Below are 288,358 nucleotides of genomic sequence, written 5' to 3'. Positions count from 1 at the left end.
AAGATTCGGCCCGGCCGAACTTAGCACGCTTTTACTTGTTTTTTGCCTAAGAAGAGATGCCGGTAAAAGAACTCGACAAATGCGATCCATGGTGGAGGGCATATAATATTCGGCCCGGCCGAACTTATCACGCGTTTACTTGTTGTATTACTTTTAGTATTTATGGAGCACAAGAAAGCGATAACTGTCTTAGGTGCATGCCCATTCTGGCATGGCGCTGATTAATATTCACTCTCTCTTTCCAACCTAACCCTAACCTACTCAGAAAGCTCTACGTACTACTATGATATGTGGGGCCGAAAGTGCTCCATACATTTATGAGTTTAAGACAGATTTTGTGTCTTTTCAGAAAGAGAAACACGGTTTACAACGTAGAACAGAAAGACATGGTTTCCACCCTTAACTATGTCTCTTTGGAAAGGAGATAATTTCATTCGCTAAAAGCGTAAAACAGCTAGCTGTTTTGCTGAAAAGCAACTTGAACTTTATGCATCAAAATGAAAATCGAACCACTCATGCTTTCGTAAATCGCAAAAAATTAAGCCAATCTCGGCCAAATTTTCTAAAATAAAAATTAAAAGGAGAAGAGTTTCGAAACAAATGGAGATATTGTATACCTCAAGCAGATTTTTGTAAGGATTTTTAGCACTATCCAGCAAAGGTCTTTTGGGAAAAAATTTTGGAAATCGGACCACACATGAAGATTTGGGGCCTGTCAAGAGGCGCCCAGACTACCCAGGGGCATTGAAATTTTGCAATTAATCTCGGTAACACATCAGCCTTATGCACTTCAAATTGTAAAGTGTTATCTCTATCCATTTTCAAATGGCGTATTTTTTCTTAGTTTTTGTAGTTTCTATCCCACTGTGCAACGGTTGGCATATAAAGGGTGTTTTTTAGCTATTATTGAATTTTATTACCAAAATACGATCCACTTTTTTATCGTAAAATTGTGTTCAGCGACAAAGATCAATGGGTACGTAAATAAGCAGAATTGTCGATTATGGAGTGAAGATCAACCAGAAGAATTACAAGAGCTACCAATGCATCCAGAAAAGGTCATAGTTTGGTGTGGTTTATGGGCTGATGGCAACATTGGACCGTACTTCTTCAAAGATGATGCGAATCGTAACCTAACTGTGAATGGTGAGCGCTACCGTGAGATGATATCCAACTTTTTTTGCCCAAAATGCTAGCTCTTACCTTGCATGACATGTGCTTTCAACAAGACGGTGCCACATGACACTGAGCACGCGTAACAATGGACTTATTGAGAGGCGAGTTCAGTGACTAACGTTCGGGACCGGTCAATTGGCCGCCTAGATCGTGCGTTTTAAAGCCTTTAGACTATTTCTTGTAGAGCTATGTTAAAGCTCATGTCTATACAGACAAGTCCGCTTCAATTGACTCATTGGAAGACAACATTAAAGCATTTATTCGTGAGATACCGGCCAAATGTTGGAAAGAGTGTGCAAAATTTGGACTAAATGGATGGACCATTTGAGGCACAGTCAACATTTGCAATCTTCAAACATTAAATTATATGGACCGTACTGTCGATTCAAATATAGGTTTCATGCATTTTTCTGAATCTTATATGTTTCTTCCTTTTTATACCCACCACCGGAGGATAGGGGGTATATTCATTTAGTCTTTCCGTTTGCAACACATCGAAATATCAATTTCCGACCCTACAAAGTATATTATTTCGAACTGTTGTAAAATTCTAAGACGATTTAACGATGTCCGTGTGTCTGTTCGTCTGTCCGTCCGTCAAAAATTGAGATATTGAGCTGAAATTTGGCACAGATACGTCTTTTTTATGTACGCTGGTTACGTTCTTGAACGGGCTAAATTGGACCATATTTGGATATAGTTGCTAATATAGACCGATTTTCGAATAAAGGGTCTAATGCCCATAAAAACTTTATTTTTCATCCGATTTTGCTGAAATTTGAAACAGTGAGTAGTTTAAGACTTCCCGACATCTGCGCCAAATATGGTTCAGATCGGACTATATATAGATATAGCTACCATATAGACCATAAATCTTTATTTATTGCCCGATTTCGCTGAAATTTTAAACAGTGAGTTTTTCTGAGCCTCACTATATCCGACCTTAATATGGTTCAGATCGGTTTATAATTGGATATATCTGCCAAAAAGACCAATATTTTGTTCTACAAAATTGAAAAGTGACATATATATTAGACCACTCAATGTCCGTGCCGAATTTGGGTGCTTCAGTTATTCAATTTTCACCGGATTTTTACGAAATGGGGTTTACATATATATCCGTGGTGGTGGGTATCCAAAGTTCGCCCCGACCGAACGTAATGCCTTTTTAATTATTTTTTTTTTCTACGCTCGCGATGTAGTCTGCTCCACCCAACTTTTGCCTCTTCATACTCGTTATTGGTGGTGTTGCAAATTGGTCATATGGTTAAATATTAGAATATAGAAACCTACAGAGAGCGACCATTGAATTTATGGAACCATTCGAGACTTCAATTTTCATCCGATTCGGATGACATTTTGTTTTTGAAGTAGCTCAAGTTCTTTAACATCAGGTAATATTTATCAAGATAAAAAATTTATCGAATCCTTGATAGAATTATGCTAAAACTTTAGACCGTACCTGTTGAGAAAGATACAGAGATGCTGGATTTTTGTTCCAAAAGCTGTTTAAAGTTCTTAAACTACTCTCGCCAAATGTTTCAGCTAGTTATGAAAAGTATGATAGCTAATTTAGCTATTCAAAAATATAGAACAACTCAAGTTAAAATGATGTACAGATGTAAAGCCATTGCACATGGTATATTTTCAAGCATAAGAAAGAGAAATGTGGCAAATATTTTTTTGATTGTCCATATTAAACGACAATGGCTATTGTCCATATTAAACGACACGCCATTTGCGTGTTAAATACCAATGAAAAGACTTTTTCCTCATTCATATCGTTAATTCCGGTGAACTTCCGTAAATGCGTTAGACCATAAAATAAAATATAGAGCTTGGTTTTATGGCTCTATTGAAGACTTGAATATAATATAAAATATTTAAACACCGTTAATAATTCGATTATGACGGTTTAAAAGAGTTCATACAATGCAAACGGTAACTGTTTCCGGAAAACCTTAAATATATTGTAAATGGTTACACCAACCTACGAAAACTTTGGTTTTTTGTATATCGGTAAAAAAATATCAAATCAACTCAAAATATAATAATTAAACTTGATAGCCCCTGTGGTCCTCGATGTGTAACCACTCCAAAATCATTTAAGTAGCTTTAAGAAGGCAAAAAGTTAAAATCATGTTTACACTAGAGCCCAAATCCACTTGATTTGAGATAATCTCCAAAACCTATTTACACTACGATTCAAGAAATTTGCATTTGTCAACAGGGATGTTTTTGACAGCGTTTTTATTGTGATCTGCATATATATTGTGGTCAGCATTTAATTTGGTGAAAGGATTTTTTTTTAATTTGGCTACAAAATTTTGTAATTTCAATAAGAAATTGTCAAATGTTGAGAAATATTGCTGCCCAAAAGTACCGATAATAACCGGTATTCAATATAAAAGCAGTGTTGCATTTGAATTTCAAAGGAGGTTTGCTGCAAATCTCCTGAAATCAGTAGATTTGCTCACACTGAAAATGTATGGGAAACCTCGTTGCAAGACACGGCATTTCCGAAATCTCGTCGCAAATCTTGATTTGGCCCAAGTGTAAAAATGGTTTAAATTGTCGTATGGCAATGATGGCAAATCAGCATGCAGCGAATATAGCAACAAAATCACATACTCCAAAAGTGAGGAAGGAGCCAAGAGCAGTATTCATACAAGCCTCACATCCGGATACCAAACTAAATAATAGAATGCCATAAGACTTTTTCAACTACAGACAACAAGCTTATGTAAGGAATGTGCGTAATAACTTCAAAGATTTTGTCTACCTTAAAAGAGGTCACTCTCATTGATCGCACACATCCATTTAAGTTCCTATGTAGTTGAGAACCAATTAGTTCTCAAATATCTATTCAATGAACAAACCGCTCGATCGAATAATTCAAACAAAGATGTAAATTTTGAAAATATAGCATTGATGTGTAACAGCCAGGTCAATCCAATCCAACCACTAACTTCCCTCGAGTGCAATGTACGAAAATATACACCGGCCCAATTGTGTATGTCATAAGGTGATTCCCCCATTCCAGCTAGTCATCAAAAAAATATAATTCAAGAACTCAAACTTCTCATAAGTAGGTGTCTTAATGTCCAAAATCGTTCTCCACATCATTTGCGAAAAAATCGTTGTTCACCGCCTTCTCTTACAACTGGACATATTGCATTCAATCTACCATGCAAAGCAAATATGGGTTCAAAATTAAAGGCGTTACGAAAAGCTAGAACAATCCAAACTTCCCTTGTGTCCATCGCCGTGAAAGTAGCATTCAATTAATAAAAAATCTCTTAGTGTATATATATATATATATATATATATATATATATATATATATATATATATCTAGATATACATTCATACCTCGAAGAAAAATAATTGTGGGAACAGACCTATTGTGTTCACATCCAAATGTATGTTCATCGATTGTTATGGCATAAGGTATATAGTTGAAGATGACATAGAAAATTGCAAAAGAAACCTTCTCAGACTAAGCACTCGCCAAATCACAAATTTTGTTATTATTGTTGAAATAAATGTTCAATGATCACAAGCATTATAAGACCCGCAACCGTGAATAAAAAAAACAAAGGCTCACCCACCTTTATGGAGCGCTGTGATAATCGTGAAGCAGGTAGACGTTATTCTCTATATGTCGATGTTTGGCCACGTCCTAAGGCCCCCTCTTGTGTCAATTGTGAGTTCGAGTTATCTCTCCCGCGCTGTTCTAATGCTGTTTTGAAACCTTAAGATTATGGAGCCGTTCAAACTTAACTGAAAAAACAAGTTCTCTGACTACAAAATAATATAGAAATAATTATTTTTTGAAAAGATGTCAGTGATATCTTTATTATAATTTTTCGTGAAAAGAGCCAAAAATATTTTTTTCGGAAAAAATTCAAAAAGTTGCACTTCTATACAGCCTTTATATTTAGATAATATTAATAATATTAAATTAAAAAATATATATATTATTTTAATTTAATTTTTGATATTAAGTATAGTGTCTGTCCTATCTTTTTTTCAAATACCGATTTCTCGGAGAAATATTTCATCTGAGTTAAACTTGCCATTAATGTCACCAGTGCACAGTGGTCGCAACCATTGGCCAAGATTAAAAAAAGAAAAACAAGTAAAAAGGCGTTAAATTCGGCCGGGCCAAACTTTGGATACTCACCACCTCAGGTATTTTTGCAAACCACCTTTCGTCATCATCCGGTAAAAAATGCATAATTTATGCCTCCATAGCAGCTATATCGAAATATGGTCCGATCTGGACCAAATTCGGCACGGACATTGAGTGGTCTAATAAGTACAAGTCATTGTTCAATTTTGTTGAACAAAATATTTTTTTTTTGCTTGGTAGTCATATCCAAATATAGGCCGATCTGAACCATATACGACACGGATATCGAAAAGTCACTGTGTCAAATTTCAGCGAAATCAAATTATAAATGCCTCTTTAAGGACGCCAAGACTTTATATCGACAAATTGGTCTATATGGCAGCAATATCCAAATCTGGACCGATCTGGGCCAAATTGAAGAAGGATGTTGAAGGCCACTGTCCCAAATTCCGGCGACATCGGACAACAAATGCGCCTTTTATAGGCCTAAGACCTTAAATCGAAGGATCGGTCTATATGGCAGCTATATCCAAATCTGGAGCAATCTGGGCCAACTTGCAGAAAGATGTCGAGGGGCCTAACACAACTCACTGTGCCAAATTTAGTCAAAATCGGACAATAAATGCAAATTTTATGAGCCCAAGACCTTAACTCGAGAGATCAGTCTATATGGCAGTTATATCCAAATCTGAATCGATCTGGGCCAAAATGAAGAAGGATTTCGAGTGGCCTAATATAACTCAATGTTCCAAATTTCAGCAAAATCGGATAAAAAATGTGGCTTTTATGGGCCTAAGGCCTCAAATCGGCGAATTGGTCTATATGGCAGCTATATCCAAATCTGGACCGTCTGAGCCAAATAGAAGAAGCATGTCAAAGGGCAAGGATGATCTAGAAACCGGTTTATATGGGACATATATCAGGCTGTAGACCGATTAAGCCCGTATTTGGCACAGTTGTTGGAAATTATAACAGAACACCACATGCCAAATTTCAGTCAAATCCTATAAGGACTTAAGAAGTCAAATCGGGAGATCGATTTATATCGGGAGATCGATTTATATCGGGAGATCGATTTATATCGGGAGATCTTTTTGTATCGGGAGATCGATTTATATAGGGAGATCGATTTATATCGGGAGATCGATTTATATCGGGAGATCGATTTATATCGGGAGATCGATTTATAGAGACCGGTTTATATGGAACAGATATCAGGCTGTAGACCGATTAACCCCGTATTTGGCACAGTTGTTGGAAGTTATAACAGAACACCACATGCCAAATTTCAGTCAAATCTTATAAGGATTCAAGAAGTCAAATCGGGAGATCGATTTATAAAAGGTTATAGACCGATCTGGACCATCCAACCATAGTTGTTAGAAATCATAACAGAACACACATGCAAAATTTTAACCAAATCGGACAAAAATTGTGGCTTGTAAGTTTCAAGAAGACAAATCGGAAGATCGGTTTATATGGAAGCTATATCAGGTAATCAACCGATTTTAGCCGTACTTGCCCCAATTGTTGTTTCAGCCAAATCGGACAAAAACAATTCAAATCGGTTTATATAGAAGCTATATCTAAATCACCAATATGGCCAATTTGCAATCCCCAACGACCTATATGAATATTAGGTATCTGTGCAATATTTCAAGAGACTTTACGCGTTCGACCGCTATCGTTATTTCGACAGACGGACGGACGGACATGCCTAGATCGATTCAGAACTTCAAGACGATCAAGAATATATATACTTTATGGGGTCTTAGACGAATATTTCGAGATGTTTGAAACGAAATGACTAGATAAGTATACCCTCATCCTATGGTGGTGGGTATAAAAATAGTTTGTTGGTTTTAGAAGTGAATTCTGTTGAGAAGTTAAGTGAATATAGAATATTAATACCAAACAAAATAAATCAATGTTATATTGACAAATCTTATAACGAAAATTGAAAATAAAGGTATTAGCTGAAGTTTTAAGTAGTTTTGTGAATATTATTCAAAACTAATGTCTTTTGCAATGTTGTCCCTTCAGTATAATTGAACAACTAGTAAAGTTTTAGATATGTTCCCACCTGAATTCCCTATCGATACTTTTTATACCCTCCACCATAAGATGGGGGGTATACTAATTTCGTCATTCTGTTTGTAACTACTCGAAATATTCGTTTGAGACCCCATAAAGTATATATATTCTTGATCGTCGCGACATTTTATGTCGATCTAGCCATGTCCGTCCGTCTGTCCGTCCGTCCGTCCGTCCGTCCGTCTGTCTGTCGAAAGCACGCTAACTTCCGAAGGAGTAAAGCTAGCCGCTTGAAATTTTGCACAAATACTTCTTATTAGTGTAGGTCGGTTGGTATTGTAAATGGGCCATATCGGTTCATGTTTTGATATAGCTGCCATATAAACCGATCTAGGGTCTTGACTTCTTGAGCCTCTAGAGTGCGCAATTCTTATCCGATCAGAATGAAATTTTGCACGACGTGTTTTGTTATGATATCCAACAACTGTGCCAAGTATGGTTCACATCGGTCCATAACCTGATATAGCTGCCATATAAACCGATCTTGGGTCTTGACTTCTTGAGCCTCTAGAGTGCGCAATTCTTATCCGATTTGAATGAGTTTTTGCACGAAGTATTTCGTCATGATATCCAACAACTGTGCCAAGTATGGTTGAAATCGGTCCATAACCTGATATAGCTGTCATATAAACAGATCTGGGGATTTGACTTCTTGAGCTTTTAGAGGGCGCAATTCCTATCCGATTTGGCTGAAATTTTGCATGACGTATTTTATTGTTACTTTCAACAACTGTGTCAAATAAGGTTCAAATCGGTTTATATCCTGATATAGCTGCCATATAAACCAATCTGGGATCTTGACTTCTTGACCCCTAGAGGTCGCAATTATTATCCTATATGCCTGAAATTTTGAACGACGGATCCTCTCATGATCATCAACAAACGTGTTTATTATGTTCTGAATCGGTCTATAGCCCAATACAGATCCCATATAAATCGTTCTCTCTATTTTACTTCGTGAGCCCCAATGGGCACAATTCGCAGTGGTCGCAACCATTGGCCAAGATTAAAAAAAGAAAAACAAGTAAAAAGGCGTTAAATTCGGCCGGGCCAAACTTTGGATACCCACCACCTCAGGTATATTTGCAAACCACCTTTCGTCATCATCCGGTTAAAAATGCATAATTTATGCCTCCATAGCAGCTATATCGAAATATGATCCGATCTGGACCAAATTCGGCACGGACATTGAGTGGTCTAATAAGTACAAGTCATTGTTCAATTTTGTTGAACAAAATATTTTTTTTTTGCTTGGTAGTCATATCCAAATATAGGCCGATCTGAATCATATACGACACGGATATCGAAAAGTCACTGTGTCAAATTTCAGCGAAATCGAATTATAAATGCGCCTTTTAGGAGGCCAAGCCTTTATATGGAGAAATTGGTCTATATGGCAGCTATATCTAAATCAGGACCGATCTGGGCCAAATTGCAGAAAGATGTCGAGGGGCCTAACAAAACTCACAGTGCCAAATTTAGTCAAAATCGGACAATAAATGCAAATTTTATGGGCCCAAGACCTTAACTCGAGATATCAGTCTATATGGCAGCTATATCCAAATCTGAATCGATCTGGGCTAAAATGAAGAAGGATGTCGAGTGGCCTAATATAACTCAATGTTCCAAATTTCAGCAAAATCGGATAAAAAATGTGGCTTTTATGGGCCTAAGACTTAAAATCGGCGAATCGGTCTATATGGCAGCTATATCCAAATCTGGACCGTCTGAGCCAAATAGAAGAAGCATGTCAAAGGCCCTAACACAGCTCACTGTCCCAAATTTTGGCAAATCGGATAATAAATGTGGCTTTTATGGGCGTTAGTCCTTAAAATGGCGGATCGGTCTATATGGGGGCTATATCAAGATACAGTCCGATATAGCCCAACTTCGAACTTAGCCTTCTTATGGACAAGAAAAGAATGTAGCGTGATTTCAACAGACAGACGGACGGACATGGCTTGACCGTCTTAGATTTTTATGACGATCAAGAATATATATACTTTAGAGGGTCGAAAATGGATTTTTCTGCTGCGAACGGAATGACAAAATGAGTATACCCCCATCCTTCGATGGTGGGTAAAATAAAATCGAATGTTTGGTACAAAATGTGCTAAAACGATCTCCTAAGAGGTTACATTTCTCAAAAGTAGACTTGCCATTGATTTATTCTAACGGTACTATTAAAGAAAAGCACCAAACAAAAGAAAACAAGTAAAAGTTCGGCCGTACTTAACACAGTTGTCAGGCAAATCGGGTGAAAATTGAGGCTTCCAGGGGCTCAAGAAGTCAAATCGGGATATCGGTTTATATGGGATCTATATCAGGTTATAGACCAATTCGGACCGTACTTGGCTCAGTTGTTGAAAATCATAACAGAACATTATGTGCAAAATTTCAGCCAAATCGGATGAAAATTTAGGCTTCCAGAGGCTCAAGAATTAAAATCGGGACATCGGTTTATATGGGAGATATATTAGGTTCTTGACCAATTCAGACCGTACTTGGCACAGTTATTGGAAGTTATAACAAAACACTAGTGCAAAACTTCAGCCTAATCGGATGAAAATTGCAGCTTCCAGGAGCTCAAGAATTCATATCGGGAGATCGGTTTGTGTGGGAGCATTATCCAAAACTGAACCGATTTTGCCCATTTGCAATCCCCAACGATCTACAACAACATTAAGTATCTGTGTAAAATTTCAAGCAGCCGCTATAGTGATTTCGATAGACAGACGTACGTGGCTAGTTCGACTCAGAATGTCGAGACGATCAAGAATATAAATATTTTATGGGGTCCTAGATCAATATTTCGAGGTGTTATAAACGGAATGACTAGATAAGTATAGTATTGTATATAGGGTATAACAAGTAAAAGCGTGATAAGTTCGGCCAGCCGCATCTTGGGAACCCATCACCATGGATTCTGCCAAAAATTTTACAAAATAAATTTAGTTGAAGGGCATAATTTTATTCTACACACCAAACTTCTGTCAAACCAGCAAAAATTAAAGCTTCTAGGAACCGAGCAAAGATGATCTAGAAACCGGTTTATATGGGACATATATCAGGCTGTAGACCGATTAAGCCCGTATTTGGCACAGTTGTTGGAAGTTATAACAGAACACCACATGTCAAATTTCAGTCAAATCTTATAAGGACTTAAGAAGTCAAATCGGGAGATCGATTTATATCGGGAGATCTATTTATATCGGGAGATCGATTTATATCGGGAGATCGATTTATATCGGGAGATCGATTTATAGAGACCGGTTTATATGGAACAGATATCAGGCTGTAGACCGATTAACCCCGTATTTGGCACAGTTGTTGGAAGTTATAACAGAACAACACATGCCAAATTTCAGTCAAATCTTATAAGGATTCAAGAAGTCAAATCGGGAGATCGATTTATATAAGGTTATAGACCGATCTGGACCATCCAACCATAGTTGTTAGAAATCATAACAGAACACTACATTGTGGCTTGTTAGTTTCAAGAAGACAAATCGGAAGATCGGTTTATATGGAAGCTATATCAGGTAATCAACCGATTTTAGCCGTACTTGCCCCAATTGTTGTTTCAGCCAAATCGGAAAAAAACAATTCAAATCGGTTTATATAGAAGCTATATCTAAATCACCAATATGGCCAATTTGCAATCCCCAACGACCTATATGAATATTAGGTATCTGTGCAATATTTCAAGAGACTTTACGCGTTCGACCGCTATCGTTATTTCGACAGACGGACGGACGGACATGCCAAGATCGATTCAGAACTTCACGACGATCAAGAATATATGTACTTTCTGGGGTCTTAGACGAATATTTCTAGATGTTTGAAACGAAATGACTAGATAAGTATACCCTCATCCTATGGTGGTGGGTATAAAAATAGTTTGTTGGTTTCAGAAGTGAATTCTGTTGAGAAGTTAAGTGAATATAGAATACTAATACCAAAAAAAAAAATAAATCATTGTTATATTGACAAATCTTATAACGAAAATTGAAAATAAAGGTATTAGCTGAAGTTTTAAGTAGTTTTGTGAATATTATTCAAAACTAATGTCTTTTGCAATGTTGTCCCTTCAGTATAATTGAACAACTAGTAAAGTTTTAGATATGTTCCCACCTGAATTACCTATCGATACTTTTTTCCAATATCGATGGTGGTCTTAAGATTCCATGAAGTACGAAAACAGCTGCAACTTTTTCAACTTCAAGAAGTCAAAACGCGTAATCGGATATATGCAGATTTTGAATGTACTTTACATAGATGTTTCAAATCATAATAAAACTCTTTGTGCGAAATTTCAACAAAATCGAATAATTATTGCTCTTTCTAGGGGCTCGGTTCGGATATTGAGGAGCCTCCTCCAACTCACCGCTCCAAGTTTCTGTGAAATTGGCATAGTACAATTCACTTTTCAAAATGCCATCGAAATCGAGTAATAAATGCGACATTAAGTATTTTCGCCCGCTTTTTCCATACAAGTCCGATCAATGTGCAGTGGTTTGTATTTCCTTTCCTTTTCAAAAAATGTCTCTGAAAGGTTCGCCCACAACACTTTCGTCACTTTATGTACAATACTTTGTAAATATCTTCCGTCTTCTAATTGCTTGCATGTGGGAAGCCACTAATAGCATCTTATGCTTGTTCTTACTCCGTGACGTTCCTTTTTCCAATGGGTACCCATGGACTGAATATACCACCCGTACCAAGCGTATGTATCTTCCTACCTGTTTCGTATGTAACTTACTTCAATGTGACATCAAGTGTTCAGTGCCTGACCATTATACGAAGCTGGGTTAAAAGGGAATACAGCAAAAACAAACAAGTAAAAACGTGCTAAGTTCGGCCGGCCCGAATCTTGGGAACCCACCACCTTAGATTCTGCTAAAAATTAATACGAAATAGTTTTAGTTGAAGGGCAAAATTTTATTGTAGCGATTGACAAACGGTGTGGATCCAACGCGAACAAATTTTTTTAACGGTCAAATGTTCATGCAACATTTAATGTATCCTGGTCCCACTGATACCTAAGGTTGTCTCAATCTCACGATAGGTAACATGACGATCTTGCAACATCAGTTGGTGCACAGCATCAATGGTTTTTGGAACAACAACTGATTTTGGACGACCTTCGCGAAATTCGTCTTGGAGTGAACTACGACTTCGGTTGAATTCACCGTACCATTGATTAACACTGGTCCTTGATGGAGCTTCATCGCCAAAAATTGAATTAAGTCCATCGATGCACGGGTTTTGAGTTAATCCACGTCGAAAGTTGTAAAAAATAATCGCACGAAAATGTTCACGATTTAATTTCAGAAAGGACTACCAGAGCGAATGTTTCATTTTAAAGGATACGCTTCGCAGCAAAAACTTGGTAAATACATGCATATTTTTTGGCAAGTAAAATTATGGATTACTCATTATCCTTAGATTTACTAGCTGCTAAAATATAACAAGTTATCAACAGGAATACCGTTCGTGTTTCCTTTAGTACAAATGTCATTACATACAACATTCGAGGAAGCTCAAGAATGAGCACTTATTTGTAATAATAGGAAAGAATCATTACTATAACCTTGCTATTGATAAAAAGTAAAAAGACGTTAAGTTCGACCGGTCCGAACTTTGGATACCCACCACCTCTGGTATATATGCAAACCACCTTACGTCATAACCGGTGAAAAATGCATGATTTATGTCCCCATAGCAGCTATATCGAAATATGGTCCGATTTGGACCAAATTCGGCACGGACATTGACTTGTCTAATATGTACAAGTCATTGTTCAATTTTGTAGAACAAAACATTGGTTTTTTGGGTAGCTATATCCACTGTCCCAAATTTCGGCAAAATCGGACAATAAATGCGACTTTTATGGGCCGAAGACCTTAAGTCGGCGGATCGTTCTGTATGGCAGCTATATCCAAATCTAGACCGATATAGCCCATCTTCGAACTTATCCTGCTTATGGACAAAAAAAGGATCTGTGCAAAGTTTCAGCTCAATATATCTATTTTTAAAGACTGTAGCGTGATTTCAACGGACAGACGGTCGGACATGGCTAGATCATGTAAGATTACGACGATCAAGAATATATATACTTTATGGGGTTAGAAATGGATATTTCGATGTGTTGCAAACGGAATGACAAAATGAATATACCCCCGTCCTTCGGTGGTGGGTATAAAAATGCCATAAAGGAACTGCGGGCAAACTTATCTCAAACCCATGAGTTCTGTCAGTTACAAGGTTAAGCTCAATGATAAGGGAAATCCAATTTATTGGCTAGTCCGAATGGCTTGCCACAAAACCACTTAGTAGCACTAGGAGGGAAATACTGTGTCGTTTTTAATATAAAAAATATTTTTAATTTGTTCCAGCGCCCAACAAATCCGTTGATTATTCCGCATGCTGCACGGGCGTAATGTTAAAGAGTTATGCATGGGCGTAACATTAAAGAGATAAAATATTAAACAAATTATAGTCCGATTGGGACCATAAATGAATCGTGAACATTGTAGAAGTTATTGTGTCATATTTCAGTTCATTCGGATATGAATTGCGCCTTGTAGGGGCCCAAGGAGCAAAATCGGGTGATGAGAATTGCGCGCACTATTGGCTCAAAAAGTCAAGATCCAAGATCGGTTTATATGACAGCTATACCAGATTATGAACCCATACTTAACACAGTTATTGGAAGTGATACCAAAACACCACGTGCAAATCAGTCAAATCGGATGAGAATTGCGCCCTCTAGCGGCTCAAGAAGTCAAGACCCAAGATCGATTTATATGGCAGCTATATCAAAATATGGACCGATTTAAACCAAACTTAGTGCAGTTGTTGGAAGTGATACCAAAATACCACGCGCAAATTTCAGTCAAATCGGATAAGAATTGCGCCCTCTAGAGGCTCAAGAAGTCAAGAAGTCAAGACCCAAGATCGGTTTATATGGCAGCTTTATCAATACATGGACCTATTTGAACCATTTACAATCCCAGCCGACCTACACTAATAAAAAGTATTTGTGCGAATTTTCAAGCGGCTAGCTTTACTCCTTCGAAAGTTAGCGTGCTTTCGACAGACAAACGGACGGACGGACGGACAGACGGACATGGCTAGATCGACTTAAAATGGCATGCCGATGAAGAATATATATACTTTATGGGGTCTCAGACACATATTTCGTTGTGCTACAAACAGAATGACGAAATAAGTAGACCCCCATCTTATGGTGGAGGGTATAAAAATCATTTTGCTAGTCCGAGATTCGAACTAGGGACCTTTGTATTGTAAATCTTCTTATGTGCACTCTGTGCCCATGTGTTAGAATATTGTGTCTATAAAGCTTTTATTTCATTTATATTTTGAATTATTCATATAAAATTTGTTTTCTTCAATGAAACTGAGCATTGAGAATGTGGTGGTGGGGAAATGCGCGAACATGTTTGAGTCTAAGTAGTTATTTTTTAGCAACGTTCAACTAAGATATGACGTCATTATTTTTTGACTACTTGTATGCTTAGGCATAAGTACTTATTTTTGAACTATTGGTATGCGGAAGGACGATCCTCCTAGGACAAAGGTAATTAATAAAGGTAATTAGAAACGATGCCTAGAAATTAGAAGTTATTATTTTTTGAATGAGCTAACCTTTCTGGTTATTTGCTAATGAGAGTTTTTGCTGGGTTAGTATCGCCTGTTGATAGAATAATAATTTTTTAAAAAAATATTTCCCGAAAAAATTTCTATCAAATATTTGTTGGTAAGTGTTGCTCTATTTTTTAGGTTTTCCTTAATACATTTCACTAAGCCTATATTTTAAACTAAATGGACGAATGAAGTTCTCCACAGTGCTCTGATAAATGATTTCTTAAAAGCCGTAAATAATTGGACTAGCGGCAAAAAGCAGATTTGGAACATTCTAAACCACACCAAAAACAAGTCATTCTGACACAATAAACTATTAACGCTTCTATCTTTGGACCTCAAGCATTCTTTACACGTTTCTTGCAAAAATTTTTCATTCCTAAAGTAAACATTTCCGGCCTATAAAGATGAGTCTGTGTCTACCGGTTCCGGTGCTTCTGCGTTAACCGCTTAAGCATTGGAAAATAACCTAAACATCCATAAAGCATATTTAGCTTTGTGTTAAAACCTCTGTGAGAATATGATAATTCAATTTCTGGCGTTAAATATTCATAATTTTCTTTGTCGGACATATTGAATTTCTTTGTTTTTAGGCATTTTATGTTCAAACCTGACGTGCTTATTTCTTTTCCGTTCTTTCATATTTTAAATTAGAAATTCATATGGCTTATTTTATCAACCAGGCTACGTATATGGAAACAAAATTTTCGAGCACACTGATGTAGATGTCTATATGATGTTATGCTATGATCCCAGGTTAGTTTAGTCATGATGAAATATGCTAATCGATTGGAAAAATCCACCTTCGCTAAGTTTATTTCCTTCTTTTCTTTTGGATACCCCTTGACAACATTTTGGGTGTACGACTGACTGACTGAACTTACAGTTGAGGGCCAAGGCAAAACCGCTCATACTAGAACCACGAATTTGGCACATATATTGGCCATTCACCATAACATCGTGGGAAGTAGTGTCTATGTTAGTATCCATCAAATGTTGTACTTCCGTAAGCAAGTTTGTGTTTCAAGAAAAAGACACGAACAAAGTTAAGAATGGCTTAAGAATGAAACCAGTAACCAAATAACATATACTATAAACATCCACCCTCAAGTAGCATATGTTTTTCATAATGTTGACTAGGACTATGTCAAAACAAACTGAAGATAAATATTAAAAATTAACAATATCTTTACAGTTTAACAATTAAAACGAAGTGGCAAAAGAGTTTATACCCATGGATCTTCCCAGATCTTAAATCAGAGGGTGGGATTATACGAAACCTATGTTAATTTATTTGATTGATAAGTTCTGGTCCATATATTTTACGAAGAATCTTTCTCTCAAACACTCCAAGCACTGCCTCGTCTGCTTTCACAAGTACCCATGCCTCAGAACAATAAAACAACACGGGTAGTATCAATGTCTTGTATAGTGTAATCTTCGTCTGCCGAGAGGTGGCCTCATTTCTAAACTGCTTAGCAGCTGTTTGCCAGTATTTTCTTCGCTTATTTTCAAAACTGGTGTCATTCGTTTCGGTTACGGCGGTGACGATGTAGATAAAATTGCTGACTATCTCAAAATTGTGGTTTCCAACTTTCTACATTTTCTTTATCTGCTCGGTTGTACAGGGCGTATTGGGAGTTGATGCCATCCATTTTGTCGACTCCATCTATTACCAGACCAATTTTCACAGACTTTCTTTCGATTTTTTCAAAGGCTTCAGTTATTACCATCGGTGCGTGGGTCGTCAACGTTATGGGGGTCCATTTTTTCTAATCTTTTATTTCTCAGAGTAATTGTAATTTCACGAGGGCGGGTTACTGCCTCAGCGCCCCGCATGGGTTTTGTGTGATCGCACATGCATCCCTGGGTATCGGTCTGGGTTTGTGGCCAAATCTAGACATGAAGAGATCTACCGCTTTGCTGTGACTGGCTAGAATAGACGTTTCAGCCATTGTGTCCGTCATGACAGGTTACTATCTGATCAGAAAATATGCTGACAGACTGAAGGTTCCCAGCAACGACTTTTGCAGAAGCTGTGAGGACACCAAAAAAAAAAAGAAACAATATAACACCTTCTGTGTGTATGTCCCGCACTGACAGTCAGAAGGAATTCCACTTTAGGTTCTCATTGCTTTGAGAACCTGCCTCATTTAGCGGAGGTGAACTTTCGCAAGTTGTTGGGTTTCTTAAAACGATCTGGATGGATCAACTGTAGGAACTAGAAGGCATCATCCTTCTCCTGTTCCCTTGATACAACAATGGACGATAACGACTAAGTGAGTCTGATGGAAGACTGTCACTAAAACCTAACCTAACCAAAAGATTATTCTATTTTCGTTCTTGGCCAATTTTTTATGTTCGTGGCCTTTATGGTTATGTTTTTGTAATGAACTAATTTAATTCATTATTTTCTCTCAACGTTTCGTCAGTTCATTTTCGACTTCTTCAGTGGGTGTTTATTCAAGTAGGCTGGGAAAATTACAATTTCCTATTAGTTTATAATTAAACTTTTTTCTAACAATTAGTTCATTTTTCTTCCACTTATATTTATAAATAAGTAAAAAGGCGGCCGGGCCGAACTTTGGATACCCACCACCTCGGGTATATATGTAAACCACCTGTCATCAAAATCCGGTGAAAATTGCATACCTTATGTCCCATAACAGATATATCGAAATATGTTCCGATTTGGACCAAATAGTAATAAGTATTAGTCCTTGTTCAATTGTGTATAACAAAATATTTTAGTAGCTATAAAACCGATCTGAACCATATACAACATGGATGACGAAAAGGCTAACATTAGTAACTGCGCCTTTTTTGGGGTCAAGACTTTAAATCGAGATATCGGTCTATATGGCAGCTATATGCAAATCTTGATCGATCTAGAATAAATTGCAGAAATATGTGGAGGGACTTAACTTAACTCTCTGTCCGGCAGCTATATCTAAATCTGAACCGATCTGTGCCATATTGCAGAAGTATGTCAAGGTGCTTAAAAAAACTCAATGTCCCAAATTTCGGCGACATCGGAAAATATTTAAATGCGCCTTTTATGGGCCCAAAACCTTAAGTCGAGGGATCGGTCTATATGGCAGCTATATCCAAATCCGATCCGATCAGAGTCAAATTGAAGAAGGATGACGAAGGCCCTAACACAACTCAATGTCCCAATTTTCAGCAAAATCGAATAATAAATGTGGCTTTTATGGGCCTGAGACCCTAAATCGGAGGATCGGTCTATGAACCGATCTGAACCAAATTGAGGGAGGATGTCGGAGGGCCCAACACAACTCACTGTCCCAAATTTTTGCAAAATCGGACAATAAATGCACCTTTTATCGGCCTAAGACCCTAAATCAGCGGATCGGTCTATATGGCAGCTATATCCAAATCTGAACCGAACTGGGCCAAATTAACGAAGGAAGTCGAAGGGCCTAACACAACTCACTGTCCCAAATTTCAGCAAAATCGGATAATAAATGTGGCTTTTATGGGGCTGAGACTCTAAATCAGAGGATCGGTCTATATATTATGAACAAAAAAAGAATCTGTGCAAAGTTTCAGCTCAATATCTCTATTTTTAAAGACTGTAGCGTGATTTCAACAGACAGACGGACGGATATGTCTAGATCATCTTAGATTTTTACGCTGATCAAGAATATATATACTCTATAGGGTCGGAAATGGATATTTCGATGTGTTGCAAACGGAATGGCAAAATGAATATACCCCCATCCTTGGGTGGTGGGTATAAAAACGGGACTGCACAAACAAAAGATTATTCAATTAGCTTACGCATGCACTGGTAAAGTTTTATGCGTACATTTGCTTGTCATCTGTATGCTCGCTCTGCTGAGTTACAGTTTTTTAACGAACGAAGACTACGCTACATGGAGGATACATCCGAGTCCTCTACGCTACGGAAGGGTACATTCAGAAGTCAGGGAATGTATGCACATGTCAATTGAGGAAATAGAAACACTAGAACCACTCCCGGATACACATTTCCCGGGAAACTCGTGACGCCAGAAGAGGTCGTCACTTAGGTTTCAACTCCTTTTAATTGCCAGTCAGTGCTATTTTGCAAATTTGCGCAAACTTCTCACATATCAATAAGTGCTGTCAGATTCAGGTTTAAGCTCAATGATAGGAGATCTACTTTTTATAGCCGAGTCCGATCGGCTATAAAAGTGTGAGTACTCCAAAATTATTTGGCCCGATCTTGCCTTGAGAGATCTACCGCTTTGCTGTTGCTGGGTAGAACAGACATCTTAGTCGATGTGTTCGTTGTGACAGGTCACTGTCTGATCTGTAAACATGCTGATAGACTTAGGGTTGGAAGTAATGACTTCTGCAGAGGCCATGGCGACGTAGGCGAAGAGGAGTGTATAGAACATCTGCATACTGCCACTTAAAACAAGCTTAACCTCAACCAAACGCTTAAATATCGTTTGATTGAATTTTTATACCCTGCACCATACGATGGGAGTATACCAATTTTGTCATTCCGTTCGTAACATCTAGAAACATTCGTCTAAGACCCCATAAAGTAAGTATATTCTTCATCCTCATGAGATTTAAGTCGATTTGGCCATTTACGTCTGTCTGTCGAAAGCACGCTAACTTTCGAAGGAGTAAAGCTAGGCACTTGAAATTTTGGACAAATACTTCTTATTAGAGGAAGCCACCGTAGCGCAGAGGTAAGCATGTCCGCCTATGACTCTGAACGCCTGGGTTCGAATCCTGGCGAGACCATCAGAAAAAATTTTAAGCGGTGGTTTTTCCCTAATGCTGGCAACATTTGTGAGGTACAATGCCAAGTAAAACTTCTCTCCAAAGAAGTGTCGCACTGCGGCCCGTCGTTCGGACTCGGCTATAAAAAGGAGGCCCTTTATCATTGAGCTTAAACTTGAATCGGACTGCACTCATTGATATGTGAGAAGTTTGCCCTTATTCCTTAGTTCATGCAGAGAAGTAATTCTTATTAGTGTAGGTCGGGCTAGGATTGTGAATGGGCCATAGCTGCCATATAAACCGATCTTGACTTCTTGAGCCACTAGAGGACGCAATATTGATCCGATTTGACTGAAATTTTGCATGAGGTGTTTTGTTATGACGATTTTACTTCCTCTTAAGGGCGCAATTCTCATCCGATTTGGCTGAAATTTTGATGCTATGCTAAGTATATTTCAAATCGGTCTATAATATAAACCGATCTTGGATCTTGACTTCTTGAGCCCCTGGAAGGCGCAATTATTATCCGATTTGGCTGAAATTGTGAGTAAAGTATTTTGTTTTTATTCCAACAACTTGCCAAGCATGGTCTAAATCGGTTCATAACCTGATATAGCTTCCTCCTCTGGAGGCCGCAATTATTATATCCAACATTCAATCAACTCAATTATGGTCCGAATCGGATCATAACTTGGTATAGCTCCAATAGCATAGCAGTTCTTATCCATTATCATTTGTTTGCCTACAAAGAGATACCGCGCAAATAACTCGACAAATCCGATCCATGGTGGAGGATAAATAAGATTCGGCCCAGCCAAACTTAGCACGCTTTTACTTGTTAACCATAAATGAAAATACCACAGTTTGGTTTAATTAAGTATCCACCATAATTGCTAATAAAAGATAGGGTTTCATGTGGATAAATAAATTGTGCCAACAACATCGTATAAATATACATTTTATAATTGCTTTGACATCAATTGATTTAAAAATAAAACAAGTATGCGAATTCATAGTTTCGGAACTACTAATTTAAATGAGGTGTGTCCTCAAACTACATTTCTACGAAATAAAAAGTATATTTTATTTTTTTGTTTTTTTTTAATTGCTTATTTTCATCTTTTGCTTTAAGTATATAACTCAACTCCATTCAAGCACTACAATCTAGAGATACGGATGACTCGCGAGTACATCAAGACTTTTGTTTATAAAGTCCCTTCTATATATTGTTGCATAAATAAGAATGAACAAATTAAAAGACGATAAGTTCGAACGGGCCGAACTTTGGATACCCACCATACGTGAAAAATGCGTAGCAGCTATATCGAAATATGGTTCGATTTGGACCAAATTCGCCGTGGATATTGAGCACAAGTCAATGTTCAATTTTGTAGAACAAAATACTGGTCTTTTTCGTAGGCACATCAAAATATAGACCGATCTGAACTATATATGACACGGATGTCGAAAAGCCTAACATTAGTCACTGTGTCAAATTCCAGCGAAATCGGCTTATAAATGTGGCCAAGAGTTTAAATCGAGAGATCGGTCTATATGGAAGTTTTATCGAAATCTGAATCCGATCTGGGCCAAATTGAAGAGGGATATCGAAAGGCCTAACACAACTCACTGTCCCATATGTTGGCATTAAATCGAGAGATCGATTGCAATTGAAGAAGAATGTTTCAAAGAATTCGGACAATAAATGCGCCTTTTATGGCCCTAAGACCTTAAAACGAGATATCGGTCTATTTGACAGCTATATCCAAATCTGGGCCATATTGCAGAAGGACTTCGAGGAGTCCAACCTAACTCAAAATTGCAAATTCGAAAATTTTGCCCATGAACATTCCACTAAGGAACAGGGGCAAACTTCTCACATATCAATGAGTGCAGTCCGATTCAAGTTTAAGCTCAATGATAAAGGACCTCCTTTTTATAGCCGAGTCCGAACGGCGAGCCGCAGTACGACACCTCTTTGGAGAGAAGTTTTGCATGGCATTGTACCTCACAAATGTTGCCAGCATTAGGAGGGAAAAACCACCGCTGAAATTTTTTTCTGATGGTCTCGCCAGGATTCGAACCCAGGGGTTCAGAGTCTGCGCTACTTCTAACTTAACTCACTGTCCCAAATTTCAGCGACATCGGACAATAAATGCGCATTTTACCGGTTCAAAACTTTAAATCGTGAGATCGGTTTATGTGGCAGCTATATCCAAATCTGGACCTATCTACGCCTAAAAGAAAAAGGATGTGCCTTTTATATGACCAAAAACTTAAATCGAAAGATCGGCCTATATGACAGCTATATCCAAATTTAGAACGATCTGGACCAAATTGAAGAAGGATGTCGACTGGCCTTACACAACTCACTGTCCCAAATTTACGCAAAATCGGATAATAAATGTGGCTTTTATGGGCCTACGACCCTAACTCGGCGGATCGGTCTATAAGGGGGTTATATCAAGATATAGTCCGATATAGCCCATCGCATAACTTAACCTGCTTATGGACAAAAAAAAGAATCTGTGTCAACGTTCACCTCAATATCTCTATTTTTATACCCACCACCTAAGGATGTGGTAATATTAATTTTGTCATTCCGTTTGCAACACATCGAAATATCCATTTCCAGCCCTATAAAGTATATATATTCTTGATCGTCGTACAAATCTAAGACGACCTAGCCATTTCCGTCCGTCTGACCGTCTGCCTGTTGAAATCACGCTACAGTCTTTAAAAATAAAGATATTTAGAAACTTAGCACAGATTCTTTTTTTCAGATTCTGAAATTTGGGACAGGGAGTTGTGTTAGGCCCATCGACATCCTTCGTCAATTTGGCCCAGATCGGTCCAGATTTGGATATTGCTGCCATATAGACCGATCTCCGATTTAGGGTCTTAAGCCCATAAAAGCCACATTTATTATCCGATTTTGTTTGGGACAGTGAGTTGTCTTAGGCCCTTCGAAATCTGTCTTCCATTTGGCCCAGATAGGTTCAGATTTGGATATAGCTGCCATATAGACCGATTTCCTGATTTAAAATTTTGGGCCCATAAAATGCTCATTTATTGTCGGATGTCGCCGAAATTCGGGACAGTGAGTTAAATTAAGCCCCTAGACATACTTTTACAATATCGCACAGATCGGTCCAGATTTGGATATAGCTGCCATATAGACCGATATCTAGGTTTTAGGTTTTGGGGCCATAAAAGACGCATATATTGTCTGATGTCGCTGAAATTTGAGACAGTGCTTTAAGTTAGGCTCTTCGACATTTTTATGCAACTTGGCCCAAATCGGTCCAGATTTGGATATAGCTGCCATGTAGACCGATATGTCGATTTAAAGTCTTGGCCCCATAAAATTCGCATTTATAATCCGATATCACTGAAATTTGACAAAGTCTTATGTTAGGCTTTTTTGACATCCGTGTCGTATATGGTTCAGATCGGTTTATTTTTAGATATATTTACTGTACTTATTAGTATTTGGTCCAAATCGGAACATATTTTAATATAACTGATATGTGACAAAAGTTATGAAGGCGGTTTACATATATACCCGAGGTGGTGGGTATCCAAAGTTCGGCCCGGCCGAACTTAACGCCTTTTTACTTGTTTTAATTGCAAAAAGTTTTCATCAGTTATGGGAATCCAATCTTTGTTTTATCCATCTCATGGTTGTGTGTTTACAAACAATCGTCTAACCAAATTGCATCACAGCCGCCAATAAACAATGTTTTAAGAGTCATTTGAACTTAAGGTTGGTATACACCCACATTTTGTAGGGATGATGTTCACAACGCACAGTGGGATGGTGAAAAAAATAAGTGGCAATAAGTCTGCCATTTTTGAAGGGATAAAGATATCATCACGAAATTGTATAAGGTTAAAGTCAATTGATGTGCAAAATTTCAGGGTCCTAGAAAGTCCGAAGGCCCACTAGTGCGCTTTTAAAGTTGGTCACTTCGCCTTTACAAAAATTTCTTCGGGCTGCCGGTGGCATAACTTTTGACTGAAGAGACGGATACAGCACAATAATTAAACAAAATTATTGTAACTATTTGTAAGCTATCTAAATCAGTACTTAGATTAAAAATCGGTTCACAAATGTCTTGGCAAATTATAAAATACCAGGTCAGCCTCGGTAAAAAATTAAAAAATAAGATTGTGAGTCTAATATCTCCACAACATTTAGAGATATTTGAGCTTAAATGTGTGTTTTATAGGGCTTTAGAAGCACTTTCCAACAAGTTAAGAAATTTTGGAAATTGGACCACAAATAAACATTTCGCAGCGCAAACAAAAATTGGTAGGGGATGACTTAATCAGAGGACCCACGAATAGGGCCCAGGCTTTTCGGGGCCCTACCAAACACCTCCACTCTATATATGTCAAATTTCATAAAGATATGTCAATGCATTCAAAAGAGACACAGAATTTCACATCTTTTAAGTCTTCCGAATGCGTGATTTGGCGAGAATGTATAGGAAAATAGATGTCGGAAATATCCTCATCGGGTCGACATTTTGGCCCATATTTTAAAATATTTCAGATAAAATATTTTTGGAAAGGCCAGGACTTGCTTTGTAACACAATATCCAAGCTGAAGTCAGAATATTAAATATTGGTCAGACTATTTAAGTAAAACACAAAATGAGCCCAAAATGTACAAATTTTTCGAAAACCAAAATTCAAATCGAGATTATCATAAACTGAAACCAATGAAGATACCGTTCTAGTTTTTTATGTATTTTCTAGACGAATATCCCCTCAAAGAAATAAGTATACCGTTTGCCCAAATTTCTTGATGAAAATACCAAAAAATCCCCATACTGGTTAAAGACCACTGGACTACTTGGAGTAACAAAAATATATTATCAAAAAGAGAGCTTTTTATTTTGAGAACTCGAATTTCCCTTAAAAGAGTTTGGATTGAAAAATCCTTGGCTTTACTCAACTATTACTCTCACCTTAATTTTGCCACTGCTCAGATTGGAAGTTGTGTTGTGTAATCTGTAAGGCAAAAATTTTCTGAACACAAATAATTTTGAAATCTTTCTGCAAATCAAAAAATACTCTTTCGGTCCAAAAAGAACCTTTTCAGTATCATTTCAAAATTAGTATTTTCCATCCCTGATGGAGATTCACCATAGCTTAGTGCAAACAGCAGAAGCGACAAAAAAATTTAAACTAGTAGAAAGGCATTAAGTTCGTCCGTCAAATTTCAGCGGAATCGGGTAAAAAATGCGGCTTCTATGGGCCATAGACCTTACTTAAAAGATCGGTCCATATTGGGGCTCTATCAAGATATTGAACAAATTGAACTATATTCCATACGGATATCGAGAGTCCTAAGACAACTCACTGTGACAACTGTCAGCGAAATCTGGCTTCTACGGATCTTAGACTATAAATCGGAAGATCGGTTAATAAGATCGGGCTATATCAAGATATTGTCCGGTGTGGACCATATTCGGTACGGATGTCGAGTATTCTAAAACAACTATCAATTGGGTGTTAAATGCGCCTTTTATGGTCCCAAGACCTTAAATCACGTGATCGGAATACATCACAACTATACCCAAGGAGGCCACCGTAGCACAGAGGTAAGTATGTCCGCCTATGACGCCGAACGCTTGAGTTCAAATCCCGTGGTGAATATCGTGGTGAATTTTTGCTCGGTGGTATTTCCATTACTAATGCTGGCTACCAAGTGGTGTCGCTATGCGGTACGCCGTTCGGACTCGGCAATAAAAAGGAGGCCCCTTATCATTGAACTTAAACATTAATCGGACTGCACTCATTGACATAATACTCCTCTTATCCCCCGATCCTTAAATGGAATGTTCATGGAAAATTTAGTAGTATACCCAAATTGTGACCGATATGAACCATTCGTTGCGAAGGTCGAGGGACCTTACAAAACTGATTGCACTAAATTTCAACAAAATCGGGCAAAAACGGCGGGACTGGTTTTCATGAAATTTTCAAAGATGGTAGAAGATGGCCTCTCGATGGATAAAGGGTACCGTATTTTATGAAATTCGCGAAGGGTGCGAACCCTCCCCTTAACCACAGTTTTTTAAACGCCAGATTTCTGAGATGAGTACATCGATTTAAGCGAAATTTTGTATGCCCAATCCAAATCCAAAAACATAAAAGGTAAAGCTTTTGGGCCAAATAACCGTGGGGCAAGCCCAACCAAACAGACATGTTTACCGATTGATCAAATGCAAGGTAAATGGAAGTAGAATGCGAAACTTATACAAAAATTTGCGGTCCAGTCCCAGGGGGGCCGCCCACCTAAAAGCAACCCCAAATGGACATGAGAGCCAATCGGGACAGTATGGGATTTAAACGAAAGATACTTGAGAGTAGAATACGAAACATATATAAAATTTTATCCATTCTCAGGGGGATGCCCACTTCCAAATTATGCCTCAAATGGACATGTTCAGCGGAACAATATGGGACTCAAATGAAATGTATTTGAGAGTAAAATACTAGGTTTATATAAAAATTTGGGTCAATTCCCGGGGGTTCGCTCCACCTGAGCGGGATGAAATGGGATTCTAGTGAAAGGTATTTGAGAGTTAAATACGAATACAAATTCTTTTCAAATATGGACCATGTTAGAAAGGGGCCGCAAGCACTTAAGGGTGTAGCAAAGCACACCGGGCCAGATAATGGCCTATATGATTCCCTGCTTCCAATAGCCTATATGGATCCCATTCTAAGGAATTCAATTAAAACTCCTGCCCCGGGGACCCTTCAATTAAGGCCTAAATGTATATATATAAGATCCAGAGAAGGTCGTTGTACCACCAGCCCATATATTCGTTTTCAGGAAATCGAAGTGCAACCCGTCAACAAGAAACTACTGCCGAAGTATACAATCATTCGCGCCACTTATGGTATACCGTCACGCCAACAGAAAAGCCCAATTTTTGAAGAGCGCAAAATCCCGGATTACCTTAGGGTTAACTTTATTGCCACACAGCCATCATACAGGTCCAAAGGCCTAATATCGACAATGGTATTCAGTGCCATCCTCCGTGCACTCCTCTTTGCTCCAGATGTCTGCACCGCCGAGGCCCCCTGTACATTTCGATCTACTTCGGAGACCATAGTTATGCAGGGCCCGATTCCATACCGCGGTAAATCCACCAGAGGGGATAAAATCCCACCATACAGCGTTCGTCTGATCACAATATTCCTAATCAAGCGCTTCGTTGCCTTTTAACATCATATCAACCAAATTCATCAAAGGAGGAGGAGAAACTTCTTTCGGTCTATGCACATGCTGCAGCTTCAATTGGTTTGATCAAGCTTTGGCTTGGTAAGTCATAATCCGTAGAAGCGTTATAGTCGGTACGATATGGTTTTGTATTTGTGGTGTGAAAAAAATGTTGAAAACACAATCTTTAATAATCTACAATTGATATCTAGATGCCGAACACAGCCACTAGCCTATGCTTAAAATTTTAACTTTAAACTATAAGAAATCCCTATGCCAATAAATTGTTCTTCCAAAATTAGTGAGCATGACTTAATGATGTCATGCATTTTAAAATTAAATCCCACATACACTTCAATATCGACGTATTATGTAATAGGCGTGCTTTGAGCTGAGCCGTTTTGCTAAGAAGCCCTATCAACTAACAAAAAAGGTGAATGAACTTATCACTCTGTTCGTTTTATGTTTTAGTTATTTATGAATGGAATTTGTCGTGTTTTTGCGGTGTACAGTCGAGTTAATTCTGTTATCTGGTCTGATTAATTAGATCACGGCCATTGGTAGTAGGAGTTGACAAATGCAGATCGAACAATTATGGCTAACAAGCCAAACATTTTTCGATGAACCACCTAAACCTTGATAACATTTGGCTAACACCCATATTGAAGTTAGGGATGGGATTTGAATCGTGTTTAAATAAGATGTAAGAGGTTGTTTGTACAAGTAATTTATCTATTTTCAGATGACAACGACTCCATTGGTATAAAACAGTTATTTCCAGAATTTGACGACTCTTAAATAAGACTGGTCTCTTGCATATTAACGGCGTTATTTTTAGCACATCTATTCTCTTATTTATTTCTTGAGATTCAAGGTTAAATGATTATAACGTTCAACCCAAACCAAACCAACCCAACCCATGAAGTTATAAATATAAATTATAAACTAGATTTGTTTTGTATATAAAAGCAAAACAAAATAAAATGGATTATTAATTTAAATTAAATGAGCGCAAGATGAATGGAAATGGTTTCACTTTTGAGTTCTGTTTCATCGATAACATATCCAGCATACGCACAGAAGTAACTGGTAAAGATACACTGAAAAAATATAAATTAGTTCAGATTTAGATATAGCTCCCATATAATGTATCACCCGATTAGCACTTTAATGGCCATAGTAACTAGAATTTTCTACCGATCTGCGTAAAATTTGACACGGATAGTTCATTACTGAGCTTAATCTATCTGTAAGATTTCATCAAAATCGGTTCGGATTTAGATATAGCTCCCATATATATGTATCGCCTGATCTGCACTTTAATGGCCGTAGTAACTACAATTTTCAACCGATCTGCACAATTTTCAACCGATGTGAATTATATAGTCGGCTCCGACTTTTGCCTTTCCTTACTGGTTTTTATTTTAAATGGTAGGTTAATAAATCCTTAACTTTACGTCTTGTTATTAAAGACGAAAATCTATCTATCTTTATATATAACAAGTAAAAGCGTGCTAAGTTCGGCCGGGCCGAATCTTATATACCCTCCACCATGGATCGCATTTGTCGAGTTCTTTTCCCGGCATCTCTTCTTAGGCAAAAAAGGATATAAGAAAAGAGTTGCTCTGCTATTAAAACGATATCAAGATATGGTCCGGTTCGGACCACAATTAAATTATATGTTGGAGACCTGTGTAAAATTTCAGCCAATTCGTATAAGAATTGCGCCCATTGGGGCTCACGAAGTAAAATAGAGAGAACGATTTATATGGAATCTGTATCGGGCCATAGACCGATTCAGACCATAATAAACACGTTTGTTGATGGTCATGAGAGGATCCATCGTACAAAATTTCAGGCATATCGGATAATAATTGCGACCTCTAGGGGTCAAGAAGTCAAGATCCCAGATCGGTTTATATGGCAGCTATATCAGGTTATGAACCGATTTGAACCTTATTTGACACAGTTGTTGAAAGTAAAAATAAAATACGTCATGCAAAATTTCAGCCAAATCGGATAGGAATTGCGTCCTCTAAAAGCTCAAGAAGTCAAATCCCCAGATCTGTTTATATGACAGCTATATCAGGTTATGGACCGATTTCAACCATACTTGGCACAGTTGTTGGATATAATTATAAAATAAAATACTTCGTGCAAAAACTCATTCAAATCGGATAAGAATTGTGCCCTCTAGAGGCTCAAGAAGTCAAGACCCAAGATCGGTTTATATGGCAGCTATATCAGGTTATGGATCGATTTAAACCATACTTGACATAGTTGTTGGGTATCATAACAAAACACGTCGTGCGAAATTCCATTCCATTCGGATAAGAATTGCGCCCTCTAGAGGCTCAAGAAGTCAAGACCCAAGATCGGTTTATATGGCAGCTATATCAGGTTATTGGCCAATTTGAACCATACTTGGCACAGTTGTTGGATATAATAACAAAACACGTCGTGCAAAATTTCATTTCAATCGGATAAGAATTGCGCACTCTAGAGGCTCAAGAAGTCAAGACCCAAGATCGGTTTATATGGCAGCTATATCAGGTAATGGACCGATTTGAACCATACTTGGCACAGTTGTTGGATATAATAACAAAACACGTAGTGCAAAATTTCATTCTGATCGGATAAGAATTGCGCACGCTAGAGGCTCAAGAAGTCAAGACCCAAGATCAGTTTATATGGCAGCTATATCAGGTTATGGACCGATTTGAACCATACTTGGCACAGTTGTTGGATACCATAACAAAACACGTCGTGCAAAATTTCATTCCAATCGAATAAGAATTGCGCACTCTAGAGGCTCAAGAAGTCAAGACCCAAGATCGGTTTATATGGCAGCTATATCAGGTTATTTGATATATACATATATCAGGTTATTCGATTTGAACCATACTTGGCGCAGTTGTTGGATATCATAAGGAAACACGTCGTGCAAAATTTCATTCCAATCGGATAAGAATTGCGCACTCTAGAGGCTCAAGAAGTCAAGACCCTCTAGAGGCCGCAATTCTTATCCGAATGGGATGAAATTTCGCACGATGTGTTTTATTATGATACCCAACAACTATGTCAAGTATGGTTTAAATCGATCCATAACCTGATATATGTAGCTGCCATATAAACCGATCTTGGGTCTTGACTTCTTGAGCCTCTAGAGGGCACAATTCTTATCCGATTTGAATGAATTTTTGCACGAAGTATTTCGTTATGATATCCAACAACTGTGCCAAGTATGGTTGAAATCAGTCCATAACCTGATATAGCTGTCATATAAAAAGATCTGGGGATTTGACTTCTTGAGCTTTTAGAGGGCGCAATTCCTATCCGATTTGGCTGAAATTTTGCATGACGTATTTTATTTTTACTTTCAACAACTGTGTCAAATAAGGTTCAAATCGGTTCATAACCTGATATAGCTGCCATATAAACCGATCGGGGATCTTGAGTTCTTGACCCCTAGAGGTCGCAATTATTATCCGATATGCCTGAAATTTTGTACGACGGATCCTCTCATGACCATCAACAAACGTGTTTATTATGGTCTGAATCGGTCTATAGCCCGATACAGATTCCATATAAATCGTTTTCTCTATTTTAGTTCGTGAGCCCCAATGGGCGCAATTCTTATACGAATTGGCTGATATTTTACACAGGTCTCCAACATATAATTTAATTGTGGTCCGAACCGGACCATATCTTGATATCGTTTTAATAGCAGAGCAACTCTTTTCTCATATCCTTTTTTGCCTAAGAAGAGATGCCGGGAAAAGAACCCGACAAATGCGATCCATGGTGGAGGGTATATAAGATTCGGCCCGGCCGAACTTAGCACGCTTTTACTTGTTATATTAAAAATTGAGTCCAAGTAATTGGGGGGCCGCCCCGACCCCAAAACCCCCCAAATTGGTTTATTGGACGATAATGACAATATGGGGCTCGCATAAAAGGTATTCGCGAGTAGATTACGAATATGGTCAGGAAGGGGGTATAGGCTATGTAATTTGTTGACGTTCGAAGGGCGCGAATCCTCCCCCGTTACTACAAAAACGCCACCCAAAATTAAAAGTTGACCGATCGGGACAATATGGGTATCAAATGAAAGATATTGGAGAGTAGAAAGCGAATGTGGTATAAAAATTTTGGTTCAAGTATCCAAGGTGTAGCCCAAGCCCGAAAACTGCTCCAAATAGACATATTGGACGTATTGTATATATTGGTTGCCCAAAAATTAATTGCGGATTTTTCATATAGTCGGCGTTGACAAATTTTTTCAACGGCTTGTGACTCTGTAATTGCATTCTTTCTTCTGTCAGTTATCAGCTGTTACTTTTAGCTTGCTTTAAAAAAAAAGTGCGCGAAATTTTGTTTACATTTGTTTGTTTGGCGTCAATTTATATATGGAGTCCACAAAGGAGCATTTTCATCACATTTTACTTTATTATTTCCGTAAAGGAAAAAACGCGGAGCAGGTTGCTAAAAAGTTACGAGATGTGTATGGTGACAAAGCTTTAAAAGGAAGACAGTGTCAAAATTGGTTTCGCAAATTCCGTTCTGGAGATTTTTCACTTAAAGATGAGCCACGTTCAGGTCGGCCAAATGAAGTTGATGATGACCAAATCAAAGCATTAATCGAATTGGATCGTCATGTAACTGAGCGTGAGATAGGAGAGAAGTTAAATATACCAAAATCAACCGTTCATTATTACATAAAAAGTCTTGGACTGGTGAAAAAGCTTGATATTTGGGTACCACATGTATTGAAAGAAATCTATTTAACAAACCGAATCAACGCTTATAATATGCACCTTAAACGCAATGAAATTGATCCGTTTTTAAAACGAATCATAACTGGAGATGACAAATGGATTCTTTACAACAACGTTAGTCGAAAACGATCATGGTCGAAGCATGGTGAACCAGCTCAAACCACTTCAAAGGCTGATATCCACCAAAAGAAGGTTATGCTGTCTGTTTGGTGGGATTGGAAGGGTGTGGTATATTTTGAGCTGCTTCCAAGGAACCAAACGATTAATTCGGATGTTTACTGTCAACAATTGGACAAATTGAATACAGCCATCAAGGAGAAGCGACCAGAATTGGTCAATCGTAAATGTGTCATATTCCACCAGGACAACGCTAGACCGCACACATCTTTGGTCACTCGCCAAAAACTGAGTGAGCTTGGCTGAGAACTTTTGATGCATCCACCATATAACCCTGACCTTGCACCATCAGACTACCATTTATTTAGATCTTTGCAGAACTTCTTAAATGGTAAAACTTTCGGCAATGAAATCGCACTTGGTTCAGTTTTTTGCAGATAAAGGCCAGAAGTTCTATGAGCGTGGAATACTTAATTTGCCAGGAAGATGGCAAAAGGTTATCGAACAAAATGGCAATTATATATTTGATTAAAGTTCATTCTAAGTTTTATTAAAAATGCATTTACTTTCTTTTAAAAAATCCGCAATTCCTTTTTGGGCAACCAATATCAATATAGGACTCAAATGAAAGGTATTCGGGAGTAGACTACGAATATGACATAAAAAACGAGGTCCAAGTAATTGACAGTCGCCCTATCCCCGATAAGATCCCCGAATGGGAATACTTCTCAATCATAGCTTGATGAAACTCAAATAATAGGCATTTGAGAGCAGATTACGAATATGACATTAAGTCCAAGAACCTAGGAGGCTGTATACACCAATCATGGCAATATGAGGTTAAATTGAAGGTATAAGATTGTGTACTGCGAATCTGATCTGCTCATATATCTAGCGGACCACCTCACCCCAAAGCAGTCGATCAATTATAATGACCTAACGGGACATTGTGTGATCTGTGAGCAGGAGTTGCAAACCTTAACGATAAGGTTGCAACCATTTTTAGCTCACCGATAGACGAGACCAAACGACGTGTTGCCGGGCAACACTTTTTCGGCGAAATCGAACAATAAATACGCCGTTTATGGGCCCAAAACCATAAATTCAGAGATCAATCTATATGACACCTATATTCAAATCTGGTCCGATCTGGGCCAAATTGAAGAAGGACGTCGAAGAGCCTAACTAAACTCACTGTCTCAAATTTCAGCGACATCGGACAATAAATGTGCCTTTTATGAACACAAAACCTAAAACTGAGATACAGGTCTATATGGCAGATTCCAAATCTGAACCGATCTGTGCGATATTTCAGAAGTATGTCAAGGGGCTTAACTTAACTCACTGTCCCAAATTTCGGCGACATCGGACAATAAATGCGCTTTTTATGGGCCCAAAACCTTAAATCGAAAAATTGGTCTATATGGCAGCTATATCCAAATCTGAACCGATCAGGGCTAAATTGAAGAAAGATGTCGAAGGGCCTAACACAACTCACTGTCCCAAATTTCATCAAAATCAGATCATAAATGTGGCTTTTATGGGCCTAACACCCTAAATCGAAGGATCGGTCTATATGGCAGCTATAACCAAATCTGAACCGATCTAGGCCAAATTAACGAAAGAAGTCGAAGGGCCTTACATAACTCACTGTCCCAAATTTCAGCTATATCGGATAATAAATATGGCTTTATGGGCCTAATACCCTAAATCGGCGGATCGGTCAATATGGGGGCTATATCAATATATAGTCCGATATTGCCCATCTTCGAACTTAACCTGCTTATGAACAAAAAAAGAATCTGTGCAAAATTTCAGCTCAATATCTCTATTTTTAAAGACTGTAGCGTGATTTCAACAGACAGACGGACGGACATGGCTAGATCGTCTTAGATTTTTACGCTGATCAAGAATATATATACCTTATAGGGTCGGCTGAACCGATTTCTTTCAAATTTTGACAGATTGTGGGGAGTGGTCCGGAAGGAGCAATAGGCTATATAATTTATTGATATTGGTAGGGGGCGGACCCTCCCCCTTACCCTAAAAGTACGACACCAAAATAAAAGTGAACCGATCGGAACAATATGGGATTCAAGTGAAAGGTATTCAAGAGTAGACTATGAATTTCATATCAAAAATTGGATCCAAGTAACAGGGGGCCGCCCCGACCCCAAAACCCCCTGAAATAGGTGTAATGGACGATAATGACAATATGGGACTCAAATGAAAGGTATTTGGGAGTAGATTACGAAAATGATCAGGAAGGAGGAAAGGGCTTTTTAGTTTTTTTGATATTAAAAGGGGGCGGACCCTCCCCCGTTACCCCAAAAACACCACCTAAAACAAAAGTGGACCAATAGGAACAATATGGGTATCAAATGAAAGGTATTGGGGAGTAGAATACGAATATGGTACTAATTGGGATGAAGTAAGCGAGGGATCGTCCAACCCAAAAAACTCCCCCAAACAAACATATTGGATGTAAATATCAATATGGGACTCAAATGAAAGGTATTCGGGACTAGACTACGAATCTGACATAATAAATTAGGTCCAAGTAATTGGGGGTCTCCCCACCTTCAACTGGGAATATAATTCGATCCTTGCTAGATGAGCCTCAAATTAAAAGCATTTGGTAGCAGTTAACGAATATGACATTAAACTTTGTGTCCAAGAATCTAGGTGGTGCTTTACTTCCCCATTAAAACAATGGGAGATCAAGTGATAGTTATTTTTAAGTGCGTCATTCAAATTTATGCTGAAGTGGCAGATGGAGTGAGGCGTCCCCCACGAAACGGCTGTGTGCACCAATTATGACAATATGGGGTTAAATTCAAAGTATAAGTTTGTGGACTGCGAATATGATATCTTTATTCTGCACATATATCTAGCGGACCACCTCACCTCGAAACAGTTGATCAATTATAATGACCTAACAGGACACTGCTGCCGTAACCCCAAATTTATGACGTTCAGTGTGACAGGAGCAGTTGCAAACCTTTACGTCATGGTGGCCGCCATTTTTAACTCATCGACAAGCAGCCTTCTTTCCCCAGACAAATCCAAAGAACGTGCTGCTGAGCAACACTTTCATGTTCAAAAATTTTACATGGCTTAATTGGTAAGAACTATCGCCACCGCACCTAATATAAAAACCTGCAAATTAGTTCTCTACCACTGTTATAGATAACTAACATATGATGATCAATGTTATAGGCGCTAAGATGCTCCAAGCGAGTAGCAGCATAGACAAAGGACATTTATAGATTTATAACATATGTTCAAGAAAGCTCTAACAGATGGGAGAATTGTAAAATTCTCAGTCGTTTATATGTGATTGGGCAAGCATCCAGTGCGACATGGAACGGATAACTTTTAAGTTATTTTGTTAACATTTTGGGTATTAAAGTCTATACCTTCCCTTATCGATGGCAGCATAAACATTTAAATAAGCGCCATCTATTCTGTTTGCAAATGGTTCAACTGACTGGAGACGCCACCACGAACAGAGAGAGGGCAGAGTGGTAAAAATTGATTATGCTACATTTATCTTTGTTATGACAACCTATCGGTCCGTAAAATAAAGTCTAGGAATTTCGTTGCGGTTGTTTGCTGTACTATTTTTTTGCAAATTTCCCATCCTATGATAGATAATTCAGGTAGTTTATGTGGCTATCTTTGCCATTGATAAAAATTTATTTAGTAGAGTGCGAATATCCAAGTTTGTGTTAAACTGTTAGTGGGGAAGTCTCAACGAACGTACACAGAATCAGAGCTGTTGGAGAGTAGGTTACATTATGGAGGTGACATTTTTCTACATCTTGAAAGCGAAAGCTCAGTGAAGCGGGTTTGATTGGAAATTTAGCTGAAATATAAGAAGCCTCCTTTTTATAGTCGAGCCCAAGTTGCATGCCGATGAGCTGACATCTTTTTTGTTTTGTCACTCGATTCGTTCGCCAAATCATTGAAAACAGCAGATTTTATAAAGGGAAAAAGCTGTTTGCAATGACTTAGCGAACGAATCGAGTGACAACAAGTAAAAGCGGGAAAAATTCGGCCGGGCCAAATCTTATATACCCTCTATAATGGATCTTATTTGTCATTTTTTTGTCCGATATCTCTTTATGGGCAAACAAAGGATAATGGATATAAATTGCAAAGCTATTGGGAACTATTTCATGTTATCAACCAATTCGGAACATGCTTGGTTTGGCTGTTGGAGACCATAGTAGATGTCATTGCGCAAAATGTCAGCAAAAATTGGATTAGTATTAAGCCCTATAGTTGCTTAAGGTTTAAAATCGGGAGATCGGTTCATATGGGAGCTATATCAGGTTATGGACCCATTCAGACCATATTTGGCAATTATGTAAAAGGTCATAGGTTAGCCAAATCGCATAAGAATTGCGCCCTCTAGAGGCTCAGAGAGTCAAATTAGGATATCGGTTTATATGGAAGCTATATCAAGTTTTAAACCGGTTTGAACCATACTTAGCACAAATGTTTTAAGTCGTAACGAAATGTCTTATACAAAATTAGAGACAAATCGGATAAGAATTGCGGCGTTTAGGGAATCAAGAGGTCAAGATCAAAAATCGTTTTAAATGGCAGCTCCCTCTTACCCTAATTTTCAGAAACGCCAGATCTCGGAGATGGGTGGTGCTATTTAAGCGAAATTTTTGTGCTTTCATATAGAAAGAGAATGGAACTAAATATTTATAGTTTTTAGGGCCAATACCCCAAACCGGACATATTTGCTGACTTTTGCAATAAGGAGTTTTAATGAGATTTGAAAACTAATTTGATATCCAATTTTGAGGCCAATGGCAATATGGGGTTCAAATAATGGATATATAGATATATGAGAATAGAGCACGTTGCTGATATATTTTCCGGGATTACTGTTTGGGGGACCACTCCAATCCCCAAAACACCCCTAAATCAGACATCATGAGAATATCGGATTGAAATAAAGTATTTTAAGAATGGAGTAAACTTTACATCCAAACTTAAATTCGTAGGCTAATAAACATCATATGGGATTCAGATAACGGCACTTGTATTGCTAAACTCTTAGTCAAGCGATATACTATTTTCGTAGCATGGTATTTCACTCAAAACTCTTTAATTGTCGAAAATAAATATTCAAAGGAAAATTTTGCTCCATATAATGTAAAGGAAGGCGCAGCGGAGCGGGCCCGGTTCAGCTAGCCTATAATGTAGTTCAAAATATCGTTGAAAGTTAGAAAATTTACCTTGGGCCAAGATAGCGAGGAGGAAATATATTTTTAATCCCTAATGGAAAAAAATAGAAGAAATGGAGTCAATCCTTTGATATAGTTGCCATATAAACCGATTCCCGGATATGATTTCTGAGAAACACACCATTTTTAATTGATTTGGCAGAAATTTTGCACGTGGTATTCTGCTATGACTTCCAACATAGGTGCGAAGTTTAGTCTAAATCAGTCCACGACCTGAATCAGCCCTTGATCGAGGGAATGGTAGCCCAGTGTTCCTGAATCTATAGGAAAAAGTCTACAACTTCGATTCTAGTAAGGATTTTTGCAAATTTGCCCATCGACATTCAATTAAGGAACGGCAGCAAACTAGCGTAAGAATTTTTAGTTCTGCTAAAAGTCCATAGTAGACAACTGAAAGAACTAGGAGACATATATTCTATTTACTTTATCCTGTATTTGAATCATATCAATACAAAGATTAACAGATGAAAACCTTTTTTCTTTTATTTCTTCTACTTCTTACGCCTCAGAAGTTTGAAATACTCCCATGAAGAAAAAGACCAGAGTAAGAATAATACAACAAGTTCAGAGAATATGTTGTATTGGCGTAGGCGGAGTAATGAGGACCACGCCCACTAAGGCACTGGAGACTATTCTAGATATCCAACCCATTGCCATACAGATTAGGTGTGAGGCATTCACTGCTGCTATGAGACTTAATGAAATGTAATCTCAATCTTTCAACCACTGACTGGAATATTGGTAGATTGGATGAGGCTCATGGTGACCGGAGACATGCTGTATTCGTACTAAACTCCGGCTCCGAAGACCTCAATAAGTCTGAAGGAGTTGTATCCTACGGATGCAACAAGTTGAGACTGAAGGTTTGAAGAGGCGGTGGATTTGGGGAATCAGAAGACGACTCAGCAGTGTTTCAATCCGATGGCAGCCGATTGTAGTCACCGGATTGACCCGTTGGAATCCTTATCGGCAAGGGCTGCCGCCTCATCGTACGTGTTCGACCTTTTTTCGTCATTGGAGAAGCGCATTCCAGAGTGCATCTACTCACGGTTCTCGTCCGTGCCGGGATTGAAAAGAGCTCCGGACCCTGGTTCTGTTCCGTTTGCCAGAACCGCCTCCGTCGGCGATAATAGATGATCACGAAAGGGAGGTTGTGCGCATTCCAAAATTATGTGACTTGGTCTAGACTTCAAGCAGTCTACCATTCGCTGCATTCGCTGGCTAGAACGGACGCCTCAGTCATTGTGTCTGTCAGGACAGGTCACTGTCTAATCGGAAAACATGCTGACAGACTGAAGGTTGCAAGTAACGACTTTTGCAGAAGCTGTGGGGACGTCGAAGAAACGAAACTATACAACATCTGCTGTGTGTGTGCCTCGCATTAGCGAGGTTCTCATTTCATTGAGAACTTTTTTGATTTGGAGGATTTGAACATTCGCAAGTTGTTAACTTTCTAAAGCTACCTGGATGGTTCAATGGTAGGAACTAGAAAGCATATTCCTTCTTATGTTCCTTTGGTACCACAATGGACGAAATCGTCTAAGTGAGACTGCCACTTAAACCTAACCCAACCTATGGGAGCAGGTCACAACATAGCGGTAAAGTTGAGGCGATGATGGGAAACCTGGAAGGAATGGAAGAGGATTCCGATCGGATATCTGAGGCCAGCGGTGCAGTCTTGGATTGACGGGACTCTGATATTGCCAATTGGAAGTTCATGGATCAAAGCTAAAGGACAGATTGAGCATATGGGTCTACAATAAGTACCCAGAGCCTGAGATCTGTTTCCGACTACCTGACTTTAATACGTCCTGCAAGCGTAGAACACGTGAAATGATGTCGTCGAGTGTGAACATATTTACGCATAGTAAACTGGCTATCAGGGCAATAACAACTAGGACGGTAAGTCACGAACAGTCTTGGAGTGTAAATAGAATATTATTGCCTTCTCTGAGGATGACACTATCCCCATTGTTTGGTTGCCTGGCCATAGCGGAGTATGAGGGAAGAGCACACGATTTGGCAGCGAAGGCAAAAGGACTGCTGTCAATAAACTTGCCCATCCCGAAGCGTTTCGGATCGACGCGGTCAAAGTTAATTGCGTGGGCGACGAACTGTGTTACACGAAACGGACTGCGAAAATCCTATGGGGAGATTCAAATCGTACAAGGACGAGGATAATACTGAAAGGAAGTAACCAGGAGGTCTGTATAGCTTTCGAAATCATAACGGGACACCTTGGATTATAAGCTCATTTATGGGAGATAGATGCGGTAAGTGATAGCAAGTGTAAGGCATTTGGGGAATAAGATGAGACGTTACACAGTGGGGTAAAATCGAAAAACTAGTAAAACTAAAATAACAAGTAAACGAGTGCTAAGTTCGGCTGGGCCGAATGTTATATACCCTCCACCATAGATCGCATTTGTCAAATTCTTTGAATGACTTTTTCAAATATATACGTGTATGACCGATATGGATTATACTTGTTATGGCTGTCAGAAGTTATTGAAAAATACCACCTTCAAGATAATTGCGCTCTCCAGAAGGTCAGAAAGTCAAATTGGTAGATCGTTTTATACGGCAGGCATATCAGGTTATCAACTTATTTAAACCATACAGTCGTTGGAAGTCATACCAAAACGACATGTGCAAAATTTCCGGATAAGAATTGCGCCCTCTAGAAGCTCAAAAAGTCAAGATCCAAGATCTGCTTATATCACAGCTATATCAAAACATGGACCATCTAGTTTTACTCCTTCGAAATTTAGCGTGCTTTCGATAGAAAGACGGACGGACGGATCGAAAATAGGTTTAATGTTTTTCAAAGTATATCCAAATAAAATCTATATACTTTTGAATGCATTTAAACCAATTGTCGAAGCACTTTTGCCACTCTGATTGATGTATCTCCAAAACATGCATTCTGAACGCATCAACCGCTTCTTCAGGTGTTGAAAAACGTTGACCTCTCATTTTATTTTTAACGTACGGGAATAACAAGACGTCATTTGGTGCCAAATCAGAACTATGTGGCGGATGACTCATTAAATTCATGTTTTGAGTGCTCAAAAATGCAGTTTCGTATTTTTGGTGCATTTCTATTTATCTTTAAAGTTAATGTAAACAACACAATAGCGCTCCTATGTCAAAACGTTCTGAGTCCGTATAACCTCAAAAATGCCAAGCTTTACGATAGATCTGTCAGTTGGTAGATTCCAACACAAGGGTTATCCAATCCCGAAATTTAAAAGGCAACTCTCGTAAAATGTCATGACGATCAAAAATTGATATATATTCTTTAAGGGGTCTTAGACGCAAATTTTGGGGTATTGCAAACAGAATGACGAAATAAGTATAAAAGTGTCCTTAAAAAAACCAAAAATAAATATTACCCGAAATTTTTCACAAAAAATACACAAAATCAGCCATTTCGGGCAAAGATAGTTTCGGTAATTTAGAGTAAATTTGTTGTGAAGGCTACAAATAATGTTTGGCGTTAAAAATGGCTTGCATGAATTTAGTGGACAAATTAAGTAAAAAGGCATTAAGTTCGGCCGGGCCGAACTTCGGATACCCACCACTTCGGGTATATATGTAAACCCCCTTTCGTCACAATCCGATGAAAATTGGACAACTTATGCACCCAAATTCGGCACGGACATTGAGTGGTCTTATAAATATAAGCCACTGTTGGAATTTGTTTTTAAAATTTCAACAAAATCGGGGAATAAATAAAGCTGTTATGAACTTCAGACCCTTAACCGGCATATCTTTCTATATGACAGCTATTTTTACTTTATTTCGGTCGAATGACGGGTGGCCTAAAACTACTCACTGTTTCAAATTTTAGTGAAATTGTATAAAAAATATTCCCTTATGGGCCTCAGACCCTTTATCGGGAGATCGGTCTATATGGCAGCTATATCTAAATATGGTCCGATCCAAACCATATTAGGGGCGGATGTCGGGAGACCTAAGACCCGCTGTTTCACATTTCAGCGAAATCGGGTAATAAATAGGGCTTTTATGGGCTTCAGACCCTTTATCGGGAGATCGGTCTATATGGCAGCTGTATCTAAATATAGTCCGATCTGAACCATAATTGGGTCAGATGTTGGTAGGCCTAAAACTATTCTCTGTTTCAAATTTCAGCGAAATCAGTTAAAAATAAAGCTTTAATGGGCTTCAGACACATTATCGGCAGATCGATCTATATGGCAGCTATATCTAAATATAGTCCGATCTGAACCATATTTTGGTCAGATAGTGGGAGGCCTAAAACTACTCACTGTTTAAAATTTCAGCAAAATCGGATGAAAAATGAAGTTTTTATGGGCATTAGACCTGTTTTCGGAAAATCGGTCAATAAAGCAGCTATATCCAAATATGGTCCGATTTGGCCCGTTCAAGAACTTATCCAGCGTGCATCAAAAAGACGTATCTGTGCCAAATGTCAGCTCAATATCTCAATTTTGTAGCACTCATAAACTTGTAGCAGTCATAAACGTTTAAGGTTTCTAAGAGCATTTTTTATTGGGTTTCTAACATGGATCTATTATCCTATACAAAGTGAAGTCACAAACGTGCTTGCATTGTGGTATGTTAAGTTTTTAACCGAGTGACGATTGCTTGACTGACAAACAATTTGTTTAAAACGCACCTTTATAATTGCATTAACGCTAGGCTTGTATTACTGGCAAGTTAATGGATTTCATGATTTCTATTAAAAAATCTGTCAACCTATGTTTAAAACTTGTGTTAGAATTAAATTTATACAATACTACTCAAATTTGGGAAAATCATAAACTATTTTGAACGAATATTTATTCAATTTTAAGAATATAGATTTGTAGTATATGTTGAACTCAAAATAACAACATGTTTATATTGCGTAAATAAAATCGTTGTTTGCTGTAGGAATATTTAACTTGTTGAAAACAAACTTGGTTAAGTAAAATGACTTCCCTAACCCAAATTTATGTGCTATTTTCCACTTATTTCAGATGAGTAAAACTTACTAAAATCGTGCAATTTTTCCTTGTTTTAATCAAAATTTACCCAAATAAGATTAAAATTAGCAAACTTATTTAAACTATTTTTATACCCACCACCGTAGGGTAGGGGGTATATTCATTTAGTCATTCCATTTGCAACACATCAAAATATCAATTTCCGACCTTACAAAGTATATATATTTCGGATCGTTGTAAAATTCTAAGACGATTTAATAATGTCCGTGTGTCTGTCCGTCCGTCTGTTGTAATTACTGTACAGGCTTCACAAATTGAGATATTGAGCTGAGATTTGGCACAGATACGTCTGTTTGATGCAAGTTCGCTAAGTTTTGGAACGGGCCAAATCGGACCATATTTGGATATAGCTGCTATATAGACCGATTTTCCGATAACGGATCTGAAGCCCATAAAAGCTTTATTTACTGCCCAATTTCGCTGAAATTTTAAACAGTGGGTTATTTTAAACCTCCCGACATCTGACCTAAGTATGGTTCAGATCGGTCTATATTTAGATATAGCTGCCATATAGACCGATCTGCTGATAAAAGGTCTGAAGCCCATAAAAGCTTTATTTTTTATCCGATTTCGATGAAATTTAAAACATTAAGTAGTTTTAGGCCTACCAACATCTGACCCAATCATGGTTAAGATCGGACTATATTTAGATATAGCTGCCATATAGATCCATCTCCCGATAAATGGTCTGAAGCCCATAAAGCCCTGATTAATACCCGATTTCGTTGAAATTTGAAACATCCGCCCCAAAAATGGTTTGGATCGGACCATATTTAGATATAGCTGCCATATAGACCGATCTCCCGATAAAGGGTCTGATGCCCATAAAAGCATAATTTTTTATACAATTTCATTTAAATTTGAAACAGTGAGTGGTTTTATGCCACCCGCCATTCGACCAAAATGTGGTAAAAATAGGACTGTATGGCTGTCATATAGATCAATATGCCGGTTAAGGATCTGAAGCTTATAAAAGCTTTATTTATTCCTCGATTTTGTTGCAATTTGAAAAACAAAATTCAAGAGTGACTTATATTTATAAGACCACTCATTTTCCGTGCCGAATTTGAGTGAATAAGTTATGCAATTTCCCGAAGCGGTGGGTATCCAAAGTTCGGCCCGATCGAACTTAATGCCTTTTTACTTGTTTTACCTTATTTTAGGCGCGCTATTTTTCTGCGTGTATATTTTTTACTAGCTGACCCGGGCCCGCTCCGCTGCGCCTTCTTTTACTTTATATGGAACAAAATTTTCGTTGGAATATTTATTTTCGACAATTAAAGAGCTTTTAGTGAAATACCATCCTACGAAAATAGTATATCACTTGACTAACAGTTTAACAATATAAGTGCCTTTATCTGAATCCCATATGATCTTTATTGGTCTACGAATTTAAATTTGAATGTAAGGTGTACTTCATTCTTAAAATACTTCATTTCAGCCCGACATTCTCATGATGTCTGATTTAGGGGTGTTTTCAGGGGAGAGGTGGTCCCCCAGATACTTGGACCTGAAGAAATATCAGCGTCGTGATCTTCTCTTAAATACCATTTATTAAAACCTCATATTGCCATTGGTTTAAGAGGAGTTTACTGGATGAGGCATCCCCCAAACTCGTGACCCCAAAATAGGTTATCAAATTAGTTTTCTAATCTCAAATACCATTCATTTGAGACAAATATTGGCATGGTCGAAAAATTTGTACCCTTTGCCCTTAATACATGGTCCTACATTTGGATATCAAATTCGCATTCTACTCGCAAATATCTTTATTTGAGCCCCATATTGCGATGGTCATCAAAAAATTGCTGTTTGTAGCGTATTTTGGGAAAGGGGTAGACCCCCAGAAAATTGGTCCCGAAAGTGGGTATCAATTCTTGCTCTACAACCCATTACCTTTTATTCAAGCTCCACATTGACATGGGCGGTAAATATGCCCGAATTAGGGGTGTTTTGGGGATTAAGGTGGTCCCCCAAAAACTCAGCCCGGAAAATATATGAACAACGTGCTCTATTCTCATATATCTATTTATTATTTATTTAAACCCCATAACGCCCTTGGCCTCAAAATTGCGACAGTCAGCAAATATGTCCGGTTTGGGGTATTGGCCCTAAAAACTATAAATATTTAGTTTCGCTCGATTTAAGACCCAAATTGTCTTGGTGAGCAAATACGTCCTATTTGGGGGTTGTTATGGCGGTGGGACGTCCCCTAGACAGTGGGTCCCGAATGTTGATATCAGATACGTGGTCTACTCCCAACCACCTTTAATTTGAGCCCCATATTTCCATAGTCGGCAAACATGATCGGCTTGGGTGGTGTTTTGGGGGATGGGCGGCTACTCAGTGAGTTGGCCTTGAAAATAAAATAAAAACCCTCTTATTTGAGCCTCATATTGCAATAGTCAGCAAATACTTCCTATTTGGGTGGTGTTGTGGGGGTGGGGTGGCCCCATAGACACTTTTCCCGAATATTGATACCAATTCGTGCTTTTCTCCCAAAGACCTGTCATTTGATCCCCATATTGCTATTGCTATAAATTTGTCCCCTTTGGGGGATGTTTTTGGTGAGAGGTGGCTCCCCAAATACTTGGTCCCATATTTGGATATCAGATTCGTATTCTACATTCAAATACCTTTTATTTAAGCCCCATATTCCCTTGGTCAGTAAATAAGTCCTGTTTGGGGGGTGTTTTGGGAAAGGGGTGGACCCCCAGAAACGTGGTCCCACATGGATATAAGATTCGTATTCTACTCGCAAATACCTTTCATTTGAGTCCCCTATTGCCATGGTCGGTAAATATGTCCGATTTATGGGTGTTTTGGGGCTTGGGGTGGTCCCCCTAGCACTTGATCCGGCAGTTGGATATCAGATACGTTTTTTTATACTAAATACCTTTCATTTGAGTCCATATTGTCGTTATTGGTTTAAATATATGTTTATTAGGTTTTAGGGTGGGGCAGCCCCCCTAGGTACCCCATCCGAAATTTGGATACAAAATTTTTATTTTTAGGGTACTATAAGAATGCACTAAATTTCGCCTAAATCGCACCACCCGTTTCTGAAAATTAGGGTAAGGGGGATATCACCTTCCTTCAGATATCAAAAAATGTAGTACCCTATTTTCACCACGGGATCATTATGCACCATCTGTGGAAATTTCAAGAAAATCGGTTTAGCCATTTCTGGGTCTATAAGGAACACACAACCATACAAACAAACAAACCTACAAACAACCACAAATTGATTTTTATACCCTCCACCATAGGATGGGGAGCATACTAATTTCGTCATTCTGTTTGTAACTACTCGAAATCTTCGTCTGAGACCCCATAAAGTATATATATTATTGATCGTCGTGACATTTTATGTCGATCTAGCCATGTCCGTCCGTCCGTCCGTCTGTCTGTAGAAAGCACGCTAACTTCCGAAGGAGTAAAGCTAGCCGCTTGAAATTTTGCACAAATACTTCTTATTAGTGTAGGTCGGTTGGTATTGTAAATGGGCCATATCGGTCCATGTTTTGATATAGGTGCCATGTAAACCGATCTTGGGTCTTGATTTCTTGAGACTCTAGAGGTCGCAATTCTTATCCGATCGGCATGAAATTTTGCACAACGTGTTTTGTTATTATATCCAACAACTGTGCCAAGTATAGTTGAAATCGGTCCATAATCTGATATAGCTGCCATATAAACCGATCTTGGGTCTTGACTTCTTGAGCCTCTAGAGGTCGCAATTCTTATCCGATTGGCATGAAATTTTGCACAACGTGTTTTGTTATTATATCCAACAACTGTGCCAAGTATAGTTGAAATCGGTCCATAATCTGATATAGCTGCCATATAAACCGATCTTGGGTCTTGACTTCTTGAGCCTCTAGAGTGCGCAATTCTTATCCGATTGGAATGAAATTTTGCATGACGTGTTTTGTTATGATATCCAACAACTGTGCCAAGTATGGTTCAAGTCGGTTTATAATCTGATATAGTTGCCATATAAACCGATCTTGGGTCTTGACTTCTTGAGCCTCTAGAGGTCGCAATTCTTATCCGATTGGCATGAAATTTTGCATGACGTGTTTTGTTATGATATCCAACAACTGTGCCAAGTATGGTTCAAGTCGGTTCATAATCTGATATAGCTGCCATATAAACCGATCTTGGGTCTTGACTTCTTGAGCCTCTAGAGTGCGCAATTCTTATCCGATTTAAATGAAATTTCGCACGACGTGTTTTGTTATGATATCCAACAACTGTGCCAAGTATGGTTCAAATCGGTTCATAATCTGATATAGCTGCCATATAAACCGATCTTGGGTCTTGACTTCTTGAGCCTCTAGAGGGCGCAATTCTTATCCGATTTGACTGAAATTTTGCACAACGTGTTTTGTTATGATATCCAACAACTGTGCCAAGTATGGTTTAAATCGGTTCATAATCTGATATAGCTGCCATATAAACCGATCTTGGATCTTTTGCTTCTTGAGCCTCTAGAGGTCGCAATTCTTATCCGATTGGCATGAAATTTTGCACAACGTGTTTTGTTATGATATCCAACAACTGTGCCAAGTATGGTTCAAGTCGGTTCATAATCTGACATAGCTGTTATATAAACCGATCTTGGGTCTTGACTTCTTGAGCCTCTAGAGTGCGCAATTCTTATCCGATTGGAATGAAATTTTGCACGACGTGTTTTGTTATGATATCCAACAACTGTGCCAAGTATGGTTCAAATCGGCCCATAACCTGATATAGCTGCCATATAAACCGATCTTGGGTCTTGACTTCTTGAGCCTCTAGAGTGCGCAATTCTCATCCGATTGGAATGAAATTTTGCACGACGTGTTTTGTTATGATATCCAACAACTGTGCCAAGTATGGTTCAAATCGGTCCATAATCTGTTATAGCTGCCATATAAACCGATCTTGGGTCTTGACTTCTTGAGCCTCTAGAGTGCGCAATTCTTATCCGATTGGAATGAAATTTTGCATGACGTTTTTATACCCTCCACCATAAGATGGGGGGTATACTAATTTCGTCATTCTGATTGTAACTACTCGAAATATTCGTCTGATACCCCATAAAGTATATATATTCTTGATCGTCGTGAAATTTTATGTCGATCTAGCCATGTCCGTCCGTCTGTCCGTCCGTCCGTCCGTCTGTCTGTCGAAAGCACGCTAACTTCCGAAGGAGTAAAGCTAGCCGCTTGAAATTTTGCATAAATACTTCTTATTAGTGTACGTCGGTTGGTATTTTAAATGGGCCATATCGGTCCATGTTTTGATATAGCTGCCATATAAACCGATCTTGGGTCTTGACTTCTTGAGCCTCTAGAGTACGCAATTCTTATCCGATTGGAATGAAATTTTGCACGACGTGCTTTGTTATGATATCCAACAACTGTGACAAGTATGGTGTGAATCGTTCCATAACCTGATATACCTGCCATATAAACCGATCTTGGGTCTTGACTTCTTGAGCCTCTAGAGTGCGCAATTCTTATCCTATTGGGAGGAAATTTTGCACGACGTGTTTCGTTATTATATCCAACAACTGTGCCAAGTATGGTTCAAATCGGTCCATAACCTGATATAGCTACCACATAAACCGATCTTATTCTTATCCGATTAGAATGAAATTGTGCACGACGTGTTTTGTTACGATATCCAACAACTGTGCCAAGTGTGTTTCAAATAGGTCCATAACCTTATATAGCTGTCATATAAACAGATCTGGGGACTTGACTTCTTGAGCCTCTAGAGGGCGCAATTCTTATCCGATTTGAATGAATTTTTGCACGACGTTTTTTATTGTTACTTTCAACAACTATGTCAAATATAGTACAAGTCGGTTCATAACCTGATATAGCTGCCATATAAACCGATCTGGGATCTTGACTTCTTGAGCCTCTCGAGGTCGCAATTATTATCCGATTTGCTGAAATTTTGTACGACGGATTCTCTCATGACCATTAACATACGTGTTTATTATGGTCTTAATCGGTCTATAGCCCGAGACAGCTCCCATATAAATCGATATCTCTATTTAATTCTTGAGCCCCCAAAGGCCGCAATTCTTACTCGAATTGGCTGACATTGTACACAGGTCTCCAACATATAGTTTAATTGTGGTCTAAACCGGATCATATCTTTATATCGCTCTAATAGCAAAGCAAATCTCTTCTTATATCTTTTTTTGCCTAAGAAGAGATGTCGGGAAAATAAATCGACAAATGCGTTCCATGGTGGAGGGTATATAAGGTTCGGCCCGGCCGAACTTAGCACGCTTTTACTTGTTATATATAAGATTAGCCGTTTTCGATTCTATCCCAATGTGCGTTGGAGCATTTGCTATGTCATTCGGCTTTTTGAGGCAAGCATGTAGATGTCTTATAACATGTAACTTTTTGTATTCACATGCAATTGAAAATGTTTGTCAAAATTGTCAATTTACATGCAATTCATCATTTTTGCTACCACACCTGTATGTTATTTTCGTATGACATAATCTAAAAATTTGAGCAAAAGCTGATCTTTTATGAGTAATAATATTAAAGTTGTAAGAAAGCTGGCTAAATCATAAATTTGTTAAACAGTTTAATTTGGGATTGCTTTCATTCGACTGACAACAAAACCAGCTGATTTCATTATGTTTTTGTCAGAAGGAATAGAGGACGCTCTACTTGAACAAGTAAAAGCGTGTTAAGGTCGGCCGGGCCGAATCTTATATACCCTCCACCATGGATCGCATTTGTCGAGTTCTTTCCCGGCATCTCTTCTTAGGCAAAAAAGGATGTAAGAAAATATTTTCTCTGCTATTAGAGCGATATCAAGATCCGGTTTGGACCACAATTAAATTATATGTTGGAGACCTGTGTAAAATGTCAGCCAATTCGAATAGGAATTGCGCCCTCAAGGGGGCTCAAGAAGTTAAATAGAGAGAACGATTTATATGGGAGCTGTATCAGGCTATAGACCGATTAAGACCATAATAAACACGTATGTTGATGGTCAAGAGAGGATCCGTCGTACAAAATTTCAGGCATATCGGATAATAAGTGCGACCTCTAGGGGTCAAGATCCCAGATCGGTTTATATGGCAGCTATATCAGGTTATGAACCTTATTTGACACAGTTGTTGAAAGTAAAAATAAAATACGTCATGCAAAATTTCAGCCAAATCGGATAAGAATTGTGCCCTCTAGAGGCTCAAGAAGTCAAGACCCAAGATCGGTTTATATGGCAGCTATATCAGGTTATGGACCAATTTAAACCATACTTGGCACAGTTGTTGGGTATCATAACAAAACACGTCGTGCGAAATTCCATTCCAATCGGATAAGAATTGCGCCCTCTAGAGGCTCAAGAAGTCAAGACCCATGATCGGTTTATATGGCAGCTATATCAGGTTATAAACCGATTTGAACCATACTTGGCACAGTTGTTGCATATCGTAACAAAACACGACGTGCAAAATTTCATTCTGATCGAATAAGAATTGCGCACGCTAGAGGCTCAAGAAGTCAAGACTCAAGATCGGTTTATATGGCAGCTACATCAGGTTATGAACCGATTTGAACTATACTTGGCACAGTTGTTGGATATCATACCAAAACACGTCGTGCAAAATTTCATTCTGATCGGATAAGAATTGCGCACTCTAGAGGCTCAAGAAGTCAATACCCAAGATCGGTTTATATGGCAGCTATATCAAAGCATGGACCGATATGGCCCATTTACAATACCAACCGACCTACACTAATAAGAAGTATTTGTGCAAAATTTCAAGCGGCTAACTTTACTCCTTCGGAAGTTAGCGTGCTTTCGACAGACGGACGGACGGACAGACGGACGGACATGGCTAGATCGACATAAAATGTCACGACGATCAAGAATATATATACTTTATGGGGTCTCAGACGAATATTTCGAGTAGTTACAAACAGAATGACAAAATTAGTATACCCCTCATCTTATGGTGGAGGGTATAAAAATTACATGTGCTATTCTGAAAAGTGATTTTCATATGTTAGTTTCGACGACATGTACAACTCAACATGTGCTAAATTTGACATGTCACAAGACAACTACGCGCCGTGTAATAGAGCCTTTAGGTGGAGACATAATTTTAGACATGACCCGACTTAGGGGCACAGAATTCCTGACTAAGATTTTCCTTTTCGATATTACTTTTGAGTATTCAAAGCGCACAACAAGCCGCACCCTCCTTTCAACCTAACTAGCCTTCTACTTTAGGTCACATTGAATTGGCCCTGTGCAATAGCTAAACTAATTTCCCCCTCAAAAAAAAAAAAAACAAACTCGAACGAAAAGTTCATTTTTGGAATTAAATCATTATTATTTGGGATTACATTTTTAAGCAGTGTTCAAAAGCCTGTACGAAGATTCAATGCTGCTCTGTGTAGTCTATTGTTTTGGGACTGGTATAAAGGCCAAAACATTTATAAAACCCAAACTAATCTACGAACCCAACCAAAACCAACTACGACAATATTTATTAGTTTTAATTAAAACTTTATGAAAATTATGCTTAGAAACGAGTTTTTTTTTGGGGGATTTTGGCAATTTCTAGATACAAGATAAAATTTTAAGATTTTTGATTTTTTTTTTATTTGAAACAAGAATTAAAACACAAAACATGGCGTTTATTAGCCATTAATCTCAATGATCCAAGTACCAGACGTAGACTGAATAGAACTAAACCCTATGATCTCTTAATATCATTATTTATTTATTTTCTTTTTGTTTCCAATGTAAAATAAATTTTCAGATAGATTATATAAAATTTACATATTTTCAATGATAATTATGTTAAATTTGAAAAAAATTGCTTGTTAGCTTCTTATTGAAAGCTAGTTGCAATTAAAATAAAAAAAAAAAAAAAAAAAAAAAAAAAAAAAAAAAAAAAAAAAAAAAAAAAAAAAAAAAATTTGAAACAAGAATTAAAACACAAAACATGGCGTTTACCTCAAAAGCAACAAATTTCAGATATGTTCACTAAGCCATCAAAGTGGAGAGGCATACATGTTTTGGCAGCATCGCTCACAAACAATGAAACGATGAGCTGGAAAATTGTCAAGAATAGATCGCTCGTTTATTCGTTCTTCCTCGTGATCTATTTTCGTTTGCCTTTATGTCGATTTTTTGTTGTCGATTTAAATTTAAATGATATTGTTAAACACAGATTGATTTGGCCCAAACGTGTTTCATTGATTTATTCAAATTAATTGTTTTTTTAAGCCCTAACCAAGCATCAGGCAAACAATAGACACTCGGAGTAAAATAACAACCTGTAAATAGCCGCAATTTTAATCAACCGGGTAATACCGTATAGAGCAGACAGTCTGGCCCTCTACATGTGTTGACAATAGTCGACTCGCGACTCATTTGGGGTAACCTGCCAGTGAACGTTGATCTGCTCTGTGATAAATAAACCAAAACCTACCTAGTCATGCATTTTGCAACTACTGACCTAGCAGGGCTCTACTACAAGCTACCGCACAACCTGCAGCTCTTCGCCACAGTTCATTCATTCATTGATTTCGTGTTGGGATGCTCGTTGAAATATTTTGATTTTGGAAATTCATCGGATTTGCAGTAGATTAATGACTTTTGTTGGAAAAATGTAAATCAAATTAAATACAACAATCAAAGAGTCACGCATTGACAGAGGTGCTCATTATACCTACATAATTTGAGGGTTTCAGAGTAGCTTAATGGAATCCTACGGGCTGAAGCTCAGCCAAGCACACACAAAAGGAAATATACCTATATATTTACAGTTCGAATATCAACATATACACCTACATATGTTAGGTTAGGTTGAAAAGAGGTTGCGGATATTGATCCGTCCCATGCCACTAAGGACATACACCTAAGCCAGTAATAATACACATACATACTTCAAACATAGACACAACTCAAACGCACTCGGAGAAAAGTGGTTCTGAGAATTAATTTAAAAACTTATTCCAATTAAGTAAGACAATTTTAATATAACTTGGTTAAAGTTTGCAAAAAACAAAAAATTGGCTATGACAGAACATTTGTTCAACTAGCCGAATGTAGAATAGCGTTCCAAGCGCCTCGAACTTCTGCGCTCATCAATCTCTGACACCACTTGATCTTTCCATTGGGCTTTTGGTCTTCCCGGTTTGCGTATACCACCGTGTTTGCCTTCAAAAGACTTCTTTGCTGGAGCTTCTTCATTGATTCTGACAACATGACCTAGCCAACGCATAAGTCGCCTATATTCTCCATTAACGCAAACTGGCCCTTATATTTAACGAAGAATCATTCTCTAAAATACTCCAAGCAGTGCCTCATCCGCTTTCACAAGTACGCATACCTGAGCACCATATAACAACGCGGGTAGTATCAAACCTCGAGATTATTTTTTAAAGCCAAAATTTCAAAATTTTTGGATTTTGCGAAACTACGTTTTGCATAAACATTTTTAAAGTCATTTTATTATGCTTATCTGTCCCAAACAACATTTTCCTAAAATTGTTCCTATAGACAAATTTCAATAAATATTTTTATGGTTAGGTTAGGTTGAAAAGAGGGTCCAGATATTAATCCGCCCATGCCACTACGGACATACACCTATGACAGTAATCGGCTTGTTGTGCGCTTAAAAACTATAAAGTAACCTCTAACAAGTAAAAGAGTGCTAAGTTCGGCCGGGGGGTATACTAATTTCGTCATTCTGTTTGTAACTACTCGAAATATTCGTCTGAGACCCCATAAAGTATATATATTCTTGATCGTCGTGACATTTTATGCCCTCCCCATCTTATGGTGGAGGGTATAAAAAGAAAATTTTAAGTTAGGAATTCCATGCTACTTACAAAATCCTTAATTGTTATTCCCCCCACCATAAGATGGGGGGTATACTAATTTCGTCATTCTGTTTGTAACTACTCGAAATATTCGTCTGAGACCCCATAAAGTATATATATTCTTGATCGTCGTGACATTTTATGTCGATCTAGCCATGTCCGTCCGTCTGTCCGTCCGTCTGTCCGTCCGTCTGTCCGTCCGTCCGTCCGTCTGTCCGACCGTCCGTCCGTCTGTCTGTCGAAAGCATGCTAACTTCCGAAGGAGTAAAGCTAGCCGCTTGAAATTTTGCACAAATACTTCTTATTAGTGTAGGTCGGTTGGTATTGTAAATGGGCCATATCGGTCCATGTTTTGATATAGCTGCCATATAAACCGATCTTGGGTCTTGACTTCTTGAGCCTCTAGAGTGCGCAATTCTTATTCGATTGGAATGAAATTTTGCACGACGTGTTTTGTTATGATATCCAACAACTGTGCCAAGTATGGTTCAAAACGGTCCATAACCCGATATAGCTGCCATATAAACCGATCTTGGGTCTTGACTTCTTGAGCCTCTAGCGTGCGCAATTCTTATCCGATCAGAATGAAATTTTGCACGACGTATTTTGTTATGATATCCAACAACTGTGCCAAGTATGGTTCAAATCGGTCCACAACCTGATATAGCTGCCATATAAACCGATCTTGGGTCTTGACTTCTTGAGCCTCTAGAGGGCGCAATTCTTATCCGAATGGAATGGAATTTCGCACGACGTGTTTTGTTATGATATCCAACAACTGCGCCAAGTATGGTTGAAATCGGTCCATAACCTGATATAGCTGCCATATAAACCGATCTTGGGTCTTGACTTCTTGAGCCTCTAGAGGGCGCAATTCTTATCCGAATGGAATGGAATTTCGCACGACGTGTTTTGTTATGATATCCAACAACTGCGCCAAGTATGGTTGAAATCGGTCCATAACCTGATATAGCTGTCATATAAACAGATCTGGGGATTTGACTTCTTGAGCTTTTAGAATGCGCAATTCCTATCCGATTTGGCTGAAATTTTGCATGACGTATTTTATTTTTACTTTCAACAACTGTGTCAAATAAGGTTCAAATCGGTTCATAACCTGATATAGCTGCTATATAAACCGATCTGGGATCTTGACTTCTTGAGCCTCTCGAGGTCGCAATTCTTACCCGATTAGAATGAAATTGTGCACGACGTGTTTTGTTACGATATCCAACAACTGTGCCAAGTATGTTTCAAATAGGTCCATAACCTTATATAGCTGCCATATAAACCGATCTTGGGTCTTGACTTCTTGAGCCTCTAGAGGTCGCAATTATTATCCGATATGCCTGAAATTTTGTACGACGGATCCTCTCATGACCATCAACAAACGTGTTTATTATGGTCTGAATCGGTCTATAGCCCGATACTGATTCCATATAAATCGTTCTCTCTATTTTACTTCGTGAGCCCCAATGGGCGCAATTCTTATACGAATTGGCTGAAATTTTACACAGGTCTCCAACATATAATTTAATTGTGGAACCGGACCATATCTTGATATCGTTTTAATAGCAGAGCAACTCTTTTCTTATATCCTTTTTTGCCAAAGAAGAGATGCCGGGAAAAGAACTCGACAAATGCGATCCATGATGGAGGGTATATAAGATTCGGCCCGGCCGAACTTAGTACGCTTTTACTTGTTTTCACTGCCTTATGGCCATAAGGGCAATAACAACCAGGACGACAAGGTCACGAGCGACCGGCTTTCGCGTCCAACAGATACCGGAACTTAGGTGGAGACACAATATCAGACATGAACCAATTTAGAGGAGTGGCATAGAAAACAATTAAGGATTTTGTAAGTAGCATGGAATTCCTAACTTAAAATTTTCTTGTTAGAGGTTACTTTATAGTTTTTAAAGCGCACAATAAGCCGATTACACTACTGTGGTACAGGGTATTATAACATAGTGAATCTGCTTGTAACATCCAGAAGGAATAGAGATAAACCCATTGATAAGTATACCGATAAACTCAGAATCACTTTCTGATTCCATTTAGCTATGTCTGTTGCAGTTTTTATTCGACCATCTTCAAATTTGGTATAGACATTTTTTCGGCCTAGAGACAAAGCCTATTGAAATTGGAAAAAATCGGTTCAGATTTAGATATAGCTCCCGTCAGGGACGTAGCCGGAATTTTATTTTGGGGAGAGGGCCACCCCACTTATTTTTCAAAATCGAAAATGGCCAAAATTTTTCTGTTACTGTGAAATTACTATAAATACCTCAATTTTTTTTTTTAAATTGTGGTCGTTATTGTGTGCCGGAACTGACCCATCGGCGGTGACATTTGGTCATAAAGTCAGAGCTGAATTTTGTACTGATTGCCAACACACTATATATAGGCCAATCCTAATCTTTCAAAGTGCGGTTGTCTTTGGGAATATCTTAGTTCTGTAGTGAAAGTTTCATCGAATCAGCTTCAGTATTTTAATAAAATTTGTTCATTTTCCCTAATTTTTGCTCTCAAACTAGTTTTATGATTTCACCAGGTTATTGTTTATGTCGGTATATTGTTTTTATATGTTTTTTTTTTTTTTTCATAAAATTTTATGCAAACAAACTGAAAACATTAAGCAACAATCATTAATATTTCAAAAAATTAATTTTGAGAAATTTTTAAGACGAACCATCTACATTCTGCTTAAATAATGTCGCTAATTTCTTCTTCGAACTCAATTAAAATCGATCGAAAATCCGTTTTCGATGGAAAAGATGTCCGATAAAAACTACGTCCAACTATTGTCGTATATACTTATAATTTCCATCATGTCTTTATAAGTCCTAAAGTGTTCCTAATTTATAGGAGTTAAAATAAGAAAAGGTGATATAACTTAAAATCAGAAACACAAAGAGATTTCTACGTTATTGCAGTTGTAAACATTTTTCTTTCTTTGCCAACTAATTGATGTCGAATGACTTGCTCTCATAAATAAAAGTCTGCTGTATAATATTACTTTAACACTTTTCCCCACTTGAGGTGAGTATTATGTGCGTGATTCACAGTAAAAATTAATACTTTTTACGATTACTTCAATACATGATTTTCATCCAATTTCATTCATTATTATTATTTAATCCTATTTATTATTTATGATAAAATTTGAATAAAAGTTATGTTGTCAGTGATATTTTTGTAGTTTTTGAAAAAAGTAATGGTCAAAAACATGGGTATTTCACTGTGAAACACCTACTTAATACCCACTTTTTAGTAAACACATTGACTCGCCGAATTTCATTAAAGATTTTCATACATAACACATAAAGAAATCATTATTCGAAAAATCTTTTCAAAAAATTTTTTTCTTGGAAGAAAATCAAAATTTCGAAAAGGAAATCTTAAAATGTTTCAAATAATATTTCACTTTGCTCAAATCTAGGGTCAATGTCAACAAAACTAACAAATTTCTACTAGAATTTTCGTCTCTTAATCACTATGGATTCCGTATGAATTGGCTTAACTTCTGTATTGTGAATTATGGAATTCCAAGAAAAAAAAATTAAATGGTTTTATTTGAAATAATTATTTTAAAATATAAATAATTATGGGAGATCATTTTGGGATTTTAAAATTGTGTTTTCGAGTCCTTAAACTTTTCATTTCATTGTTGATGTAATTCAAATAATTTTTAATTAAATATTACTAATTATTCTTTAGACAAGAAGTTTAAAAAAAAATTTTAATTTAAATACATTTTTTAAATAATATTTTTTCTACAGATAAAATATCAATTGAAATAATAAAACGAGAATTAGAAGAAAATTTATGTAGAATTACATATTAGTAAGATTTTTATTAAATGTATGTCTTTCGAAACAATTTTTATAAAAACTAGTAAAGCGTGTTAAGTTCGGCCGGGCCGAATCTTATATACCCTCCACCATGGATCGTATTTGTCGAGTTCTTTTCCCGGCATCTCTTCTTAGGCAAAAAAGGATGTAAGAAAATATTTTCTCTGCTATTAGAGCGATATCAAGATATGGTCCGGTTTGGACCACAATTAAATTATATGTTGGAGACCTGTGTAAAATGTCAGCCAATTCGAATAAGAATTGCGCCCTTTGGGGGCTCAAGAAGTAAAATAAAGAGATCGAATTATATGGGAGCTGTATCGGGCTATAGACCGATTCAGACAATAATAAACACGTATGTTGATGGTAATGAGAAAATCCGTCGTACAAAATTTCAGGCAAATCGGATAATAATTGCGAACGGTTTATATGCGACCGGTTTATATGGCAGCTATATCAGGTTATGAACCGATTTGAATCATACTTGGCGCAATTGTTGGATATCATAACGAAACACGTCGTGCAAAATTTCATTCCAATCGGATAAGAATTGCGCACTCTAGAGGCCCAAGAAGTGAAGACCCAAGATCGGTTTATATGGCAGCTATATCAGGTTATGGACCGATGTGAACCATACTTTGCACATTTGTTGGATATCATAACAATACACATGGTGCAAAATTTCATTCCAATCGGATAAGAATTGCGCACTCTAGAGGCTCAAGAAGTCAAGACCCAAGATCGGTTTATATGACAGCTATACCAGGTTATGGACCGATTAGAACCATACTTAGCACAGTTATTAGAAGTGATACTAAAACACTATGTGCAAAATTTCAGTCAAATCGGATGAGAATTGCGCCCTCTAGAGGCTCAAGAGGTCAAGACCCGAGATCGGTTTATATGGCAGCTATAACAAAACATGGACCGATATGGCCCATTTACAATACCAACCGACCTACGACCAACCGACCTATAAAAAGTATTTGTGCAAAATTTCAAGCAGCTAGCTTTACTCCTTTAGAAGTTAGCGTGCTTTCTACAGACAGACGGACATGGCTAGGTCGACATAATATGTCGCGACGATCAAGAATATATATGCTTTACGGGGTCTCAGACGAATATTTCGAGTAGTTACAAACAGAATGACGAAATTAGTATACCCCCCATCCTATGGTGGAGGGTATAAAAAACTAATTTATGACAATAATCCAACCTCTTTTGACAGTAGGTGCGATTTTATGCCAAAATCATTAAATCCACCTTTATTCGCTAAATGATCACAAAATATAAAATGATTTTTTTAGGAGATAACATTTTTCTTTTCAATTTTGTTACGTCAATAAAAATTCTATAAAATATGAATATATAAAATTTCGTCAAAATCGGACAACGGAATCGAGGGTCAGCGTTATGGGTTAAAATGTAGTTTTTAAAAGTATTTATTGAAATTTGTCTATAGAAAATTTTTAGGAAAATGTTGTTTGAGACAAAATGCAACATTTCATTGAAATTTGACATATAAAAAACAATCTTGATGTTAGGTTGTCTTTAGAGAGTTTTTCGCTCAAAATTTGTTCTTAAAAAAATTCACTTAAATTTAGTCTTTGGAAAAAAGTTTAAATAAATTTTTATTTGAAAAAATTTTGTCTTGGGAAAAAATTTAAATATAGGGTTGCCCAAAAAGTAATTGCGGATTTTTCACATAGTCGGCGTCGACAAATTTTTTCACAGCTTGTGGCTCTGTAATTGCATTCTTTCTTCTGTCATATATCAGCTGTTACTTTTAGCTTGCTTTAGAAAAAAAGTGTAAAAAAAGTATATTTGATTAAAGTTCATTCTAAGTTTTATTAAAAATGCATTTATTTTCTTTTAAAAAATCCGCAATTACTTTTTGGGCAACCATAATATGTTATCTTTAGAAAAAATTTAAATACAATGTTGTCTTTAAAAATGATTTCGAGGGGCTCCGGCCCGTGCTGATGTTTTGTCATTAGAAAATATTACGCTGAAATTTTGTCTTTATAAAAATTTGATTAAAATTTGACAAGAAAAAATTTTATTCAAATTTTGTTTTTGCAAAGAATTTCATTACAATTTTGTCCTTAAGAAAAATAATTTTTAGGCGGGCCAGGCCTCAGCAAAATGTTGTCTGAATATGATAAATACGAAATGATCTTCGCCCTAATAGGCAAAAACCTTGAAAATAAAATTTTATCATTTTAAAAAATGTTACTGCAATTTTTGTTAGAATACAATTAGTTAAAATTTTTTCTTTAGACGAAATCATCAGACCCGAGCCCGAATTTTAACAAAAATTGTTAATTTGATTTTGCACCCATTTCAATTGAAGTTTTGCGTTCAGTTTAAATAACATTTAAACACGTTTATATTTATCATAACACGTTTAAATAACTATTCAATTTAAACAAGTAAAACCGTGCTAAGTTCGGTCGGGCCGAATCTTGGGAACCCACCACCATGGATTCTGCTCAAAATTTATAAAAAATAAATTTTGTTGACGGGCATTATTTTATTCTACATACTAAACCTCTGTCAAGTCAGCAAAAATTTAAGCTTTTTAGAACCAAACAACGATGATCGAGAGACCGGTTATACGGTCCAAATAAATCTAACAGGTTATAGACTAATTTGGACCGCATGTGGCACAGTTATTGAAAGTCGTAACAGAACACCGCATGCAAAATTTCACCCAAATCGGACAAAAATTGCGGCTTGTAAGGAGTCAATATATCAGGTTATAGACCGATGTGGACCTTAATTGGCGTAGTTGTTGGAAGCCGTAATTGAACACTAGATGCAAAATTTCAGCCAAATCGGATAAAAATTGCGGCCTCCTGGGGCTCATAAAGTCAAATCGGGAGATTGGTTTATAAAGGAGCTATATCTAAATCTGAACCGATATGGTCCATTTGCAATCCCCAATGACCTACATCGATATTAAGTATCTGTGGAAAATTTCAAGCGGATAGATTTACGCTTTCGACCGCTATCGTGATTTCGACAGACGGATGGACGAACATGGCTAGATCGAGGTGTTACAAACGGAATGACTAGATTAGTATACTTCCATCCTATGGCAGTGGGTATAAATAACGGAATAACAATTGGAACCAATTCTTACCTAGGAAATCTGCTCAGCTTTCTTTCCGACTTTCGACTATTTGACTTTAAAGTCGAGTATTTGACTTTTTATTCATTGAAAATCGACTTCGACTTTTTTACCCCAAAAGTCGACTAATCGATTAGTTGCAAGACGACTTTGGGATCCCTACTTCAACTGCAACAAAATTTTTTTCAGTTTTGATCGATCCGATAAGTGGTCGAAAAATTTTTAATCACTTTCATAAAGTTTTAATTAGAGTGAATTCCGAGAGTAATGACTTTCTTCCTATTCGAATATTTTTACACTCACCACCGAAGGATGGGGGCATATATATTAATTTTGTCATTCCGTTTGCAACACATCGAAATATCAATTTCCGACCCTATAAAATATATATATTCTGATCGTCGTAAAAGTCTAAGACGATCTAGTCATGTCCGACCGTCCGTCTGTCTGTCTGTCTGTTTAAATCACGCTTCAGCCTTTAAAAATTGATATATTGAGCTGAAACTTTGCACAATTTTTTTTGTATATAAGCAGGTTAAGTTCGAAGATGGGCTATATCGGACTATATCTTGATATAGACCGATCCGCCGATTTAAGGTCTTCGGCCAATAAACGCCACATTTATTATGCGATTTTGCTGAAATTTGGAACAGTGAGTTGTGTTATTCCTCTCGATATCCTTCTTCAACTTGGGCTGCCATATAGACCGATCTCTTGATTCAGGGTCTTTGGCATATTTATTATCCGATTTCGCCAAAAATTGGGACAGTGAATTGTGTTAGGCCTTTCGACAACAATCTTCAATTTTGCCCAGATTGGTCCAGATTTTAATATAGCTGCCATATAGACCAATCTCTCGATTTAAGGTTTTGGGTCCATTAAAGGCGCATTTATTGTCCAATGCCTCTGAAATTTGGGACGGTAAGTTGTGTTAGGCCCTTCGATATATTTCTTCAATTTGGCCCAGATCGGTCCAAATTTGGATATAGCTGCCATATTGACCGATCTCTCGATTTAAGGTTTTGGGACCATAAAAGGCGCATTTACTTTCCGATGTCGCCGAAAATCCTTCTTCAATTTGCGCCAGATCGGTCCAGATTTGGATATAGCTGTCATATAGATCGATTTTTCGATAACAGGTTTTGGACCCATAAAAGGCCCATTTAATGTCCGATTTCGCCCAAATTTGGGACAGTGAGTTGTGTTAGGCTCTTCGACATCGCTCTTCAATTTGACCCAGATCGGTCCAGATTTGGATATAGCTGTCATAAAGACCGATCTCTCGATGTTAGGTCTTTTCCCCATAAAAGGCGCATTTATAATCTAATTTCGATGAAATTTGACACAGTTACTTATGTTAGGCTTTTCGACATCCATGTCGTATATGGTTAAGATCGATCTATATTTGGATATAGCTTCCAAAAAGACCAATATTTTCTTCTACAAAATTGAACATTGACCACTCAATGTCCGTGCCGAATTTGGTCCAAATCGGACCATATTTCGATGCAGCTGCTATGGCTGCATAAATTATACATTTTTTATCGGATTATGACGGAAGGTGCCTTACATATATACCCAAGATGGTGGGTAATCAAAGTTCAAGCCGGCCGAACTTAAGGCCATGTTACTTGTTTTGATTGTAATACCATTTAGCTGATTTCCTAGATCGTGATTTCGTTTGGTAGCACCCAAACTCATCAAACTATGTTCTTAAGTGTATTTTTATTTGTAGCGCAGCAAGAAAGAAAAGTACTCCACTTCATATATATCTACCAAATGAAAACATCCAAATATTACAACAAAACACACTTGAACAATTGTAAACCATTAATTTTAATTTAAGTAAACCATTTATTTTAATTTAAGTAAACCATTAATTTTAATTTAAGTAAACCATTAATTTTAATTTTAAGTAAGTTTTCCTTGCTTTCATTTTAATTTTTTCCATTTTTGTTAGTAAACAAGATCTTTGAATTGAAACTTGATTATTTTCTATATGGTTTTTCAAAACATTCATATAAATGAACACGTAGAGTAAGAAATAAAAACGTCCAATAAAACGGGCACTATGCAGTAATGGTCTACCATTGTTTATTTAAATGCCAATATACAAATAAAGTGATAGCCAAAACTAATTTTATTTTTTTTCCAATAAATTTGTAAAGATTTCTTTACAGAAACAATTTTCAATAACAAGTAAAAAGGCATTAATTTCGGCCGGGCCGAACTTTGGATACCCACCACCTCGGGTATATATGTAAACCACCTTTCATGAAAATCCAACCATCGAAATATTTTCTGATTTGGACCAAATACTCATAAATACAAGTCATTGTTCAATTGTGTATAACAAGATATTGGTCTTTTATCTAAAAATAAACCGATCTAAACCATATACGACACGGATGTCGAAAAGCTTAACATAAGTCACTGTGTCAAATTTCAGCAAAATCGGATAATAATATAGACAATAATTATAAATGCACCTTTTATGGGGCCAAGACTTTAAATATGTAGATATCGGTCAACACGGCAGCTATATACAAATCTAGACCGATTTGAACCAAGTTGCAGAAAAATGTCGAAGAGCCTAACACAACTCACTGTCCCAAATTTGGGCGAAATCGGACAATAAATGCGCCGTTTATGGCCCTAAAACCTAGAACCGAGAGATCGGTCTATATTGCAGCTATATCCAAATCTTTACCGATCTGTGCCGTATTGCAGAAGTATGTCAAGGGGCTTAACATAACTCACTGTCCCAAATTTTGGCGACGTCAGACAATAAATGCGCCTTTTATGGGCCCAAAACCTCAAATCAAGAGATCGGTCTATATGGCAGCTATATCTAAATCTGAACCGATCTGAATCCAAATTAAAGAAAGATGTGAAAGGGCCTAAGACTACTCAGTGTCCCAAATTTAAGTAAAATCGGATAATAAATGTGGCTTTTATGGGCCTAAGGCCCTAAATCGGGGGATCGGTCTATGAGGCAGCTATATTCAAATCTAGACCGATCTGGACCAAATTGACGAAGGATGTCGAAGAGCCTAAAACAACTCAATGTACCAAATTCAAGCAAAATCGGATAATAAATGCGCCTTTTATGGGCCTAAGACGCCAAATCGGAGGATCGGTCTATATGGCAGCTATATCCAAATCGGGACCGATCTAGACAAAATTAACGAACGATGTCGAAGGGCCTAACACAACTCACTGTCCCAAATTTCAGCAAAATCGGACAATAATGGGCCTAAGACCCTAAATCGGTGGATCGGTCTATATGGGGGCTATATCAAGATATAGTCCGATATAGCCCATCTTCGAACTACACCTGCTTATGGATAAAAAAGAATCTGTGCAAAGTTTCAGCTCAATATCTCTATTCTTAAAGACTGTAGCGTGATTTCAACAGACAGACTGATAGACGGACGGACATTTCCTTCGGTGGTGGGTATAAAAATTACATTCCAACAATTTGATTTAAGTGAGTTTAAATTTTCTTACGCCATTGTGTTCAATGCTAGAAATTACAAAATATTTCATATGATATAGTTAAAATTGTCCCAAATAGAAAACCAGATTTTGGAAAATATTTAAACATTTTAATTTTCTCATAGCTTTAGCTTTGAGTGAAAATTGTCATACACAATTGTTTATCATATAACATAATGATGAAAACATAATTTAGTCAAGTTATCGTTAAACTAACCAGAAGTTCATTTGATTTCTCTATAGCGCTATATGAAGTTCAATTTTATTTAAAATAAGTTCATTTTAACTGAGCCATGGGGCCACTTTTATTTGGTGTGGTTTCTGCTTTTACAGCACACCAACCATGAAATGATCTATGGTCAAGATGGCGTATGTAACGCTTTCCGCACCCCCAATTTGATAAGTGGCAAAAAAAACACGCAAAAACATGTTAAGTTCGGCCATGCCGAACTTTGGATACCCACCACCATGGATAAATTAACCATCTTCTTTTATAACAATTCCACTACCATATCCATAGTAATATGCAAAAGGAGGCTGGTCTGGATCATATTTGATTCAGGTCACAAGAACTTTAATACAAATCACAGTCTCAGCGAAGTCGGGCAACAAATCCGCTTTTTAAGGGATTGAAACCCTAAATTGGAAGATCGGTATAAATGGCAGCTATATCTGAATATAGTCTGATCTGGTCGGATGACGGGAGGCTTAACACAAGTCACTGTGTCAAAATCCAGCTAAATTGGGTAAAAAATGCTACTTTTATGGGCTGGAGGCCACCGTGGCATAGAGGATAGCATGTCCGCCTATGACGCCGAATGCCTTTGTTAAAATCCCGGCGTGAACATCAACAAAATTGTCAACCCTTACTAATGCTGGCTACCTTTGTAAGGTAGTAAAACTTCTCTACTAAGTGGTGTCGCTATGGGGCACGCCGTTCGGACTCGGCATAAAAAAGGACGCCCTTATCGTTGAGCTTAAACTTTAATCGCACTGCACTCATTTATATGAGAGAAGTATTCCCTGTTCCTTATTGCAATGTTCATGGAAATTAAGTAGTTTATGGGCTTAAGACCTTTAATCGGTAGTGCGGTTTATATGACAGCTATATCTGAACAAAGACCGATCTGAACCATATTTTAGTTGGATGTCGAGAGGCTTAAAACAACCCACTATTTAACATTTTAGTGGAATCGGATAATAATTGTGGCTTTCATGGGCTTAAGACCTTCAATCGGCAGATCGGTCTATATGTCAGCTATATCTAAATATTGTCCGATCTGGACCATATTTTGGTGTGATGATGAAAGGCTTAAAACACCTCTCTATTTCAAGTTTGAACAAAATCGGGTTATAAAACCATGACAGCTATATTTGAATATAGACCGACGACGGCTCTATTAGACCATATTTAAGTTGTTGGGAGGCTTAATAATTGTAAATTAATCGGATAATAATTGTGGCTTTTATGGGCTTAAGATCCTAAACCAGCAGATCGGTCTCTATGACAGCTATATCTAAGTATGGTCCGATTTGAACCATATTTGAGTCGGGTGTCGGGAGGCTTTAACCAACTCACTATTTCTAATTTCATCTAAATCGGAAAATAAATGCACCAGTTAAGGGCTTAAGACCCTAAACCGGCATATCGGTCTATATGGCAGCTCTACGTGAATATGGTACGTTATGGGCCACATGTGTGTGGGGGCCCCTAGTAGAACTTCCTGTTTCTAGTTTCACGAATTAAACATGCGTGTAGAAGAAATACGAGTCTGTGCAAAATTTCAGCTCAATATCTCAATTTTTAAAGACTGTAGCGTGATTACAACTGACGGACAGATACACGGACATCTTTAAATCGTCAGAGAATTTTACGACGACCAGAAATGTATACACTTTGTAAGGTCGGAAATTTCGGATATTTCCATGTGTTGCAAACGGAATGACTAAACTAATGACTGAACTCAATGGAGTGACCCCCTATCCTATGGTGGTGGGTATCAAAATAGCAAATTTATATGAGAGGTATTCTATTTAAAGTTTTTCACCTCACATATCCTATGGTGGTGGGTATCAAAATAGCAAATTTGTATGAGAGGTATTCTATTTAAAGTTTTTCACCTCACAAGGCAGGTGATGATCATTCGATGACGGCTCTATTAGAAATTCATAATCACTTTTTTAATGTTGCCTTTTATAGATTGAAGATTAACTAAATCTTTTAACAAAGGAAGCATCACTTCAGCCTAACTTTTGCGTATCAATATGTTAAACCAAGCGGATTGTGAATGCAGTCTAAAACAGTAAAAAAGCCAACCCAACCTACAACTGCTGATATTCGTGTTTAATACGACCAACTAATTTGCAAAATCATAGAATTTGTTCAAACGACAAAGACAGATTAATCTATACATAATTATGATTTCTATCATGTAGAGGGTATTAATTAAAATAAAACCATTAGACGAATTAACGGAAATTTGCGTGAATTTCTTACAGTTATTATTGACTAAAAAAAAAACATAATTGCAAACTAATTACTTTCAAATTAGCTAAAAATATTGTTTTTGATCTAATGCAATATTATGCAAAACAACTTTCAAGAAAAAAGCTAGCTTAGAAGGGAAACAAGTAAAACGGCATTAAGTTCGGCCGGGCCGATGTTTGGATGGAAGGCTATGAAAGGGTCTTACAAAACTCATTGTACCAAATGTATCGTTTTATGGGCCTAAGATCTTAAATCGGTATATGTATATGACAGCTATATGCATATAGACCAATCTGAACCATATTGAACACGAATATCGGAAAGCCTTACGCAGCCCATTGTGTCAAATTTCAGTGAAATCGAGTAATGAATATGATTTTATTGTCCCAAGATGTTAAAATGGAGATGGATATATATGGCAGTTATATTCAAATATAGCCCAATCTTAACCTGTGCCAAATTAAAGAAAGATTTTGAAGGACCTAACACAACGCACTGTACCAAATTTCAGCAAAATTGGATAATAAATGTGGCTTTTATGGGCCTAAGACCCTAAATCGTCGGATCGGTCTGTGTGGGGCCTATATCAAGATATAGTTCGATAAAGCCCATCTTCGAACTACACCTGCTTATGGACAAAAGAAGATTCTGTGCGAGTTTCAGCTTATTATCTCTATTTTTAAAGACTGTAGCGTGATTTCAACAGACGGACGGACATGACTAGATCGTCTTAGATTTTTTCGCTGATCAAAAATATATATACTTTATAGGGTTGGAAATGGATATTTCGATGTGTTGCAAACGAAATGACAAAATGAATATGACCCCATCCCTCGGTGGTGGGTATAAAAACAAATGATAACTGTCAAATTTCGTTCGCGCAGCAATTAAACATTTCAGAGACTATTCCGAAAGCAGAATAGAATACCAAACCTTGAGGCCAAGACAGAATGAGCGTTGAGCTTTGTTTTTGAGAGCTGCGTTGAAAAATGCAACTCTGGAAACGAATCCCACAAAATCAACACGCAAAAATTAAACATTGTTTAACTTTGACGCCTAAAAACACGCAACGTGCTGAAACAAAGCACCAAGCGGTCGTTTTGTTTTGGCCCTAAGGCAGCCGGAACGCTACATGTGTGCATTAAGCCATAGCTTCATTCATGGAAAAGTCATAATGGATATTTAGAAAATGCAGACCGCATGATATTGAGGGCAAAATTCTGCTTGCGGCATGCTCTTAGATAACTCTCATTCATCTCAAGCGCCACCAATTAGTCTATGTGCAAACTTCATATTAATTTGGTAGAAAATCAGCACTTTGGAACAAAAAAATCTGCATTTTCGGCAGTCCAATTTGAAAAAAAATGTAAAAACGTCTTCAGTTTGGCAGAATTTTTCATACATACCATTATAGATATATTTTAATACGGGTAAAAAGTACGCCTTATGTGATTTTCATATATGACCATATTAAGCACGGGTGTAGAGGTGCCCAATAGAGCCAAATCTTCCAAATATCGGTTGCCCAAAAAGTAATTGCGGATTTTTTAAAAGAAAGTAAATGCATTTTTAATAAAACTTAGAATGAACTTTAATCAAATATACTTTTTTTACACTTTTTTTCTAAAGCAAGCTAAAAGTAACAGCTGATAACTGACAGAAGAAAGAATGCAATTACAGAGTCACAAGCTGTGAAAAAATTTGTCAACGCCTACTATATGAAAAATCCGCAATTACTTTTTGGGCAACCCAATATTATTTTTTGGTGAAATTAGATTGAAATGCGTCGTTTATGAGATCAAGCTAAAGATGGGACCATATCGAGATATGGTCCGATTTAGACTGGATTTGGCCTGGGTGTCGGGGCAGTGTTCCTGCCAAATTTTAACTAAAAATCCCACAAAACCTACCAAATGTTCTACAAGCCAAAATTGTCATATATGTTTTTACACCCATCACCGAAGATTTGCCCATTTTGCCATTCCATTTGCAACACATCAAATTATACATTTTCAACCCAACAAATTATGCATATTAGATCGTCGTTATATTCATAGACAATCGGAACATGTCCGTCCGTCTGTTTGTTGAAATCACTCTACAACCTAAAGTTCAAAGATGACATATATCTTTATATACCACTATTTATACCGACCGCCCGATAAGAAATTTTGAGTTCATAATATTCGTATTTTTACCCTGATTTCACAGTGCCGATTTAAGGGTTTAAGCCCAGAAATGAGCTCCTTCTACCCATTTTAGCGGTGCTAGTGAGTTGCATTGACCAGATCTGACCATATTTGTGCGCAGCTGCCACATAGGCGTTGAACGCACAAAAGCCGCATTTGTTTCCTAGAATTAACTTAATTTGGAAGAGATTCCTTAACACTCGTACCAGTTACAGCCTATATAATATCCTAAAGTTTGAAGCAGTGAGACCTCTTGTAGCAGTATTTAGCTCCTCGACAGCCATGGTTTTGTTCTGCACTCTTAAGGCTGGCACTACGTTTTTTTTTGGGCAAAATTTCCCGAAAATCAACACTTTCTTTCATAATCGTTATTACTTCGTACAAATTTATTACACTAGTTCTTTATGAAAGAAACATTTATTATACCCTACACCACTACTGTGGAGCAAGGTATTATATCTTAGTCAATTTGTTTGTAACACTTAAAAGGAAGAAAGATAGACCCATTGATAAGTATACCGATCGACTCAGAATCACTTTCTGATTCGATTTAGCTATGTCCTTCTGTCTGTCCATGATAATTTGTGTACAAAGTACTGGTCGCAGTTTTCATCCAATCACCTTCAAATTTGGTACAGGCATGTTTTTCGGCCTAGAGACGAAGCCTATTGAAATTGGAAAAATCGGTTCAGATCTGGATATAGCTCCCATATATATGTTCGTCCGATTTTCAATAAATTTTTACGACTCTCGACATTACTGGTGAATTTCATTGAAATCGGTTCAGATCTAGATATACCTCTCATATATATATAGCCCGATTTTCACTCCTAGAGTCACTGCAAGCACATTTATTGACCAATCTTGCCAACGCTTTTCTCGACGACTACCACAATATACATAGAGTTTGGTAAAAATCGGTTCAGATTTAGATATAGCTCCCATATATATGTTCGTCCGATTTGCAGTAATATTGCAATAGAATGGTCTTTTGTTAACCGATTTTCTCGAAATTTGGCAGGAGCGATTTTCTCTTGACTCTCAATATTACTGGTGAATTTCCAGGAAATCGGTTCAGATTTAGATAAAGCTCTCATATAAATATCGCCCGATTTAAACTTCTAGAGTCACTGCAAGCGCATTTGTTGACCCATCTTGCCAAAATTTTGCAAAACGCTTTCCTCGACGACTGCCACAGTATCTGAGGAGTTTGCTCTAAACCGGTTCAGATTTAGGTATAGCTCTCATATATATGGTCGTCCGATTTTGAGAAATATTGCAAATAGTGCTCATTTGTTAACCGATTCTGCCGAAATTTCGCAGGAAAGATTTTCTTATGACTCTCAATATTAATGGTGAATTTCATAGAAATCGGTCCAGATTTAGATATAGCTGTCATATATGTATATTGCCAGATTTTCACCCCAAGAGCCACTGCAAGCGCGTTGTTCGACCAATCTTGCCGAAATCTTGCAAAACGCTTTCCTCGACGACTACCACATTATCTAAGAAATTTGCTCGAAATCGGTTCAAAATTAGATATAGGTCCCATATATATGTTCGTCAGATTTTGAGTAATTTGCCATAATGTTGTCATTTGTCAACCGTAGTTTTTACAGTTTGAACATATTTGCTCGCCGAGGTCCATCGAAATTGGTTCAGAATTGGATATAGGTCGCACATTGTACTTATAGGATAGGTGTAGGGTATTATACCGTCGGCACCTCCCGACTTTTGCCCTTCCTTGCTGGTTTTTTTATTTATTTAGGAGTGTATTATTTATTAATATTTTTATACAAATAGTTTCTCATTTATGCATCCACAAATAATATTTTTTTTCCATGCCGAGTAAATACATGTGAGCAAGATCACTACCACTAACAAATACTTAGTTACAATTAGAAGTTTGGCGATCGCGTTTATTTTACGCTAGAAAACGACTTGTTGTGCAGCGACAGTGGTTGTGCTCTTTTTGGGCGTCGTGAAATGTAAATTTCCCCTAGATGAAAAAACAAGTTATAGCGAAATGACCACTTTTCATCAATATTTTCCGTTCATTTTTATACTCATCACCGTAGGATAGGGGTTATATTCATTTAGTCATTCCGTTTGCAACACATCGAAATATCAATTTCCGACCCTACAAACTATATATATATATACAATATTTCGGATCGTCCGTTCGTCTGTTGTAATCACTCTACAGCCTTCAAAAATTGAGATATTGAGTTGAAATTTGGCACAAATACGTATTTTTGATGCACGCTGGTTAAGTTCTTGAACGGGCCAAATCGGGCCAAATTTGGATATAGCTGATATATAGACCGATTTTCCTATAAAGGGTATAATGAAATAGTGATTATTGGTGCATAACGGACTATACATATAGCTGCCATATATACCGATCTGCCGATAAAGGTCTGAAGCCCCTAAAAGCTTTATTTATTACCCAATTTCGCTGAAATTTAAAACAGAGGGTTATCTTAAGCCTCCTGATATCTGATGTAAATATGGATGAAATTGGACTATATTTGGATATAGCTGCAATATAGACCGATCTGCCGATAAAGGGTCTGAAGTCCATAAAAGCTCTATTTATTACCCGATTTCGCTGAAATTTGAAACAGTGGGTAGTTTTAGTTCTTCCGACATCCGTCCCAAAAGTGGTTCGGATCGGATTATGGTTCAGATCGGACTATATTTAGATATAGCTGCAATATAGACCGATCTGCCGATAAAGGGTCTGAAGCGAATAAAAGCTTATTTTTTATCCGATTTCGCTGAAATTTGAAACAGTGAGTACTTTTAGGCCACCCGCTATCCGACCTAAATATGGTTCAGATCGGACTATATTTAGATATAGCTGCAATATAGACCGATCTGCCGATAAAGGGTCTGAAGCTCATAAAAGCTTTATTTATTACCCTATTTTGTTGAAATTTGAAACACAAAATTCAACAGTGACTTATATTTATTAGCCCACTCAATATCCGTGTCGAATTTGGGTGCATAAGTTATCCAATTTTCACCGGATTGTACCGAAAGGGGGTTTTCATATATACCCGAGGTGGTGGGTATCCAAAGTTCGGCTCGGCCGAACTTAATGCCTTTTTACTTGTTTTTATATGGAGTTTCGCCACGAAAACCGAATATAGTACCAACCTTTACACAGAATACACAGGAACGACAAAAAGTGAAATAATTTTGATATTTCAAAGTCTGTGACCAACTCAAAAATCTGTTCCAGTTTCCCATAACAGATAACCATTTCAATACCCAAAAGAAAGGAGGGAATAAACTCGATGCGTATTTTCTTGTAAATTAATTTATTGTTTTTTGACTTTTTGTTTTACTTGTGGTGAATATATTTTGAGAGCTACAAAAGATCACTTCTATTGTGTATGTATTGAATAATCACTAAAAATTGGTTTGTATTGTATATGGATACATTTGTATGTGAATTCTAAAATAAAAACGCATTTTGGTTTCGAACATAATATCATTCAATTATGTACATTACAATAATCATTAATATGAGAGATACAAAAAGTAAACTGTGATAGTTTTGTTTATAACACATACAAAATTGTTTCAATTTGGTTTCATTAAATATTTAAGAAAATAATGGACTAATTAAAATCATAGTAAATGCTTAATAACGAATTTTCGGTTTTTCTGTTTTGAGAGAAAAAAGTGATAATAATAATAATAAATAATAATAAAATGTTTTCTCATCCCCTTGTGGAGCTAAAGCATTCATTCGGAGGACAATGCAATTCATTGGATTAGCATACATACATACATACATATTATCTAGGACTATCTATATACAACAACACACGCACTTACATAGACTATAATTAAACCGAACACTAGAATTTATATTGACGACTTAAAAACGACTCGTTGCGATTTATGCATTAATTGCCTTAGAGCTAAAATGATATTCGGATATCTTTGTGGGACTGTTAGAGGGAAGGAGAAAGTCTTTATCATCTTTGATTTTGATATACAAGGCACTGTTGTCGTACAGTTCACATACGGTATGGAAAATTGCCTTCTTCCATCCTCATCCTCTGGTTGATGGATCTCTGCTCGTACTCGATTCCGATGAAAGAGATTTCATACTCAGATACCCCATTCAAGATTCGATGGAATTGTAAGATTTTCTTATCGAATCACATAGACTATTTGGTGGAAGAGTGAGAGGAAGCGCGAGAGAGAGGGAGCGTGAGCGTGAGAAAATCACAATTCTGTTGAATATTCTTGAGGATTCATGGAGAATTTGCGCCAACATATGTGATCACCATTGTCATCGTTGATTGAAGGCGGTAGCTTTGATGTGGGGCCTGCATTGCGACTGTTCTCCATTTTGCTGGAGTTCGAATTGCGTCTGGCATGATTTACTGCTCCATTATCGTGGGAGCTGCTCGATCGGGCAGCAGGGTTGCGCGCAGTTGCATATGATATTGACTCATTGGAGGGGGTAATTTCAATGCGTGTGGCATGGGTTCCCTCTTCGGAGGACATTCGTCTAATATAGACAATTTCTCGGTGCTTGGGTGTATCTGGATTTGAGCTACGCAATTCCACCTGATTGCCCAGGTGACTCAGCTGCTGTCGCTGGTTGTGATTCATGTGCTGGCCATTTATGTTAATTCGCTGTTGTTGTTGCTGCTGCTGCGAGGGGGGCGGCGGTGCTTGCGACTGACTGCGGGCTTTGTGTGAATACTTTATGGGTTTGTTGGGTTCGCTGTTATGAAATGGCACAAATTGTTGCGTGATTCCCGGAAACTTATCCACACTGATGTCCTCCTCTATGGCAGAGTCCCCGAAAACCGAACCACTGTAGTTCGGCGAGCTATTGCCCGGCGTTGAAGATTTCCAATGCTGTTGTTGATTGCTGCCCACCTGGCCATTGGCATATTTGGCTGATGTGGAATATTGGCCCTTTTTAATGGAATGTGTGTAGTCCCGAGTGCCCCGCCTTCTCAAGGTGAAGTCTCGTTGACCGGTATCCTGACACACAGAACGCCATTGTTTCCATGCATGGCGAGCCAGAGGATCTGCTGGGCCCCATTCCTTAGCCGACTTGGATGCCTCACAAATCATGCCAAAGAAGTTGTATTCCACCTGGCGGAATATTTGCACACAAGCTATGATCATAATAATAAAGATCACAAAAATAATGGGCGCCCAGCGTGGCATCACATGGGGCAACAGATCATTCTGATCATCGTCGGAACACCACCAAACCAGCAAACCCGTCAGTATGGCCGGGCATACACACCAAAGTCCCAGCCAGAGCTTCAATATGGGACGGCCAATGGAGAACTCCAAATCGGTGTAGATATTTTTCACTCCATATATCCATGTTAAAGCTATCAGTTCAAATACCAAAGCAGTGATTATCATGGTACCCACCACCCTTGCGTCCAGTAAACGGGCCACATAGAAATTCGGCGAAGACAGGGATATTATGGAGCCAACCAACCCCACCAGACTAATGACATAATTGGGATGTCTCGGCACCAGTCTCGTGCAGGTGTAAACTCCCACAACAATCGAAACGGCACAGGCTATAACCACCAAAGCATTGATCAGAGATGGCAGCAGTTTGATCCACAATGTATGTGGCGGCGTGTCATACAATATGCGATCGTATATCGCAGTCAATGGCTTCAATTCCTCTATCAAATAGCCTCCATTGGCAGAATGATGAAATTGTATCATGAAGAGAGTAACGGAAATGGCATTGATCAGCAAATTGAAGCAAAGATAGACGGCCGACGTGCGAACAGCATCTCCTTTGTATAGAAATTTCCCGGTGATCATTGGCAATACCCCAAATCCACAATTCAAAGAGAAGATCACTTGCATTAAGGCATTGAACCAAAGATGGCTTTCGAATAAATACTCCTTGGCGAAATCCCACAACTCAGGAAAATAGGGAACGGGCCGATCCAATGTATTATGCACTTCCCAGGCGGTTAGGCAACACAGTAATGCAAATCCGGTAAGGCCAAATATGAAAAGCACTCGTCGCAAAACACGGCCATTGTGAGTGCTGTAACGAAAAAAAAGTTCTTAGTAAATAAGTTTTACATTGGGCAAAAGTCAAGGAAATTGATAAAGAAAAATGTCCAGCAAATTTTCTAGCAAGCAAACACTTGTGTATCCCCAACATGGATCTGGAAACCTAATATTTATGCCGAAGGATCTAGCATTGCTTTAGCTTCAACTTTTAAATTGAACAATTATTTTATACTTGTATACCCACCACCAAGGATACCCCCATTCTGGATGGGGGTATCGTCTGGATCGTCTCGACATTCTAAGTCGAATTAGCCATGTCCGTCCGTCTGTAGAAATCACAAAAGTGGTCGAAAGCGTAAAGCTAGCCGCTTGAAATTTAGCACAGATACTTCTCATTAATGTAGGTCCCTGGGAATTGCAAGTGGGTCATATCGATTCAGATTGGCATATAGCCCCCGTATAAACCGATCCACCGATTTGATTTCTTGAGCCCCTAGAAGCCTCAATTCCCATCCGATTTGTCTGAAATTTGGAACAAAGACTTGCGTTATAACTTCCAACATCCATGCCAAATAAGATTCTAGTCAGTATATAAACTGACATAGCCCCCATATATCCCATGATGTGATTTCTTGAGCCCTTAAAAGCCTCAATTTTCATCCGATAGTGCTAAAATTTTGAACAAAGACTTTTGTTATGACTTTTAACATTCATGCCAAGTATGATCCGAATCGGTCTACGTATAATCTGATCCCCGGTTTTGACTTCTTGGCTCCCTAGAAACCCAAATTTTCCCCTATTTTGGTTCAAATTTGACCCAAAAACCTATCTTATGACTTACAACATCAGTGCCAAGTTTTATCCGAATCGGTCAATATGGTGATGTAGTCCCCCTAAGTACCGATATCCTGTTATGACTTCTTGAAACCATTGAAGCCTCAATCAATTCCCGATTTGATTGCTACAAAATAAATCGACTCAGTTGATAAGGGTAAATTTTCCATGATAGTGGGTACTCAAGATTCGGCCCGGCCGAACTTGGCACGCTTTTACTTGTTTAAAATTAGTTGTTTTTTTTTTAAATATGTTGAACATGCTATAGATTCTTCTCAAACCAGTGTGTTTGTTATCTAGTGTATAGCACACAGCATTTTTTAAAGATCCACAGGATTTTTTCGTGCCAGCTTTACCTCAAATTGAGTACAAAAATTTTACTCTACTCTTTATTTGAAGTCGGTAGTGGACATCTCATTTTAGTATCATAATCCCGGTAGGCATACATGTCTCCTTTAGAGCATTTTTTGGCGGGATGATTTTGGTACACCAGATATTTATGCCTGATTCAGATATTTTTGCCTACACCAAATATTTATGCCTGATTCGCTGTCTACACTCAAAAATCTTGTATTTAAGACCCACTTCGTATCGCTGGACAAACATGTCCATTTTGGGGTTTTTGTGAGAGTGGAACCGTGACAGACAGACACCTTGGGCCAAATATTGATATCAGATTTGTACATGTCCTGTTGAATGATTTCCGAATACTCAACTCTTGAATACCATTCATTTAGCACCCCTATTGTCCTGATCAACTTGCCATTGTCATGTCAATTGTGGGATTACCATATTTAAGACCTGATGAAAACTTTCTGGAAATTGAAAGGATCCCCTAATCAGTCAGTTCGCTAATTGTGTTGTTGTTGTTGTAGCGACATTTTATTGTGGAGTTGGCGATCCTCGTCAAGCTCCTGTATGTGCGCAAGCTCGGTACCAAGGGCCGATAGCGGCGGGAACAAGTTGGCCATTGGTAATTTAAAGGCGCCAATATCTCGCCTTGTCATTTCGAGCATCATAGGCACCCAGTATTTGTGGAAGAGCCGGTGCCGCCCAAACTCTCACTAAGACTCTCCGCTCGATACCGCTGATTGTCCGTGACTGCCGTTGCAGCTACTCCGTATGGAGCGTTCCACTATCTACAACCTGTGGACGCGCTCGGTAACTCGCAGCTAAGCTTCTCGTGACAGCAATGAATACCACACAGATCGGACCTCAATGTTGCGGCCTGCGTGGTGCTCACAACTACCCCGTGCCGGGCTAATAACAATTGTATCTTACTTTTAAAGAACATTGTTTTTTTTATCTCAGGTTATTTTACTCGTAATTAGTACGCTGAAGTGAAAATTCGTCTTTACTTATCCATTATCGCTTAATTGAAAATGAGTTCACTTATCTCGGTTGCAGCGTAGTTGCAGTCCCAGGGCAGCCGGTTGTACGCACCGAATTGACCCGATGGAATCCTCATCGGCAAGGGCTGCCGCCTCAGTGTACGTGTTCGTCTTTTTTCGTCATGGGAGAGGCACATCCCGGAGTGCCTTCTCCGCACGCTTCTGGCCCGTGCCGGGACTGAAAAGAACCCCGGACCCTGGTTCTGTTCGGTTTGCCAGAACCGTCTTCATCATCGGTCGGTGTCGGTGAGGTGTAACCGGTGCATGGAGTGAGTACATTTCCGATCTTGCTCTGGCCTCACATCACTACGGGAGTATAGTCATACTGGCTATGTCGCAAGGTGCTGTGCGAACATAACCAGCAGTGGATCACATGCGTCGTCGTCGTCGCCTTCGGCGTCCTCGTCGTCGGACTATGTGACCCGGCCTCTCCCGTACGGCAATTTACGCAACGGCAGCATCCTAGCCCTAATATTGCCAGGCCAGTGCCGGGAAGTCTTCGTTGCAAGATCGATGAGATCGTGGACTTTATTAGTCGGAAAAGCATATTGGTCGCAGCGATCCAGGAGACAAAGCTGACCAACACCTGCAGATTGCACAGTTGTCACGGTTACAATGTGCTACGTAAGGATCGCTCAAGGAATGGAGGTGGGGGATTGGCCTTCGTAATACAACATTCCGTGCAGTATAGACCTATGTCGCCTGCGCTTGACGCTAGTGACCCCAACATGGAATGCATGGGGATAGCAGTCAGGTCTGTTACAGCCGAGATAGAGCTATACAACGTGTATATACCGCCGGTTGGTAGCTGTGTCCCGATTAATGGCCAGGCTTACAACCCCGACATAAGTGGGTTGCTATCTGGCCATAATCGTCTGGTTCTAGGGGACTTCAATGCGCATCACACGTCATGGCATTCTCCCCTAGGTAACGACCAGCGTGGCATAGCAGATTGATAGCTCCACGTTTTGCACGGTGAATGAGGATGCCCAGCAGGAGGTGCAGCAGTTCGAGGAGGTGCAGCAGTTCGCCAGACATCTCCATTGCATCCCCTGATCTCCTGAGTGACGTATCCTGGCAAGCCGTCATCTCTTTGGGTTCAGACCACCTCCCCAGAATTCTTACCATCGACCGACCACCCGTCTTCATAACCTCTGAGCGCCGGACGTTTATCAATCATAAGAAGGCCGATTAGACTGGCTTCAGAGAGTATACCAATCGCCGCTTCAGTGAACTACCACCCCCCTCTGATGTGCTTGTGGCCGAGAGGAAATTCCGAGACATCATTCATCATCAGCCGCTCGCTTTATACCAGCCGGTCGAATACCCCAAGTGCGGCCCAATTTCCCGGCGCAAGCAGTGGTACTCGCAGACTGGCGTGATGGGATTCGTGCTATGGACCCCGCTAACCCCAGAATCAGCGAGCTGAATCTGGAAATAAACAGGGTAGTCAACGAACATAAGCGGAACTTGTGGCTGGAACACTTGGAGCAATGTAACTTAAGCACCGGTATAGGCAAACTGTGGGCCACTGTTAAGTCACTCTCGAACCCCGGAAGACGGGATGACAGGACCTCAGGCACTTTTGGCGAGATAACCGTGATGAACAGCCATCACAATTTATCGTGGGCGAAGTTATGAATGTCATCCGTGACGCCAAATCTTCTAAGGCGTTGGGCCCCAACGGAATCTCTACATTGATGTTGAAGAATCTGGATTCACCTGGAGTTGAGTACCTTACCACAGTCCTCAACGTGTCATCCCGCTACTGAAGCCTGGAAAAGACCCGAGTTTGGGGGAGTCGTACAGACCGATCTCCCTTCTCCCACCAGTGGCAAAGACGCTTGAGGCATTACTCCTCCCGAGCCTCGTGGGAGGATTTCCATTCGCCGAGCATCAACATGGATTTCGGAGACTGCACAGCACAACAACAGCTTTGCATGCCATCACCGCACACGGTCAGCCAAGCCAAATTATTTGAGGACATCGCCAACACGTCCCTCCAGCCAGGCCTGAAACGATGGGTCGCAAATTATCTGTGTGGTCGACAGTCATTTGTGGAATTTAGGGATAAGAAGTCGAAACACCGTAGAGTGAAACAGGAAGTTCCCCAAGCACTGTTTAACCTCTACCTATCCTCCATTCCACCCCCTCCAGACAGCATAGAGATCGTATCATATGCCGATTGTACGATCATGGCATCAGGCCCCCCACCCATTGATGACATCTGCGATAGGTTGAACGTCTACCTCAACGAGCTTGCCTAATATTTCGCTGCAAAAAATCTGAAGATATCCGCCACCAAATCTTCAGCCACACTGTTCACTACAAATACGCATGAGGTGAATACTGAGCTGACTGTGATGGTCGATGGAGAAATGATTCCGACCATCAAGTGTCCCAAAATACTTGGCGCCACATTCGACAGCTCATACACATTCTCCTCACATGCCACAGCAATCTGCGATAAAGTCAAAAGTAGAAACAAAGTCCTCAAGTCACTTGCTGGCAGCACTTGGGGTGCAGACAAAGAAACCTTGTTGACCACGTACAAAGCAATTGGCCGGTCTGTGGTAAGTTATGCAGCGCCAGTGTGGTCGCGTCAACTTTGTGGCACGCAGTGGAATAATATTCAGATCTCTCAGAATGCCGCCGTCCGAACTGCGACGGGCTGTCTCCTCATTTCTCATGTGGACCACCTCCATCAGGAGACAAAGATCCTACCAGTGCGAAGACATAACTACATGCTGTCCAAGCAATACCTTTTGGGGTGTTATCTCAGAAACCATCCAAACCATCATCTTGTGGATAGATATCCACCGCCCAGAAGCCTTATATGATCTAGACGATCTAGATCGTGAGGTTCAGCGCTACAAGAGAGAACCTCTAGATCAAGCGGCATATCAAGCGGGTCTGAACAACATTCACGCAGACACGGTAGCAGATGCGGTAATTGGCTACCGGGTGAATGTAGTCCTTGGAGAACGACCGCCACCCATTGCACCCGAAGAAATCGACCTCCCCCGGCAAACCAGAGTGGTTCTGGCTCAATTACGGCAGATGCAGCTGCCTCAATTCCCACAGAGCTAGGATTGATGCCGACGTGCAAGATGTATGTCCCGATTGTAACCAGGGACCGCACGATACACGTCACCTGTTTAACTGCCCGGCCAGACCCACTCGACTCAGACCCAGATCCCTGTGGACGCACCCCATCTTAGTCGCAGGGTTCCTGGGTCTCGACACTCAACAGAATCAAGCAGACGAAAGATAGAACACAATAAACTGCTACAACAAAAACAACAACGCTTAACTGAAATTTACGGATAAGCGAAATGAAATAGATGCCTTTTAAGCGTTTTACTTATCCGGTGTCGACTTTACTTACCATAACATCACCATCAGCCATATAGCAATCAAACCAATAGAGAGTAGGCCAAAGAAGAATGGATTTTCCCAAAATGGTGTTAAAAATGTTTTCTGCATACATTCTTGGGCACTGTTATTGGTTAGCCGATAACCATCCTGAAAAATACATCATTGAAGAGTTTTTAAAAATCTTATAGAAGCGCTGTAGCTATGTCATACCGATTGACGAATTATATTGCCCACACATTCTCGAAAGGGCACTGTGTTGAAGGAGAACATTCCAATATATCCCAAGGCCATTACTGCTTGCAGCGATATCCATATCGTCGAAATCCATGATGAAAAACGGCTAATTATGCAGGCGCCTTAAAAAAATGTAAATTTGGTGTTAGTTAATAAGCAATACGAGTTTCCAAAAAAATTAAACTTTAAAGATCTAAATGTTTACAAAAAATTGCTACCCGTTATTTCCACAATTATGAGAAAAAAAAATCCCATGGCAGTTGGTTGTACGCATTGGATTGAACCGATGGAATCCTCATCGGCAAGGGCTGCCGCCTCAGTGTACCTGTTCGTCCTTTTCAATCACGTGCCGGGATTGAAAAGAACCCCGGACCCTGGTTCTGTTCGCCAAATAGATCTATCTCGCCTGCGATTGACGCTAGTGACCCCTACATGGAATGCATGGGGATAGCAGTCAGGTCTGGTACTGCCGAGATAGAGCTATACAACGTGTACATACCGCCGGTTGGTAGCTGTGTCCCGATTAATGGCCAGGCTTAAAACCCCGACATAGGTAGGTTGCTATCTAGCAATAATCGCTTGGTTCTAGGGGACTTCAATGCGCATCACACTTCATGGCATTCTCCCCTAGGTAACGACCTGCGTGGCATAGCTTTGGCAAAGCAGATTAAAAGCTCCACGTTTTGCACGGTGAATGAGGATGCCCCCACTAGGATTACGAGGAGGTGCAGCAGCTCGCCAGACATCTCCATTGCATCCCCTGATCTCCTGAGTGACGTATCCTGGCAAGCCGTCATATCTTTGGGGCCAGACCACCTCCCCATAATTCTCACCATCGACCAACCACCTGACTTCATAACCTCTGAGCGCCGGACGTTTATCAATCATAAGAAGGCCGATTGGGCTAGCTTCAGAGAGTATACCAATCGCCGCTTCAGTGAACTGCCACCTCCCTCTGATGTGCTAGTGGCTCAGAGGAAATTCCGAGAATTTCCCGGCGCAAGCAGTGGTACTCGGAGACGAGCGTGATGGGATTCGTGGTATGGACCCCGCTAACCCCAGACTCAGAGAGCTGAATCTGGAAATAAACAGTGTAGTCAACGAACATAAGCGGAATTTGTGGCTGGAACACTTGGAGCAATGTCACTTAGGCACCGGTGTAGGCAAACTGTTGTCTACTGTTAAGCCACTCTTGAATCCCGGAAGACGGGACAACAGGACATCAGTCAATTTTGGCGAAATAACCGTGACTGATCCGAAGAGATGCGCCAGGTTGTTCAACCGTCAATTTATTGTGTATTTCGAGAGAGACAGGGCAAGAATGAGAGCTATTCGCCGTATTTGTGGTCTGAACGGCCATCACAATTTACCGTGGGCGAAGTTACGAATGTCATCTGTGGCGCTAAATCATCTAAGGCGTTAGACCCCGACCGAATTTCTACATTGATGTTGAAGAATCTGGATTCACTTGGAGTTGAGTACCTTACAACTGTCCTCAACCTGTCTTCGAACACTCTTATTGTTCCCGATGTCTGGAAAATGGGCAGAGTGATCCCCCTACTGAAGCCTGGAAAAGACCCGAGTTTGGGGGAGTCGTACAGACCGATCTCCCTTCTCTCACCAGTGGCAAAGACGCTTGAGGCATTACTCCTCCCGAGCCTCGTAGGAGAATTTCCATTCGCCGAGCACCAACATGGATTTCGAAGACTGCACAGCACCACAACTGAATGCCATCACCGCACACATTTGCCGTGGCTTCAATCAGCCCAGGCTATGTGATAGCACGGTCCTCGTGGAACTGGACCAATCGAAGGCATGCGACACGGTCAACTATGCCAAATTATTTGAGAACATCGCCAACACGTCCCTCCAGCCAGGCCTGAAACGCTGTGTCGCAAATTATCTGTATGGTCGACAGTCATTTGTGGAATTTAGTGATAAGAAGTCGAAGCTCCGTAGAGTGAAACAGGGAGTTCCTCATGGTGGGGTGATATCTCCGGCACTGTTTAACCTCTACCTATCCTCCATTCAACCCCCTCCAGACGGCATAGAGATCGTATCATATGCGGACTATTGTACGATCATGGCATCAGGCCCCCCACCCATTGATGACATCTGCGATAGGTTGAACGTCTATCTCAACGAACTTGCCTCATATTTCGCTGCAAGAAATCTGAAGATATCCGCCACCAAATCTTCAGCCACACTGTTCACTACAAATACGCGTGAGGTGAATACTGGGCTGACTGTGATGGTCGATGGAGAAATAATTCCGACCATCAAGTGTCCCAAAATACTTGGCATTGCATTTGACAGCTCTTACACATTCTCCCCACATGCCACAGCAATCTGCGATAAAGTCAAAAGTAGAAACAAGGTCCTTAAGTCACTTGCTGGCAGCACTTGGGGTGCAGACGAAGAAACCTTGTTGACCACGTACAAAGCAATTGGCAAGATGTATATCCCGATTGCAACCAGGGACCGCACGATACTCGTCACCTGTTTAACTGCCCAGCCAGACCCACTCGACTCAAACCCTGAACCCTGGGGACCCAAACCATCTTAGTCGCAGAGTTCCTGGGTCTTGACACTCAACAGAATCAAGCAGACGAAAGATAGAACACAATAAACTGCTACAACAACAACAACCTGTGACCCTATAAAGTAAACATGTTCTTGACGTTCTAAATTGCCAAATGTCAACCTGATAGGTCCATATATGGAAATAGCCCCTTGTAGACCGAACTCCCGCCTAGAAGGCTCAATTTTCATTAGATTCGGTGGAAATGTGTGCTCTTCAACAACCACGAAAACTACCAACCATATAGGCTCTTCAATATCGGGTTTTTCAATAAGAGCGCTACAAAGTTTAAGTTTCAAATAAAACAAAAACGTTTGTGGATATAAATGAAATTCTTTATTTCTGTGAAAGTACGTTCTACAGCATTATGTGTGGAACTCGATTTCGTTTGCGTGACCACCACGGGTACGCTTTCAGAAGTCCAGATACTGAACCCAATTATCGACAGTGTACAAGCATAAATCGGTCGATACCGCAGCAATTTTGCGTTCGATATTCACACCAAGTTCATCAATCGTCGCTGGATTGTTGGCATAGACCATAGACTTGACGTAGCCCCACAGGAAATAGACAAACGGCGTACAATCGCATGACCAAGACACCCAATCGACTGGATCATTTCGTGAGATAACACGTTTTCCAAACTTGGTTTGCAATAAATTTATTGTGAGATTTGCTGTGTGGCTTGTGGCACCGTCCTGTTGGAACCACATGTCCTTCAAGTCCATATCATCATTGAACGGTAGCGTTTAACATTCATAGAAACGTCACGAAAGAAGTACGACCCAATGACTCCGTCTGCCCATAAACCACACCAAACCGTAATTTTTTCGGAATGCAATGATGACTCATGGAGTACATGTGCAATGTTGTCTGACCAATTACGCATATTTAGCTTACTGACAAAACCATTCAGAAATGAGTCTCATCGCTGAACCTTTTAATGTTGAGGCCACAGACTCCGAATTTAGGTAGTAAATTTTAATAATTTCGAATCGTTGTTGACTCATATATCTCTCCATCATGAAATGCCAAACCTTACTGAAGAGAAAGAGCGGCAAAAAAATGGCGTCGTTTGCGTCCCTATCGGTTTTCTTGTGTAGAGTCCCTGAAAAAAAAAACCCTGTAGATACAGCTCTCGTTTATAAAGATCCTCACATTTTGCTTCTTAAAAAACTTGAATTTTAACCCAATTTAGCAGAAGATTCGAAAACAAAGTAAACTAAACTTTCCAACAGTCATACCAAAAATCACCTAGATCGGTATGCAAATGGTAATATAGCCCTGGTATATACCAATCCCACGAAGCTTCAATCAATACACTATTTTATTTCTTCAAAATAGGTTCGGTTGAAAAGTGAGTGCGGATATTAGTCAACCCCATGCCACTATAGGCATACATCTAAGCCTGTAATCGGTTCGTTGTGAGCTCTAAATACCAAAAGGTAAGCTCGAAAAAGAAAATCTAAGTTATACCACGCCCCTAAGTTGGTTCATGTCTGGTTAGTGTCCCCACCTAAGTACCGGTGTCTGTTGGCCGCGAAAGCCCGAAAATGACATAGGAAATACTCCAACGTCTCATCATTTTCCCCACATGCTATCAGCTGCCGCACCAATTTTGCATAAGTGAGCTCGTAGTCTTATGTGTCCTGTTATGATACCGAAAGCTATACTGACCTACTTCTTACTTCCTTTCAGTAATAACCTCGCCTTCTCAAGATCCGGATCTCCCTATGGTATTTTCGCCGTCCTAGCGACCGTTTCGCAGTTTCACAGTGTTAAATGCGCGTTCGTCGGCCACACCCTTAATCGGACTGCGGCTGCGTGTTAACCAAGTTTGTTGATGGCAGCAGTTGATGCAACCGCGGCCAGTCAGCGATTTTCAAGAAGAGATTCTCAGTGAGGAGTCGGTTGGCACTGGCTCTTAATTAAATACTGAGTGCCAATGATACTCGAGATGACAAGGCAAGATATTGGCGCCTTCAAATAACCAATGGCCAACATCAGCGTCTGTTCCCAGGTTAGGGGCGGCTGGAGGCGAGCGTCGGATCTGGAAGCAAGCGGCTCGCCACAACTAGGGATACATGTTCAATCCTACAAAAACCATGAGGTTGGGGCGCTGGGCCAGTAACCCGCCCCCAGAAAACTATGAGAAACAAAGGAATAGCAAAAATGGACCCCCCAGCATTGACAACCAACGCAAACGAAAAAAGGACCATGATTTGCGGATCTGCACCTGGAATGTCCGCACTCTACATAGAGAAGGTGCAATATACGCGCTGGCGGATGTATTAGAGAAGTACAAGGCAGATATTACCGCCTTACAGGAAGTGCGATGGACTGGGAGTGGCGTCACTACAACACCAAACGGTGACGAACTATACTATAGCTGCCATAACACAAGGCATGAATTTGGCTGTGGATTTGTGGTTAGTCGGAGACTGAAATACCTTGTCTCCAGCTTTATGATGAGCGAGGTGGATGAGAGACTAGCCACAATCGGCATAAAAGCCAAATTTTTCAACATCAGCCTTATTTGTGCCCATGCCCCGACGGAAGACAAAGACGTGCAGACCAAGGATATTTTCTACTAGCGCCTATTAAAATTTTTCTGGGAGATTTTAATGCGAAGATAGGGAAGGAAGACATTTTTGGTCCAACAGTCGGAAAATTTAGCCTCCACGAGATAGCAACCAGCAATGGGTTGAGGCTGATAGATTTCCCCACGGCAAAAAACATGGTAGTTAGTAGCACCAGTTTTTAATACAAAAATATTCCAGAGCCACATGGCTGTCATCCGATCAACACACGAGGATCCAAATTGATCACGTTGTGATAGATGGAAGGCATTCATCCAGCGTATTTGATGTACGATTGATCCGTGGAGCGAATTTAGATTCGGATCATTACCGTGTTGCAGCAAATGCGAGGAAAGTACGATCTGACACTGCACGGAAGTTGGACATTGAAGAGCTGCAAACACAACAGATTGCAGTAGCATACTCCACTCGACTGACCCAACTACTTGATGAAAGCATTCCTTGTTCCGATGATATAATGGCGCAGTGGCAAACTAATGCCCACTCCATGGAGAATGCCGCGTATTCCGTACTTGGGTACCGGAAGCCTCCTCCAAGAGACCCATGGTACGACCAAGAGTGTCGAGATGCTAATGAAGCCAAGAATGCGGCATATAGAGCAACCCTGCAATCAGTAGCAACACGCCAGATGAAGGAGAAATATCGGGAGAAAAGGACAGAGGAGAAACGTCTATTCCGCAGAAAGAAAAAGGAAATGGAAAGACGTGAGTGTGAGCAAATTAAGATCTACAGGAGTCAGAATGAAGTCCGGAAATTCTACCAAAGAATCAAACATCAACCCGATGGCTTTGGTGCAGGCACATCCTTCTGCAGAGAATCTAGTAACTGACACAGATAACATGCTGAGGATATGGAAAGAACATTTTACCCAAATGCTAGTATCCGACGTTGGCGGCTAAGAGGATACCGCAGAACCAATCAATGATGATGGTATAGAATGTTTACCTCCTAGTCAGAAAGAGGTCCAAGTAGCAGTGACCCGACTAAAGAAGAACAAGGCAGCAGGAGCCGACGGGTTACCCGCTGAACTATTTAAGACCGAAGGCGACACGATGATAAGACATATGCATCAGCTTATCTGCGCAGTCTGGCTAGAAGAACGCATACCCGATGATTGGAACCTCAGCATACTATGTGCCGTACACAATAAAGAAGATAAGACGGAATGTGCCAAACACAGAGGAATAAGTCTTCTCCCCATCGCATACAAGATACTTTCGAGCGTACTGTGTGAAAGATTAAAACCAAACGTCAATGAGACAATTGGGCCCTATCAATCGACTTTAGATCTGGTAAATCTACCCTAGACCAGATATTCCCACTGCGCCATATCCTGGAAAAGACCCGAAAAGGACAGGAAGGAGAAGGAAAGCCGCTTTCGATACGCCTTTACGTTCAAAAGTATTTCAAGCCATGTCTGAGTTTTGTATCCCTGCAAAATTAATAAGACTCTGCAGGATGACACTTGCTGATACGCGTTCCTCAGTACGAATAGGAAATAATCTCCCGAACCATTTAATACCAACCAAACAAGGTTTCAGACAAGGAGACAGCCTATCGTGTGATCTCTTTAATATTCTGCTGGGGAAGATTATTCGAGATGCAGATGTGAATTCGCCTATGCCGACGACATCGACATCATAGGTCGGTCACCGGAAGTAGTAACTGCAGCCTTTGAAAGAATCAAAAGAGAGTCCGTGAAAATGGGTCTGGCAGTAAATGGAGATAAGACAAAAGGGATGGTTTCAACAAAAAAGGAGAAAGTTAGGAACTACAACCGAATCACTTTTGAAATAAAGCGAAAAATAATACTGGCAAACAGATGCTACTTTGGATTAAGTAAGCAGTTTAGATACAAGGCCACCTCTCGACAGACAAAGATTGCACTATACAAGACACTGATACTATCCATGTTGTTAGATGTTTCTGAGGCATGGGTACTTGTGAAAGCAGATGAGGCAGTGCTTGGAGTATTTGAGAGAAAGATTCTTCGTAAAATATATGGACCAGTTTGCGTTAATGGAGAATATAGGCTGTATGATGACGATAGCATAGTTACACGCATCAAAATACAACGGCTGCGTTGGCTAGGTCATGTTGTCAGAATGGATGAAGAAGCTCCAGTAAAGAAGTCTTTTGAAGGCAAACACGGTGGTACACTCAAACCGGGAAGACCAAAAGCCCGATGGAAAGATCAAGTGGTGGGAGACACCTCGAAACTTGGTGTCAGAGAGTTTAGAATGAGCGCAGAAGATCGAGGCGCTTGAAACGCTATTCAACGTTTGGCTAGGAGCACAAATATTCTGTCATAGCCAATTAAAGTAAAGTAATGTAAATATGTTTACACTCAACGTCCTCACCACCTCACTCTCATTATGATCAGGCAGTCGAAAACAGATCTAAGTTCTTGGGTTCACAATGTAGACTCCCACTAGCTTTCATCCATCTGTATAGCATGTCTCCTAGATGGTATATAAACTGATTTAAAGACATAAAATTTTTAGCAAAAACCAATTACTTACTCCGTTTATTATTTCTTAAATTATAAATACTACACTTTTTTCAAAATTAACATCGTTTAAATACAATAAGTGGGCCACTTTATTGCAGGTAATGGGACCATCAAATCATTTCTCTGGACGACCATACATTATTGAACAAATTCGCTAATAGTTTAAAAATTGTCCTATTTGTTTGTTTATTCCTTGTTGCGGATTAGAAATGAGCAGATTTAAAAAATTTATATCGACAATAAAAATTCGGAAATAAACGATTCGCTCCATCGTCGTTGATAACGATTGTCTTGAGTTGCCAATCTCTTCACAGATTAAAGATAAAACAAGTAAAAGCGTGCTAAGTTCGGCCGGGCCGAATCTTATATACCCTCCACCATGGATCGCATTTGTCGAGTTGTTTTCCCGGCATCTCTTCTTAGGCTAAAAAGGATATAAGAAAAGAGTTGCTCTGCTATTAAAACGATATCAAGATATGGTCCGGTTCGGACCACAATTAAATTATATGTTGGAGACCTGTGTAAAATTTCAGCCAATTCGAATAAGAATTGCGCCCATTGGTGCTCACGAATTAAAATAGAGAGAACGATTTATATGGGATCTGTATCGGGCTATAGACCGATTCATACCATAATAAACACGTTTGTTGATGGTCATGAGAGGATCCGTCGTACAAAATTTCAGGCATATCGGATAATAATTGCGACCTCTAGGGGTCAAGAAGTCAAGATCCCAGATCGGTTTATATGGCAGCTATATCAGGTTATGAACCGATGTGAACCTTATTTGACACAGTTGTTGAAAGTGAAAATAAAATACGCCATGCAAAATTTCAGCCAAATCGGATAGGAATTGCGCCCTCTAGAAGCTCAAGAAGTCAAATCCCCAGATCTGTTTATAAGACAGCTATATCAGGTTATGGACTGATTTCAACCATATTTGGCACAGTTGTTGGATATCATAACAAAATACATCGTGCAAAAATTCATTCAAATCGGATAAGAATTGTGCCCTCTAGAGGCTCAAGAAGTCAAGACCCAAGATCGGTTTATATGGCAGCTATATCAGGTTATGGACCGAATTCAAACATACTTGGCGCAGTTGTTGGGTATCATAACAAAACACGTCGTGCGAAATTTCATTCCAATCGGATAAGAATTGCGCCCTCTAGAGGCTCAAGAAGTCAAGACCCAAGATCGGTTTATATTGCAGCTATATCAGGTTATTTACCGATTTGAACCATACTTGGCACAGTTATTGGATATAATAACAAAACACGTTGTGCAAAATTTCATTCCAATCGAATAAGAATTGCGCACTCTAGAGACTCAAGAAGTCAAGACCCAAGATCGGTTTATATGGCAGCTATATCAGGTTATCAACCGATTTAAACCATACTTGGCACAGTTAGTGGATATCATAACGAAACACGTCGTGCAAAATTTCATTGTGATCGGATAAGAATTGCGCACGCTAGAGGCTCAAGAAGTCAAGACCCAAGATCGGTTTATATGGCAGCTATATCAGGTTATGGACCGTTTTGAACTATACTTAGCACAATTGTTGGATATCATAGTAAAACACGTCGTGCAAAATTTCATTCCAATCGGATAAGAATTGCTCACTCTAGAGGCTCAAGAAGTCAAGACCCAAGATCGGTTTATATGGCAGCTATATCAAAACATGGACCGATATGGCCCATTTACAATACCAACCGACCTACACTAATAAGAAGTATTTGTGCAAAATTTCAAGCGGCTAGCTTTACTCCTTCGGAAGTTAGCGTGCTTTCGACAGACAGACGGACGGACGGACGGACGGACAGACGGACGGACATGGCTAGATCGACATAAAATGTCACGACGATCAAGAATATATATACTTTATGGGGTCTCAGACGGATATTTCGAGTAGTTACAAACAGAATGACGAAATTAGTATACCCCCCATCTTATGGTGGAGGGTATAAAAAAACTAAATTCATTCCAGCAGTATTAAAAAAAAACTTAAAAGTATAGCATACTTTTAGACACATGGTTAATAATGAACCTCAAACAACTTTGTTGTCCATCTGCGATAAACAGGGTTGCCGTTTTTACCATTTCTATACCCCCACCATAGCGTAGTAGGTATACTAATTTCGCCATTCCGTTTGCAACGCATCGAAATATTTATCTGAGACCAAACAAAGTAAATATATTCATGATCGTCTTGACATTCTAAGTAGTTTTAGCCATGTCCGTCCGTATGTCGAAACCACGCTAACTTTCAATATAATAACGCTACCCGCTTGAAATTTTGCACGAATACTTCCTTTTAGTAGTAGTATGTCGGTTGGGAATGTAACTGGGCTACATCGGTCCATGTTTTGATATAGCTGCCATATAAACCGATCCTGGATATTGATTTCTTGAGCTTCTAGAGGGCGCAATTCTTGCATGAAGTGTTTTGTTTTAATTTCCAACAACTGTGGGAAGTATGGTCCAATTGGGATTTAAACCTGATATAGCTCCCATATAAATCGATCTCGGGTCTTGACTTCTTGAGCCGCTATAAAGCTGAAATTTTACATGAAGTGTTTTATTATGACTTACATCAACTGCGTAAAGTATGGTCCGAATGGGTTCAAAACCTGATATAGCTCCCATATAAACCGATCTCCCGATAATAATACTTGAGCCTCTAGATGACATAATTCTTATGCGATTTGTCTGAAATTTTGCACAGTGACTGTTTCTATGACCTCTATACATGTCAAATATGGTCTGAATCGGTCCATAATCTGATATCGCTCCCATATAAACCGATCTCACAATTTTACCTCTCTGAGTCGAGATGTTTGTCCAATTTGGTTGAAATGTTGTACATGGCATCTACTAAGGTATCCAGCATCAAAGCCAAGTTTTTCCCGAATCGGTTCGGTTGTTTAAAGGTAAATTGTTTACTACAATAAATACCCAAACTTATGACTAAAACCCTGGTGTTTTATTTGCACTTCTCTTTTCCACGCAACATACGCAATCTTACAGCCTAAAAAGTTTCGGGAGTGAGATTTCTGGAAACCGGAAAGTTACAATATTAACAAGTAAAAGCGTGCTAAGTTCGGCCGGACCGAATCTTTTATACCCTCGACCATGGATTTCTTTATAGGCAAACAAAGGATAATATTGTAGATAAGCATTGCCATGCTATTTGAGTTATACCAAGTTATGAACCGATTAGGCCCATACTTGATTTCGCTTTTGGATACCAAAGTGGAATTCAAACCAACACACAGGGATTTTCCCCTATATATGCAGTGCATTGCGTTGGCAATTAGGAAAGTTAAGGGTTGGAGGGGGGTAGTGTTTATTAATATTCGTCTTACATTTCTGAATGTCAATATCAATGGGAAAGACATTAGCCGGAAGTCGATTCCACATACGAATGGTCCGGGCGAAAAATTTATTTTCTCGGTAATGGATGGTTCGGTCGACTGGCCAATCAGTTACAAACGGGTGTGAGTTCCTGGCAAATCTTGCATTCCTAGTGAACTTCCTAACGTCAGGGATAAGAAGACGAATATCCCTGGAAAAATAGCTATAAAAATAAGGATAGAGCAATGCAACGCTACCCAAATTCCGACGATGTTCAAGTGAAGCAATAGAGTTGGATACTCTACTATCCCCAATCAACACCATCGCTTTCCGTTGAACCCGGTCAAGTAGCTCCAAGGATGATTTTGGTGCTCCTGCCCGTATATGAGAGTTATATTCCATCCTCGGCCTGATGTAGGTAGTATAGTTATTGAGAAGATCAAAAGGGGTGAAATATTTCTTGCACCGCTTAAGTAAGCCCAAACATTCGAATGCTTCTTTCGACACTTCGAATACGTGTTTTGACTAACGGAGATCACATTGTATCTTCATGCCCAGAACATCAAGAGAACGCTTGTGAGACAAGAAACAGCACTGCGTCTTCTGTGCGTTAAAGTGTTAAAGTCTACTCTGTTCATTCTACCCCACTCGGAAATAGCCAACAAATCCTAGGAGAGCGTCTCATCCATAATGCGCCTCCTATCCACAATCTCTTGACGACTGGGCCTATAGTCGAATGAATATGAATGACACAGACTACTGTCATCGGCAAATGGGTAGACTGGGTTCGAAGTCTGACCCAAAAGATCGGCAATGAAAATAAGAAAAAGGGAAGGGGAAAGGACAGAGCCTTATGGCACACCTGCGGTCAATGTATACTCATTGGATGAGAACCCATCTACAGCAACTCGTATAGTGCGATCTCTGAGAAAGCTCGATATAAATCGAACGAAGTTATTACCGACCCCAAAAGCGACAAGCTTTGATAAAAGAGCACCGTGCCAGACCCTATCAAATGCCTTATAGATATTCAGAGCCACGACCTTACTCTCACCAAACTGGTGGATAGAGCGACTCCATCGTTCCAACAAAAATGCCATTAGGTCTGCCGTAGAGCGATTTCTGCGGAACCCATACTGTCTATTTGGAACCTATACTGGCTATCTGGTTAAACATACTCTTCATAACCTTGAAGAGCGCGGAGCATATCGCAATTGGCCGGTAATTCGCAGGTTTGTTCGCCCCACCTTTTTTGGGGATGGCCTGAACGTTTGCAACCTTCCAACGCGCCGGGAAAACTCCCGCACGGAAAGCAAGGTTGAAAAGGTTGCGTGGTGGACGAGCAAGCGTCCAAGAATACTTACAAAGGACAAGCGTTGATATACCGTCCGGGCCCGGAGATTTATTAACGTCGTCCGTAGCCAAGTCCGATAAGAATTGCGCCCTATAGTGGTTCAAAAAATAAAATCGGAAGATCTGTTTATATGGGAGCTATATCAGGTTATGGTCCGATTAAGACCATACTTGGCACAGTCGTTGGAAGTCAACACAAACCACTTCATTCAAAATTTCAGCCAAATCGGTTATTACTTGCGGCATCTAGCAGCTCAAGAAGTGAAGAATGGAGATCGGTTTATATGGGAGCTATATCAGGTTGTGAACCGATTTGAGCTATACTTGGCACAGTTGTTGATGGTCAAACCAAAACACTTTATGCAAAATTCCAGACAAGTCGGATAATAATTTCGCTTTCTAGAGGGTCACGAATTCAAGACCCGAAATCGGTTTATATGGGACCTATATCAGGTTGTGAACCGATTTGGGCCATACTTGGCACAGTTGTTGAGGGTAAAAAAAACAAATCGGTTAATAATTGCGCCCTCTAGAGGGTCACGAATTCAAGACACAAGATCGGTTTATATGGGAGCTATATCAGGTTGTGAACCGATTTGGGCCATACTTGGCACAGTTGTTGATGGTAAAAAAAAAACAAATCGGGTAATAATTGCGCCCCCTAGAGGTTAACGAATTAGAGACACGAGATCATATATCAGGTAATAAACCGATTTGGATCACACTGGCACACTTCATGCAAAATTTCAGACTACTAGAGCATACAAATATCATATCTGATGAAAGATATATTGGAGCTATATCTAAAGTGAACCGATTTTGATAAAACAATTTTGATGGACCTCGGCGCGCAAATATGTTCAAACTATAAGAACTACTGTTGACAAATGACAACAACATGGCAAACAATGCGCTTGCAGTGGCTCTTGGGATGAAAATCTGGCGATATACATATATGACAGCTATATCTAAATCGAATATGTATGAGAGCTATACCTAAATCTGAACCGATTACGAGCAAACTCCTCAGATACCGTGGCAGTCGTCGAGGAAAGTGTTCTGCAAAATTTTGGCAAGATGAGCCAATAAATGCCAAATTTCGAGAGAATCGGTCTACAAATGACTATTTTATTGAATTATTACTGAAAATCGGACGATTTTCAGTAATCTGAACGGATTTTTTTCAATTTCAATAGGCTTCGTCTCTAGACCAAAACACATGCCTGTACCAAATCGAATCAGAAAGTGATTCTGAGTCGATCGGTATACTTATCAATGGGTCAATCTTTCTTCCTTTTGGGTGTTACAAACTAATTCACAAAGTTATAATACCCTGTACCACAGTAATGGTGTAGGGTATAATTATTCACACATGTTGGAACGTTTTGTGCAAAATTGTGTAAAGATCGGACTAAAATTATGGCTACTAGAGCCTTAAAATCCCATGCCGAATGATATATATGTATATATATATATATATATATATATATATATATATATATATATATATATATATATATATATATATATATATATATATATATATATATATGGGATCTTTATCTAAATCTGAACCTATTTTGGTCAAAATCAATAGTGTTCGTCCTTGGACGAAAATTTTATGATAATCGAACTACATCGAAAGAACAGGAAACATTTTGAAGTCGAGAGGCGCGGATTAGGATTTTGTTTTGGATACATGGTTTCTTCGGAGAAACTTCTAGAGTTGTTTGTAGTTTACGTTTTCGCTATACGCTTAAAAAAAATCGACCCGGGCTAATATATATACTATATTGGGCCTCAGATCAATATATCGATGACTAAATTAGTACACCCCCCCATCCTATGGTGGAGGGTGTAAAAATAAATACATTTATGGCCATAGACTTACTACTTTTGTCAAATACTAATTGTGGATTTGGTTAATATGACAGCTATATCAAAGGTGACCTTTATGAACCATATTTGGCATGTATATGTTATTGTAGAAAATAATATAATAACTGCGGATTTTACTGAGATCGGTTAAAAAACAAAACTTTAGTGAACTATAGGTAGGAAGGCCCATATGTGTTTAAACTTTAACATATGTAGGTAATTTTCTGATGAGCTGGTACACGGTGCTATATGGTTTAATTGAAATCCATGATTGAAATGGCAACTACAAATACTAAGTAAATTTCGTATAAAAATTCTGCTCTGTTATATTCAAAAGGATTTCCAAATCGAGGATTTAATAATTTGACTATGTAAGTAACAGTTTTTTGGTTTAGAAAATAAATGTTGACTTACCTTTGAATATTGGGGATGCCCGCCATGTGTGTGCTGCTCCTTGTCCTAAAAACTGACCCACTGATATTTCCAGCAATACAATAGGCAGTCCGACTAGAAATAGTAGCAAAACATATGGAATCATATATGCCAATCCATATTTATCCAATTCCCTTGGAAAACGCACAACATTGGCGTAGGTGATGTTTAAACAAAGGCACAGTACCAATCCACGAAATACTGAACATTTGGTCTGAAATGAAGAAAGACAAATCGCGAGTGCGGTTAGTTAAAGCAAAACGGTGACCAAATTTAAATTAGATTCATTTAAGCTAAAATATTCACATCGAAATCCACACGATTCATTGATGATGCTTTAAGGCCTGCTGGCTGTGAGCACTCCCAATTTAAATCCAAATGCAAATGCTACCCCATTAAAGTCTTAAAAAGAGTTAACAAAAATTTCTTCATTAAAAATTTTCAAATGCTGATAGCTGATTTTAATAAATTTCAGACCAATGGATGTCTAATGAAAGTATTTTCCGAAATAGTCAACCGTACATATCAATGAATGAAATATTACCGAACGTTTAAAGCATTTTTATGTACCTAAGCATTTCGCGTTGAATTCAGCCCTCCTTGGTCTTATTGTTGAAATATTCTTGAATGGAGCAAACCAGCTTTACGATGCAACCAAATGAAATTAATTTTCAAATTCGTCTTCCCACACACTCATCAAATGTTGTCGAAATGGACAACATTGTCATTCACTCCAATGTTATCACACCATTTGACACCCAAGCATTATAACCTTATCTTCGTTGCTGGAACATTGAACTTTTCAATATAAAAGTTGAATGAATTCCGAATATGCAAACAAACATTAGGGTACAAAGGAAATTGAAAAATGTTTTTATTAGTGATTAAAAAAAAAAAGAATAGTAAAACAATAACAACAAACCATATACAGAGCTTGGCGGTTATCCATTTTACTAAAAATAATCGTAAAACATGCACAGATCTCATTATGGCTATGATGGCACCCAAGCTGAACAAGTTTACAAGCAAAGTTTCTTCATACTTAACCCAGTTATAAACACAAAGGAAAACAAGAAAGTGTTAAGAATTGACAAACTTTTACCCAAGCAAGTCATTAAAATTTTTTTTACCAAAATATTTAGAAGAAGTACTCTCGACACAAGTAATCCATTTACCCATTTTAACAACAAATTTACACAAATCTGTGCCAGACATTGCGACATTCACGAGGCCAATAATTCTGTCAACAAAAAAAATGCAATTAATTAAAAACCAGTATAATGCACTGTTTTCAAATTTTTCGGTTTAAAATGCTTCTGTCAACTGGAAACAATAGTATTTTTAAATACACCACCATAGGATAGGGAATGTACTATTCTAGTCATTCCGTTTGTAACACCTCGAAATAATGATCTGCGACCCCGTAAGGTCTCGACTTTCTGCGGCGATCTAGCCATGTCCGTCCGTCTGTCGAAATCGCTATAGCTATTGACGTAGGTTATTGGGGATTGCAAATGGGCCATATCAGATTAGTATATAGCTCCATGTGAGATTCGTATATAGCTCCATATTAGATTCGTATATAGTTTCAGATTTGTATATAGCTCCCACATAAAATGGTCCTACCGACTTGACTTCCTCAATCTCTACAAGCCATAATTGTTAACCGAGTGTTCCGTTAGGAATTCCAACACTTGTGCAAAGTATGGTTTAAATCAAGCTATAGATCGATAACCTGATATAGCTCCCATATAAAACGATCTTCCGATTTCACGTCTGGAGTCCCTGGAAGCCGCAATTTTTGTCCGATTTGACTGAACGTAATATTCTGTTACGACTTCCAACACTTGTGCAAATCAACTGGTTCAAATCGATGTATAACTTGATATAGCTCCCATATAAGCCGAACTCTTGATTATCCTTGTTTGGCCTCTAGAATCCTTATTTATTACCTGGTTTGGCAGAAACTTGATACGTAGAATAAAATTATACCCTTCGACTTAATATACCTTGTGTAAATTTTTTGCAGATTATCCATGGTGGTAGGCTCCCAAGATTAGAACTTTGCCCGCTTTTACTTGTTTGTACTTAATGTAGGAAATATGGAAATTTCGAACACTTATTTTGATAGAGATATAGAAATTTTTTTCGTGCTATTCTTGTGGTTTTTATATATTTTTTTTTTTTTTTGGTCTAATTTTTTTCAAACAAAGCTTTTTCTGCGAACTTCGCCTGGGTTTGGTTCGATTTAAAAGGCAGCCAAGAAGACATGTTTCTATAGCTCTTAAACTGTACAACATGTTTGAGGCGCTATGCCTGTAGTTTGCTCTGTAGAAAATATCAAATATTCTGTAAGACCAGAAAAACAAATTCAGGACAATGATTTGCGAAGCTGGAACCTTCGACAAGGCCGACATTATCGCTTTATAGGAAGTGAGATGGATTGAGAGAGGCGTCACAATAACACCGAAATGTGACGCGCTTTAATGTGTGGTATTTGAAAGACTAAAACTTCTTGTCTCCACAATTCGCATAAAAGCCAATTTATTTTGCCTCAGTCTTATCTGTGCCCATACCCCGACAGAAGGACAAGGCCAATGATATGCACATTTTAGAGCGCCCATGGAGAACATATGACGGTGATAGCAAAATATAAAACAAAAGAAACTAGATAATAGATGGAATGGCATTCATCCAGCACAATAGACGTGCGATCGGGTAACATAAACCTCCTCCAAGTAACCCATGACTCGACCAGGAGTATCGAAATACTACTGAAGCCAAGAATGCGGCACACAACCCGACCATGCAATCAGTAGAAAAGTATCAGGTGAAAGAGAGGTATCGGGAGAAAAGGAAAGAGGAAAAACGTATATTCCGCAGAAAGAAGAGGGACATGGCAGGAAGTGAGTGCGAGGAGTCAGAATAAACGAAAGGATTAAACATCAAACTGAGGGCTACAACCATAAAATTAAGTTAGTTGATATTAGCAAACTATGGCTGCGGAGTTGAGTAAAAACCGCTTGACTGTTGTTTGTTAAGCGGCTCCAAAGGCGATATTTTTCTTAACTCCGACTCCCACTCCAGGGTCGACTCCGGGAAATATGTTTATTGAATTAATAAACCATTAAGATATGAATCTCGGAACAGTGATTTGTACTTAGTCCCTCGACATCCTTCACAGATTTTCCTCTATAGGGTCTTAAGCCCATAGAAGGCGCAAATATTATCCGATTTCACTGCAATTTGAAAACGTGACTTGTACTTAGTCCTCGATGTGCTTGATCGGACTATATTAAGATATAGCCGATCTGCCGATTTAGGGTCTAAGGCCCATACAATTTTCACTCAAATTGAAAACAGTGAGTTGTATTTATCCTTCGAGATTCGCATTTTGTATGATTTCGATCGGACAAGATTTGGATGTAGCTGCCATATCGACCGATCTCCCGTGATAGGGTGTTAAACCCATAACAGGCTCATTTATTTTCCGATATCACCGAAATTTGGAACAGTGATCCTCGATAACCAAAACGAATATAAGCCATATCAAACCCCATTAATCGATATAGACCTATCTTCGCGAATATCTAAAATCAAACATCAATTTTGATTGTACGGAGTACGCACTAGGCTAGCGCAACATTGGTAGAAACTCTGAAACTTGACTATGATCCGTTTTCCTGCAGATATATCTCCACCATTGTAAGGCCGTTTCGGAGGCACTCAACGTCCTTCTAATGGCAGTAGGATTTGACATTGCTCTTGTCAAGGGACCATGAGATGTGAAGGAAAGGTTCGTGGACTAAGAATTCCTGGATTTAAACAACTCAAGGGCACGGGAATGGGAGATACAAAGCCTGTATTTTTGCAAAGAGTAGTTTCGTTGTCCCGGTGTGCTTCGCTACACCCATAAGTGTTTACGGCTTAATTTTCACATGGTCCAAATTTGAAAATTACTAAACCCACCACCATAGGATAGCGGTGATGAGTATTGTAACACATAGAAATACCCATTTTTGACCTTACAACTAAAGGATAATTTTTTAAGAGCTATAGGAAATTAAAAAAACACACGGCGGCCAATTGACCCGTCCCGAACGTGAAATAAAATGTTCACCAAACACGCCTCTCAATAAGTCCATTACTGTGTGGGATGTGGCACCGTCTTGTTGAATCCACACGTCATGCAAGTCAAGCTCTAGCATTTTGGGCAAACAAAAGTTCGATATCATCTCACGGTAGCACTCACCATTCGCAGTTAGGTTACGATTCGCATCATCTTTGAAAAAGTACGGTCCAATGATGCCACCAGCCCATAAACCGCACCAAACTGTGGCTTTTTTGAATGCATTGATAGCTCTTGCAATGCTTCTGGCTGATCTTCACTCCAAAATCGACAATTCTGCTTATTTGCTTACCCAATGAGCCAAAAGCTTCGTTGCTGAACGCAATGAAGCGCGCGACGAACTTTCTCAACAGAGCACGCATTTTGATAATAATGCGATGGTTGGGAAGGGAGGGGCTTAACTCTTCCATCTGTGCAAAATTTCATGGAAATCGGTTCAGCCGGTTTTGAGTCTATTAGGAACAAACAAACAAAACAGAAGCGCTATCTTATATATCTTATATAATCTTATATATAAAAATCAATTGTTTGTTTGTTTGTATGTTTGTGTGTTCCTTATAGACTCAGAAACGGCTGAACCGATTTTCTTGAAATTTTCACAGATGGTGCATAATGATCCCGTGGTGAAAATAGGGTACTAAATTTTTTGATATCTGAAGGGGGCGGGTTGGGGGGCGGACCCTCCCCCTAACCCTAATTTTCAGAAATGCCAGATCTGGGATATGGGTGGTGCGATTTAAGCGAAATTTTGTGTGCCTTCATATAGTACCCTAGAAATAAAAATTTGGTATCCAAATTTCTGATGGGGTACCTAGGGGGGCCGCCCCACCCTAAAACCTACCAAACATATATTTAGACCAATCACGACAATATGGGACTCAAATAAAAGGTATTTAGGATAAGAAAACGTATATGATATCCATTTGTCAAACCAAGTGCTAGGGGGACCACCCCAACCCCCAAAACACCCCTAGATCGGACATATTTACCGACCATGGCAATATGGGACTCAAATGAAAGGTATTGGTTGCCAAAAAAGTAATTGCGGATTTTTTAAAAGAAAGTAAATGAATTTTTAATAAAACTTAGAATGAACTTTAATCAAATATCCTTTTTTTACACTTTTTTTCTAAAGCAAGCTGAAAGTAACAGCTGATAACTGACAAAAGAAAGAATGCAATTACAGAGTCACAAGCTGTGAAAAAATTTGTTAACGCCGACTATATGAAAAATCCGCAATTACTTTTTGGGCAACCCAATATTTGCGAGTAGAATACGAATCTGATATCCAAATGTGGGACCACTTTTCTGGGGGTCCACCCCTTCCCCAAAACACCGCCCAAACAGGACTTATTTACTGACCATGGAAATATGGGGCTTAAATTAAAGGTATTTGAATGTAGAATACGAATCTGATATCCAAATATGGGACCAAGTGTTTGGGGGCCGCCTCTCCCCAAAAACATCCCCCCAAGGGGACAAATTTACGACCATAGGAATATGGGGCTCAAATGAAATGTCTTTGGGAGTAAAGCACGAATCTGGTATCAATATTTGGGAAAAGTGTCTATGGGGCCAGCCCACCCCCACAACACCACCCAAATAGTAAGTATTTTCTGACTATTGCAATATGAGGCTCAAATAAGAGGGTTTTAAAGTGGAACAAATCCGATGCATATTTTCAAGGCCAACTCACTGAGTGGCCACCCATCCCCCAAAACACCCCCAGCCGGTCATGTTTGCCGACTACGGAAATATGGGGCTCAAATTAATGGTATGTGGGAGTAGACCACGTATCTGATATCAACATTAGGGGCCAACTGTCTAGCGGCCCAAGACAATTTGGGTTTTAAAGAGAGCGGAACTAAATATTCATAGTTTTTAGGGCCAATACCCCAAACCGGACATATTTGCTGACTTTTGCAATAAGGAGTTTAAATGAGATTTGAAAACTAATTTGATATCCAATTTTTACGCCAATGGCAATATGAGGTTCAAATAAATGATATATAGATATATGAGAATAGAGAAATTTGCTGATATATTTTCCGGGCTTAGTGTTTGGCCGACCACCCCAATCCCCAAAACACCCCTAAATCGGGCATATTTACCGACCATGACAATGTGGACCTAAATGAAAAGTATTGAGGGGTAGAGTAAGAATTGATACCCATTTTCGGAACCAATTTTCTGGGGGTCTACCCCTTTCCCAAAATACCCCACAAACTGCAATTTTTGAGTGACCATCGCAATATGGGGCTCAAATAAAGATATTTGGAAATAGAATACGAATGAATTTTATATTCAAATGTAGGCACATTTATTAAGAGCATCACCCCTTTCCCAAAACACGCCCAAAGGGAACAAAGTTTTCGCCCATGCCAATATGTGGCTTAAATGAAAGGTATTTGAGATTAGAAAACGAATTTGATAACCTATTTTGGGGCCATGTGTTTGGGGGACGCCTCATCCTGTAAACTCCTCTTAAGCCAATGGCAATATGGGGTTTAAATAAATGGTATTTGAGAGAAGAGCACGATGCTGATAATTTTTCAGGGCCATGTATCTGGGAGTACACCTTACATCCAAACTTAAATTCGTAGACCAATAAAGATCATGTGGGATTCAGATAAAGGCACTTATATTGTTAAACTGTTAGCCAAGCGATATACTATTTTCGTAGCATTGTATTTCACCAAAAAATCTTTAATAGTCAAAAAAATAAATATTCCATGGAAACTTTTGTTCCATATAAAGTAAAAGAAGGCGTAGCGGAGCGGGCCCGGGTCAACTCGTTTTTATATAAAAAATGCTTAAAATAATGAATTTTGTTAACTAAACGGGGGAAAAATCATTGGAGCTAATTCATGGCTTGAAGGTTAATTTTTTTTTGTGATGACCCTCAACATTGAAATCGGTTCAGATTTAGATTTAGTTTCCATATATTGGGTTGCCCAAAAAGTAATTGCGGATTTTTTAAAAGAAAGTAAATGCATTTTCAATAAAACTTAGAATGAACTTTAATCAAATATACTTTATTTACACCTTTTTTCTAAAGCAAACTAAAAGTAACAGCTGATAACTGACAGAAGAAAGAATGCAATTACAGAGTCACAAGCTGTGAAAAAATTTGTCAACGCCGACTATATGAAAAATCCGCAATTACTTTTTGGGCAACCCAATATATATGTGTCACCCGTTTTCACTTTTAGAGCCTTTGTCAGCGTATTAACCGATAATTATCCGATATTTTCAAAATTTTGCACAGCGATTTCCTCTATGACCCCCACAAGACGTACATATGTTTGTCGTAATTCTAGATTTAAAATTTAAGCAAATTTTAATTTTGGCGAATTACCATACTTTCCCAATGCGGTGTAGGGCAACAAAATGTCGGCTACGCCCGACTTTAAGATACTGTTAAAACTCGGAACAATGAAATTGATGGTGGTGGATATACAAAGATCAAATTGGGCGATACTTATTTTCTATTCAAATCGATTCTATAAGATGAGATTGATATGAATATTTTGAGGAAATTAATGATAATTCCAAATAAAATATGAAAATTAAAAAAAAAAAAATGTTTTATTTTCATTTTAGACATACACATCATAATTAAACAAATAATGAAACATATCGTCTTTACCAAAGGAAATTGGCCCAATATCTTAAGTTTAACTTTTTAATAACTGTACACTAGGATACACATATGTTATTTTCCTATAGACAAATTTTGCACACAACAAAGTTGTATGATCCGATAAATGAAAGACTGACGCAAATGTAATAGTCGTAGCATAAGCAACCATAAAGCAATGCCACCAAAAGAAAAAGAAACCGCAAGAAAAGCTTGAACTACTTAACATAAAACACCATAAATAACCTTGAAAATAAGCAAAGGCGAATCATTAGTCCCCCTCCACGACATATGAATGAAGCTTTTGCCCATTTATTTAGTTAAAGTCCCGGATAAATCTATGATTATTGTACAATTCCTGAAGCCTGCACAAGGCTTAATTCCAATTTTTAGTTTCTGATTTGGTTTCTTGAGCTCACGGAAGGCTATTTCTGGCACCATCTTTCGATATCTGCTATATAAACAAATAAGGTTCGGTTTGGACCAGTCTACATAAATGGCGTTTCACAATGACAGATTTTTAACGATTGGCAATTATGATAACTGAAAACCGTCGGTCCTCTTAATGTCGTTATGATTTATTCGTGCAAGGTTGCCTAATGTAGCGTACTAAACTTAAAGAATGGAAAAACTAAAGATAACCATAATAAAGCAATAGTTCGATAAACCTGAAAAATATCAAAACAATCCACAACACTCGCTAACAGCTCACAGCCTTTAAATTAACATACAATGGCCCAAAGCAACATTCTTCTAAATTTTATGGCTTGCATCTCTTTCTTTAAAAACAGCAAGACAAATATAACTTATTGGGGTGTAGATATTGCTATTTATTGGGTTGCCCAAAAAGTAATTGCGGATTTTTTAAAAGAAAGTAAATGCATTTTTAATAAAACTTAGAATGAACTTTAATCAAACATACTTTTTTTACACTTTTTTTCTAAAGCAAGCTAAAAGTAACAGCTGATAACTGACAGAAGAAAGAATGCAATTACAGAGTCACAAGCTGTGAAACAATTTGTCAACGCCGACTATATGAAAAATCCGCAATTACTTTTTGGGCAACCCAATAAATATCTCTTTAACTTAACGTCTTAATTTTTTTAGGTTTATGTGGCACTCTGCCATCAAACTCACGTAGATGTTATATTGCACTGTCCAGCTGACAGTGAAGAAAGAGTAAGGTCCTTCAGGTCGCTTAAATAAGCCCAGCAACTTGGGAATGTCCACATCCGTTAAATCGGACAGGTTATCAAAGAAATGAAAACCTAAAATGGAACTCATTTTGATTGCTAGTGCAGGACACACACACACAGCAGATGGTCTTAAAGAGCGATGCCCAAAATGAACATGTGACTGTATGCGTGAAATACTCTCTTTAAGTATATTTAATTCTCTCAATATGTAAAATATCATTTTTTGCACTGAATGATGAGTGTTTTGCTAAAGTACACATAAGATATGAAAACTTTAATACTTGTTTATACCTTCCAAGCGTTTAATCAATAAACATTATTATTTTTCAAATAAAAACAGAAAAACGATGTGTATACACCTGCGCATGCTCACTCGTTGCTGTCTCAACAACGACTGAAACAAAGAGCATAAGAATACGTTTGACTTGCCATCAACGCTACCGTAAAGGGCTGGTCATCGCTGGTCTATAGGTTATTCTTCCTTGACGTTCTCACTTCCTGGTTATCTTCGGACTTGATTCCAGTACCCCTGGAATGTGTAAGGTAGTTTCGAGACTGGCAATCCCGTCTTTTTTACAATTCACTGGAAAATCTCTGTGGCCCGGAATCCAGAACAAGTACATTTTGAACTGCTCAGCCATCCCGTTGAGAGATCAGCGACAGTAAAGGGTGGGTTTTGAATTGAGAAATATGTTCCCCAGAGATTTAATGGCTGTCTGGTTGTCTAAGAAGATATTTTTGCCAATCGTCGTTAGAACATTATAACCTAACCATTCCACCACCTCTTTAATTGCAAGGATCTACACTTGATACACACTACAGTGGTCGGGTAACCCTCTCGATATGACCAGTCCTAGTTCCTCAGGGTTTGGGACATACTCAAAGCCCATCTTGTCGTCTAGTTTTTTTTTTACCAAAAAAAACGTAGTTCCAATCGGTTCTATCAGGATACATCGGAGGACTCAAGTGGTACGATTCTTTTTATCAAAAAGCGGCAGCCTGAAATACCGGGCCGTGTATCAAGCAATACACCGCGTCCGTCGCCATAAAAACAAAGAAAAAGATCCTTTAACCTCGCAGCAGTGATCGTAGCAATATGTCTGGCCCAATGTTCAGAGACATTAGGTGCAACATTAAATTCAGTGCATCAGATGGCGTAGTCCTCAGTGCGGCTATAATGCACAAACAAGCCATCCTTTGAATACGGTTGAGTATTGAACAGTAGGTGGATTTTTAAAGCGCCGTCCACCAGACCACAACACCGTATAACACTTTAGCTCTGACAATTGCAGTATGTATACAGTGCATGACACACGGTTTAAACCCCCCAACTTTTGCCAATGCCTTTCTTGCTGTGTGTTGGATTGGAAGTTAAATTTTCTGTCCTGAAAAACATCCAGGTATTTTGCGCTTTCAATAAATGGCACATTCATTCCTCCCAAGGAGACATATTCCACTGTAGGTAACTTGTATCTCATGCTGAAAAGAACTACTTCTGTCTTGCACAGATTTACGTCTCGAGCAATGTGGATAGCTGTCGTACTTCCTGAAGTCTATCTGCCTATCTGCAATAGCCACGTTATCAGCACTTGCAGCAACTTTTAAATCTTTTTTCTTCACAGACAGTAATATATTGTTAATGGCTATATTCCAAAGGAAGGGAGACAGTACACCACCTCCTTGATGTGCTGAGCCATCTTTATAGATCTACAGATCCCAATACTGTCGTAATGCATCTTTTAGTAAGCAAGTTATAAATAAACTTTCAAACGGAGTGTTGATGCCAAGAAACTCCAGTTCCTTAATGATTGACGTCGGATTGAAAGCACCTTCAATATCGAGAAATGCTACCATTGTATATTCCTTGACAGCAAGAGTACCCTCTATGTAACCGACTAGGTCGTGAAGGGCTGTTTCAGTGGACTTATCCTTACTATATGCATGCTGCTGCCAAGATATGTGATCTCTAGGATCTTTGTCCAAAGATATGTTTCTATCAACCTCTTTAGAGCCTTCAGCATACAGGATGACAGCCTAATAGGTGGGAATACTTTCGCCTATATGCAGTACGGTTTCCCTGCTTTCGGAATGAAAATGACTTTTGTATCTCTCCATCCCACATTTGTATACGAAATGCAGATACAAGCAGAGTATATCTCCCCAAGTCACGAAGTCGGTCAATCGGACACAGCTTGTAATTCAACCGGTGATACATCATTAGGGCTTGGCGATTTGAAGGAGTCAAAACTTTTTTCACTCAAAGGATCTTCGACTAAGACACAATTTCCCCATCAACATCCGTCGAATGCTTATCAGTAACAACCTTCTCTGGCGCACGTTGTCCGCTGGAGAGTTTCCCGGGAATGTTTAACAACGAGTAGTTCTAGTGTTTTCTCACTAGACATTATCCGTCCGTCTATCTATTGAAATCACGCTACAGTCTTTAAAAATAGAGATATTGGGCTGAAACTTCGCACTAATTCTTTTTTTGTCCATAAGCACATTAAGTTCGAAGATGGGCTATACCGGCTTTTATCTTGATATAGCCCCTGTATAGACCGGTACGCCGATTTAGGGTCTTAGGCCCATAAATGCCACATTTATTATCCAATTTTGTTGAAATTTGGGACAGTGAGTTGTGTTAGATCCTTCGACATTCTTCTTCAATTTGGCCTAGATTGGTTCAGATTTGAAGATAGCTGTCATAAAGACCGATCCGCAGATTTAGGGTCTTAGGCCCATAAAAGCCACATTTATTATCCGATTTTGCTGAAATTTGAGACAGTGAGTTGCGTTAGGTCACTCGACATCACTATTCAATTTGGCGCAGAGCGGTCCAGAGTTGGATATAGCTACCACGTAGACCGATATCTAGATTTTTAAGATCTTGTGCCAATAAAAAGCATATTTATTGTCGGATCTTGCCAAAATTTGGGAAAATGAGTTGTGTTAGGCCCTTCGACATCCTTCTTTAAATTGGCCCAGATCGGTGCAGATTTGGATATAGCTGCCATATAGACCGATCCCTCGATTTAAGGCTATGGGCCCATAAAAGGCGCATTTATTGTCGGATGTCGCCGAAATTTGGGACAGTTAAGCCCTCGAGATACTTCTGCAATATGGCACAGATCGGTCCAGATTTCGATAAAGCTGTCATATAGACCGATCTCTCGATTTAAGGTTTTGAGCCTATAAAAAGCACATATATTGTCCGATGTCGTCGAAATTTAGGACAGTGAGTTGTGTTAGGCTCTTCGACATCCTTCTTCAATTTGACTCTGATCGGTTCAGATTTGAATATAGCTACCATATGGACCGATCTCTTGATTTAAGGTTTTGGGCCTATAAAAGGCGCATTTATTGTCCGATTTCGCCGAAATTTGGGACAGTGAGTTGTGTAAGGTTCTTCGGCATTTTTCTGCAACTTGTCTCAAATCGGTTCAGATTTGGATATAGCTGCCATATAGACCGATATCTCAATTTAAAGTTTTGGCTCCATAGAAGGCGCATTTATAATCCGATTTCACTGAAATCTAACGCAGTGACAGATCGGTTTATTTTTAGATATAGCTACTATAAAGGTCAATATTTTGTTATACACAATTGCACAATGACTTATACTTATAAATATTTGGTCCAAATCGGAACATATTTCGATAAAGCTGATAAGGGGCATAAGGTATGCATTTTTCACCGGATTTTGACGAAAGGTGGTTTACATATATACCCGAGGTGGTGGGTATCCAAAGTTAACGCCTTTTTACTTGTTATTTAGTCCATGGTGGTGGGTTTCAAAGATTCGGAAGGTCCGAACTTAGCACTGTTTTACTTGTACCATTATTTAGAGCGAGTCGTACGTATCTTACCCAACCTCTATAATCTAGTACAGTTCTAGTGATGGTTGTTTTGATAGGCCCCACAGTTTGGCTTTGAAAATCTAGATTTAAATCCTGGTGTTAACAAAATCCTAATTTAGCGATTGTTATTCCACCCCCACTAATGCTGTTGGGTAAAATTTAGTTTATCATTGACACAAGTATTTTAGAATAGACACTTTTGGCTAACATTTTAGTTTGGCTTTCTTATGTTTTAAATAGTTTTTTTTTTTTTTTAAATTTTTAGAGAAAGTTTTAACAATGTTCACAAAATTAGCTGTGAGCCACTGTATATATAAATGAGAATATACAAAATAGCGGCTATGCGCACACAGAGCTATAGCTAAGCACAGTATTATACATATGAGTAGTATAATAGACGTAAAAGCTCTAAAACGTGTGGATTAAAGAATAGACAAAGTGTTAATTGATTACTAGCCCCTGCACTAATTAACGCAGGTAGAGTCAGCGCAAGTCTAACACCGGCACCGACAAAGACTATTACGCCACATCACTAGCAAGTGCCACAGTGAAATATGAGTGGCGTGGCGTGGCGTTATGCTAAACATTTGTGTTCCTAAAATAAAAATTTAAACTTACTTTGCGATAATAACGAAATGGCACATCCTCATGCACGACATACAGATAGTCCGCTAAATACTTTGTGGTGGGAACTTCCATTTTAGGACAGATCTTGTAACGTTTACTGCTCGTACATAGGAAATTGTCATTTTCATGCATTTGGGGGGGGGGTCACAAAAAGGAAAGGACACAAAACACTTTTCACACTACGATCTGAAACTCCTTTTGTGTTTCCATCCGCAGGATGGTTAGAACAGCTTCCTCTGTGACACTTCGTTGTAAGGTTTTTTCTGCGGCCTCATTGAAGATTTCACATATTATTGGCGAATTTTGCAAAAATTTTTCTTTATTTTTATGCTTTGTACTTGTCTGGTATCTCAGTTATAAAAACCTGTGTTGATAAAAATAACTTTTTGATTTTATTTCATTTCTAGTGGTTAGTGGTTATTGGTTATTTATTTCTAGTGGTTAGCAATAACCCTTTTACGATCGCCTTCGTGAAAATATTTTTGCGGAACTAAGAGACACCTTCATATGGAATTATTTCAAACCGGATATTAACTTTGAATTTGCGTGTGTGTTGTGGTGGGTTGTAGTGGTTTTGGGTTTTAAGTTTTTATTTATCTTATTGTTTTTTACTTTTTGGGTTTCGTTTTCGTTCATTTATTTTTTTCTATTTCCTTCACTTCACTTTTTGATATGCAAACCGGATATATATTATCGTACAACAAGCATTTTGTGGCTTATATTTCTCCGCATTAGGTAAAAGTTAGAAAAATTAGCATTCACTTTTTTTTATAATTATATTTTTTTATTTGTTTCTGTTAATTAAAAAAAAATATTTGTTTATTTATGATAAAGACAAAATTTCAAAAGTTTCCCATATGTCATGCACATTGGCATAAAACAGGGGTATACAAAAATTTAAAGTCGATAGCGGCCAAGTTACATAATTCCATCGTTTTCCCCAAGGCATTTTTTAAAAACTTATAAAACATACCTACAGGTTATTTATATGCTACGCTAAGAAATAGCAGATATTATCCCACATTCAAGTATCAGAATAACATCCTGATTCTTTTTTTTTATATTCTTCTGTCGGTCCATCTCCTGCCTGGAATCAAGATACAGGTTGCAGTTGTTGTTCAATTTTCTGGCTGTAGGACGAGCGCTATTGATTTTCGTGAAAACCGATTCAGATTTACACTGCACTAAATATGGCATGAATTTTTCTGTATCTATCTGAAAACCTGCGCAAAATTTCACAAAAATTTAGTTCCATTGCTAGATTTGCGCACATGATTGGACTTAGGTTTATATTTGATCCGATCTGGATTATAACCGATTTGAATCACTTTTAGTTGGATGCTGGTGACTAACTGCCGTAACTAACCGTAACTAAATATTAGCCGTAATCTCAAACAGTTCAAGCCGTGCCATTGAAAGGTCATTGTTGCTCTGGACATATCGAGCACCATAATCAGCCATGTCATGTTTTTGAGGACATCGCCAACTCATCCCTCCAGCCAGGCCTGAAACGTTTATTCACCAATTACACCATGGAACAGTTTCAGCGTCATGTTTGGGCAAATTCCAATTCCAATCTGAGTTAGGGTATTTAGGCCATATACACCCTATACCGGGAGATCGGCTTATGAGGCAGCTATATCTACATACATTGCTACCGGGAACATATTTGGCAAGAATACCAAGGGAATCCATACTACTCACTGCTCCAAATCTCAGTGAATTCGGGTAATAAATGCGCCACTTATGAGCCCACTTGTGGTAGAAATTCGACATTTATAATGTTCAGTTGTTGGAAGTCATCACAGAACACTATAAGCAAAATTTCAGCCGAATCAGATAAAAATCGCGGCTTGTAAGGGCTCAAGAAGTCAAATATTGGACTGATTTGGACCGTACCTGGCACAGTTGGTGGAAGTCATAACACAAATCAGCATGCAAAACTTCAGCAAAATCGGATGAAAATTGAGGCTCCCAGGGGCTGAAGAAGTCAACTCGGGAGATTGGTTTATATGGGAGCTTATCAGGTTATAGACCGATTTGGACCGCACTTGGCACAGCTGTTGGAAGTCATAACAGAAAACCGCATGGTTATATAGGAGCGGTTTATATGGGAGCTATATTCAAATCTGAACCAATATGGTCCATTTGCAATCCCCAACGACCTAAATCAATATTAAGAATCTGTGAAAAATTTCAAGCGGCTAGCTTTATGTGATTTCGACAGACGGACAGACATGGCTAGATCGAATCAGAACGTCGAGAGGATCAAGAATATATACACTTTATGGGGTCTTAGATGAATATTTCGAGGTGTTACGAACGGAGTGACTAGATTAGTATACTCCCATCCTATGGTGGTGGGTATAAAAATTACTAAAATTAAAAGATGAGATGAACCATAAAAATTGTTGTTAGGCTGTATTCCAATTTTAACCATCTAAGAACAGCAGAAAATGTTTGCTGTTTTATCAAAAAATAACTGTTGTCCCATTATCAGCAGACTTTCTGTTGTTACAGCAAAAATTTTTGCTGATTTTACTATAAAATTTCTCTGAGTGTATACTGGCAGATCGATCTATATGGCAGCTATATCTATATACACATATTCCAAGAATGTCCAGGGGATTAATGCAGCTCACTGTTCTAAATTTCAGCAAAATCGGGCAAAAACTGCAACCATTATGGCCTAAAGGACCTAATTTCGCAGATTGGTCTAGGTGACGGGTATATCTAAGTATAGTCCGATTTTGCCATTAATTTGCGTATGGAAGAAACATCCATTTGCGTTTCAGCTCAATATCTGATATTTTTAAAGGTTGTAGCGTGATTACATCTGAAGGGCACACAGTGTACACGAGATCAACACTAAAAGAGCCCTAAAAAAAGTTTGATCTGAGAACTCCAAATCCTTTTAGAAATTTGCTCTACTTACATAGTAATTTCATTCCCTAAAAGGTCAAACTTTTTTTAAGGCTCTTTTAGTATTGACCTCGACTAATTGCCCCCCACAACATCTGAAAAAAGTTAAAATCCCTCGGCAAACCCCGGAGTAGTTACAGCTCTGTAGTAAGTTCAGGCAGATGTAGCCGCCCAGATTACAACTGGGTTTGTAATTTGGGCAGCTCACATGTCACACTGTGAGGACATTTGACTTTTAGTTTTTATTTTTTGAAATTTTGGCCGAGATTGACTTTGTATTTTGTGATAATTAAATTAAGAGTTATACAGTTTGGAAGTCAAAAAATATAAAAAAAGTGTATTTTTGCATTTTTTGGTCAATAAAAGTCTCTTCATTGATTAGTGTTTATTAAAAAAACTTGCTTAAATATCATAATTATTTCTTTCTCTTTTGTAAAGAGGACATGATGCAGATGCCTTTAAGTGAAGTTTGGGAAAGATATGTCATGCAATATGTACTTCACAATATGCCACAGTGCGACACCTCTTTAAGGAGAAGTACCTCGAAAATGTCGCCAGCATTAGGAGGGGATAACCACCGCTGAAAACTTTCTGATATTCTCGCCAGAATTTGAACCCAGGCGTTCAGCTTCATAGGCGGACATGCTAGTCTGTGCGTCACGATGACCTAAAGTAGACTTTTACTTAGACTTGTTACACTCTGAAACCATCCGTGACCACACCGTCTTGGTTTTATAGCCCTGGTGGTGAAGTATGCCTTACAATTGAGGAAAACAGTTCAGGCTTTAATAGGAAAACAAATACCGGCTGGTAGAATATGCTGGAATGCTCAGGTTAAAACTTGTGAATAAGTTAACCTTATTACACCGTTATAGGGTATGTTAAATACTGATCCACTTATCCATGTAACCCCATCCTCCGACCATATCATCCGACAGCAGGAAGATATGTTATAAGATTAGAGCAGTTTAGACCACTGTGTAAAAATCCTTTCCTTTAAATCCCATTATGCATGCTTTACACCAAACAATATTACAAAATAGCAATTATTGTCTTTCCCAGCTGGACAATATATGAATATTTTTAAAGTTGGTTTTGCTGTAGTTTGGAATGCAATCATCGCAGATTAGGTTTTAGTATAATTTTCCCAAAGGTATCACCTTAACCTAATTAAATATACGCCTGGATTGGATGTTCATTGTATGCAAATTGCAAATTTTGCCCATGAACATTTCATTAAGGAACAGGGGCAAACTTCTCACATATCAATTAGTGCAGTCCGATTCAAGCTTAAGCTCAATGATAAGGGGCCTCCTTTTTATAGCCGAGTTTGAACGGCGTGCCACAGTGCGACACATCTTTGGAGAGAAGTTTTACATGGCATAGTACCTCACAAATGTTGCCAGCATTAGGAGGGAAGAACCACCGCTGAAATTTGTTTCTGGTGTTCTCGCCTGGATTCGAATCCAGGCGTTCAGCGTCATAGGCGGACATGCTAACCTCTTCGCTACGGTGGCCTCCAATGTTCCATGTTGAATGTATAGATATTCACTTAAACTGCAATAGAGCCCTAATTCGTTTTTATACACTCCACCATTGGATGGGGGTATACTTATTTCGTCATTCCATTCGTAACACATCTGTGACCCAATGATATGTCTGCTATATAACCCGATCCCATATCTTGACTTCTTGAGACTCTAGTATGCGCAATTATAATCCGATTGGGCTGTAATTTGGCATGAAGTGTGTCAACTGTGCCAAGAATGGTCTAAATCAGTTCACAACCTGATATAGCTCTCCCGATTATACTTCTTGAGCCTCTAGAGGGCGCAATTCGTTTCCAATTTGTACAACCACTTCTACTATGGCCTTAAACATACATGTCAAATATGGTATGAATCGTTGCATAACCTGATATAGCCTCCATATAAATTGATTTGGCAGAAATTTTGCACAATGACTTTTACTATGGTTTTTAGGATCCGAAGTAAGTATGGCCCGAATCGGTCCACAACCTGATATAACTCCAATAGCATGACAATGTTTATCCAGTATCCTCTGTTTGCCTATTAAGAGATACCGGGCAAAGAACTTGACACCTCCTCCATGGTGGAGGGTATACAATGCCGAAGTTAGCACACTTTTAGTTTTTGCTCATTATACTTAATTTTTTTACTATCCAAATGTATCGTATCAAATAATACAAATTCGAAGGTATAAAACTTCTAATCAACCAAAAGTTAACAAACTAATTTTGCAATCATACAAAAACCTAACATTTCTCCACATGTTGTCTGTGATCAGCTTTGGCGTCAACGATGAGTCAAATGAACCTCGAGATTTCAGCATAATTATCTAACCTGTTTTCAGATTCAAACGTTCTATCATGTCTGCGAATGAATGGTTAACACTCCCATCTACGATATCTAAACAAGAATGAAGTTCATGGTCATTTCATTATTATGGATTTAAACCCATTCTAGATATAGAAATAAAAGTTTTAGTATTTAGGCATTTTTTTTGTATTCAAAGCATTCAGGTAATGGGAGTGTGGTTACTGTTCTTTCTTTTTTCTCTCGAAACGAACGAGTTACTTTGTGGTGTTCCATACCCCAAATGACATCATTGATTTAATTTTTCCAAAATCGAAGCTAGAGCTTTGATTACTACATCTTCAAAATGATGTCTAATCAAGCGAATTTTTGATTTTTAACTGTTTACGCACTTTATTAGATGTATGTACATACATGTGCATATGAATTAAATCAACTATGATCTCCTACACATCGTAATTTATTTATTTATTTAAATTATACTGAACCTATGGTAAAATAAAAGATTAGTAGGAATAAAAACTAGCATCGGCTACTCAGGCCATCAGCTAAAATGGAGATGTAATATAAACACCGGTATTCACAAAACTTAATGTAGATTTGAAATAGGTTTATTTGACAGAGTTCCTTTATAGAACTGTCAAATAAACCTATATTAAGTCTTCATTACTATTAATACATAATCTGAAATATAACAAAGCTGTGTAAAGCCTTTGGAACTGGAAAAAAAAGTCGTATAGTTCAAGAAGAGGGTTATGGCACTTTATCTAAGAATGATAAACTGATTAATCCTTAATACAACATATTAAGGACTTCGTGGACATTCACTTAAGCCAGTGACAGCACAATAGTACGGTTAGTGACCCCGAAAAATCTATGTCAAGAAATCCTTAATGCTTACCCTTTTCCCTATTCTATGCCCCTAAGTTGGTTAAAGTCTGGTATCGTATCCTCGTCTAAGTGCCGGAGTCGGTTAGCCATTGAAATAGTTACAGGCCATTGAAATAGTAAGTGTTCCAAAGCCTTATCATCTTCCCCATATGATCCATAGTCCTAGTTATCCCCTAATGATATCGAAAGCCATACTGACCTCTATCCTTCCCATAGGACTTTCGTCGTCCTTCTGACTATTTCACTTCTCCATATAGCACAACAAATATGACACCACTTATTATAAAAGACCATGTCATAAAAGACGTTGACAACATTTCTTATTTTGACAATAAAATTCCGAAGGACGAAAGAATACAACATGCGAGAATGTATTGACAAGGCTAGAAGTGCCTTAGTGCCTTTCCTAAACTCAACAAAGTTTGGAGATGCAGTGACATCTCAGAGTCAGAGTTTTCAACAAAAGTCAAAGTTTTCAACTGTATTGTGAAATTTTTCTTATTATATGGCTTGGAGTCTCACATGTGGCTGTCCGAAAAATCCAAATTTTAGTAAAACGCCAAGCCGAGTTTCAAATGAAGAATTGCAACTAAGAACGAACTCTTCCCCTGTCGAAGTAGAAATCGGAAAGAGAAAATAAACTTAGGACACGCTGTAAGTTGTCTCTATTTGTACACATCAATCTTACAAACCAAGTACTTGAAGAGCGTGGTGGGTACGACATTAGCCGAAAGACGTTCCCATATACAAACTGTTCGTGCCAAAACGAACCTTTAAAAAGTCTCATATATCTTAATGCCTAAGGAACACGGTGTGAATGAAAAACAAGTAAAAGCGTGCTAATTTCGTCCAGGCCGAATCCTATATACCCTGCACCATGGATCGCATTTGTCGAATTCTTTGCCTGGTATCTCTTCTTAGACCAACAAAGGATAATGGATAAGACTTACTAAGCGATTGGGGCTATATCAAGTTATTGTCCGATTCGGAAAATATATGAATTGAATGTTGAAGGCCATAGTAGAAGTCATTGTGTAAAATTGCAGCCAAATCAGATAAGAATTGCACCCTCTACAGGTTTAAGAAGTATAATCGGGAGATCGGTTTATTTGGAAGCTATATCAGGTAAGAGACCAATTTGAACCATTCTTAGCACAATTATCGGAAGTCATAAGAATTGCGCCCTCTAGAAGCTCAAGAAGTCAAGATCCAAGATTGGTTTTTGTAGCAGCTATATCAGGTAATAAACCTATTCGAACCATATTATCATACACAGTTATTGGAAGTCATAAAAAAAAACACGTCATGCAAATGTTCAGCCAAATCGGATAAGAATTGCGCCCTCTAGTGGTTCAAGAAGTCAAGATTCAAGATCGATTTATATGGCAGCTATATCTGGTTATGGACCGATCTGAGCCATACTTAGCACAGTTAGTCAGTTAAGAGTCGTAACGAAACTCGTCATGTAAAATTTCAGCCAAATCGGATAATAATTGCGACCTCGAGAGGCCCAAGGAGTCTAGATCCAAGATCGGTTTATATGACAGCTATATCAGGTTATGAACCGATTTCAACTATACTTAGGGCAGTTGCTGGAAGCCATTACAAAACAACTCATGCAAAATTGCAGCAACATCGGATAAAAATTGCGTCATCTTGTGTCACAAGAAGTCAAGATCCGAAATCGGTTTATATGGCAGTTATATGAAAACATGGACCGATATGACGCACTTACTTCTTCAAAAGTTAGCGTGCTTTCGACAGGCAGATGGACATGGCTAAATCGACTTCAAATGTCATGACGATCAAGAATTTATATACTTTATGGGGTCTTAAACGAATATTTCGAAGAGTTACAAACAGAATTACGAAATTAGTATACCCCTATCCTATGGTGGAACCATGCCGAACTTTGGATACCCACCATCATGGATATATTAATAATCGTAGTTTATTATAACTCCTCTTCCATATCCTTAGTCACATTCAAATAAGGGCTGGTCTCGATTATATTTGTTTTTTTTTATGGGATTAAAACCCAAAATTTGTTTACATGGCAGTAAGTCCGATCTAGACCATATTTGGGCGGGAGTCGGGAGATCTTAAACACCTCGCTGTTTCACATTTCCACGAAATTAGGTAACAAATACGGCTTTTATGGGCTTAAGGCCCCTTAATCGGCAGATCGAATTCTATGACAGATATATCTATATATGTTTCGATCTGATCCACATTCGGGTCAGATGACGGGAGGCGTAAAACAACTGATTTGGCCCGTTCAAGAACTAAACCTGCGTGTATAAAAAATACGGATCTTAGAATTACACGACGATCAAGAATATATATAATTTATGGGGTGCAAAATGGCAAATGGCGGCAGTAGTAGGAAATGGTTGTAGGTATACAAATTTATCAAAACCGGAGATCGCTTTATATCGGGACTATGTCTTTTTATAAGAAGGAGGTAGGCAGGCAACCGTTGGGCAAAATTAATCATGTCCGCTTGTCCCATGACGCTTGAATGCGTTGGTTCGAATTCTGGCGAGAACATTACAAAAAATTTTCAGCTGTAGTTATCCCCTCCTAATGCTGGCAACATTTGTTAGGAACTATGTCATTTGAAAACCAGCAAGAAAGACAAAAGTCGGACGGTGCGGACTGCATAACATCCTACACTTATCCTATAAGTAAAAAGTGGGTGCTATATCCAATTCTGAACCAATTTTCATGGAACTCGCTGGATGTTTTCAGATCGGTTATTAAACAAGCCGTATAAAATTTCGAGCAAATATGTTCATACTGTAATAACTACGGTTGACAAATGACAACTTTATTGCTAATTACCAAAAATATGACGCACAAATATATATGGGAGTTGCATTCATCAGTAATACTAAGAGTCATAAGAAAATCCTTCCTGCCAAATTTCGAATCTGTATCCAAATCTAGACCGATTTTTTTCAATTTCAGTTCAGTCTTTAAAAAAAAAATTGGGATACTGAGTTGAATTTTGCACAGACTCGTATTTCTTCCCTACGCAGCTTAAGTTCTTGAATGGTCCAAATCCGATTTTATATAGATATAGCTGCGATATAGAACGATATGCCTGTTTAGGGTCTTAACCCCGTAATAGGCACATTTATTATACAATTTCGATGAAATGGAATATAGTGAACTTTTCTAAGCCTCCCGATATCCGACTCAAATATGGATCAGATTGGTCTATATTCAGATATAGCTGTCATATAGAGCAATCTGCCGATTGAAGCCTTGAGATCTTGAGCCCTTAAAAGATGCATTTATAACACTATTTCGCTGAAACTTGAAATAATGAGACTTCCGTCAACGCACCTTAATATGGTCCAGATCGGACACTATTTATATATAGATGCCATATAGAGGGATCTGCCGATTGAGGGCCGTAAGCCCATAAAAGCCGCAATTATTAACCGATTTTGGTGAAATTTGAAAAAGTGAGTTGATGAAAGCCTATCGATATTCGACTTAAATGTGGTCGGTCTATATTGAGATATAGCTGTCATATAGACCGATCTGCCGATTAAGGGTTTTAAGCCCATAAAAGCTGCATTTATTACCCGATTTCGCTGGTTCGCCACTGCCGAACTTAACACGTTTTTACTTCTTTAATTTAATATTATTAATTTTCACCATTTAATTTTTGACATTTTCATTTAAAAAATTAATTGATTCATTTAATTTTTTATAGAATCTGAAACAATTTTCAATCACAATAATGATAGACTTTTTAAATTTTGAATTAAAAAATTATTGAATCAACATTTTTTTAATTTAATCTGAAATCACAATCGTGATTGAAAATTTTGTAATTTTTAATTAAAGAATTAATTGATTCAATAATTTTTTCATCGAATCAATAGGTTAGGTTAGGTTTAAGTGGCAGTCTGCCATCAGACTCACTCAGACGTTTTCGTTCATTGTGATACCACAGGAAAAGAAGAAGGAAGATACATTCTAGTTCCCACCGTTGAACCATTCAGATCGCCCAACAACTTGCGAATGTTCACATCCGCAAAATAAGACAGGTTCACACACACAGAAGGTGTTCTATAGTTTCTTCTTTTTCGATGTCCTCACAGCTTATGCAAAAGTCGTTGCTGGCAACATTCAGTCTGTCAGCATGTTTCCCGATTAGACAGTGACCTGTCAATACGGACACAATGACTGAGACGTCTGTTCTAGCCAATGACAGAGAAGCGGTAGACCTCTTCAAGTCTTGATTAGGCCACATAGTTTTGCAATGCTCACAGCCCCCTCTTTGTAACCATCTATCATTCGTTGTCCTTCGGGCCTGGTCCAAAAAAGCTTACATGTAGCTAGAGGCATACTCACAGATTCCAGTATCCCTGGAATGTGTAGGGTAATTTCGCAAGCTCGTCCGCTTTACAATTTCCTGGGATATCTCTGTGGTCCGGCACCCAGAACAGGTGAATTTTGAACTGTTCAGCCATCTCGTTGAGAGATCTGCGACAGTCGAGGGCGGTTTTTGTGTTCAGGATTTAATGGCTGCCTTGCTGTCTGAGAAGATATTTATGCCAGTCGTCGTAAAAACATTGTATCTTAGCCATTCCACCACTTCCTTAATTGCAAGGATCTCCGCTTGATACTTACTGCAGTGGTCGGGTAACCTACCATGACCATGACCAGTTCTAGATCTTTAGAGTACACCCCAAAGCCCACCTGGTCGTTCAGATTGGCAACATCCGTATAGAAGTCTATGTAACTTCTGTTACCAGGGATATCGTAGTTCCAATGGGTACTATCAGGAATAGTGGTACAGTACTTTTTGTCAAAAAAAAAACCGGCTCAGATAGGGTGTAATCTACACTGTCTGGCACATCGGATATTGTATCAAGGATAACACAGTGTCCAGCCACTGTCAATCAATAGAAGATATGAATGAAAATTGTATATTCTTCATTTAAAAAATTAATTGTTTCAATCATTATTTTAATTGAATTGAAAAATGTTTAAGTTGCGAATTGTTTTTATACCAAATTGTTTTAACGCAAATCACGATTAATCGGTTCTTATTAGCTGCATGTCATCGATAACTTTATGGCAAGACAACTTTACACTAAAATTCTATCCAGAACATCTGACTGGCACTGGATAGGAATAAACAAAAACTCAGCAAATATCTGCAATATAGCCTTTAATTGATTTTACTTAAGCACCTGAAATATCGTGCTTAAGAAAAATCAATTAAAAGCTACATTGTCTCCTACGATGTAAATGGGAGGGCATTTCAAAGACCCAGGCATCCCACATTTCGACAAATCTATGACAGCCGGTTCCTCGTACCGCATCTCAAGGTCATTTTACAGGAGGTATACATCTGTGTACTACATACTAAAGAAATTATTTGAAATCTTCAGGAAATGCCAATCCTTTTTTGTTTTAAATTGGATCAATTAAAAAATTTATTGAAATTTTCAAAATTTTTAAAAATTTTTTTGTTTTTTTTTTGTTGAAAATGTTTTCAATTTCTTTTTTGAAAAACGGCAATTGATATCATAATTTCCGTAATTGAAACAGGTTCAATTAAAAAATTAATTTATTGAAACTGATTTTTCTTTTTTTTTTTCTTTGTACAATTAAGCAATGTGAGTTTACTTTTCATTAAATATCGCTAGCGCATTGATACCACCGCAACTCTGATAAAAATTAAACAACGATAACAACAACACAAATTAAACCGCAAAATGTACCATGCGCCCTTAAACGAGGCTTAGACGGAAGCATAAATGACGCACAGTTTCCGATTTCTGTTTAATTTCATAACCGTCACTGCGGAGATTTGTTTACAATTGATTTGAGGTTTTTTCCACTAATATTTCTCGAAATTGAAATAAGGCAATTCCGCAACATTTTGAACTTGAGTTCACAACAAATGTAGGCATCACGTTTTCGCGTAACTCATTAAAGATTTCTTTCTTATATGTGTTATTGTTTTATTTTTTTTTTAACATTTTCCTTTAATTTGTTTTTTTTTACTATTCGCAAGAAACACACTCAGCACCTCGCTAGAGACTTGCTTGCTGAGCAAGCGGTTGCACTGAGTGTGCAATAGACGACCGACTAACTGCTCGTCTCGATCACTTGGTTTATTGAACCGACCGTATTCTGGGTTAAAAATTGTATTTGGCCAAAAAAGAGAAACACCAGCAACTTCAGCACAATGAATATTAAAGTCCGTCTGGCTTTAAGCAACTTCACTCAGTGTTAGGGCCAAAGCGACAAAAACTTTTTCTTTTGAAGTTTTCTTTATTTTCTTCGTTTAATTGAGATTGGGATGAATAGGCGACACCACCCAACAACGCCACTTAAAACAACACAGCACAACACTGAAAGTTTGGGGGCTCATTTCTTTTTTGCTCGCTACAAAAAAAAAAAAAACATTTGGGGAACCCATCGACCAACTTATGAACCATCGAAGCGACCGACCCTCCAAGCGACTCTTAAGACTTGACGTTTAGATCTTTTTTTGATTTGTGATGCCTGTCTGTCTTGATTTTGATTTGTTGGAAAAATAAACCGCAGCAGTGACTAAGTTTCTACGACCGACACAAGCTCTTATTAATGCAAAACTAAATGTGCGTTTTCGAATAAGGTTGCTCAAAGCCCGCGATTTCGAAGTCAGTGGTATGAAGCCAACTGAAACAGCGACGACAGCGGCCGCAGCCTGGATATGGCCAGGCTTTATGACTTGGCTTCGCTTCGCACTGTTGGCTCAACAAAGCGGCAGCGTCAATGAGGTGATGTGCGCTTGCGTTCAGTCAGATTTTAACACATTCATGGTGGTGTTGGCGTTTCGGAGCAAAACAAAAGACAAACGAATAACAAACATCTCGTCACACTCACAATCAGTGCGCTTTAATGTCAGTGGGGAGGTTTTTATTCTGATTCCAAAACAAATAAACATACAAGTGTATGTATTTAGAGTGCCCCAGTTAAGAGGGACATGATGCGGGGCCTTTTCCGAGGGTTGAGGTTGAATTCTCTTGCGAATTAAATCGAGTCAAAAATTATCATAATCGATTTTTATAAGGGGGAGAGAATCAGAGAACCAAGTTTGGGATTTCTTTTGCAATTTGAAATCCTTTATATGGGCGATTCCAGATTTAATATGCAGATAAACCAGTCAACTTGCCAACAGCTTTTATTAATCTTGAAAAAATGTTACCCCTGCCCTATGATTGAGGCTATAAAAATCATAGAGATAGATAAAAGCTGATATCGGTTAGAAATATAAATGGACAAAATCGGCCCGTAACCTAATATAGATCTCACACAAATCGATCTCCAGATTATAGTTCCTGTCACATCTAGCTGAGATTTTGTTACAAACGGAATGACGAACTATACCCTATGCTATGTAGTGTAGGGTATAAAACCGATAGGGAACGACAGAAGTCGGGCGCTGCCGACTGTATAATACCCTACACCTACCCTATAAGTACAAAGTGGGAGCTATATCAAATTCTGAACCAATTTGACAGACCTTGGCGGATGTTTTCAGGTGGTTTATTAAACAATCCATATCAAATTTCGAGCAAATATGTTCAAACTGTAATAACTACGGTAGACAAACGACAACATTGTTTCAAATTACCCAAAATCTGACGAACATATATATGGGAGCTATACCTAAATCGGAAACGATCGACCAAATTCCATAGGAATTGTGGTAGTCGTCGAGGAAAGCATTGTACAAAATGTTTGCAGGATTGGTTAACAAATACGCTTGCAGTGGCTCTAGAAGTGAAAATCGGGCGATATACATATATGACAGCTATATCTAATTCTGAACCGATTTCTATGAAATTCACCAGTAATGTCGAGAGTGAAAACTTTCTCCTGCCAAATTTCAAGAGAATCGGTTAACAAATGGCCACATTATTGCATCGGAAGAAGATATATATGAGAGCTATATCCAAATCTGAACCGACTTTTTCGAATAGGCTTCGTCTCTTGCCAAAAAAGATCCCAGGACCAAATTTGAAGACGATCGGATGAAAATTGCGACCTGTAGTTTGTACCCAAATAAACATGAACAGACAGACGGACATAGCTAAAACGAATCAGAAAGTGATTCTGAGTCGATCGGTATGCTTATCATACCTTCTGTCATACCTTCTGTCAGCATGTTTCCCGATTAGACAGTGACCTGTCAATACGGACACAATAACTGAGACGTCTGTTCTGACCAGTGACAGCAAATCGGTAGACCTCTTCAAATCTAGATTAGGCCACATAGTTTTGAATGCTCACAGCCCCCCTCTTTGTGACCATCTATCATTCGTTGTCCTTCGGGGCTGGTCCTCAAAACTTAGCTTACATGTCGCTAGGTGCATAACCATAGAATCCAGTATCCCTGGAATGTGTAGGGTAGTTCCTAGTCTCGCAAGCTCGTCTGCTTTAGAATTTTCTGGGATATCTCTGTGGCTCAGCACCCAGAACAGGTGAATTTTGAACTGTTCAGCTATCTCGTTGAGAGATCTGCGACAGTCGAGGGCGGTTTTTGTGTTCAGAAATACGTTCTCCAGGGATTTAATGGCTGTCTGAGAAGATATTTATGCCAACCGTTGTAATGACATTATATCTTACCCATTCCACACTTACTTAATTGCAAGGATCTCCGCTTGATACACACTGCAGTGGTCGAGTAACCTTTTCGATATGACCAGTTCTAGATCTTTAGAGTACACCCAAAGCCCACCTGGTCGTATAGTTTGGAACCATCCGTATAGAAGTCTATGTAACTTCTGTTACCAGGAATATCGTAGTTCCAATGGGTTCTATCAGGAAAAGTGGTACAGTACTTTTTATCAAAAAGCGGCACAGGTAGGTGTAATCCACACTGCCTGGAACATCGCATATTGTAACAACTATAACACAGTGTCCGTGGCTGCCACATGACCAATCGCTGCAATTTGGGTAGCCACAATGTCCAGAGGCATTAAATTCAGTGCATCAGATGGTGTCGTCCTCAGTGTGGCTGTGATGCACAAATAAGCCATCCTTTGCATCCGGTTAAGTATTGAGCTGTAGGTGGACTTTTGAAGCGCCGTCCACCAGACCACAACACCATATAGCATTATAGGTCTGACAACTGCAGTATATACCCAATGCATGACAAGCGGTCTAAACCCCCAACTTTTGCCAATGCCTCTCTTGCAGGTGTATAGGACAAGAGTTGCCTTTATTTCCCTTTCCAAAATGTTGGATTTGAAGTTAAATTTTCTGTTCAGCAAAACACCCACGTATTTTGCGCTTTCTTTAAATGGAAAATTCTCTCCACCCTAGGAGACAGGTTCCACAGCAGGCAACTTGTATCTCCTGCTGAAAAGAACTACTTTTGTCTTGCACGGATTTATACCTAGACTACTTTCGGTAGCCCACTTCGCTATTGCACGTACAGCTTCCTGAAGTATATATCTTAGAGTGATGGGAAACTTCCCCCTAACCGCAATTGCCACGTCATCACCACTTTTACATCATTTTCTTCCAGAGACAAAAATATATTGTTATGGCTATATTCCAAAGTAGAGAAGACAGTCCACCTCCTTGAGATGTTCCTCTGCTGACCCATCTTTTTAGATCCACAGATCCCAAGCCTCCCGTAATGCATCTTTTAGTAAGTAAGTTATTAATAAACTTTCTTACTGCAGACTTGATGCCTGCAAACTCTAACTTCTTCATGATTGATGTCGGTTTTACATTATTGAAAGCACCTACTTTGGCAAGAAATGCTACCATTGTATATTCCTTGACAGCGAGAGAACCCTCTATGTTGCCGGTAAGGGATCGTCAGGGATCTTTGCCCTAAGATATGTTTCTATCAACCTCTCAAGAGTCTTCAAGGGTTTTCCTGCTTTTGGAATGAAAATGACCTTCGTGTCCCTCCGTGTTTCCTCACTAGACATTGTCCATACATTCTCTGACTTCTGAATATATTCCACCGTAATAGGTCTCGAGGACAGAATTTTCCTTAGTCTAGACGCTTCAGATGTATCCTCCATGGAGTTGCAGAATTGGCCGGGATTTTTTCTGAGCCTTTCTGAGCTTAACCTTATAGATGTCGTAATCGTATGACGCTCTTGTGGCTTGTTTGCCCCTGGCTTGACACTAGGACATACTGACACAAGCGAGTCATTCAGGGCCTTGATCCGCTTGACCACTATGCCTATATCCTCCATAGGCTGAAACTAATATAACGATGATCAGAGAAGCTGTGGTCATCCAACACATCCCAGTTACATATTCTTCCATTTACATCTTCCGGTACAAAGGTAATATCAAGTACCGCCTGCCTGCTCCTGGTTATAAAGTTCGGTTTATCTCCTTTATTACAAATCGCCAGATTGCAACATATAATACAATATATTCAATTGGCAGCTCATCCATATATAGGAAATCTTCAGTGCTTAGTGACGGAAGAAGAAAAACATTTAGACTACAAGAATACAGGCTATGTGTCTCCCATTCCCCGTGCCCTTAGGTAGTTTAAATCCCGGAATTCTTAGTCCACGAAACATTGCTCCATACACCCATGGTTCCTGGATAAGAACCACGTCAAATACCTCTGCCATCACGAGGAATTTTAGTGCCGCCGAAGCGACTTTACAATGGTGAAGATTTATCTGTAGAACTTCCACCAATGTTGTATTAGCCTCATCATCTGATTCCACCAGGGGTTCATCCTTACTAGATTCGTTAGATCTTATCATGATGAGCTTCCGTACGCATCCAGGCGCAGGTGAGAAAGCTGTGGAACCACTCTTCCTCTGGACACTGGACACTTGCGGAGTGGACAATTCCTCCTTAGATGCTTCACTAACTGCTGCTGTCGAAGAACTTCTGAGTTCCGTACTTCCCCGCTGGAGCGCACTTTGATCCCAGTCCAACTTTGTAACCCAGACACACCGGGTTTATCGGGTCCCGATTCGATGGCATTACCTCCTATCTCGATTGCGGCAGGGGGATTTTCAGTCTCCTGCATTCCGCCAGACTTTAGAGATGGGGTCGATAGTTCCTAGGCAATTGTTCAGCAAAAACTGGTGAGTCATTTCATGATTCCCAAACGCCACCACTTCTATAGAATATCTTCCTTCTTGACTAAATCTAGTGCTGCACCTGGGCAGATCTCACCAATCTTTTTAGCGCACAACGATACATTTTTACTAAGAAGGCAGCCTGTATCGTCACAAATTGGAAATTCTGCTAGGACATCGGAGTATACTGATGACAGTCCATTGACCCATTATCTGCAATTATTATTTTCTTTACTTAATTTATTTTATCGCAAATAAATAAAGAAACACGAACCATTGAAACCAATAAAACATACAAAAATGATACCGGCAATGGTTTCAAGCGTAGCCACTTTAATTTTTTTGTTTTTAAATTTCCCTCACTATAAACAGAGTACTACTTTTACATTTTTTGCCAAACTTTTACATGCCAACTTGGGTGGCAAGTGGTCTCAACCACTTGTTAATTGTTTGAATGTTACTCAACTCCTGAAACCCATTTTTTTTTAATCAGCAACATGTCCTTTCGAGCAGGTTTGGGGAGGTCATTGAGATTGTTGGCTCAAAATTTCGATGTCAAATTCGCACTATATTCTCAAATACCTTGAATTTTAGCCCCATAATGTCATAGTAAGGCTACATGTCCGTTGGTGCTTATGGGGTAAAACTCTCTGAAAGTTGAATCCATATTTCAAAGTAAAATTCGTAATTATTTTCAAAACCCTCATTTCCGTAATAGGTGGTTAAATGAAAAAGGATAACCCCCAAACACTTGATGTCATATTTGTATGCCAAACTAGAATGTCAATTTGATAGTGAACAGACGTTTGACAAATAGTGGAAATTTCTACCCCCATCCCCAAAGGGTTGTATTATTGTTGTTGGACAAGTGACGTTACCTTCTATAATTGTAGAATGTCTTTTATCACACTCTTTCTCTCGCACACCTCTCGCACTCTCACCACTAATACTCCCATCTATACTAAAGCATCCGTTATTTGTGTGAATGAAAAGCCATTCACACAAATAACGGATGCTTAAGTAAGAAGCAAAAACAATTTCCTGCGTTTCTGCTTTTTCTTCTTTTCTGGAAAATAATTCCTCTTTTCATAGATTTTCTTTTCGCAAAATTAATTTTCATATATATTTTGCAAATCTCTTGTAAAATATCTTCCGGTTGACGGCAATTTCTTAAAAATCCATTCAGGAGTTTGGCCACAAACTCGCCTTTATAAAACCCTTGACCGTTTAATAAAATATATGTATATATTTTTCTTTGGAAAAAAATCTTTCGATTGATGCCAATTTCATTCAAATTCATTCGGCGGTTTGGGCGTAAAATGTACCACAAAACCGCTTCTGTGAAATCCACCACCACCACCGCATATGATCTGTAATTATAAAATTGTTTGTATTCTTGTGCGGCCTCACAATATACCAACAACAACAAGTAAGAGCGTGCTAAGTTCGGCTGGGCCAAATCTTATATACCCTCCACCATGGATCGTATTTGTCAAGTTCTATGCGCAGTATCTCCTTTTAGGCAAACAAAGAATACTGAATAGGAACTGTTGTGCTATTAGAGCTATATCGAAAATAGTCCAATTCGGACCATAAATGAATGCGTAACATTGTAGAAGTCATAGTGTAATTTTTCAGTTCATTCGGATAAGAATTGCGCCTTGTAGGGACTCAAGAAGCAAAATCGGGAGATCGGTTTATATGAGAGCTGTATCAAGCTATTGATGGATTCAGACCATATTAGACACGTATGTTGAAGATTATGAGAAAAGCCGTTGTACAAAATTTCTGCCAAATCGGATGACAATTGCGCCCTCTAGAGGCTCAAGATGTCAAGATCCCAGATTGGTTTATATGACAGCTATACCAGATTATGAACCGATTTGTATCATATTTAACACAGTTATTGGAAGTGACACCAAAACACTACGAGGAAAAAGGTCAAATAAAACGATAATTGCGCCCTCTAGAGGCTCCAGAATTCAAGACCCAAGATCGGTTTATATGGCAGCTATATCAAAATATAGACAGATTTGAATCATACATAGCGCAGTTGTTGGAAGTGAAACCAAAACACCACGTGCAAAATTTCAGTCAAATCGGATGAGAATTGCGCCCTCTAGAGCCTCAAAAATTCAAGACCCAAGATCGGTTTATATGGCAGATATATCAGGCTATGAACCCATTTGAACCATACTTGGCACACTTGTTGGATATCATAACAAATACTTCGTGCAAAAATTCATTCAAATCGGATAAGAATTGCGCCCTCTAGAGACTCAAGAAGTCAAGACCCAAGATCGGTTTATAAGGCAGCTATATCAGGTTATGGACCGATTTGATTCATACTTGGCACAGTTGTTGGATATCATAACAAAACACGTCGTGCAAAATTTCATTCCAATCGGATAAGAATTGCGCACTCTAGAGGCTCAAGAAGTCAAGACCCAAGATCGGTTTATATGGCAGCTATATCAGGTTATGAACCGATTTGAACCATACTTGACACAGTTGTTGGATATCATAACAAAACACGTCGTGCAAAATTTAATCCCAATCGGATAAAAAGTGCGAACTCTAGAGGCTCAAGAAGTCAAGACCCAAGATCGGTTTATATGGCAGCTATATCAAAACATAGACAGATTTGAACCATACATAGCGCAGTTGTTGGAAGTGATACCAAAACACCACGTGCAAAATTTCATCCCAATCGGATAAGAAGTGCGCACTCTAGAGGCTCAAGAAGTCAAGCCCCAAGATCGGTTTATATGGCAGCTATATCAGAACATGGACCGATATGGCCCATTTACAATACCAACCGACCTACTCTAATAAGAAGTATTTGTGCAAAATTTCAAGCGGCTAGCTTTTACTTCTTCGGAAGTTAGCGTGCTTTCAGCAGACAGACGGACGGACGGACATGGCTAGATCGACATAAAATTTCGCGACGATCAAGTATATATGCATTATGGGGTCTCACACGAATATTTCGAGTAGTTACAAACAGAATGGCGAAATTAGTATACCCCCCATCCAATGGTGGAGGGTACAAAAATGCAAATGCCTCGCACGCCAAAGCCGAGCCTTAAGGAATTAGCTGACCTACATGCCAAGTAGGGCCACACACATCATACCACCACATACCACAACACCCTAACCTAAATAGTGATACTCTTTCTCTCGAAATGATGCTTCTTTTGGTGTGGTTGTCTCTTGTGTCTCTTGGCTGGATTTATTCGCAATGTTTTACGCCATTAAGAAATATCCATACTTTGTTTTCGTAGCACACTCTTGTAATTTTATTGTAAACAAAGTCCAAACGTTTTTGTAAAATAATTTTATTTGTAGAAAACTTCATTTATGGCTAATGAATTATTTTTTGCTACCATGCTATGGTGGAGGGTATAAAAGTAGGCTATTAGCAACTATACAGAAATGGGCCAGAATATCGGCAGATTACATTCTTGCAGATTTCAACTCGTTTTTTGACCGACTAAGAACAATATTCGCAATAGAGCAACGCAAAAGGTTATTCATATGAAGAAAAAGTGAAGAGATTCTGATTCGTTTGAATCAATAAAAAATATTTTCACACAAAAAATGGCGTCGTTTGAATTGGCTACGCTTTGTTTCAGCTACCCTATGTTGTACAAAGTTTTGAATTGATCTTGTTATGATATTTTATATCTAATACTAACTGGCACTGAGACCACCGAGGCGCAGAGTTTAGGATGTCCTCCTTTTACACTAAACGCTTGGGTTCTTATCCCGACGAGAACATTTTGGCAACATTTGTGAGGTAATCAGTCATGTAAAACTCTTCACAAATTCGAACTCGACCATAAAAAATGTGCCTTATTATTAAGCTGAAAGCCTGACTGGGACATAACTCTCTGGAGAAGTATCCCTACTGTAAAGGCCTCGCAGTGTCAAACACATCAGCATAAATTGTTATGTGGTCCTTTATTGATCGGCCCCCCGAATACCAATGCTATTCAGGTAACATGGTCCAGATAGTGTGATTAATTGATGCACCCTTACATACTTTCATAGCTCAAATTGTTTACATTTTTATACCCACCACCATGGGATGGGTGTATACTAATCTAGGCATTCCGTTTATGGGACCCCATAAAGTATATATATTCTTGATCTTCTCGAAATTCTGATTCGAACTAGCCATGTCCGTCCGTCTTATTCATTTTCAGTATTCTTGATGGAGAGTATCTAAGATTTAGTCCGATATATTCCATGATGTGCCATTTATGTATTAGAAACTACGCAATTTTATATTTTTAATTTAGTTTTTATGAGGCCCCTTTTTGTGGTGACTTTTCAAAACGCCTTTATGTTTCCGGCCATAAAAACAACAACCATAGACATGTTCACACATACGCTTGTAGAAACAGAAACGTCAAGAAAACTAAATTGGCTCTGTCATAACATTTCTTTTTTGACAATGTTTGCTAGCATTGTTGACATTAATGTCTTTTATATTTGCAATGCTACTTGGCCATATTTCAAATCCAATTATCTTTTCATATTGCAATTTTTATTCTAATATTTGGTTTTTTATAGTCTAGACAATAAAAACTTTAAAGTTTACTTGCTGGATATTTTTGTCTATCAGCTCATAGAGTTCGTATTGAACATAAAATCTTAGAACATGTCGTTAAGTGTTTGCAAATGGATTCACCACTTCTTACATTTTAATATTCCCTTATTGTTATTGAAATCTTTAGTATTTATAAATCGAAAAACTAAGTAGGATATGGATAGCAAGACCACCTGAAACACAGATGACCCGGGATCAAATCCCGGATAATAAATGCGCCGTTTATGGCCCTAAAACTTTATCGGATCGGTCTATATGACAGCTATATCCAAATCTGAGCCGATCAGGGCAAAATTCAAGAGAGATGTCGAAGGGCCTTACACAACCCTCTGTCCCAAATTTCAGCAAAATCGGATAATAAATGTGGCTTTTATGGGCCTAAGACCCTAAATCGGTGAAGCGGTTTATACGGGGGTTATATCAAGATATAGTCCGATGTAGCCCATCTTGGAACTTCGAACTGCTTATGGACAAAAAAAGAATCTGTGTAAAGTTTCAGCTCAATATCTCTATTTTTAAAGACTGTAGCATGGTTTCAATAGACAGACGGACAGACGGACGGACATGGCTAGATCGTCTTAGATTTTTGCGCTGATCAAGAATATATATACTTTATAGGGTCGGAAATGGATACTTCGATGTGTTGCAAACGGAATGACAAACATCCCTCGGTGGTAGGTATAAAGAGCATAAAGGGCTTTGTTCCAAAATCGAAATGCCCTTAACTTTGACGCTGGTGGGACTATTTTTTTGATTGTTTGTTTTTTTTTCGTCCATGCCAATATTTGAGTCTTCTTTTATATATCCTATGAGTCTTCTTTTATAATATTTGGAAAAAGAATTTTCTTCACATATTTATTTGCATTGAGTTCTAAAGCATCAAAGCGGAATTTTCAATATCTCATTTGTCACTATTTACGGGTGTAATCCACATCTGTAATCTATTATTCAGTAAAATTTGCTTTAGCATCATCAACATCGCATTTTATATTTGGCTCATCAAATTAGTAAAATTTAATTCAGCCTTTATATGAGATACAAAACCATTTCCAAAATTAAAAGCAAATTTACCCTGCTTAAAGCCATGCGTTACGTTTGTCAAACATACACACACACACACACACATATATACAGCCATCTAGAGATACAGACAGCTTCACTCAAAATGCAACCATTTTACCCTTATTTCGAGAAAAGCTTGTGCAGTCTTTAAAGCTTGCACTCTAAAGGAATTTGCTTGCAGCATCCCCCATAAACTTTAGACCAAAAGCTTTGTCATTCAAAGCTTGCAATGTCATCCCCACCATTGGCATCCAAAATGCATTTCCTTGTTCTAACTACAACGATGGCCAATGGGCCACCCACCAGGATAGACATTTGTGGTGCACACATTTTCAAGTTTTCCAGTGTGAAATGCGCGCAGTTCTATGCACTGCAGATGAAGGAAATAATTCACAGAACCATTTTCCATAATTTTCGCGATATAAATACAACTTCCAAATGTTATGCATATGGGGCGGTCTGTTGTTCCACTTTGGCATTGGGTTGCTACACATCCCCATTAGAATTGTGTTGTTATACAAATGAACTTAAAACTTTCGTCAAAAACATGATAACATTACAAACTAACAAACAACAACAACAAACTACTTGAAGATGGAAAATACCAATGGAAAAATCTCAATTTAAATGTCCCGGCTTTGTATATGGAAAACAACCAAAAAATTGTTAAAATCTCATCTCTCAGGATGTTGTAGTATAGACCAGAAGTGTTGTCCCAAAGCAGTTCTGGAATACATAACGTTGGGGAGAAGAGTTGGAAACTACTCAAACAGAATAATAATGGTCAAATCAAAAACCTATAAAACTATAAAAACAAACCATAGACATTTGTGGCAAAATATAAAAAATAGCAATAAAAATGGCGGGTCAAAAATATCAAATTCAAACTGCTGGAACATGGTGTGATCGCCTTTTTTTTGCGCACACTACAAATTAAATGATTTTGAATTTTATTCATAAAAGAAGCAAATTTTTTAAAAATTGAAGCGAAGAATATGTAGGGTTTTGCAGCAAGACATGGGACAATAAGCGGAGACAACGAAGTGGGGACATGTTGAGGCTTTTGATGAAAACGCATTTTTCATAGGATGCGATAAGACAACCCGGAATCCAGAACAATGAGGTTGAACAAAGGCCCGTCATTATGAACTTGAACATTATGTCCGTGCCGGACAGTGATGCCCCTTTGTACATACGTTGGACAAAAATAGAGTTAGAGTTAACATAAAGCTTTAAAATTTTGCACAGATGTATATTTGAGTATGATACAAAAACAAGTAAAAAGGCATTAAGTTCGGCCGGGCCGAACTTTGGATACCCACCACCTCGGGTATATATATAAACCACCTTTCGTCAAATCCGGGGAAAAATGCATACCTTATGACCCCTAGCAGCTATGTAGAAATATGTTCCGATTTGGACCAAATACTAATAAGTACAAGTCATTGTTCATCTGCCTAAAACAAAATTTTGCTCTTTTTAGTAGCTATATCTAAAAATAAACCGCTCTGAACCATAAACGACACGGACGTCGAAAAGCCTAGCATACGTGACAGTGTCAAATTTCAGTGAAATCGGATTATAAAAGCGCCTTTTATTGGGCTAAGGCTTTTCATCGAGATATCGGTCTGGACCGATTTCGACCAAGTTGCAGATACATGTCGAAGAGCCTAACACAACTCACTGTGCCAAATTTCGGCGAAATCGGACAATAAATGCGCCTTTTATGACTACAAAACCTTAAATCAAGAGATCGGTCTATATTGCAGCTATATCCAAATCTGGACCGATCTGAGCCAAATTGAAAAATAATATCGAAAGTTTTATCACAACTCACTGTCCCAAAATTCGGCGACATCGGACAATAAATGTGCCTTTTATTGGCTCAAACCTTAAATCGAGAGATCGGTCTATATGACAGCTATATCCAAATCTGAACCGATCTAAGCCAAATTGACAAAGGATGTCGAAGGGCCTAAGACATTTCACTGTCCCAAATTTCAGCAAAATCGGATAATAAATGTGGCTTTTATGGGTCTAAGACCCTAAATCGGTGGATCGGTCTATATGGCAGTTATATCCAAAACTGGACCGATCTGGGCCAAATAGGCAAAGGATGTCGAAGGGCCTAAGACAACTCACTGTCCCAAATTTCAGCAAAATTGGATAATAAATCTGGCTTTTATGGGTCTAAGACACTAAATCGGAGGATCGGTCTATATGGCAGCTATATCCAAAACTGGACCGATCTGGGCCAAATTGGCGAAGGATGTCGAAGGGCCTAAGACAACTCACTGTCCAAAATTTCAGCAAAATCGGATAAATGTGGCTTTTATGGGTCCAAGACCCTAAATCGGAGGATCGGTCTATATGGCAACTATATCCAAAACTGGACCGATCTGGGCCAAATTGGCGAAGGATGTCGAAGGGCTTAAGACAACGCACTGTCCGAAATTTCAGCAAAATCGGAAAATAAATGTGGCTTTTATGGGCCTAAGACCCTAAATCGGCGGATCGGTCTATATGGGGGCTATATCTAGATATAGTCCGATTTGACCCATCTTCGAAGTTAACCTGCTTATGGACAAAAAAAGAATATGTGCAAAGTTTCAGCTCAAAATCTCAATTTTTGAAGACTGTAGCGTGAATTCAACAGACAGACGGACGGACATGTCTAGATCGTCTTAGATTTTTACACTGATCAAGAATATATATACTTTATAGGATCGGAAATGGATATTTCGATGTGTTGCAAACGGAATGACAAAATGAATATACCCCCATCCTTCGGTGGTGGGTATAAAAAAGTGAAGTATAGATCAAATCGGTCAAAAACTTGATAAACCTCCCATATGAACCGATCTCCCGATTTGACTTCATGAGCTCCGGGAGGTCGCAATGATTATCCGATTTCGCATGGTATGACCCAAATTGGTTTATAACCTGATATAACTCCGATATAAATTGATCTCCCGATTAAATACCTTGAGCCTCCAAAGGGTGCAATTTTGCTATGACTCTCACGAACTCAGCCAAGTATGGTCTAGATTTAACTTAAATGTATGACTATATCCCTGAATTGTGTTTTCCGTTTGACTGATTTCAGCCCTTTAAAGTACGTTTACATTGGCCATTAAATCTGGTTTTATGGCCTTTTCGAAATTTAAGTGCTAAGTCCTGTGTTTTTTTGCAGGTTAAACCATACAAAAATAAATCCTATTTTTGAAGGATTTATTTTTAAATCCCAAATAAACCCGATTTTTTGGCTGTATAATCGATAAAAGTACCACCCAGACCTGGTGGAATATATCCGGCATTACTATAGAAGGAGTAATGCCGAACTACCTATAGCCCCATCTGGCCACTATATTCACAGCGTGCCTAGGAATTGCATATAGGCAGGTGGCAAGGGCGGTGCTTATACCGAAGCCCGCCAATCCAAGCTATGGGACACCAAAGACCTATAAGCCGTACTTCCTTTCTAATCAAAACCATGGAGCGTATAGTGGATACCATGATAAAGAGTAGGATTTCCAGAGGATAACTCATGCAGCATATCTATGTCAGGGGTACACCTTGGCGGTATGCATTGGTTATCGAGGGGCCATTTTTTCGCCTCCCCAACAACCATTCCATAAATACCCAATACAAATTACCATAAATAACCAATTGCGTATCCAGCTTGAGAAGGAATTGCATGTTGCAATACTTCTAAGTGTTAGGAGTCCGAACCAGTTATGCTGAAAGTCCGAAAAGCGTCTTGGAGATGGCAAGGTATATCTTGATAGAGGAGCATTTTGAAACCGTCTGTTACACAAACGATGTTACAATACTTCCAAGGCTAGGAGTCCGTACTAGCTATGCAGAAAGCCTGAAAAGCGTCTTGGAGATGGCATACGACTTGGCTAGACTGAATGTTAATCCAGAGAAGACTGAAATCAACCTGTTTATGAGCAAGACAAAGATGAGCCAATTTGACGCACCATGTTAACTCAGCAGGATGATTTCGATATCCGTTGAGGTCAAATATTAAGAAGTGACCTTGGGCAGGAAACTGAACTGGAATTTTTACACTCGGAGGCGTACATAGAAGGCTCATAGATGTTGGCAACTATATAGACGGACCGTAGGCTCGAAATGGTGCCTCAATCCGTGGATTGTCCATTGGCCCTACAGGAACGTGACTGCACTAATTCAAATTTTGTACTAACCCTTCAGTAGTTTGGTGGACGGCGGTGGAGAAAAAGTGGAACATAAGGATAATACAACATTTTGTGTTCTACAAATTCGACCCATAGATTTAAAGATTAAGTACAAGGCAGCCACTGCGGCTATGAAATTTAAGGCTATTGGAGAAAGGATAGAGGAGAAGGTCACACAATTGCGGTAAAATAAAAGAGACGATAGGAAACCTGAAGAGCTTTCGGGTCGAATACCTAAGACGACACTTGAGGTCGAGTGCGCGTCCAACAGATACCGGTACTGAGGTAGAGACACAATATCAGACATGAACAAACTTAGGGGAGTAGTATTGAAAACAATGTAGGATTTTGTAAGTAGCACGGAATTCCTAACTTAAATTTTTCTTTTTAGAAGTTACTTTATAGTTTTTAGAGCGCACAACAAGCCGATTACTGGCTTAGGTGTATGTCCATAGTGGCATGGGGCGGATTAATGTCTGCAGCATCTTTTCAACCTAACCTACGTATGTGGGTGGGTCCAAAACCAGATATGGTTCCCATATAAACTGATCGCCCGATTATAATTCTTGAGCCTCTTGAGAGCGCAATTTTTTTCCGATGTGACTGAAATTTTACACAATGACTTTGCTTATGACCTTCAACATACGTGCGAAGTAAGGTCTGAATGGATCTTAAACCTGATATAGCTCCATATAAACCGATTATTCGATTGCATTTCTTAAGCCCCTAGGGGTTGCAGTTCTTGTCGAATTGGGCAATAATTTTGCTCAATGACTTCCACTATGGTCTCCAATATCCAAACCATTTTTGGTCCGAATCGGTCCATAACCTGACCCTATCTCTTGTTTGCCTATAAAGTGATACCGGGCATAGCACTCTACAAATGCGATCCATGGTGGAGGGTATATAAAATACGGCCCGGCCGAACTTAACACCAAAGATGGTCTGTATATCGGTTTTTTAGGTTTTCGACTGACCAAAAGTTGTAAACGTCAAAAACGTCATATACTTGTATAAAACGTGTAAAAAGTAGTAAACGTCATAAACCTCGAAAATGCTTCGCTTCTTCTTTAGTTTCAACATCATATCATTGTTTTAGATTTTTCGTTGCTGCTATAGCGCCTTAAATTTTCAACATTTTAAATATGATTAAAAATTGTCTGCCTTCCGGAGTGGTTGAGATATTCACAAATGCCGCCAGTATGTATATGTGAAGAAGAATAACAGTTAAAAAATGTTGTTGATGTTCTCGCCAGGATTGGAACTCTGACATTTTCTATTGTAGGAGCAGTGTTGCCATCTCACAAAAGTTGTACGATTTTCTAATTATTTTTCAGTTCAGTCTAAAACTTTTTTTTTGGTTAGGGTTATGACATTTTTGACGTATGTATTATGCATCGAAAATGTATGTCATATACATCGGAGATTCAGACAGACCATCTCTGCTTAGCACGCTTTTACTTCTTTTTTTAGGTTAAGATGCCAAGTTATAAAAAAAGAATTTTTCAAAAAATAATAATTGCACAGTCATCTGTGAAGTAAAAAAAGAATCAATCGGCGATCGAAATTTAAAACGTTTTTATTGCAAAAATATTACAAATGAAGACTAATTTGAAATGTTCAGCCAACTTTTTCTCTATGTGTGTATAGAGCAGAATATGCTGGACGTTTGATAATTTTCTATGTCATTGGCCGCCTATCGCGGCTAACAGACTACGGCACTTACGGGGCACAAAACCAAACTTGAACCAACTTACGGGCGTGGAATTGAGAACAATTAGGAATTTTGTAACTTTTTTGCAGAATTCCTGACTTTTCGAGTTTTCTTGTTTTTAGTATTTTAAGCTCACAGCAAACCGATCACTGGCTTAGGTATGTTCATAGTGGCATAAGGCGGACTAATATGCGCACCCTTTTTTAACCCAATCCAAAGTTCTTTACATTTCGATTAAATCTTAAAATTCAATATAAAAAAAAACAATTTTTTATATGCATGTAAGAGCATCTTATGTACTACATTTGAGCCGAATTAAATAAAAATTGTATGTTTGTAGTTTTTCTCTTTTCTCCTTGTTCATGCCTAATTCCATTCATTAGATCACGCTTGCAGATACCTACCATGATAATTTCTAACTGTTCCTTGTAATATTATACTACGTTCTTGTTCCATAATTAGCAGTGGGTAGTTACCCACATTATATAACATGAACCAGCACTAAAAGACTTGACGAAGAGCCCGACATTTCAGTTTGCATGTCAGCAGATTATTTTCTTTCAGTTTGTTTTTTAGTTTCCCCATTCGTTTATAATTTAAGAATTTTAAAGGCACCTACCATCCAACAAACAACCACGTTGATAGATTCATGTTGTAGTTAGTTCAAACCAAAGGCAGTCCAACTCCATCAATGCAAGTTGCACTCGAAAACTTAAAACGGAAGAAACGTTAATAGAGAATCTATCGCCAACGAGTACTGCAAACTTTCTGCAGCGTTTACTCCAAGGCAAAGTAACGATGACTACAGCAGCATAGCACATACTCTTAAAGAAGCTGTATTTGTTTTTAAATACCAAGTCAATGTCCTCAGTTTTATGCAAGATATGTGTGCTTGGTACAATGAACTTGACTTTGAATTTACGAGAGTACTTCGAACGCCCACTATAATCGAAATAATTATTGCACGTTTTTGGCGTTTGTTCGTATTTGGTTAGACATGGATTTGGTTACCATTGACGAATTTTGAAACTATGTTCCCTAAATGGAGCATGTAAATATTATCTTCGTATGTACAATGTGCTATAAATGAATTTGAATTTTGTTTTGGTGAATAAACTAATCAACTACAAATTAAATATTTTGCATGCAATTTGAATTAATTTAACTGATTGTAATTAAGGAAAAATTCGAATTGCTTCGGAGCTATATTAAATATCAAGTTGCTGGCTATCGCTACGTTTTAGGTGAACTGAAAATTTTACTAGAAAAATCCAGTGGATAGGGCAAATAAACCATACGAGGCATGATCAAAAAATAACCGTTATTTTAAATTTTTTCAAAAAGTATTTATTTATTCATCAATAGCTATCCTGTCCCCTTCAAAGTAATATTACCATTGTCCTTCCGTTTGTAACTTATCGAAGTAATGATCTGACAAACAACCAAGCATTCGAGGTCTGATCAAAAAAAAAATGTTATTTTAAATTTCTCATCCGAAGGTTATAGGAGAAGTCGTTGTACAAAATTTCAGACAAATCAGATCTGAGTTGCGCCCTTTTGAGGCTCAAAAAGTATAATCAGGAGATCGGTTTATATGGGAGCTATATTAAGTTATAACCCGATTCAAACTTGGAAGTCCAAACAAAATGCATTTTGCACAATTTCAGCTAAATAGGATAATACTTACGTCCTCTATCGGCTCAAGAAGCCAAGATCCGGGATCGGTTTATATGGGAGCTATATCAGGTTATGAACCGATATGGGCCATACTTTGCACAGTTGTCAAAACATCTCATGCAAAATTTCAGACAAATCAGATGAGAATTGCACCGTCTAGAGGCTTAAGAAGTCAAACTCTATGATCGGTTTATATGGCAGCTATATCAAAGCATAGACCGATATGGCCCATTTACAATCTCAACCGATCTACACTAATAGGAGGTATTCGTGCAAAATTTCAACAGCCTAGCATTATTCCTTCGAAGGTTAGCGTGCTTTCGCCAGACGGACGGACGGACGGACAGGGCTAAATCGACTAAGAATGTGAAAAAGATCAAAAACATATATACCTTATTGGATCTCAGATGAATACTTCTATGTGTTACAAATGCAATGGCAAAACAAGTATAACCCCATTCTATGGTAGAGAGTATACAAAATGCGAAAATCGAACACGTTTTCACGAAATTCGATAATAACAATTAATTTTAGATCCGACCTCGTACACAAGTTGTAAACATTATATGATTAGGGTATTAAATATATGTTAAGCTACTATCACACTATATGTGCGTACATATGCGCTGTCACTTTCTATATTCATAAGATCGGTATGTCAAATACGAATAGAGTGCACTCTAATCGCCTTTTTTCTCGTAGGCATTGTACTTTTTATACCCTCCACCATAATGTGGGGGAATACTAATTTCGTCATTCTGTTTGTAACTCGTGAAAAATTCATCTAAGACCCCATTAAGTATATATATTCTTGATCGTCATGACATTTTAGGTTAATGAAGCCATATCCCTCCGTCCGTCTGCCTGTCGAAAGTACGCTTACTCTCAAAGGAGTAAAGCTAGCCGCTTGAAATTTTGCACAAGTACTTCTTATTAGTGTAGGTCGGTTGGGATTGTAAATGGACCATATCGGTTTTTTTGATATAGCTGCCATATAAACCGATCTGGGATCTTGACTTTTTCAGACCCTCGAGTGCGCAATTCTTATCCGATTTGGCCGAAATATTGCATTAAGTGTTTTGTTATGATATCCAATAACTGTGCTATGTATGGTTCAAATCGGTCCATAACCTGATATAGCTGTCATATAAACCTACCTGGGGTCTTGAATTCTTGAACCTTTAGAGAGCGCAATTCTTATCCGATTTGGCTGAAATTTTGCATGACATGTATCATTATGACTTTCAACAACTGTGCCAAATATAGTTTAAATCAGTCCATGACCTGATATAGCAGCCACATAAACCGATCTGGGATCTTGACTTCTTTAGCCTCTAGAGGGCGCAATTATCATCCGTTTTGACTGAAATTTTGCGGGTCAAATACGGTCTGAATCGGTTTATAGCCAGATACAGCTCCCCTATAAACCGATCTCCCTATTTTGCTTCTTGAGACCCTAAAGGGCACAACTCTTATTTGATTTGACTGACATTTTACACAATGACTTCTACTATGGTCTCCAACATTCAAATCAATTATGGCCCAAATCGGACCGTAACTTGATATAGCTCCAATAGCATAGCAATTCTTTTCTTTTATCCTTTATTGGTCTAAAAAGAGATACCGGGCAAAAAATTTGACAAATGCGATCCATGGTGGTTCGGCCCGGCCGAACTTAGCACGCTTTTACTTGTTGATGTTAAATTGTTCGTAGGTAGCTGACGATGTGTACCTGTTTCAGTGTTGCTACCTTTGAAAATACATACAATACATATCGTGTGATAGCAGCTATAGCTATGTAAAGAAAGGATAAACATGTACATTGATGTAAGGCCCGCTTGTCGAAATCAAGTTAGCATCCGAATGAATATATGTACGTATGCAAATATTCACTTGCAATCTTGCACAGACACTTCTTGTTATGCAAGTAGAAAAAACAGTCTAAAAATGGGAGATCACCGCCACTGTTGTTTGTCCCAAAATTTGCCCAAATATTTCATTAGCAGAAAAAATCATATTGTTATCATATCTCGTGATAGACTGGCATTAAAAAGGTGTAATAACGGAAGTATCAAATAGGCGTTACTGAATTTTAATTATACCGATTAGTATTTTGGCTCGCGGTCTTTTTGAATGCAATCAACGAATTCCTTTACTACTTTGCCTAAAAACAACGAATGCGAGGGGAAATCGAACAAGACACGACTATACGTTGACTTCCGTTGGGGATTTAAAAAGCATTTCGCTTCAGTACACCTTTCACCACACTTACCTAACTTTTATACAATATTTATGATGATTTTTTAATAAAGGGTATGAATTTGATTTCATGTGACCACTTCGATTCGATTACCACTTCGACTAAAATTACCTGTAAATAAAAGAAAGAAAACAAAGCATTAGAAAATTTTCTAAATAATATTATGTAAAATATATGTGGAGAAAAAACAACAAACAAGCATTAGCAGAATATAAACCTAGGGCATCAATTTTAATCTAAAAACGTTATGCTCGCAATAAAGCTTCTCCAACAACACATCCCTTCGCATGTTACATACATTTTTAATATAATAATCATAACAAGCTCAAATATCAAATATCAAGTTTCTTTACTTCTTGAGCCGCTAGAGGGCCCAATTATTATCCGATTTGGCTGAAACTTTTTTTTTTTTTTGCATGAAGTGGTTTGTTTTGATTTCCAACAACTCTGCAAAGTATGGTCTAAATCGATTTCCAAACCTGATACAGCTATCATATAAACCAATCTCCCGATTTTACTTCTTGAGCCTCTAGAGGGCGCAATTTCTATCCATTTTGTCTGAAATTTTGCACAACGACTTCTTTATAACTTTAAATATAGGTATTAAATATGGCCCAAATCGGGCCATAAACTAATATACAATTTGCCGTGAACATTCCATTAAGGAACGGGGGATACTTCTCACATATCAGGCCCTTAATCACCAATTCGGTCTATTTGGCAGCTATATCTACATGTGGGCCGATGAATAAATAAATACTCGACTAATAAGACTTCGTACACATAAGCCAGTAATCGGTTTGTTAGGCGCTTTAAATACTAAAAAGTCAGCAGTTCCGTCCTATTTACAAGATCTCTAATTGTTTTTCATACCACGCCCCTAAGTTGGTTCATGTCTGGTTTATTGTCCCCACCTAAGTGCGGGTGCCTCTTAGCAGCAAAAGCCGGACATAGGAAATTCTCCAAAAACTCATCATCTTCCCCACATGCTATCAATTGCCGCACCTATTCGGCACAGTTAAGCTCGTGCCCCGTTAGGATAACAAAAGCTATACTGAGCTCTTTCTTACTTTCTTTTAGTAATAGCCTCGTCTTCTTACGATCCGACTCTCCCCATAGGATTTTCGTCAACCTACCGACCGTTTCGCTGTGTTCCACAGTGTTATATGCGAGTTCGTCGCCCACGTCCTTAACTCAGGTTACATCGACTCGAAATTTTTCGGATTAACAGAGTTTATTGACGGCAGTCCTTTGAACTTCACTACCAAATGGTCTGCTCTTTCATTCCCCCTTACTCTACTATGACACCCAAACGATGCGGATCGTGCCATCCTCAGAGAGGGCGCTAATTTCCTTTTTAGAGGCCATGATTGTTCGTGACCTTACCGTCCTGGTTGTTATTGCACTGATGGCCAGTTTACTATCCATACCACACTACATCGCACATTCTGTGATCGACCGGATCTCCGCCATATTATGGCCAGGCAGTCGAAAACTGATCTCAGTCCCTGGGTTCCCAATGTCGATCCCAGGCCCACTCTGTCCTCTAGCTTTGATCCATCTTGTAACATAGATTTCTAGATATCGACACCAGAATTCCGTCAATTCAAGACTGTGCCGCTGGCAGCAGTGTCTCGCACTCGACCTCATTTGTTGTCTTAGGTATCCGATCGGAAACCTCTTCCATTATTTCTAGGTTTCCAATCTTTGCCTCGATAATGCCGCGATGGTATGACATGCTCCTTCCCTCTACCAATTTTCCCATCGCCTTAAGTCTTATAGCCGCAGTCGCTGCCTTAATCTGTATGTCTAGTGGTCGGATATCTAGAATAGCCGCAATGCCCTAGTTAGCGTGGTCCTCATCGCTCCGCCTATGCCAAGGCAACGCGTTCTCTGAACTTGTTGTATGATCCTAACGTTGCACTTTTTCTCCATAGCAGTCAACCAAACCACTGAGGCTTAAGAAAGTATTGGTCTAATCACGCTTCTGTAGAGCCAGTGGACTATCCTCGGATTCAGGCCCCATTTCGAGCCTACGGCCCGTCTACATAGTGCCCAACATCTGTGAGCCTTCTCTGTATGCTCCACAATGTGACACTTCCAATTAAGTTTCCTATCCAAGATCACACCTAAGTATTTGACCTTGTCAAATATCGAAATCTTTTTATTGAGGAAACGTTGCGCGTCAAATTGGCCCACCTTCGTCTTCCTCGTGGCATATTTCTGTCTTCTCTGGGTTAACATTGAGACTTCTGGATCTAGCCCAGTCATATGCCATATGTAAGACCCTTTAGGTACTTCTGCATAGCTGGTTCAGATCCTTACACCTAAGAATTATTATAACATCGTCTGCATAGCAGATGGGTTCAAATCGCTCCTCAGTCAGCATCCGTAATAGGTCATTTATGGTGGTCAGCCAAAGGAGTGGCGATAAAATGCCCCCCTGTTGCCTGCCCTATGCCACATTCTCCCTTATATTTATGTCATGGGAAACCGCAATTTATCCACCTGTTCCTTAGTATATGGTTTATCCAATCTCTAAGGACCCGGTACTGGTCTAAGGATTGGACCAATGTGTCGGTCCGCACATTATTACACACCCCATCGATGTCAATGCAAACCGCCAATTCCGCCAATGTGTTCGTCTTGGCATCGAAGGATTCTTCTATTTTATGCAGAACCTCGTGCAGGGCATGATCATAAATTCCGTTATGATAAACCTTCGATCAACATCATTATTCCGGTATCTCTGTGAGTCCCGTCGTATCCTGTGGAAAAAGCGTTTCCATCAAAAGCCTCAACATGTCCTCCTAAAGTTTCAGTTTGGACATGGGTTTTTAGGAAAAGCTTTTTTATCTTGACGGCATAATTAACGCTATCGACCTGTTCGCAGAAAATCTTCCAGGAGGTATGTTTTTCCGCTCTGGTAATCTTATTGTATTCCTTGAGCCCTGTCTAATACACATCCCAATATACTTCCGATTTTTTACGACTTTCTCTGTTAAAAAGTCAGCGGACCTCTTTCCCAATATTGCGAATCTCCCAGATCATCCAAGGCTTTTCTTGGGCTGATTTCCTTTCTCGGAAATGGTCTTCGAAAGACTCCACAAGTGAAGTAGTAATCGTGTTGACATTGTCGTCAATCTCTTCTATGCTTGGACAATCTAAATTTTGTCCAGTTAATTTTCAATTTATTCCGGAAGCTTATCGGATTTGGCGCTGGCGGTGCTATTTTAACCTAATGTAGCGATGGTCAGAGAAAGAGTGTTCCATGGAGACCCTCCAATTCTGACCCTCGTCGATTTGGTTTTCCAAACATATCGTCACATCTAATGCCTCATACCTAATCCTATTAACAATGGTAGCGGTGTTACCAATATTAAGTGTTCTTAGGTCGTTAGTATTTAAGAACTCTGCCAGGGCTTGGCCCCGCTTATTAGTGTTGGTACCACCCCACGAAATGTGGTGAGAGTTCGCATCGCACCCTATTAGTACCTCGTTTCCTGTCTGTCTTGCTTTCCTCACCAGCCGTTGCAGCTCCAACGTAGTTGGCGGTGTCGGAGAGTCGAAAGGCAGATAAAGTGATGCCAGAAATGCTCCACCGTCTCCCTGTCTCACCACTGTTGCATCCGACGTTGACAACTCTGGGGAAAATATATAATTCAAATTTTTATGACAATTAACGCAAGTGCTCGGCCGAGTACCAGTGTTAGCATAAAATAATTGGTATAGTTGATGTGGTTAATTCCAGAAACTTTGTTCCGGGTCGTCCATGGCTGCTGAAGACTGTATATATTAAAATATGAACCGATCTGAATCACATACATTAAAAAGGTCGAGAACAACTCACTGTTCAAAATTTCAGCGAAATCGGGTATTAAATGTGCATTTTATGGGCCCAAGGCCTTAAATCACAAGGTGGACCTATAAGCAGCTATATCTTAATATGGATATGGATATCGAGGGACCTAATGCAAATCTCTGCATCAAATATGAGAAAAATCAGGACTTCTAATAGATTAAAACCTCTTAATCAGGAAATCGGCCTAAGTGGTTGCCATATCCAAGTATGGTCCAATTTGTACTTAACTGGCAAAGTGAAAAACACAAAACTGTGGCACATTTCAGCTCAACAACTTAACCTTTAAGGCATGAGTACAGCAGCCGTACGGCCTGCAAAAGGACAGACACGGACTTCGTTAAGTCGTTTTAGATTTTTACGACGATCAAGAATATATATATTGGGTTGCCCCAAAAAGTAATTGCGGATTTTTTAAAAGAAAGTAAATGCATTTTTAATAAAACTTAGAATGAACTTTAATCAAATATAATTTTTTTACACTTTTTTTCTAAAGCAAGCTAAAAGTAACAGCTGATAACTGACAGAAGAAAGAATGCAATTACAGAGTCACAAGCTGTGAAAAAATTTGTCAACGCCGACTATATGAAAAATCCACAATTACTTTTTGGGCAACCCAATATATATACATTGTCATGTCGGAAACGTATATCGATCTGTTGGAAATGACAACATGAATAAACAGTGGTGGGTATAAAAATCATAAAATGTTGCCTTCATATGCTTATGAAAAATATCAAACAAGCCCTCTGCAAACCCAAATTTCAAATGGTTTTAGTTTATTTCAAAGAATTACATTTGCAAAAACTGCTCTACTTCCTCATAACCCATTAAAAAAGGTGAATTGTTCTCTTATAGCAAAACGGAAATTGATATGTTTTGTAATAGTTTTGTGGTGTCATTTTGTCATATGGTGGAAGAAAATAACCAGTGCCATTCACTTTGTGGAGCGCATGCAAAACTACAAATCAAAACGCAAACTCAAAACGGTTTCAATCTAAAATTACATGATGTAATGTCCATTCAGTGATTTTCCTTTTGTCTTAGTCAACCATTTCAAAGACATTTTCAATTCCACAAAACCCAAGAAACCGACACATATCTCATAACGTTTCCATTGACCATAAATGTATCGGACAAGTTCTGGTTATAGTATTGTATTAAAGTGAAGAACAGTGGTAAAAAACAAAAAGTCAACTTTAATGAATACATTTAGACATGTAAGGTCATGCTTAGGCATTGAGGAAAGCCAATTAGAGATGATCCAGACTATAGTCCCTCTGGCCTATTGTGATGTAGTTCAACTCCAGTACGTGTTACCAGTAGAAGGGAAGGCCCGACTATTGGACAATAGTAGAGATAACTACTCCTTATCAGTTTGATATAAAAAAAATTATTTGAAATCTGTATGCCCGTCAGTACGAGGTTCATTTATAATGATATGTTTATTTCTCTTTCAAGAGGAGCTTTGAGCAATTGAAAATGAAAGCCAGCGGATGACACACACCAACCACGGTATGACGCATCTCGACCTCTTGGTAAGGGAGTCCATTCATCAGAACCCTTTAGGTGTGAAGGCTTCCAGGGACGTACATTGGTATAGTGCCTATACGAAATGAATTCAAGTCTAATCAAGCCCAACTCTTTGTAACACTAGCTGTCTCTCTAGAGGCCCAAGAAGTCAAAATGCAGGATGGGTTTCTATGGCAACTATTGTATATCGAAACATGGACCGATAAAGCCCATTTACCATCCCAACCGACCCACACTAATAGGAAGTAATTGTGTAAAATTTCAAGCGCCTTATTTTATTCATTCGAAAGTTAACGTGCTTTCGACAGACGAACGGACGGACACGGCCAAATTGACTTTGAATGTGAATACGATCAAAAATGTTTATACTTTGTGGAATCTCAGATCAATATTTCGATGTATTACACGCGAAATGACGAAGTTAGAATACCCCCATCTGATGGTGGAGAGTTTAAAAGCGTATAATCTTGCTAAACGTCTCATTTACTTTCTGATTCACTGTACACTGGATGTTATTATTGGTCCAACTATTACCCTTAGAGTTGTCAGCGTTGTGAGTGCTTTAATGTTTGATTTGTTTGCCAGGGCAAAGTGTCGCCTAATTGTATTTACTTTGGCGGCCATTATTTATTTAAGTCTGCAATGGTCAATTATTCAGTCATAGTTTAAGTCTTTCTGAGAAGTTTTCGCCTTTTTACGCATTGCTGTCGTTGATTATTAATTTTAAAATTTCAGCCAAATATGGAAGGTTGGCGCTGAAATTGTTTATCAAATCAAATGTCTATTATGCATTATGAATTACTAATAGGAAACGGGAAAGAACTTTTATAGAAGGCACCTAAAACCAACTGTCTTTTCTTTGCGACATATTTGTGAGTGTAAACAGAATGATTGTGATACGAGTATCATACATAAAAAAATTTAAAAATACTTATGATGTGTTTAAATTTCAAAATGGGTTTATCTGCGATAAAACTCATATATCCGACGCCACTGTTACATGGTATTATAGCTGAGAGTATTAGTTTGTAACACCCTGCGTCAATTCTGATTAATGATTTGGAACACTCCCGGCCGACACGGGATAACTATGAGCAGCACACAGGCTGGAATTTTGAGCTCCGACTTGTGTTATGTCCATCGTTATCACGGAAAGCATCCACAGGTTGTGGATAGTGGAAAGCTTCGTTTTTATGTGAAGTAGCTGCAAATGCGGCAGCCGTTAGTCGGCGATTTCGAGAGGAGAGTCTCAGTGAGGGGTGCCAATGATACTCGAGATGACAAGGCGAGTTATTGGCGCCTTCAAATGAACGTTGTGATAGATTGAAGGCATTCATCCAGATGTACCATCGATCCGTGGAGCGAATATAGATTCGGATCATTACCTTGTTGCAGCAAAGGTTCGCACTCATTTGAACATGGCGAGGAAAGTACGATCTGACACTGCACGGAATCTCGACATTGAAAAGCTGCAAAAACACAACAGATGGCAACGGCTTACTCCACTCGACTGACCCAACTGCTTGATGATGGCACTCCTTGTTCCGATGATATAACGTCGCAGTGGCAATCCATTGCCCAAGTAATGGAAAATGCCGCGAAATCGGTACTTGGAACAGGAAGCCTCCCCCAATAAACCCATTGTACGACGAAGAGTGTCGAGATGCTACCGTAGCCCTGAATACGGCTTACAGTAGCAACGATGCCAGATGAAGGAGGAATATCGGGATAAAAGGAGAGAGAACATGACACCAGTATTAAAAACGTCTATTCCGCATTGCAATTCCGAGCGAATTGAGGTATACAGAAGTCAGAATAAAGTTCGTGCAGGCACTTCCTCCTGCAGAGACAAAGAAAGAAATCTGGTAACTGATACATATAGTGTGCTGAATATATGGAAAGAACATTTTATCCAGCTGCTAGTGTCCGACGACGGCGACGAAGAGGATACCGCGGAACCAATCCCTGATGATGGTATAGAATGTTAACCTCCTAGTCAGAATGAGGTCCAAGTAGCAGTGACCCGACTAAAGAACAATAAGGCAGCAGGAGCCGACGGGTTACCCGCTGAACTATTTAAGACCGGAGGCGACACGCTGATAAGGCGTATGCATCAGCTTATCTGCGCAATCTGGCTAGAAGAACGCATACCCGATGATTGGAACCTCAGCATACTATGTCCCGTACACAAGAAAGGAGACAAGACGGAATGTGCCAACTACAGAGGAATAGGTCTCCTCTCCATCGCATACAAGATACTCTCGAGCGTACTCTGTGAACGATTAAAACCTATCAATTCGGCTTTAGATCTGGTAAATCCACCATAGACCAGATATTCGACAGCCCTATATAATCAAAGGTATTTCAAGCCATGTCCGAGTTTGGTATCTCTTCAAAATTAAAAAACTGCAGTATGACACTTGCTAATACATATTCCTTAGTAAGAATAGGAAATAATCTCTCCGAACCATTCAATACCAATGGATGTCTCAGACAAGGAGACAGCTTATCATGTGATCTCTTTAATTAGCTGCTAGAGAAGATTATAGGAGATACAAATGTGAATAGATACGACACACTACTCACAAGACAACATATGCTACTGGCCTATGCCGACGACATCGATATCATGGGTCGGTCCCTGGAAGTAGTAACTGTAGCATTTGAAAGAATCGAAAGAGAGCCAGTGAAAATGGGTCTGGCAGTAAATGGTGATAAAACAAAACGGATGGTTTCAACTCCCAAAACGTCTTGTACAACCGACCAGATCAAGAAAATGGAGAAAGTTGAGATAGTCAGCAACTTTATCTACCTAGGCACTAAAACGAATGACACCAGTTTTGGAATAAAGCGAGGAATAATACTGGCAAAGAGATGCTATATAAAGATAGATAAGTAAACAGTAGAGAAACAAGACCACCTCTCGATATACGAAGACAAGTCAATGATACTACCCATGTTTTTATATGGTTCCGAGACATGGGTACTTGTGAAGGCAGACGAGGCAGTGCTTGAAGTGTTTGACAGAAAGATTGATTGATGGAGAGTATGACGACGTTAGCATAGTTAAACTTATCAAAATACAACGGTTGCGTTGACTAGGTCATGTTGTCAGAATGAATGAAGAAGCTGCAGCGAAGAAATCTTTTGCAGGCGATCACAGTGGTACACGCAAACCGGGACTGCCAAAAGCCCGATGGAAAGATCAAGAGGTGAAAAACACCTCTAGACTTGATGTCAGAGATTATAGAAGAAGCATAGAAGATCGAGGCGTTTGGAACGCTACGCTACGATTCGCTAATGGGACAAATGTTCTGTCACAGCCAATTAAAGTAAAGTAAAAATAAGATTTGGAAAACATTCTGCAAGTGCGTGCTTTTCTGATAGGATTGAATAAGTCCAGGTAAATTTTTTTCTTTTTGCGCTAAGAGGACTACTATGGAGTGCGGCTGAAGTTTTTCCTCCTTACGAGAGCCGCTTGAAACTTTTTTAATACACAACGCTCAAAAGAAGACACTTGATGCTTAGAACCTTACATATTGTGACACTGCTGCGAAGTAAGAAGAATGAATCTCAATTCTTAACGGGCCACTTAGACTTTCTTAAGTGAGATCTGCTTACGAGGTAAACAATCCGTTTTGCTTTTTTTGTAATGGCTATAACAGACTGTATAATAGTACATCCTGTAACAATAATTCTATACATTGTCTGCAGCTTGTTATAGACGCCGCCAGAGACAACTAGATTCCTTCCATTGTAACAGGGAGACGGTGGAACATAGCAGACATCACTTTATCTGCCTTCCGCCACTTATGTCGGAGCTACAAAGACTGGTGCGGAAGACAAAATAAAAAGATAAGGTAGTATAGTGCGATGCTAACTCTTACCACATTTTGTGGGGTTATACCTACATTTAAAAACAGAATTCTTAATATTGGTAAAATAGCTATCTTTGTTAACGGGATTAGAAAGAAGGGTTTAGATATGACAACCACAACATACTCATCCAATCCTAAAACCAGTGACGAATGGACCGGGCCTGTATGCTAAGGAATAGGTGGATAAATTGTGGATATCATGACATAAGTATAAGGCACAAGACGGTACAGGGTATATAATACCTCTAAGGGGTAGGAGTCTGGATAGGCTATCCAGAAAAGCCGATAGGGTCTTGCAGATGGCATACATAAAACCAGATAAGACTATGCTCTGCCTGTTTACGAAGAATACGAGGGTGGGCCAATTTGAGACGTCACTCTTAATGTTCTGGTCATGAAGATACAGTGTGATGTTCGTTTGGCATATTCGAATTGTCGAAAGAAGCGTTCAAGTATTTAGGTTTCCTTAAGAGCAACAAGAACTACTTCACTTTTTCTGGTCTTCTCAACATCTATACCCCTTTTCACATGGCCAAAAATAGGATACAACTCACATATATGGGCTGGGGCTTCAAAATCATCCTTGGAGTTACTGGCCCGTGCCCAGAAGAGAGCGATGGCGTTGATTGAAGATAGTAGAATACCCAACTCTACTGCCTCCCTCGAACATCGTCATAATGTGGATCGCCTGGCGTAATTCAATCTGTACTTTCATAGTGTGTGTTCATCTGATATTCCTGATGTAAGGATGTTTTTTCAGAAATACTAGACTTTCCAGAAACTCGCACCGGTTTGTAGTTAAATTCTTTTTTCGCCCGAACTGTTCGTATATGGAATCGACTTTGGACTAATGCTAAAGGATATATGCAGGACATACCATCGCGGTATATTTAAAGCGACGATAAAAAAAATGGATGGAGTGAAAGAGATTTCGAATCGGTTACTGTGCCAAGACGATACTTGGGTTCGAGGTTTTGGATTGCCGGAACATAGCCTGTCTGCTTTCGACTGGATGATCAAAATACTGTCATGCAAGTGGAGATCGGGGCGACAACGGAATGCGTGAGGTGGTATGGTGTTAACATCTTTATGTATAGAAAATTGGCCATCGGCACCACAACAACCAGGACCATAGGGTCACGAACAAGTAAAAAGGCATTAAGTTCGGCTGGACCGAACTTTGGATACCCAGCACCACGGGTATATATGTTAATCACCTTTCGTGGTGTTATTGAACGCGGATGTCATAGTGCCTATTACAGCTCACTGTACAAAATTTCAGCGAAATCGTGTAATAAACGCTGTTTTTATGGCCCAAGGACTCAAATCGGCAGATCGGTATGTATGGCAGCTATGTCCAAATATAAACCGATTGAAACCATATAGTGCACGGATGTCGGAAAGCCTTACATAACTCACTGCGTCAACTTGCAGTGAAATCGGATAATAAATGCGCCTTTAATGGGCAAAAAGTTATAAATCGGGAGATCGGTTTATATGGCAGCTATATCCAAAATAGTGAAATTTCTGGGCCTTACTAAACATGTATATCGAATAACCTAACACAACTCACTATGCCAAAATCGGGTAATAAATGCGCCTTTTATGGGCCCAAGACCTTAAATCGGGATATGGGTCTATATGACAGCTATATATACACGATTGTGACAATATTCCGTACAAATGTCAACGAGCCTAACGCTAAATTTCCGCGAAATTGGATTATAAATGCGCCCTTTATGGGCAAAAGACCATAAATCGGGAGATCGGTCTATATAGCAGCTATATATAAATATGGAGCGACCTGAACCATACATGGCCCGGATGTCAAAATCCTAACATGTGCCAAATTTCAGCGAAATCGGGTATTCCATGCGCCTTTTATGGGCCCAAGACTTTAAACCGGGAGATGGGCCTATGTGGTAGCTATATCCAAATAGAGCCATATTTTGACCATACTTGGTACGAATGTCAAGGCTTACGCAACATGTAGTCCCAAATTTCAGCAAAATCGGATAATAAATACGACTTTTATGGGCAAAAGACAATAAATCGGGAGATCGTTCTATATGGCAGCTATATTTATATGCAGACCGATCTGAACCATATAGATCACTAAGCCAAATTTCAGCAAAATCGGACAACTAATGCTTCTTTTATGGGCCCAAGACCATATATCGGGAGATCGGTCTTTATGGCAGCTGAATGTTACGACTTCCAATAACTGTGCCAAGTACGGTCCAAATCGGTCTTTAACCTGATGTTGCTCCCATATAACCCGATCTCTCGAATATCCTTGGTCGGTTCCTAGAAGCTTTCATTTTTGCCTGGTTCGGAAAAATTTGGAACGTCAATTTTAAACAGTTGAAACAGTTAAATAGAATCCATGGCGGTGGGTTTCAAAGATTCGGCCCGGCCGAACTTAGTATGTTTTTACTTGTTTCATCTAGCTGTACTTTTTCGAAAGTTAGTGTGCTTTTAACAGAAGTACGGAATGACGAAATGTGCTTTTGACGGAGGGACGTAATGACGACGCACAGTGGGATGGTTTCCCACTGGATTAATACACCTAATAGATCTGGATTCCAGCACAGACGATTACTTTATTGAAATCAAATAATTTAGAGATACATATTTTACAAATAATAAAAAATATAACCAGGGGTAAAAACACTTTATGTTTTTGATTAAGATCAAACAGGTCATATTTATATTGCAAACATATAAGTAATGAACAAACTGCATCCCTTGGTACACAGTTATAATTTCGAGACAACTTTTCTGCCATGAATGAATGCCAAAATGACCGAGGTGTGCACATTGTGCATCGATTTTGGCCCATATAATAACATATTTATGTGTACAAATTATACGTTTCTGAAAAGGTCCAGATTTGTGCCACAATAAAATGCAAACTAAAACTTAAACAAAGGGTTAAATTTTTGTGCTATTATTTTGGTAAAACCGAATCCGAATCTTATATACCCTCCACCATGAATCGCATTTGTCGAGTTCTTTGCGCGGTATCTCTTTTAAGGCGAATAATGAATAAGAACTGTTATGCTATTGAAGCTATATCAAGTTATAATCCGATTCGGGCCATAGATATATATGCAATATTTCAGTCCATTCGGATAAGAATTGCAGCTTGTAGGGGCTCAAGAAGCAAAATCGGGAGATCGGTTTATATGGGAGCTGTATCAAGCTATGGATCGATTCAGACTATATTGAACACGTATGATGGACACGTATGTTAAAGGTCATGGGAGAAGCCGTTCTACAAAATTTCTGCCGAAACGGATGAGAATTGAAGAATCTAGAGGCACAAGAAGTCAAGATCCCACATCGGTTTATATGGCAGCTATATCGGGTTATGTACCGATTTTCGCCGTACACAGTTATTGGAAGTCATAATAAAACACCTCATGCAAAATTTCAGCCATTTCGAGTGAGAATAGCGCCCTCCAGCGGCTCAAGAAGTCAAGATTCAAGATCGGCTTATATGGCAGCTATACCAGGTTATGAACCGATTTGAATCATACTTAGCACAGTTGTTGGAAGTGAAACCAAAACAACACGTTCAAAATTATAGCCAAATCGGATACGAATTGCGCCCTCTAAAAGCTAAAGAAGTCATGACCCCAAATCGGTTTATATGACAGCTATATCCGGTTATTAACCGACTTCAGTCATACTTGCACAGCTGTTGGAAGTGATACCAAAACACCACGTGCAAAATTTCAATCAAATCGGACGAGAATTGCGCCCCCTTGTGGCTTAAGAAGTCAAGACCCAAGATCGGTTTATATGGCAACTATATCAAAACATGGACCGATATAGCCTAGTGCCTAGCTTTACTCCTTCGAAAGTTAGCGTGCTTTCGACAGACAGACGGACGGACGGAAAGAAGGACTGACATGGCTATATTGACTTAAAGTGACATAATGATCAAGAATATATATACTTTATGGGGTCTTATACGCTTATTTCAAGGTGTTACAAACAGAATAACGAAATTAATATACACCCATTCAATGGTGGAGTGTATAAAAATACACAAATATCATAAATCCAAAACTACTAAAGATATCGTTCTAATTTTTCACAAATTTGTAGATGAATATCTTTTTGAAAAAATTAGTACAAATTTTGGCCACATTTCATGATGAAAACATCCAAACTCCCCACACTGGGAAAAGATGTTTGCAAAATTGGAATTTTTTTAGTTAAATGTCCGTAGAGATCTCAATCCCTGGATGGCGCAAAAATTTTTTGGCATGCAATTTGTTATTACTTGGACAATAAAAATATGTTATAAACTTGGGGGTCTCAGCTTAGCGTTTTGAGAATGCCAATATTGTACTTCACAGATCTCCTATTAGAGTTAACATAATTTATAAAAATTATACTTAAAACGCATCTACAGTACAGTAAACAAAATTTATAGTACTGGGCCAAGTTTTCTGTATAGAGACGAAACAATGAAATTAACCTTTTTTATGAAAAAATGCCAAAAATTTACTTTTTCACATTTTTTGATTTGTAACTCGCATAATTTTTGACTGAAGAATCGGACCTTTGCATATATCGCGATAAAAAAATAGAATTTTTATTAGCTTTGAAATCGGTTAAAAAATGTAATATCAGTTTAGAAATGCTTTCAAAGCAACAATTTAAGAGATAAGCCTCCGCGAAAATTAAAAAAAAAATTTTAGTCAAAGTTCTTGGACACTATAAAAGATATCCCGCACATTTAGGCCTGTTTTTTGTAGGGCTTTGAAAATCGGACCATGCGTTTTTGACAGCCCGAACAAAATTTTGTAGGGCCGAGGTGACCAAGGCCCACCAATGGGTCCCTAGGACTTCTAGGGCCCTGCATATAAACTGGATAACACCTCAGCTTTAACCATGTAAAATTTCATGAAGATATCTCTATCCGTTTCAAAATGGCGGACTTATTTCGACATATTTTTTTCATCCCACTGTGCGACGTTCGATTTTTTTTATAATTTATTTAGTGAAAAACATTTTTTATACCACTAACGAGAGCATTCCACTCAAAAACAAAGGTTGGTATGGATCGTTAGTTGAAGGGAGTAGTTAAATTGGAGATCAACCTATGATTAAATCACCCGAATAAACATATAATACCTTTGATGGCTCAATCGAAACGGAAAGTTATTTTGTTTATTAAAGCTACTTATCCACACAAAAGAAATAAAAATAGAAAGTGATGTGCTAATCCAGTTGTCTGCATAGCGCTAAGTTATTTTCATAAATTGTAATAAACCTCATTATTATTATTATTATTAAAAGTATTGGTATTGGCTCTACTTACGATTATTAACCACTACCAAGTGGCCTAAACCAAACCCATAAAGACAGGTGCCGTAACAGTCATGACTGCCACAAGTACCATGAGTACCCCACTTCTCGGCCAACTGTAATTGAAGGTACTGCAGCGTGCAAAGAATGTTGATTCAAAACAGAGAAATGCATTCACATACAAGAAATCGAACAAAACCCAGCGACTGATGTTTCCAATTACATTGGTACATAGGCTGGCCCATTGAATGAGCAGAAAGGTTGCATCAATTTGGTGTGGTTTTCGGTAAGTTTTGTAACTCTTTATTTAAAAATACTGGGAGGAGTAACTCTCCTACTCCTCATTACAGGCAAAGAAATAACCAAAGAAGCCAATTAAAGTAGCCAAGCGTACATGCCGTCCACATGGTGGCACAAACCTGAGTCGTAAGTAAATAAGTTCAACTACCGCCTAAACATAATATAAAGTATGATGGATATGTAAAGTTTACGTTGTGCGTCAAATATTGTAAAAAGGTTATACAATTGGATGTTTATACTGACGGATATCACAGTTAAAGAAGATCAGCACAAACTATTGGGTTGTAAAATGTAAAAGTAAATGCATTTTTAATAAAACTTAGAATGAACTTTAATCAAATATAATTTTTTTACACTTTTTTTCTAAAGCAAGCTAAAAGTAACAGCTGATAACTGACAGAAGAAAAAATGCAATTACAGAGTCACAAGCTGTGAAAAAATTTGTCAACGCCGACTATATGACAAATCCGCAATTACTTTTTGGGCAACCCAATAGTTCCAACAAGTAAAATCGCGCCAAGTTCGGTCAATCTTGGAACCCACCACCATAGATTCTGCTAAAAATTTATACAAAATAAATTTAGTTGAAGGGCATAATTTTTTTTTCTACATACCAAATTTCTGTCAAGCCAGCAAACATTACAGCTTCTAGGAACCGAACAAGGACGATCGAGGGACCGGTTTACATGGGAGCTATATCAGGTTATAGACCGATTTGAGCCATATTTGGCACAATTGTTGGAAGTCGTAACAGAACAACACATGTAAAATTTCAACCAAATCGGACACAAATTGAGGCTTGGTTTATATGGGAGCTCTATCAGGTTAAAAAACGATTTGGACCGTGCTTGGCACAGTTTTTGAAAGTCATAACAGAACACGATGTGCAAAATTTCAGCCGAATCGGACACAAATTGAGGCTTGAAGGGGTTTAGAACTGAATTCAAGAGATCGGTTTATGTCAGGTTATAAAACGATTTGGACCTTACTTGGCATAGTTATTGGAAGCCATAAAAGAAAACTACATGCAAAATTTCAGCCACATCGGATGAAAATTGCGGCATCTACGGGCTCAAAAAGTCAAATCGGGAGATCAGTTTATATGGGAGCTACATCTAAACCTGAACCGATATGGCCCATTCGAAATCCCCAACGACCTTTAAAAATAGCAAGTATCTGTGCAAAATTTCAAGCGGCTAGCTTTACATTTTCAAGCGGCTAGCTTTCGACCGCTATAGTAATTTCGACAGACGGAAGGACGGACATGGCTAGATCGACTCGGAACGTCGAGACGATCTAGAATATATATATTGGGTTGCCCAAAAAGTAATTGCGGATTTTTTAAAAGAAAGTAAATGCATTTTTAATAAAACTTAGAATGAACTTTAATCAAATATAATTTTTTTACACTTTTTTTCTAAAGCAAGCTAAAAGTAACAGCTGATAACTGACAGAAGAAAGAATGCAATTACAGAGTCACAAGCTGTGAAAAAGTTTGTCAACACCGACTATATGAAAAATCCGCAATTACTTTTTGGGCAACCCAATACTTTATGGGGTCTTAGACGAATATTTCGAGGTGTTACAAACGGAATGACTAGATTAGTATACCCCCGTCCTATGGTGGTGGGTATAAAAAGGTTACTTTTTATACATTGAGATTAAAAAGTTTAAATGGCTTAAATGTACGGAATGAAGTACAGAATGACGAAATGTGCTTTTAACGGAGGGACGTAATGACGTCCCATTTAACACATTTTAACATTTTTTTTAACATTTTATTTATATCGCTATAGAAGTTTTTCATGTGGTGTTTGCCCAGAATACCAACTATTATTTTATATTTTATCTTTACGTTATTTATGCGCACAACTCTAACACCGGTATTCAGAAAGTAAATTTGATGGGAGATTTTTTAGCTATTATCTTTTTGGCAACACTGATTTAAGCGGCTTACGCACGTTTCGTGCTTTGCTTCACTGTCAAACATCTTCAGCTTGGTCCATAATTCAACCATAAATCGTCTTACAAACGAACAACACTTGTAAATTATTGAATTTTATTATCAAAATGCGTGATCTGTTAAGAAAGTTCATCGCGCGCTTCTTTCATTTTACGACGAAGCTCCATTTTGGCTCAATGGATACTTGCATTGCAAGAGCTACAAATCGTCCAGAAAAAGTCACAGATTGGTGCGTTTTAGGGCATCATTCGACCGTACTTCTTTAATGATGATGCGAATCGTAACGTAACTGTAAATGGTGAGCGCTACCATGAGATGATATCCAACGTTTTTTTTTTACGAAAATGCATGAGCTTACATGTTGTTTCAACAAGACGGTGCCACATGCCACACAGCGCCCCTAACAATGGATTTATTGAGAGGCGAGTTCGGTGGACATTTTTTTTTCTAGTTCGGGACCGGTCAATTGGCCGTCTTGATTGTGCGATTTAACACCTTTAGACAATTTTTTGTGAGGCTATGTTGAAGCTCATGTCTATACAGACAAGCCCGCTTCAATGACGCCTTGGAAGACAACATTGAAGCATTTATTCGTGAGATACCGGCCGGAATGTTGGAAAGAGTATGCCAAAATTGGACTAAGCGGATGGACCATTTGAGGCACAGTCACGGTCAACATTTGCATGAAATAATCTTCAAACTTTAATTTATATGGACCATACTTTCGATTTCGATTAAGATTTCATGCATTTTTTTTTAAAAACTTTCCCATATCTCTTAACAGATCGCCCTTATTTGACAGTTCTATAACGGAAATCAGTCAAATAAACCTACTTTAAAGCCGCATTAAGTTTTGTGAATACCAATGTAAGTCCGTATGATTATTTTATAACCCAGTAAATGTTTTATATCAAACTTAAAATAAGCGTATTGTTGATTTTGTTTTGTTAGCAGATTAACACGGGCGTGAAGGCAAGCACAACTAACCCAAGTTTACCCAACAAGCATGCAACAACAACAACATTCAATTTCATTAAAGATGAGATGTGAGATTTCAACACCACAGCCGTACAAAACAAAATTTACCTCGTTATCCGACACTTGGAGTATGATGACCAGTGGTGGCTAGCCTATGGTGAAAATAGCCGCAACACACTCAGAAGAAATGGTTTTTAAGATAAACTTCAATGGGAAAGTTACTATACCCTCCATTACAGGAGCAGGGTGTACTTATTTGATCGTTCCGTTTGTAACTCATTAAAAAATATTGGTCTGAGAACCCTAGACTTCTTATAAGTGTAGGTCCTTTCCAAATTGCAAATTTTGCCCATGAACATTCCACTAAGGAACAGCGGCAAACTTCTCAGTGCAGTACGATTCAAGTTTAAGCTCAATGATAGGGGGCCTCCTTTTTATAGCCGAGTTTGAACGGCATGCCGCAGTGCGACAACTCTTTGCAGAGAAATTTTTCCATAGCATAGTAGCTCACAAATGTTGCCACCATTAGGAGGGGAAAGCCACCGCTGAAAATTTTTATCTGATGGTCTTGCCAGGATTCGAACCCAGACATTCAGGGTCATAGGCGGACATGCTACCATCTGTGCTACGGTGGCTTCCATGTAGATCGGTTACGATTGGAAATAGCCCAAAACATTCCATGAATTGATATAACTTAGCCAGCATATACATACACCGATATTCCGATATGACTTTTGAGACTCTGATGATCCGAATTTTTAACTGTTTTGGCTTATGACTTCTTCTATAACCTCCAACTTCTTTAACTTCTAAGAGGCGCAAATTTTTGCCATTTTCATGAAAGTTGGGCATTTCTGTTATGAGTTCCAATAAAAATGCAATGAATGATCCGAATGGGTTCATAACATATATGGCTCCAACACTAGCCGATCTCTCCATTTTCCTTTTTGTGCCTTTAGTGGCCGCTATTATTATCGGATGTGCCAGAACTGCTTATTCTATTAGACTCCACTACATTGGTGCCAAGCGGTTTTGCCGATTTTATACCCACAAACATAGGATGGGGGGTATATTCATTAAGTCATTCCCTTTGCAACTCATCCAAATATTCATTTCTGTCCCTACACAATATGTGTATGCTAAATCATCTTAAAATTCTAAGACGATTTAACGATGTCGGTGTATCTGTCCGTCCATCTGTTGTAGTCACATCAATTTGGCACAGGGTGTTTTAATACCCTCCACCGTCGAATGGGGGTATACCAACTTCGTGATTTAATTTATTTATCGAATTACAATTTAAATTGTAGTTTAATTATTGGAGTTATGGCCATTCCGTTTGTAGCTTTTCGAAATGTAGGTCTAGGCCCCAAAAAGTATACAAATTCTTAGTCTAGCCATGTTCGTCCGTCTGTCTGTCGTAAGCACGCTAGCTTTCGAAGGAATCAAAGTAGGCCCTTGAAATTTTACACAAATAAATCCTATTCGTGTAGGTCGGTTGGAATTGTAAATGGATCATAGCGGTCGATATTCACCCCATTCGATGGTTTCTATATTCTTGTAACTAACTATCAATAGTATCGACAAATTTGTTAAATATGCTATTCGGTACATATGTGAAAGATTGGTTGACCCATCTTCGACCATGAACCTTGGACCAAGAATCAAAACATTGAAATTAAGATGCTATCTTTAAATCTCCAATTTACTAACGGACAAGACCATCCGTTTCAAATTTTGATCGCTGACAGATTCTTATTTTATTTCATAAATCATTTTTTGCAAAATTCTTTTTTATATCCTCCACCAAAGGATGGGAGTAAACCAATTTCGTCATTCCGTTTGTAACACCTCAAAATATTCATCTTGGACTAAATAAAGTATATATATTCTTGATCCTCATGACATTTGAAGTCGATCTATCCATGTCCGTCCGTCTGTGTGTCGAAAGCACGCCGGGATATTCGTTCGGCTATTCACGAGAGGAATATGTTACATCGCAGGTGGAGACGTTTCAGGACGCCTGAGTTACATGATGCCTTTCGCTCAGCAAGAGACCACGTCAATAAGTTGATTAAGATAGCGAAGAAAGACTACTATTACCAGACTACCAAGAGAACGTGGAAGGTTATTCGAGACATAGGTATTGGGAAAGATACTAATAGATGTTCAACAATGGGCTTAATGATGCCTTTGTTAATATCCCACAGATCCCAGTTGATCCCAATTTCTATGGCTTCAATATCTCCCCCTCTCTCGATGACGACTCTGGTTTTGGCTTCAGCTGTTCTGGTCCCGCCGATGTCCTTGAGTGTCTCGCGACTGTAAAGTCTAACGCTGTCGGATCTGATGGCATTGATCCTAGATTTGTAAGACTCTTGCTGCCCCTTATTATTCCTCATCTAACCTATGTTTTCAATAGGATTTTGACCACGAGTTACTTTCCATTAGCGTGGAAAGATGCCAAGGTCATCCCACTGACTAAGAATTCCAAGGAATATAGACCAATTACGATTCTGTGTTACTTGTCAAAGGTCTTTGAGAAATTGTTGTATTTGCAAATGTCGTCGTTTGTTATTTGTGAGACAGTCCGGGTTTCGACCTAACCACAGCTGCGTAACTGCCTTGGCAGAGGTCACTGAGAGGATCAGGGTCAATTTAGAGAATGATAAGATAAACTTCCTTGTTCTTCTTGACCATTCTAAGGCATTTGACACTGTGGATCAGTCCTTGTTATGTGATAAGATGAGACATCTTTACGATTTTTCTTCTACGTCCGTTCGTCTTATTTTGTCGTACCTGTTACACCGCACTCTGTCCGTCAGTTATAAGTCTTCTGTATCGTCACCTCTGCTTGTTTTAAAGATGTTCTTCAGGGATCAATTCTGGGTTCTCTTCTCTTTTCATTGTACAGAAACTACTTGGCGAGTCAATTGTCTTATTGTGAGGTTCATATGTACGCTGACGATGTACAAATATATATCGGCAGTCCGAGGGATGAGATTGCTGAAAACATACGTCTGCTTAATCATGATCTGAAAAGAGTCAGCACGTGGGCAAAAGCCAATGGCCTATATCTCAACCCTGTAAAGTCCAAGTGTGTTGTTATCAGAAACAGGCTGTCTCGTTTTCATGTGATGTTGATATATTCATTAACGATTCTAGATTGGAAATCGTTCCTCATGCAAAGAACTTGGGCGTGGTTAATAACAGCACTCTGACTTGGTTAATAACAGCACCCTGACGTTGGTCAGGGATATTCAAAATTGCGTGCTCTCTGGGCCACTCAGTCGGTTACTCCGCTGCGGGTTAGGTCTCTCTTGGCAAAGACTTATCTTGTTCATTGTGGCATTCTCTACGGCTGTGAGTTGTTTGCTAATTGCGACTCGATAAGTAGACGCAAGCTAAACACCTTTTTTAATAGCGTTACTCGTTATGTATTTGGCTTGAGACGGCGCGATTCCATCTCTGAATACTCTTTATCCCTGTATGGCGTCTTGTTGTACCTGAAATCGCTTTCTTTCATGCATAAACTGATCTACACGCAGGCACCACAATATCTGTATGGATTTATTGAGTTCGCCAGATCTATTAGAGGTAAAAAAAAATCATTCCCAAAATGTATCGGAGGCTTGTTTCTGAATGGCATATGTTTATATTCGCTGTACGTCTCTGGAACTCACTTCCTAACGATCTGCAATTACTCCGTAACAGGGCAACATTTAAAACCAGACTTTGGAAACATTTTACGGCATTAAGTTGATGAATGTTAAGACTCATTTATTTATTTATTTTTATTCTTATATACTTACCTTAATTTCTTTTTTTCGGATCAACTAAGTCTATTAATTCCTTTTTAATTGATATTTTTTTTTTTGTTTTTTTCTTTTAAATTCAAATCCACAAAGCCACAAATGCCAATTTTTTTCGTTAGTAAGTTATTCATTCAAAATCTGTGATGTATTGTATAGCTATAGATTCTTAGTTTTAAGTGTTTACTATGTACAATTGTTGGAGATATTACCCGCACTTTAATTATAAGAATTTTATATTGTTCTTGTGCGGGTGTAAATAAATAAATTACAAATTACAAAGCACGCTAACTCTGAAGGAGTAAAGTTATATATAACAATTGCTGGTTTGGGTGTATGTCTATGATGGCATGGGGCAGATTAATATCTGCACCCTCTTTTCAACCTTACTTAACCTAACTTCATATGGAGTAGGTCGGTTGGGATTGTAATTGAGCCAAATCGGTCGGTTTTGATATAGCTGCCATATAAACCATATAAAACTAGACGGCGCAATTCTAATCCAATGTGGTTGTAATTTCGCACGTGGGGGTTTGGTGTCACTTTCAACAACTGTGCTAAGTATGGTTCAAATCGGTTCATGACCTGATATAGCTGCCATATAAACCGATCTTCCCCTTAGACTTCTTGAGCTTCTACAGGGCGCAATTCTTATCCAATTTGGTTGAAATTTTGCATATGTCGTTTTGGTATGACTTCCAATTACTGTGACAAGTATGGTCTAAATCGGTTGATAACATGATATAGCTGCTATATAAACCGATCTCCCAATTTAACACTCTAATTCACTGGAGGGCGCAATTTTTGCTCGATTGGCCTGAAATTTTAGAGGTAGTATTTTTCTATGACTTCTAACAGCCACGACAAGTACGGTCCAAATCGGTCAATAACTTGATGATGAGCTCATATATATTTTGAATAAGTCATTCACGGAACTTGACAATTTCGATCCACGGTGGAGGGTATATAAGATTCGGCACGGCCGAACTTAGCACGCTTTTAATTGTTTAAACTAAGCATCTTAACCTAAAAAACTAAACATTTAATGACGCTCCTATTTGTAAGGCTATTTTGCGCCTTTAACTATGGTACACTGTTGTCTAGTTCCAGAACCAATTTCCTAACTTTCAATGATATGTTGACCTTCATTTAAGATTTTTGTCTTTAATAACAAGATTCAAAGTTAAGGATTTATAAACCTACAATTTAAAATAAAAAATCCTTAATATGAAGGAAAATATTTTTCAACAAAGAGAATGTTTCCTTTAAAAGATGAAAAAAAATTGATCATCTTTAAAATTAGGACAAACATTTTTTCAGTGTACCATGATAAATATATCCATGGTGGTGGGTACCCAAAGTTCGGCACAGCCGAACTTAAACCGCTTTTACTTGTTTTTTTTTTTTGTTGTTGTCCAAAACCATTAGTACAGATTTTGCATATTCCACTGCTCTTTTGACTACATACGGCCCTTTCTCATCCACTGGTGCTTGCGAAGAACCAGCAGCAAATCATCAGTGTGGTGTTATCACCGAAACAGATATAAGATACTCATACCCCTCAGATTAGGTGGAAAATCACATACCTAGATCTGCCTTTCACTAAAAATGTCACACAGAAGCTAACATTTTTGTTCCATGTTGCTCAAGGAAAATTTATGTTGACCACATAATGGTCTTGGTGTGAAATATGAAACTGTTGTGTCTTACCCAATGAAAATGTGCGGTACTTTGTTTCTATGACACATGGACGAAATGCTATGAATGCATGAATGGATGCAGAGTCCATACTAAACAGACTGATTAACTAGCTGGCTGACCCACTGGTTGAGCACCAACCCCAAGCATAACAAAAAGAAGAAAACATGTATTCAACTACATGGGAAGGTGTGTAAGAGAATTCAATCGTTCATTGGCTTACAATCCCTTTGAATGAGTTGCCCAAAGCCCAGCAGCGGAATGTGGCACCGCAGCGTAAACAGCAAAGCCTAGCGGAAGTAAATACAACACAAAAGAAAATATGCACAATTCATTCTTCATTTAAAACCACAAATTTATTTTATAACAGGACATTCTCCATATGTTAAGCAGTACACTGAAAAAATGTTTGTGCTAACTTTTAAGATTAGAGGCAAAGCTTAGCAAAGTTAATTTAAAAATGATCAGTTTTCCAACTTTTTGCGGAAACATTCCTTTGGTGAAAAATATTTTCCTTAATATTAAGGATTTTTTTATTTTACATTGTAGGTTAATAAAACCCTAACATTACGTCTTGTTATCAAAGACAAAAATCTTAAATGAAGGTCAAAATATGGTTGAAAATTAGGAAATTGACCTTGGGACCAAACAACAGTGGACCGTAGTTAAAGAGGCAAAATAGCCTTACAACAAGGAGCGTCTTTTAATGTTTATTTTTTTAGGTTAAGATGCTAAAGTAAAAACAAATTAAAAAAATAATAATTTGACAGTCATCTATGGAGTCAAATAAAAATCAAAAAGCGACCAAAATCTGTAATGGATGGCCATGTCCATTAGTAAGGATGGCATCTTTATTGTAAAGTTTTGGTTCGTTCGCTAATTTTCATTGCTAAAACCCTAGGAATAAAGAAAAATCTTAAATTTTAGGCCAACTTTTCTTTCAGTGTACAATAGATATTTTGGTGGTTATGGGGTCTTCTAGAAAGCATTATATTGCAAATAAGGAAAAAGTTGCGAGAGCTGAAGGTATCAATGACAAATTCCATGCTAGTGGAAGCTGACAACTTCAAGTCTTAGAGAGTGTGGGTTGAAAAACAGAACTGGGTATGTTACGAGCATATCAAAAAAGGCCTTACCGCAGAGCTAACGACACATTGTTTCCGTCTCTGGTTAGATTAAGAGAAAAGAGCTAAAAATGGCCATTATTAAGTAGCGAAACGCAAATATCAGGTATCTGCGACTAACACCGTTAGCCCATGGCCTATGTTTAGTTCGACGATAGCATTGTTGCTCCATATCTCAGAAATAAACCAACCGTGCACAAAACCTGAGAAAACTAACCACTCTCAACTTACAATTGTTCGCAATGCTGCACTCAAAACCGTTCAGTGCAGCTACAAGAAATTGTTGGTTCTTGAAAAAATAATTTTAACATATTTAGATCAAAGTAAATGAAATAAGAATCATATACAGTCTTAAGACGAGCGTTAAATTCGGCTGCGCCGAATCTTATATACCCTCCAGCATGGATCGCATTTGACACGTTCTTTGAATGATTTTTTTTTTAAATATATATAGGAGATACATCTACAGATATAGATAGACCGTACTTGTCAGGATTATTAGAAGCCATAAAAAATACCACATTTAAATTTCTAGCCAAGTAATTGTGCCCCCTGGAGGCTCAAGAAGACAAATCGGTCGATCGGTCTATATGGGAGTTATATCAGGTTATAAACCTATTTGGACCATACTTGGGAGGCGTTTTAAAGACATAGCAAAACTTCACGCTCAAAGTTTCATCCATATCGGGTGGTAATTGCCCCTTATAGAGGCTCAAGGAGTCAAATCTGAATATCCGTTATATGGCAGCTATATCAAGTTATGAACCGATTTGGACCCGGTATGACTGTTGTTGGAAGTCAAAACAAAACACCTTGTGCAAAATTTGACCCAAATCGGATAAGAGCGCCCTCTAGAGGCTCAAGAAGTCAAGATCCGAAATTCGGGGCCAAGTGTCTGTGGGCCCCCCCAACCCCATAGCACCCTTAATCAGAACATCTTTACCAACCATGGCATTAACATGCTCAATTAAAGGTATTTGGAAGTAAAACGCGAATCTGGTATTCACTTAAGTGGAAAAGTGTCTGAAGGGCGCCCTATCCGCACAGTACCAACCTTAGAAATAGGGGGCTCAAATGAAAAATATTTGAGAGTAGAATTCAAGTCTGGCTACCAATTTTGTGGCCAAGTGTCTGGGCCGCCCCATTCTCAAAACGGGCATGAACACCAAACATGATAAAAAGGCGCTCAAATGAAAGGAATTTGGGAAAAGTGTACTGATATTGCTTTCAAATTTGAGAGCCAGTGTCTTCATTGTCCTACCTAGGTGACAGTTCAGCCAAAACGGATAGGAATTGCAGCATTTATGGGTTCAAGAAGTAAAAAGGGCAAAAATTGAGGCTCCTAAAAGCTGAAGAAGTGAAATCGGGGGATCAGTTTATTTGGGAGCTATATCTATTTATGCACCTATCTGGGTGGCATTTAGTATGAGCGTTGAATGACAAACCTGTTATTCACATACCAAACGGATCTTTAAGCATCTCTGAACTCAAGAAGTCAAATCGGTTTTTATGGGGCATATATCTGTTTATGTACATTAATGAGCCAAGTGAAATTTCAAGCGTAATCGCTATTTTGACAGACACACGGATACGGCTAGATCCACTTTATAGGATCACATATCGATAATTCGAGGTGTTACAAAAAAAATAACGAGATCAATACAGCCCACCTTACAATGGTGGCTGCATTGAGCCTACTGTGGTCAACAGGAAAAGTGTGTTGACAACAGCTTTTAGAGATATAATGTGGAGAAATAAAAGCGGCTTGGTTTAGCTCAGCATCGTGGTGATGTTCCAAAAAGGAACCGCAACAACACCTGAAATTATTAGAGCGCACAACAAGCTGGTAACTGGCTTAGGTGAATGTCCAAATGTCTTGTCAACCTTACCTAAACAAACACCTGATATGGTTTGGCGAGTGAAGGCTTTAAGAGGGCGAGTGTGGATTCTGAAAATATCCCCTAAAAGGATATATGAGGTTATATTAGATTTAAGTGGCCATCAGACTCACGTTAGACGTTATCATACATTGCGATACTACAGAAACAGGAGAAGAAAGATGCCTTCCAGTTCATACCGGAACCACCCATATCGCATTAAAAAGCTCAACAACTTGCGAATGTTCACATCCGCTTAATCAGACAAATTCTCGAAAAAATGAAAACCTGAAGTGGAACTCCTTCTGACTGCTTGTGCGGGTCACACACACACACACAGCAGATGTTCTATAGTCTATGCTTCCTCCACGTCCTCACAGCTTCTGCAAAAGCCGTTACTTGCAACCTTCAGTCTGTGAACATGTTTTCCGATCAGACAGTGACCTGTCTTGACGGACATAATAACTGAGACGTCTGTTGTAGCCAGTGGTAGCAAAGCGGTAGTTCTCTTCAAGTTACCATCGATCATTTCCCCTAAAATGTGTCGGGTAACCTTCTCGATATGACCAGTTCTAGTTCTTCAGAGTACACCCTAACGCCCATCTGGTCGCATAGTTTGAAACTATCCGTATAGAAGCACATGTTGCTTCTATTGCCAGGAAAATCGTAGTTCCAATCAGTCCTATCAGGAATTGTGGTATGTGTAATCCACAATGCCTGGAACATTGGACATTGTATTAAGGATAACACAGTGTCCGTAGCCGCCACATGACCAAAGACAATGTTCCATTAGCCTCACAGCAATGTTCGAAGCTATTTGTCTAGCCACAATGTCCAGAGACAATGGGTGTAGCATTAAATTCAATGCATCAGGCGGCGTAGTCCACAGTGCGGCTGTGATACACAAACAAGCTTTGGATCCGGCTGAATATTGAACAGTAGGTGGTCATCTGGGAGGTCATGATATACAGATGGATCAAAGCAAGAGGACAGATTGGGCCTGGGGGTCTACATTGAGAACCCAGAGACTGAGAACTGTTTTCGACTGTTTGACCATAATGCGGTCCTTTAGGGGAATATCTGGATGATCTTGGAATGCGTGAGGTGGTGTAGAGGCAACGCGAGAACGTCGAGTGTGAAAATCTTTACGGACAGTAAGCTGGCCATCAGGGCCATAACAATGGGGACGGTAAGGTCACGAACACTCTTTGTATGTAAGACGGGAATTTAAGCCTTCTCTGAGGATAGCACGATCTGCATTGTTTGGATGCCAGGCCATAGCGGAATAAGGGGTAATGAAAGACCAGACTATTTGGTTGTGGAGGCCAGGGGACTGCCATCAATAAAATAGATGAGACGTTGGAGCATTTCCGATGTAATTGCCCGGCTAACAGACATTGGCAGGTAGGCGGGCGTGGTATGGAAAACAATTGAGGGATTTTGAAGGTAGTACGGAATTCCTGTTCTTTTTTTACCCACCACCATAGGATGGGGATTAACTTAGCTAGTCACTCCGTTTCTAACTCCTTGATCTGCGGCCCTATAAAAAATATATATTTTAGATAGTCCGAGTGTCCGTCCGTCCGTCTGTCGAAATCACGATTAATTTAATTGTAATTTATTTATTTACACCCGCACTACAAGAATATAAAATTCTTATAATTAAAGGAAGGGTAATTTCTCCAAAAAGTTGACATAGCAAAGATTTAAGACTAAGAATCTCTAGCTAAACAATACATCAGAGATTTTGAATGAATAATTTATTAGATTGAAATAAATTGATACAAATTGCAAATTTTGCACAGATACATCTTATTGATATAGGTCATTGGGGATTGTGAAAGGGCCATATCGCTTCAGATTTGGATATAGCTCCCATATAAACCGACCTCTCGATTTGACATATTTAGCCCGTAGAAGCCGGAATTTTTATTCGATTGGGCTAAAACTGTGCATGTAGTGTTTTGTCACGTCTTGCAACAACTGTGCCAAGTACGGTCCGAATCGGTCTTTAACCTGATATAGCTTCCATATAAACCGGTCTCTCGAATATCCTTGATCGGTTCCTAGAAGCTTTCATTTTTGCTGGTTTGGCAAAAATTTGGTATGTAGAGTACAATTATGTCTTTTAACTAATTTTATTTTGTGTCAATTTTACGCAAAATCCATGGTGGTGCGTTTCAAAGATTCTGTCTGTCCGGCAGAACTTGGCAGTTATGGTGTGGGTGTAGCATGCTATGGTAGTTGTGCGATTTCCGGCGCTTTGAGGGTCAAGTCCGGTCAAAATACAAAGGAGTCAATGTCCAATCAAAGGTCGAAAACCGGTCAATAAGAATATGATTAAAATATCGGGACAAGGACAGTCGACTGCGGCAAATACCAAACACGATGGTATGGTATAGTAGGGGCGCACACCCACCATGGCTTACTACACCCATACCATAACTCTTAGGACGTTTTCACTTTTTTCTAGGTTACTTTATGGTAGTTACAGCTTACAACAAGCCGATTAATGGCTTTTGTGTTGACGGTTAAGAGTTGACGAACTCAGCAAAAACAGTCACCAATGAATGATTTTGTGCAGGCCTTTGATAGAAACGAATAGAAGCGCACGGATAATGTAAGCAGCTCGTGTGCCCTCGTTACCAAATTTGTTATACAAAACAGCAAAAATGTTTGCTAAAACAGCAGACATTACTGATGTTTCAGCAAGCTAAGGGCTTCTGTATTAACAAACATTTCGGTCAGTACAAACATTTGTATGGTATTTTTTTGTTTGCCTGTTACTTGTTTTGATTACTTTAGGCATTTTTATACCCTCCACCATAAGATGGGGGGTATACTAATTTCGTCATTCTGTTTGTAACTACTCGAAATATTCGTCTGAGACCCCATAAAGTATATATATTCTTGATCGTCGCGACATTTTATGTCGATCTAGCCATGTCCGTCCGTCTGTCCGTCCGTCCGTCCGTCTGTCTGTCGAAAGCACGCTAACTTCCAAATGGAGTAAAGCTAGCTGCTTGAAATTTTGCACAAATACTTCTTATTAGTGTAGGTCGGTTGGTATTGTAAATGGGCCATATCGGTCCATGTTTTGATATAGCTGCTATATAAACCGATCTTGGGTCATGACTTCTTGAGCCTCTAGAGAGCGCAATTCTTATCCGATTGGAATGAAACTTTGCACGACGTGTTTTGTTATGATATCCAACAACTGCGCCAAGTATAGTTCAAATCGGTCTATAACCTGATATAGCTGCCATATAAACCGATCTTTGGTCTTGACTTCTTGAGCCTCTAGCGTGCGCAATTCTTCTCCGATTGAAATGGAATTTTGCACGACGTGTTTTGTCGTTATATCCAACAATTGTGCAAAGTATGGTTCAAATCGGTCCATAACCTGATATAGCTGCCATATAAACCGATCTTGGGTCTTGACTTCTTGAGCCTCTAGAGGGCACAATTCTTATCCGATTTGAATGAATTTTTGCACGACGTGTTTTGTTGTTATATCCAACAACTGTGCCAAGTATGGTTGAAATCGGTCCATAACCTGATATAGCTGCCATATAAACCGATCTTGGGTCATGACTTCTTGAGCCTCTAGCGTGCGCAATTCTTATCCGATCAGAATGAAATTTTGCACGACGTGTTTTGTTATGATATCCAACAACTGTGCCAAGTATGGTTCAAATCGGTCCATAACCTGATATAGCTGCCATATAAACCGATCTTGGGTCTTGACTTCTTGAGCCTCTATAAGGCGCAATTCTTATCCGACCAGAATGAAATTTTGCACGACGTGTTTTGTTATTATATCCAACAACTGTGCCAAGTATGGTTCAAATCGGTTCATAACCTGATATATCTGCCATATAAACCGATCTTGGGTCTTGACTTCTTGAGCCTCTAGAGTGCGCAATTCTTCTCCGATTGAAATGGAATTTTGCACGACGTGTTTTGTTGTTATATCCAACAATTGTGCAAAGTATGGTTCAAATCGGTCCATAACCTGATATAGCTGCCATATAAACCGATCTTGGGTCTTGACTTCTTGAGCCTCTAGAGGGCACAATTCTTATCCGATTTGAATGAATTTTTGCACGACGTGTTTTGTTGTTATATCCAACAACTGTGCCAAGTATGGTTGAAATCGGTCCATAACCTGATATAGCTGTCATATAAACAGATCTCGGGTTTTGACTTCTTGAGCTTCTAGAGGGCGCAATTCCTATCCGATTTGGCTAAAATTTTGCATGACGTATTTTATTTTTACATTTTTACAACTGTGTCAAATAAGGTTCAAATCGGTTCATAACCTGATATAGCTACCATATAAACCGATCTGGGATCTTGACTTCTTGACCCCTAGAGGTCGCAATTATTATCCGATATGCCTGAAATTTTGTACGATGGATCCTCTCATGACCATCAACAAACGTGTTTATCATGGTCTGAATCGGTCTATAGCCCGATACAGATCCCATATAAATCATTCTCTCTATTTTACTTCGTGAGCCCCAATGGGCGCAATCCTTATACGAATTGGCTGAAATTTTACACAGGTCTCCAACATATAATTTAATTGTGGTCCGAACCGGACCATATCTTGATATCGTCTTAATAGCAGAGCAACTCTTTTCTTATATCCTTTTTTGCCTAAGAAGAGATGCCGGGAAAAGAACTCGACAAATGCGATCCATGGTGGAGGGTATATAAGATTCGGCCCGGCCGAACTTAGCACGCTTTTACTTGTTTTTTTTTTGATATTTTGTTGGAAGAGTTAATTCTTATTTGTGGAATATTACTGTTAACAGACATGACGTCGCATCCATTGGTATACATTTCGAAATGTGGCTGAGCTCACTCGCATTTTTTGCCGTTGCTCTACTAATGTGTAGATGACTGACATTGCCCTTTGTATCTAAATTAAAAGAAACAAGTAAAAGCGTGCTAAGTTCGGCCGGGCCGAATCTTATATACCCTCCACCATGGATCGCATTTTTCGAGTTCTTTTCCCGGCATCTCTTCTTAGGCAAAAAAGGATATAAGAAAAGATTTGCTCTGCTATTAGAGCGATATCAAGATATGGTCCGGTTCGGACCACAATTATATTATATTTTGGAGACCTGTGTAAAATTTCAGCCAATTCGTATAAGAATTGCGCCCATTGGGGGCTCAAGAAGTAAAATAGAGAGATCGATTTATATGGGAGCTGTATCGTGCTATAGACCGTTCAGATAATAAACACGTATGTTGATGGTCATGAAAGAATCCGTCGTACAAAATTTCATGCAAATCGGATAATAATTGCGACCTCTAGAGGTTCAAGAAGTCAAGATCCCAGATCGGATTATATGGCAGCTATATCGGGTTATGATCCGATTTGAACCCTATTTGACACAGTTGTTCAAAGTAAGAATAAAATACGTCATGCAAAATTTCAGCCAAATCGGATAGGAATTGCGCCCTCTAGAGGCTAAAGAAGTCAATACCCAAGATCGGTTAATATGACAGCTATATCAGGTTATGGACCTATTTGAACCATACTTGAAACAGTTGTTGGATATCATAACAAAATACGTCGTGCAAAATTTCATTCAAATAGGATAAGAATTGCGCACTCCAGAGGCTCAAGAAGTCAAGACCCAAGATCGGTTTATATGGCAGCTATATCAGGTTATGGAACGATTTAAACCATTCTTGGCACAGTTGTTGGATATAATAACAAAACACGTCGTGCAAAATTTCATTCAAATAGGATAAGAATTGCGCACTCTAGAGGCTCAAGAAGTCAAGACCCAAGATCGGTTTATATGGCAGCTATATCCGGTTATGGAACGATTTGAACCATACTTAGCACAATTGTTGGATATCATAAGAAAACACGTCGTGCAAAATTTCATTCAAATCGCATAGGAATTGCGCACTCTAGAGGCTCAAGAAGTCAAGACCCAAGATCGGTTTATATGGCAGCTATACCAGGTTATGGAACGATTTAAACCATACTTGGCACAGTTGTTGGATATCATAACAAAACACGTCGTGCAAAATTTCATTCAAATAGGATAAGAATTGCGCACTCTAGAGGCTCAAGAAGTCAAGACCCAAGATCGGTTTATATGGCAGCTATATCAAAACATGGACCGATATGGCCCATTTACAATACCAACCGACCTACACTAATAAGAAGTATTTGTGCAAAATTTCAAGCAGCTAGCTTTACTCCTTCGGAAGTTAGCGTGCTTTCGACAGACAGACGGACGGACGGACGGACGGACATGGCTAGATCGACATAAAATGTCGCGACGATCAAGAATATATATACTTTATGGGGTCTCAGACGAATATTTCGAGTAGTTACAAACAGAATGACGAAATTAGTATACCCCCCCTCTTATGGTGGAGGGTATAAAAAGGTTATGGAAAGTAGACATTCAGTGGCGAGTATAAACATCCACTGTGACACACATTTAAATATGTGTTCTAATTTTTCTTGTAACAATCCGTTCATAATAAAGCAGCAGACGTTTTCAGCAAACAATAGACTTTTCAGCAGTAAGCCTGCTGCCTGCTGAAATTGCAAAACAACTGCTGTAATAACAGAACTACTGCTACAATAGCAATAAAATTAACTACTAATATTCAGCAGGCAGTGTTTGCTATTTTCAGCTAACTTTTTTTCTATATGAGTGTAGCATTGTTGTAATTTAGCAGTTGGTTGATTGATCGGGATTTACTGGCCCCATACAAACACAATTTATTATTTTCAACTGTGTTAGTGAGGCCATCACTGCTTAAATAGTTCTCACAAAATCTATGTTAAATTTGGATTAACTAAGTCTGGTTTTTGATGTTGTTATTTCAATATAAATTTATGAATGCCGATAATGTCAATTGAACTCAAGCCCATAAAACAAAAACTGATCCTAAAACCCGATTAATTTTTTCGACTCCCAACTAATGTTCGGTTGAGCCTCAACTCATATACAATTTCCATGCATTTATGAGATGTTACTTAATTTTAAGGTCCTATCAAAATAAATCTCTTGAGTTCCCTAAGTCAAAATGTGAGCAACATACTCCACACATCACTCTTTGCCACCCACTGTACTAAGCTGCTGATCGTTTAGCACGAAAAAAGATATTTAGGCAATTGCCAATTTCATACCCTAATTTTCTCACAAAAAAAGAGAAATACCATTTGATACCATATGGCAGCATGTACAATATATGTGTCCGACCGTCTTCAAATGCGATATTTTCATGGTTGCCATAGAATTTCCAAATTTTCATTGAATACAATAATTAAAAAATAATCAAAGAATTCAAACAAGTTTGGTCATACGTTTACGACAATACACTCACCGAACAAAGCCGTTGGATGGAATTCTATTAACATTTGTTTTCCCTATGCGTTTGCCATTGATTTGCACCATGAATGGTTATTTCTTTACCACGAAATATGACAGACAGTCGTTTAGCCAACGTATAGACAGACATTTAGCCACCGTATAAATGACTGATGGTCACCATCACAGACGGCATTGCTGCCATTCACTTTCCCTAGAATTGTTGAAATCGAAAAGAAATATGACACAACAATGAATGGAAAAGAAATTTTTTCCTTTCCAAATACCCGACACTTTCATGAGACTGTTATTGTGCGATGTCACGAAAAAAATTTACTTAGATTTTTATGACAAGTCATTGTGTTAAAGACCAGATCATGAAATCAATGTGGGAGGGACTCGTTTTGTTTTTGCTTTTCTACAAATGCCAAGACTTTGCGCACAATGAGTGATAGAAGAGTGAGATTCGAAAATATTTATTTTGCATTTCTAATGGGATTAGCACTTGTTTTGGCTAATTTTTTACGCATAGAAGGGAGCGAAAGCAGATCTTATTGCCAAATTTGTTCTTTTGACAGAAGAAAATGTTCCACTAGGCTTAGTAATATTTCTTCGAAGCATTGCCTGAAAGGCCTATGTGGCCTATGAATGATCATTGAGCTGGAGGAGTCGAATCTTGAAGGGCCTGGCTGGCATTGAATTCACTAAAAACATTCAATAGTTTTAAATTCTATTAAGGTCTAAACTCTATGAGGTCAAATAGCGAGTAAAACTCCGACGAAAGCTTCAAAAATAAGCATATTTTGTGTTGCCAAATTCGAGCTGGTGTATCTATAAAACTACACCCAAAGAAATTAGTCTGCTGATATTAAATTAAAAATTTTTAACTTTCGAATTAATCCATGCAAAATTTTTGAACTGCCAAACAACAGTTGGGGCATTTGCTATATATTCATAAAAAAATGCCAATATTGGAGGTTAGTTTTTTGTTTCAAAGCATAAATATAATTGTAGTATTGATTTTGTCTGCTGTTATTTAAATTCGTTCAAAAATTAGCAAATCATAGAAAATTGGAACAAATTTTACGTTATATGCTAGTAACATTGAAAGATAAGAGGAAATATAATTTTGCTTAAACATCTATTAAATTTTTGAGCTATTTTTAACTTTCTATCATTTGAAAACAGCAGAAATTGATTGCTGTTTCAGCAACAAATTACTGCATTCCCATTTCCAGCATACTTTCTTCTGTTACAGCAAACATTTTTGCTGTTTTCATTCTCTGAGTGTAGAAATGTTAGGGTACATGATATTTGTTTTAAGTGCAGTTCATTATATTGTTTGCAAATCAACAAAAATATTTGCTCCTGTGTTTATTGAAAAAGTAAGTAAGGAGTTTAAGCGTAATAGTGTGATTGCGTTTGAACTCGAACACCTCAAAATGACCAACTGTTTGCAAATCTACCATAAATCGTTATAACGATACTGGTAGCGATGCCAAACGCCATCAAAACCCGAAATGATTCGGGAAGAAAGGCTCGAATTCAACGAAATCGATGCCGTAGTGGAAATCAAATGGCTATAAAGATCGTAAAATATCCAATAAAAGGATTCGCAGACAGACAATTATATGTGCATTGTATGGAACTACACTAAAAATGCAAATAATTTTTTTAAGTTTTTATACCCACCACTATGGAGATGGGGGTATACTAATCTAGTCATTTCGTATGTAACACCTCGAAATATTCGTCTAAGACCTTATAAAGTATATATATTCTTGAACGTCTCGAAAGAATCACGATGGCGGTTGAACGCGTAAAGCCAGCCGCTTGATATTTTGCGCAGATACTTTATATTGATGTAGGTCGTTGGGTGTTGCAAATGGGCCATATCGGTTCAGATTTAGATATAGCTCCCATATAAACCGATCTCCCGATTTGACTTCCTGAGCCTCTGGAAGCCGCAATTGTCGTCCGATTCGGCTGAAATTTGGCATGTGATGTTCTGCTATGACTTCCAACAAATGTGCCAAGTACCGTCCAAATCGGTCTATAACCTGATATAGCTCCCATATAAACCGATCTCCCTATTTGACTTTCTGAGTCCTTACCAGCCGCAATTTTTGTCCGTTTTGCCTGAAATTATGCATGCGACGACTTGCAACAACTGTGCCAAATACAGCCAAAATCCGTCTATAACCTGATATAGCTCCCATGTAAACTGGTCTCCCGATCATCCATGTTCGGTTCCAGAAGCTTAATTTTTGCTGGTTTAACAGAAGTTTGGTATGTACAATTATGCCCTACAACTAAATTTATTTTGTATACATTTTAAGCAGAATCCATAGTGGTGGCTTCCCAAGATTCGGCCCGGCCGAACTTAGCACGCTTTTACTTGTTTGAACTAACAAACAAACAATGCGCAACACTTTGACACTTATATGCTAGAAGACTCGATTTCAGAGTGAGAGTTTTTTTTTCTAAATTTTCTATGTATTATAAATTAATGTTTCATATTTCTAAATATTAAGGCCTTTATTTACAAATCTTAATGAAGCCTTAAAATAGGTTTATTTGACATTTCTATTATAAAGGAATTCTGTCTGATAGACCCATTTCAAATCGACATTAAGTTTTGTGAATACCGGTGTAACTTTTTAACATTTACGAAAACTCGATGATGCAAATGGTGATTACAATTAACTTGTATGCCTATGGTCAACTTTTTACTTGATTCGTCTAAGACGAGAGTCATAAGCGACAAAGACGCATCCACGGCTTACTATTGTGCGGTATGATGATGGCCTTTGGCGTCACTTTCTTTATGTCTGCCAGCTACCATACTTATGTATTTACAATACCATTAATTATAACCAAACATTCTCAAATTTGATTGCAGGGTACACAAGGTTTTCCTATACTCTCAACATTTGGAATTATCACAAATGCCACTATTGCACTTGTTCAACTATTCCACAGGCAGCAATCATTCAGAAAAAGGTCAAGTTCATTCCCAAAACCCCTCCGCCATGCACTTAGCCATTTGTGTGACCTACTTGAATTCGCAAAACCAAAACACTCCAACGAAGAGTCAATCAAAATAAATTGATTATCATCGAAAGCGAACAAATTCGATGTTACGAATTAAGATTCCGCCAACATTTCGGATAAATCGCCTTAGCGCACTCTACCACGATTAAGGTAAATCAGAAAATGAAAACACACTCACACACAAATCCGCAAAACCAACTCGCTTTTAATGTCGATTAAAAACCAGTTGCTTCCAGCTTTGGTTGTCACCACAACAAATATTGGCAAATACACGCACAGCTCTGTAATTTCATAGCATTTTGCTAAAGTATGGGGCACCTACGGCTTGTATGAACGCGTGTGTGGTTGTTTGCACCTGACGTCACAAATCACAAAGATTTAAACGTCATGTTAAACACCGGTTAAGATAACCTAGGGCGATACACATACTGACTGACAATGACTTTATCTATTTGAATAAAGAGCAGAGCGTTGGCTCACACAGCAAACAAGCTAATCTGCATTGGTGATTGGTTCAATTATCAGGGAAATTCCACCTAAAACGACTTTGAAAACAAAATTTTAAATTTAGATATTTGCAAATATTACACAAGCAACTATCGGGTGTTGAAGTTTTTATTGAACTCTCGAAAAAATGATAAATTCATGGATTGGAAAATAATCAAAAGCAAGCGTTAAGCAAACCCACGTTCTATGTGGAAGATGTAGGGGGAATGAAAACATTTGTAGTGCTAATAACCTCCACAGGGTGTATATGGGATTCTTTTTTATCGGAAAAGGTCAGTGTAGAGAAATGTCTTAAACCAGATCACACATGCTTTTCTTTCTTTATGCACCCTTTCTAATGTTTATACCCTACACCACCACTTTGTGCATTTGTTTGCAACCCTAAGAAGGAGAAGAGCTAGACCCAATAATAAATATACTGATCGGCTTAAAATCACTTCCTGATTCGATTGAGCTATGTCCGTCTGTATGTCCATGTATTTTTGTGATTTTAGAACAGGTCGCATTTGTTGTCCGATTCTCATGAAATTTTGCACAAGTCTCTTTTTTGGTCCAAGGACAAACGCTATTGATTTTGAAATATGAGATTATCCGATATAGCGTTTAAACGCCGTAGGGCCACAATTTTTGTCGGATCTTTACCAAATTTTGCATGGCATATTTTACATTACGTTCCAATACGTCTGCAATATTTCATAAAAACCGGTTCAAATTTAGATATAGCATCTTTCATCCGATATGGCCTTTTAAGGGTATAGTAGCCACAACTTTGGTCCGATCGTTATCTAATCAAGCACGATATGTTTTAATTGACGTCCCAATGGGTTTGCAAAATTTCATTCAAATCGGATCAGATTTGGATATAGCTCCCACATATATCCTTCATTCGATATGGCCTTTAGGGCTATAAAAGCCACAATTTTGGTTCGATCTTTATAAAATTTTGCGTGAGGTGTTTTATTTGAGGTTCGAGTACGTGTGCTAACTTACAGCAAAATTCGGTACAGATTTAGATATAGCTCCCATAGATATATTTCATCCGATATGGCCCTGTAAGGCTGTAGTAGCCACAATTTAGATCCTATCGTAAGAAAGTCTTACAAGGTTCTGTTCAATATTTCAATACATATGCGAAATTAAAGTCTGAGAGGATTTCAACATAGGTTCAATACATGGAAAAGTAGTACGTAGACTCGGTGGTGCAGGATATTATATAATCGTCTCCGCCCGACTTTTGTCTTTCCTTACTGGTTTGTTATGCACTGTTGCATTTTCCCAGACTATCAAAGGCAAGTATATTTGCAGGAGATAATTTGATTGGTTCGCAATAGCCGTAACAAACTTTTTACTATTAATAAAGGGTGATTTTTTTGAGGTTAGGATTTTCATGCATTAGTATTTGACAGATCACGTGGGATTTCAGACATGGTGTCAAAGAGAAAGATGCTCAGTATGCTTTGACATTTCATCATGAATAGACTTACTAACGAGCAACGCTTGCAAATCATTGAATTTTATTACCAAAATCAGTGTTCGGTTCGAAATGTGTTCAAATTTTGACAAATTTTGTTCAGCGATGAGGCTCATTTCTGGTTGAATGGCTACGTAAATAAGCAAAATTGCCGCATTTGGAGTGAAGAGCAACCAGAAGCCGTTCAAGAACTGCCCATGCATCCCGAAAAATGCACTGTTTGGTGTGGTTTGTACGCTGGTGGAATCATTGGACCGTATTTTTTCAAAGATGCTGTTGGACGCAACGTTACGGTGAATGAACACATTTCGAACCGAACACTGATTTTGGTAATAAAATTCAATGATTTGCAAGCGTTGCTCGTTAGTAAGTCTATTCATGATGAAATGTCAAAGCATACTGAGCATCTTTCTCTTTGACACCATGTCTGAAATCCCACGTGATCTGTCAAATACTAATGCATGAAAATCCTAACCTCAAAAAAATCACCCTTTATTAAAGACTCACAGGGTAAAACCTATGTTTTAATGGCAATAATAACACCGCGAAGCATGAATTTATTTATACAAAAACAAAAGACTTAGACAACGAACGTGATGAGCACCACCAACCGCATTCATTCATAATACTCTTTCAAAAAAAAAAAAAAAACACACAAGCAATTCAAAAATTAAAAATGTATATATTTAGCTTTTGGCTCTTCACAATCATATTGGCAATTGAAGCAGAGAAAGCCGAAGTTGAAGCTTAGCATTATGTATTCGCCTAAAAGTATGCTAAACAATTCAAGAAATTAATTTACTCTCAACAGGGTGTTTCGAGTTCTATTATTTGCCGAACTGGCCATTAAAAATAAATGTCTGGAGTAGTAAAAAAATCTGCTAGTTATAAGAATAGGGTTATTGTTAAATGTACCTTCCTTTATAAATATTTAACGATTTTTAAATATATTTATCAATCAGTCTTCATTACGCATTGGATATTTTAAGACAAATTGTCAGTTCGAAAATTGGTTATATATAACTGAAAGCAAAACAAGTAAAAGCGCGCTAAGTTCGGCCGGACCGAATCTTGGGAACCCATCACCGTGGATTCTGCTAAAATATGGGAGCTATATCTAGTTATAGACCGAATTGGACCGTAGTTGGTGCAGTTGTTGAAAGTCATAGCAGAAAACTATATGCCAAATTTCAGCCGAATCGGACAACAATTGCGGCTTCCAGAGGCTCAGGAAGTCAAATCGGGAGATCGGTTTATATGGGAGCTATATCTAAATCTGAACCGATATGGCCCATTTGCAACACCCAACGACCTACATCAATATTAAGTATCTGTGCAAAATTTCAAGCAGCTAGCTCTACGCGTTCGACCGCTATCGTGATTTCGACAGACTGACGGACGGACGGACATCCGAACCAAAAGTGGTTCGGATATCGGAGCATATTTAGATATAGCTGCCGATCTGCCGATTTTGGGTCTTAGGCCTATAACAGGCGCATTTATTAGCCGACTTCGCTGAAATTTTGAATAGGCTCCAAATATTTTTCAGGCCCCAAACAGATTAGCTGTCATAGAGACCGATTTTTCAGACCATAAAAGGCGCATATATTCTCTGATTTTGCTGAAATTTGAAAGAGTGATTTGCACTCGGGGCTTCTACATCCGACCCGAATATGGTGCATATCGGATCATATTTACACAAAGCTACCATGTAGACCGATATGCTAATTTAGGGTCTTAAGCCTATAACAGACGCATTTATAATAGGATTTTGCTGAAATTTAGAACAGTCGATATCCGAACCAAAGATGGTCCAGATCGGAACATATTTGAATATAGCTGTTGTATAGGCCGATCTACTGATTTTGGGTCTTAGACCTATAACAGGCGCATTTATTACCCGACTTCGATGATATTTGGAACAGTGAGTTGTATAGAGACTGCCAACATCTGTCCCAAAAATGATCCAGACCGGGTTATATTTAGATATAGCTGCCATAGAGACCAATCTTCAGCTTTAGGTCCTAAAGACCATTAAAAGCGCATTTATTCTCCGATTTTGCTGACATTTGAAGCAGTGAGCTGCTTTAAGACTCCCGACATCCATTACAAATATGACCACATTTAGATATAGCTGTTATCTGTCGGATCGATCATCCGAATTAGGGCTTAATAATATGAATGGCGCACTTATTACCCGATTTCGCTGAAATTTCGAACTGTTACTTGTATAGAGTTTCTCGGCGCCTGAACCAAATATGATTAAGATTGGACTATATTTGAATATTATTATGGATATAGTAGTGGTATAATAAAATCGGAAAATAAATATATCCATGGTGGTGGTTATCAAAAGTTCGGCACGGCTGAACTTAATGCGTTTTTACTTGTTTTAGCTTCGCATGCCCCTAATTTGCCAAACCAATACGATTTTTCAGAGTATGGAAGATGGAATCTTTTTGGCAACACTGGTTTGTTTCACTGTCTAACATCTTCAGTTTGATCTATAATTTAACCATGAATCGTCTTACAAACGAACAACGCTTGCAAATGATTGGATTTTATTATCAAAATGCGTGCTCTGTTAAGAAAGTTTATCGCGCCCTTCGTTCATTTTATAGTCAGTTTAATCGACCCACTGAAGCGGCTATTCGGTCTATTGTGACTATATTTCGCATCAAATTTACATTGTTGTGAGTGCGAACTGAAGAAAATATCGCAGCTGTATCGGCCGGTGTTAATGATGACCATTAAATATCGATTTGTTGCCGTTCACAATAATTGGGCCTCTTTTACTCAAAAACGTGGAAAATTTTTGCGCAAGGATTTAGGTGTGAAGCCTTTAAAAATACAGCTGGTGCTAGAATTGAAGCCGAACGACTTACTGCAACGCAGAATTTTTGGTAAATGGGCTCTTGGAAAGTTGGCCGAAGATCCACTTTTATAAACCCACCACCGAAGGATGAGGTTACACCCATTTTGTCATTCCGTTTGCAACACATCGAAATATCCATTTTCGACCCTATAAAGAACATATATTCTTGATCTGCGTAAAAATCTAAGACGATCCGCCCGTCTTTAAAAATAGAGATATTGAGCTGAAACTTTGCACATATTATTTTTTTTTGTACATAAGTAGGTTAAGTACGAAGATGGGCTATATCAATCTATATCTTGATATGTTAGGCCCTTTGACATATTTCTGCAATTTGGCCCAAATCGGTACATATTTGGATATAGCTGCCATATAGACCTATCTCTCAATTTAAGGGCTTGCGCCCATAAAAGCCCGGATTTGGATATAGCTGCCATATAGATCGATTTAAGATTTTGGGCTTATAAAAGGCTCATTTATTGTCCGATGTCACCGAAATTCGGGACAGTGAGTTGTGTTAGGCGTTTAACATTTTTCTGCAACTTGGCCCAAATCGGTCCAGATTTGGATATAGCTGCCATATAGACTTATAACTATTTGGTCCAAATTGGAACATATTTCCATATAGCTGCTAGGGGGCATCAGGTATGCATTTTTAACCATATTTTGACGAAACGGTTCACATATATACCCGAGGTGGTGGGTATCCAAAGTTCGGCCCGGCCGAACGTCGAAACGTCGCAACGTAACTGTGAATGGTGAGCATGCCACGTAGCACGCGTAGCAATGGACTTATTGAGAGGCGAGTTCGGTGAACATTTTATTTCACGTTCGGGACCTTTAGACTATTTTTTTGTGGGGTTGTGTTAAAGCTCATGTCTATACAGACAATCCCGCTTCAATTGACGCATTGGAAGACAACGCTGAACGTTGATACCAGCCGAAATGATAGAAAGAGTTTACCAAAATTGGACTAAGTGGATGGACCATTTGACACGCAGTCACGATCAACATTTACATGAAATAATCTTCAAACATTAAATTATATAGACCGCACTATCGATTCAAATAAAGATTTCATGCATTTTTCTGAATTTTATGTGTTTTTATACCCACCACCGAAGGATGGAGGTATATTCATTATGTCATTCCGTTTGCAACACATCGAAATATTCACTTCCGACTCTATATAGTATATATATTCTTGATCAGCGTAAAAATCTAAGATGATCTAGCCATGTCCGTTCGTGTGTCCGTCCGTTTGACCATCTGTCTGTTGAAATCATGCTACAGTCTCTAAAAATAGAGATATTGAGCTGAAACTTTGTCCATAAGCAGATTAAGTTCGAAGTTGGGCTATATCGGACTATATCTTGATATAGCCCCATAAAGACCGATCTCTCGATTTAAGGTTTTGAGCCCATAAAAGCCGCATTTATTGTCCGGTGAGTTGTGTTAGGCCCCTCGGCATCTTTTTGCAATTTGGCCCAGATCGGTCCAGATTTGAATATTAGCTGCCATATAGGCCGATCTCTCGATTTAAGGTCTTGGGCCCATAAAAGGCGAATTCATTGTCCGATGTCGCCGAAATTTGGGAGAGTCAGTTGTGTTAGCGCCTTCGACATCCTTTTTAAATTTGGCACAGATCGATCCAGATTTAGATATAGCTGCCATATAGACCGATCTCTCGATTTAAGGATTTGAACCATAAAAGGCACATTTATTGTCCGATGTCGCCGAAAGTTGGGACAGTGAGTTGTGTAAGGCCCCTCGACATTTTTCTGCAATTTGGCCTAGATAAGTCATAAATGGCGCATTTATTGTCCGATATAAGGCCCTTCGACATCCGTCTTCGATTTGGCCCAGATCGGTTCAGATTTTAATATAGCTACCATATAGACCGGTCTCTCGATATAAAGTCTTGGCTCCATAAAAGGCGCATTTATAATCCGATTTCGCTGAAATTTGTCACAGTGACTTATGGCAGGCTTTTCGATATATGGCTCAGATCGGTCTATATTTGGATATAGCTGCCAAAAAATCAATATTTTGTTCAACAAAATTGAACAGTGGCTCATATTTATTAGACCACATAAATTATGCATGACGAAAGGTGGACTGTGACGAAAAGTGGTGGGTATCCAAAGTTCGGCCCGGCTAAAATTTACGACTTTTTAGTTTTTTTTTTTTAAACTTTTCTATAGCTGTTAAAAAACACCCTTTACTAAGCGGTGGCATGTTTGTTGTGCCTTAGCTCATCAACTGAGCCTGGTTTAGCTATATTTATTTTCAGACCTACTTTAGCAGCACTTTCATGTGATCAAAGCAGTGCGTAAAGAGGTAAATGTCATCCGCGTAATCGATGTCTCCAAGGAAATCATTTATACCCCCACCCATGACGTAGAGTGCCTGCGCATTCGTTGCTTCTAAGAGGGAGTCCAATTAAATTTTAAAATGGCGTTGCCGATAGAGAGCACCCTTGCTTTACTCCTTTATAGATTCCAAATGTTTGACTTTTTTCCATTGAAACGTAATGAAACTTCAGTATGCTGTACAGGTCCCTTATCAGCGCTACGATTTTTATAAAAATGCCCTTATTCATCAGATTGCTACCGGTAGAGTCTCACGATATTGTGTCAAAACATGCTCGAAATCAATGAATAGAAGGCATAGGCGTGTATTATGTTCTGCAGACTTTTCAATGATTATACGCAAGCAGTTGATGTGGTCGGTCCAAGAACGTTCTGACCGGAAACCTACTTATTCGACGTAATACGTTAAAGCAGAAGACTTGCCATTACTTTTAATTTTATCCCTCTCCAGTTTTTATGTTGTCGTTTAGGTCGTCCTTTTTTTGGAATACTGATTTGAAGTTCAATTGTCAAACAATGCCTTAACAATGTGACCAAAATTAACAGATGGCAAAAGTAATACAGGCCCTGTTGATTTGTATGGTCTTTTTTCTTTTTGTCTACACTCTTTTGCGTGAGAATTTTTTTTTTTTTTTTTTGTAAAATATTTCACTTGTTGGGGGCTATTGACTAAATTTAATGGAACACATTGTTAAGTTTAGTTTTATCACGACAATTAATGAAAATAAACACCACACCTTCAATTTGCTGGTTCGTTGCGTTTTGCATATACTGTTGGGTGTTTTTAGTACAATAGTTGGCACAAAAAAGCCTATTTGTTTATGAAACCAGATTCAAATTAACTGTGTTTACGGAGAGTAAAATGGCCATAAGGGCAATAACATCCAGGACTGTAAGGTTACGAACAGTCTTGCAGTGTAAGAAGGAGATCAACGCCTTCTCTGAGGATGACACAATCGGCATCGTCTGGGTGCCGTGCCTTTATGGCGTATGGGGGAATGAAAGGGCAGACGATTTGGCGGTGAAGGCCAGAGGACTGCCGTCAATAAACTTGGTTAACCCGCAGCTTTTCGGGTCGACGCAGTCCGTGTTAGGGTTTTGGTCGACGAATGCGCATGCAACATTGTGGAACAGCGAAAAGGTCGTAGGACAGCGAAAATCCTATGGGGGGATCCAGATCGTAAGAGCATAACTGGAGCTCACTTTTGCGAAATCGGTGCGGTAAGTGACAGCATGTGTAGGGCATGTGGAGAAGATGGTGAGACGTTGGAGCATTTTCTATGTCATTGCCCGGCTTTCGCGACTAAAAGACACCGGTACTTAGGTGGGAACGCAATACCAGACATGAACCAATTTAGGGGCGTGGTATGCAAAACAATTGAGGATTTTGTAAGTTAGCACAGAATTCCTAACTTAAAATTTTATTTTTCTTTTACGTTTTTAGAGCGCGAAACAAGCCGATTACTGGCTTGGGTATATGTCCATAGTGGCATTATCCGCACATTCTTTTCAACTTAACTTCTAAAATATAAACAAGTAAATTGCCGAACTTTGGACACCCAGCACCATGGATATATTAATCATCCTATTTTATTATAACTCCACTACCATATCCAAAGTTATATCTAAACAGGGACTGGTCTCGATCATATTTTATTCAGGCTCCAAGATCTTATATACAAGTAACAGTTCTAGCAAAATCAGGAAATAACCCCGCTTTCTGTGGGATTAAGAGCCTAAATTGGAAGATCGGTCTATATGGCAGCTATAGCAATATAGTCTGGACTGTATCATATTTGGGTCACTATTTCAAATTTCAACGAAATCGGATAATAAATAAAGCTTTATGGGCTTCAGACCGGTTTATATGGCAGCTATATCTAAATATCGTCCGATTTTAATCATATTTAGGTCAGATAGCGGCCTAAACCTAACTAAAACAACTCATTGATTGAAATTTCAGCGAAATCTGGTAATAAATAAAGCTTTTATGGCCTTCAGACCCTTAACCGGCAGATCAGACATGAACCATAATTACGTCGTATTTCGGGAGGCCTAAAACAACTCAATGTTTCAAATTCCCCTGAAATCGGATAAGAAATGCAACTTTTATAGGTTTCAGACCTTAAATCGGCAGATCGGTTTACATGGCAGTTGTTTCTAACATAGTCCGATTTTAACAACTCACTACTTAAAATTGCAGCTTTTATGGGCTTCAAATCCTTTATTCGCAGATCAGTCTATATCGCAGCTATATCTAAAAAAAGTCCGATTTGAACCATATTTGCATCGGATATCGGAAGGCTTGAAACAACACACTATTTCAAATTTTAGCGAGATTGGATAATAATTGCAGTTTTTATGGGCTTAAAACCCTCAATCGGCAGATCGGTCTATATGGCAGCTAATCCAAATATGGTCTGATTTCGTCCGTTCAAGAACTTAATCTGCGTGCATCAAAAAGACGTATAAATGTATCTGTGCCAAATTTCGCCTCAATATCTCAATTTCGGAAGGCTGAAGAGTGATTACAGTAGACGAACGGACGGACAGACACACGGACATCGTTAAATCACCTTAGAATTTTACAGCGATCCGAAATATATATACTTTGTAGGGTCGGAAATGGATATTTCGATGTGTTGCAAGACTATGGTGGTGCGTATAAAAATATAAAAAAATATTAATGAATTTCTAAGAGTCAAATATAAACCAGTAAGGAAAGGCAAAAGTCGGGCGGTGCCGACTTTATAATACCCTACACCACCCTATAGGTACAAAGTGAGAGCTATATCTAATACCGAACCAATTTTGATGGACCTCGGCGGATGTTTTCAGATGAGTTATAAAACAATCCGTATCCAATTTCGGGCAAATATGTTCAAACTGTAATGCATACAAACATATGTTGACAATTGACAACATTATTGGAAATTACCCAAAATCTGACGAACATATATATGGGAGATACATCTAAAGCTGAACCGATTTCGACCAAACTTTATGGATATTGTGGAAGTCGTCGAGGAAGGCGTTGTACCACATTTTGGGTAGATTGGTGAATGAAAGCGCTTGCAGTGGCGCCAGGAGTGGAAATCGAGCGATATATATATATATATATATATAAAGGGTGATTTTTTTGAGGTTAGGATTTTCATGCATTAGTATTTGACAGATCAAGTGGGATTTCAGACATGGTGTCAAAGAGAAAGATGCTCAGTATGCTTTGACATTTCATCATGAATAGACTTACTAACGAGCAACGCTTGCAAATCATTGAATTTTATTACCAAAATCAGTGTTCGGTTCGAAATGTGTTTCGCGCTTTTCGTCCGATTTATGGTCTACATAATCGACATTTCACGGTCTTCAGCAACACTCTCAGAAACAGACGCAATATTCTCTTCTGTACGCACTGTACGCATTCGTGTGGTTGGTTCAATGTCCAATAAAGTAAACTGAGTGCGAAACTTGGTCACAATCGCATTAATTGTTTGCTCACTTGGTCGATTATGTAGACCATAAATCGGACGTAAAGCGCGAAACACATTTCGAACCGAACACTGATTTTGGTAATAAAATGCAATGATTTGCAAGCGTTGCTCGTTAGTAAGTCTATTCATGATGAAATGTCAAAGCATACTGAGCATCTTTCTCTTTGACACCATGTCTGAAATCCCACGTGATCTGTCAAATACTAATGCATGAAAATCCTAACCTCAAAAAAATCACCCTTTATATATATATATATATATATATATATATATATATATATATATATATATATATATATATATATATATATATATATATATATTGCTCGATTTGCACTCCTAGCGCCACTGCAAGCGCTTTTATTCACCAATCTACCCAAAATGTGGTACAACGCCTTCCTCGACGACTTCCACAATATCCATAAAGTTTGGTCGAAATCGGTTCAGCTTTAGATGTATCTCCCATATATATGTTCGTCAGATTTTCGGTAATTTCCAATAATGTTGTCAATTGTCAACATTTGTTTGTATGTATTACAGTTTGAACATAAATATGTTCAAATATATAAGCCCGAAATATATATATATATATATATATATATATATATATATATATATATATATATATATATATATATATATATATATATATATATATATATATATATATATATATATATATATATATATATATATATATATATATATATATATATATATATATATATATATATATATATGAGAGCTATATCTAAATCTGAACCGCTTTCTATGGAATTCACCAGTAATATCATCCCAATAATGGGATGAAAATTGCGACATGTAGTTTGTACACAAATTAACATGGACAGAAGGACATCGCTAAATCGAATCAGAAAGTGATTCTGAGTCGATCGGTACACTTATCAATGGGTCTATCTCTCTTACTTCTGGTGGCTTACAAAAAAATTCACTCAATTATAATTCCCTGAAGTGGTGTATGTAGGGTATAACAATTTTTCGGGCATTATATATGAGTATATAACACAAGTAAAAACGTACCAAGTTCGGCCGGACCGAATCTTTGAAATCCATCACAATGGATTTTGCGTAAAATTTACACAAAATAGAATTAGTTGAAAACGCGTCATTTTACTCTACGTACCAAATTTCTGCCAAATCTGGCAAACAAGAAAGCTTCTGAACCGAACCAGGAATTTTGAGATATCGATTTATATGGGTGCTACATCAGGTCAACGAACGATTTGGACCGCACTTGGCACAGTCGTTGGAAATCGCAACAAAACACAACATACAAAATGTTAGCCAAATCGGACAAAAATTACGAACTGCAGAGCCTCAAGATGTCAAATCGAGGAGATGGGCTTATATGGGAGCTATGTCGGGTTAGAGACCGATTTCAACCATACTTGGTACGGTTATTGCATGTCGTAAGAGAACACTACATGCAAAAATTGCGGCTTCTAGGGGCTAAATATGTCAACTCGGGAGATCGGTTTATATGGAAGCTTTATCCGAATCTGAACCGATATGGCCCATTTGCAATCCCCAACGATATATTTGTGCAAAATTTCAAGTTGCTAGCTTTATGTGTTCGACCGCTAACATGATGTCGACAGACGGACGGACATAGCTAGATCGACTCTAAATGTCTATATATATACTTTATGGGGTCGCAGATCAATATATCGAGGTGTTACAAACGGAATGACTGAGTTAGTACACCCCCCCCCCCCCCCCACCCCCATCCCATGGTGGAGGGTATAAAAGAAAATTTTCACTACATACTAACCAAAACATTCATAAAACCATTGAGTCCACCCGTTTTTGAATTCAATTCAATGGAGCATTTTTATCCTTGGGTAAATTCAAAAAAAAATCAAAATTAAGCACCACAAACATTTTAAGTAGAATACGATTCAAAATAGGCCGAGAGCACATATTTTCGGCCAGATTGACCTTAAGCCAAGTTCCAATGTCAGTTTTCGTTTTATTTATTTGTACATTGATTTTTTTCCTCACCCGATCAGTACTAGCACATAAGGTGCAATCATTTTCATTACTAATTTTTCGCTTTTCATCAATGAAAAAGGTCTACAAAATATGACCTCGTTAGTAAAAACAAAATCATCATCTGGTTAAAATACAAAATATTGTGACCAACAGCGACTGAGTGTCTGCTTGCTTTTCTTGCAGAAAACAGCGCTGCATTGACCTTGTCTCCAGCTGATGGTGGTAAAAATCGAGGTGTTTTTCTTTTTTCGATTGTTGACCGTCGTGGTGGAGTTTTTTTCTCGGGTTGATTTATTTTTTTTTTTTTGTGTTTCTTAGCATTTAGTGTATTAACTAACTGTTTTGTTTAATGTTAACGCATCATTGTTTATTTTGTCTCTTGGGCAATATGGTTTATTACTTGTATTTCTCGATTTATGGCCGCTTACCACTGACCCGTTTCGAAGATGGTTGTGTGGAAGACACTTTGTGATGTCAAGTAAACTTGCGGCCAGCCAGACAGACAGACAGACCTGTTCGTACACCAACTAAGATGTCAATCAAATGTCAAAATTATTTTAAATTACGCTGAGCCAGCTAGTAAAACTAGCAGACAGTCAGTCAGGCCAGTGGCAACAGCAAAGAAATAACCGGCAAATGTAGCTTCAGCTCGCCGCTCCAACAACAACATTCAATTTTTTAATTGAATAATTTATGCGATTGTCGTCAAGCTTCTGAATATCGTGAAGAGAATGTGTGTCTGTGTTTGTATATGAATGCTCTATACTGCCCAGATAAAAGTATGCATAATAGCATTTTATGGCAATTTGTTTATTGTCCATCATTTAAATAGTTCGACACACACATTTGTCGCCAGAGTGTTGCGAGTATTAGCAAATGAAATAAAATGTCAACGTTCGTCAGGTTAAATATTGCTAATTATGTTAAATAGTGCAGACACGCGCTATAATCCGACAGTTTGCATTAATTTAGCCAATGACGGTCTTATATCCGATATGTCTTTCAAATATTGCTGCGACTCCTAACTTAGTTTCTCAAGCAATAAACACCTTGAAAACAGATCGTTTCCGCGATTGGTTGTCTGAAACATATTCTGCAGCAAAAATATTCAATACAAATATTTGTTGTTTCACAAGAAGTAAAGTTGTGCCTCGATCATCCGGGCCTCTATTAACCGTGTTTTACTTCTATATCCGTGGTTCAATAAAGCTCCCTCTATAAACGGTGCTTCACTCTGGTATCCGTGTATCACACAAATAGTTTGATAGAAAATGCTTTGATTCCTCTTTTTATAATTCCGGATAATCGAGGTTCAACTGTAGTTGTATTCACAAACCTTAATGGAGATTTGAAATAGGTTTATTTAAAAGAATTTCTTTATTAAGAACTATCATATTTGACCCCATCAATGAGACTTGTGAATACCACCCGAAATGTTTTTGGGGCGTTCAAATCGTATTCGTCCAACAAAACGTCACTTGCTCCAAACAAATATTTGAATGACATCAAAAATGAAATGTAACAACTCCATCAAGCGAAGAGGATTTTATAATACTACTCAACACCACTACTGTGGTGCAGGCGCATTTGTTTGTAACTCATAAGTGTACAGATCGACTTAAAATCACTTTCGGTTTCAATTAAGCTACGTCTACCTGTGCGTCTGTCTGCCCATGTTAGGTAAGATGAAGTTTAAGTGGCAGTCTGCCATCGTGATACCATAGGAACAAGAGAAGGATGCAGAATTCAGATCGCTTTAAAAAGCCCAACAACTTGCGAAGATTCACATACGCTAATTCAGACAAGTTCTCAAAAAAATTATAACCTAAAGTAGAACGCCTTCTGACCGCCAGTGCGGCACACACACACACAGCAGATGTTCAATAGTTTCTACTTCCTCGACGTCCTCACAGCTTCGGCAAAAGTCGTTACTGGCAACCTCAGTCTGAAACGAAAACAATAACTGAGACATCTGTTCCAGCCAGCAACAGCAAAGCGGTAGACCTTTTCAAGTCTACGACCACATAATTTTGGAGTGTTCTGAACCTTAGCGACAGAACTTTATGTAAATATAAAAAATAAAGTTTCAGAAATTGGTGATACAACAGACGAAGCTGACCAACTCCTGCAGCCTGCACAGTGGTCACGGATACAATGTGCTACGTAAGGAATGGAGGTGGGGGATTGCCCTTCGTGATACACCATTCCTCGCCTGCGCCTGGCGCTAGTGAACCCAACATGTAGTGTATGGGGATAGCAGTCAAGTCCGACTTCATAACCTCTGAGCACGGGACGTTTATCAATCAGAAGAAGGCCGATTGGGTCGGCTTCAGAGAGTACACCGCCGCTTCAGTGAACTGACACCCCCCTCAAATGTGCTCGTTACCGAGAGGTAATTCTGAGACATCATTAACGCAGCATCCGCTCGCTTTATTCCAGCCGATCGAATACGTCAAATGCGACCCAGTTTCCCGGTGCAGGCAGTGGTACTCGCAGACGAGTGTAATGGGATTCATTGCACGGACCCCACTAACCCCAGAATCAGCGAGCTGAATCTGTAAATTAACGAACATAAGTGAAATTTGTGGCTAGAACACTTGGAGCAATGTTACTAAGGTACCGGTTTAGGCAAGATGTGGTCTACTGTTAAGTAACTCTCGAACTCCGACTCCGTAGACGGGCTGACAGGACCTCAGCCACTTTTGATGACGTAACTGTGACTGATTCGAAGAGATATGCCAGGTTGGTCAACCGTCAATATATTGTGCATCTCGAGAGTGACAGGGCTAGGCGGAGAGCCATTCGTCGTATCCGTGGTATCCGAGCCGATGTACAGCCATCACAATTTACAGTGGTACTAAATCATCCAAGGCATTGGGCCCCGACGGAATCTATACACTGATGCTGAAGAAGCAGGATCTACCTGGAGTCGAGTGCCTTACAACTGTCCTCAACATGTCTTTGAACACTCCTTTAGTGCCCGATGTCTGTAAGATGAGCTTAGTGGTCCTGCTACTGAAGCCTGGAAAGGACATGAGTAGGGGGGAATCGTACAGACCGATCTTCCTTCTTTCACCAGTAGCCAAGACGCTTGAGGGACTACTCCTCCCGAGCCTCGTTGGAGAATTTCCATTCGCCGAGCATCAGAAGAATGCATAGCACAACAACTGCTTTACATCCCATCACCACTCACATTTGCCGTGGCTTCAACCAGCCCAGGCCATGTGATAGCACGGTCCACGGACCTATCGAAGGCATTCGACACGGTTAACTATGCCAAACTATTTGAGGACATCGCCAATACATCCCTCCAGCTAGGTCTGAAACGCTGGGTCACGAATTATCTGTGTGGTCGCCAGTCATTTGTGGAACAGGGAATTCCACAAGGCGGCGTGATATTTGCGGAACTGTTAAACCTCTACCTATCCTCCATTCCACCCCTTCAGACGCCATAGAGTTCGTATCATATGCGGACGATTGTACGATCATGGCATCAGGCCCCCACTCATTGATGTCATTTACGACAGGTTGAACGTTTTCCTCAACGAACTTGCCCCTTATTTCGCTGCAAGAGATCTGAAGATATCTGCCCCCAAATCTTTAGCCAGATTGATCACTACATACACGCATGAGGTGGTTAGGGAGCAGAAAGTGATTATCGATAGAGTTAGGTTAGGGTAGGTTGAAAAGAGAGTGCAGATATTAATCCGCTCTAAAAACTATAAAGTAACGTCTAAAAAGAAATTTTAAGTTAGGAATTCCGTGCTACTTTCAAAATCCTACATTGTTTTCAATACCACTCCCCTAAGTTGGTTCATGTCTGGTATTGTGTCTCCACCTAAGTACCGGTATCGTTTTGACGCGAAAGCCAAGCAATGACAAAGGCAATGCTCCAACGTCTCATCATTTTCCCCGCATGCCCTACACATGCTATCGCTTGCCGCACCGATATTACATGATGAATGATACCAATAGCTATACTGACCTCCTTTTTGCTTTCTTTCAGTAATAGCCTCGTCTTCTCACGATCTGGATCCCCCCATAGGATTTTCGCCGTCCTACCCACCGTTTCGCTGTTTCACAATGTTGCATGCGCATTCGTCGCCGACTCCCTTAATTCGGAATGCGTCGACCCAAAAGGCTTCAAGTTTATTGACGGCAGTACTCTGGTCTTCACCGCCAAATCGGTGACCATAAAGTGTCACAAAATACTTGGTGTCACATTTGACTGCTGTTACGAATTCTCCCCACAATGCCAATTGGCGATAAAGTCAGAAGTAGAAACAAGGTCCTCAAGTCACTCGCTGGCAGCACTTGGGGTGCAGACAAAGAAACCTTGTTAACCACGTACAAAGTAATGGCCGGTCTGTGATAAGTTATGCAACGCCAGTCTGGTCTCGTCAGCTTTGTGACACGCAGTGGAATAATACTCAGATCTGTCAGAATGCCGCCCTCCGAACTGAGACGGGCTGTCTCCTCAGTTCTCATGTGGACCACCTCCATCAGGAGACAAAGATCCTACCAGTGCGAAGACATAACTACATGCTGTCTAAGCAATACCTTTTGGGCGTTATCGCAGAGACCATCCAAATCATCATCTTGTGGATAGAAATCCACCGCTTAGAAGCCTTAAGGTAGATCTACATGATCTAGAGCGTGAGGTCCAGCGCTACAAGAGAGAACCGTTAGTTCATGCGACATATCAAGCGGGTATAGACAACATTGATGCAGACACGGTAGCAGATGCGGATCACACACGTGAGTGTGATCCTTGGAGGATCACACTCACGTGCAGGATCACACTATTGCACCTGAAGAAATTGACCTCCCCCGGCATACCAGAGTAGTTATGGCTCAATTACGATGCGGCAAATGCAGCCGCCTCAACTGCTACAGAGCAAGAATTGACGTGCAGGATGTATGCCTCGATTGTGACCAGGGACTACACGACACACGTCATCTGTTTAACTACCCAGCCAGTCCCACTCGACTCAGACCCAGGTCCCTCTGGACGCACCCCATCTTAGTCGCAGAGTTTCTTGATCTGGATACTCAACAGAATCAAGCAGACGAAAGATAGAACACAACACATTGCTATAACAACAGCAAACTTGGAAATAAGTTTTTCAATACAAACTCCAAACTCTAGAGAAATCGTCTGATAATATCCAAATATGATCTCACCCAAACCATATTCGACTGCTCTGATCTTGGAGTCTTATATAACTCAATGTTCCGAATTTCAGCGAAATAAGGTAATAATGCGCCTGTTCAAGACCTCAAATGGGTCCCAGAACTTAATTGGGTATCGGTCTACATAGTTGTTATGAGAAGAAAATAGAAGTTGTAGAGGACATTGAATGATGGTCAAGCCGAATATTCTCAAGTATTCATGTCCTAGAACGAAACCAAGGGGTAAACAAGGGTAGCAGAAGGTTCTTCAATAAAGCAAAAGCCACTTGTGCTTCAGTCTTGCGGAAGCATTTATAAAGCTTAACTCCGATGATAATACAGGCGAGCATAAAAACGCTGAATTCTAAAGCTCCGTGGAAGATACATCCAAGGCGTCTAAGTACAGAGGATCCTAACCCCCACAACTATCAAATGCGGCACATGGCAATACGATGAAGTCCAACTTTGGGCTTTTATTTCTTTGATGACTTGTCTGAATGGCGGATGTGAACTATTGCAAGTTATTACGCTTTTGAAAGGGATTTGGTTGGCTCAACAGTAGGAAGTAGAAGGCCTGTTTATTCTCTGGTTTTGGTGGACTCGCAATGGACTAAAAGGGGTAGGAAATGGTGTTTATTTCGAGGCGTTACAAACAGAATGGCCGCATGAATCATTCTGTATGACTTTACTTTCATTGGCTACGACAGAACATTTGTCCCATTAGCCGAACTTCGAATAGATTTTCAAGCACCTCGATCTTCTGCGCTCCTTTTCATTGGCGGTATGCATTGACATCGAGGGGGCTTTTAACAATGTGCGGACCAACACACTGATCCTGAGGTGTATAAATCACAAGGGGGCATTTTATGAGGAGGGATTTGAATCCGTCTGCTATGCAGAATCCGAACCAGCTATGCAGAAATGCCGAAAGCGTTTGCAGATAGCATACCACTGGGCTAGACCCGGAAAAGACTGAAATCTGCTTGTTCACGAGGAAGACGAAGGTGGGCCAATTTCAGGCACCACGTTTCATCAATAAGACGATTCGATATCTGACAAGGTCAACTACTTAGGAGTGATCCTGGGTAGGAAACTTAATTGAAAGTATCACATTCAGGTGCGTACTGAGAAGGCTCACATAAGTTTGGCACTATGTAGACGGGCCGTAGGCTCGAAATGGGGCCTCAATCCGAGGATAGTTGACTGGCTTTATAAAAACGTGATTTCTAACTTACGCCTTAGTAGTTAGGAGCGATGAGAATCACGCCTACTAGAGCACTGGAGACTATTCTAGATATCCGACCCATTGACATAAACATTAAGTGTGAGGCAGCCACTGCGGCTATGAGACTTAAGGCGATGAGAGAATGGACAAAGGATTGGAGCAGATCATACCAATCGCGGTATAATCGAGGCAACGATAGGAAACCTGGAAGGAATGGAAGAGGTTTCCGATAGGATACCTGAGACGACACTTGAGGTCGACTGCTGCCAGCGACACAGTCGTGGATTGACGGAACCCTAGTATTGCCATTTGGGAGATAATGCTTTACAGATGGGTCAAAGCTAGAGTACAGAGTCGGCCTGGGGGTCTACGTTGAGAATCCAGAGACTGAGATTTGTTTTCGACTGCCTGACCATAATACGATCCGGCAGGCAGAGATCAGGGCGATCACAGTATGCATGAGGGGGTGTGGCGTTATCGCAAGGACGTCGAGTATGAACATGTTTACGTACAGTAAATAGGCTATCAGGGCAGGTACAACCAGGCAGGTCACGAACAGTCTTGTAATGTAAGAGGGAGATTAACGCCTTCTCTGAGGACGGCACGCATTGTTTGGGTGCCAGATCATAGCGGAGTAAGGGGGAATGAGAAAACAGGCGATTTGGCAATGAAGGTCAGAGGACTGCCCGCCTTTCTGGTCGACCCAGTCTGCGTCAAGCGCGTGGTCTACGGTCGGTAGGACGGCAAAAATCCCATGATGAGATAGGGATCGTAAGAAGACGAGGTTATTACGGAAAGAAGTATAGCTTTCGGTATCATAACGGGACACATAGGACTACAAACTCACTTATGCAAAATCGAGGCGACAAGTGATAGCATGGGGAAGATGTTGAAACGTTGGATTATTTCCTATGTCATTGGCCGTTTCTCGTGGCTAACACACACACCCGTACTTAAGTGGGGATACAATAACAGACAATTAAGGATTTTGTAGGTAGCACAGAATTCCTAACATACCCTCAGAGAAATTTGTTACCTGTTGAAAATGAGACAGCAGTTCTTTGAAGCTAAAACAGCACATTTTTCTGTTGTTTTCATGTGGATTAAAGTTAATAAATAGCTCAAAAATTTCATAAATATTTAAAAAATTAAAAAAAAAGTTCCAATATTCCACAACTTGCATTTTTTTTTAAAAGAATTTAAATAAAAGCAGACAAAATAAATACTTTTATTATAATTGTGTTTTAAGTAAAAAATTGAGTATATAGCAAATACCTCAATCGTTGTTTTGAAGTTTAAAAATGTTGTATCGATTCATTCAAAAGTTTAAAATTGCTAATTTAATATTAGCAGACGGTGTTTGCTGTTATCAGGAGACTAATTTTTCTGGGTGTAGATTTTCTTTATCGATGTTACAGTTCAGTACATTTCGGACAATTTTTGGTTTGGATGTTGGAAACCATAGTAGAAGTCATTGAGCAAAATTTTAAAATTGAGCTCTATAATGGCACAAGAGATAAAATTAGGGAGATCGGTTTATAGGGGATCTATATCAAGTTATGGACCGATTCAGTCCATATCTGACAAGTATGTGGAAGGCTATGGATAAGAATTAAGGCCTATACTGGCTCAAGAAATAAAATCAAGAGATTTGTTTATATGGGAGCTATATCATATTTGGAACCGATTTGTACCATAGTTGTTGCAATTCAAAACAAAAGAATTCGTGCAAAATTTCAGCCAAATGGGACAATAATTGCGCACTCTAGAGGCTCAAAAGGTCAAGATCCCAGATCGTTTTATATGGCAAGTTTTGAACCGATTTGAACCCTGTGTATGGTTCAAATCAGTTCAAAACATGTTGGAAGTCATAACAAAAAACCTCATTGAAAATTTGAGCCAAATCGGATAAGAATTGAGCCGTCTTACGACTCAAGAAGTCAAGATCCCCGATCGGTTTATATGACAGCTATATCATGTTATGGGCCGATTTGAACCATATTAAGTAAAGTTGTTCGAAGTCACAACAAAACACGTCATGCAACATTTCAGCTAAATCGTATAAGAATTGCGTCCTCTAGTGGCTCAAGAAATCAAGAGTAAGAGTTGTTGGAAACCATAACAAAACACTCCATTCAAATTTTCAGCCAAGTCGGATTAGAATTGCGCCCTGTAGAGGCACAAGAAGTCAAGATCCAAGATCGGTTTATATGGCAGCTATATCAAAACAAGGACCGATATGACTCATTTACAATTCCAACTGACCTTCACAAATAGGAAGTAATTGTGCGAAATTTCATGCGCCTAGCTTTATCCCTTCGAAAGTTAGCGAACATTCGACAGACAGACGGACGGACAGACGAACAGACGGACGGACGAAATGGCTAAATCGACTTGGAATGTCAAAACGATCAAGAATATATATACTCTGTTGAGTCTCCGATGAATATTTCAATGTGTTACAAACGAAATGACGATTCAAGGTGTGGGATATATAAGATAAAGACCGACGGAACGAACCGGTAAAATACTCTATATACTGCATTATTCTAAAAGACATATCAATGCAGATTCCGAGTGAATTAGTTTTTCGCCCAAGACACATTATTCGTTACACTTCTAAGTTAAGTTTTACATTTGAATAGTTTTATGTATTGAGAGACTGGGGGAGACATTGCATTAATCAATTAACACAACAAATGTCTCGAGACTCTCTATGTCTGGCTGAACTATAGCAGTGAATATTCCCATAATTCATATCGTGTTGAGATAACTAATGAATGCATCTTAATTGAGACAAAGTTAAAAACAATTTAAAAATTACATTTCTAATCATTGCAGTTTATGGAGAAATACACAGCATTGTTGTAAGCAAAAAAGGGAGACATTTTCAATTCTTGCTATTCCCATTAGTTTTAATAAAAGCAGCCATTTACAAACAGCCAATGATTGCGTTATAGTGTCTCTTGGATAATTTGTATATTCACATATCGGAACATCCTTATGTTATTTTTACGAAAGAAGATCTTTACGCAATTCAAATAGAGTACCAAATATAAAACTGTGAGCCAAATGCTGGTGGAATATGAATGCAACGGTATCTATGTGCATTGAAAAGGTACACATCCAAATGCTATCGATAAATGAAGAGGTCACATAGTAAGTCAAGACGTCGCATAGTAAGAGCGACATCTACAATAGTTGGTCAAAACAAAAAAACGGGTTGTCAGTTTTAATTGGGGCCTCTAACAAATTGTGTATGAGACAAAGCTGGATTGTGCAAACGAGCTGATACGATCCTAAACAGTTAAAGCATTACGATGATGTCTTAGGCCTTAAAAATGTAATCCTGCAAGTGACTTACCTGTTGATTTGTTTCGTCATCACCACCATTTATTAACTTTACCGTGCTGCCATTAGCCAAATTAAAACTGCCATTGGCCGAATAGTTGTGCTGTTTTATCGGCGATGTTGCTATGCGTGAGAAATTGTGAAAATCTCGACTGCCGCCCACTTCCTGACTGTGATAATCGGAATGGATATCGTTGAGAGTGTTGTTACTGCCACTGATGGTGGTGACACCACTTGAACTCATGTGGCCGGAAGTGGCGGTGGTGCGGCCACTAATAGTGCCACCGCCACCAGCTGATCCACCGACTTCGCCATTAACCCTAACCACTCCACTGCGACCATCGGCGGAGCCCATCATTTCTGTGGTGGTAATATTCGACACATAGCTCCGTGTTGTTTGCGGAGATGGGGTAACAGGTGGTCTACTACTGCTCTCTACTCCTGATACAGAGCCATCGGCCCTTCGTCTCATATTGACCCAGGACAAACGATGTTCCTGGCTGCGATCCATGGTAGGTGGATTACTGGAATAGGCATCGTGCGCATTTGGTATATTTCCCATCACATAAATGCTGGTGGCCGAGGAGTCGCTGCGCATACGCATTGGCTCCACTGTGCTCATGTGGTGATGTTGGTGTTGGTGTTGCGTCGACATCGCTTCCAATATGGGAGGTGGTGGTGGTGGAGGCATCGATGCGATTTCTGGAAATGTGTCCCGCATTGACTGCAGCTTATTGTTGTTGTGCCTTCTGGTGGCCACAATGGCTTTCAATTGCTGCAAGTGCTCATCAAGTGCTTCATCACTTGTTCTGTTTTTGAAAGACGGATTCATCTTGGCCCCACAACAACACTGTCATTCAGCCGTCCCAACATTCGAATGGAAGGTGTAAAAGTGGACTAAAATAAACTTGTTTTCTTTCTCAATTCGTTATTTTTAGCTTGAAGTTGGTCACCGATGATGTTTGGGAAGACTTATTGAAAAAGGCGTATCTGTAAAGGCAAGAGAGAGAGAGAGAGAAAAGTTACAATCAAAAACATTAAGGAACGCCATACCGAATGAAGCAGTATTTGCCGGACATTGTTTTTTTTTGCATTTTAATGCTAAACAGAACTACAAATTTGCCGATGCTGATGATGATATGTTGGACACAAGCAACATAAATGTTTAAAAATTAGTAAAACAAAACATAACAGACTTAGAAAAACATGCGGAAATAATAATCACCCAAGATGATAGGAATCACGATATTCGCTTCGACATTGAATTTTGATTGGACACACAAACACGTGTACGTAGAGCATTACATATGTTGCTAATCATTATCATCATTGTCGGATCGACGAGTAGAACAGCAAAAAAAAAACATCAAAATTACATCAAACTCCGATATAGCCAAAAGGTGTCATGCAAATCATGGGAACATAATGAATTTCACAAATCTATGAAGTACGGAGTTTCTATGAGTATAGCAAAATACCTAAGAGTGTGTCATTTATCAATGAGAACCTATCCTAACCATACCTCATACATAAAACAAGCAAACACGCATTAAATTCGGCCGGGCCGTACTTTGAATAGCCACCATCTCGGATATACATATTAACCTCAAACCGTCCAGTGAAAAATACACATTTTACGAAACCTTTGCGCTCACCATTCACAATTACGTTACGATTCGCATCATCTTTGAAGAAGTACGCTTGGATGATGCCACGAGCCCAAAAACCGCACTAAACTGTGACTTTTTCCGTATGAAATTCATAGCTCTTGCAATACTTCTGGCTGATCTTCACTCCAAACTTAATAATTCTGCACTCTTTATAGAGAAGGAGCAGTATACGCGCTGGCGGATGTATTAGAGAAGTACAAAGCAGATATTACCGCCTTGAAGAAAGTGCGATGGACTGGCGTCACTACAACACTAAACGGTGACGAACTATACTATAGCTGCTATAACACGAGGCATGAATTTAGCTGTGGATTTGTGGTTAGTCGGAGACTGAAACACCTTGTCTCCAGCTTTACTCCGGTGGATGAGAGGCTAGCCACAATCCGCATAAAAGCCAAATTCTTCAACATCAGCCTTATTTGTGCCCATGCCCCGACGGAAGACAAGGACGAGCAGACCAAGGATATTTTCTGCGAGCGACTAGAGAGAGAATATGCCCGCAGCCCCGCCCATGATATTAAAATCGTTCTGGGAGATTTTAAAGCGAAGATAGGGAAGGAAGACATTTTTGGGCCAGCCGGAAAATTTAGCCTCCACGAGATAATGTCTCGTAATGGGTTGAGGCTGATAGATTTCGCCGCGGCAAAAAACATGGTAGTTAGTAGCATCAGATTTCAATATAAAAATATTCACTAAGCTACATGGCTGTCACCCGATCAAAACACGAGGAACCAAATTGTTGTTACGTTGTGATAGATGGAAGGCATTCATCCAGCGTTTTAGATGTACTATCGATCCGTGGAGCGAATATAGATTCGGATTATTACCTTGTTGCAGCAAAGGTTCGAACATGGCGAGGAAATTACGATCTGACACTGCACGCAAGCTCGACAATGAAAAGCTGCAAACACAGCAGATGGCAGCGGCATACTTCATTCGACTGACCCAACTGCTTGATGAAAACACTCCTTGTTCCAATGACATAATGGCGCAATGGTAAACCATTGCCCACTCCATAGAAAATGCGTACTTGGGTACCGGAAGCCTCCCCAAGAAGCCCATTGTACGACCAAGAGTATCGAGATGCTACCGAGGCCAAAGTTTACAGAGCAACCTTGTAATCACTAGCAACGCGCCAGATGAAGGAGAGGTATAGAGAGAAAAGAAAAGAGAGGAGAAACGTCTATTCCCCAGAAAGAAAAAGCGAATTGAGATGTACAGGAGTCAGAATAAAGCCCGGAAATTCTACCAATGAATTGAACATCTAACCGATGGCTTTGGTGCAGGAACATCCCCCTGCTGAGACAAAGAAGGAAATCTGTTAACTGACACAGATAGCATGCTGAGGATATAGAAAGAACATTTTACCTGTTAGTGTCCGATGTTGGCGGCACATTTTGTACCAATCAATTATGATGGTATAGAATGTTTACCTCCTAGTCAGAATGAGGTCCAAGTAGCAGTGACATGACAAAAGAACAACAAGGCAGCGGGAGCCGACGGGTTACCCGCTGAACTATTCAAGAGCGGAGGCGACACGCTGATAAGGCGTATGCATCAGCTTACCTGCGCAATCTGTCTAGAAGAACGCATACCCGATGATTGGAACCTCAGCATACTATGTCCCGTACACAAGAAAGGAGACAAGACTGAATGTGTCAACTACAGAGGAATAAGTCTCCTCTCCATCGCGTATAAGATACTCTCGAGCGTTCTGTGTAAAACATTACAACCTAAAGTCAATGAGATGATTGGGCCCTATCAATGCGGCTTTAGACCTGGTAAATCCACCCTAGACCAGATATTCACACTGCACCAAATCCTGGATAAGACCCGAGACGGACAAATCAACACCTGCCTGCTGGAAATGATTAACCGAGATGCAGATGTGAATAGACACTAATCACAAGAGAACACATGCTACTCACCTATGCCGACGACATCGACATCATTGGTTGGTCACCGAAAGTAGTAACTGCAGCCTTTGAAAGAATCGAAAGAGAATCAGTCAAAATGGGTCTGGCAGTAAATGGAGATAAGACGAAATGGATGGTTTCAACTCCCAAAACGCCTTGTACAACCGAGCAGATATAGAAAATGGAGAAAGTTGGGAACCACAACTTTGAAATAATCAGTCACTACTATCTACCACGGCACTGCCATAACCGAAACGAATGACACCAGTTTTGTGACAAAGCGATGAATAATGCTGGCAAACAGATGCTACTTTGGATTAAGTAAGCAGTTTAGAAACAAGGCCACATCTCCACAGACGAAGATTACACTATACAATACACGGATACTACCCGTGTTGTTATATGGTTCTGAGGTATGGGTACTTGTGAAAGCTGATGAAGCAGTGCTTGGAGTATTTAAGAGGAAGCTTCTTCGTAAAATAAATGGACCAGTTTGCGTTAATGGAGAATATAGGCGTCGTATGAACCACGAGCTGTATGACGACGATAGCAGAATTACATGTATCAAAATACAACCTCTGCGTTGGCAAGGTCATGTTGTCAGAACGAATGAAGAAGCTCCAGCAAAGAAGTCTTTTGAAGGCAAACACGATGGGGAAGACCAAAAGACCGATGGAAAAATCAAGTGGTGGGAGACACCTCAAAACTTGGTGTCAGAGATTTTAGAATGAGCGGAAAAGTTCGAGACGCTTGGAACGTTCTGTCATAGCCAATTAAGGTAAGTAAGTATAGACTGATCTCCCGACTACAGGTTTTAGGCCCATTTATTATCCGATCTCTCTGAAACTTGGCACTGTGGGTTGAACCATTTCCCGTGCCGTCTTGGGCGCATAAAAATCACAGGCCCGATTGGCCTGAAATTTCCTTTCGACATATTATATTGATTTAGCTGCCATATATACCGATCTCCCGAAAGTCCCATTTATTATCCGATTTCGTTCGGATATCGTTCCCAAATAGACCAATATCCCGTTTTACGGACTTGAACATTGAATTCTGTTAGACCTCTCGACGTCTGGGCCGAGTTTGGTACAAATCAGGCCATATTTTGGTATTACTGCAAAGATTATACAAATGGTGCATTTTTATACAGTTGTAAAGTTGTCACTTATAACTTCCCGAAATTTTTCGATTAAGTTCTTCAACTAAATAACGGAACAATGAATATCTGAACAGATTTTGCATTATAGTTCAAAATAATTTGATTAGGTAACATACCCTAGATCAGCGTCTTTAATATCCATGAGCGATCTTTTATGCTGAAATTTCTTCATTTTCTTCGGATATATTACTTTAATATCACTAGATAATATAATTCAATTATTATCGCAACATCAGATAACGCATCACAGTTGTTTTCTCTTCTTCTATGCCTCATCAATTATTACAACAGAATATCAAATGTTTATCAGCTCCAAGCTTTTAACCTTAAGCAATGATTAATCCAACTTTTTTTAACAAATTATGCCTTCAAAGCGTCAAATTCTTCTTAGCCGTATGAATATCAATTTGTCTTGGGGCGCTATCTTTGCGAGAATTGAATGAGTCATTTTAATTCGCAACACTTTTGTCATGAAGGCCAATAAACTTTCTTATGCTGAAACCGATCACTGGCATCATTCATTCATCTTCTTGGAATGTGCGCTAAAAACAGAAAAAGTTCAAGGAATTAAAGTTTCAATTAATTTGCATAATTATCAAAACATTTGCCACTACAGCCTAACAAAGCAGGGTTATGTGAATGTTACCCTTTCGGTTAATAAATTAATCTATTGATTAATTGGGGCTATCCATTGGCTGAGTGCACAAACAAGACTCGAAACACAGGGTGTCACACAACAACAAAAAAACTAAAAAATATATTAGAACTAATTCATGGAAAAAACCAGTAAGGAAGGGCAAAAGTCGGGCGGAGCCAACTGTATAATACCCTACACCTACCCTATAAGTACAATGTAGGAGCTATATCCAATTCTGAATTAATTTTGATGGACCTCGGCGGATGTTTTCAGACGTGTTATTAAATAATCCCTATCAAATTTCGAGCAATTATGTTCAAACTGTAATAACTACGGTTGAAAAATTACAACATTATTGCAAATTACTCAAAATCTGGCGAACATATATATGGGAGCTATATCTAATTCTGAACCGATTTCGAACAAACTTCCCAGATAATGTGGTAGTCGTCGAGGAAAGCGTTATGCAAAATTTTGGCACGATTGGTCAAACAATGCGCTTGCAGTTATATGACAGCTATATCTAAATCTGGGCCGATTTGTATGAAATTCGTCAGTAATATCTAGTTCCTGAAAAATTTCGAGAGAATTGGATATAAAATGAGCGCTTTCTTGCAATATTTCTCAAAATCGGACCAACATATATGTGGAGCTATATTCAAATCTGAACCGATTTCGAGCAAACTTCTCAGATATTGTGGTAGTCATCAAGGAAAGCGTTGTACGAAGTTTTGGGAAGATTGGTCAATAAATGCGCTTGCTGTGGCTCTAGGAGTGAAAATCGGGCAAATTCTCCAGTAATGTCGAGAGTCATAAAAAAATCCTTCCTGCAAAATTTCGTCTATCTCTCCTTTCCTTTTGGGTGTTACAATCAAATTCACTAAGTTTTAATAGCCTGTACCACAGTAGTGGTATAGGGTATTATTCCATTACTGCGGCTGTTTGATGGGCACCGGGGTGCTGCAGTAAGCATGCCCACCTATGATACGAAATGCCAAAGTTCAAATCCTAGCGTGAACTTCAGACCATTTATTCATCAGTGATTATCCCCTTACTTCCTTAGGTTAGGTTTAAGTGGCTGTCTACCATCAGCCTCAATTAGATATACTCGCCCATTGTGATAGCACAGGAACAAGAGAAGGAAGATGCCTTCTAGTTCCTACCGTTGAACCATTCAGATCGCTTTAAAATGCCCAACAACTTACGAATGTCCACATCCGCTAAATCAGACAAGTTCTCAAAGAAATGACCAAACGGAACACCATGGATCGCATTTGTCAAGTTATTTGCCCGGTATCTCTTTATAGACAAACAAAGGATAATGCATAAGAATTGCCAAGCTATTGAAGCCATGGATCGATTCGGACCCTACTTGGTTTGGATGTTGGAGTACCATTGTGCAAAATGTCAGTCAAATCGAATAAGAATTGCGCCCTATAGGGGCTCAAGAAGTAATACCGGGATATCGGTTTATATGGGAGCTATATCAGATTATAGACCGATTCAGACCATACTTGACACGTATGTTGAAGGTCAATCGAAAAGTCGTTGCACAATTGCGCTGTCTATAGGCTCAAGCAGTCATTAACCAAGATGGGTTTATATGGGAGCTATATCAGGTTATGGACCGATTTGGTTCATATTTGGCAAACTAGTTGGAAATTTAAACTTCATGCTAAGTTTCAGCCAAATCGGATAATAATTGCGCACTCCAAAGGCTCAAGAAGTCAAGATCCGAGATCGGTAAATCAAGTTATGAACCGATTTGGACCGTACATAGCACTGTTGTTGGAAGTCATAATAAAACACTCCACACAAAAATCAGATAAGAATTGCGCCGTCTAAAGGCTTAAGAAGTCAAGATCCAAGATCCGTTTAAATGCCAGGCATATCAAAACATGAAGCGATATGTCCAATTTACAATTCCAAGCATTTGTGCAAAATTTCAAGCGCCTAGCTTAATCGAGAATGTCAAGACGACCAAGAAGATCGAATATTTCGAGGTGTTACAAACGCAATGACAAAATTAGTATACCGCCCATTGCATGAATTATTTCTACGCAGCCGACAATGCTTAAAGTAGCTTTCGTAACCGTTCGTTCATAAATAGATGTCAAGCGAGTTACAAATTTATGATAATTCTTGCATTTACATTCTCTCAGTCTCAAAGTGAATGGCCTTTTTACCCACATTGAGATATAAAGAAAAATAAGTCACACTTACGATTATGGCCAGCAGAGTATCGCTGTAGTATTAACGATAATATTGTTGTAGATATGCATATGCATATGCATGCGTAATAATGTCATACGTTTCTCACTATACTCATGTTTGTATACATACGTATTGTATGTAGTACTCGTAAACAAATTTGTACATATGACACTTTTTTATTTTGTTTGAATAATGAGGGACGACGAAAGTATGTGGGACCCATGTCAGAAGAATGAAAACAAGAATCTTTATATATAACAAGAGGAATCTGATAAGATAGTTCTTACTTACGCATTCGCTCGTCTCATTTCATGGAGAATGATAAGAAAGATAAATTTTTCTTAGTACTGCACTGAGAAATTTGCCTTTATTTGCAAAGAAAGAATGTCGTGACGAATTATGATAAGAAAAAAATTCTTCGATCTGGAAAGCCCCACTGGTTCATTGAGAAATTTCATTTTCAAGGAAATAAGATTTCAGTTACAATGCATTCCCTAGTGGACGTTTTTATGGAAGAAGAATTGGCTGATTTTGATATACTGATGGACCACAAAGCTATTTTAAGCCAAAAAAGTTTAGATTAAAAGTTTCACACAATATAGTTCGATGACGCAATAGTTCAAAGACGTTGCCGAAACTTACATACCACATTTCAGCGCAATGGAATACAAATTGAGGCTTCTAAGAGCTCAACAAGTAAAGTAGTAGAATCGCTTTATGTGGGAGCTACTTTCAAATGTAAACCTCTATGGCCCGTTTGATGGAATGCTTCGATGGAAAAATGCAGACGAAACTGTATGAAGGCCGGATGATATGCACAATAAAGTGAATACACTATACGCTGGGAAGAGCAGACGTCACTGAGACAGAGCCTCCCGCGGATAAACAACTGTGAGGTACTATGCCATGATAAAACTTCTCCCCAAGGAGGTGTCGCATTGCCCCTCGCCGTTCGGACTCGGCCACCACTCAGTGATTTGTGAGAAGTTTGAGCCAGTTCCTTAGTGGAAGGCTTATGAGCAAATTTGCTTTTTTAAAAAGTAGGCTTTTGCGATTTCTAAAAAGCCTATTATTATTTTTTCCATGAATTTAAACTCTTTCAAAATATTATAAATAAGCCTAAGATGAAGCTTAAAATCGCCCAGCATATTCTTTTTTCAGTTTCTGAGACAACATCGATTTAGCATGAAGACAACATCTGAGGAAAAAAAGATATCTAAATTTTGCTGAAAAAATAAGCCAGTTTGCGCCCTTTTAACGGGAGATTTTTTAGCTATTATCTTCTTGGCAACACTGATTTAAACAGCTCACGCACGTTTCGTGTTTTGTTCCACTCTCAAACATCTTCAGTTTGGTCCATAATTTAACCATGGATCGTCTTACAAACGAACAACGCTTGCAGATTATTGAATTTTATTATCAAAATGCGTGCTCTGTTAAGAAAGTTCATCGCGCTTCTTCCATTTTACGACGAAACTCATTTTCGGCTCAATTGGTACGGTAATAAGCAGAATTGACGACTTTGTAGTGAAGTTCGGCCACAAGCATTACAACAAGGCATCCAGAAAAAGTCACAGTTTGGTGCGGTTTATAGGCTGGTGGCATCATTGGATCGTACTTCTTCAAAGATGATGCGAATCTTAACGTAACTGTGAATGGTGAGCGCTATCTTGAGATGATATCCAACTTGTTTTTGCCCAAAATTCAAGAGCTTGACTTGCATGACACGTGGTTTCAACAAGTCGATGCCACACTGTACGAGTAACAATGGACTTATTGAGAGGCGAGTTTGGTGAACATTTTGTTCCACACATACAGGGTGTTGTATGCTTCAGGCTCAGGAAAGAAACATCTTCAACAGATTCGTTTCTGAGTTAAAAAACTTAATTAATTTTCACAATATTGAGACTTCACACATTTTCATGTTAAAGATGACGTATCGAACATCTGCACGATAAAATTTCGAATATCACAAAGGTATCAAATTCACTAAACTACCATAAGAGACGAAAAAATCAACACAACTGTTTACTTCATTTCATTCATTTGCCAAAACACAAGTGTTTTTTTATTTTATTTTTATTATTGTTTTTCTTCGTCAACACTTCCCCCGTTCTTAACATTTCACAACACAATTTTCAGCAAAGACAGTAGCAAATAAAAGAAAATTCCAATATTTGTTTAAAATATTTGTACAACCATTCGTCGCGGCCGTCCGGGCACTTGTTATAACGAATAACAACACCGGAAATTTATTTGTCGTGTACCACGGCTAAGTAAGATTTCCAAGGCACGGCGTACGTGGTGTCAGAACAAAAATCCCAAGAACCATAAAGAATTGATAATTATAATTCTTTCCTTCCATCCATCCCGAAAAGTTGAGTTCAGTAGAAACACCAATCACAAGGTGGAGACGCAAATACCAGATGAATGCCCCAACAAAGTGGAGAAAATTTAAACAAAGACCCCAGACCTAACCCAGGTGATTTAAATGAAGTACTCAACTTTGAAGTCAACCAAGTGTAACACACTTGAGCTAAATTCGCTGTCAGCTGAATAAACTACAAAAAAACATGGAATACAAGTGGAGCTCAAAAACAGCCGCTGCTCGATTAATTGAAAACGCTACAAATATTGATGAAAAAGCTTTAATACTTTGTTTGATTGGTAACATGCGTGATATATTTAAATATTTTGTGTCTTTAAACAGGGACAACATATTTTATTTAAAAAGTATAAGTTTTTGTTAAGTTTTTTTTTTGTGGCGGCCATAGACCAAAGCCAACAAAGGAAAAAAATCTCGAAAATTCTTCAATTAAAACATGTCAATCATTTTTATACCCACCACTGAAAGATGGGGGTATATTGATTTTGTCATTTCTCCCAAATCGGTCCAGAAGTGGTTCTAGCTGCCATATAAACCGATCTCTCGATTTAAGGTCTTGGGCCCATAAAAGGCGCATTTATTGTCCGATGTCGGCGACATTTGAATCAGTGAGTTGTATTAGAACCCTCGACATCCTCAATTCAATTTGGCCCTGATCGGTCCAGATTTGAATAGAGCTACCGTATAGACCGATCTCTGATTTAAGGTCTTGGGCCCATAAAAGGCACATTTAATTCAATTTAATTTAGCTCAGATCGGTTCAGATTTTGATTTAGCTGCCATATAGACCGATTTAATATTTTGGGCCCATAAAAGGCGCATTTAAGTCCGATGTCGCCGAAATTTGTGACAGCGAGTTGCGTTAGGGCCTTCGACATCCTTCTTCAATTTGGCTCAGATCGGTTCAGATTTTTATATAGCTGCCGTATAGGCCGACCTCTCAATTTAAAGTCTTGGCCCCCTAAAAGGCACATTTATAATCCGATTTCGCTGAAATTTGACACAGTGACTTATGTTAGGCTTTTCGACATCCATGTCGTATGGTTTAGATCGGTCTATATTTGGATATAGCTACCAAAAAGACCAATATTTTGTTCTACAAAATTGAACAATGACTTGTATTGGGTTGCCCAAAAAGTAATTGCGGATTTTTCATATAGTCGGCGTTGACAAATTTTTTCACAGCTTGTGACTCTGTAATTGCATTCTTTCTTCTGTCAGTTATCAGCTGTTACTTTTAGCTTGCTTTAGAAAAAAATGTAAAAAAGTATATTTGATTAAAGTTCATTCTAAGTTTTATTAAAAATGCATTTACTTTCTTTTAAAAAATCCGCAATTACTTTTTGGGCAACCCAATACTTATTAGACCACTCAATGTCCGTGCCGAATTTGGTCCAAATAAAGCTGCTATGGGCGCATAAATTATGCATTTTTCACCGGATTATGGCGAAATGTGGTTTACATATATACCCGACGTGGTATCCAAAGTTCGTCCCGGCTGAAGTTAAGGCCGCTTTACTTGTTTTAATTGAATATTAATTTTCACAGTCGTGATTTCAATTAAAAATTTAATTGAAAATAAAATCGTTTCCAATTAATCAATTCAATCATTTTTTATTGGATTAGATATTTTTTTCAATTACAGTCATGACTGAAATTTGTGCCATTTTCAATTTAAAAATTAATTGATGCAATAAATTTGTTAATAGAAAACAATTTTCAATTACAATCGTGATTGAATTTTTTAAAAGTTTCAATTAAAAAATTATTGAATCGATTAAATCTTATTTTTTTTCCAATCACAATAAATTAAAAAATTAATTGATTCAATCATTGTTAAATCGAATCTGAAAAAATTTTCAATAAAAGATGTGATTAGGAATATTAAATCCTTTATATAAAAAATATTTGTTTTAATCATTATTTTAATTGAACCGAAAATTTGAATCACGAATTGGTCTTAGACTCTATACGACTTGTTTTTCAAATTGATGTGTTTTATTTTAGTACTATATAGCGCAAATTACGATTAATCGGTCTGCATGTTATCGATAATTATTCATGATAACTTTGCACGGAAATTCTATCCAGAACATCTGACTTGCACTGGATAGGAATAAAACTCAGCAAATATCTGTAATAGGGTGCTTAAGAAAAATCAATAAAAGATTATATTGCCCTCTACGTTATATTTGGAAGGAGATTTCAAAGACCCAAACGTCCCACAATCCTACAAATTTATGGCAGCCGGTTCTATGTACCAGACTAACCCGATGGGGTCCTTCATCAACCAAAAGCTGCCGCCTCAGTGTACAACACACCGCCAGGACAACAACAAGAAATCTATAGGATAACCCTACTCGACATTTTTTGGAAAACCCTTGCTGGGAAATTTTTGTTCATTTTTGTTTTTTGCATAAACAACGCACCTCAAGTTCATGTAACAGGAGGAAAACATCTGTGTACCACATATTATATTTGATTAAATTAATATAAAAATTCCATATTTTTTTTAACTGGATCAATTAAACAAATTAATTGAAAATTGCAATCGTTCCTTATTGGATCAATTAAAAAATTAATTGAAAATTTAACAAAAGAAATCAATAATTTTGTTAACTGAAGTTAATGGAAAATGTTTCAATTACTTTTTCAATATCGTTGATTGATATCATCATTTTCGTGATTGGAGCAGTTTCAATTAAAAAATTAATTGGATCAATTAATTTCGTGATTGAAACTGATTTTTATTCTTTTTTCTGTATATGATGGTAATCGAATCTTTTATATACATAGCTGCAAAAATCCTAAAATAACGAGTCTTCCTAATCCTAAAAATAACGGCCTTGGTTCCGTAGTACGCCATTCCATCAGTCCCAGCCAAACTTGTCACGGAGACTTTATCAATGCCCACCACAAGTTGAGTTCCTTTCTCCTTCTCCTCCCTGTGGAAGACCTCTCATTTCTCCACAACCAAATCTTGTTTTTTCTTGTTTATGATTTCCATCGTGCGTTCAGTTGCGAATTTGCAGCCCTCACCCTTGATGAAGACCGTCGCCTTTGTGAGCTGGGGGATGTCCATCTTTCTCTCAAGGGCGAGCTTTGCGCCCCAGGGAATTTGGATACTTCCAACGAGCTTTTTTACGGTATTAATACATTCTGCTGGCGCAAAGTGCAGCGTTGAGATGTCCTCTCTATACTCGCAACCTGTCATTTGTATGGGTGGACCCCCTTCAGCGTTCAACACATGCTCGAACACCCGTTCGTTTACCAGATGCTCCACTTGGGACCGATGATCTGGTGGAATCCTACCGGATGCACTGCCGATATCGATGACTGCATAAGTCATTTTATCTCCATTTTATCTCTGTTGTATACCTTTCTCAGAGACCATCTTTCCCTTCCGTGATGGCTGTGGTCTCCTTTTGGAAGTCACAGTCTTCCATGACGACTCAGCGGCGGTTCGAGCTTCCTTCGTCCCTGTTCCGACTTTGTCCCCTCCGCAGGACACTGTCTGGAGTCTCCATTGCAGGAGAGCTGGCTTGGTTTTCCCGGAATATTTGAAAGCGGCCAGCGCATTTTCTTCTCAGCGTCTTTGCAGTGTTCTGGGAGATCTGATTCTCATTCCAGCTTCAGTAGAAGTGCCTGGAATATAAGTTCTATCCCTTCCAGCACCGTACACTTTCGCCTGATTGCACTGCCGGTACATACTCCTCTGTCTCCTTCGTCGCGCCCCGGATTGCTTTCACGGTCTTCTTGTGAGCTTAACAAAGCTCTCGCTCACTTCTGTCATTATCCCGCTGTCCTCATCTCTCGATTCGGCTGCGATGACTGTTTCGTTGTCACTGGCGAAGTCAGAATGTGAATGGAAAACACCACCTTTACTAAAAGGCTGAGAACGAACTGTGCATCCATCTGGTTTATCCGTCTCTTCCTCTTTAGTTAGTCTGACACTCACTGCCATTATCCCGCTGTCCTCATCTCTCGATTCGGCTGCGATGACTGTTTCATTGTCACTGGCGAAGTCAGAATGTGAATGGAAAACACCACCTTTACTAAAAGGCTGGGAACGAACTGTGCATCCATCTGGTTTATCCGTCTCTTCCTCTTTAGTTAGTCTGACACTCACTGCAGCGTCAACACAAATGTCTTTGTAAATTGTAAAATACGAAGCCAATCTTGCCCAAAATTAAAAAAAAAAACTAAAATTAAAGTTAAAAGTCGAATATCCCCGAAACCGGTGAAGATATTGCTCATTTTTTTGTAGGGGTTTTTGGAGCACTGTTCAGCAAAAAATAAATCTGGAACTGGGACAACTAATGAAACAATTTTGCGAAATGCCGAGGTAACCAATTTTAGGACGCTCCCAAGAGGCGCCCGGACCACTTAGGGCCTTGAAATTTTGCACATGATCTCGATAGCACCTCAGCTCTAACCACTTCAAAGAGATATCTCTATCCGTTCTCAAATGGATAGTTTTTTTCGATTCTATCCCATTGTGCGAAGATTGGAATTAATATATTCTCTCGAAGCCAGGCAGCGATTAAACCCCTAGAGAATGCATTTCTGAATGCAAAAACCACCCTTGTCTGTCGCAGATCTCTCAAATAAAAGAAATGACTGAACAGTTTGAAATTCACCTGTTCTGCTCGCCGAGCCACAGAGATATGACAGGAAATTGTAGAGAAGACGAAATTTCAAGACTGCGAACTGGAATCTTAGGGTGTGCCTCTAGCAATATGTATGCAAATTCTTCGAGAAGAGACAACGATTGATAAACAGCCATATATTGGGGACTCCAATATTATGTGGCACAATATAAATTGAAGAGGTCTAGCGCTTTCTGTCGATGGCTAGCACTCATCGTGTCTATCATGGTAAGTCATTGCCTAATTAGAAAACATGCTCATAGACTTAAGGTTTCTGCAGAAGCTGTGAGGACGCCAATGGAGAGGAATCTATAGAACATTTTCTGTATACGTGTGCCGCACTAGGACGCAAAAAGAGTTCCTCTGAAAAGTTTCCATTTCTTTGCAACATAACGCATTAACCAATTTTAATAGTATTGGAACTTTGAAAACGATATTTTTGCTCCTGATCCAATATTATAATAGGTCAAGATGTCTAAATGATAAATGTGATCGCAGATAGCAATCACCCAACCTTTATTCTGAGTTAATTAATCGATATCCTTCCATCGATCCATCTGTCTGTCAAAAACAAGCTGATTGGGGAGCGAGTTCTAATATTCACCCGAAATTAAACCCAATTTGTTTGCAATTGGTGATGGAAAAATTGGGGTCGTAAAATTCTTACTTCCGATTCAATGTCATGAGTCAGTAGAGGTCACGATTTGGTTGAATTGTTAAATGTTGAATGATTTTGAGTTTTATATTAACACAGCTAGAGGCTTTCTGCAAACCGAACTAACTAAACAATTGCGCGCATTATAAATGAGAAAAGTAGCTTATTCCAAGCATTCACAAGACCACATGGCTCACCAGATCAAAACACGACAAACCAAATAGATCACATTGTGCGATCTGACACTGCATGGAAGCTGGACGTCGGATAGATGCAACACTTCAGGTGGCAATGAAAAGACGTGAAAGTGACCGAATCGAGATGTTCAGGAGTAAGAATGAAGTCCCAAAATTCTACCAAAGAATTAAACACCAAACCGATGGTTTTGGTACAGTACATCCTCTTGCAGAGACCTAAAAGGAGATCTGGTAACTGATACAGATAGTGTGAAGAGGATATGGAAGAACACTTTTCTCAGCAGCTGGTATCCGATGATAGTGGCCATGAGTATACCGCAGAACCAATCCGTGATGATGGTATAGAATGTGTACCACCTAATTGAAACGAGGTCCACGAAGCAGTAACCCGGCTGAAAAACAAAAAGGCAGAAGGAGCCGATGGGTTGCCGGCTGAACTGCTTAAGACCGGAGGCGACACGCTGATATGGCGTATACATACATTTGGCTAGAAGAACGCGAAGAACGCATACCCGATGATTGGAACCTCAGCTTACTTTTCCCTGTACACAAGAAAGGAGACAAGATGGTATGTACCAACTAGAGAGGAACAAAGTACGCTCGATAGTATCTTGTATACGATGGAGAGTATACAAGATACTATCGACTGCACTTTGTGAAAGATTAAAACCTATAGTCAACGGAATAATTGGACCCTATCAGTGTTACTTTAGATCTGGTAAATCCACTATAGATCAGATATTTACACTGCGCCAAATGCTGTAAAGAACCGGGAAAGACAAATCAACACCCACCCCACGAAGCCGCCTTGACAGCCCTATGCGTTCAAAGGTATTTCAGGCCATGTCTGAGTCAATGTCTCTGCAAAACTGTTGCGACTTTCCAGGGTGACGCTTGCTAATTCACGCTCCTCAGTTAAAAAAAGAAAGAACCTCTCCTAACCGTTCAATACCAAACGCATTTCAGACAGGGTGAAAACCTATCTATATGTCATCTCTCTAATATCCTGCTGGAGAAGATTATACGAGATGCAGGTGTGAATAAGCATGACACACCACTCACAAGAAAGCATATGCTATTTGCCTATGCCGACGACATCGATATTATAGGTCGATCAATGGAAGAAGCAATCGCAGCCTTTGAAAGTATCGAAAGAAAATCAACGAAAGTGGGTTTGGCAGTAAACGGAGATAAGACAAAGTGAATGATTCAACTCCCACAAAGCCCTGTAACCCCGATCAGATAAAGAAAATTGAGAAAGTTGAGAAGTACAACGTTAAGATAGTCAACAACTTTATCCACCTCGGCACCGCCGTTATTTTGGACTGAGTAAGCAGATGAGGAGAAGCCACCTCTGGACAGAAGTTCTAGGAGTGTTGCAGAGAAAAATCCTTCGTAAAATATATGAACGAGTTTTGGTTAATGGAGAATATAGGCGAAGTATGAACCACGAGCTGTATGATGACGATAGCATAGTTTAACGCATCAAAATACAATGTAAGCGTTGACATGTTGTCAAAAATGATGAAGAAGCTTCAGCAAAGAAGTCTTTTGAAGGCGACCACAAAAAAATGCAAAAGGTGAAGACCAAAACTCCAATGGAGTGACCAAGTGGAGAGCGACATCTCGAAACTGGGTGTCAGAACTGGGTGGAGAAGAAGCGCAGAAGATCGAGGTGCTTGGGCATATATTCTACGTTCGGTTAGAGGAATAAATTTTCTGCAATGGCCAATTAAAGTAAAGTAAAAGTAAGTAAAGTGACATACTACATCAATAGGTTAGTAATTGCCAATGATCACATTTACCATAAATAAATATATTTTATTTACTAGTGCGGAGCTGGGCCATTGTTGGTGTTCCTCAAATGCAACCTTCAGTCTCCAAAAAGACAGTGACCCACTTTGACGCATACAACGATTAAGACATTTCTGTTATTCATTAACAAAGTGATAATCCTTTTCCTTTGGATTGGACTGCACTTATCTAAAGCGTTCGCCGCATATACTCACATACAACCAAATATTTAAAAGCATAAACACCCATAAAAAATTACCAAGACAATTTTGAGATTGTTATACGATTGCTTAAACCAACTCAACTTCATCGTATAACAGTCAGTCTAATTATCTAAGTGTGAATCGAAACATTTACAATGGTTTGTCCAAGACAACAACAGAAACCTTTCTCCGGTTCTTCTAATTATGAATTATGACAGAAAAAAAATTCACTTTGTGTAGGGTAATGAACCCATCAGTAATGATCGCCAAAAATAGTAAATCCCATTTCATTTTCTTTCGAAAAATGCTCTCTACCGTAAATGAGATCCATACTCATATTCACGTACAGAAACTTGAAAGAAAATGTACAATAATCACACATTAGGCTTCACAGTGGTTCGAATCCAAGAAAAAGAAACTAGAAATGTGCCCTGTTTGTAAGTCAAGCAATTAAATATGAGACCGGAATATTCAGGGTTATGGTGCCCATGTCAGGTGAATCTATTTGGAGGAGTTTAAACAACTAAAGCATACGTCTTTAATGCAAAGCAAAGGGAATTAAAGGTACATTCATTTCGCCGATTCGTCAAAATGCGAATTCCAGAGTTTCCAACTATACTTATTCATGTTTTTCGTCAAATTCGAAAACGATTTATCACTTCCTTAACCAATTGAGCAATCATAACCCTACTAAATTCTGGTTACAAAGATCCTAAACGAGTGGTATAAACTATCATACACCCCCATTTTAGCTTGGTTTTACAATTACGAGAGCAATATTCTCAGGTTTTCTCAACTTTTTCCTTACACTGTGCCAGCTGGAAGTGTTTTGGTACATTAATAAACGATTTAATATCCCTTTCAAATTGCGGCCAACTAAACGAAAAACAGCCCGAAAGAGCCAAACAGCCAAACAAGTCCAAGTGCAACGGCGCATGAAAGACGAAAGAAAGAAATTTTTGAATACGCTAACACAGGCTTTAACACCAATTGTGGCTCTGTTCCAGAACAACAGTCACTTATTTCAGTATATTTGCGGTTGATAGTAATAGTAGTGGCGTTGTTGGTGTTGGTGTTGGTGTTTTATTATAACCAACGTATAAAATGTGGCCAAAACACAGTTCATGGTGTTAAAGTACAGACTCAAAGAAAGACGGAAATATGGTGGAACTTTGGTGTGAATGTGCGATTAAATGAAAACACACAAAATATTAAAGACTTTGGTGAATTACATACACTTTACACCTTTGGCTTTCTGGATAGAACGAAAACGTGTAAGAAAGTAGTTGCTTAATTATGCCACCAACTTTAGTCATAATTTCATGAGAGTGTTAAGTATGTAGTACGTTAACATGGATTTCAAAAAAAAAAAACATCACATACACATACACATTTCACCAATTTTTTTACAGGAGTGCCAAAAAAGGTTTCAACCTTGGAGCGTGAGTAGCGAATAGATAAGGAATTAGTGCATCATCAATTTTGCATATCGATGGCTTAATAAAAAAAGGGCCTGGCTCGATTTTTTTCCTTTACAAGTGAAGGATCCATGAAATTCTAGATAGAACAAAATTGTTAATACAATTCTTCTTCATATATATAATAAGTAAAAGGGTGCTAAGTTAGGCCGGGGCGAATCTTATATACCCTCCACCATTGATCGCATTTGTCGAGTTCTATGCGCGGTATCTCTTTTTAGACAAACATAGAATATTGAATAAGAACTGTTATGCTATTGGAGCTAAATCAAGTTATAATCCGATTCGGACCATAAATGAATGCTGAACATTGAACAATGACTTCTACCATTGTGTAATATTTCAGTTCATTCGGATAAGAATTGGGCCTTGTAGGGGTTCAAGAATCCAAATCGGGAGATAGGTTTATATGGGAGCGGTATCAAGCTATTGATCGATTCAGACTATATTATACACGTATGTTGAAGGTCGTGAGAAGCCGTTGCACAAAATTTCAGCCAAATCGGATGAGGATTGCGCCCTCTAGAGGTTCAAGAAGTCAAGATCCCAGATCGGTTTATATGGCAGCTATATCAGGTTCTATATGGATTTACGCCATACTTAGCACAGTTATTGGAAGTCATTACAAAACACCTCATGCAAAATTTCAGCCAAATCGGATGAGAATTGAGCGCTCTATTGGCTCAAGAAGTCAAGATCCAAGATCGGTTTATATGACAGCTATACCAGATTATGAACCGATTTGAATCATACTTAGCACAATTGTTGGAAGTGATACCAAAACACTACGTGCAAAATTTCAATAAAATCGAATAAGAATTGCGCCTTCTAGAGGCTCAAGAAGTCAAGGCCGAAGATCGGATTATATGGCAGCTATATCAAAACATGGACCGATTTGGCCCATTTACAATATAAACCGACCTACACTAATAAAAAGTATTTGTGTAAAATTTCAAGCGGCTAACTTTACTCCTTCGAAAGTTAGCGTGCTTTCGACAGACAGACGGACGGACATGGCTAGATCGACTTAAAATGACATGACGATCAAGAATATATATACTTTATGGGGCCTTAGACGCATATTTCGAGGTGTTACAAACAGAATGACGAAATTAGTATACCCCCATCCTATGGTGGAGGATATAAAAATCAATTTGTGTTTGTATGTAGGTTTGTTTGTTTGTTTGTGTGTTCCTTATAGACTCAGAAACGGCTGAACCGATTTTCTTGAAATTTTCACTGATGGTGCATAATGATCTCGCGGTGAAAATAGGGTACTATATTTTTTGATATCTGAAGGGGGAGTGGACCCTCCCCCTTACCCTAATTTTCAAAAACGCCAGAACTCGGAGATGGGTGGTGCGATTTAAGCGAAATTTTGTGCGCTCTTTTATAGTAACCTACAAACAAAATTTTGATATCCAAATTTTGGATGGGGTACCTAGGTTGGGGTACCTAGGTAGGTCTTGGAAGTAAAGCACGAATCTGATATCAATGTTCGGGAAAACATAACACCACCCAAATAGAGAGTATTTGCTGACCGTTGCAATATTCGACTCAAATAAGAGGTATTTTAGAGTAGTAGAACACGAATCTAATATATATTTTCGAAGCCAAGTCATTGATTGGCCGGCCCATCCCCCAAAACACCCCCCAAACCTGTCATGTTTGCCGACTATGGAAAAATAGAGCTCAAATGAAGGGCATTTGGGAGTAGACCATGAATCTGACATCAACATTCGGGACCAACTGTCTAGGGGACGTCCCACCACCATAACAACCCCCATGTAGGATGTATTTGCTCACCAAGACAATTTGGGTCTTCAAGATTGTGAAGCTGAATATTTATAGTTTTTAGGGCCCATACCCCAAACCGGACATATTTGCTGGCTTTTTCAATAAGGGGATTAAGTGAATGGTATTTGAGATTAGAAAACGAATTTGATATCCAATTTCGAGGCCAATAGCAATATGGGGTTCAAATATATGAGAATAGAGCACGTTGCTGATATATTTTCATGGCTTAGTGATTGAGGGACCATCCCGCCCCCCAAAACACCCCTAAATCGGGCATATTTACCGACCACGTCAATGTGGGTCTTAAATGAAAGGTATTGGGTGGCAGAGAAGGAATTGATACCCACTTTCGGGACCAATTTTTGTGGGTCTGCCCCTTTCCCAAATTACCCCACAAACAGCTATTTTTTACTGACCATCGTAATATGGGGCTCAAATAAAGGTATTTGGGAGTAGAATACTAATTTCATATCCAAACGTAGGAACATGTATTTAGGGCATCACCCCTTCCCCAAAACACCCCCAAAGGGGTAAACATTTCTCGACCATGCCGCTCACATGAAAGGTATTTAAGATTAGAAAACGAATTTGATAAACAATTTTGGGACCATGTGTTTAGGGATGCCTCATCCTGTAAACTCCCCCTCAAAATCAATGGCACTATGGGGTTTAAATAAATGGTATTTGAGAGAAGAGCACGATGCTGACATTTTTTTAGGGCCAAGTGTCTGGGGGACCGCCTCACCTCCGAAAATACCCCTAAATCAGACATCATGAGAATATCGGGCTGAAATAAAGTATTTTAAGAATGGAGTGCATCCTACATCCAAACTTAATTTCGTAGACCAATAAAGATCATATGGGATTCGGATAAAGGCACTTACATTGTTAAACTGTTTGTCAAGTGATATACTATTTTCGTAAGATCGTATTCCACTGAATGCTCTGTAATTGTCGAAAATAAATATTCAAAGGACAATTTTGCTCCATATAAAGTTAAAGAAGGCGCAGCGAAGCGGGTCGGGTTCAGCTAGTGTTTAATAAAACAAGTAAAAGCGTGCCAAGTTGGGACGCGACGAATCTTATATATCCTCCACCATGTATCGCATTTGTCAAGTTCTTTGCGCGATATCTCTTTAAAGGCAATCAAAAGTTATTAACCGATTTGGATCATACTTAGTTTGGATGTTAGAGACCATAGTAGAAGTCAGTGTGCAAAATGTCGGCCAAATCGGATAAGAATTGCGCCCTAGAAGGGCTCATGAAGTAAAATCGGGAGATCGGTTTATGTGGCAGCTTCATCAGGTTATAGACCGAATCGGACCATATTTGGCAAGTATGCTGCAAGTCATAATAAAGGGTGATTTTTTAGTTATTATGTTTTTGGCAACACTGGTTTAAAAAGCTCACGCACGTTTCGTGTTTTGTTTCACTGTCAAACATCTTCAGTTTGGTCTATAATTTAACCATGAATCGTCTTACAAACGAACAACGCTTGCAAATTATTGAATTCTATTATCAAAATGCGTGCTCTGTTAAGAAAGTTCGTCGGGCGCGTTTTCTTATCCAGCAACGAAGCTCATTTTTGGCTCAATGGGTACGTAAATAAGCAGAATTGTCGATTTTGGAGTGAAGATCAGCCAGAAGCATTGCAAGAGCTACCAATGCGTCCAGATAAAGTCACAGTTCTGTGCGAGTTATGGGCTGTTGGCATCACTGGACCGTACTTCTTCATATATGATGCGAATCGTAACGTAACTGTGTACGGTGAGCGCTATCGTTAGATGATAACCAACTTTTTTTTTGCCTAAAATGCAAAAGCTTAACTTGCATGACATGTGATTTCAACAAGACGGTGCCACATACCACACTGCATGCGTAACAATGGACTTATTGAGAGGCGAGTTCGGTGAATACTTTATTTCACGTTCGGAACCGGTCAATTGGCCGGCTAGGTCGTGCGAATTAACGACTAACGACCATTTTTTTGGGTTATTCAATTGATGCATTGGAAGACAACATTGAAGCATTTATTCGTGAGATACCGGCCGAAATGTTGGAAAGGGTATGCCAAAATTAGACCATTTGAGGCGCAGTCACGGTCAACATTTACATGAAATAATCTTTAAACATTAAATCATATGGACCGTACTATCAATTCAAATAAAAATTTCATATATTTTCTGAATTTTATGTTTTTTTTTAACTTTTTTATAGCTCTTAAAAAGTCACCCTTTGTTATCCGATTTCGTTGAAATATCGTTATAAACTTTATAATGGTTATAAACTAAGATCCCCGATATCCGAACCGAAAATGGTCCATATCGGGGCATAATTAGATATAGCTGCCATATAGATCGACCTACCGATTAAAGGTCGCGCTTATAACCCGATTTTGTTGAAATTTAGAACAGTGACTTCCTGTCGACATCCGCATCGAGTCTGGTGCATATCGGATCATAAAGGGTGATTTTTTTGAGGTTAGGATTTTCATGCATTAGTATTTGACAGATCACGTGGGATTTCAGACATGGTGTCAAAGAGAAAGATGCTCAGTATGCTTTGACATTTCATCATGAATAGACTTACTAACGAGCAACGCTTGCAAATCATTGAATTTTATTACCAAAATCAGTGTTCGGTTCGAAATGTGTTCAAATTTTGACAAATTTTGTTCAGCGATGAGGCTCATTTCTGGTTGAATGGCTACGTAAATAAGCAAAATTGCCGCATTTGGAGTGAAGAGCAACCAAAAGCCGTTCAAGAACTGCCCATGCATCCCGAAAAATGCACTGTTTGGTGTGGTTTGTACGCTGGTGGAATCATTGAACCGTATTTTTTCAAAGATGCTGTTGGACGCAACGTTACGGTGAATGAACACATTTCGAACCGAACACTGATTTTGGTAATAAAATTCAATGATTTGCAAGCGTTGCTCGTTAGTAAGTCTATTCATGATGAAATGTCAAAGCATACTGAGCATCTTTCTCTTTGACACCATGTCTGAAATCCCACGTGATCTGTCAAATACTAATGCATGAAAATCCTAACCTCAAAAAAATCACCCTTTATATAGATATAGCTATCTAATAGACCGATCTGCCGAATTAGGATTCTAAGCCCATAAATGCCCCATTTCTTACCCGATTTCGTTGAAATTTGAAACAGTAAATTGCATTAGACCTCTTATTTTCCGACCAGAACTTAGTTCATATCAGACCAAATTTGGATGTAGCTGCCATATAGACCGATCTACCGATTTAGGGTCTTAAGCCCATAAAAAGCCGTATTTTTCTATTTCGCTGAAATTAAGAGCCGTGAGTTGGACTAGATTTCCTATTGTCCGAACCAAATTTAATCCAGATCGGACCATACTTTGATATAAATTTGGAACATGGAGTTGCACAAGGGAACCCGATAGCCGAACCGCGTATGGTCCAAATCAGCCCATATATGGATGTAGCCGGCATATGGACCGATCTGCAGATCTGTGATCTTAAGCCATAAAATCCTCATTTATAACCTGATTTCCTTAAAGTTTTAAACGCCCTCTAGAGGCTCATGAAATCAATTCAGGAGATCGGTTTATATGGGAGCTTTATAAGGATATAGCCCGATATAGACGACGATCAAGAATATATATGATCGGAGTTGAAAACGGCTTGATGTTTAAACGTAATGGCAAAACAAATACAATATATATCACTTCAGGTACACTGTGTATAAGAAGAACATTTAAAAAGAAGTAAAAAGGAATTAAGTTCGACCGGGCCGAACTTTGGATATCCACCACGTCGGGTATATATGTAAACCCCCTTTCGTCATAATCCGGTGAAAATTGGATAACTTATACACCCACATTGAGTGGTCTAATAAATATAAGTATTTCAAATTTCAACAAAATCGGGTAATAAATAAAGCTTTTATGGGCTTCAGACCCTTTATCGGCAGATCGGTCTATATGGCAGCTATATCTAAATATAGTCCGATCTGAACCATACTAGGGTCCTATGTTGGGAGGCCTCAAGCTACTCACTGTTTCAAACTTCAGCGAAATCGGTTTAAAAATAATGTTTTTATGGGCTTCAGACCCTTTATTTGGAGGTCAGTCTATATGGCAGACATATCTATATTAAGTCCAATTTAATTCATATTAAGTTCAGATGTCGGGAGGTTTAAATTAACCCTCTGCTTCAAATTTCACCGAAATCGGATAAAAAATAAAGCTTTTATGGGCTTCAGACCCTTTATCGGGAGATCGGTCTATATGGCAGTTATATCTAAATATAGTCTAATCTGAACCATACTTGATTCCTATGTTGGGAGGCCTAAAACTACTTACCGTTTCAAATTTCAGCGAAATCGGATAAAAAATAAAGCTTTTATGGGCTTCAAAATCTTAATCTATATGGCAGCTATATTTAGATATAGTTTGATCTGAACCATATTTGGGTCAGATATCGGGAGGCTTAACTTAACCCACTGTTTTAAATTTCAGCGAAATTGGATAATAAATAAAGCTTTTATGGGATTCAGGCGCTTTATCGGGAGTTCGGTCTATATGGCAGCTATATCTAAATATAGTCCGATCTGAACCATACTTGGGTCCTATGTTGGGAGGCCTTAAACTTCTCACTGTTTCAAATTTCAGATGAAAAATAAAGCATTTATAGGCATTAAACACTTTATCGTCAGATCGGTTTATATAGCAGCTATATCAAAATATGGTCCGATTTGGCCCGTTCGACGTATATGTGCCAAATTTCAGCTCAATATCTCAATTTTTGAAGGCTGTAGAGTAATTACAACAGACGGACGGACAGACACACGGACATCGTTAAGTCGTCTTTGAATTTTACGACGATCCGAAATATATATACTTTGTAGGATCGAAAATTGATATTTCGATTTGTTGCAAACGGAATGACTAAATGAATATACCCCCTATCCTACGGCGGTGGGTATAAAAATAGTCAATTTAAAAGTAAAGGAGCGGGAGCGGTGCAAAAAAATTACTGAGCGGAGCGTGGAGCAGAGCGGAAAAAATTTTGCAGGATCCTTGAAGGCGACTAACGCCTTCTCTGAGAATGACACGATTCGCATCGTTTTGTAAGTAGCACGGAATTCCTCACTCCGATTTTCTTTTTCGAGGTTACTTTTTTAGTATTTACAAGCCGATTAATGGTTTAGGTGTATGTTTATAGTGGCATGGGGCGGATTAATATCCGTACCCTTTTTTCAACCTAACCTAACCTAAATTTCCCACGAACATTCCATTAGGGAACCGAGTATACTTCTCTCATATCAATGAGTGCTGTCCGATTAAAGTTAAGCTCGATGATAAGGGGCCCCCTTTTTTATGCCGCATCCGAATGGCGTGCCGCATAGCCACACCACTTAGTAGAAAAGTTTTAACATGGCAGCATATCTCAAAAATGTAGCCAGCGTCAGTAAGGGGATAACCACCCTGAAAAATTTTCTGATGTTCCCGCCGAGGTTTGAACTATAGCGTTCGGCGTCATAGGTGGCCGCCCAAAACAAAAAACCTCATGCAAAGCAACACATTTATGTAGAATAGGTTACAATAATATGCATATTTTGATCATAAATAAGATTAGAATTACGTCTCGAAATTTTAAAATGTAGTCAAAAGACTGTTAATGGGGAAGTTTTATCTTTTATGCATAGAAAGTGATTATCAAAATTCTGAGCGATAAGTCTTTTTCAAAAACGGATAGTCAAAACAGTGCTGCTGAGTCTAAAAAAGTTTCAAATTCAATTAAATAATGATTAAAAGAACTCAATGCCTAGACCACTAAAATTTTTTTCTTTTTGTCACTCGATTCGTTCGCCAAATTAATCAAAACAGCTGTTTCCCTTTATAAAATTAGTTGTTTTCAATAAATTAGGAACCGAATTGCGTGAAAAAAGAAACAAAGATAGTGGTTTAGGCCGTTGTTATTTTATAAAATTATTAAATCGATTAACTTTTTAATTGAAAATGAGTTCAGATTGAGTTAAAAAAAATATTGAATCAATAAATTTTTTAATTGAAAATTTCCTAAATTTCAATTTGGACAGTAATTGAAAACAACTCCGGATTCAATTGAAAAATGATTGATTCAGTTAATTTTTTGATTGAAAAAATTTTTATTTTCAATTAAATTTTTAATTGACAAAATTTTCGAGATATTTTTTCCGTGTAAACGACATTGGAGTGAGAGCAGAGACAACGGAGGACATGTTGAGGCTTTTGATGAAAACGCATTTTCCACAAGATACATCAGGACTCACGGAGATACCAGTATCTTGGAATAATGAGGTTGATCGAAGGCATATCATTACAGAATTTATGGTAAAGGAAGACTTGAGAACCTTCCAAACATTTACCAGGACCAGCCGGAATATTACCGGCATTACTACAGAAGGAGGCCGACAATCTGTCGCCCCATCTGAGCACTATTTTTACAAATTAGAATTTGCACATATTTCGAAAGCCTTGCAAGAGGCAATGGTGGTATTTATACCCAAGTTATGCGACACCAAAGGCCTACAGACTAATAAGGCTTACGTCCTCTCTACGCAAAGCCATGGAACGTATTGTGGATACCATGATCAAGAGTAGGACATCAAGCGAACTGCTCAAATACACACAGCATGCCTACGTAATGGAAGGTCGTTGGAGACTGCCTTGTTAGAGGTTGTGCATTAAATAGAAGAATACTTCGATGCCAAGACGTACAAATTGGCGGTATGCATTGACATCCAGGGGGGCGTTAAACAATGTGAGGACCGACACACTGATCCAATCCTTAGACCAATGCCAGGTGGACCGGGTCCTTAGAGACTGAAAAAACAATATGCTAAGGAACGGGTGGATAAATTGTGCGTCCCATGACAAAAATATAAGGGAGAAAGTTGTACAGGGCACGCCGCATGCCGCCACTCCTATGGGTAACCAAGGAAGACGAAGTTGGGCCAATTTGGTGCACCGCGTTTAATCAATAAACGATTTCGATATCTTACAAGGCCAAATACATAGGAGTCATCTTGGACAAGAAACTGAATTGGAAGTGTCACATTAAGAAGCGCATCTAAAAGACTCACAAATGTTGGGTACTATGTAAACTGGCCGTAGGCTCGAAATGAGGTCTGAAGGATAGTCCACTGGCTCAACAGGAGCGTAATTAGACCAATACTTACTTACGCTTCAGTAATTTGGTGGATTGCGATGGAGAAAAAGTGCAACGTAAGAATAAGGGGGAAAGAAAAAGCAGACGATTTAGCAGTAAAACCCAGGGGACTACCGTAAATAAACTTGGTTAACCCTAAACCTTTCGGGTCGATGCAGACCGAGTTAAGGGCGTGGGCGACGAAAATACTATTGGGAGAATCGGATTGTGAGAGACGAGACTATTACTGAAAGGAAGTAAGAAGGAGGTCACTATAGTTTTCGGAATCATAACGGGACACATAGGACTACGATCTCACTTATGCAAAATAGGTGCGATAAGTGATAGGGTATAAAAGGTAATGAAAAAACACAAAAAGGGCACTACCAAAACCACAAACATTTCGAATTTTGATAAAGAAAAATTAACTACAATGTAAAAAATGCATAACGGACAGATCAACAACACTATAAATCCAAACCGAAAAGTGGAAAAACTTAAACGGATGTGAGGTACCCAAAAAATCTGAAACATCACAGAATTTTCGAAGAGTATTAAAATATGTTATTCACATAAAGCGGGACTCTCCGTCTTTTTTTTTTTTTGCTATATAAACAGAGCGTGTAAATCTTCTAGCACGATGTTAATACCTTTGGTCTATTCGATCTTGTCTTCTTGCACGGCATGGGAGTAATGTGGAAGAATTTGCCTTTTATATGAAATGTGGCTAGCGTCTTATTCATTGGAGTAAAACTAATTTTAGAAAGGGGTAAGCTAGGGGCTTGAAATTTTGCCCAAATACTTATTCTCAGCTGGAAAGGCGACGACTTTGAGACCTGATATCATTCCTTCCATTCTTTTTAATATTGAGTGGCATTAGTACTTGCCTTTCACGGCATATACATGCTCTTAAGAAGGACAGAATTACTGCTTAAAATAACAGAAAATCAGTAGACACTCACCATATATTAAATGGGCTACTTCAAAAGAAATACCACATAAAGACAGTAGAGTCATCACTTGTCAAACTTTTAGAAGCTGCAAGGTAGTCCTCTTGGAAGCTTTACTTTAGAACGCACACGGTTCTTCTATTAGACGGCTTTGAAGCGCAGTTATCAGGATTGACTTAAGCAGGCCTTACTGGTTTTCCCACAGTGTTATTAATGTCACTGGCTAGAACAGACGTCTCAGTCATTGTATCCGTCATGACCGTCTAATCTGTCTAATCGGAAAACATGCTGACAGGCTGAAGGTTGCCAGCAACGACTTTTGTAGTAGCTGTGAGGACATCGAAGAAGAAGAGACTATAGAACACCTTCTGTGTGTGTGTCCCGCACCAGCAGTCAGAAGAAGTTCCACTTTAGGTTCTCATTTCTTTGAGAACCTTTCTGATTTAGCGGATGTGTACATTCGCAAGTTGTTGGGGTTTTTGAAGCGATCTGGATGATTCAACGGTAGGAACTAGATGGCATCTTGCTTCTTCATTTCCTGTGGTATCACAGAGGACGAAAACGTCTAAGTGAGTCCGATGGTAGACTGCCACTTAAACCTAACCTAACCTATTGATGTTGGTCGGATGGGATTGCAAAAGAGCCAACTCGTTCCATCTTCCAAACTTCCGATCTGGTTAGCTCACTACCTTTCACAGATGTTAAAGATAGCTTCCTCTAGTGACTTGACGGGGTGGTTAGTGTCCACAGTTAAGATAAAGCAGGAAAAAAGTAAAGCCTAAGCTTTGTCAAATTTTAGAACCGTTACTTAGTATCCTACTCCTTCTATGTCATGGTCATATCCCTGAATTTGGAATATAAGTATCGCACTTGCAATATAAGTCTCACACTAATTGAATAACCCTTTCCATTGACATTCCAAATGCTTGCCATACGTTTTGCATTTAGTGCGAATCATATGACGAATAAGCGTGGAGTCAATCAATTAAACGTTCACCGCCTCTCGGTTGGTCAATCATTTACTGTAGCTGTAGCCGCTCTCTTGCGGATGAATGCAGTTCGCAAAATATGTTCCTAGGCGTCAACATAGCGTATCGAAGCATTGTTTGCCAAAGATAAACATTATGGCATATTTTATTTCACACCATATTTCATTCGTGCTTAAACTTGACCCCCTAACTTTCAATTAAGATGTCCAAACTGAAAAGTTTATATATAAATTTTTTACGGCTACGAATACGGGTTTTTCTTATGAGGATACATCATACCGTCATATACATATGTACAATGTACTTGTATTCATATAGCAATTACATATGTACGAGTACGTATATGTCCGATTGCCAGAAAGGCCATGAATAATTTATCGTTTAGTTAATTTAAAGCATTTCATCGAATTGATCGTCTCAGAATCTGCAAAGGAAAGACAAAAACAAACAGCCTCAGGCCATGAAGATGCAGAGAATTTCATTTACGGTGAATGTTTTGTGGTCAATGTGTAAAGAATACTGGCCAAATTTTATGCGAGGCAACATGATCATGGCAAAAACCCTCTTAAATGCCAATTTATAATCGTCACATAGTACATTCATAGCCCAGATTATTTGACTGAAGATGATGATGAAGATGACCCTCAAGAAAGATCGGTCTCCAAGGGTTAAGTAGTCACCTCTATCTCCATCTCTATTATATCTCCATATTCGCATTCGCTCTCACACTTATTAACGCCGCATGTCACTTGACACATGACAGTCCGCGGCAGCAGCAGAAGCCACAGCAGCCAAGTTTGACATCGTTATCGCGATTAATCAAAATGACGATGCATAGTTTCGTTTTAAGCGCTTTGTAATGCCAAACGTTAAATTTCATTTTACTTTGCTGCTTAAAGCGGATCTTTGCCATTATTCTTCTTTCTAATCGCTTTTTCTTTTTCCATTTGTTGTTATCAACAATGGTTGGAGCGCGTCGCTCGGGCCATTATTATGCAGATCTCCCCCTGAAAGTCGTCGAACCTGAAAACTGCGTCCCACTGCGATGCAGAGTACTCAACAAATATAAATAATAATAAATTTATTAGCTAATAAAGAGGATGAGTCAGCTCTCAAGGGATTGAAGACAACAAGATGACGAGTTCTGCTGACACCCTCCAAAGCTTGCCCATTTCAAAGTCGTAATTTATTTGCTATATCTCTGCTAAAGTGTGTCTCTTAGCATATTCACTAAAAATTAGAGCAACTAAATACCTGACTGAAGAACAACAAGGCAGCAGGAGTCGATGGGTTGACCACTGTACTATTTAAGACCGAAGGCGGCACGTTGCTAAGGCGTATGCATCAGCTTGTCTGGCGATCTGGCTGGAAGAACGCATACCCGATGAGTGGAACCTCAGCATACTAGGAGAAAGAAAGGAGACAAGACGGAATGTGCCAACTATAGAGGAATAAGTCTCCTCCCCATCGCATACAAGATACTCTCGAGGGTACTGTGTGAAAGATTAAAACCTAAAGTCAAAGAGATAATTGGGCCCTATTAATGCGGGTTTGGACCTGATGAATCCACCATAGGCCAAATATTCACACTGCGTCAAATCCTGGAAAAGTCCCGAGAAGGACAAATCATCACCAACCTTTGTTGACTACAAAGCCGCTTTTGATTCAAGCCATGTCTAAGGTTGGTATCCCTCCAAAATAAAAAAGACTCTGCATGTCAGTTAAAATAGGAAAGAATCTCTCCGAACTGTTCAACACGAAACGAGATTTCAAACCAGCAGAAAGAAAGAATCGAAAGAGAGTCAGTGAAAATGGGTCTGGCAATAAATGGAGATCAGACAAAATGCATGCATTAACTCCCACAAGGTCTAGTACACTCGAGGAGACAAAAGCCGTAACAGAAACGAATGGCACCAGTTTTGAAATAAAGCGATGAATAATATTGGCAAAGAGATGCTACTTTGGATTACGCAAGCAGTTTAGAAACAAGGCCACTTCTCGACAGACGAAGATTACACTATAGAAGACACTGATACTACACGTGTTGTTATAAGGTTCCGAGGCATGGGTACTTGTGAAGGCAGACGAAGCAGTGTTTAAAGTGTTTGAGAGAAAAATTATTTGTAAAATTTATGGATTCGTTTGCATTGATGGAGAGTTTCGGTGTCGTATGAACCACGAATTGTATGAGTTGTATGACGACGCACAGTGGAATAAAAACGAAGAAAAAACAAGTAAAAAACCAGTAAGGAAGGAAAAAAGTCGGGCGTTGCCGACTTTATAATACCCTACACCTACCCTATAAATAGAATGTGGGAGCTATATTCAATTCTGAATTAATTTTGATGGACCTCGGCGTATGTTTTCAGACGTGTTATTAAACAATCCCCATCAAATTTCGAGCAATTATGTTCAAACTGTAATAACTACGGTTGAAAAATTACAACATTATGCAAATTACCCAAAATCTGACGAACATATATATGGGAGCTATATCTAATTCTGAACCGATTTCGAGCAAATTTTTTTAGATAATATGGCAGTCGTCGAGGAAAGCGTTGTGCAACATTTCTGCAAGATTGATCAAACAATGCGCTTGCTGTGGCTCTTGGGGTGAACATCTAGCGATATACATAGTTATAAGAAAATATTTCCTGCGAAATTTCTAGAGAATTGGATATAAAATGAGCGCTTTCTTGGAATATTTCTCAAAATCGGACCAACATATATATGGGAGCTGTACCTAAATCTGAAGCGATTTCGAGCAAACTTCTCAAATACTGTGGCAGTCATTGAGGTAAGCGTTTTGCAAAATTTTAACAAGATTGTTCTATGTTTGGCTCTAAGAGTGAAAATCGGGCGATATATATATATATATATATATATATATATATATATATATATATATATATATATGTATATATATATGTATATATATATATATATATATATATATATATAAAAGAGTTATCATCACAATTCCTTTTGAATTTTGCAAATAAAAGTGAAACCAAAAATAGATACTGTCCGAAATTTTCATAGAAAATGCAAATTTGTCCATGAACATTCCATTAAGATAAGGCGCCTGCTTTTTATAGCCGAGTCCGAACGGTGTGCGCAGTGCGACAGCTCTTTGGGTAGAAGTTTTTACATGGCAAAGGATAACTACCGCTGAAAATACTTCACAGAAATACCCATTTTGGGCAAAGATAGTTTCCACATCGGAATTTTTTAGTAAACTTCATGTGGAGCCTACAAGTATTGTTAGGGGCAAACAATTTTTTTATGGGCTTAGGGGATACACGGAGTAAAAAAACATCCACCCATATAGAGGATCTAGTCTTTGGAATCTGAAAACTCGAGCCGTTTTTTTTTTTAAATTTTTTTTAATATAAATTACCTATTTTGAAGCACATATAGCACCCGTTTAAGTTGACATATAATTTTCAAATTCACTTAAAACGCATCACAAACAAAAGAAAAAATTAAGGCATTTAAGCAAGTTTTTCAATAAAGAGTAATCGATGAAAATACTTTTTGATTTAAAAAATTCAATAAAATACACTTTTTTCACATTTTTTGACTTCCAAACTATATAACTTTTAAGTGAATAAGCAGTTGTGAACACTTTTTGCAGCAAAGTTATTGTAAATTTTGTCACAAACCCAAATCATGCATAAAAATAAAAATCGAACCACAAATGCCTTTATAAATTGCAAAATACGAAGCAGGTCTACATCAAAAATGCAAAACAAAAAAAACTAGAAGTTAAATATCCGCGAAACAAAACGAGATATTGTAGACCTCAAGCGGATTTTTGTGTGGATTTTTGAGCACTATCCAGTAATAATTTGAAAATCGGACCGAAATACCGCGGTCACCAACTTTAGGGTCCTGCCAAAAGGCGCCTGACAACTTAGAGCCTTGAAATTATGCATACGCTCTCGCTAGCACCTCACTCTAACCATTCCAAATTTCAAAGAGACGTCTCTACCAGATCTCTCGGTTTTCTCCCACTGAGCGACTTTAAGGAATGGAAACTTATCTCGCTAGCACCGCAACTCCTACCATTCCAAATTTCAAAGCGATATCTCTACCCTTTCTCACACGTCATATTTTTTACTAGTTTTCTCGATTTTCTCCCACTGTGCGATGCAAAGGAGTCAAAACTTTTTATCGCCCAAAGAATGCGTGTTTCCCCACTAGACACTGTCCATACGTAGTCTGACTTCTGAACGTGCCTTTCAGCAATAGGTGTCTAGATGGGGTCAGGTCTCCTGAGGACCTTCCATCCCAATAAAATTAATGAAAGGCATTTGAGAATAAAATGTCGGTTACCCCTCCCCAAGACCAGAGACTAAATTTTTTTGAAATATCGTGCGCCCAATTAACCCCGAAGAAACTTGTAGGACGATTTGGGCCAAATTCAACACGGACATTGAGTGGTCTAATAAGTACAAGTCTTTGTTCAATGTTGTAGAACAAAATATTAGTCTTTCTAGTAGCTAAATCCAAATATAGACCGATCTGAACCAAATACGACACGGATGTCGGAAAGCCAAATCAAATTATAAAAGTATCTTTTATGGGGCCAAAACTTTAAATCGAGAATCTATACGGCAGCTATATCCAAATCTGAAGCGATCTGGGCCAAATTGTAGAGGGATGTCGAAGGGTCTAACACAACTAACTGTTCGAAACTGTTCGGCGAAATCGGTCAATAAATGCGCCTTTTATGAGCCTAAGACCTTAAATCGAGAGATCGGTCTATATGTCAACTATATTTAAATCTGGACCGATCTGGACCATATTGCAGAAAGATGTCAAGAGGCCTAACTTAACTCACTGTCCCAAATTTCGGCAACATCGAACAATAAATGCGTCTTTTACGGGCCCAATACCTTAAATCAATGGATCGCTCTATATGTCAGCTATATGCAAATCTGGGCCAATCTGGGCCAAATTGAAGAAGGATGTCGAAGGGCTTAACGCAATTCACTGTCCCAAATTTTGACAAAATAGGATAATAAATGTGGCTTTTATGGGCCTAAGACCCCTAAACGGCAAATCCGTCCATATGGGGGCTATCTGTGCAAAGTTTCAGCTCAATATCTCTATTTCTAAAGACTGTAGCGTGATTTCAACAGACAGGCGGATGGACATGGCTAGATCGTCTTAGATTTTCATGACGATGAAGAATATAGATACTTCATAGGGCCGGAAATGGATATTTCGTTGTGTTACAAACGGAATGGCAAAATGGTGGGTATAAAAATCGTATGGCAGCCGTGTAAAAACTTCTCTTCAAGGAGGTGTCGCACTGCGGCCATTCGGACTCGGCTATCATACATTCGAATCATACATCAAAATTTGGTATAAGATTGATCCAGGAAGGACTTTAAAACTATTGTTCCAGATGGGGTATACAGTTGCGGTCAAAATAATAGCAGCGCAGGAAAATAAAAATCATTATTGATTTAATTGTGTAACACAGACTTTCTTCCAATCCGACTGCTGCATTTACCTTTACGGTATGTCAGTACAAAGCGGAATATGCAATTATATTGGTACAATTGTTCAGCGTGCTGAAGTTGTTATACACATTTAAAAAAGTCGCCATTTTACGAGACTGTCAAAAAAATAGCAGTGAACAGAAGATTTTGGAAAAACTCAGTAAATATCAATATTTTCAATCGAAATTGAATTGGTACGTGTGTTATTTTTGGCTAACAATATTGTTATGATTTGGAATAAATTTGGCCAGGGAAATCTTCGGAATGGGGACACCCATTCGTTGGGTAAAAATAGTTTATAACTGAAGTAACAACTTACGGAGTAGGTCAAGTTTTATTGAATTGTTTTGCAAATATGATAAGAAACGCATTTTTACACAAATAGAAAGTGAAGAGAAAACCATTTTCGACGTGTGCAAATAAGCCCACGATTAAAAATGTAAGCACCAGAACGTCCTTAGTGACTGTCACTATAATTAGAGACAGTTTTTTTCGTCCGTTCAGCATAGTACTGACTTCATTCATAGCGAAAATGCCTATTAAATTATTGTGAAATCCGACGGACTCTTCTTTGTCAGAACTCAAACAAAAGTTAAACACCAACACACAACAAAGACAACAGTATTCGGCCGATTTCGTAACCATCGTAATTACATTCGCAATTAAAATTGTGCGAAATTTATCCTGGAGGTAGCGATCCCCGTCAAGCTAATGTAGGTGAACAAGCTCGTTCCGGCCCAAAGGACCGATTGCCGCGGGAACCGGGCAGCCATTGGTTATTTAAAGGCCCCAATAACTCCCCTTGTCATATCGAGCAGCATAGACACTCAGTATTTGTGCAAGAGCCTGTGCCGACCGTTCGATACCGCTCGATACCGCTGATTGTCCGCGACTGCCATAGCAATTACTCCGTATGGAGCATTCCACTATCCGCAACCTGTGGACGACAGTTCGCAGCTTAGCTTCTTGTAACAGCAATGAGCTCCACACAGATTGGACGTCAATGTTCCAGCCCTGTGAGCTCGAGAATTGCGCCCTCTAAAGGGTCAAGAAGTCAAGAACCAAGATCGGTTTATATGGCAGCTATATCGAAACATGGACCGATTTGGCCTATTTACAAACAGAATGACGGAATTAGTGTACCCCCATCCTATGGTGGAGGGTATAAAAATAAAAATTGTATTGTGGGGTAATTATCGGTCCCGAAAACATGTAAAACGGTCGGAGAAATAATAATATAATCCTCGATAGACCACTAAGGCGGGATCAAATGCAATGGTTCATGGGGGATCAAATGCAATGGTTCGGGGACGTTTTCCTTAATAAGGTGTTGGTCCAATATATACCATCCAAAATATTATGACTTTATCTTGCAAACTTCATCAAGATTATGACCCGAAGTATACAAGTCTTTTGGCAGTAAGATGGTTTCAAGAAACTTATAACCACTTAATGGAATGACTTGTATAATCTTCAGGCTTTAATGCAATAAAAATTTTGTGGTGCAATTTCCAAAAATGAGATGGCCATAGCAAAACCGAATAATAATTTTAAGCCTTAGTGTGTAATTCAAGCGCCTAACAAAAAATCCGAAAGAAAAATTCAAAAATATAGTAGCGTCAGTGGAAAGACTTTGTGAAAAAGTTTAACGCAACAAAGGGTGCCCAATAAATCACTTATTTATAAGAACTAAGGTATCTTGTTTAAGTTATCACTGCTATTATTTTGACTGCCCTTTATTGAGAAATAAACACATTTTTGGGCTTTATTGCAAATACGTGAAACCTTTTACTTTTATTAAAGGGTAAATATAAGGGGTCATATAATGCCGATAAGACTATGAAACAAGTAAACGCGTGCTAAGTTCGGCCGGGCCGAATTTATACAAAATAAATTTAGTTGAAGGGCATAATTTTATTCTACATCCAAAACTTCTGTCAAACCAACAAAAATTAAAGCTTCCGGAACCGAACAAGAATGACCGAGACACTGATTTGGACCATATTTGGCAAAGTTGTTGGAAGTCGTAACAGAACACCGCATGCAAAATTTCAGCCAAATCGGACAAAAGCGTCTTGTAAGGGCTCAAGAAGTCAAATCAGGAGATCGGTTTATAAGTACTTTATATAAGGTTATTGACCGATTTGGACCGTACTAGACAGAGTTGTTGTTTATGAGAACAAAATCAGTATATAGACCGTACTTAGCACAATTGTTGGAAGTCATAACGGAACACCACGTGCAAATTTCAGCCAAATCGGACATAAATTGCGGCTTGTAAGGGCTCAAGAATTAAAATCTGGAGATCGGTTTATATGGGAGCTACATCGGTTAAAGACTGATAACAGAACACCGCATGCAAAATTTCAGCCAAATCGGACAAAAATTATGGCTCAAAAGTCAAATCGGGTGATCGGTTTATATGGGAGCTATATCAGGTAATAAACCGATTTGGACCGAACTTGGCACCGTCGTTGGAAGTCATAAGAGAACACTATGTGCAAAATTAAAGCCAATCGGACGAAAATTGTGGCTTCCATGGGCTCAAAAAGTCAAATCGGAAGATCGGTTTATATGGGAGCAATATATGGTTTTAGAATGATTTGGGCCGTACTCGGCATAGTTGTTGGAAATCGTAACGGAACACCGCATGCAAAATTTCAGCCAAATCGGACAAAAGTTGCGGCTAGTAAGGGCTCAAATCGGGAGATCGGTTTATATGGGAGCAATACATGGTTTTAGACCGATTTGGACCGTACTCGGCACAGTTATTGGAAATCGTAACGGAACACCGCATGCAAAATTTCAGCCAAATCGAACAAAAGTTTCGGCTTGTAAGGGCTCAAATCGGGAGATCGATTTATATGGTAGCTATATCTAAATCTGCACCGATATGGCCCATTTACAATCCCCAACGACCTACATCGATATTAAGTATCTGTGCAGAATTTCAAACGGTTAGCTTTACGCGTTCGACCGCAATCGTGATTTGGACAGACGGTCGGACGGACATGGCTAAATCAACTCAGAAGGTCGATATGATCAAGAATATATATACTTTAAGGGATCTTAGATGAATATTTCGATGTGTTACAAACGGAATGACTAGATGAGTATACCTCCATCCTAAGGTGGTGGGTATAAAAATATATATTTTTTCGATTAAAACATTTTATCATTCTGCGCTGCTATTTTTTTGACCGCAGCTGTATATAAGACATGTATGAACAACATTAAAAAAATGAATCAGTTTAGAAAGACCCATGATGCCGGATTCATAATATCTAAGGAAACATTTGTTGTTATAAAGCCTTATCACGGGTGTAGCGACGCACACCGATTCTGCGATTCGAAAAACTACGCACCTGAGAGACCCAATTCTTATACGATTTCGCTAAGGTTTTTATGTATAAATAACAAGTAAAAGCGTGCTAAGTTCGGCCGGGCCGAATCTTATATACCCTCCACCATGGATCGCATTTGTCGAGTTCTTTTCCCGGCATCTCTTCTTATTCAAAAAAGAGGAGGAAGAAAAGATTTGCTCTGCTATTAGAGCGAGACCTGGAGACCTGTGTAAAATGTCTGCCAATTCGAATAAGAATTGCGCTCTTTGTGAGCTCAAAAAGTAAAATATGGAGATCGATTTATATGGGAGCTGTATCGGGCTATGGACCGATTCAGACCATAATAAACACGTATGTTGATGGTCATGAAAGAATCCGTCGTATAAAATTTCAGACAAATCTGATAATAATTGCGACCTCTAGAGGCTCAAGAAGTCAAGATTCCAGATCGGTTTATATGGCAGCTATATCAGGTTATGAACCGACTTGTACTTTATTTGACACAGTTGTTGAAAGTAACAATAAAAAAACGTCTTGCGAAATTTCAGCCAAATCGGATAGAAATTGCGCCCTCTAGAAGCTCAAGAAGTCAAGTCCCCAGATCTGTTTATATGACAGCTACATCAGGTTATGAATCGATTTGAACCATATTTGGCACAGTTGTTGGATATCATAACAAAATACTACGTGACAAAATTCATTCAAATTGGATAAGAATTGCGCCCTCTAGAGGCTCAAGAAGTCAAGACCCAAGATCGGTTTATATGACAGCTATATAAGGTTATGGACCGATTTGAACCATACTTGGCACAGTTATTAGATATCGTAACAAAACACGTTGTGCCAAATTTCATCCCAATCGGATAAGAATGGCGCACTCTAGAGGCTCAAGAAGTCAAGACCCAAGATCGGTTTATATGGCAGCTATATCAAAACATGGACCGATATGGCCCATTTACAATACCAACCGACCTACACTAATAAGAAGTATTTTTGCAAAATTTCAAGCGGCTAGCTTTACTCCTTCGGAAGTTAGCGTGCTTTCGACAGACAGACGGACGGACGGACAGACGGACGGACATGGCTAGATCGACATAAAATTTCACGACGATCAAGAATATATATACTTTATGGGGTCTCAGACGAATATTTCGAGTAGTTACAATCAGAATGACGAAATTAGTATACCCCCCATCTTATGGTGGAGGGTATAAAAATTGTTCAAATAACTTGACAAACTTCGCCCAACCGAACTAAACGCGCATTTACTTGCTTTGTGTCGTTCCTATATTTTTTGGCCTTTTTGAAATTATCTAAAAATTGTATAGAAACATTCTTGAGGAGCATAAAAATGTCTGTTGCTCATCATCTTCTATTCACGTTAAATGTTTTTGCATTAATTGGGAGAACTCGTATATTTTTCCGTTTTTTTTTTCATTCTTCTATTCTTTTTATCACAAAACAAGAAAACGAACGGTGATCATTCAGCTTGTTGTTGTTGAGGCAATGAGTCTAGTTAGTCAACAGCATTTTTTGTGGTTGAGAGAGCATTTATACATACGTCCTCTGCTTAACCTACAGCTATGTATGTGCATAATTAACGGACGTTTAGTAGAGTAAGCGCCAAATAAGATATTATATTACACGTTAGTTGCTACACTTGAGAAATGTAACGATGTGAACGGTTTTAAAAATTTGATGCTTCAATTAAAAAACAACCACAAATCAAATTTCAAACAGAAAAAATGTAGGTACATAACTTGAACAAAAGGACAACATAATGAACGAATGGGTTTATAGCATATAAAAGTTATAATTTTGTTTGGCATACAAAAAACAGCCATTGGCACCACCCCAACCCGATTTTGGTAATAATTAATAATATTGTAAAATAATTGAGTCCACTCTAAGTAAAACTCCTCGCAGACAGACATACATTTGACATCGATGACGATAGATATTTTAAATTCCCTATCAATATTCGATTACAGACACATTCGCAAACGTTCACATACCTATTGCTCTGAATATTTTTCCTGATGCATTATCCGATTTTCCGCAGTTCCCCTTTCAGTTGCACAAATATTAGCCACAAACAATTATTTGCCACAGTAAATACCTTTTTTGTTTGGCGTTAATTGCTTTGATTTTCTCCAATTACTTTTTTGTTTACTATACAAAATATTACTGGATGTATGTAAGGCATGCACTTATAAAATATTCTTATGCATATAGGTATTTATTTATTCATTAATTTTCTGTTTTTTTATTTCATTTCTGAATATAATGAAATTCAAATGCACAACAAGCAAACGCACACACACACACCATAGTCAACGATTATTCTACGTATTCCTGGAATACCGTCATTATCCACCAGAGGCCACCGATGATGGTTGTTTGGTTGTTGTTGTTTTGTGGACGTGAGCACGAATGCGACAAACTGGCGGGCGGATGAACGACGAGTCTCTAAATTCTATCCTCCGATGCGCCGATGCAAACAAACTGCGATACTACGTTTAGTTTGACCGGTTGTGTAGTTGGGCGACGTGAACTTGTTACGGAACGGTTTCAAAAACAAAACTGAAAACAAGTTGAAAAAATTCCAGCAACATCACCTGTGAAAACGATTCACCACCAAACAAACAGCCAGTTAACAAACGGCACGCTAACTACCTGAATATTACGCTCATATGGCCGAGTCTCAGAGCAAAGGGGCCCAAAGAGATCTGTTAGTGTAAGATATTTCTGTGGACATAAGAAAGAGCATAAGAGAGAAACTAACAAAGTGCCAAGATTGGGAAAAAAGTGCAAAAATTACTTTCTTACTTCCCGTCGTCAGTAACGCTGTTTGTTGGGGACAGTGATGCCAATCAAATAGAATATATTACAATAAAACAGAGTATTTTGTTTAGCTTTAGAATTGTTGCGATAAACTTTAACAAAATATTATATTTTTTTTTTTAAATACTAGCACGAACATTTATTTATTTAACATGTTTTTAGCTTGTACGTTTTCTTATATGGAGTTTGACAGTTGTTCACGTGAAAAGCCGAATAGAGTGCCAACGCTAAGTTTCAAGTTAACAAGCCTGTTCTGATTTTCACGGAAGTTTGCGAATACAAATCGTAATAAATTCGTGCGACGTATACGTTGATTCGCCTGTTTTCGTGCTATTTTCATTTCCAATACATATCGTTCAATGTTTTGCCTAACTTCATTCGCCATACGTACACCTGTGTCAATAACTTTGTATCTGCTTTAGAAGAAGTAGATAATACTACAAAATAATTAAGCTTAATTTTCATAATTTTTATACCCACCACCATAGGAAAGGGGTGGGTATAAAAATTTCCGACATCTGACCTGAATATAGTTCAGATCGCACTACATTTAGATATAGCTCCCATTTAGACCGATCTACCGATTTATGGTACGAAAACCCATAAAAGCTTTATTTATTGCCCGATTTCGATGGAATTTTAAACTGTGAGTTTTTTTAAGTCTCCCGACATCCGATTCACATATGGTTAAAATCGGACTATATTTAGATATAGCTGCCATATATGTAGATCGATCTGCCAATTTAGGTTCTGAAAACAATAAAAGCTGCATTTATTTCCCGCCATTGCTGAAATTTGGAATAGTGAAATGTTGTTAGCCTCCCGACATCCGACCCATATATGGATCAGATCGGTCTATATTTAGATATAGCTCTCATACCGATCTGCCGATTAAAGGTCTGAGGCCCATAAAAGCTTTATTTATTATTCGATTTCGTTGAAATTTGAAGTAGCGAGTTGTTTTAAGCCTACCTGTTTTAAGCCTACCTATCACTTTGACGAAAACAGTTCGGTGCACGGGCTAAGGTATTTTCCGCAGTGGGGACACAAATAAGCCAGTGATCGACTTGTTGTGCGCCCTATATATTAAAAAGTAGGTTAGGTTGAAAAGAGGGTGCGGACATTAATCCTACCGACCGTTTCGCTGTTTCACAGTGTTGCAGGATCGTACTATGGTCAGGCAGTCAAAAACAGATCTCAGTCCCTGATTTCTCAATGTTGACACCCAGGCCCACTCTTTCTTCTAGCTTTGATCCATCTGTATAGCATGATCTCCCAGATGACAATATCAGAGTTACGTCAAACCAAGACTGTGCCTCTGGCAGCAGTGTCTCGCATTCGACCTCAAGTGTCATCTCAGTATCCGATCGGAAAACTCTTCTAATCCATCCGGATTTCCTATCGTCGCCTCGATTACTCCGCGATGATATGACCTGCTCCTATCCTCAATTCTCCCATCACCTTAAGTGTGAGGCAGGCATTGTATGTCAATCGGTCGGATATCTAGAACAGTCTCTAGTGCCCTAGTGGGCGTCGTCCTCATCGCTCCGCCCATACCAAGACAATAAGTTCTCTGAATCTGATGTACAATCCTTACGTTGCACTTTTTCTCCATCGAAGTACACCAAATTAATGAGGTGTAAGTAAGTATTGGGCTAATCACGCTTCTGTAGAGCCAGTGGATTCGAGCTAACGACCCGTCTATATAATGTCCAACATCTGCGAGCCTTCTCTGTACGCTCTTGAATGTGCGACTTCCAATTCAAATTCCTGTCCAAGATCACTCCTAAGTATTTGACCTTGTCAACGAAGTCGTTCTATTGAGGAAACGTGGTTCTTCAGTTGATTCGGATCCTTATCCCTTAAAAGTATTATACCATCGTTTGCGTAGCAGACGGGTGCAAATCCATCCTCAATCAGTATACGTAACAGGTCATTTATGGTGGTCACCCATAGGAATGGTGATAAAATACCTCCCTGTGCCATCATGAGACCCACAATTTATACACCTGTTCCTTTGCATATGGATGCGGTCCACACGGTACTGGTCTAAGGATTGGATCGGTGTTTCGGTCCGTACATTGTTAAAAGCCTCCTTGATGTCGATGCATACCGCCAATGTGTACGTGTTTGCATCGAAGGATGCTTCTTTTTTATGCATAACCTCGTGTAGGGCAGTCTCCACCGACCTTCCCTTGACATTGGCTTGCTGTTTGTATTCGAGCAGTTCGCTGGATGTCCTACTCTTCATCATGGTATTTGCAATCCGTTTCATGGTTTTTGAGTAGAAAGCACGTAAGGCTTTAAAGTAATAGTTAATGCCAAAATGGCAGATGAAATCTTTTCAACAAAACAACAGCCCGTGCCATAAATCACGGATCATAAAAGCTTGCTTCAAAGAAAACAATATAAAGTCTCTAGAGGGGCTAGCGCAAAGTCGTGATTCAGCCCCATTTAAAAACCTTTGCGGGATTACAAAATGGATAAAAACAAAATGTAGGGTATACGAGAGCTCTTGTTAACACCATGGTAAAACGTTTTGCCGGGTAATATGTCTCCTAAAGTAGAACTTTACACTTACATTACTTGAACTCTTTGTGAAGTTGACAATAAGAAACATGTGAACTTAATACGATGTTTGAAGTTAACAATTGGAATATTTATGACTGGGCGGGTAAAACGCCCCAAGCTACATCAATCCAAATTACATTGCTTCTTCAACTTTGGACTAAACGTAACCCCTTGGGTTCGATTTTGACAATCTCTTATTGGCACAAAATCCCTAACTTCTGAGAAACCACATGAAGTCTTTTCTACTTCCTGAAAAGCCACAACATTTGTTTCTGAAATTCTTCATAACAAGTCCACTCTTTACTCTCCCATCTAATATTCAGCAGCTTTGACCATCACCTAACTCTACTATATAAACCTCCGTTTTTAAACAACATCAAAAAGTCCATACAAATAGTTGCGTTTCATTATTTGCTTTATATTGTATGCGGTTTAGTTACAACAGTCTTAGAATTAAATTCTTTTCGTGTTAATCATTACAAAATCGCCCCGGTAGAGGAGTTGAAATGGAGTGTTTACCAAATTTTAGGTCTACAAATCTAGGTCCTTATGAACGCAATAGGGCAATACAACCCATGGCAGCCGGTTGTACGAACCGGATTGACCCGATGAAGTCCACCATCGGCAAGGGCTGCCGCCTCCGTGTACAACAAACACACTGCTACAACAAAAACAATTTTATATGGTACTTTCTTATGACTTCAAACATTCATGCCAGGCATCAGCCAAATAGGTCCATGGCCTAATATACCTCCAAAATAAACCGAACCTCTAGTATGTATTCATGAGCCCCACAGAAACCTCTATCCAATTTTACTGAAAGTTGGTATATGAACTACGCTTCTGAATAAAAGATACGATATTCCTATTGGGGGGGATATTTTAGTTTTCATAGAATTGCGTTTTTTTTGGAAAAACGCATAATTAGCATCACTACTCTTAGACTCATTCAATGGCAAACAAAACGGTTGGAACTCTCCCAATTAAAGTGTATTGTTCTCCCTCATTCCTTAACCTTTTCATTGCTACACTTTGCGGGTTTCGTTATTATTTTCAGTTTTATTCTTGATTTATTCGTCATTATTCTGCTTTGTTTATATCGTTTATACGATGTAGTCGTCATGCCGTTGTGTTCATTGCATTCAAAAGTTTGTAAGTATTTGTGGGAGTTAGTGTGTAATGCTTTTTTTATTGTATTCTAAAATCGTCAGTAGCTTTTCGCCGAAGTGTACATTAGGATGGATGGTAAAAGATATTAAGTGATATGTGCACAAACACTCGGCTCAGAAAGGATCCGACTACGAACCTTCAGAACACAAACAATAATTTAGTGAAAACTCTATTCAAGATGAATCTCGTCAATTCAATAGAGAGAAATAGATTGATCACAAAAACAGCCCTACCTCCTAAAATATATGGGTTGCCCAAGATACGAAACAAGAAGAGCATCCCCTTACGACCGATATTTGACGAAGGACTCACATTACAACATTAACGACGCGATAGAATTAAATAGTACGGAAGTAGGAGACGACGAAATTCTAATTTCGCTTGACGTGGTATTTTTGTTCCCGTCTGTTCCAAACAACCTGGCAGTTAACATTATAGACTCAAGAAGGGGAGTACTAAGTCAGTACACAAAGATACCAAAAGATATGTTTATGAAAATGATGACGTTCTGTATTAAAGACTCAAGATATTTAATGTATGAAGATAGACTATACCGACGACAGAAAGGCTTACCAATCGGATCCCCTGTAATAGCAGACATAGTTATGGAAGACCTTCTGAGAAGGTATTTGGACTGTCTGCCGTTGATAATAAATAAGGACAACATCAATAGTACTTTGGAAACATTTAACTCATAAAACAGCTGCATCCAGTTCACTATGGAGAAAGAGAACAACAACAATTATAAGGCAGAATAACCACGTAAAAGTGGATTGGTACCAGAAACAGACATCATCTGGAAGACTTATAAACTTCCATTCTAAATATCCGAAGAATACGATTATCAATACAAAGAATTTCATAGGAATAATATAGAAAGAATAAGGGAGATTTTGACGAAAAATGAATTTCTGTTACGGCGATTTAACGAAAGGAAGCCAAAGAAAGTGGACACCGATCAACAGAGAATGTACAAATCGATGACATTTGTGCCAGGTTTTTCCGAGAGATTTGAGAACTCGGACATATATAATAGTGACAAAATTGAATTGGCATTCAAATCTTGTAATACGATGAAGCAGTCAAACAAAATCCAAGACAATCAGAAATGAGAAATCAAATGTAGTATACCGGATAATGTGCAATGGATGGAGACGACTCTGATTTATGCCAGAGGGCATATGTAGGGACAATGAAATTAAAACTAAAGACAAGATTATGATCGCATAAAACTGATCAGAAATCGCGGAATAAACCAATGGAGCAAAGCATTGCATTAACCTCCCACTATGCGACCACGGGGCAACGACTGAACTTTGGAAATATCGATGTATTGATGGAAGAGAAGAACCCTTTCAGAGCATACACCTTGGAGATGCTACACTTCACGAACATTCCAACAGATAAGAGACAGAATTACATGACAGACACTGACAAGTGCTTACAAATGTACAGCCACATACATAGTTAAAAAGCACGGAGCAAAAAAGAGTTAGTTGACAAAGAGACACCAAACAGTTCATAAGCAACTCCATTTAGTACTCTTTAACTCAAGTAAATATATTTAATATTATTTTGTGAAATTGTGTTAAATGTTGGTGAATGATAATTGTTAAATTTTTATTTGCAGTTAAAATTTTGATTACCGGCGGTAATCGAAATATTGGCCGTAAATAAACGAAATTAGAATAAAATTTAATTAAAAAAACCCGAAATCCAGTGAATTTAGTTAAAGAGAAAAGACCTCAAGCTGAACAAAAATTGCATAATAAGATCCAAATAAAACGCATAAAAATGTTCAATGTTCAAAAATTTTCAAATTTTCGTTGTTTCGAACTGTGGATGCCTCTCACTACGGTGGGTATCAGTCAGCCTCTTCAGTCTTGCTCAAAATGCAAAAATTAAAAAAAGAATTTTCAAGTGAAGAACAAGCTAAAAATTGGTATTAATTACGGCCTTGTAGAACTTATTGTGGTGTTCCGCAAGCTCTGTCCTTCGATAGAATATCATTAAAATAAAGGTTAGCGTGTCCTCCTATGACGCTGAACTTCGGGCGAGAATATTAGAATTTTTTTTAGCTGTGGTTTTCCCTTGCTAATGCTTGTGACATTTGCAAGGTTTTGCCATGCGTCGAAGCCATTAATAACTTCTCCCCAAAGAGTTGTCGCCCTGCGGCACGCTATTCGGACTCGGCTATAAAAAGGAGGTCGCTTATCATTCAGCTTAAACTTGAATCGGACAGCAGTCATTGATGTGTGAGAAGTTTGCCCCTGTTCCTTAATGGCAAATTTATGGGTAAATTTGCACGTCCACTACAAAGGATATGCCTTTTTCGGAATGCACTGCTCTTACCTTAAGCTTGATCTCTAATTTGTTTAATGTATTGTACTAACTAACACTTCTTCTTATATGAGTATTAGTATATTAGTAAAAGATCACCACAGTTACTCAAATCTAATTTAAGTAAAAACAATAAAGTGTGAATGTAGCCGAAAGCGTCACACAAAATCAAAGTTAAAGTGATCAAGCACGTGTTGTTCTTTCCACCATTGATATGTAAACTTAAGGGCAGAACTGTTAATACAAGTGTTGCCGTTTTTTGGTAGGTTCCTACCAAAATTGGTAGGTTTTTATTCTCTTGGTAGGTTGGTAGGCTGACCTCAAGTTTCGGTAGGTTTTTCCAACATACAAATACCGAAAATACCTCACAATTATTTCGCTTCTTGTCATTTCTGTGTACTCATTAAGAGTGCAGAATAAAACCACGGATGTCGAGAAGCCAAATGCCGTTGCATGGAGTCTCACTTATTCAAACTTGGCTGTAACTTGTACGAGTGTTAAGAGATCTCTTCCAAATTTCGTAAATTCTGGGTAACGAATGCGGCTTCGGTGCGTTCAATTCCTTCAATCGAAGAACTGGACTATATGACAGCTGCAAACAAATATGGTCAAATCTAGTCCATACTCAGACGTTGAGGGTCCATGCACCTTACTGGCACTGAGTAGTAAAAACGCATTTCTGGGCTCAAACCGTTCAATCCCTTTATTCAAACTCGGCAATCAGAGCAAAAATACAACCTTTATGGACGGCCACGTCCAGATCGTTGTATGTATAAATGTATAATTTGAAGCGTTGCAAATGGAATGCAAAAATGGCAAACTTTTCCATGGTGGGTATAAAAAAGTAATTGCGGATTTTTTAAAAGAAAGTAAATGCATTTTTGATAAAACTTAGAATGAACTTTAATCAAATATACTTTTTTTACACTTTTTTTCTAAAGCAAGCTAAAAGTAACAGCTGATAACTGACAGAAGAAAGAATGCAATTACAGAGTCACAAGCTGTGAAAAAATTTGTCAACGCCGACTATATGAAAAATCCGCAATTACTTTTTGGGCAACCCAATATAAATGTATAATTTGAAGCGTTGCAAATGGAATGCAAAAAAAATGGAAAACTTTTCCATGGTGGGGATTAAAAAAATATATCGCATTTTTGGCTCGTAGAACATTTAGTAGGTTATGGTCTTGGTAGGATTAGGATTAATTTTGGTAGGAAATAATTTTCTCGAGTGGTAACACTGGTTAATACACTAAAAAATACAAAAAAAAATCTTTAGAGGAATTAGCAGTGCACTCTTCAAGTTATGTCGTCTGTAAAGCACACCGGTAGTGAAAGGTTTAAAACACTGGAAAACTGATAGACCTGAAGGCGAGAGAGGGTCTAACACTGGACAATTTCAGTGGAGCACAAGATACATACCTCAAGCGAAGGTCATGGAGACGGCCTTACATGACGTGACGAGAGAGGTCAAGATGTCTCACCAACAGAAAAAGTACAGGATGGCGGCCTTCTTTGACATTGAGGGTGCAACTTGGATATAGGGTTGATAGTCGCCGCCCTGAACTGCACGGGCATCCGTCCGAATAATAGACGGATAAAATGCTTCGCGGGATTATCAATGCGGACTTGAGAGATAGTGTGGTCAGATGGTGGTTGACAAGGGGAACGCTCAATAGAGGAGTGTTAAATGAAGTTCTCAACAAAGATCGAATAGAAAAGGATATACGAATAACGTCATCCTATTGATTCGGGACGGATTTCTGTTGAAATGAAAAGGTACTATGGAGATGGTCTACGAGAAATGGGTTGAAAGCCAACCCGAAGAAGGCAGAGCTGGCGCTCTTCACTCACAGATAAAAATACTGGATTTCAGACTCCCGTCATTAGACGGGACCACTCTGCAGTTGTCAAAGGAGGCGTGATACCTAGGCCTTGTCCTCGATTCGAAACTGTCCTGAAAAAGGTAAAGGGGGGAAAAGCCGAAAGGCGATGTGGCCTTCTACTTCTGCAGAAGAATGTTCGATAGGCAGTGGGGAGCTAGCCCGAAGATGGATGTTCACAGCCAATGTGAGACCAGTGGTGACATATGTAGCACAGAGAGTGGATTTCCACAATTCGCTTTCCCGGAAAGGAGGAGGGAGAGGCGGATATTGTGTTTGAAGTGAATGAAATCTCGGTCTTTATTGACGTCTCTAGGATGGAGTCAGGCATATTGGAGACATTCGGCATCGGTACTCCAGTAGGTCTATCGTTCAAATATATGGTCTTTCAGACAGAGGTCTGTGCCATTATGTTGGACCGGTGGACTTGCCACCTTCGAAACCCAGGATATATCTCGACAATATGGCGCCCCTGGAGGCCTTGAACACGAGAACGGTGAGGTATTTGGAGGCCCTTATCGGACGCCTTGCTCATAACATGGTGTTGGCCATGCTGACCAGGACACGTCAGTGTACTGGAAAATTAACGGAGGGAAGAAAAATGCCAGGAATGGCTCCTCACCGGCAAACAGACCTGTCGCCGGTCTTGCCCACGAGCATTTTGTTAAACTACTGAACTTAGTAGAGGAGATGGTGGCTAAGTGAGAATCTGCAAATGGATATCGGATTGCTAAGATATTTGGCCTACTGTTGACCGAAAGAGAGCGAGAGAATTGCTTGCCCTTGATAAGGGGTTACAGAGTACGATTAAAGCAGTCAGAACCGGGTAAAACGCGATAGACCATATGGTCATGGGAGTCCTGCCCAACGACTGCTACGCTATTCCCAATAAAGCTGAGACAATCGAAAACCTGCTCTGCTTATGCCCGCGTCTACGCACAGTCAGTTTTTCTACGAGCTCAGCGATCTTCCAGATTTGTCTCTGGGGAGTCTCCTCAGATATGTGCAGGAGAGGTTTGTTTCGACGAGGGAAACCATTTTGGCACACAGTCCGAAGAAGCACATCGACCTAAAGCTAAAACTAGAAAATAAAGGCTGAAGTACAGTTTACGGGGAAAATGGATTTTATTACATATCTCCTAAATGACCACAGGAACATGAATATGACACGAATATAGGCAATGTGGTACTCATATTAAAACAAATACGAATATTACATTTAAAAAAAATTTTTGCCTACGGCGTTTTTTTGAAAATAGCGCAATATGCAAAAAATGTTTCGTCTGCCGCGCTTTTTCTAAAAAAATTTTGCAAAAAAAGGCGGGACTTAATTCCTGGGTAATTTTAACCCAGAGAAGACTAAAATATGCCTGTTCACGAGCAAGACGAAGGTGGGCCAATTTAACGCACTGCGTTTCCTTAATAAGACGATTTCGATATCTGACAAGGTCAAATACTTAGGTGTGATCTTGGACAGGAAACTGAATTGGAAGTGTCATATTCAGGAGCGTACTGAGAAGGCTTGCAGATGTTGGGCACAATGTAGACGGGCCGTAGGCTCGAAATGGGGCCTGAATCCAAGGATAATCCACTCTATCATGCTCTACAGGAGCATGATTAGACCAATACTTACTTACGCCTCAGTAGTTTGGTGGACTGTTATAGAGAAAAAGTGCAACATGAGGACCATACAACAGGTTCAGAGAACATGTTGTCTTGGTATAGGTAGAGCGTTGAGGACCCCGACCACTGGAGACTATCCTAGATATCCGACCCATTGACATATAGATTAAGTGTGAGGCAGCCACTGCGGCTATAGGACTTAAGGCGATGGGAGAATGGATTGAGGATGGGAGCAGCTCATACCATCGCGGTATAATCGAGGCGACGATAGGAAACCTGGAAGGAAGGGAAGTGGTTTCCGATCGGATACCTCAGATGAACCTTGAAGTCGAGTGCGAGACACTGCTGCCATCGCCACAGTCTTGGATTGACGGATCCCTAGTATTGCCATCTGGAAGATCATGTTACATGGATGGATCAAAGCTAGAGGACAGAGTGGGCCTGGGGGTTTACATTGAGAACCCAGGGACTGAAATCTGTTTTAGACTGCCTGACCATAATACGGTCGTGCAGGCGGAGATCCGGGCCATCACGGAATGCATGAGGTGGTGTGGTGCTAACGTGAGGATGTCGAGTGTGAACATCTTTACCGACAGTAAAATTGCCACCAGGGCAATAACAACCAGGACGGTAAGGTCACGAACAGTCTTGCAGTGTAAGAAGGAGATTAACGCCTTCTCTGAGGATGGCAAAATCCGGATCGTTTGGGTGCCGGGCCATAAAAGAGTAAAGGGAAATGAAAGGGCAGACGATTTGGCGGTGAAGGCCAGAGGACTGGCGTCAATAACCTTGGTTAACCCGAAGCCTTTCGAAAATCCTATGGGGGGATCCAGTTCGTGAGAAGACGAGGCTATTACTGAAAGGAAGCAAGAAGGAGGTCAGTATAGCTATTGGTATTATAACCGGGCACATAGGACTACGAGCTCACTTATGTTAAATCGGTGCGGCAAATGATAACATGTGTAGGGCATGCGGGGAAGATGACGTTGATACGTCTCATCATACAGATACCAACAGATACCGGTACTTTGGTGGAGACACAATATCAGACATGAACAAACTTAGGGAAGTGGAATTGAAAACAATGTAGGATTTTGTAAGTAGCATAGAATTCCTAACTTAAAATTTTCTTGTTTGAGGTTACTTTATAGTTTTTAGAGTGGAAAACAAGCCGATTACTGGCTTAGGTGTATGTCCATAGTGGCATGGGGCGGTTAAATATCTGCACCCTATTTTCAACCTTACCTAACCAAACCTAATTCCTGGGTTACGCTTACGATATATTTTCCACGTTTCTATTATTTTCCATTACTATTGGATGCAATATGTTATGGATATTTAACCATAAGTTAATTGACCCACCCTAATGTCGTAACAGAAGCATTCCTACTTGTGTAACAACGGCTCGACAAAGGGGTATTGTGAAGATGTCTCCTATATTCATATTAAGCGCTTCGAGGGCCAACGACCACTACTGTTGTTATAAAGGCCAAATAAAGAGAGACAATCGAACTAAACAAAAAAACAAAAACAACAAAACACGGGTAGTACAGAAACCTGGTTGTTAATGCATGTTAACGGAAACAAATGTCATGCAAGTCTTCAAATTCGTACGAGTATCTTCTTTTTTTTTACTACCAAGGTGGTGGTCCCATATGGTTAGTTATACATGAACAGACGACAAACTTTTCTTCGCGGTCAAAATTTAATTTTTTAGGAGCTCTTTTTTATGCAGACAACAGAGAGGAAATAAACTAATTACAAAGCAATGAGTGCTGTCTGATTCAAGTTACGCTCAATGATAAGGGACCTCTTTTTTATAGCCGAGTCCGAACGGTGTACCGCAGTGCGACACCTTTTTGGGGAGAAGCTTTTTTTTACATGGCACAGTATCTCTCAAATGCTGCCAGCATTAGGAGAAGGTAACCACTTCTGTTATGGCCAACTATTTAACTCTTCTAGTGTCTGCCTTATGAAGAAATTTTCTAACCAAACTCGACAAATGCTATTCTTGATGGATGTTCGGCCCAGAGTGCTTTTACTTGTTAACTTTATACTCGATGTGATCTTTCATAGAGCAGAAGCATTGGAGCCGATAAGGCAGTGATTAAAATATTCAAGGTCTAGAGCTCGAGACTGCAAATGCAAATTTGCCTACGAGCATTCTTTTAACGAACAGAGGCAAACTTCTCACATATCAATGAGTGCTGTCCGATTCAAGATTAAGCTCAATGATAAGGGGCCTGCTATTTTGAGCTGAGTCCGAAAGGCGTGCCGCAGTGCACCACCTCTTTGGGGAGAAGTTTTTGTACATGGCTGCCATACCATTTTTATACCCACTACCATAGGATGGGGGTATACTAATCTAGTCATTCCGTTTGTAACACCTCGAAATATTGATCTAGAACCCCATAATGTATATATATATTCTCGATCGTCCCGAATTTCTGATTCAAACTAGCCATGTCCGTCCGTCTGTCGAAATCACGTTAGCGGTCGAACGCCGCGATGGGGATTGCAAATGGGCCATATCGGTTCAGATTTGCATATAGCTCCCATATAAACCGATCTCCCGATTTGACTTTTTGAGCCCCTGGAAGCCGCAATTTTCATCCGATTTGGCTGAAATTTTACACATAGTGTTCTGTTATGATTCCCAACAAGAGAGCCAAGTACGGTCCAAATCGGTCAAGAATCAAATCAAGAAACCGATCACCCGATTTGACTTCTTGAGCCCTTACAAGCCGCGATTGGCCTCCTCGAGAATATTCTACTGAAATAAGATAAACGTATAATGTTTCACTAAAAATTTGTTTGTATATAAAGATTTTTATTTTATAACTGCATTCTTGGATTGACGCTGACGAAAGTGAACAAACTGTTGACTATTATCTACTCTCATGTCTAATTGCAAACGAGCGACATTTAAGTATGTAACATCTAACTCATTAAATGGTCAAATTGACTCTCATTGACATTTGAGTTAAAAAAAAAAAACAAAAAGACCCAAAACCACTTATTCCAGCATAATATTTCAGTACTAAGTTGTGGGTAATGACCACAGAAACTACCTGTGTCTAATTACGCCATCATTTTGAATGGTCGAATGATTCTCATCACAAGCATGCACTTACTTTCGAGGCAGCAATAGCGACAATTGAACAAGCAGGAAATTTAGGGGCAGTTAAGGTTCATGACACCTACACAACTAAATATGCTTGAGATTTAAAAACTCCCATAGGTAACTTAGGAAGAGCACGTAGAACACGGAGATATCCTTTGTGTTTACATCCAATCCGGATAATGAATGGTTTCTATTTAACAATGAATTTCATTGAAGAGGTAAGAAAATGTTATGCCTTTTATTACATCCCTGTGAATGGTGATTCACTACAACAGAGATTATGATTTACAGTCTACACACGCAGAGTAATAAAATAGTGAATCTCTTCCTGTTTCAAATTCACGTCGATTTTCTTTACATTCGTTTATTGCATTGTTTATATTTTGTGATATATTTTTTTATATATTACCCACATAGATCCAACACTGCTCAAACCGATTATCTGATATGCAGATCAAGATTATATGGAAGTTATATTAAAATATGGATATTTTCTTACTTAGATCGTCTCATAACTTTACGACGATCAAGAAGGTAGTGCCAGATATTAATATTTCGTTTTATTTCCAACTAGGACAGGACCCGCTCCGCTGCGCCTTCTCTCACTCTCTTATTTTATCTGAGCCCTATACGGTCACGTCAGGAAATAAGTCCTGTTCGGGGGTGCTGCTACGGCCTTTCAGATATTTCGCGCCAATGTGAATATTATATTGGTGCTCTTCTCCCGAATATGGCTCTTCTCTCCAAATTGCTATGGTCAGTAAGTGGATATCAGATTCATACTCCACTCCCGAAAATCACTTTGGAGCTATATATTACTATAGACGGTATATATGTGTAGTTTAGGGGGAGTTTATGAGGTGAGTCGTCACTGAAACACTTGGCCATGAAACAGATAAAAATTTGAGCCTCTTTTTGCCATAATCCACAAATATGTCCAGTTTGAGGCGCATGGCGGTTGGCCACCCACGTACCTTCAAACAAACAGCAAGTTTTGCCCATGAACATTCCACAAAGGAAAAGGGGCAAACTTCTCACATATCAAAGAGTGCAGTCGGATTCAAGTTTTAAGCTGAATGATAAGGGGCCTACTTTTTATAGCCGAGTCCGAACGGCGTGACGCAGTGCGACACCTCTTTGGAGAGATGTTTTACATGGCATAGTATCTCACAAATGTTGCAAGCATTAGCCCTTACTTAGCCCTGAAAAAATATCAGCATCGTGCTTTACTCTCAATTTTTTTTTAATTTGAGCCCCAATTGCCATTGGTTTAGGGAGAGTTTATGGGATGGCACGACCCCCAAACATTTGGCTTCAAACTTGAATATCAAATTCGTTTTTTACTATCAAATACCTATTATTTATCGCCATAGTAGGCAATCTTGACCGGTTTGAAGGAAGTTAAGAGGCGAACCCTGAAGTAATAACAGCATCGTGCTAGAGCACGATTTTGTTTGAGCCCCATAATGTCAAGCAATTTGAAGAAGGCTGCCAAGATAGTCAGGGTTAGGGGGTCTCGATCAGATGCACACATATTTATGTATTGGTTATCTACATTCGAAATCATATTTCAAAGCGACCACTTCTTAAAGATCCGCAGGTCCTCCTGTGTCCATCCCAATTTGAGGCTAAAAGATGTTCTCTACTACCAAAGGCCTTTTATTTCTGTCCTATTCTATCCTGACCTTCATATATTATTTCATATTATTCATATATTATTCTTAATTCCTTTTTTTTGGGTAGGATAGGGGGAGGGGGATTGCCCTCTGACGCGTCCTTTCATTTGAGTACAATATATTCTCGGTCATCCGACATGACAGTTCGGCGTTGCATTTATTAGCAGGAGAGGGTCGGTCCCCTCGACACTAAGAACAAAACGACAATTTATTTGAGTCTTTTATTGTCACGATCTATTGTCCTGCTGAACGGTAGGACGTGACCCAGGTACTTGCAACCTTATACCTACATTCGATTCGAAATATACTGTCATAGACCTTTCTTTTAATTGGCATATTATCCCGATCGAACTACGCCTCCTATTGAAGGGTATTTAGTGGGTGGGCCGATCCCAGACTCCGTCCTAATTGTGCATGCCGGATTCGTAGTCAAGTCCCAAGGACCTCTCATTCGATACTCATTTTGTGACCTTGGGCATTTAGGCCTGTTTTGAGGGTTTTTTCGATTGGGGAGGCCCCCTAGACACCTTGCACCAAATTCTAATAACATATATTAAACATGTAAAATGTTACCGACACTTAAGGTAACATTTTAATGCCAAGTTCGTACTCTACGCATGTAATACCTATATTGCCCAAAGCGTTGAAAGTATCCTCTTGAGGCTTTTCGGGGGTGGGGGACCCCCCGAAACTTAAGAGTAAAATTTGTATACTAAATTCGTGCTCTACTCTTAAATACCTTTCATTTGATACCCATATTGTCCCAATCGGTGCACATGTCCGTCCGGGTTGGTTTTGGGATGGGACGTCCCCCCAGGTTATTTGACGTAAAATGTTATATCAATTTCGTGTTTTTGGGGTACCATAAGGTGGCATACAAAATCTCGCTTAAATCGCTGCACGCATCTCCGAGATCAGTCGTTTTCGAAAATTGGGGTATGGGGAAGGGTCCACCCCGGATATCAAGAAATGTAGTACCCTATTTTCACCGGGGGCCCAGACTATACCATCTGTGAAAATTTCACGTTTCAGATGTTTTTGAGTCTATACGGAACAGACAAACAAACATACAAACAAAGCCCGGCAATTTCATTTTTATATAAGAGAGATGGTGTGGTAAAATACAGGGTCTCAGATAAATATTTCTGTGAATTATAATCGGAGGTCAGTATACCCCCTATCCTGTAGTGGAGCGTATAGGTATTATGTTCACAATTGCATGATATGAAAATGTGCATTGGCCCAAAAAAAACTGCATTCTTGTCTGTATCCGCAAATCAATTAATTTTCATTACCCACAAAATTGATTTTTACTTGACATGGCAAATAGCAATGCTCGCGAATGTCGCGTGTCTTTTACAAACTTCGTAAGCAAAAGCCAAGAAGAGCAAGAGGAACTAAAGTTGTGAAGAACTACTTTTCTTGCTTGATTTCGAAATTTTATTCTTAAATTGCACCACTTTCTAGACTTGTTTTAGTGTACTCTGCATGGTCAGTGATAGTATGCCACAGCTGAATTGAAAGTTTTTTTTTTTATTTCTACCGCAAATATAGGTGTGAGTTTTTTTTTTTTTGATGATTTTAATTACGCTTCTCTTTTGTAAAGATACGAAAGATATAAACCGGTAGCAGATGTATTGAAAACAAAGAATTCTAATTCTTCTTCTGCTACACACTTGGTAAATAATAAACGAGGGTAGATCGATAGACCGCAATCTTCAAATTCTTATTCGAATTTCGATGGATTAGGAAAAATAATTAGTCAATATTGGCGCTGGGAAATAGCCCCCTATAAAATAGTCCCCAACATATATGAAATAAAACTCCATATATTTGGAAATAACGCCCAAAGAAAAATTAAATAAAACCCCATATTTTGGGTGTTATTTCATTGTTAAATAATCTCCAAAGGAAAAAAAAGAAGAAAAAAATGATGAAATAATACCCAAAAAAAAAAAACAAGTAAAAGCGTGATAAGTTCGGCCGGGCCGAATCTTGGGTACCCACCACCACGGATTGCGCTAAATGAACCTTTATTAACTGAGTTTGTAGTTGAATTGTTTTGGTAGTATCGGGTTGTCGGTACTTTGAAGGACCCATATCAATATATTGACCGATTCGGCCAAAACTGGCACTGATGTTGTTAGTCATGAGATAGGGTTTTGGGCCAAATCAGGTGAAAATTTAAACTTCTAAGGACTGAAGAAGTCAAATCCGGGGGTCGGTTTATATGGAGACTATATCTGTTTATAGACCGATTCAGATCATACTTGTCAAGGATATTGGAGGTCATAACTCAAGTCTTTGCTGCAAACATCAGCCAAATCGGATGAACATTGAGGCTTCCAAGGACTCAAGAATTAAAATTCGGGAAACGGTTTATATGGGGCTAAATCTGTTTATAGACCGATTCAGATCATAATTGGCATGGATGTTGAAAGTCATAACGTAAGTCCTTGTTGCAAATTTCAGTCAAATAGGACGAAAATTGAGGCTTCTATGGGCTCAAGAATTCAAATCCGGGGATTGGTTTGTGTGGGAGCTATATCTGTTTATGGACCGATTCGGATCACACATGGTATGGATGTTGGAAGTCATAACTCAAGTATTTTTCCAAATTTCAGCCAAATGGGATGAATCGAATTGATGCTTCTAGGGGCTCAAGAAGTCAAATCGGGGGATTGGTTTCTATGGGGGCTATATCCAAATCTCAATCGATATAGCCCATTTGCAATCCCCAACGACCTACATCAGAAAAAAGTATCTGTGCAAAACTTCAAGCAGCTAGTTTTATGCGTTCGACCGCTATAATGACCGCAGACGGACGGACGGACATGGCTAGATAGACTCAGAATTTCGAGGCGCAGATCAATATTTCGAGTTGTAACAAACGGAATGACTGGTGAGTATAACAAAAATAAAACAATGCCCAATTTTTAACTCAATTTACTCTAATTCAACTATTATATAAAAATTAAATTGTGGCGCATTGTTTGTTTGTTTGTTTATATGTTTGTTTGTTTGCTAGTTTGTTTGTTTGTCCCGTATAGACTCAGTTCCTGGTGAAAATAAGGTATTTCATTTTTTGATATCCGAAGTGGGGGCGGACCCTCCTCCTTGCCCCATTTTTCAAAAACGCCAGATCTCGGAGATGGGTGCACCGATTTAAGCGAAATTTTTTATGACACATTGTGGTACCCCAAATACACGTAATTGGTATAAAATTTTGGACTCTAATAACCTGGGGGGACGCCGCATCCTAAAACCCAACCGAACGGACATGTTTGGCGATTGGGACAATATGGGTATCAGACGAAAGGTATTTAAGAGTAGAGTACGAACTTGGCATAAAAATGACACCCTAAGTGTCGGGGGAGAACCCCACACCCCCAAAAACACCACCCAACAGGACACTTTTACCGCTTTGGGCAATATAGGTATCAAATGAAAGGTATTTAAAAGTAGAGTACATACTTGGGATAAAAATGTCACCTTAAGAGCCGAGGCTGGGTTCCCCACCCCCCAGAAACACCACCCAGGACATTTTTACCGCTTTGGGTATCAAATGAAAGGTATTTAAAAGTAGAGTACAAATCTGATATACAAATGTATTCCTTGGTGTCTGAGGGATCTACCCACCCCCAAAACACCCCAGCAGGACATCTGATCGGATTGCGACAATATGGGTATCAAACAGAAGGCATTTAAAAGTATAGTAAAAAGCTAAAGTAAAAACTTAATCCTTGGTTTTTGAGGCGCCCCCACCTATGTCCATGTCTATGGGGCCTCCCCAACCCCCAAAACGCATGAATATCCAAAGTCACAAAATTCGTTTAAAATTAAAGTTCTTTGAGAGTTGACTACGAATCTGATATACCCACCCACTAAATACCCTTCAATAGGACGTGTAGTTCGATCGGGATAATATGAGAATTTAACGAAAGGTCTATGACATTAGAGGTCGAATCTAATGTTGATATAATGATTCGGGTATATGGCCCTGCCGTCCTGCCGTTCAGCCTTACATGTAGATCTCGACATTAAAGGACTGAAATAAATTGTCTTTTGGGCCTTAGCGTCGGGGGGACCGATGCTCTCCTCCCAATAAAACCAGTACCAAACTGGCATGTAGGACGACCGAGAATATATGGTATTCAAATGAAAGGACGTGTCAGTAGGCAATATATTGGAATGTCAAATACAACATTTCATGCAAAATTTTGTAAAGATCGAACTAAAATTGTGGCTTCTATAGCATTCAAAGACTATATCGGATGGAAGATATATAAGGGAGCTATGGCCATGTTTGCCTACTATAGCAATAAGGGGCTCAAATGATAGGTATTTGACAGTAGAAACGAATTTGATATGCAATTTTGAGGCCAAATGTTTGGGGGTAGTGTCACCCCATAAACTCGCCCCAAACCAACTGCAATTGCGGCTCAAATTAAAGGAATTTAACAGTAGAGCTCGATGCTGATAGTGCGTGGGTAGCCGTTCCACCCTACATTCCCCTCAAACTGGACATATTTGTGGATTATGGCAGAAAGAGGCTCAAATCTGATATCTGTTTTATGGCCAAGTGTTCCAGGGACGACTCTCATAAGCCCCCCATTGGGCACGGATTGTTTTGTTACTGATATTAACATATCTGCGAGATTACATCAAAATCGGTTGAAATTTGGATGTAGCACCCACACATATTTATCGCCGGATTTGCGCTTATATGACCGTAGTAACAACAATTTTCATACAATCTGTTTGAAAGTCGGTTCGGATTAAGAAATAGCTCTCCTATACATATATATTTATATATTGCCTGAATTTAAAATTGTAGGGTACATGTAGTGCATCAAATAGTCGGCATTGCCAGAATTTAAAATTGTAGGGTAGATGTAGGGCATCAATTAGTCGGCTCCGCCCGACTTTTGCCTTTCCTTACTGGTTATATTATAGATTCTTACTTCGCGAAAATAGCGCGCGTGTATAGCATGTTTGATATGTTTGGCCTTCATGTCACCCATGTAAACTTTTTCCAACTGAACCTCGCACATGAACTAGTTCTAAAATTCACATTTTTCTTATAGAGGATGTCCATAAACACAGGCAATGTACATATGAGGATGAGTTATATGCAAGCTCTATACCGACATCCATATGAATATGATGGTCTCACCAAAGAATAGTCATTAATGCCACCACATCGTTGAATAACCCACTCATATCTGCAGGCAAACAATGTGTGTTTGATACGTTCAAGCTCTGCCTTTAAACACCATCTCTGGATGTTGATATCTTGATTAGTAATAATAGGAATTTTCTTTTTTGGAGTATGTAGTACAACACTTCTTTAATAGTGTGTAAACGGAAAGTGACAGCTTGCAGTCTGCAGGCTGGTCACCACCAGGGCTGCGGAGTCGGAGTCGACCAATTTTTCCCGCCACAAATGCTGAGACTCTTTTAAGTGTTTTTGTTGTTTTGTTTTGAGATAGAAGCAAGAAATTAAAACAATTTTGTAAAGAAAATTTTTTCTTTAAAAATTTCTTTAAAATATTATCTTAAACAAGTAAAAGCGTGCTAAGTTCGGCCGGGCCGAATCTTACATACCCTCCACCATGGATCGCATTTGCCAAGTTCTTCTCCCGGCATCTCTTCTTAGGCAAAAAAGGATATAAGAAAAGATTTGCTCTGCTATTATTATATTATTACATGTTGGAGACCTGTGTACAATGTCAGCCAATTCGAATAAGAATTGCGCCCTTTGGGGGCTCAAGAAGTAATATAGAGAGATCGATTTAAAGGGGAGCTGTATCGGGCTATAGACCGATTCAGATCATAATAAACACGTATATTGATGGACTTGAGAGGATCCGTAGTACATAATTTCAGGCAAATCGGATAATAATTGCGACCTCTAGAGGCTCAAGAAGTCAAGATCCCAGATCGGTTTATATGGCAGCTATATCAGGTTATGGACCGATTTGAACCATACTTGGCACAGTTGTTGGATATCATAAACAAACACGTCGTGCAAAATTTCATTCCAATCGGATAAGAATTGCGCACTCTAGAGGCTCAAGAAGTCAAGACCCAAGATCGGTTGATATGGCAGCTATATCAGGTTATGAACCGATTTGAACCATACTTGGCACAGTTGTTGGATATCATAACAAAACACGCTTTTCAAAACTTCATTCCGATCGGATAAGAATTGCGCACTCTAGAGGCTCAAGAAGTGAAGTCAAGACCCAAGATCGGTTTATATGGCAGCTATATCAAAACATGGACCGATATGGCCCATTTACAATACCAACCGACCTACACTAATAATAAGTATTTGTGCAAAATTTCATGCGGCTAGCTTTACTCCTTCGGAAGTTAGCGTGATTTCGACAGACAGACGGACGGACGGACGGACATGGCTAGATCGACATAAAATGTCGCGACCATCAAGAATATATATACTTTATGGGGTCTCAGACGAATATTTCGAGTAGTTACAAACAGAATGACGAAATTAGTATACCCTCCATCTTATGGTGGAGGGTATTAAAATATCCTTGCATTTTTATGTCTAGAAATTTTTTATTAAAAATTTGTTTTTAAAAAGCATTCCATTGAAAAATTCTTTAGAAAAAATTACATTAAAATTTAGTTAAAAGAGCTCATTAAAATTTTGTTTAAAAAAAATTCATTGAAATTTTGCGTTTGGAAACAAATGTCTACAATTATTAATCCGCGCCATGCCACTAAGAACGTACACCTAAGCCTAAGTAATCGGCTTGTTGTGCGCTCTAAATATAAAAAAGTAAAACCGAAAAAGAAAATCTAAGTCAGGAATTCTGTGTTACTCAAAAATCCCTAACTGTTTTCCATACCACTCGCCAAAATTGGTTTGTGTCTGGTATTGTGTCCCCAACTAAGTGCCGGTGTCTGTCCAACGATTCATCATCTTCCCCGCATACCCTACACATGCTATCAATTGCCGCACAGATTTTGCATAAGTGGGCTCGTAGTCCCGTGTCCCGTCATTTGGCCTTAGCAAAACGTCGTCTTTGTAGAATATTATATATATTAAATTTTTTTCATTTTTTAAAAAATGCTACTGAAATTTTTTGTTCAGAACAAAATTAATTGAAATTTTTTTTCTTTAGACAAATATATATGGGGGGTCCGGCCCAAGTGACCCCCCGGGCTACATCCCTGGCTCCCATATATATATTCGTCAGATTTAGGATAATTTCCAATAATGATGTCATTTGTAGTTATTACATTATGAACATATTTGTTTATCTGATACGGATTGTTGAATAACCTATCTGAAAACATCAGACAAGGTCCATCAAAATTAGTTCATAATTAGATATAGTTCCCACTTTCTACTTATGGGGTAGGTGTCGAGTGTTATACAGTCGGCACCTCCCGACTTTTGCCTTTCGCACTATATTCAGAAAAACACACATTAGGCAGATAAATAAGCTTATCTAAAACTCATTTAGATAATTCTATTCATTAGACTTAACATTCGATCAAATTAATTAGTCGCACACTAGACTCGTGTGTCAAGAGCTATGAAATTTCCACATAATTTCATTGACGTTGCATATATCACGTAACTTTACTATGCACATTTTGATTTGACTTACGTGCATTTTTTTATTTTCAAATTTTTCTTTCACTTAGTATTCGTGTGTGAATTGTTAGGGAAAATGTCCTCACCAATTTTTATTTCTTCCGTTTGTAATTTGCATTAATTGCTTGCATTCAACAAACTTGTACGTTCTGATTGTTATAAAAAAAAATGAATCTAAAAATAACATTGGATCGGTGCATGTACAATTACCTGCAAAAAGTAACAAAAGGTCGCTAAAATATCTCTTCTTTTTTGGAAAACATTTCGTATAACAATAGATTATTAGGAATGAAATTTACTTGAACCTTATTATTGGTTGGAGCTAGCATGCCCGCCTGGGTTCAATCCCGACAGAATATCAGAAAAAATTCCAGCGGTGGTTATCGCCTCTAAGTTCTGGCGACACTAGTGAGGTATTTACCATTTAAACTGTCTAACTGCTGTCTTTTTGTTGTTGGTTAAGTCTCTCCTGTATTTTTATACCCACCACCATAGGATGGAAGGTGGTTTGCTACCCTATAAAATTTATATAGACTTGATCGTCTTGGCATTTTATGTAGAACCAGCCACGTCCGTTCATCGGTTGAAATCAGTATAGCGGTCGAAAGAATAATTATAGCTGCTTGAAATCTAGCACAGATACCTCCTATTAATATAGGTCAGTGGGGTTTGTAATTGGGCCAAAACGGTTCATATTGCGATGTATCTACATTAAAAAAATTGTTCTTGATTTGGCTTCATGGGCCCCTAAAAGCCGCAATTGTTACCCGTCAATAGCAGGTCTGCGGAGCCGGAGTCGAACAATTTTGCTCGTAGTCGGGGTTTAAGAAAACCTTCCTAGCACAGCCGTCTTCAATAAAATCGTTTTTTGGACTAACATATAAAAAGGAAGATAAACATAAACAGAGTTTTGTTTAAAGTGGAATTGTTTCAATTCCATCATGTGCATACCATGGAAGTGGTGTAATTGTTGCAGACAAAAAATCTGTCATTACACGACAACACATGCTTTGGGAAAAGTACAGATAATAGGCAGTACAGTACAGTTTGTACCATAGAGGCGTTTTCGCAATAAATACGATACAAATACAACATACCAACGTACGGCCCTTGAAGCCATCACAACTAATATGGTTGAAAAAGTATTCTAACCAAAGACAAAACGCGTCCCATAGTGGTTGGTGTGTGTTGCGATCTCTTTTCCGTTTGCAAAGAAAAATCTCCGATCATTCAGCTCGTCTCGAAAGAGAAACAAACGAAAATTGTTAAATTTAGTGATCTTCGCCCTACAGGCGAAAAAACCTTGAATTACATATACAATTTTTTTAATATATCACAGATTACAATTAAGGATGTAATTTGCCCTTCTGGGAGTATTTTTGAGCATGAATTAAAATTTTTTTAACTGGTTATTAGGAAAAATTTTTAGTAAATTTCCATGCCCATTTTAAGCATATGAACTAATTGCAATTTCGTAGTTTAGCAAATTTTCATAACAGAAGAAAGCCTAATAGATTTTTTATACCAACTTTAGGTAATTTATTTTCTACATAATACGATACCCATTTTTTTCAGTGTAAGGATCGGTTAAAGTCGACATTTCGATACCCTACATCACATTGGGTATGCAGGCTAATTCGTCGAAAATAAAATTAGCTTCAATTTCGACCAACATCCGCAAAATATTGTAGGAGCTATATCTAAATCCATAACGATTCCGATAAAACTCCGTATATATCAGAGGCAAGAAATAAACTTTCGAACCAAATTTTGTGAGAATCGGTTTATAAGTGCGTTTGCAAAGGCACTGAAAGTGAAAATCGGGCGATACATATATATAGGAGCCATATCTAAATCTGATCTGATTTCTATCAATTTTGAAAGTAATGTCGTGAGTCACAAGAGAAACCTTCGAGCGAGATTTCGTGAGAAACGGTTGACAAGTGACGATATTATTGCAGTATTAGTCCAAATCGGACGAACATATATTTAGGAGCTATATCCAAATCCGAACCGATTTCTTCCAATTTCAATAGGCCTCGTCACGTGCACGTGCCAAATTTTAAGATGAAAATTGCGACCTGTACTTTGTACACAAATTAATTTAAGCAGACAAACGGTCGAATAGACATAAAGACGGACGGACAGACAGGAGTGAAGACCAAAGGACTGCCGTCAACAAACCTGGTTAATCTGAAGCCTTTAGGTTCGACGCAGTCCGAGTTTAGAGCGTAGGCTATAAAGGCGCACGTAACATTGTGGAACAGCGAAACGGTCGGTAGAACGACGAAAATCCTATGGGGAGATCCGCATTGCGAGAAGACGAGGCTATTACTGAAAGGAAGCAAGAAGGAGGGTAGTAAAGCTTTCGGTATCATAACAGGACATATAGGACAACGAGCTCACTTGTGAAAAATTGGTGCGGCATGTGTAGGGCATGCGGGGAAAATGATGATACGTTGGAGCATTTCCTATGTTATTGCCCGGCTTTCGTGGCTATCAGATACCGGCATTGGGACTGGGGACACAATACCAAACAGAAACCAACTAAGAGGCGCGGTATGGAAAACAGTTAGGGATTTTGTAAGCAGCACGGAATTCATGACTTAAATTTTCTTTTTCGTGGTTTTTTTAGTATTTAGAGCGCACAACAAGCCTATCACTGGCTTAGGTGTATGTTCATAGTGGCATATACAAACCACAATTCACGAAAACCATTTTTTCCTAACACACACCCTAAACTTTGAAAACTATCACTATATTTTCGATATATGGATACATTTTTATACCCACCACCGAAGGAGGGGGGTATATTCATTTTGTCATTCCGTTTGCATCGAAATATCTATTTCCGACTCTATAAAGTGTATATATTCTTGATCAGCGTAAAAATCTACGACGATCTAGACATGTCCGTCCGTCCGTCCGTCTGTCTGTTGAAATCATGTTACAGTCTTTAAAAATAGAGATATTGAGCTGAAACTTTGCACAGATTCTTTTTTTGTTCATAAGCAGGTAAAATTCAAAGATGGGCTATATCGGACTATATCCTGATATAGCCCCCATATCGGCCCGATCGGCCGATTTAGGGTCTTAGGCCCATAAAAGCCACATTTATTATCCGATTTTGCTGAAGTTTGGGACAGTGAGTTGTGTTAGGCCCTTCGACATCCTTCGTCAATTTGGCTTAGATCGGTCATAGACCGATCCTCCGATTTAGAGTCTTGGACACATAAAAGCCACATTTATTATCCGATTTTGCTGAAATTTGGGACAGTTAGTTGTGTTAGGCCCTTCGACATCCTTCCTTAACTTGGCTCAGATCGTTCCAGATTTGGTTAAAGCTGCCATATAGACCGATCCTCCGATTTAGGGTCTTAGGCTCATGAAGCCACATTAACTATCCGATTTTGATGACATTTGGGACAGTGAGTTGCGTTAGGTCCGTCGACATCCTTCTTCAATTTGGCTCAGATCGGTCCAGAGAGAGAATATAGCTGCCATATAGACCGATCCTCCGATTTAGGGTCTTAGACTTATAAAAGCCACATTTATTAACCGATTTTGGGATAGTGAGTTGTATTAGGGCCTTCGACATCTTTCTTTAATTTGGCCCTGATCGGTTCAGATTTCAATATATAGCTGCCATATAGACCGATTTATCGATTTAAGGTTTTGGGTCCAATTTCACCGAAATTTGGGACAGTGCTTTGTGTTACGCTCTTCGATATTTTTCTGCAATTTGGCCCAAATCGGTTCAGATTTGGATATATCTGCCAAATAGACCGAAATCTCGGTCTAAAGTCTTGGCCCCATAAAGGGCACATTTAAAATCAGATTTCACTGAAATTTGACACAGTGACTTATGTTAGGCTTTTCGAAATCCGTGTCGTATACGGTTCAGGTCGTTTATTTTTAGATATAGCTACTGTACTTATTAGTATTTGGACAAAATCGGAATATATTTCGATATTACTGCTATGGGACATAAGGTATGCAATTTTCACCGGATTTTGATGAAAGGTGGTTTACATATATACCCGAGGTGGTGGGTATCCAAAGTTCGGCCCGGCCGAACTTAACGCCTTTGTTCTTTTAGTTATTAATTTTGTACCACACAGTTTAAAATGTATCAAAAACACACATGTTCCCTTTTAAAACATAATTAATGTTTCCAAGCTCACAGCTATTTGAACGTGTACATAAAATAAAAAAACAACCAGTTTCGAAGTCAGTGGTTTGTTTGGAATTTGAAATATCGAAAATACTTAACCATTTCGCTATTGTCAAATTCTAATTATCTCGCCCTAGAATCGCCGTATCGTCCACTGTGCAGTGGCTTGAATTTTCACCCATTTTGGTATGTAAAGAACACTTACATATGCCCTTCAAAATTCGGACTTAATATCATCCGGATAGCCCGATCTCCCGATTTAACTTCTCGAGCGGAGGCCACCGTAGCGCAAAGGTAGTAGATTAAATTTGAGATTTTATTCTATTTCTATTTATTAGAATTGTATTATGTAAATGAAATAGATAGATCAATTTCTTACTCAACTTTTTCAAACGCGTGTCATTCATATTTTTTAATAATTAATAACAATTAAAGTAATTATTTTGTTCAATGATCAATATTCCATTATTGCTTGCCAGTGTTTTTCCGTCCCCTGTCCCCAAATTTCGAATGCTTTGTCCCCAAAAATCCCCAATTACAAGTGGATATCCCAAATCAAGATCTCCAAACAATTTTGAATGGATTTTTATAAAAAAAATAGAATTCAAAAATATTTTCTATTGACGGCCAAACCGAATAAGGATTTGTGTCACGTGGAGGCACTTTTATACAATTTTTGAAGTTTTAAGAAGTTTATATTTATATGGAAGCTAGATATAAATCTCAACCGATTGTAATAAAATTAAACAATAAGAGTCATAAGAGAATTATGTGTGCCAATTTTCGTGACAATCGACACTATTGCAAATTATGCAAGATTTTGGAATGATTGGCATATAATTGTGCTTGCAAGCTTTAGAAGTGAAAATCGGCTGCTATCTACGATCTATAGGAGTGCCAATCATGTGTTCTGGATAGAATTTCAGTGCAATGTTGTCCTGGATAGTTATCGATATCATGCGTTTTATTAAAGGTAAAGGTAAAATACAAAATTTAGAACAAAAAATTCCTCCCCAATAATTGCTTCGAATCCCCAAGTGTAAAGCAATGTCCAAACAATTTCTGATGATTTCGTATTATTTGTATATAAACCTAACCTTCTGATCTCATAAAGTCGGATTTTAGTTATATATAGCCGCTATATAGACCGATCTCCAGACTTAAAGTCTTGAGACAATAAGTTGGTCATTTTTCATCGATTTCGGGTTAATAAATGGATCTTTTATGGCCTCAATACCCTATATCGGGAGATCGGGTGGGCGGTCTAAGGGCAGCTATATCCAAATATAGTTCGATCTAAGTCGCACTTCACAGAAATGAATAGGGGTCTACCAGAACTCACTGTGCCAAATTTCATCCAAATCGGATGAAAAATGGCCAATTTATTGCCTCACAACTTTTAAGTCTGGAGATCAGTCTATATAGCGACTATATATAACTAAATTCAGATTTTATGAGATCAAAAGTTTACGTTTACATACGAAATCATCAAAAATTTTTTGAAAAATGTTTTTATATATCTGAAAAATTATAAATACCCAGCTTTTGGGTATAGATGGATAAATACTCGGTCATTTACCCAATTTACCGGGTAAATACCTTTTGGGTATTTACCCATCGCCTATCTCTACACATTGATCGTAAAATGCCACTTGCATTGCAAACCGCAAAAGTCAATGAATGAGACTCCCCGCTATGAGGAAAGAAACAAATAACGAAAACAAAATGAAAAAGTAACATTCAACGAGCGCACTCAAACCTTGATCTTCATTTAAATGCTCGCATAAGTGACTAAATGCAATATTTATATTTTTCCCCTTTTATCACAGGGTGATAAAATGGCTTTATAAAAAATTATACTCAACAATATTGGACATCTTGTTAAACAGTATGGTGGAGTGAAAGTACCTGTGTATTATATTCTCTACGCCAAAATATCTCTTCCTCTCACCCAGCATAGCTCTAATTGAAAAGTAATGCAAAGTATTGTACCACTGTACCTGAACGAGCCGGTCGGAACTACAATATCAGACTAGATGGGCTTTGGGGTATTCCCTTTGTATAGGCTTAAAGACGGTTAAACTGATTTTCCTGAATTTTTCTGGTGGGTTCACCAATTTAACCTAAATTCCTACTCCCGAAACTTCACCAAACTGGCATGCACACTATCAGGACAAGTGGATGCTAAACAAAAGGCAATTGGGAGAAGAGATTAAATCTGATATAAACATTTTTTTGGGGACCCCACCCCCAAAATGTTGAATACGACATGGTTCATGTACGACATGTATTTAAATCGGTGTTTCCGCTCCGCTGCGGCAATATTTTTTTATACCCTCCACCATAGGATGGGGGGTAGACTAATTTCGTCATTCCGATTGTAACACAAACAAATATTCATCCGAGACCCAACAATTTATATATATTCTTGATCGTCTTGACATTCTAAGTCAATTTAGCTATGTCCGTCCGTCTGTCGAAAGCACGCTAACTTTCGAAAGAGTAAAGCTAGACGCTTGAATACCTCCTGCACAAATACCTCCTATTAGTGTAGGTTGGGGTTGTAAATGAACCGTATCGGCCCATGTTTTGATATAGCTGCCTTATAAACTGGATCTTGACTTCTTGAGCCTCTAGAGGACGCAATTCTTATCCGATTTGGCTGAAATTTGCACATATCGTATGACTTCCAACAACTGTGCTAAGTATGGTCCAAATCGATTTTTAACTTTATATGGCTGCCATATAAACCGATCTCGGATCCTGGCTTCTTGAGCCTCTAGAGTGCCCAATTACTATCCGATTTTTTTTCCAACAACTATGCCAAGTTTGGTTCAAATCGGTTCATAATCTGTTATAGCTTCTATATAATCCGATCCCCTGTTAAGATGTATTGTATGTTTTGATCCTATAGAGGGCGCAATTCTTTTCCGATTAGGCTGACATTTTTTACAAGGACTTCTGCTATGACTTTCAACCTACGTGCCAAATATGGTGTTGCATCAGTTTATAACTTGGTCTAACTCCTATACAAAACGATCTCCTGATTTCATTTTTGAACCCCTTTAGGTCGCAATTCTTATCTGATTTGGTCTCCAACATCAAAAGCAAGTATAGTCCGAATCGGTCCATAACCAGATATAGCTCCAATACCATGAACATTTTTATACAGCCAACTTAGCACGCTTTTACATTTTCTCCGTTGCGCCTTTGCTTTGGGTCTTTTCTCAAAAATTTTCAAAATTAATTGGAGAATGAAGTGTTGCTGCGATAACAGTTTATGGCATGGTGGTTGTTTCGGGATAAAAGCGAAAAACTAGTAAAAATTATGCCATTTGAGAACGGATGCAGATAACTCTTTGAAATTTAAAATGGTTAAAGCTGAGGTGTTATCGAGATCATTTGCAAGATCGAGGCCCTAGGTAGACTAAAACAGTCAGCTTGAGATGTACAATATCTTCACTGATATCGGGGACATTCGATTTTATTTTTTGAAATTTTGGCCGAGATTGGCTTTGTATTTTGCGATTTACAAAGCAGTTTGCGGATCGATTCATTTTGATGCAGATTCTGATTGTTGCCAAAATTTACTTTGCTTTATCATCCAATAACTCATTTAAAAGTTATACAATTTTAAAGTAACACAAATAAAAATGTGCTAAATTCAAATGCAAATTTTGCCCATGTACATTCCACTAAGGAACAGGGGCAAACTTATCACATATCAATGAGTGCAGTCCGATTCAAGTTTAAGCTCAATGACAAAGGGCCCCCGTTTTATAGCCGAGTCCGAACGGCGTACCGCAGGGCGACACCTCTTTGGAGAGAAGTTTTACATGACATAGTACTTCACAAATGCTGCCAGCAAAACTACCGCTGAAAATTTTTCTGATGGTCTCGCAAGGAGACCATCGGCCGGGCCGAATCTTGGGAACATAATTGGCGCGCTTTTTGGAAGCCATAACAAAACGCATCGTGAAAAATTTCAACCAAATCGGATGGAAGCTATGCCCAAATCTAAACCCATATGGTCCATTTGCAATCCCCAACGTGTAGCTTGTTGGGCATTGCAAATTTAAAATCCCCATTCATACCTTATTTTCCGATTTCGGTGAAATGTAGGGTAGTGAGTTGTGTTAGCCCTCTTGCACAATCCTTGTTCAATACGGGCGAGATCGGTCCAGATTTTGATATAGCTGCTATGTAGACCGATCTCTCAGTTAAAGGTTTTGGACCCAAAATAGGCGCATTTATTGACCGATTTCGCCGAAATTTGATATATTGAGTTGTGTTAGGCTCCTCGACTGATTTGGATGTAGTTGCCATATTTACCGATCTCCCTAGTTAAGGTTTAAGACCCATAAAAGGTGAATTTATAAAACGACTTCGTTGAAATTTAGGACATTGAATTCTGTTAGGCCCTTTGACATTCGTACCGAGCATGGTCAAGATCGGGCTATATGTGGATATAACTACCATATAAACCTATCTCTCGATTTAAGTTTTTGGGACAATAAAAGCACGTTTATCACCCGATTTCCCTGAAATTTGACACAGCTGTGTTTGGCTCTTCGACATTCTTCTTCAATATAGTTCAGATCGGCCTATATTTGGATATATTGGGTTTTTTCACAGCTTGTGACTCTGTAATTGCATTCTTTCTTATGTCAGTTATCGGCTGTTACTTTTAGCTTGCTTTAGAAAAAAAGTATAAAAAAAGTATATTTGATTAAAGTTCATTCTAAGTTTTATTAAAAATGCATTTACTTTCTTTTAAAAAATCCGCAATTACTTTTTGGGCACCACAATAGCTGTCATATACATATACCGATCTCCCGATTGAATTTTTTAACCGATGAATTTGGTACAATGAATCGTGTTAGACCCTTACAAAACCTTTCTGAATATGATGGAGATCAGACTATATTTAGATATAGCTGCTATGGGTTCATAAATGATGCATTTTCGAAAGGTGGTAAATACATATATCCGAGTTGGTGGGTATCCAAAGTTCGGCCCGGCCAAACTTAATACCTTTTTCTTGTTTTTTTCTTCAAATGTCTCCTAAATACATGCAAAAAGTTTTTGGCACCAAACGATATGTGTAGCCTCCACAGAAAACTTACTAAAAAATGCAGATTTTTTAAGATATAAGCAACATTTTTCAATAAAGACTTATCAATGAGACTACTTTTTATACACTACACCACTATTGTGGTACAGGGTATTGTAACTTAGTGAATTTGTTTGTAACACCCAGAAAGAAGAGAGATAGAAGCTATGTCCGTCTGTCCATGTTAATTTGTGTACAAGGCACGGGCTGCAATTTTCATCTGATCGAAGCCTATTTAAATTGGAAAAAATAGGTTAAGATTTGGATATAGCTCCCATATATATATTTTCTTCCGATTTGGACTAAAATTGCAATTATATCGTCATTTGTAAACCGATTCTCACGAAATTTTACACGTGGGGATATCTTATAAGTCTCAACATTATTGGTGAATTTCATAGAAATCCGTTTCAAAATATATATATGTATATAGATTTAAATATAGCTCCCATATATACGTTCGTCCGATTTAGACTAATATAGCAACAATTTGGTCATTTGTTAACCGATTCACACGAAAATTGACAAAAAGGATTACCTTATGACTCCCGGTATTGCTATAGGATTTAATAGAAATCGGTTCAGATTTAGATATAGCTCCCATATATATATATATATTCGTTCGATTTTGAATAATACTCAAAAATTTAGTAATTTTTTAACGGATCTTCACAAATTTTGGCACGAACGTTTCTCTTATAACTCTTCTGATGACTGAAATTTACTTAGAAATTTGTTTAGTTTTAGATATACCTCTCCCAATTCTCCCGATTTTAATTTCGACGACATAGCCTGCATATCCAATGTAGTGTAGGGTATCAAAAGGTCCGCTTCGCCCGACTTTAGTCCGTCCTTACTTGTTTGACCTAAAAATTCAAATAAATTACTATTTTCACATTTGTTACTTTAAAACTGTATAACTTTTAACTGAAATATCGGATAATGACGCAAAGTCATTGTTAATTCACCAAAGTCATTGTAATGTCACCAATCCGAATTATGCATCAAATTGAAAATCGATCCACAAATGCCTTCGTAAATCGCAAAATATGAGGCCAATCCAGCAAAGAAAGAATTTCGAAAATCGGACCACAAATAAAGACCTCGCAGCCCGAAAAATTTTTCCAAATGCCGAGGTGTTCAACTATTTCAAACTTCAAAGAGTTATCTCTAACCGTCCTCAAAAAGCATATTTTTACTGTTTTTTTTTTATTCAATCCCACTGTGCGCCATAGAACAAGTGGTATATTAATTTTGTCATTAAATTTGCAATATATATCAATATTCATCTTCCGTTATATGTATTCCTGATCGTCGTCTATATTGGCCTATCTCCATCCCCCATATATGTCAATCTCCTGATTTACCGCCTCAAGCTCATAAAGCGCATTTTTTTAACCCGCTGCCGTCGGATTTTGCACCGATACTTCTTATCGATGTAGGTCCAATAAAGATGCTATCTTTAAATTCAAGGAGGAGACCACCGTAGGGCATAGGTTATCATGTCCGCCTATGACGCTGAAAGCCTGGGTTCGAGTCGTGGGGAGAACATCCGAAAAAAAATTATCAGCGTTGGTTTTCCCCTCTTAATGCTGGCGACATTTGTGATGTACTGTACCATTTGGTATGACAGCCATGTAAAATCTTCTCCCCAAAGAGGTGTCGAATTGCGGCACTCCGTTCAGACTCGGCTATAAAAAGGAGGTCCATTATCATTGATCTTGACTTGAATCGGACAGCACTCATTGATATGTGAGAAGTTTGCCCCAGTTCCTTAGTTGAATGTTCATGAGCAAATTTGCATATACTGACAAAAATAACCTTCAGAGTCGAATTTGGATCGATGACTGTTTCTAATTTTACGTTACCGATAACCCTCAATTTCTTTTTTTTTTAAATCCAAAAAAAATTAACTACGCATCTTTACCTTTAAATTTTCAACATTTAAGGACGATCCTATTGTAAAGCATTTCTGTGTCTTTATTTAGAAAAGCACGGTATTCCTGACTTAGATTTTCTTCTACGAGGTTAAATTTTAGTATTATGAACACACAACAAGCCGAGGTGTGTGTCCGTAGTGGCATGGGGAGGATTAATACCCGCACCCTCTTATCAGCCTAACCTAACTAGGATACAGCGTTATCTTTGTCCCAAAGTCAATTTTCTTACTTTTGGAACTTTTGTTGAACTTCATTAAAAGATTTGTGCCTCTAATTTTAAAAAAATAAGGTTATATTAAACTACCATTCAAGATAAAAATTCTTCAATATCAAGTTTGCTTAAAAAATTGAAAAATTGGGCATCTTTTAATTAGGTTCAACATCTTTGGCTCAAACATTTAATGTATAATGAAATACGGTGCTTAATTTTTCGATATCTGAAGGGGGCGAACCCTCCCCTTACACTAATTGCCAAAAACGCCAGATCTCGAAGATGGTTGAGACAATTGAAAAGAAATTGTGTTTGCACTCTTATAAATATTAACCCAAATACAACAAGTAACAAGTAAAAGCCGGGCCGAATCTTATATACCCTCCACCATGGATCGCATTTGTCGAGTTCTTTTCCCGGCATCTCTTCTTAGGCAAAAAAGGATATAAGAAAAGATTTGCTCTGCTATTAAAACGATATCAAGATATGGTCTGGTTCGGACCACAATTAAATTATATGTTGGAGAACTGTGTAAAATTTCAGCCAATTCGTATAAGAATTGCGCCCATTGGGGCTCACGAAGTAAAATAGATAGAACGATTTATATGGGATCTGTATCGGGCTATAGACCGATTCAGACCATAATAAACACGTTTGTTGATGGTCATGAGAGGATCCGTCGTACAAAATTTCAGGCACATCGGATAATAATTGCGACCTCTAGGGGTCAAGAAGTCAAGATCCCAGATCGGTTTATATGGCAGCTATATCAGGTTATGGACCGATTTGAACCTTATTTGACACATTTGTTAAAAGTAAAAATAAAATACGTCATGCAAAATTTCAGCCAAATCGGATAGGAATTGCGACCTCTAGAAGCTCAAGAAGTCAAATCCCCAGATCTGTTTATATGACAGCTATATCAGGTTATAGACCGATTTAAACCATACTTGGCACAGTTGTTGAATATCATAATGAAATACCTCGTGCAAAAATTCATTCAAATCGGATAAGAATTGTGCCCTCTAGAGGCTCAAGAAGTCAAGACCCAAGATCGGTTTATGTGGCAGCTATATCGGGTTATGGACCGATTTAAACCATACTTGGCATAGTTGTTGGGTATCATAACAAAACACGTCGTGCGAAATTCCATTCCATTCGGATAAGAATTGCGCCCTCAAGAAGTCAAGACCCAAGATCAATTTATATGGCAGCTATATCAGGTTATGGACCGATTTGAACCATACTTGACACAGTTGTTGAATATCATAACAAAACACGTCGTGCAAAATTTCATTTCAATCGGATAAGAATTGCGCACTCTAGAGGCTCAAGAAGTCAAGGCCCAAGATCGGTTTATATGGCAGCTATATCAGGTTATGGACCGATTTGAACCATACTTGGCACAGTTGTTGGATATCATAACAAAACACGTAGTTCAAAATTTCATTCTGGTCGGATAAGAATTGCGCACTCTAGAGGCTCAAGAAGTCAAGACCCAAGATCGGTTTATATGGCAGATATATCAGGTTATGAACCGATTTGAACCATACTTGGCACAGTTGTTGGATATAATAACAAAACACGTCGTGCAAAATTTCATTCTGGTCGGATAAGAATTGCGCCTTATAGAGGCTCAAGAAGTCAAGACCCAAGATCGGTTTATATGGCAGCTATATCAGGTTATGGACCGATTTAAACCATACTTGGCATAGTTGTTGGGTATCATAACAAAACACGTCGTGCGAAATTCCATTCCATACGGATAAGAATTGCGCCCTCAAGAAGTCAAGACCCAAGATCAATTTATATGGCAGCTATATCAGGTTATGGACCGATTTGAACCATACTTGACACAGTTGTTGGATATCATAACAAAACACGTCGTGCAAAATTTCATTTCAATCGGATAAGAATTGCGACCTCTAGAGGCTCAAGAAGTCAAGACCCAAGATCGGTTTATATGGCAGCTATATCAGGTTATGAACCGATTTGAACCATACTTGGCACAGTTGTTGGATATCATAACAAAATACGTAGTTCAAAATTTCATTCTGGTCGGATAAGAATTGCGCACTCTAGAGGCTCAAGAAGTCAAGACCCAAGATCGGTTTATATGGCAGCTATATCAGGTTATGGACCGATTTGAACCATACTTGGCACAGTTGTTGGGTATCATAACAAAACACGTCGTGCGAAATTCCATTCCATTCGGATAAGAATTGCGCACTCTAGAGGCTCAAGAAGTCAAGACCCAAGATCGGTTTATATGGCAGCTATATCAGGTTATGGACCGATATGGCCATATGGAAATACGGTGCTTAATTTTTCGATATCTGAAGGGGGCGAACCCTCCCCTTACACTAATTGCCAAAAACGCCAGATCTCGAAGATGGTTGAGACAATTGAAAAGAAATTGTGTTTGCACTCTTATAAATATTAACCCAAATACAACAAGTAACAAGTAAAAGCCGGGCCGAATCTTATATACCCTCCACCATGGATCGCATTTGTCGAGTTCTTTTCCCGGCATCTCTTCTTAGGCAAAAAAGGATATAAGAAAAGATTTGCTCTGCTATTAAAACGATATCAAGATATGGTCTGGTTCGGACCACAATTAAATTATATGTTGGAGAACTGTGTAAAATTTCAGCCAATTCGTATAAGAATTGCGCCCATTGGGGCTCACGAAGTAAAATAGATAGAACGATTTATATGGGATCTGTATCGGGCTATAGACCGATTCAGACCATAATAAACACGTTTGTTGATGGTCATGAGAGGATCCGTCGTACAAAATTTCAGGCACATCGGATAATAATTGCGACCTCTAGGGGTCAAGAAGTCAAGATCCCAGATCGGTTTATATGGCAGCTATATCAGGTTATGGACCGATTTGAACCTTATTTGACACATTTGTTAAAAGTAAAAATAAAATACGTCATGCAAAATTTCAGCCAAATCGGATAGGAATTGCGACCTCTAGAAGCTCAAGAAGTCAAATCCCCAGATCTGTTTATATGACAGCTATATCAGGTTATAGACCGATTTAAACCATACTTGGCACAGTTGTTGAATATCATAATGAAATACCTCGTGCAAAAATTCATTCAAATCGGATAAGAATTGTGCCCTCTAGAGGCTCAAGAAGTCAAGACCCAAGATCGGTTTATGTGGCAGCTATATCGGGTTATGGACCGATTTAAACCATACTTGGCATAGTTGTTGGGTATCATAACAAAACACGTCGTGCGAAATTCCATTCCATTCGGATAAGAATTGCGCCCTCAAGAAGTCAAGACCCAAGATCAATTTATATGGCAGCTATATCAGGTTATGGACCGATTTGAACCATACTTGACACAGTTGTTGAATATCATAACAAAACACGTCGTGCAAAATTTCATTTCAATCGGATAAGAATTGCGCACTCTAGAGGCTCAAGAAGTCAAGGCCCAAGATCGGTTTATATGGCAGCTATATCAGGTTATGGACCGATTTGAACCATACTTGGCACAGTTGTTGGATATCATAACAAAACACGTAGTTCAAAATTTCATTCTGGTCGGATAAGAATTGCGCACTCTAGAGGCTCAAGAAGTCAAGACCCAAGATCGGTTTATATGGCAGATATATCAGGTTATGAACCGATTTGAACCATACTTGGCACAGTTGTTGGATATAATAACAAAACACGTCGTGCAAAATTTCATTCTGGTCGGATAAGAATTGCGCCTTATAGAGGCTCAAGAAGTCAAGACCCAAGATCGGTTTATATGGCAGCTATATCAGGTTATGGACCGATTTAAACCATACTTGGCATAGTTGTTGGGTATCATAACAAAACACGTCGTGCGAAATTCCATTCCATACGGATAAGAATTGCGCCCTCAAGAAGTCAAGACCCAAGATCAATTTATATGGCAGCTATATCAGGTTATGGACCGATTTGAACCATACTTGACACAGTTGTTGGATATCATAACAAAACACGTCGTGCAAAATTTCATTTCAATCGGATAAGAATTGCGACCTCTAGAGGCTCAAGAAGTCAAGACCCAAGATCGGTTTATATGGCAGCTATATCAGGTTATGAACCGATTTGAACCATACTTGGCACAGTTGTTGGATATCATAACAAAATACGTAGTTCAAAATTTCATTCTGGTCGGATAAGAATTGCGCACTCTAGAGGCTCAAGAAGTCAAGACCCAAGATCGGTTTATATGGCAGCTATATCAGGTTATGGACCGATTTGAACCATACTTGGCACAGTTGTTGGGTATCATAACAAAACACGTCGTGCGAAATTCCATTCCATTCGGATAAGAATTGCGCACTCTAGAGGCTCAAGAAGTCAAGACCCAAGATCGGTTTATATGGCAGCTATATCAGGTTATGGACCGATATGGCCCATTTACAATACCAACCGACCTACACTAATAAGAAGTATTTGTGCAAAATTTCAAGCGGCTAGCTTTACTCCTTCGGAAGTTAGCGTGCTTTCGACAGACAGACGGACGGACGGACGGACAGACGGACGGACATGGCTAGATCGACATAAAATGTCACGACGATCAAGAATATATATACTTTATGGGGTCTCAGACGAATATTTCTAGTAGTTACAAACAGAATGACGAAATTAGTATACCCCCCATCTTATGGTGGAGGGTATAAAAACGCATAAAGTTTGGAAACCCATCACCTATTTTTCGGCACCTGAATCAAATTTGAACCAATAAATTGAAATTACATTATATATATATATATATATATATATATGTATATATATATATATATATATATATATATATATATATATACATATATATATACTCAAATTGACGCTAAAATTTGATTCAGGTGCCGAAAAGTTTCACAGTTTCAAATTTGAGCGCAATCGGATAAAAATCTGGTCAGTTTATATGGCCGCTGCATCCAAATATGGTCTGATGTGGACCATACTCTTTTCGGATATCGGGTGGCCTAGTACAACTCACTGTTCCAAATTTCTGCCAAATAGAACCAATCAATTTAAATTAAATTAAATATGAGAGATATATCTAAATATAGTTTGATGTGGACCATACTCCGTTCGGCTACGGGTGGCCCAATCCAACTCATTGTTACGAGTTCAAAATGCACATTTTATGGGCTTAAGACGCTAAATCGGCAGATCGGTCTAATGACAGCTGTATGGAAATACGGTCCGATCTTAGCCATATTCGGGTCGATATACAGCGAAATCGGGTAATAAATGTGGTTATGATCGACTTATGACCCTGAACCCGACAGATCAGTTTATATGATAGCTAAATGTAAATATGAACCATATTCAGTTTGGATTGACGTCGACAGCCTTTATAAAACTCCCATTTCCAAATTTCAGCGAAAGCGGACAATAAATGCGCCTGCAATGGGCTTAAGATCCTAAATACGCAGATCGGTCTGTATGACAACTAGATCCAAATATGGGACAATATGGACCATATTGTTCTATATGGCAGTTATATTCAAATATAGTAGTTTAGTCTGTGCTTTATTTCATCTCATTATCACAAATTTAAAAGACTGTAGAGTGATTACAACAGACGTACAGACACACGGCCATCGTTCAATCGAATAGAATTACGAATTACAACGATAGGAAATATATACACTTTGTAGGATTGGAAATGGATGTTTCGATATGATGCAAACGGATGCAAATGCAAATTTTGCTCATGAACATTCTCCCAAGAAACAGGGGCAAACTTCTCACATATCAATGAGTGCAGTCAGATTCAAATTTAAGCTCAATGGTAAGGGGCCTCTTCTTTATTGCCGAGTCCGAACGGCGTGTCGCAGTGCGACACCTCTTTGGAGAGAAGTTTTACATGCCATAGTAGCTCACAAATGTTGCCAGCATTAGGAGGGGAAAACCACCGCTGAAAATGTTTTCTGATGGTCTCGCCAGGATTCGAACCCAGGCGTTCAGCGTCATAGGCGGACATGCTAACCTCTGCGCTACGGTGGCCTCCATGCAAACGGATAAAATTAATAAAAATTTGGTATCCAAATTTGGAGTTAAACAGGTGACCACACAACACAGGTCCCAGGTCACAATAGGGACACACATCCTGCACTTTGGAATCAATGCTTGCTTTGTTGGAGTAGATGCGGCTGTATCTGCCGGAACGTAAATAAGGCAGAACTACTCGTATTTGCCGGGGGAGGTCAATTTCTTCAGGTGCGATGTGAGGCCGTTGTTCTCCAAGGACCACATTCACCCGATAGCTATTCACCGCATCTGACACCTTGTCTGCATGAATGATGTCTAGACCCGATTGATCTAGAGGTTCTCTTTTATAGCGCTGAACCTCTCGCTCTAGATCATGTACATCCACCTCAAGGCGGTCTGGGCGATGGATACCCATCCTACATATTGTACATCCTAGAAGGCATTGCTTAGGCAGCATATAATTATGTTTTCGGATGGATAGGACTTTGTCTCCTGTTGGAGATGGTCCACATGAGGACTGAGGAGCCAGCCCGTCGCAGTACGAAGAGCGGCATTCTGGCAGATCTGAATATTATTCTACTGCGTGCCACACAGCTGACGAGACCACACTGGCGCTGCACAACTTACACCAAACCGGCCAATTGCTTTGTAGGTGGTCAACAAAGTTTTCTTGTCAGCATCTCAAGTGCTGCAGGCAAGTGACTTGAGGACCTTGTTTCTAGTTTTGACCTTATCGGAATTTGCAGTGTGAGGAGAATGTGTTAGAGCTGTCAAATATGACTCCAAGTATTTTTGGACACTTGATGGTCGGCATCGTTACTCCATCAACTTTCACATTCAGCTCATTATTCAGAGTAGCGTTTCCGTATTAATACGTAATGAACTGTTATTTATAAGACTTTTTGTCTTGTTATGCAGGAATAACAAAAAAAAAATATTTACCGACCCTGCTTATACGGGCTTAAAGATATATGGAAGTAGAGCTGTTATGTTATCCCCCAAATGGGGCACATTCACGGACCATAGTAATGTGGGGCTCAAACGAAAGGTATGAGGGGCCGCCCCAACCCCTAAACACCCCAAATCGACCACTACAGTATAGGGCTCAAATATGTACGAGAAAATTAGAACATATGCTCCCTATCTCTATGGAGGCCACCGTAGCGCGGAGGTTGGCAAGTCCGCCTATGACGCTGAACGCCTGGGTTCGAATCCTGGCGAGACCATCAGAAAAAAATTTTCAACGGTGGTTTTCCCCTCCTAATGCTGGCAACATTTGTGAGGTACTATGCCATGTAAAACTTCTCTCCAAAGAGGTGTCGCACTGCGGCACGCCGTTCGGACTCGGCTATAAAAAGGAGGCCCCTTATCATTGAGCTTAAAACTTGAATCGGACTGCACTCATTGATATGTGAGAACTTTGTCACTATTCCTGAGTGCAATGTTAATGGGCAAAATTTGCATTTACTTCCTATCCAAATGATGGTGTCTCTAAAATTGTGTCAAACATACTTTTCCCCTCCCTTTATCTTTTTTATGTTGCAACTTTTCCCTGAAAATCTTCTCGGATTTTAGTCAACAATCGATTACTAGACAATGCAACTTATTTAAACGCTAAACTCACTTTATGGCATGTTAAACCGAGAATGCCCATCCTACACATTGTATTGAACTAGATCTAAAGCGAATAATTTGGCAAAATAAAAAAAAAAACTGGTCGAACACGTTTTCGGGAACCACAAAGGCAAGGAAAGCAACCATCAAACAACTACAGACACACAACAACGGTAGACCCAGAAAGTCAGAAATGTAGGCATCTTAACCCCATGCCATTACAAACAATGAGTGCGGGTTTCGGGTGAGTGTGTAGGTACTTACTTTGTTTTTGTTGGCTCTATCTTAGGTATTTTTTTATCTCTCCTTTATGTATTCTGTTTTCATTCTATTTTTTGAAAACCCAGGAAGCAAACTTAAGAAGCTTAAGGCTGTCCTGAGGTTGTGATGCACACCGTACACTGAATGACGCAAAAACACAATCTGGGATGTTTTTTTTTCAAATACTTTTCCAATAGAACTTGGAACTGAACACCAAATAAATAAATAAGAAAAAACATGCAGACACGATTTCTTTCTTCCTCCACTTGTGCTTTTCACATAAACACGCAATTGACAGAATATTTCCCGTTTCCACAAACGACTAATTCGATATCGCCATTCATTATTTCTCAGCTAGGAAATGGCTATTGGCGCTTCTTCTTTGCATATTTGTTGTTGCAAAATTATAATTAAAAGGCGATGACAAAAAGAAAATGAAAAGATCACCGATAGCGGCGCGCGTTTGGCGTTACGACTTTACGTTAAGGCGTATAGAATTGCACTGTTGCAGAACTACAACTATGACTTTGTGGGAATGAATTCCATTAAGCCATTCGGGCAACAACATCAACGAGTTAGCACGCATGTGTGTGCATGCAGATGAATACTTGTTTGAAAACATTCAGCGGCTTAATTGAAGCCGCACTTTCGTATCTTCTTCTCTTTATTCTAGTTCTCTTTGCTCTTTAAATAAGAGAACCAAAAGCAACTGCCTTCCGTTATGCACTGAAAAAAATATCACGAAATTTTTTCAATTAAAAATTTGATTGAAATTAAAAATGTTTTTAATTAACAAATTATTTGAATCATTTAATTCATTTAATTCATTAAATCCGGAAATCTGAATATATTTTCAATAAGTTCGTGATGAAATTTCTGGTATTTTCAATTAAAATGTGAATTGATTCAATCATTTTTTTATTGAATCTGAACTTTTTTTCCAATTACTAACGTGATTGAAATTTTCAATTAAAAAATTAATTGACTCAATCATTTTTTTAATAAAATCTTAAAAAGTTCTATATATAAAATGTAATTGAAAATGTTATCTTTTTATACCCTCCACCATAGGATGAGGTCTGTCGAAAGCGCGCTAACTTTCAAAGGAGTAAAGCTAGGCACTTGAGATTTTGCACAAATACTTTTTATTAGTGTAGGTCGGTTGAGATTGTAAGTAGGCCAAATCGGTCCATGTTTTGATATAGCTGCCATAAAAACCGATCTCAGATTAGACTTCTTAAGCATTACTTCTTTTGCATGACGTGTTTCGTTATGACTTTCAAGAACTATGCTTAGTATGGTTGAAATCGGTTGATAACCTCAAACAGTTGCCATATAAACCGATATTGGGTCTTGACTTCTTAAGCTTCTGGAGGGCGCAATTCTTATCCGATTTTGCGGAGGTGTTTTATTTTGATTTCCAACAACTTTGTCATGTATGGTCTAAATCAGTCCATAGCCTGATATAGCCGCCTATAAACCGATTTCCAGATTAGACTTATTGGGCTTCTAGTGGGCGCAATTCTTATCCAATATGGTTGAAATTTTGCATATGACGGTTTGGTATGACTTTCAACAACTGTTCCAAGCATGTTCTTAATCGGTATATAGCTGTCATATAAACCGACATCCCAGTTTGACTTTTTGAGCCTCTAGAGGGCGCAATTATTACTCGATTTGCCTGAAATTTTGGAGGTGGTGTTTTTATATGATTGATGTTTTTTTGTTTGAAAAAGTTATTTAAAGAACTTGACAAATGCGATCCATGGTGGAGGGTATATAAGATTCGGCTCGGCCGAACTAAGCACGCTTTTACTTGTTCTATTTAACAATAACGGCCTAAACCACTAGGTTAGGTTGAAAAGAGGGTGCAGATATTAATCCGCCCCATGCCACTATGGACATACACCTAAGCCAGTAATCGGCTTGTTGTGCTGCCCTACACATTCTATCACTTGCCGAACCGATTTTACATATGTGAGCTCGTAGTCCTGTGTGTCCCGTTATGATACCAATAGCTATACTGACCTCCTTCTTGCTTCCTTTCAGTAATAGGCTCGTCTTCTCACGATCTGGATCCCGCCATAGGATTTTCGCCGTCCTACCGACCGTTTAGCTGTTCCACAATGTTGCATGCGCTTTCGTCGCCCACTCCCTTCACTCGGACTGCGTCGACCCGAAAGGCTTCGGGTTAACCAAGTTTATTGACGGCAGTCCTCTGGCCTTCATCGCCAAATCGTCTACCCTCTCATTTCCCCTTACTCCGTTATGGCCCTGCACCCAAACGATGCGGATTTTCCCATCCTCAGAGAAGGCGTTAATCTCCTTCTTACACTGCAAGACTGTTCGTGACCTTACCGTCCTGGTTATTATTGCCCTTATGGCAATTTTACTGTGAGTAAAGATGTTCACACTCGACGTCCTCGGGTTAGCACCACACCACTTCACGCATTCCGTAATCGCCCGGATCTCCGCCTGCACGACCGTATTATGGTCAGGCAGTCTAAAACAGATCTCAGTCCCTGGGTTCTCAATGTAAACCCCCAGGCCCACTCTGTCTTCTAGCTTTGATCCATCCGTGAAACATAATCTTCCAGATGGCAACACTAGGGTTTCATCAATCCAAGACTGTGCCGATGGCAGCAGTGCCTCGCATTCGACTATGTTTGTTTCTTTTTATACCCTCCACCATAGGATGGGGGTACATTAATTTCGCCATTCCGTTTGTAACACATCGAAATATTGATATGAGACCCAATACAGTACACTAAGAATGTCAAGAATATATTTCTTGACATTCTAAGTCGATTTAGCTCTGTCCGTATGTCTGTCGAAAGCACGCTAACTTTCAAAGGGATAAAGCTAGACGCTTGAAAATTTCCACGAATAGTTCCTATAATGTGGGTCGGTTGAGCTATATCGATCCATGTTTTGATATAGTTGCCATAAAAACCGATCCTGGATCTAAGCTTCTTGAGCCTCTAGATGGCCCAATTCCTCTCCTATTTGGCTGAAATTTTACACCAAATGTTTTGTATTGACTTCCAACAATTGTGCCAAATATTGTTCAAATCGGTTCATAACCTGATTTAGCTCCCTTATAAACCGATTCAGGATGTTGAATTCTGGAGCCTCTAGAGGGCGCAATTATCATCCGATTTGGCTGAATTTTTCCATGAATTTTGCACAAATACTTCCTTTTAGTGTCGATTGGGATTGTAAATGGGATATATCTTATCCGACTTAGCTGAAATTTTGCACAATGATTTCTACCATGTTCTCCAACGTCCAAATCAAGTATGGTCCAAATCGGTTCATAACCTGGTATGGCTCCAACAGGGACTTAGCCACACTCAACCAAATTTGTTTTTCAAAACAGCAAAAATGTTTGCTGAAAATGGGAAAGCAGACATTACTGCTGTTTCAGCAAACATAGAGCTGCTGTATTAGCAAATATTTCAACTAACAAAATCCGCGGTTTTGAGTACACAAGTCTGCTGAAAAAAATTGTATGCTACTTTTTATGGTTGCCTGTTACTTGTTTTTATTACTTTAGGCATTTTTTTAGAAATTTTGTTGGAAGAGATGATTTTAATTTGTGGAATATTACTGTAACGAAGCTACCTGATCCGTCCATTGCTATACATTTCGAAATGTGGCTGAGCTAGCTCACATATTTTTGTTATTGCTCTACTAATGTGCACATGACAAGCATGGCCTTTTGTATCTAAATTTAAAGAAAAAAGTTATGGAGAGCTTACATTCAGTGGTGATTATAAACATCCACTGAGACACACATTTCCATATGTGTTCTATTTGTTTCTTTTAACACCCCCTTCATAATTAAGCAGCAGTCATTTTCAGCAAACAACACACTTTTCAGCAGTAAGCCTGCTACTCTGAAATTGCAGTACTACTGCTGTAATAGCAGAACTACTGCTGTAATAGCAGAACTACTGCTGTAATAGCAGAACTACTGCTGCAATAGCATCAAAATTAACTACGAATATTCATCAGACTGTGTTTGCAATTCAGCAAACAGTATTTGCTATTTCCAGCAAACTTTTTTCTATGAGTGTTCTAGCCAGGTCGCCGAAATGTTTGACAAAATAATTGAATAACCCAATCTTGCTTTAAAATTAACGGTAATTCGGATTGTGCATAAAAGTGTGTAGCATGTTGTCGACATGCCGCAAGATATCGAAATTTTGTGTTTGCTTGTCCAAAAATAAACGTAATCCCACCGACGGGTGTAGTGTTCGTTTGTAATGCTGTTGTATACAGAGAATGGAAAAATGTTGCATTTCCTACACCGAGCCAAGTCTACATTGTAGAATGTCGCACTTAAAATCAGCTGCTATCCTTTCATAGGCACCTACACCAAAATAACGCCGTTCACTGATTATTATATTTTGAAGACAATCATTATAGAAGACAAAATTGGTTAAATGCTTGGAAAAAGAGATTATTTAGCTAATGGCATATTAGATGCATTGCTAGAAAGTTCTTCATCCGAAGACGAGGATGCGATATTTACCGTATTATTTTGTCGAAATGACAACATATGGACATGTTCGATTAAAAAATGCAAAAAGTGTAACACTATGAGGGGATTGGGCGACATTTTCAAAATGTTGTCCCCTATAAGTGTAACATTGGGTAAATTTTTTTCAGAATCAAAATCACCATAATATATCTGCACAATATATATATATATATATATATATATATATATATATATATATATATATATATATATATATATATATATATATATATATATATATATATATATATATATATATATATATATATATATATATATATATATATATATATATATATAATATATATATATATATATATATATATATCTTATCGGCAAGCAAAACAAACAAACAAAACAAAGCATGCAATACAAGTCGTAGCTCTTGTTGTATGACCAAATGTCACCGCCGATGAGTCTTTCCCTGCACTCATTAGTGACTAAAATTTCCCATACAAAAATGTCAATATTTTGATCAATTTCACAGTTACAGAAGGATTTCGAGAATTTTGCGATTTCGAACCACAGCGAGTATTAAAAGTTCTCGTATAATTTTGTAGCCTTTCTAACGATGT

At 38.8% G+C, this 288,358-nt stretch overlaps 1 protein-coding gene across 2 annotated transcripts; it reads right to left on the bottom strand.

Moving 5' to 3' along the window:
• Positions 1-71,660: 71,660 nt before the first annotated feature.
• On the bottom strand, positions 71,661-241,669 carry LOC106082382 (sodium- and chloride-dependent GABA transporter 1). 2 transcript variants are annotated; one of them, XM_013244848.2, is made up of 6 exons: positions 241,072-241,669; positions 200,344-201,320; positions 94,853-95,084; positions 80,134-80,279; positions 79,934-80,070; positions 71,661-74,351 (listed from the first exon to the last, which is right to left on the bottom strand). In XM_013244848.2, exons 2-6 carry the CDS (start codon positions 201,160-201,162, stop codon positions 72,530-72,532), a joined length of 3,156 nt encoding a protein of 1,051 aa, XP_013100302.1. In that variant the 5' UTR covers positions 201,163-201,320; positions 241,072-241,669; the 3' UTR covers positions 71,661-72,529. The 2 variants fall into 2 exon arrangements, with proteins under 2 accessions (XP_013100302.1, XP_013100306.1); XM_013244852.2 differs by lacking the exons at positions 200,344-201,320; positions 241,072-241,669 and adding exons at positions 108,311-108,683; positions 120,931-121,093 and having other exon boundaries at positions 71,663-74,351.
• Positions 241,670-288,358: the final 46,689 nt, after the last annotated feature.

The sequence above is a fragment of the Stomoxys calcitrans genome, chromosome 1 (genome assembly GCF_963082655.1).
Source record: "Stomoxys calcitrans chromosome 1, idStoCalc2.1, whole genome shotgun sequence".
Lineage (NCBI taxonomy): Eukaryota > Metazoa > Arthropoda > Insecta > Diptera > Muscidae > Stomoxys > Stomoxys calcitrans.
The sequence above is the reverse complement of the archived record's forward strand: the minus strand, read 5'-3'. Positions and strand labels throughout refer to the sequence as shown.

Bases quoted from the DNA above. Each gene is read 5' to 3' on its own strand.
- LOC106082382 (XM_013244848.2), bottom strand. From the start codon at position 201,162: ATGAATCCGTCTTTCAAAAACAGAACAAGTGATGAAGCACTTGATGAG. The intron at 80,280-94,852 runs GTAAGTCAACAT...CATTTTTTTAAG, and splicing joins GGCATCCCCAATATTCAAAG to GCGCCTGCATAATTAGCCGT. The intron at 74,352-79,933 runs GTAAGTAAAGTC...TTTTCGTTACAG, and splicing joins TGGCTGATGGTGATGTTATG to CACTCACAATGGCCGTGTTT.